A 280145-nucleotide genomic window follows, 5' to 3' on the forward strand; every position below is an offset into this window, starting at 1 on the left:
AGCATCATTGTGGGCTGGGACACTGTGCTGTCCCCAGCCCGCGACAGCTGGGTCCCAACTGACAAGACAAAGCCCAGCGTCTTGGGGTGGCTGAGCCAGCTGTCCTGCCCTGGCTCCATCACCCTCCCTAATGTCAGACAGGAGGATTTATATGTATTTTGGGTTCATTTTTATAGCTGGCACCTGTGAGGCCAAAGCCAGGAAGGTATAAGCGAAGGGGCCTTGCTGTGAGGGGCTGTGTTGGTGGCAGGGGCATGGAGAGCTGCCCTGGGGTACGGCGAGATGGGCGTGGCAGCCTCTCTGCACCTGGGGACAGCGCTCGGGTCTGGGACTGGGCAGAGCGCTGGGCCTGGCTGGCGGCTGCTTTTGGAGCTGGGGCAGGAGCTGCAGCTCTCACAGCCCGGGGGGGTTGGGAGGGGCCCTGAATTGGGTGCATTCAGCGTGGCACAGCTGGTGTGGGCTGCGGGGCGGGGGGGCTGCAGTTGCTCCTGACACTTTTGCCTCTGAATGTGATGATAAACTCCCTTTCCCGATTAGCGCTGATCCCTCTGCCTCCAAAACAGTTGGCCCTAATGAACATACGGCCCAACAGCTGTAAGCGGTTATACATATGCATGGATATATATATTTATCCCCCCCCAGCCCATCCATATATACTGGAGATCACAGCTGTTGCTATTCTTCCTTGCAATGCAGATCAGACGCTCTCTCTCTTTGGAGTCTTACTTGACCTATTTTGCAGGCGCAAGATTTTTTGTGATGATGATTTCCCCAGTTGGTGCTTTTGATTCTGCCTGAAACATCTTGATTGAAGGCAAACAATGGCAGCTCCGGCAGCCGGCAGCGCCCCGCACCCACGCGCCGCCCCGGCCCCGCCAGCCGCCACGCGCCGGGGGGGCCGCACGGCCCCATCCCATCCCATCCCATCCTCTGGTGCCACTGCCCTGTGCCCTGGGACACGGCTCTGCCACCGGCCCGCCATCCAGGCCACCCAGCCTCGACCGTGAGGCTTGTCTGGTGTCCCCATCCTCTGCCCGCCTGCCCCTTCTCAGCCCTGAGCCTCTTCCCGCCAGCTGGAAACTGCTCCACCACCCCAAAATCTTGCAAATCATGGTGGTGATGTCCCCTGGGGTCCCAGCCATAAGACCAGAGGGGGAGATGGTGCCAGAGCTGGCAGGAATATCAAAACCCCAGTGGCTGCTGTGCAGCATCCCATGGGTGATGGACACCTTTGAAGTGCAGTCTCCAGTGACCCCCAGCCTCTGCTCACTGCTTAACACAAACTTTCGGGGCTGCGAGGGAGCCTCCCGTGTCCCTACAGCCCTCCCTGTCCACACAGGGTGCCCCAAAGAAGGGCCTCAAAGCCACCACATCCTGGCAAGGAAAAGCGGCCATCCGGGCGCACACAAAGCCATTTCTTGTTTGGCATTTTTGTTTGAAGTGTGTCCTTCATCTGGGTTTCTACAGCAACTGGGAAGTTCCTATCCTGGCCCAGCTGGAGGGAGTGAAGCAGCCAGGGGAACAGAGCAGGAGGGCAGGAGGCAAGGATTGAGGGCAGGAAGGGAAGAAGCAAAAAATCAAGTTTCTGAGAAGTGGGGCTGTATTTTCCACCTCCATCTTGGAGGAAAATACAGCAGCTGGGACAGGATTCCAACTCAATCCCTGCCCCTCTGTCTCCAGAGGCAGTGCAGCCAGCTGGGGCCAAATCAGGGGGTGTAAAACAAGCAGCTTTTAGGATCCCTTCAGGTAAAGAGTAGTCTGCTGTGTCCCACATTGGCTGGCTCTGGCATGGCTGCATTCTCTTAGCCCCTGTGCCAGCCTGGGTTAAAATGAAACACACTTTTCTAAGAAGAAAGCAACAAAACCCAATGAAACTCCAGTGGTTCATCTTAGGCAGTGAGTGTTTTCATTTATTCATTATGAGATAATACCCAAATCTGGCTAATTAATATTCCTGCATATTTTTCAGGGAGTGATGAGGTATCTTAAACATCTCGTGGAGATAGGCTTTCATATTTATAAGGTTGATGTGCAAACTTAAATTGACACTGTCTAAATATACCCTCATGTTTAAGCATGGGGCTTTCTCTCCCAAGGCAGTGAGGGCTTTCCTGGGGTGCACACCCTGGCTGGAAGTGGGACCTGGGGCTCAGTGGGTGGGAGAGCTGCCCAAAAAGGCTCCTGCGAGGCAGGGTGTGATGTTGTGTGATCCATCTTTCCACAAAGATTGGGATTTGTGTTTGCTTTGGTAGCAGGAACAGAGCACAACAGGCACTGACCCAGTGGGGTCAGCAGTGCTTTGGGGTGAAGGATCAGTGTGAGCACCCACACCGCCAGACGTGCTGACGGGCACCAGGCAGGGCCTGCAGCTTCCTGCAGAACCCTTCTCCAAGGTTAAAAATAGGAATGGGTTGAAAACTGAAAGCTTGGTTTGCATTCGCCCTCATTATGTTGATTGCTTATTTACATGTATGCAAATGGAGGAAGAGGCAGTGGCTCCTCCACCTGGGGACCCCTTGGCACAGGAGACCCTAAAGCCCACCAGGTAAATCCCTGCTGAGGGCTGGGCCACGGGGCTGTGGCCCCTTCCCAGGAACACCCTGAAAGCGAAGCATCAGCCCCTCTTGCCGTGCCGATCCGAGGGCTGAGCCTCGTGCCGAGTCCAGTGGCCAGTGGCACAGTGGTTACAGCAGACATTGCCCCCCCCACCCTGCTCCACCAGATGTGCGTGTCCAGCTCCAGCTGTTCCCCATCAGCCTCCCCCGTGCAGCACCGCCAGCTCCGGGATCCTTTTTCCACCAGGCCCCATGTCCTTCATCAGACACCAATTTGGTCTCGCCCAGCTGCTCATTTTTCTTTCCGCCGTGTGACATGTTTTCACCTGGCTCCTAATCCGTCTCTTTCCATTCACAACTCGAGCTGTTTATGGATGTGCCTCTGCTCCCCCTGCTCTCCCCACCCCCTGGACAGAGCCATCCATCAATAAAACCCCGCTGTGCCCCCGAGCCTCAGCGCTTCCCCTCCCAGGACACCAATATCCCAACAGCCACGGGCACACATTCCTCCTGCTGCTCCATGGGGTGATCCCATGGGGCCGTTGCTTTCCTCCTTGTCCCCAGCAGCACAGGGGGGCTTGATGGCACTGATGGTCCTGGAAGCTGAGGCACCCAGGGCACCAGGAGACTCTTCCTGGATGGGGGGCAAGAGAGGGGCTGTGGCCCCTCTGCTCGGCATGGGCACCCACTCTTTTGGGGCTGATCCCTCCAGTGAAGGTGTGGGGTGAGAGTGGCCCACGGTGGGGACGGTCCTAACTCTTGGGGGTCACCCTGCAGGGGGAGGCTGTGCTTGTGTCCCCCCCATAGTAGGTGACAGGTGCTTTAATGCCTGGGGTGGCAGCTGCTGCTGTCACAGGAGGAGGCTGCTGTGCCAAGGAGGAAGAGTTTGATGATGATGAGGAGGACAGCTGGGCAGTCAAACCCAGAGGCACCAAGCATAGGGGCCATGGCTGGGGAGTGCCCTGGAGTGGGGGGTGGCCCAGGCTGTGCAGCAGGGACCCTCCTCCACAGGGAGGGACATCACTCATCTCGCCTGCATCCTCATCACCCCAGGGCTCCTCTTTACCCCCCAGCAGCCGGCTCTGTGAATGTGGAGGGGAGACATCATGGGATCCGTGTGGGGGTTGAGAGCATCCTGCTCCCTTCTGCCACCCTGGAGTGCTTTGCTTTTGACTGAGAAGCAAACCCCCAAATATCCCAATGGACAGGGGGTTTCCTGAAGAGCCTGAGCAGGAGGGTTGAGAAGAACCCAGCATGACAGCAGGGCTGAGCTGCCAGGCTCTGCAGCCTGTGCGTACAAGAACACACAGGGGCAGGAGGTACTGGCCCCCGAACCCAACACTGCCTGGGAACTTGTCCAGGGTTGTGCTGCCACCTCTGTTGGAATGGAATGGGAGGAGTTAGTGAGAGGGTCCCCCTCCCTTGAACCCACTGTTCCCCTCTTTCAGCTCACTGAGACTTTCTCCCCTTCCCAGTTCCCACTAAAGTAGCACAAGGGGAATTCAAACTGGAACTAAACCAGGGATGTTTTGCAACCAAGGAAAAAATAAAGCAAGCTGAACCTGAAGAGAGCAGTGGAAAACCCCTCCTGCCTCTAGGACACTGCTCTGTTTTATGAAGTCAGCCTCATTTTCCCCAGATGAAGATCATCCCTGCACAGCCCCAGCCAGGCCAGCCCAGGCCCCACTGCACATCCTGGACAAAGGTTCCTCCTCGCCCTTCCCAGCCTTAGCTGGGCACAGAGGGTCCCCAAACCAGCCCGGGGTGCTGCCAGCACCCACAAAGCCCCAGGAGGCAGCGGGGCTTTAGGTGGGGATGAAGGCTGAAGGGCTGGGTGCCCGGACAGCAGCACGGCTGGAATGGTGGATTCTGGCAGGGTCAGGAAAGCCGCTGCTGTCCCCAGCCCAGTCCCCATCCCACAATGGGGATTGTTCTGGAGCCCATGGGCAGGATGCGGCCTGGCCGGCTCCGTGCCTGACTCACATCCTCGCTGCCTGGGAGGGAGCTGGTGGAGAGCCACATCTCCAGCACACCTTCCCACGGGGCTGGGACACGGCCTGGGCACTGGAGGGGACCCTGTCTGCACCTGGGACCCGCTGCTGCCCCATGGCCGAGCTGCTCCCTCCCAAGAGCCCCTCTGGGATCCCCCGCCATGGCCCGGGCCCTGCGGGACTGGGCAGCGTTTCCTGCCCAAAGCAGTTGGAGCCTCCCGCCGGAGCTGGCGTTCCCGGGGGAAGAGCTGCAGCAGAGCGAGGCATTTGCACTAAGTGATCACATTTATTTGAATATTTTGCGTGTGTGTGTGTGTGTGTGTGTGTGTGTGTGTCTAAAATTGGTTACAGAATAAATACCTGTGCCTTATAGCAGGAAGTCCACTTTTTTTTATACAAAGTGCTCGTTACAGGAAGTTGCATCAGCGATATGCAGGAGGGGAGTGCGTTTTGGTCACGCTTCCCCTCCTGAAAACTAGAACAGATTTTTTTTTTATTTATTTATTTGTGGCTTTTTGTAAAGTTTCTTTTCCCTTTTTTTTTGTGCATTAAATTTCCTGCCATTGTGTATTTACAAATCTCTGAAAGAAGGAAAAAAAATGCCAATATGCATGAGAAGTGGCCTTGTAACACAAAAAAAAAAAAATCAGCCTTTAAAAAAAAAAAGTAACAAACCCAAAATCTACAAGTATCATTTCATACTGAATCAATGATAGATTTTTTCTTTTTTTTTCTTTTTAAAAAGGGAAAGAAAGGGGTGGGGAAAGGGGAAAAACTGAACCAAACCAGAAAAAATGAACTTGGAGAAACGGAAAGAGAGAAGGTGCCATTGTCCCTTCTGAAGTTTTCCAAAGGCAGAGAGGAGCGAGGAAGAGCACAACGCACAGACCCAGATGTCCGACTGAAATCCCCATCAATTTCTTCTCGGTAATTTCTCCCTCGTGTTTACCCAGCGAGGGGCAGGAAGGACTTCCAAAATTAAATTAAAAAAAGGCATTAAAATGAAAAAAATTATTTCATTTTTAAAGGATTAAAAAAAAAAAAAAAGGAGATATGATAGAACAACAACCCTCCCCAAAATCCTGGAGGGGCGTGAGGCAGGGAAAAAAATGGGCTTGATTTAAAAGGGGAGGGGAAAAAAAAAAAAAGCCAAACCAAACCAGACTTTTCTCTCTGAACACGTCATCGAGCAGGACTCTCCAGAGAGTGTGACGGTTAACTGGTGACGTAGTGTTTGGCCGAGGGCTGCCCGTAGACCCTATAGAAATCCTGCCGCCCGTGCTGCTGGGATGCATCAATCCATTCCCTCACGGCAAGTCCCGGGAGCGACTGGGGCACGGCGGGGGCGGGCGGCAGCGGGTGCGAGTACTCCTGCGACGACACTGTCCAGGGGAAGTGCCCCGAGCGCGGGTAGGGCTGGTGCCCGCTGTGGTTGGACACCGAGGAACAGTAACAGTTATCCACGGAGCAGACGAGGATTTTGCGCCCGCCGTACTGGGAGAGCACGGACTGCTGAGATGACGTGGTGTTGGGGTAGTGAGATGGGTTGAAGACGGAGCCCGAGTGCACCGGCTGCGGGCCGCTAGGAAGTCCAACTATGTGCTGCGTGGAGCTACAAGGCACCATGGCTTGTGCGGACTGCCCCTCGCCGGCCGAAGCGCCCTGGCTCATGTACTGGCTCGCCACAGTCCCGGACGATGGCTCGAGGAAGCTGCCCTCGGGAAAGGCGGTGGAGTGCTTGCGCTTCTCCGCGCCGGAGTTGCTGACGGTGCAGGGGTACATGGGGATGCTCTGCAGGAAGGGGACGGGGGTGCTCAGAGGACCTGTGGAAGGGAACAGGAGAGGGGGATTGGATTAAGCACAGCGAGGCGCAGCTCCAGGGCGCTCCGGCCCCAAGACCCACGTTCCAGCCGCACGTGTGCAGTGGCAAACCATGCACGCAGCCCTGTGCAGGTGGACTTGCAGATTCAGTTTTGGGCCCTTGGCAGCGGGCTCGGAGCAGCCCCGGGCACTGCTCTGCAAACAGCTCATGAACACAGTCCCTAACAGGAGCAGAGTGGGACAGCCTGGGGGATAAACACCAATCCCCCAAGGAGAGGACTGGGAAGGCTCCACAGGACGTGGTTTGCTCCCAGGCATTGGCTGGGGGCTGTGGGACCATGCCAATCCCTGGCTGTCCCTGCCCACATGCTGACCCCCATCTTTCCACTGACTTTTCCTGGCAATGGCCAAACCCCCCAAAAGCTCTGTATTTCAGGGTTTTGTGTAACCCCAGAACACAGCTATTTCACAAGACAAGGAAAATGCCCTGGGGAGAGTCAGGAACTGGCTTGGTGACTCCTTGCTGGCTGCAGAGGGGCTCCAAGGGCTCCCTGCCCCAAAGAGCTCTCCCCACCGTTTTGTACTGGGATCTGCAGGGCAGCCAGCTACGGATACAGGAGGTAGTGAGGTTCCGTGCCCCTGCACCTCTCAGGTTTCACCCACCTTCCAGCAACTTCCTCAGCTGCTTCTCCTTCTTGGCAATCTCGTTCAGGAAGAGCTTGGAGTTGAGGTGGCCGATTTTGGGTGGGGGCAGGCTGCCACCTGTACAGTTCTGAGTTCTGTTTGGGATGGCAGGCAGAGAGGTGTGAGTTACAGGGTGAACTCAGGAGAGGGACAGCTCCTCCCCTCATGCACTCCTGGAGCCAAACCCCCTCCCCAGGGTAGAGGACAGAAGTGAGCTGGCTGTCTCTGGCAGGCAGGACCTTCCCTGTCCAGTTTTGCTTGAATGTCCCCTGCCAGGGCACACCTCCTGCAGTCCATGTCCCCACTGCATGGCCATCCCAGCTCATCTCTGCTCTGCTAGTGCTGCCTTTAACTCCCTGCCCTGCCTCTGCCCAGTGGAGCTGGATGGAGCTCTGCATCCCAACCCGGCTGGTCCCATCCTCTGCTCTTCCACAAGCACCACACTGAGATTCCCCTAGTCCACGGGGAGGACTCGATTCAATGGCTGCACGAGGGGATTTTTTCATCCTCACAGAGAGAGAGAGGGAAGCTGAGCATGGCACATGCCTCTTCCAAACCCTGTAGCATCCCTGGCCCTGGTCTTCCTCTGGATATTGTGCTGCTGCCACCCCTGTGGACATGAACACACCCTTTTCCCCAAACACGTCTGTCCCGCTGCGCTTACCTGTCCATTAAGATTTTCACAGACTTGGTGTTCTAGAAGTGGAAGGAGAAGCTCTGGTCAGTAAGGCCAATCCCTGCCATGGTGGCCATGCCCCCTTTCAGTGTCAGCTTCCATGGCCCCCCAGGAGGGGACAGTCTGACCATGGGCACTGAGCCCCCTTTCCCCTGCATGGGCTGCTCCAGCCCCATCTCCAGCTGTGGCACCTCCTCATTTGAGGCCAGCACTGAGCCTGCCTCACTTCTCCTTGACTTCTTCCACCGCTGAGCACTTGGGAGACATCAGCCAGCCCTGCCAATGTTGCCATCCTGCTCCCCACCACCCCCCACACATACCCAATTCTTCCCACACAACCAAGCCTCTCCACAGCCCCCGTCCCACCCTGGCATGGGCAGCTTGTCTTACCTTCATGAAGTTGATGTCCTCAGTTTTGTCAAACATGACCTGGACAGAGCTGAGGAGCTTCTTGGCCTCCTGCATGCGCTCATTGAGGTGCAGAACCTGGGCCGCGTTCTCGTTGCAGAACTTGGCCTGGGCCTTGTCCAGGATCTCCATGGTCTTCCGCAAGTCCTCATCCAAGATCTGGTGCATCTTCTCGTACTGCAGGCGCACCTCATCCTTCAGCTGGTTCACCTTCTCCTGGGGAGAAGAACAGGGTCAGTGCTCTGTGCTCTTTGACCTCTTCCTGGTTGTTCCAGGACACCTGGGTCCTTTCTCAGTACAGAATGCAGCCTGAAAGCTGCACCCCAGCTCTGCTCTCCAGCAACACCCAGACAGCTCAAACCCTGCTGTTAACACCCACATGGAAGGACTTCTATGTGCCAGAGACCCAACAGGGGCACTCTGAAGGTTTGATTGGTTCAGCAGATTCCTGGACTTACTTCCTGGGGTCTGTGTGGGGATCAGCTCCAGAGACCCAATCCCAAGGAACAACCTGCTACACCACCAATGGAAGTCTGCTCCCCTGAAAAATCCCATCCATCCCTATCTGCATGCCCTTTCCACCTTCATCCTCATCCTCAGCCCTATCCCAGGCTGGATACACTTCAAGTTCCAGAGCCTTTCCCTTCATGCTCTGGGAGGCCAAGAGGCTTTAAGGACCACAGGCACTCCCTTCCTGAGAAAGGCTGTGCTGAGCTGAGGCAGGATGTGCCATTTGATATTTAAGAGCAACCTTGTTCCTTGTCTCCCAACTTAACCCAGGGCCCATGAGGCTGCAGAGCAGCTCCAAACACTTATTTTATTCTCCCAAAATGATGACTGATGACACTGAAGTGGAGGCTGGAAGTCTGTCCAGCTACTCCTCCCGTGCATGCCTGCCTTCCTCCCTGCCCATCTGACCCCTGTGTCCCACGAGCTTGTCCCCATTGTGCCACAGGGGGACAGTCCCTGGGACTGGCCGTGGCAGGGTGAGGCACTGGTTACCTCGACCAGCCGCTTGTCTGATTCCAGCTTGTAGAGCTGCTCCTCGATGTCCTGCTCCCGCTCCTCCAGGCGGTCCTGCTGCTTCATCAGCATCTTCTGCAGAGAGGAGAGAAAGCAGCATTGTCAGAGCCCAGCGGCTGCATGTGCCAGTGAACATCAGTGCTGCCCACACTGGCTCTGCCCACATGGTTCAGGAGGGATGGTGCTTTTTCTCAGCAGGATGCCACTGCCAGGCTGAAAGCCCCCATGTAGCTTGTGGAGCTGGAAATTTGGTTATTTCAATGGCAGGAATGGCAGATGGGCTGCCTGTGCCGGGCTGTGTTATCAGCTGCGCTGTGTCCCCTGGATGGGGCAGCACCTCAGGTAGTTTCTGCAGCCTGGTCAGTGGGGTTGGGTCAGGGCCAAGCCCTGGGGACTGTGGGGGCACGCAGAGAGGCTCATCCCCCACTAAGGCAGTACCATTTGAGGCCCATCACCCATCGCCAGCAGGCTCCTGTGAGACATCACCACCTCCCTCGCGCTCCGTACGCCACGCCAAATCCTTTCTCCCTTCCCCGCCTCCTTGACAAGCCCCAGAGCCAGCGTCAGCGTAATCTGGAGGGACAGAGTGAGGAGGAAAGGAGCCTCCCCCTGCCACACTGCCAGCCCCCAGCCCCACTCCTTGGGGCTGGGCCTGGGCCATCCACCAAATAACTGGGACAAAACCTTATTCCCAGCTATCAGCCTCGCTCCTGCATGATTCCCAGCCTGGAGAAACCCACTGCCCATGAGAGAGGGGCTCCATCCCTGTGAGCAGGAGCAGGGCTTCCCAAAATACCCCTCAAAATCAACTCCAAATATTCGCCCTTCGTGTTTACTGGGCGGAAAAGCCAGGACACCAGCGGGGCGAGGAGAAGGGCTTCACCCGGCACGGAGATGCGGCGTTCGAGACTCAACGACGGGGGCGAGATGGAAAGAAACCGGCAGCAAGAATGAATTTCGAGGGGATTATTGCTATTATAAACCGCCACTCGGGAATTTATAATCAAGTAATTAATTCCTGGACGAGGCGGGAGGGGGAGGGTGGCAGAGGCGCTGCCGGGATTAATTGCATTGCAGGGAAAGGCTGTCACCTCCGACTCAATTCAGGAGCAGGAATGCAAAGCCTCCTCCCTCCTGTTGTTTTCCTTAAGGTCTCAGGCACCTCCAGCCTTACTGTAACTGGGCTCCTACCACTAATAATAACGAGGAGCTAAAAAAACCCAGCTTCCCACTCACAACACACTGCACATGCATGCCCAGGATGCACATGTGTGCACCCACCCAGGCCCATGCAGACAGACACACAGACAGCACATCCACTGAAACAGGGCTGAGGGGCAGTCACAGCAACGCAGACCCCCAGCCCACAGGGGGACATTTGCTGCGCATGCCTACAGAAACACAGGGGCCTGCAGCATCCGCGGGCATCACTGGAAGCATCCACACCGAGAAAGATTTGAGGCATATATTAAGAATCTCATTTTTTCATTGTAAAATGATTGTTATTTGTGCTGCTGCAGCAGCAGGAGGCTGCAGTCCACTCCCAGGTTTAACACGGTGGGAAGTGAGCTCTGGAGAGTGAGTGCAACACCACTTGCTTGAACCCTGGAGAACCAAGGGTGCAGGCAGGAACTGTGTCCTAGGTCCTCTGCCAACAGCCAGGCCTGAGTGTGGAGCTGCAGGGGGTTTCTCTAGGGTCTCAGGCAGGGTTTTGGGTCAAGCACCAGGCAGAACTGTGGAGCAGGTGGACAACTGTTGTATTGCACTAAACAGAAAACAGCCCCGTGTAGGTGGGTTGAGAAGTGGCAGGCAACAAGCCTGCTCCTGGGCTCCAAGGAAAGAGATTCCTTCCAACATCCCTGCTTGCAGGAGGCCAGTTGAATGTGGGAGTTGGGCAGGTCGTGCAGTGCAGGCTGTGCTGCTCACGCCCCATGCTGGGCAGCCAAAGGACACAGCGAGCTTTGCACCGAGCCCTTCCCTACACCTCCCTCCCTGCCACAGACTCGCCATCTCCACCACAGACAGCCAGAGCCAGCCCACACCAGCCCACCAGGAGGACAGCCAAGTCTAGCCAGGCCCCCAGGAGCAGCCCCATCCTCAGCCTGACTTCCCTGTCTGCCAGCTGGGACAGGGGTGGGTAAAAAACATAGGACAGGATCCCTCGCTGGGCACAGAGGCCAAATCCCCATCCCACTCTGTCACACCTATCAGGTATCTGACATATCCAAGGCAGACACTGCCCTTCTCCCTGATGCTGCTGGGATGCTGTAGCAGGGGAAAGCAGGGTTTCCCATCACTGGCAGATGCCAGGCAGGCAGAGGCCACCCTGGCAGCCCCACTGGTCTGAGGGACCCCCGAGGGAGGCACCGAACAGCCCGGACACGCACGTACCATCGCCCTGCAGCTGCCGTGGCAGAGCTGCCAACCTTTGTGTTTTGTAACAAACCTCAGACTGCTCCACTCCAGGAATCATGCAATTATGGGAAATCACAAATATACATATAAACATATGTAAAAATAACTTTATATATATATATATATATATAAAAGTTAATTTATGATCACCTCACAGCTGGAAAAAGTGACCAAAATCCAGCCTAAAGCCATAGAAATCAGACAAAATAGAGGATATGCAGCACTCTCTTTAAACCTCATACTTGATCCACTCTTTTTTTAGGGTGATTTAAAAACTGTACGTGCCTGGATTGCAGCGGAATGGGAGGGCTTTTCACCCACGGCAACAAAACCTTAACAAGACACAAGGGTATGAACTACCCCTTCTGGCACGGAGGGGCAAAATCTCATTGTCTATGCAGCACAGGCTGAATTCCTTAGGTATTTTGAAAAGGAAAATATATCCCTTCCCCTTCCATCCCCTCCCAAATCTGGCATTTCTGAAGTCATGAACTCCTCCTCCTCCAGGATCAGAATTTCTCGGGGTAATTTCTCATATTTCATGCATGACCTTGATGCTGGGAGAGCCGAGGCTCCCTCTGTCCAGGCACCCTTCCCAGGCTGTGCGCAACTCTGATCCCAGTTTGTCTTTTCCGAGACACGTCGCCAGTTTGCGAAACGCATACTAAAAATGCTTTTTATTCCAGCACCAGCTGAGAGTGAATTCATCTCATTAATTAATAAATTAATCGGTGGCTGGGGTAAGTGGCTGGTCCACCATGACCCTGTAGGCCCCAGTGAGACTGGGCTAGTGCATGGACACCAGCTTATTCTGCAAGAGATGAACATAATCTCCCCCCCCCTCATGGAGAAAAATGAAGTGTGGGTACAAAAGGGAGCTCCCTTTTGCTCCCATACAGGGAGCTTGCAAACACACCACGGGCATCAACTCTGCAAGGGAGCTGGACTACCAAAGGTGGAAGGACAAAGGAGGGGACACTACCATTCACTTCTCTTCAGGAGAGAGGGTGCACTCCTCCCCTGCAGGCAGAGGAGAGTGATTCCTGAGCACTAATTGTGGCAAGTCAGATGGGTTTGGGGTACCAAGGTCATGCACTGGGACTGAAACACAGCTTGGAAGGACATCTCTGCAGGAAGCAAAGCAAACACTGCAAGGTCTCATTGCAGGGAGGATGCACACAGCTGGTCCCCATGGGACTGTGCTGGGGGAAGGCTTCCTGACCATGGCTATCCACAGCACTTGCAGGGAGGAAATCACCACCAGGGAAACCACACCCTGCCTGCCTCGCCGTGCCTCCACCTTACTGCACCCCCTGCTCAGAGGGAGCGCAGTAAGGTGCAGACTATGCACTGACCCCAGCATGGGACACATCCACCCTGCCAGGCAGGGCATAGGGATATGTCTGCTGGGGGACAGGGCCATCCCAACAAAGAACTTCTGCAACATTAAATGCCTGCAGCCACAAGACAGGAAGATAGTAATAAAGAGTTTAGCAGCTCTGGCACCTATGCTGCTTATCCGAGAGACACTGCATGGCTGCACCACCACAAGCCTCAGATGTGTTACACACATGGGTCCAGCTCAACCAGCTGGGGAAACCTCCACTGTAAATGGGGGCACTGGGGTGTAGGAAGGAGCTCACACCCACCCAAGAAGTCCCAGGCAGGGAGCAGTCTGTGGGCACAGTATTTCCCCTGATTTGTCTTAGGCTGGTCTCAACACTGTCCTCTCCCAAAGGGCAGAGCTAAGCCTGTGCTCACTGCTGAGCCCACAGTGGATTATGGCCCTGCCCTGCCTGAGGCTCAGCACTCCCCTCATCTCCTCTTTGCAACCCCCAGATGCCCATTGCCCTGGGGCCAGCAGCAGGGCAGCAAAATCCCACGACATGTCCCAAGGTTTTGTGTTCCCTGAGGCTGGTCAGGGCCCTTGTGTGCCTCCCAGGGAGAGCTGGCAGGGGACAGCCTCTGGCACCCCTTCCCTGGGGGCTGGAGTGCTCACCAGCCCCTGCCCAATTCCCAGCAGGATCAGGAAGGAGCCTGGCAGCTTCACCAGAGGCAGAGCGGTGCCCCATGACCTGCTGAGCTGCTGTGGCTTTAAACAAGAGCTGGAGCAGTGAAAAGCCTTACTGTGTTCACAGGGCAAATGGAGCCCATGCAGCTTCTCTTGATGTCTAATAGGCACTGTGCACCCTTCAGGGCCGTTCACCTTGCAAGAGCAACCAAGTACCCACAGCCTGACCTGTGGGATGCTTGCAGGATGCTAATTCCCAATAAACTCTGCTGAACCTGTCTGTGGGTTTGGAGGGTACTACAGCAGGGCAGGTGGACAAACCACAGGACTGCACAGCTCTAATTCCCATAGGAAACTGGGGGAGCAGAGAGCCAGCCTGCCCCACAGAGCACCTTTAACCACAGCTGGACAGCTGGCCTAGGACAGGCACACTCACTTCTCTGCCTCTCTCCTTCCTCCTCCTCCTCTGCGCCCAGGCCTTCCCCTCGCCGCCAAATCCCAGCCACTGAGTGAATAAGGACATTGTTTGCAGTCACCGGAAAGCGAGAACGGAGGGAGCAGCTTGGAGCATGAGGGGCAGGAAGGGTGAGGAGGAGGAGGAGGAGGAAGGTGGAACCGGAGCGAGGAAGCTGCAAAGGGCAGATGCCTGCAGCGGGAATGGCTCCAGACACCTGCAGCTCAGCCCAGGGACCGGGATCAAGAGCCCCCATTGAGACACATGTCCCAGCACGTTGCTGGAGACGGGCCTGAAGTCACAGTGACTGAATTTTAATGCACCAAAAGCCCTGGGCCAAGGAGGCGAGTGCAACCTTTCGCCTCCCCAGGCCTCCCACACACAGGCTTCCCTCTCGCCAGCCCCGCTCCACTGTCAGCTGGACCATTTTCTGAGAAAAACCCACGTGATGAGCTATTTTCATCTCTCCTGAAAGTGTCACCCCACCTGCTAACACATCAGAACCCTGACACCGTGTACATCTGGGGCACAGCACCCCACTGCCCCCAAAAACAGGATCTCACATCATGAGATAATGCATCATGCACTGCCACAACCCAAAGCCCTGGAGCATCCCTCCCACCCTGCTGGTGGTCTCCTGCTGACCAGATCTAGGCAAAACCAGCTCTTTCAAACTCCCCACAGCCCTCACAACACTCGCAGGAGGCAGATCCACTTAAAGAGGCAGGAAGGAAATGCTTTCTGGTTGGGGTTTCATCTTGCACACATTTACAGTAAGCACCAGGCAGAAGGGAAGGTCTCCAGCCAGAGCATGAGGTCTTGCCTCCCCTGGCCAGCCCGGAGCAAACAGTGCTCCAGGCTTTGGCTTTTCTCACAGTGCTCTCTGTGCAGAGATCAGGCTGGTTTATCCTCAACAGGGGAAGGAAGAGGGGAGGGGAACAGCCTGAGATATTAATAACTGCCCTTCCTAGGAAGGGCTGGAAGTAGCAGCCATGCAGTGAAAAGGCACCAAAGAAACCCCCTTTCCAGCACTGAGGGACACCTGAGCACCAGGAGAGCTGGTGCTTTGTAGGTAAGGGCTGAAGGCCAAATAGTCAGCTCCAGTTTGGGGGAAGAGGATGTACAGATGCCTCTTGCAAGAGCAGCTCTCTACCCTGTTGTCATGCTGGAGTGGACAAGGATGCCTCCTGCTTGTCCACATCACCCTGTGAGATGCTGCCTGGCCTCTGAGCCTTCCCTGGAGAAGAAGCCATTTGGTTTAGACCCATGTTCCATCTCCACTGGCTACTCCACAGGCACAGCCCCATGTCCCACCTCCTGTGCCCACCCCAGCACAGGGCATCCCTGCAGCACAACTGGCACACAGCAGCTGGGTGCTCCCGTGGACCCATGACTCATGACTGCTGAGCAGAAACAGGTCAGGCCTGGCTCCTGGGGCATCCCAGGACAGTGGGCATGGCAGACCATATTTCTCTCCATGTCCCTGTACCAGAGCAGATCCTGAGCCACCAAAGGGCTGTGCCAGTGCCTGCAGCCTGGGACAGCTCTTTCCCTTGTTTACATCTAGCAGAAAGGAAGAACTTGTTAATAAAGAGAAAATACAAGGCATTGTGTTGCATGGGGCCAGCAGCCAGATTTCTGGAGGTCAGGAAATGGGGACCTATTGTCTGTCAGAAAGCAACCCTTCAGGAGGATCTTGAGAATGCTAATTCACCTTCCTGGGCCTCTGTGCATCCCCCTGCTCACTGCAGCCATGGGAGTTACTTCATGCTGTGCCTCTCACACAAATGGGGGAATGAGGCTGGGGCACTACCTAAAGGGTTTGGACCCCAGCTTCAAGCCATGGCCCAGCTGCCACTGCTGTCAGTGTCCTTGGAGTAGGAATGAAGATTTGCTTCGAGAGAAAAAGGAGGATAAGGGAGATTAAGGGGCAGAGAGATGAGGCCAGTGGCTGGAGACACATCACCTCTCTACCAGCAGCCCTGCAAGTCCTGGAGGAAGGAGCCTTCCTCATAACTGGGTATGAGGTGATTCCAGTATGGGTGTTGTACCCTTCAAAACAGAGGCTCCCTCCATGCAAAGCACAATAGAGGCAGTGAAAGCAGGGTAAACTGCCTGTGCCAGACCTGGGGCTCCAGACTCACTCATAAGATGTGCAGAAGAGGAAAAAAGGGGCTGGAAATGCACCAGGAAGACAAATATCAGGACAAGAAGCCAGTTTTCATGCAGAGCATGCAGCCAGGTGAGCCATGACTGATGCTGCTGGCTCCACAGGACAAAGATGAGCCCTGGTGATAGAATCATAGAATCATAAACTCATTAAGATTGGAAAACACCTCCAAAATCTTTGAGTTCAACCTTTGATTGAACACCACTTTGTCAACTAAACCATTAGCACTAATGGTCAGGTTCAGTAATTTCTTGAACACTTTCAGGGATGGTGACTCCACAACCTCCCTGGGCAGCCCATTCTAATGCTTAACCTCCCTTTCAGTGAAGAAATTCTTCCTGATGCCCAACATGAACCCTCCCTAGCATGGCTTGAGGCTTGTCCTCGTCCTGTCACTTGTTGTCTGGGAGAAGAGGCCCACCCCTACCTTGCTACACCCTCCTCTCAGGCAGTTGTAGAGAGTGTTAAGGTCTCCCCTGAGCCTCCTTTCCTCCAGGTAGCCCCAAAACCACCCCCAGCTCCCTCAGCCACTCCTCACAGCACTTGTGCTCCAGACCCTTCACCAGCTCTGTTGCCCTTCTCTGGACTCACTCCAGCACCTCAGTAGTTTTCTTGCAGTAAGGGGTCCAAAACTGACCGTGGGATTTGAGGTGCTGTGCTGAGCACAGGAGAGCGATCACAGTCCTGGTCCTGCTGGCCACACTACTGCTACACAAGCCAGGATGCCACTGGCCTTCTTGGCCACCTGGGCAACTGCTGGCTCATGGTCCTCAGCTCTGTTTCTGCTGGGCAGCATCCAGTCACTCTGCCCCCCAGCCTGCAGCAATGTGTGGGGTTGTTGTGATCCAAGTGCAGCATCCAGCACTTCACTTTGTTGAACCTCATACAACTGGCCTTGGCCCATCGATTCAGCCTGTCCAGATCTCTCTCTAGAGCCCTCCTAGTATTAAACAAGACTGGTCTCAAAACTGAGCCCTGGGGAGCCTCACTAGTGACCTGGCCAGTAGAGCCACTTCCTGCCCTGTACCTGCCAGGAGAGACAGCATCCCATCAGGGAAAATGCTCCCACACTGTGTCCCAATGCCACAGGGACAGCAGATGCCTTTGGGTGGTGCAGGAGCAAGATGGAAAGGCCACCTCTGAGGGCTGGGGCTGCAGGCACAACCAGGCCCTCAGGGCACTGAGGAGCTCAAGAAATTTCATTTCTCTCTGCTGGGCAGGGAGGGAGAAGAGATCCCCATCCAGGCCTGGGTGTGAACACAGCCCACCCCAGGCAGCTTCCAGTGGGAGGACAGCACAGGACACCTTGGCCTGGGAGTGAGGAGAGCCAGGGAGAGTCACAGGGCTCAGCTCAGTGTTTATGAAGGACAGGGTCTGCGTCTTCTTTGCCACCAGGGATGCAGGGCAGGAGCTCTTTTCACCACCTCTTTCAGTTTCAGAGGGAAAATGTACATGTTTAGCGCTGCTTATAAATGAGTGCCAAAACTCACCCTGCTGCTGAGCCATCTCCAGCACAGGGCTCTGGCTGCAGGCCCTGGCACAATCTGCCCTGCCCAGCACCAAATGCCCTTTGGGTAACCAACTCAGGAGCACCAGCACTGGAGACTGCAGGGAAAGTGCAGGGTTTGTGACATCCAGAAAGTTTCAGACACCCAGATCCAAGTGCCTTGAGCAACTGTTTCCAGCCACTTGGGATCTCAGACTGACACCAACACCTGGAGCACAACTGCTCCCCATGACCAGCATTGCCTTGTGCTTTATCCCTGCCATGCCAGAAAATAAAATCTGGGGCCTGCAACTGTATTGAGTGGGATTCACCAGATTTCACAGTTTTTCAGAGCCTAAAAGATCGTGTAATAAGTCCTGCCCTTTCTGTCTTCAGCACACTCTGTGCTTGTGGTTTCTCAAATGCTTCAATCAATTTATATGGACATTAGGGGGGCCCTACAATCCTTTTCTCCCTCATGTCTGTTTTCATACATCTGCCCCCTCCCAACCACAGATACAGATAAAAAATTAATCCAGAAAAAAAAGAGCAGTCTGTCTTTGGTGGGATCATCTCCCCCAGCTGGCTCTCAGAAGCGCTCTGCCAGCTCCAATGGTGGCAGTCTGGGCAGCAAAGGGAGATAACTCAGTGCTAAAATTCAGCTGAATCAGAAAGTCCTCACACCAGTCCTATTGCTCTGACATATCATTTCTCAGTTGCTCCTCCAATAACCCCCACAAAAAATTCAACAGGCTTTGGCAGCACCCCCAATCCTGCCTCAATCTGTTGCTGTCCCAGTCTTGTCTAGCTCTGTTGAATTCCAAGATCTTCCCAATGTTGACAAAATCTCAGGGTCTCAGCCAGTTGTTCCCAAACTGTGGCTGGGGGAATGGCTTGCCTTTCAAAGGAGCCATCCTGCAAAGACCCATCCTATTGCTTGGCAGCAAACCTACCCCATCTGCAAGCCCTGCAAAATTGAGAAACCCTCACTCCCCCTTCCAAATAAACATCTTGGATTCAAGATCCAGCTGGCCTGTGTGACCTCAGAGCCTTCTCCCTGCAGGGGTGAAACAAAGCCAGCCTCTTCCACCCTTGCTCCCACTGCAGGCTGAGCAGCCTCTCCCCTGCCCAAAGACCTGAACTCTGCACCCACCAGGCTGAGTCCTGCCATGGGAAGCCCTGAGCTCTAAACAACAGCCTCTTTGGCTCCCCATCCTCCCTGATTTCTAGTTTCTGCTCTGGAGGGAGCCTGGCATGAGGATCTGGAAGCATAAACAGGTTTTATGGGGAGCTCAGATACCTCTGAGGGGCAGAGCAGCAGCAGTACCCACGTGTAGCCACGTCCTGGCCATGAGACCACTGGCAATGACCTGCAGCCACGTGCCCCATCAGAGTCTCATTTGGTGAGCCAAAGACAAGGGGTCCAGCTGCACAAGGCACCTCTCCAGACTCAGGCAGCACTAGAAAGAAAACCCTCCTTTGATTTAAAGGCCATGATTTTATTTTTTTTCCTCCCAACTGATCTAGTTAAACTTCCAACCGCTCAAGGCTATTTTAATTTGTACTGGTAAGTTAAATCAACACAAACAAGGACAGAACAGGTTTATATGCACGTCTATTACTGGCCTGCACCAACTGAAGTGCAGCTACATTTCTCCAGGCAGCTTTTTTTTTCTCTAATAAAGATAAGGGGGACGTTTTTGTGCACCTCCAACTGACAAATGGAGCCTGAAAGTGAATTGGGAGTCAAAGCCTTGAGAAAAGTCAAGGTGACTTATGCACCAATAGGCTGGATTCAAAGAGCTTTGCAAAAATGCAGATCAACTAACAAGATTTATAAAACTCGTTAGGGGCTTAGAGGTCGCTTAATTCTCAAAGGTGCCAAGGAAAGTGCCTGACTTGCAGAAGGATGGATGGGGCTTACAGAAGTGGCTATCTCAACCTTTCAGTTGCTTCAAGAAAAGCAGACTCAATTTCTCTTGGAAATGAGGTTTTGACATGCCAAAATGTTTACTGCAAGCCTTGGCTCCTCCATCATTTGCTTTAAAGAAAAAGAAACCAAGTCTTGTTGCTGCAGACAACTGTTAGAAACATCTACTGAAAGCCACAGCAGAATCTGCTGCTTCAGCTCACCAGCGCCAGACACCACCCAGAGGAGTATGAGACCAGATTCAGCACACAAGCTGGAAAAAACAGAAGCGGGGAAAAGACTTCGCACTTGCACAGCTCCCCTGTGCCTGGCATTTTGCAGGCTGGAAGCAGCCTGTCAGCACCTGTGGGCAGCCAAGGAAAGGTACAGCGAGTCCATCCACCCCAATGACCATGACCACAGTCTGCTGAACACCAAGGACCCTCCATTGACTCTCTGCCGGGTTTTTTCTCTTACCAATTTATTTTTTTTTTGGTGAGGTGGTTGTTGAGAATCTGAAAGCCCGGATTATAATCTTTATGAATCCCATAGTTAGATCGCGCTGAACAGCAGCCCAGCAATACCAGATGTTCAAACAAAGCTGCCAACCGACAGCTGTCTGCAGCTTGCAGCGTGTTTTTACTTTAAAATGCAAAATGATACCAATCTATATTAAAAGAGAGACGTTCAGAGCCTTGCGATAGCAGCTGAAGCCGCGGATATTGCTCTTTCACGCAGGGTGTGGCAGCAGAAGGAAATATCTCAAAAACTACTGCTTAAGCCACCCTCCCAGCCCCCCCAAATCCTGGCCCCTTTCCTAATGGGAAAGAGACTCACGTTACTGCCTGAGTGCCGTGAATGTACCAGTGCATGTCCAAACAAGCCAGCAAAAAGAAAAATGCAGCATGAACAAACAGTGTCTAACGAAGGATGCCAGAACGAATCTGGGCGCTGCCCACACCTGGCCCTCAGCAGCATGGGGAGGACAAAGTGACACATGGGGGGATGGAAGGAACCAGTCCTGGGGTGGAGGGTGCAGCCCATCCTGCACCAGTGATCAAAGTGGGACAAGAAATGTCCCTTCTGGCAGCACAGCATTGCCAGTGGAAGGGTGGGATGGAGGGGCATCTTCTACTGCCCCAGCCCCGTTTGCCCAGCGTCTCACCTCAGGTTGTCCCACATCCCTCTAAAATACACAGGGATACTCTGGTCCCACTGGAGAGACTCTGCCTGAGTCTCCTTGATGTGAAGCAGGCTTTCAACTTGCATTGCTTTGTACCTTTACTTCTTGTGCTGGCTGGGACCAGCACAAACCCTACACCCTGCAACCTTTTCTGCACACCAGCAGCTGGAGAAGGCAAGAACTGCAGCTCAGCCTTGCCCTTCATTATTTCTCCCTCTGGAAATGCAAGCCACCCACAACAACCACATTTTGGGGATGGCAAGTCCCGAATACAGTAGACATGGCACAGTACTCCTGGCTTGCAGGAATTGTGCAAAAAGCACTCTGACTTACTCAAACGTGACGTCCCAAATTCCCCACCAGCCGCGATCACAGGAAATCTTTGGGACCTGTCCCAGGGCTGCCTCATTGTGCTCCGAGCAGCAACAGCATGAATGAATCATGCTCCTCAACGTGACACCCAGCTCCCAGCAACGTATTCAGGACCAAAATATTTACGTTGCAAATGAGTAAGGATAGGACCAGATCCCCTCCCCAGCCTGGTGACATAAAAAGGCCAACCTGGTTTTGCAGTGAGCAAGTGGGTGGCAGAAGGATAGGAAAACAGGAGGCAGAGACCAGTCCCATGTCTTGCAGCCTGGATGTGCCCAGCAATGCTGAATCAGAGCCCTTCCCAGTTACAGCAAAACCCCAAAGTGGCAAGCACCGAGACTACAAGTCCTGTGGTCCCACGCTCCCTCCGGGTGACAAGCGAAGGAGCATGCTGGGACATGTAGTTTCCAGACAGCCAGCAGCAAAATGCCATCCCCCAGTAAACACATCTCAAATTAAAGTGATGCAAGGCCCCCAAACTCCTGGCAAGGGGCCAGCAGTGGCTTCCTGTTGGCAGGCACTTGGCCAATTCCCATGTGTTGCAGTAGCCCCCTTTCAAGAAGAAGCCAAGAGCCCACACCCCACAAATCCCCTCGTCGCTGACCTGCAACCTGCCCTTTCTGAAGAGACGTATCTGCATGGATTGCAGGATGCTCCCAGAGCTCTGGTGCAGCCCTGGCCCACAGGAGCTGTCAGCCCTGCTCCTGCCTTGCTGTTGAGCCCTTCCACGTTTGCTCCATGGCACTGCAATGCCAATCCCAGAGCAGGACCCTGCATCCAGTGCTGGTCACACATCAGCTACATAAAGCCCACCAATGCATCCCTCGAGGGGTCACATAAAGATGCCATTGAAGCAATTAGAGTCTTAGGCAGCAAAAAGCAACACACTGGTGTGGTGTTTTCAGGCAGAACAGCACAAGCAGGCAAAGCTCCACCGAATCACCATATCAGTAAGGCTGGGGACAGTCACCTCCCCCCCTACAGGATCCCAGATGGGCACACAGCTACCCTGGGAGTGCTGTCACCCTGTGCTCCAGCAAGAGCAGACCACACATCACATCCTGGGGAACGTGGCACCCCTCTCCTTGCCCGCTCACCCTCCCCACTGCGGAGGAAATTGTGCGCCCGGCTGATGTCAGGAGGCATCACTTCACACAAAGGCCAGGCTTCCTGGCAGGGAAGGGGTGGGGGAGTGGGGAGGAAGGGGAAGAGGAGCCTGGGGCAAAGGCAAACAGCATCTACAGCTCCTTGTGTGCGCAAAAGGGGCAGCAGCAGGGGACAACATGGCCCCTTCTACTTCAATTGCCCTTGCACTCGGGAAACAGAAGCAACATCATATTTCCTAGTGCCCTTCACAGGAGCCACAGCACGGCCCTGCCTGCACCCTGTGCAGCCCTTTAAGAATACACTGAAAAGAAGGGACTCAAGTTTATTTTAATTTGCTCCTGCAAATAAATCACTCCCATTTTCTACATGCCCGGCTGTGGCTGTTGCCAACCAGGGGACACAGCTCCCTGCTTAGCACCCAACCAGGAGAAAAAACAATTCTATGACAAGATCTAACATCCGCACCCTCAAAATCAGCACAAGTGTGAACCCCACCTGTCTCCTGCTTATGGGTGGCTAAATACTCATGGTACCCATTAATTGATAAATACAGAGAAAAATAACATATTAAGGACCAAAGGCAAGAGTAATCAGCAGCCCTCATTTCCCAAACTCCTCTCCCCATTATGCTCCCGAAAGCCAAGCATCTTTCAAAACATGGCCTATCATGGTACCCACATCATCAATATGACCTCCTGCTTCAGCATCTCCTTCTCTACCTCCTGCAGTCCCAGCTCACTCCCAGGCACTGAAAGAGGCTGGTGGCCAGCACCAGACTACGTTGCTTTTGTCTCCAACTCAGCCACTCTCTCAAGGACAGGAGCACTCTGGACCAGCTGCACAGGGACCAGTGAAGAAGGCTCGGCTGTAGGGGACCTGCAGGATATGGTCGATGTTGATTGAAAAGGGAAATCACTGATATTGCAGAGGGCAGCCAGGGAAGGTGGATTTTGGATGTGGGCACCGCCAGGGAATAACAAAGGAGCAAACCCTGCTGCTCTCCTTCATCGTGCTGACTTGTGCTCCTAGGAGAAGGCCTGTCATTGGTTTTTAATCTCACCCGATTACGGACCAGCCTTTGACATTATTGATCTCAGGCCCCTGAAGTATCATTTATCTTCTGGGTTTGACTCGGCCATCAGAGCTCGACAGCTCAGACCCCAGTCAGCTCCATCCTCCCAGGGAGCCAAGGGAACTGCTCTGCACAACTCCAGTCCTGCTGATTCACGTGTGCCATATTTGACACTCAGTTTCCATCCTCACATAAGGTGTCTTTCACTCTCTGCCTACCTGGCATGTCATCTTCTGACTCAAAAATCCAGCTCCTCAGGTCTCTGGCAGACCAGCACTGCCTCCTCAAGCTTGGCAGCCCAAGGTGCCTCTAGTGTGCCCTGCTTCCCCCTTTCAGTTTCATTATCCTCTTTCAAGGAGGATGTGGTGGAGACACAAATGTTATGGGATGTGTTGAGAACTGCACAGGGACTGGGGGAGCAGCGCCAGCAGTCAGGGTACAACCAGAGAAGCCATTTCTAGCTGTGACCCACTGCCATTTTCTAGAGCAGAAAGGATCAACAACGGTAGCTCCTCATTCCCTGGTGAGATTGTACCCACAGAAAAACCAGGTGGATATTGTGACTTTGTGGTGGCTTCCCCTTACCTGCCAGCCAGCACAGCTGCCACAGGGCCAGCTCATGACTTTTGCTTGACCTTCAAAACATCAATGTCTGCTCCGTCCACCAGACCCAGAAGAGATGGGCTGACGGGCTCCCTGTCCCCTGGATACCTCCATCCCCCACCAAACTGACAGACGCTCCCAGCCTCCACTGTTTGGGAAGCACAAGATTTTCCTCAAATGCCTTTGTCAACAGTTATTGGATGCAGCATGTACATGAAGGCTGTCTTTTCAGATGCCTCCTGTCTCTCTCTCCTGCAAAGCCAGGCCTTGGTTTTGGGAAGGAGGACTATTTCCTGAGAAGGCTCCAGTGGGCAGTTTTAATGCAGAGAGAGGAAGGTTTAGTTTTTGTTCTTCACCTTGTTATCATTTATCATATTGCTGAAAAGCACTTTGGTAAATGGAGATTAATACCATGTGCATTCCTAGATTGTAGCAGGAACCAGCCCTGGGGAGGACCAGGGGAGGAGTACCTGGATGGGGGCAGCTAGCAGGGTCCATGCAAGGTACCATCATCAGCAAAGAAAGCTCCAGTCCCCAGGATTGCTTCCCCACACTGCCATGGACTTCCCGACTCCTAGCAGGTCTCCCCACCTCTGCTTACCTCTAAACTAGGGTAATACCCTGACTTCCCCATCCAGACTTTAGATTGTTGCAGAGAATAAAATGATCTTTATCTCCCCTGTTCTAAGTAGAAAGCTACAAATTCCTTAGCTGGAGGACAGGCCTTGGCTTTACCTGCTGGGCTTACATGCTCAGGAATTGTGTTTGGAAACGGGTGGTCTTCACACCAGGCACTATTTCCAGTTCCCTGCCCAGATGCCCTGTTGTGCAGGATGCCAGCAGGCAGGGGCAGGGAAATAGCCCCCAGATGTGCTCTCATTCCCTTGATGGGGGCAGGCTCTGTCCCCACCCCCTGCAATCAAACTACCTCTGACCAAAACAGAGCTCGAAGGCCTCAGCCACCCAGTAACAACAGTGCAGCTGTGGCAGGAGAGCTGCAGTAATTCCCTCCTGGATCTGGCCACCCCCATCACTAAGGGCTAGCACAATACCAGAGGGAAGGGGGAGCGCAGCACCCGCCCCCGCACTGTCCCCAAAGGGTCTGCGAGGGGGACAGAGACCTCGCAGCACATTTATTCCGCTCCATCCATTTGAGAGGCACGCTTCAAGGGGCTTTTTCCCGTCAGAGGCGAGTGCACCAGGACAGGAAAAGAACAAAGGGAGGCACCGGCACCCCCAGCCCTTTGTCTGAGCGCAGAGGAGTTCACCTGCAGGGAAAACCTGCTCCCACCGCAGAGGCGGCAGCTCCACATGGATTCAGAGGGGGAGAGGGATGCGGCCCCCCCCTTGCAGAAAGGGGATAATGAGCAGAAGGACGCAATCACATTACCCTCTCTCTCCCCTTGCACAAGCCCATTACAGTGCACGCCAACCCCCCCGAGTTACCAACAACCCAACAACCGCAACCAGCAATAAAAACCATTGCCACAGAAATATCAACCCACCCCCCAGCGTGATCGATCTGTGTCTGCGTGTGGCCCAGCACCAAACCCTGGAGCTCGGCTCCACCGACCAGGATTGACTGGGAGGGAAGGGGGTGGGAGACTAGTTTCCAGGGGATGGGGTTTTAAAGCCACACAATAACTGGCTCAAATGAGGGTTTAGATTAAGCTGTCGTATGGCAAGGGAAAACACTGCCTCCATTAGGACATGCGGGATTTTCTTTCCCTTTCTCCAAAGCTACAGCTCTAGGATGAAGCTTCCAGGTTGCCCAGGCAGGGAGAGGAGAACTGGGTGATGCTGAGCAAATGGGGGATCCTGAACAGGGAGAGATGGGTAGAGGGAAGAAAAGGCAGATCAGCCCAGATCATATAGTCAGCTGCTCTGACAATGTTTACTCATATTTCAGAGAGACACAGCCATCCGGAACATCACTCCCTGCCAACTGCCTCATCTGGAGCCATCCACAGCTCGGCTCTTCCCAGCCCACTCCAGAGACAGCCCCCCCATCAAAGCATCCACACAGCAAGAAACTGAAAAAGGAAAGGTAGGGGGAAGAGAAGAAACAGAGAAATTAAATTAATTCGTGTTTTGGGGTTTTTTTAACAGTTCTGGTACATCATCTCAGCAAACAGATGACTTGGAGTGCAACAGCACCGCTGCAGAGTGCAGGGCACTGCGCTGAGCTGGGAACTTCTGCTCATGTTACCATCACAAGAGAATCACAAGACAGAAGAGGGACAACCATGATGTCCTGGTGAGAACAGGCTGAAGCTGTCCTTATCAGAAAGGATCCAGGACTGAGAACCTCTTCCCTGAGTTCATCTGGGGGACATATGTAAAAACTTTTGCGTGCATCCAGAGTCTCATGCCTGTGAATAACCACCCCTCCCTCCATATTAGGGACCAGACATCTCCTCCTCCCATTCCCAAGTGTGCTGGATTTGGCTCTCCCAGGAAAAGGAGGGGTAGCTGCCTCTGTCCTTCCGTGGAGGAAAGGGAAGGGCAGGACATCCCTGGTCCTGCAAATTTCACATCTCCCCACCAGTCCCCCAGCATCTTCCTCACCCTCTCTTCCAGCAAACAGAGGTTCATTGCAGAAAACTGGCTATCACTGCAAGCAAGCTCAGCAGCTCCGAGTCCTCTGTGCCACCCCCCTTACTTCAACCCAACCAGCATCTCCTCAGCCTACAGGCTGCTGATAAATGCAAGAAGTTGACAAAGTCACCAGAACCTAGCCCAGATCCATAGCATATTATTTTTTTTTAAAGCAAAAAAGCCAGGCCAGACCAGATTCTGCCCTAAAGCTTTTGTGGCAAAGCAAAATCCTGCTCCAAGTGTTTATTTATAAATCCGTACATACATGTACATTTGAATTCTGACAGAATTAATTCTGGCATCCAGCTAATTCAAAGCATTCCTCCCCCATCACACTACTGTTGCAGGCCAGCCCTGCACAGAAGCTGATTATAAAATGCTGCACTAGCCAGGCATTTCTGCAAAGGCTTGTGCTATTGAGCATTCAGTCTTTCCTTGCTTGGCTATTTCATTGTTTCGGTGTCGATCCCTCCTCTCTTGCCCTGTGTTTCCTGGTTACTTTTGTCCCTGCTCTGGAAGCACTGCTGCTCTCAGCCCCATTTCAGTGTCAGATTGAAAAAAACCCCAAAACAATTACATTAAATTAAAGAGAAGAAAAGAAGAAATTATGCCCATGTACCAAGATTTCCAGTAAACAGACAGGTAATGAGCACAAAATAGGCCAATATGCTGCAAGCAAGCTGCAGACAGATATGGGGACAGAAAGCCTGCTGCCCGCCTCCCAAGTACAGCTAAGAAATCCCTGTGTGGTCACACGCTGTCCTCTGGAGCAGAGAGGAGAGAGGTCAGGGCAGCCAGCACTGTAAGAGCCTCTTTATTCTTGGGCAGTTGCACGAATCTGATCACTTGTGCCCTTTGTGAGACATGGAAATCTGCCTTCTCCTCCCACCCCCTCTTCTGCTCCTCCCGCTCAGATGGGGACAGAGGCAACTCCTTGGCTCCAGAGGCAAAGACCAAAGCAGCAGAGAGGCTGTGGATGCCCCTCTGGCAGGACCAGGCCCGGATCAGCACACAGGAGACCTTGAGAACAGCGCTTTGCTGGAGCAAGGGGAGGGGAGAAGAAGGGAAGGACAGCCCTGGGGCTTGCACATTCCTTGAAGGGCTCACCCAGACTCCCTCGTGTGAGGCACGAGGCCGAGGGGTGGAGACAAGTCCAGGGTGTCCCAATGCAGTTCATGCCTCTCCTACTTCTCCCTCTCCATCGTGCTCATGGGCTTGAGGAGAATGGCACGCTGATCACCTCCATGCCAGCAGACACATGATGCTCACATAAGTATCACACGATAGATTTACATTAAACAAGTGTCTGGGCTAAGTTCATTATACCCTCACCATCAGACAAAGCTGGGCTTAGACCTCCTAGTTCAGAGACCAGACCACAACACCTCTGTCTCAGGGGCTCATTCAAAGTCACTGCTGAGGGAGGGCTTCAGGGTGGAAAGCTCTAGGTAGGCCAGGGCAGTCTGGTGAGCAGGGCTGTAAGCCTGGGCTACATATTGTTGCTACTCCTTGCAAAGCAGCTCGAGGTCCTCAGGTGAACCTTTCCTTATCTCTCCTCTTTCCACCTCACTCTCCAAGCTCCCATCCACACTGCATTGTCCCCTATGGGAAGAGAGCATTCTCCACAGCAGCCCCTGTCCTACCCCTTTACCAAGGCTGTCCCCTCCACACAAGTCTCCTCCCTGCCACCCAAGCCACCAGGCTGCCTCCCAGCATCCTCCATCTCTGCTGTCATTCTCGGATTGACTCTACACAAAAGACTTGCAGCTGCAGGTCTGGAGCAACAAACCGCTGGCAACCTGACGGGCTAAGGGCACAGAAAATGTTCAAGCTTAGCAGGAAAGCAGCGGGGAAAAGCCCTTAATCCAAACCCTGCGGAGGCAGGAGACTGCTCCAGTTCAGCCAGAGATCTGGGACTGCCAGATACCCACTGCTGCTTGGCCAGCAAACCCAGAGGGGTTTGCAACAGAATGGCTCAGCGCCCCCAGACCACTCTAGGGCAGCTCAGGCTGCTACAGCTTGAACTGAAATCTACTGCCCCTGACAACACGGAGCAGCAAAGCCTGACAGATCCATGTGGTGAGTGGCACGGAGCTCGGGAGCCAGGCTAGGTGGGTGCTGGGATTTCTGCCACCGCCCAAGGCCCAAGAAGTCAGTGCTCATCATGGCAGCGTGACCAACTGACAGCATCCCAGGGCACAATGATCAGCCACATTTAGGAGCATGTTCCTGGCAGGAATCAGGGCATAAGCAAAGCCAGGGAAGGAAAGAACTGGGTTAGGCTGACCTAACCCTTGGGCTAGACTGGCAGTTCAGCTCTGGGGTGCTGGTGGAGGTTCAGATGGCAGGCACAGGGAGAAGGTGCCCATCTCCTGCTTCATAGGACCTGCTGCAAAAGTTGTCTGGGGACTGGGAATGCTCAAAGAGTGCCACAGCAAATGCCTGCCAGGCACCAGCCACACCACCTACAGCCACGAGAGCTAAATTAGCACTCAAGCACTCAGGCACTTGTACTCACAATGCCTGCAGTGAGCTGCGTGCCGTGCTCCTCATAAACAAGTCATCTGGAAAATAAGTAAGCCTGTAAAAATCCAGTCCATCACAAGTTACCAAACCTGTTTCAGAGTAAAACAACCTAGAGCAGCTCATGCCAGAAGCCTAGCAGTGAAGCTGATATCGAGCTTCCCCACCAGTAGGACTCCCTTGGACCCAGCAAAACATCCTGGCACTGATAGCAGCATGGGGATGCCATGTAGGACTTTGTGGTGGCCAAAGCTGGCAAAGTATCAGAGTTTTTGGTACAGACTTGAGATCCATCTCTTCCTGTGCTCCTACCAAGCACTCAGCTTTCCTCCTTCTCATAATTTAGAAAGCACGAGTTGGCCTTATGTGGAGTGCTGCCAAAGAAGAAAGCCCAAACCCACTGAACTGCAGATGGAGCCAGCAGCCTGGTCCCTGTCCCCCTGGATTTGCTGAACATGCACAGCTCCATGGACAGTGCTGGATGCTGCTCCTACACACCTCCAGGAGGATCCCCAATGTTTTCCTCCAGGTCTCAGCACCACAATGCATTTTCTCCCACTTAATGTTCAAAGCCACCAGATATCTTCAGAATATGAAGGGATTTCTAGGAAGCTAGGACAGGGAGAAACTGATCTCCTTCCCCCAAAACAAAACAGAAGCAGAGCCTCTCTACCCAAGACATTTCCACTGGTGGCACCTCTAGCTGAGGACAGGCAGCTGGGAAACCTCTGAGCAAGCTCAGATGTACCTGGCCTCAACCAACCATGTCCCCCACAAAGACAGGGCAACCATAGTAATACCCCACAAGTGAGTCTCTTTCTCTGACTGCTGACTTCTTACCCATACTCCAATCCCAGCAACGTATTTTCCCCCTTTTTGGATGGAGAAAAAATAAAAAGCAACACATCAACCTCGCACTGAAGCAACTTTCTTTTCCAGCCTTAGAAGCAGGCTCCCCCATGCAGGCAGGAGGCACATGGCTAGGGCAGCAAAGGCAAAGATGGAAGAAAAACTGTTTCATTTTGAGACCTTGAAACAAACAAAATGAGAAGAAGCAAAAAAAAAAGGAAAAAAAAAGAAAAAAAGAAAAGAGGGTGCCTTGTTGGCTTTTCTTTCCCCCCCTCTCCTCTTTAAGCACTACAAAAACAGGAAACAAAGGAGAAAACATCTCACGGGGGGAAGGGGAGGTAAGCGCTTTATACGCCCACGAAAGAAAGATTAACCACATATTTTATTTACTGTTTGTATTACAGTTGCACCGTGGAGTTCAACTAATTCCGAGCCAGGGCTCTGCGGGTTTGTGCAGCACCTAATGCTGAGCGGGGTCCTTCCCCCAAACCCACCAGGCGCATGTTCTGCTTCAGGCAAACCCTGCACGGACACCCCCTTTCCTCTGGCAGACACCCACCTCCAGCCTCCTTCACCCAGCCAAAGCACTCCTGCCCCACCTGCCAGCTCAGCTGACAAAGTGCTGGTGCTTTTGAGCCCCCTTTCCCCTTCAAACCAGTCTGTAACCAGGGGTAAGGTGCCCTTTGAGGCAGGTTGGCAACACAGCCAGAGGAACAAATGCTTAAAAAGCAGAGTTTATGGGGAGCATGTTTGCAGGCTCCAGTCCCTCCTCCGGACCACGGGGGACATCCCCTCCACAGCAAGTTGGCGTTGTAACCCCCACACTTGCGAGTCCCTCGCACCCAAGGTCAGGGCTCCGATCCTCCAACTTTGACTCATTTCTCAATTAACGGCTCTCTGAGCACAAGCCACACATGGAACAAACCTCTCACAATGGGGCCTCCCCCGGACCTCCCAAGCCCAGCGTTACTCATCTGCCCCCCAGTCCCAGTCCATCTTTTCTCGGGATGCTCCGAGTGCGGCTCACCGCCGCTGCAGGGTGAGCAAGCAGCCAGGAATCCCGGGCCCGGCTCCCGCAGGCGGGAAGCCGTCACCAGCTGAGCTCATGCACCCTAATTCGGGAGCCAACGAGGCGAGGCCACCTTCCTTGCTGGCTGGCAACCGGCAGCTTTCAGCTGGAGACCCAGCCACAGCCATGGAGCAAGGGCTGGCAACCTGCTGGGTGCTTTTCCCAGGGGCTTATCCCTACTCCAGGCACTTCATGGAAGAAGTGATTCAACTATAGGGAGGATCCTTTGGGCACACTGTCCCCCAGCTTGGTGCTGTCCTTCAGTGACCCAGACTCCGTGCACCCAACTGAGCCACGCGCCCAGCGGGAAGAGACAAGCTTATCATCACAGAGAAAGGAAATTAAGATAACGTGGCGATGGAGGTACCGAGGGATTTGGCCAAGGTCACAAAACAATTCCATGGCTCTACGATACAACCGTCTAACACTTTTGGTGTCTGGCCACATATCCTAAAATTTCAAGCCGGGGCCAAAATCCAGCCTAGGCAGTGGCAGATTTCTGCCAGGTCATTAGCAGCGTGCATCCGCAAGAAGCGGCGAACATCCAGCCATAACAACGGCAGCAACAACAAAAAAAACATGCAAGAGCGGGAATAAATGAGATCAAAGTGTCCTGGAAAAGGACCTGGAAAAATAGTTTCGGTCCCTGGCTAAGGCTCCTGGGAGATGCACATGAGAACCCCATCCCAGCCCTGCACAGCCCTCCCGAGGTGGCTCCCCACCCTGGCAGAGGGAAACCAAAATGACTCCCTATAAATAGAAGCAGAAAAGCGCTTCTCCAAAAGACTGACTGGGTCTTTCCCCTTCCAGCGTGTGTGGTGGAGCTGCTGGCACCTCCGTGGAGGTCCCTGGTTTTCCCCCAGAAAACCTGGAGAGGAAAATAACCTTCCTGTGAGCTCAGGCTGGCTCCTCTCTACACAGAGCTGCACCCCCCCGCCCCACTCCCAGGCCTGGCCATCCAATTGGAAAGTAATTATACTGCAATTTTTATTTATGACTTCTTCGGGTTTTTTTATTGCTAAATGGTGACTCATTTTGGCAACATTAAAATACACAGGAAATCATCCCCATTTTACAGTAATCACCATTCAATTCATTGTTAAATATTTATTCGGCAGACAAGCGCCAAGCCTCTTTCGAAAGGTCGGAGGGGGAGTGGAGGGGCAACCCTGAAAAGGGGGAAGGTGGTAGAAGGGTCAGGGCAGGGCTGGCCGCAGGGCTGGTAAATGCCCGCCAGAACTGGAGGGTGGGGAGCCAGGGGTGAAAGCTCCTGCCAGATGGCCTGGCCAAGAGCAAAATACAGACCCGCTTTCCCTCGAATCCAGCACAACAGACCAAGCTGCTCTAGGGAGAGAGGCAGCCCTGTGCCCCCTAATAAAAAATCACATTATTTGGCCAAATCCCAAGACTGTATCCCCACCAGTGAGACGTCATGGGTCTCTGACACGTCACGGGTCTCTGACACGAAGCTCTTCCATTGCCGGGGGGAAGAGGATGGCGGCCACCGGCCCCAGTGGGAGGCAGTGGGAAGAGCAGGCAGTTTGACATTCACAGGCCTTACAATGGACAGGGTCTGCTCCTGCAGCCGCTTTGTCCTCCCAGGAAGCCCAATTTTGGGGTGACTCGACCTCAGCTGCAGGCAGCTCTTCTGCCTTCCCCCAAACAGCTGCATAGCCCAGCACAAACCTGGCAGATGGCCCCTCCAAATGCCCCTGGCCCAAGACTGCAACCCTGCCCTGCAGAGTGCACACCCAATGGGCTGTAGGACCCACAGCTCAACAGCTACAAAGGCCCCACAGCACAGACACCTTCCCCGGGGAGCCCCCCTGGCACCCCACGGGCTCCGTCACTGCTTGGCTGGGAGGCCACCCAACATGTCTGCCACAGGGGGACCCCGGGCGGAAGGAGGAGCAGTGCCAGGATGGATTTTATGTAGGTCCTACACAAACACAGGGGAACAGACATGGCAGGGAAGAGGGTGGCTGGGCGGTCCCCAGGCTGGGCAAACCCGAGCGTCCAGGATGGTTGGACTCACCCGGATCTCATTGCGGCGGATCTCCACGTCGCAGACCGAGTGTCCCTGGTGGGCCCCGCTGTAGTAGCAGCAGAACTGGCAGACGGCCACCTGCTCGGCCTCGCAGTGGTACAGGCGGTAGGCGTTGTGCTGGGGGCAGCTCCAGGCCCTCACGTCCTCCGCCTCCACCAGGAGATGCCCCCGGGCCGTGGAGGGCTGCTGCAGGTGGGTCTGGACGTGGGACTGGCAGCACGGAGCCTCGCACCTCAAACAGATCTTCTGGGCCGGCAGCGGCGGGCCCCGGCGGCAGAAGACGCAGTGCAGGACCGAGGGGGGCTTCTCCAGGTTGAGGGAGTTGAACTTCTCCACGATGTTGGTGAGCTTCAGGTTCTTCTCCAGGTTGGGCTTCTGGTTGTAGGCCTGGTTGCACTCCGGGCACCGCACCAAGCCCGACTCCTTGGCCCACGCCTCCCCGATGCAGCCCCGGCAGAAGTTGTGCTTGCAGGGCAGCTGGACCGGCTCCACAAAGACATGCAGGCAAATGGGGCAGATGAGCTCCTCTTCGAAGCAGTTCTTCCAATTCTCGGCCATCTCTGCCGGCAGCTCTGTCGACGCTTCCCCCCAGCCGCTTCGGTCGCTCAGTGCGGTCTAGGGGCGGACGCCGGGGTCTGTCCTCCCTGAAAGGGGAAGGCTGAGGGTGAACGGACAGGCTCCCCCCTCCCCGCACCACACGCCATAAATAATAAACCGCAGCAGATTTTAAAATCGGGGATAAAATAAGCTACAGAGCAGCACTCTAGGAATATCCGGCAAGAAAACGCAACGTCCCCATCGCTTCGTTAAAAAACCAACACAAATGGTCAAAAAAACCCCAACACGATCCTGTCGGACTTACAGCCCGAAGTCCTAACCACCCCTAAAAGCCATTTGCTCCTTTTTACCCCAGAAGGTGAACTGAAACTTACCAAAGGTTGAAAAAAATCCATACAAAATCCAGCAGCAGAGTCCAAGTTCCATATAAAGCTCCTAAATTTAGCGCTCCGGATCAGATTTTTCTTTTCTTAGGTTTGCAACTGACATTCAATATTTTAAAGGGACTTTTGTCCCCCACCAAACCTGGGCAACAGCTGAGGGCAGCGACTCGCTCGGGCTTTTTTTTTCCCTTCCCTGTATTTCTCCTCCCTCTCCCCCTGATGGGAGTTGGGAATCAGAGTCTTTTAAAGGAAACAGATCAAAGGGTTAAGATCCAAAACGGGAAAAGGAGGAAGATTAAAAAAATAATAATAATAGCGACGATGACGATGGCGGAAAAACGAATTCTCTCTGCGGCCCCCGAGATTTGCTTCTAAATCGGAGGAGCAGCAGGGGAAAAAAGGAAGAGGGGAAAAAAGACAAGACAGGAAAAAAAAAAAAAAAAAAAAAGGAAAAAAAGAGAAAAAAAAAGCTCTCTCGCCTGCTTCGAGATTGCGAGGTCTTGAATGGGAGAGCTCGGTCATTCAGAGCAAACGCCAGCCCAGCACAGCCCGCCCAGCTCCTCCAACGCTCCCGGAGAGGGATGGGAGAGGGGACGGGCTTTGCCACGGGGGGTTCTGAGCCCCGCGGACCCCAAATCAACCTGCTCTCACTTCCCACCAGGGCTGGGGAGAAAAAGGCGCCCGGAGGGTCCGTCCTAGCCCGCTCTCATGGCCGGCCCGGGGGTCGCAAGCCCCCGACGGTAACAATGCTTCGGGGCGCACGGACGGCGCCCGAGCCGGCGGCGGAGCGCTGCCTTCCCCGGCGCGGCCCCGCCGGGAAGGGGCGAGGCGGCGGCGGGCAGCCGGGAGGAGCCGGCCGGAGCGAGCGGTTCCGGGAGAGCCGAGTCAGCTCTCAGCCATCTTGAGCTGCCCGGCTAAGAACGGAGACCGGGAGCGCGTTAAAAATAAAATTAAAAAATAAATAAATTTAAAAAAAAAAAAAAAAAGAAGAAGAAAAAAGGGTCTTTAAAAAAAGAAATTATAAATAAAGTCACCAGAACAACCCCGCTCCCGGGAGCCACCTCCTCCGCCTGCCCAGCGAGGCTCTGCGGAGGGGCTGCGGGGCCAGGCGAGCCCGAGCCGAGCCGTCCCGTCCCGGCGGGGCCGCTCAGCACAGCCCCCCGCGCCCGCCCCCGCCGCCTCCTCCAGCCATCTTGGGGTCGCCCTGGGCGCCGGAGCCCCACGCCCCGGCTTCCTCCCGCCGCCCCCGGGGAGGCGGCCGCGGCCGGGGAGGGGGGGGAGGAACGCGGAGCGAGGCGGGTGGGGGCGCGGAGCCCCGCAGCGGGAAGGGGAAGGGGGGGCGGCGCCTCGGGCTCAGCCCCGGCGCGGGGGGCCGGGGCGGCGGCGGGGGGCGGGCGGGGCGGCCATGGGGGCGGCGGCCGCGCGGATCGATCAACCGGGGAAAGGGGTGCGGACGGACGGGCGCGCGCCCCGCCCCGCTCGGAAGCCGGCCGGGGTGGGGGGCGGAGCGGAGGCGCCGGTGCCGGTGGGTCTCGCCGGGCGCTGCCGCCGCCGCCGCCTCGGAGCTGCCGCTGTGCTGCGGCGGGAGCAGCCCCGCCCCGGCCGCGGGACCGCCCCGCGCGTCACCGGGCACCGCCCCCGCCCCGCCCCGCGGCCCCGCCGCCGTAAAGGGGACACGGCCCGCGGTGGGGCCCGGCGCCGACCGCCGCCAATCTCCGCCGGTCTCCGCCGCTGCCTTCGAGGAGGCCGCGCTCGGCATGTCCCGTCTGGCCACTGCATCGGCCGTAGGGCCCCCCTGCCCGGCCACCGGCGTCCCTGCGCGGTCCCCGCTGCTCAGGGTGCCAGTCCGTAAAAAGGCAGATTGCCCTGGAACCATTGCACATCTGGGTCACAGCTGGTGCTGGGCACCGTCCTCATCGCCGTGTACAACTTCCTCGCGGCGGGAACAGGAGGGGCAGGCACTGGTATCTTCTCTCTGGCAACCAGGGACGGGACCCGAGGAAATGGCCTGAAGTTGTGTTAGGGGAGGTTGAGGTTGGGGTTGGATATTAGAAAAAGGTTCTGGTTGGGCACTGGAACAGGCTCCCCAAAGAAGTGGCCATACCACCAAGCCTGCCTGAGTTCAAGAAGCGTTTGGAAAACACACTCAGGCACACTGAGGATGTTTAATTCTTGAAGATGTCTTGTGTGGGCCAAGAGTTGGATTCGATGATCCTTGTGTGTCCCATACAACTCAATATTCTGGGATAAGTGCCCTCAAGAGCCTCCTATGTCCTCTTGGCTGGCTTCTAGATGGGCTGTTACTTTGCATTTAGATGCATTTCCTCCCTGTGCAGAGCCACAGCCGTTTGTCCCCTGGGGTCTTTCCCAAACCAGAACCCCCAGCACCTTCTGCCAGAGCTTGGGGCACAGAGGTGTCTGTGTTAACAGCTCTCCCACCAAATGTTTCCGCAGCTGTTTTGCGGGATGCTGTATATCTAACCCCTGCCATATGTGCCAAGCTGCTGGGAATAAAGCATGTTGCTGGTGGAAATCCATTTCGCACTGGTAAGAGCGTCAATGGCTCAAAAACAAAGTATTTACATCAAAAAATGCTCGGGGTCCACAGTCAGGTTTGTGGTGGAGTGACAAGAGGGCAAAGGCTCAGTCAGCAGCTTTGGGATCCAGCCCAGACCTGACCCTTGGGTGACGCTCTCTGATGGCAATTTGCCTCTGGGAGTGATTTAGCAGGAATTCCCCATCTGCAGCCTCAAACGTCTGAAGACACCACTCAGCAGTGTCTGCTATAGCACCCTATATCCCAGTGCCTTGGACCACCCAGGGCAGCCTGCTGGAGGGATGAACATTCCACACCACTCCCAGTGTGGGGATTATCCAGGTCTTTCCACACTGTGTTTTACAGGAACCCCCTGTGCGTAGACAGGCCCTGCCTAGAGACACTGATAAGGAGACAGTGATGGCTTCTGCTGGGGCTCACCCCGTGTCACTCCTCGGCCGCCCCCCTCCATCCCTGCCCTCCTGCGGCTCAAGTGAAAAGGGAGCAGTTTGCCTTGCAATTCCTGTGCCAGGCCTCGGAGCCCATGGGCTGTACCTCTCCTGCAGGGTTTTACAGCCAGCCGGCAGCCAGGGCTGGTGGGAGCTGGGCAGGGCAGCATGAGATGTGTCAGAACCGCAGGCGACTGGCAGAGGCCGTGCGGAGGCAAACCTCTCCTCAAAAAGTCAGCGCAAAACTATTCATGACTCTCACTTCTCTATAAACACACACTGTACCAGACAGCCTCCAGTGACAGCCACCATCCCCACCCCAGCCAGCACAGGGGCTTCTCAGGCCCCCTGTACTCCCACTGTGGCTGTGCTGGGAAAGCTGGTTGGTATTTACCAGTACTTAAAAGAGGAAGGTGGATGGGATGGGGCTTAGCCAAGCTGAAAGATCCACCCTACTCCTGGCTGGGAATCTCTCTGCCCTGGGACTGGCACTGGCACTCTGTCATCATACCCACATCTGGATGATGCCATCTCCCTGCCCATGCCAGAGAAACTCCCTTGGCAAGGGAAGCCCCAAAGCCAGGCTGGGCATTGCAGCCCTTCCGCAACCAGCGGCAGCTGCCTGGAGGAAGGCAGTAGACAGGGCCACCTCTGCCTACACAGCTCCCAAACCTCTTCCTGACAATGCTGGCTGGCTGATGAACACCAGCAGGGGCAAGCAGCAGAAAGCCTGCCCATGCTTCAGTCTCCCCTCCACCAGGATCTTGGTGTGGGTCCCAGACCACGCCAAGGGGCCACAGAGGTGGTTTGTAGCTGAGTGCTGGTGTTCATCCCTCATGCTCCCCCAAGCCTCAGTTTTCCCAGCCACTGCCAGGCCATCATTCCCCTTTCCTGAAGGGAGACCATCATCTCCCTTCAGCAGCCCTTAGTCCTGCTCTGGAAAGACCACTTCCTGCCCTGTCTCCCCAGTAACGTGTCAGCATCTCTGCTGAGCCCTCAGTGAGCACTGGCTGGGCTGCAGGTACCCCCTGCAGAGCCACAATGCTCAGGCACTTGTCACTGGTGTCTGGCATTGAGGTGGCCTGGGATGTCCCTGGGAGCAGGGATGATGTCCCTGGGAGCAGGGATGAACTGGCTGCTCTGTAGAGCCAAGGTACCAAACTCATTTTGGTGTTTGGGGCTTGGGACCCTGCTGAGCTGATGGTAGAAGGAGGGTGTTTGCAGAGATTTACAGAGAGGTTGGCTGTTAATGTGACACCATCCCTGTCTGCCACCACCCTCTCTTGGGAACACTCCTGAAGGCTCTGGCACCCAGCCCTGCACCTTCCCCAGAAGCCCTGAGCCCTCTGGAAGTGATACAAAGTGCTGTGTTTCTTGGGTCATTTATAACTCAATTAACCCATCAGAGAAAAAACACCACTCCCCTTCTGTCCCCTTCTATGTCAGGCTGTTGAGGTGGCTCCGTGTGATGGAGAAATCTCCCTCCACCTCATCCAAGTGATTAACACACTGAAGTTTTTCACTGAAGTTTAAGTTTTAAGCTGCGTTTAAGGATGTAAGGAACTTGCAGGGTGGCAACAGTCTGGTTTCCAACACTAAATATGTCTGCTGTCGCCATCCTCTGTTCCTGTTTGGGGTGGAGGAGGAGGGAAACAGCCCCATGGAAGAGGAACAATGCAGAGGTCCCCATGTCACCTGCTGGCCCAGCCCAGGACACACCACCAACATGCACCACTTGTGCCCAGCCATGCCATGGAGTCACACCTGTCCCTCACACACTGTCACCTGCCTGCTGTGGCATCCTCCCAGCCCAAAGCCTTTTGGGAGAAGATGCACGTGTGTGTATGCAGTGTGTCTGCAGGGGAAACCTTCTGTCTCTGACATTAATAAAAAGGGACCAGAAGCAGGGTGTGCAGCCTGGTCCCCACAGCACACAAAGCAGGTTCCAAGTCCCACAGGCACTGGGATCCAGTGACACCCACATGTGACACTGGAAGCTGGGAGCAGGTCTGGAATGGTGTGCTGGGTGCGGGGATGGTGATGCCCTTGTTGGCCCCATGGGAGAGCCTTACCCTTGTGCAATGGGTGTGCAACTGGGGCTCCTCTTGGGGCAAAAATTCTGGGCTTTCTCCCTTCCTCCCTGAGCCTAAAGCATGGGCCAAAGTGGGTATTGAGGGCTGGCCAAGGGGAACTGCCTGTCAGGGTGTTGGAGGGGAGCTCTGCTTTGGTTCAAGCAAATCTGGGGTGTAACAGCCCAGCCCAGGCCAAATCCAGGGGTGCACAGCTGTGGAGCAGGGATGATGCTCCAGGGCTCACCCCCTTGGCTGAGCTCGGGGTGCTGCTGGTGCTGGTGAGTGCGGAGTGGGCCGGCAGCTGCGGGGCTGGAGCAGGGGGAGCCGGATGAGGGCCGGTGTAGTTCCCTGCTTGGTGGGGTTTCTTTCTATGCAAATGCCTGGGAGCAGCTGCCCTGCCGGCGTGACTCATTTCCTGCTCTTGTGTCACATTCTGGTCAGGCCAGTTTGGCAAAGGCTTTCTTCTCTCCCTCCCTGGCTTCTCCTCCTTCTCTCCCCAACGCCGAGGGCTGGGATGTGCATTTGCTCAGTCCCTGGCAGGATGAGGCAGGATTTTCAGGAAACTGCGTCAAAGCCACAAAACCTCCATATATATTAAAAAAACCCCCAAAACAACCAAACAAAAAAATCCAGCATAATTTTCCCTTATTCTTTTTTTCTGAGCACGATGGAGACTGGCGGCCAGACAGGCTCCTCCACTCTTCCCCCTCCTGGGGCGGCTCCTTCCCCTGAGACCCAGGGGACAGGACCTGGCAGAAAGCTGTAATAGTTTGCTGGGTGGACAAGGGGAAAAAATGCAGCTTGGTCTCATTTTACCTTCTGCTGCCAGTTGCAGAAGTGCTGCCAGAGCTGGGCAGCCTTTAACAGGGCATAGCTGGGGAGAGCATCCGGGGCAGCCACCATCCCTGGGATTTGCCCACATTTCTTTTTCCTCAGCAGAGCTCTGGGGCAGTTTCACCACTGCACTCTGACAAACGTACTGGAGGGGGTTAAAAGTAACTCATCTTAAAAGGGGTCTGGAAAGGATGGTAGCAATCGATGACAGACCCCAGTGTGGTGAGTCTCCCACCACAGGTTGGGAAAAGGGAAGGCCATTCTGGCAGTGAATCCCTCTGGCTGCTCCCACAGTCTGTCCAGGCTGGTACTCCCCAAAGCCCAGGCTGTGCCACAGGTAGAAAGCCATTTTTTGAGGCATTTCGCACCTGATCTGTGTTGTAGTGGTGAGGTCAGGATTTACAGCCTCCCAAATGGCCGTGTAAATCCTCCTGCCCCGGGGCTCTTGCTTTGCTGTGTCACCATCCCCTGGGTGCAGGGACACACACTCAGCCCCTCTCTGTCCCCAAGGCCAGGGCAGAAAGCAGCAGCCCTTTGCCTTGAGTCCGTGGCTACCAGTGACCCAGTCCTGCACCGGCCCTTTCCCTGGTGCATCCATCTCTGGCCCAGCATCCCACACCACACTGAGGCATTTCCCTGAGGGAAAGATGGAGCTCCTCAGTGCTGCCAGCCCAGCAACAAGCCTGGGACATGAGGATGCCAGCCCCAAGTCTGATCATGGGAGACAGGGTGGGAGCAGGATACAATCCCACCACCTCCATTCCCATCTGCAGTTCCATTCAGCCACTCTCCCACCAGAAGGCCCCTGTGGTCCCTGCCCAGAACAAGGTGTAAGCTTTGCAATCTTCACATCAGTTTCTCAGCCCTCCTGTTCATTTTCTGCATGTTCCCTGCAATTCAAGTCAGCTCCAGCCAAATGACCCAGTGCCACACACCTGATAGAAAGCCCCCTGCCAGAGAGCTCTTGGGCTCTCCCATGAAGGGCAGAGCATCCAAGGCTGCCATGCCCTGTGCAACCCCAAACCTGAAGCCCCAAAGCCAAGTGGTGCCACAGGGCTCCAGTTTGATGCAGCTGGGGGAAACTGAGGCAGGTGAGGGCAGGGGATTTCTCCAGAGCTGCGGCCCATGCACTCACTGCTACTGGGGTTTAAACTTCCTCTCAGAAAGCTTAAAGGTCTGTTTGCCCACAGTGAAGGGAAAAGCAGGAGAGCACTGGTATAAATTAGGTCAGGAAGCATGGCTAATAAACTGTCACTCCTGGTTGTGTAATGGGAGCAATTATTGGTTTAGTTTTTGTTAAGACACCAGGAAGGAAAACACGACCTGTCTGGGGGCAGGAGTGTGATGGCAAACAAAAAAGGAGGGTCCTGTTGACAGAAGGATGAAGCTGCTTTTGTGTTGGAGGCATTTCTGTCTCATCCTGGTGTGTTGGCAGCCTGGGGGTTGAACAGACTCCTGCATGGGGAATGCAGGGAGGGGGTTCCCAGCTCTCTCTGTGCTCTCTCCTTCTCCCGTTCTCCCGGGCACCCCAGGGCTCCAGAGTCTCTAGGCAGGTGGTTTTAACCCCTCTGAAGTCTCCCTGTCCATGATCCACTCTGCTCAGCTCAGCGCTTGGTGCTCGCTGTCCCCCCACAGATCCTCCTTTGGGGTGCAGTGGGGGCCTGTGGGCAGCAGGGCCCATGTGGGCTCTGCAGGAAGGCCTGGGAGAAGTGCCTGAGCTCTTCCTGCATCTGGTGGCCCTCCTCTCCCTGCAGAGCTGCCAGGCTTCCCTTGCTGCCCACCACCTTGTGCTGCCCCCTGCTCTGCTGGCAGCAAACACCTCTCTGTCTGTCCCTCCCTGCTGCCAGTCTCTGAGGGGAGACACTGCTGCTGGAGGTCACCCAGAGCCTGGCCAGAACAAACTGAGAACCCTCCACAAACAAAACCCCAGGCCCTGACAAACCTGTGGTGGGGACACCCACATCTCCTCCACGCGTGTCAGGAGAGTGGGAGGCTCCTGGAGTGAATCCAGCTAAAGCACAGCACTAAGGAAGGGCTGTGGCACCTGGCAGCCAGGGTTAGCCTTTAACCACCCAAAACATGTCAGAAAGGGAGAGGAAATTCTTGAGGCATCTATTAACATAAAAGGAGTCATACTTTACGTTCGGTCCCACTTATGGCTTATAAATGATTACTGCACCTTTTAATAAATGGTTAATCAAGTGTTAGAGTCCAAACAAGTTGATGGGTTGCTTATTACCACAGTTTATAACCTTTTATGAATGCCTTCTGTCGATGTGCTTATAAACATCCATACCACGTACTTCTCATGTCTTGACACGTTGGTCACATCTGTTTGAAGTTTATTAACCCTTGAGTTGCTTGCTAAGTGCAGGCTGGGGGTGTCCTGCTGTTGCTCTGTATCAATCTGTGCAGCTCAGAGGGCACACCTGCTCCAGCTGAGGGGTGGTCTGGGCATCCCCCTTCATCCAAAAGAGGCTCCAAGCAGGATGCAGCTGCATCAGAAATAAGTTGGCAGTGGGGTGTTGCTCTCGGGGGTGCATTTTTTTTTTGGCCACCAGGACAAACAGCCAAGGGAAGTCAGTGGGAGATTCTTCCTCTCTTGAAGTCACTGAGCCGAGACAGGACGTCGTCCAGGGCCGCCCGCTTGAATCAAAACCACAAGTTATTGGGCTCAGTGCAAGGGGAATGGGGGAAATTCTCTGCTCTCAAACACAGGAGGTAAAACACGATGATTTAATGGGCTCTTTTGGACTAGAAACGCACGGAAACATCCTTGGCCATCGCTGTTCCTGTGCAGCCGAAGCCCCCCTCCCACCCTGTTGCAAATAATGAAATGAAACTTTCAACAAGCTGAATAATCAGAAAACAATTTTCCAATAAAATCATTCGCTGAAATCTCCTTTTAAGGCAAGGACTGGGATTCCCAGTGCCGAGCGTGTTCCCAACGCCTCGCAGCATTGTTCAGCTGGCTGTGCTGGGGCTGGGCAGGCTGCCACAGTGCCCTGTGCCCCAGGGATGCTCCCTGTCACACAGCCCAGCCACCCCTCCACTCCTGAGCCCCTTTGCCTTCATGTTTCCCCTTTTGCTGCAAGCTTCTGATAATATTCCTGTTCAAAAAGCAAGTGGGGCATATGAGATGCCATGGCCCCACGCTTGCTCCAGCATTTTTAATAGCCACAGAAGGGATTTGTGCATTAAGCAGACAGGGATGATCCCAGCCTGGGCAGCAAGCTGGGTCTCCCAGGTCATCTTGGCCTTGGACACTCCTGGAGATTTTTTAATATCTAACCATGCTTTTTCCTTTGCTCCCTGCTATCCAGCCCTTCCAAAGTAGGTACCCCATCTCCTGCAGCAGGAGAATCTCCAGCACGGGACAGCCCTGCTCGCTGCCCTCCAGCAGGTTATAGTTTGTGGCCAGAGTGTAGAAAGTCTGAGGAAATGAGAATGCTGGGAAAGGGCATTAAAAATACTCCTCCCCTAGGAAAAACAAAACCAAACCTGAGGTATGCTTTCTTGGAAAGCCACTGTGGCAATGGCTGCTGCCTGACATGAAGCTGCAGGCAGTGCTTCCCTGTGGCAGGTGAGCAGTGGGGCGTGGAGGGGACAGAGGGGACAAAGCCTGCACTGAGGCCGCTGTGGCGGAGCTGCTGTGGCCTGTCCAAACACTGCTTCAGTTCTTGTGAGCGATGAGGTGACAGGGCAAGGTAATGTCATTTTTTTCCCCAGTGCAAACCCTGCCTGACAGAAGGAACAGTTGCTCTGGAAGCTGTTTGGAGAAGTTGGAGCTTTTAGGCAGGCCGTGGGTGCCTAGACAGGGAGCTGGGGCATGCGGGAGGTGTCCATACAGTCTCCTCCCACTCCTGCCAGGTGCTGGTTTCCTACGCCAGACCTGAGGCTGTGACAAGCAACAGGACAAGGATGCCTGCTGGTTCCCTGGTGTCCCCAAAACTTGGCTGGGGGTGCTTGTCCTGTGCCAGAGGGAGGCAGCAGGATCTGGCTAAGCCTGGCTGCTCTGGGACCCTCTCCAGCCATGGCTTGGCCATCGGGCCCCCAGGAATACGGGGCATTAACATGCTGGGTCCTGTGCACTGGGTTATGTCAGGAGCTTCTCCTCTGCACCAAGGTGCTGCTGTGGCCAGTTGTGCCACAAACATCAGCTGGGAGAGACAGCAAGGAGGAGAGAAATGAGGGGAAAAGAGGGAAAAAATACCCAAACAACAAAACCCAAAGGGACATGGTGTGCTGATCTCCTGTGAGCCCACATTTCTGGGTGTTGTATGACACATCCTTGTGCTGCAGGGGCCTGAAGCATGCAGAACACTTCCCTCCCATGTCTGCACCTTCCTGCCATGGGCTAGGGGACATGCCATGGGACGGGGATGTGCCATGGGAAGGGACATGCTGTGGGGGTGATGCTTTGTGAGGGGCTTGGGGGTCAGAACTGTTCCTGGGTGCCTGAGTCCAGTCACGTTGGCTTGTCCTGGGTGGGCAGGGAGCACCACAGGAGTAGGAGCCCCTGCTGTGGGGATGCTCCTCTGTTCCACCTCCCACCCCGCTCCATCTCCCTGTTCAGCTTCACAGGTGCACCCTCTTCCCCACTGAGGTTCTCAGCCACTGCCATTCACTTCTCAGATGGGAAATGAGCCCCAGCCCTCTCTCTACACTCCAGAAAAAAAAACCAAAACACCAAGAGAGGAGTGAAATAAACAAACAAATCCTTCCCTCTCCTGGCTTGGCATCTGCTCACAGCCCTTCCATTATTAATTAGAGAAGCTGCCGGCATTATTAGCAACAAACCGCTCCTAATGAAGTTCAGAGCCGCAGATCCAGGAGGGGCTCCCAGACACTGCTTTTCAGAAACCTTAATTAAATTCACTGCCCGAAGGTGCTTTTGGCTGGGGTGCAGGCAGAGCAGCGAGGCTGCCTGGGCTGGGCATGGCCGTGCCTGTGGTGGGCCCTGGGGGAAGGTGCCAGCAGGAGAGGGGCACCCCGCTGTGCCACAGCTCCAGGGTCCCCCCCGGATTTGGGGCTGAACAGAGGAATCAGCTGGGATGCAGCGCTGCAAAGGGGGTACTGCCTGGCCACCACAGGAAAGGCACAAGTGGATGGTTTAATTCATTAATTAAATTTACCAAGTGGCTGACAGTGAGGGTTGCCAGCACTACGTGGGGTCCCTTGCTGGGATGTGTTAAAGGGGTGGCCTTGTGCTTGTGTATGCTTCAAAAACTGGGAAGGCAAGAGGTGTGAGGGGGTCTTGGGCCAAAGAACCAGTTGTGAGTGGCCTCTCTCCCCCCAAGCCCCTGTCTGGGTAAATAACCTCACTGGGGAACTCCACTGACCATCAAGATTTCCCCAAGTGAGATGGTGAAACCTTACCAAGCTGAGGTTCTCTTTGTCACGTCCAGCAGGGTTGTTCTGCACTGGCAGAGCTTGGAGATCTCACTGCTTTGCACTGGGGATGGAGCAGTTTGTGTCTGGATGCAGCTGTGGGAGAGGTCTCAGGAAAAGGATGGCTTTCGCTCCAAACTTCAAAGGAAAAGAAATCCTTGCAGAAACCCTTTCTGCTGATTGCTCCCCTTTTGATGCAGGGTGGGCTGAGATAACACCTGCAAAGAGCAAGTGCAAAACCTGCCTAAAGCTGGATTTTGGCTCTCCATGCATCCTTTCCTTTCCCTATCATCCTTCCTCTGAGCACTGCAATCTCCCTCCCCCCCTGCCCAGATATTCCACCCTTTTTCTCTGGCCTTAAAGGCATTTATTACTGAGGAGTGTAAAAAGATTACTGCAAAATCGTTCTGTGTTACTGGGAAATCATTGCAACATTAGCTCAGTAATATTTTTTCATAAGTGTTTGCTGTGTCTCTTCTCCAACATATTCAGTCTCTGCACACACATCCACACCCCCACAAATCCCACTGAAGCCAGGAGGCACTTGGCAGAGGACAGGAACACGGACCTGACCTGACACTCACCCCAGCTCCCTCCTTCCTGTGCTGGTGGACGAGTTTGCCATCTCTCAGCCAACTGGCTGCATCCTTGGAGCCATGTGCAAGCACTCCCTATTCCAGCTTGTCCAAAGAGCACGGAAAACCCTGCCTGTCAGGGCACTCAGGCTGCCTTGACTCAAGGGGTTTTGCCAGCAGATGCTCATGGAAGATGCTGAATCTGGCAGGTCCTGGGACCAGTCATTTTGCTGAATTTTTAGGGGAAGAAAAGATCCCTTTCCCTCCCACACTTGTAGTCCAGAGCTCTGGGCAGGAGACCCCGCTTCCCTGGGAGCAGGGAAGAAGGTATCAACGAGGAGAAGGAGCTGCCAAAGGAGTTGCAGAGCTGAGCAGGAGACAGTCAGTCCCACCGTGTTGCCCGCAGAGAAGGACACTGACAATTCTGCAAATACCTTTAATGCACTTAGAATACACGGGAGGAAAAAAAATGTTTAGTGATTCACAAAAATATTACAAAAAGTCACGTGCAGGCGAAACACACCCAGCACTGCAATAACAATGTAAGAATTTACATTAGAAACTAATATAAAATATTTAAAAACCTCTGCTAGTTTAGCTTTCTGTTTGTTTTTTGTCTTTTATAAAAAAAGGGAGGAGGGGAGAGGGAAGAAAGGCCATCTACAAGGTACTGGTACACCGGCCACAGAAACACAGGCTCCTTCCAGCCCCACTGGGAGTGTCCTGGGGCTCCTCCATCCACATGACCCCTGCGTCTGCAGACCACACACACACACCCACACACACCCCCAAACACACACACATGTACATGCCTGAAGGACAGAAAAGCTCACCCCAGGGCTGCAAGGGCAACCCCAGAGGTCAGGGTTTGCTGTGGTCCCAGTCACCCATGTGTCCCCTGCCCTGGGAACCTTGCCTTTGCTCCCATTCAGCACACAAAACAAGTAGTGTCCCCAGCAAGAGGCAAAACCTCCATCCCTTTAAAAAAAGGAAAAAGTTAGGGTGTCCAGCCTGGTCTGGACAAGAGAAGGGTTTTGAAAGAGTAAACTTGGGTTTGGAGCATGACTGGGGCCAAACTCACAGCACCAGGACTACAAGGCTGGATGGGTGCAAGGAGCATCCCAGTGCAGGGGCCAGGGCACCACTACAAGCCCCTGGCAGGATGCTGCCTGCTTCCACGGGGCTGCAGATTCCCACTTTGGGGAAAGCCAAAAGCCCAGAGCTCCCCAGCCCGTGATCAGTCCCTACCAGCACAACATGGCCACTCATACCCACCTCCCCTTCCTCAGCCCCTGTGTGTTTTGCATCATGCTTGCTTCTGTAGAGAGGACCAGGAGCCTCATCACCAGCACCAGGGAGCCCTCCTGCTCCCACCCTGCTCGGGGCATTGTCACCAAGCTGTGTTTGTGCAGGACCCACCGCACACGGTGACAGCTCGGGCCCTCCCTCCCTGGCCCTCGTGCTCTGGAGTTTCCGGAGCCGCACTCTCGCTGCAGTTGGGCCCCAGGGAAAGGAACAAAGGAGCCATTTCATCTCCAGCCTCGTCGGGAGCTGAGGGAGAGGGCAAGAGAAAAGAACAGTGTTTGCAAAACATGACAATGGGCAGGAAATTTTCTTCTGCCTTTTTGAGGTTGGGTTTGTTTCTCTCTCTCTTCCTCTTTTTAAAGAGGGCAGGCACAGCATCAGGACAGTTTAAAAACAACCAGGCCCTGGCCAGCCACATCTGCCATGTGCAGCCCTTCCTGGGCTGATGATCCTCTCCTGCTATCAGGGCTCCACAAGCAGGTGAACGATGCTGTGGTCTTCCAGCAAGGGAAAGCGGCGGGGCAGCCCCTTCACAGCAGACTAGAAATGACGTTTGTGAACTGATGTGCCGCTTATGATGATTTTATGGTCTGTCAGCGACTTTAGGGGAAACAGAATCATGGTAGAAATGAAGAGGTGGTGAAGCACAATACACGACAGGTTCACTGCCTGAGAGACAAGTCGATACGGGACCACGTTTACAGCACATTTGCAACCTCAGGCCTATTCTCCATTTGAAATTTTGGACTCATGTCAAACACAAGGCTTGGGTTTTTTTGAAAGAAGAGAGAACAAGCAGACACTGCACAACAGAAAAAAATGTCATAAAAATAGTGGGTTTGAAACAGAGCTTGTTAGGTTGAGAGACTTTAACCCAGCTTTAAAATCTTAAGAGGTGAACGCCATAGGCAAATGTGGATTTTGAGATTGCTCTGGATAGAGTCTTGCTGCTGTGCAGGCTGGCATTTATTAATAGGGACAGATGCACAGAAAGGAATTCTTGGTTGCTTGACAATTCATCTGCCCCTGCAGCTTCACTCACAGAAAAATTAAGGCACAATGTGTTCTCTCACAGGAGGGCAGCCACCCAGTCCCTGGGACATGGAAGGGCTCTCCTGGTGCTGGAACCCTTCCTCACCTGGCCCAGATGGAGTAGGGGCTGAATACAGCCCCAAGACTTGATACAGTGAAGCCAGAAGGCACAAGGCCATGCTCTGGGCTAGGGGAAAACTGGACTCATGGTCTAAGGGCTTGCTCTGGCCTGAAGCTTTGCTCCCCACCTGATGTGATGCTGCCCTGCCCTGGCCAGGTACAAGCTGGCAAAGCAGGACATGGACTCTGGATGCCAACCTAGGAGGAGGGAAGAGCCAAGCATTGCTTTCAAGTGTTTTGGGTTTTTAAAAAAATATTTCTACTGGTCCCAGATGAAAAACAACACAACCCTCACTTCTCCCAAGACCATTTGATGACCTGATGGCGTAATTTCAAAAGCCATCCAAGAGCAACTGAATATTTAAAGAGAAGAGCTTCAGAATATAATTTCAAATCACTGTTGGCAATTCCATGTAGAGTAAAACCAATATACACCATCCTCAAAGAATTAGACACAGCAGGCACCATCCATCTAAGCCACTGAAAATATGGTTACAGCAGCTACAAGACTGACTGCTCTGCTCAGATCACACCCTACATACTTTAATACTGAAATTATACATTCCTTGTCCTGTTTTTAATCAGAAATTGAGAGAGAGAGAGTAGTCCTGGCTTTTAAGACTTCTCCTGTTTCAGAATTGCTGTCACATGCTGGATTTTCAAGGCTCTTCATCTTTCCAAATATCTGAATTGACCTGCATTGCCAGATTTTCTCAAGAGAGAGAAATCCTGCTTCTAAACTGCTTTCATTTCCATCCAGGTTACTGTCTTTAGCCAACACAAGCCCCAAAGGTTTTGGGTCCATACAAACCTGCTTCAGAGGCCTTCTACACAATCAAGAAAAAATTGCCACCAGTGGTTCTACCATCTCATCAGGTTTGGGCTAGAAAAACACCGTGGTATTTATTAGCACTGATGACTTCCCTCTTTCAAACTACTTGCTCACTAAAATACAAAGGTTTCTTTTCCATTTCATTCACACACAGACATGCCCTCTTGCCCCAAGATGAAAATATCCAAACTTCACATCTCATTTACTTGCCAGTGAGTAAGCCTTTGGCAGGGTTGCAAACTTGATGTGAATCGCGAGGGGATGTCCTGTGGCTGCCCAGCTCTTCAGGATCCTGAGTAACTGCAACTTTCTTACTCTTAGGTGAGTTGCTGAGAGGCAGCAACATGACCAGGGAGCTTAAGGGCTGACTTTCACCAGGTTCTCATAGCTGCTCTAACAATAAGACACAGAATTCTATTTTAGCAATTATTTGTCTAATATTTCCCCCCTTACCTAAATAGGAAGATTTCACTTCCTTCCCTTCAAGCCTTCCCCCCTCAATTGTTATCTGGCTACCAGCAAAGATCTGTGAGAAAGTGTCTCAGAAATAGACATTTCTGGCATGCCACCTGTTCATAACTCAAATACACAGAACTATATATAAATACATGACATGGAACAAAAATACACACACACACAAGGATACTGGGTGGATTATCACATGCATTCAGCGTGCTCCCTCCGAAGTCAATGGAAACCCAGCCTAGAGCATCTGATGAGAGTAAATACAGTGAGGAAAACACTTGCATGAGAAAGGCAGAACTGGAGCACGAGCCAGCTTGGAGGAGGTGCTTTCCCTGCATACAGCACCAGATCCCTGCCGTGAAGGCTCCAAGAGTTCATAGCGCAGGAGGTCCCAAGCTTTCCAGATGTGTGTCAGGGCCCAGAGAGGGTCTGATGGACTTCTCTCTGCCCCGTGCTGATCTCTGCAGGAATAGCAACAATTGACCTTCCAAATGTCCCTTCTCCACCAAGATGTGGATTTTAAACTCCTTTTAATGAGAGCTAGCATCTGGAAACAAGGAAGAGCAGCCAGCATCGTGGCAACAGGCCAGCTCTGCTGCAGCACCCCCAGCAAGCTCGTGCAAGAGCATCCATGGGCTACTGTTGGATGGCTTTGGGACAAAATTGTAATTGCTGCCCTTGCCTTTTCCCCACTGCCACAATTATCTGTTTGCCCATTATCTTGTGGTGGGACACTTGGGCACAGTGTTCTTGAAGCTGGACTGGTAGGTTTTCATGGCACTTTCCCACCCATGCTGTCCCTTGCACATACATCTACAGTGCAGAAGGGATGCTCAGTGCTAACCAGGACAATGAAAACTGGCCAAGAGATCCCATGGATGAATGCAGCCTGCCACAGCACAGAAATCACTCTGGCTGGCACATGCAGATATCTGAAAGTTTGCTCTTTCACAGCAGGATTTTAAGATGATCCTCTGAGTTCAGACAAAATGACAAACTCATTTACATGTAAATTGCTTTCATTGCTTTGCAGAAAGGAAGGTTCTGCAGAGCAGTGTTGGACCCTGCATTTGGCCTGCCTTAAATTATAATATAAAAACAATTATAATAATACAAATACTACTTTGTACACAAAGCACGCCCTCCCCTGCAAACCCTGGCATGCTTCGGTAGGTCCTACAGCCCTCTAGTCAATAGTCACCCTCTCTGCACAGAGAGACATTGAGTGACTTGCCTGAGGCCACAGAGGAATTCTGTAGCAAGTCCAAGGAAAGCTTTGTGGCTCCTAGCTCTGCTTCTTGACCAACATTAACCAGCCTCAAATATATGCAGAAAACATCAAAGCTGACTGTGCTGGGAAGAAATTAAATCAGAAAACAAACAGAAAACCGACCCCAGGGCACTGTGAGGCCTCCTGGACTTTGCTGTTTGATCAGGGGAGTTAAGTGTTAAAAGCTTTTGTTGTACTTGCATTAGGATCACACAGCAAGTGCGCATAAACCACCAGTTATCTTGCAGGCAGAAAGGGGTGTAAGGAAAGCTGCACCTCCCCCGACAAGGAGTGAAGAGTTGTCACCAAAAGACAATGGGCAGAGGAAGGCTGGGGAATATGCATCAGAAACACCCTGCAGCAGCAGCAGCAGCAGGGGGTAAAGCTGCGGTGTTTGCTGCAGGTATCCACAGGGCCAGCAGCTGATGCAGAGACACAACCTGGCACTGCAGAGACCAGCTCCTCTGCACGCTCCTTTTGCTCCAAGGAGGAAGCCACAGAGATCTAGAGAGTGTCTTTTCAAACTGGTTTTGATGCTTTACAATTCAAACCCATCTGAAAGGAGGAAGGTCAGCAACAAGAGCCACCACAGCGAGGCTAGAGGGGAAAATGGAGCTGCACTAGGACACAACCCTCCTGGAACAGGGAGAATAGTTGGCTTCATTGAGGCTGAGACTCCTTTCTGCTGTGCCAGGGCAGCAGAGATCTCCAGTTCACATGCTTTCAAGCAGCCCCCCGGTCCTGCAGAGCTGCTGAAGTTGTCCCTGTGAACAAATGTCCTTTCTAGCTTCTCAAATTCTGTACAATAGCAAGGAAAAAATACTTGACAGTATCTCTTTAAAGATAAACACACTGTAAACAGGAGATCTCCCCCGCCCCGGTAGCTTTCTTCCTCCTGCTTGTGCAAAACCAGAGGTTGCGACCTTCCCTGGGGTTCAGGCACAAGGACAGGATGCACGAGAATAAAGTTGCCTCTGTTTGCAGTGATACCATAGCTAATAGCACCAAGACCAACACTTAAAACATGCCTAATTTGAGGGCAGGGAGGATCTGGATTTGTTTTTCTTGACTGAACTAGAAAGTTCATCTTTAAATCTGTTCAGCTTCAAGCATGTGAGCTTTTGGCCTCCTTTAAACAGGGGAAATACCATTCCGTTTCTAAAAAGAAAAAAAAAATAGCACATGGAAGAACAGTTCTGCAGTCAGTAAAAGTTTGGCTAACAAAAGGACTCCAGAGTCACGTAAAGAACATTTAATCCACGGATTATAGGCTCGCACCTGGCAGAAATGTATGTGTAAATACAGGCGTGCAGAGCGTCTACACCCTGGGCTAAGGCAGAGGGGAGTTCTGCAGCTAGGAGAGAGAAAGGATCCTTACTACTAATTTTCATAGTTAAATATTTCTCACTCGCACTCACACATACGCAGGCTGCTCCCAGAGAGTTCAGCCTTGGGAAGGATAAAGGAAAGGGCTCAGTTCGGTCTGGGCTGGTGCTGAGTAGCTCCTCTTCTGTTTGCAGTGGTTGTGCAGCAAACTCTTTTTATTTGCAGGCAGAGTTTTTACTGCATTAATTATCCTGTGAGTCACTGGGTAATGGACAGTAACTTGGCTCTCCCAGTTGTTAGAATAGTGTAATTCAGCTCTAATGCAGTGGGTTGTCGAACACGGCATCTGGCAAGATGGAAACTTTCAGTTTCTTTTCAGGCCAGCTGTACTCCTTTGGAAGTTTAAACTGTAAGACAGTAAAGAGAACCAATTAATGCATATCACTACAATCTGCACAGAAAAAACAAAATTGTTGCAAAGGCAGGCAGTCCCATGTTATTATTATTTTTTAAAACAAGAGGCCACTAAGAAAACATTTCCCCATCGGTATGTTTTGGACAGCAGTGGACATTAGATAATGTGGCCTGTCTCAGCTGCCAAAGTAAAGTTGTGAGCTTTCAGCCCAAGTGCTGCTTATTTCATCAGATGAATTTTGGAGTGTTTCTGCCCCCATCACTATTTCCACTTCCCAACCTCTCAGAAGATTTGCAGCAGAAGTGTCTTTCCTCCTATCTAACCACCTCCCTCTTCTTTCACCCAGCCCAGCCCCCAGAGCCCACATTTGCTTTAAAGGGAGTCTGAGGGCAGCTTTCAAACCCCTGCTGTTCAGAGTGGAATGTAGGTGAGCCATCAGAGCTCTCTGGTGACAGGCAAACTGTGCTGCCCTGGCTGGGGAGAGCCAATGTGCCTGCACAGCATTCCTGCTGCAGTCCTTCCCACCTCTGGCACAAAGGCCTCACAGAGCCCTACAATGCCTTGTGCTCACACAGGCACTCAGCTGCTCAGGCTGTTTTGCAAACACTGGTTGAAGCACACAGAAGGGAGATTTTTTGCCCTAGTCTGGTTTACACAGCACTGTCTGTGGCCAATGTTTCCCAAACAAGGCAAGTCCACCGGTCCCATCCTGATGCTTCTGCTCGGGCTAGGAAGTCACCCCAACATCAACACAAACACAACCAATTCAGGGACAGAGCTGCAAGGAGCCTTACCACCAACCCTTCTCACAACGACGTGACCCGTGCCCAAGCATTCACACAGGTCTCTCAAACACAGTTGTGGAGTGGGGGTGAAGGTGTGGGGTGGAATCTCTTAGGCCACAAATCTGCCTCGTCCACAGCTGAATGGCAACCAGCTCTGCATAGGCATTTTATGCAATCTCAGTGGCCAACCTAAGGACCCAAAACACAGCTATCCCATGGTGGGGGGATAGCTCTGGAAGCCTGTTTGCAGGCTCATTTTGTTTTCAAAACTGTACTGCATTCAGTGTGTTGCACTGCCTTGCCCTGTGATACTCCCTGACACCCTGATGGGACTCCCAGGCAGGAATCTCGTGGGGACCCAACACCACCAGTGACAATCTGCCCTGGAAGTGGCTAATTCAGGATGGTTATGGATACAGTGGTCCTCTCCTAGGAGATCCTCAGACTCAGGTCAGCAGCACATAGGCTTCCCAGGGCTGCTTGAATAAGAGAGCTGGTACAAGGGGATAGCGACTGGAAATCATCAGTCTTTATCCAATTACTTGTCTTTCTTCCTATAAGCACCCTGTTTCTGATGGGCACCAACACAGGCTCAGTTTGAGGCTCCTGCTAAAGGAGATCCCCTCCAGCTGCCTGCTCCACAGCAAGGGTGTCTCTAAAATGAATTTGCTCCTGATCTTGCTCCATTTGCAGCTGCCCATGAGGGTAACCTGCAGTTAGTACCCATGGACCTTAATATGCTGATGGTTCGTGGTCTGATCCATGACCTGGGGGCACAGCAGGAGGATTCTTCAGGATAGAGGCCACCACAAACTCCTGTTTGTTATCCTCTAGGAAACAAACAGCTCAAGTCCTATTCAAGTTTTTTTATAAACTCAAGCCCTGTGTATAGCTTGCACCATGTAATCTACTGGCTCTGCACAGCCCAGAGAATTCTGAGTTGCTGTCTAGGACATGTGAAAAACATGTAAAGATACTCAGACAGATGATTACACTTAATTTCACTTAACACAGGTGGTTCTTTATGTGGCAAAGGAAAGACTCCTCACAGTGCTTCATTCTACCACATGAACATCATCAGCAACAGTCAGGCCTGCTGAGGAATGCTTTCAGTTGGCCCGACCCAAATCCTGCAAGTTACAAATCCTTGGAGGAATCTGGATGCTGAAAGATCACATTTCATCTCAAGTATTTTCCTTTTTATAAACAGCAGTGGTTCCAAAGCAATCCTCTTGGAGAAGTCATCCTTTGCATTTGTTTGTTTTTCACTTTTTAATTCAGCAAAGTCACAGTGAGTGGGAACCAAACACCCTGTTGCTGTGCCAGGAGCTGCCATGCTCTTTGCTTCAATGGACAGTGAAGGAACACGAGCCGTCCAAAGCCTTCACTAAAGGGCCTTCAAACCAAAGTGCTCCTGGGCTTCCATGTCACTAGCAAAAATGAGCTTTGGATTAGGTTTAACTGGATAAAAGCTGGCTTGAAAGTCACTGCACAGCCAGCAGCATGCTCCCCTCACTCACACAGTGAGGAACACCCTGGCATTAAGTCAACTCTGGATTAAACAATTAGAGCCCTGAGATTTTCCTGGGGGGAGGGGAGCAGAGCAAGGGATGGGAGGGCTGTTCTACAAGCCAAGGAAAGTTTCTTTAGAGTCTGCAGGGAGCTGTAAAAAATGGGATTAAAAATATTACATGTCATTTCTGCCACTGATCTTTGAAGTCAAGCAGAATATTTATATGGCATGCATGGGAGACGGGGTGTTAAATGTTCCCCAGGAAGAGATCACATGGCGGTGGGAAGTTTAGTACCAGCTTTATAAAGCCCCCCTGGCTGTTGCTGTAATGCTTCCAGACTGGTGATGGTCCTTCACACACCGTGCAGGGCCAGCAGGTGAAGGCCAAGTAGCAGATGTGAAACAGCCCTGCCTGCTTACCAAACCCACTAAAGGAGGCCCATACAACAGATTGTTCAAAAGTATATGTGCTACCACCACTTTCAGCCTTTCTGAAAGCAGGGAAGGTAAGGTGATGTGCTAGGAGCTGCTGGTGAGGACTACATCTATGCATGGCATGGAGGAAACCCTGCCACCTGGCCCAGGGGCTGCACTGCTTTCATTTGGGGTGCTCAGATACTCTGCTGGAAGAGATGCTGATGGAAATCAAAACACAGAGTCTCTCTTAATACCTATCCCTGTCTTGTATTTCTTGCAATCCCTTCTCTCAGTGCCTCAGTAGTTCACAGCAGAAGTTAATAGTGAAGGCTTAGCATGGCCTCAAGTCTATGGATGGGGCAGGGCTGCAGCCTGCAGGCTGAGGGGAGGATCAAAGACAAGCTGCAGGATGGGCTGAGCTCTCTGGGACAGTACATGGAAGATACAGGAATGATGCAGCCTTACTTCCTCTGGAGAATTCAGATCTTCTAAATCTTCCAGCATTCTCTCTACGAACTCTTCAGTCAATAGGATCTGCAAAGGAAATACAGTATATTATGCTTTACACTCTTAGTTTTAGCTAATTGCAGGAACAGCATGAATTCTGCACGGAGCAGACTGTACCAACTCACTCCTTCCCATATGTCCTTCTTTACCGCAATACAAAGGTTTGAGGGCAAGGAGCTCCTAACTTTGTCTTCCACCCCAACCACTGAAAAAAATGTTGAAATTACACAGCAATCTTTTTTGACCCTCAATTATCTCCCTTGGTCTAAAATTAGAGGCTTGGCTTTAGACAGAAAGAGTGGGGAAGGAGGAAAAAGGGTCAAGATAACAACTGTTGGAGAGACAGTGGGAGACAGCCACTTTCATCTGATCCATTGAAGTCAAGCTCACAGTTTAATCAGGAAATAGCAGCATAGGAAGAGACAGAGATCCATACAGAGCTGGTGCTCTGAGCATGGGGAAGGGCCTGACCCCAGTACAGCACATTGTTCACATGAACCAGATGCTGGGTGTGGGAAGTGTTCCCAGAGGTGCCCACACAAGGCACCCCCATATTGTGATGGCAAATGCCCATCCTGCGTGCCTGTGCTGGGAAAGCTTTTGGCTCACCTCAGAGCAGGCTGGCAAGCATGAAGCAGTCCAAGAAAACAGCTGCTGTCAAGTCAAAAGTCCTGGATGAGAACCACGACCCCAGCTCCATGGAGTCCCCCAAATCACAGAAACCAGAAACATCATGGGGGAAATCAGCCCTGGAAATTCAAGCAGAGGAACTCCCACCCTCTTTAAAAAAATATGTGATAGGCAAAAGCAAACACATCCTGCCCTCTCCACAAGAGCCGCAAAGGCCAGAGCTCCAGGCAGGACAGCTGGCTTGGCACAGGAGCAGAGACGGCCGTGCAGGACCAGGCAAACATCCCCACGCAGTGAGGGGGCCTTGGAGCAGCATTCCTGGGAGTTAGGTTGCAGCAGCATCCAGTGGATTATTATTTCCATTTTAGCCTACAGGTTTGTTTCTTTCCCTCTGCTCCTCCTTTCCTTCCTCTGGTCCACCCTTTCCTCCTCTCTGGCATTATTTTCCATCCAGAAGAGCCCACCATTCCCATGCCCCCTTTCTCACCCTTCCTCTCCCTGTTCTTCCCAGCCATGAGCCCTGTGCTCCAGAGAAGGGACTGTTCTAGCACCAAACAGTGGTCGAGCCAAGTAGCCAGTTGCACTGCTCTCCACCTCACATGTGGCAGAGGGGCAGCCAGGCTGTCCCACTGCCCTGCAGGAAGGCCACCTCCTGTGCCCACTGGCTGCTTAGGGACAGTGGAGAGTGAGTGATGACAGGATGCCATGGGCAAGTGGAAGCCTCTGGGCTCCATTTTGGCAACACATAAGCAGGACTATTGGACAGAAAGAGAAATTGAATACTCTCGTCTCCTTTCTTCTTTTTTTGGGCAAGACAAGAGATCCAAAAACCACTAAATCTAAATCCAAGGTGTCTGCAGTCCTCTCCCCTCAACATTGTCACACTGCTGCCACTACACACAGATTTCCTGGGGGATGATGGAACCACAACCTCCCCTTTCCACTACATTCCCCTCTTCACTTAGCTTCAACCCGCAGCAGGCTCCAGGCCAGGGTTTATGACCAAGCTGCTCAGCATGAATGCAGGCACCTTTACCAGGCTTTTCTGATCATACCTTGAGCCTGAAAAGCTCTGCTTCAGCTTGGAGCCAGCAGCTTGCTGCTTTGGACAGGACTCTGCAACCTGGCACCAATCTGCAGACTGGCAAGCTGAGGAACATTGCAGTGAAACACGCAGTGCCACCGCAAACTGCTGCAGTCTCCTTGCAGGGGCCTGCAACTCTTCTGCCATTGAACTGGAGACACTCATTTGCTGGCTGTTTGCAGGAGGAGGAGGGAGAAGTCTGTCCCTGTTGGAGGCAGGAGGGCAACCTGATCACTCAGCTCAGGAGGAAGGGCTGGGTGGGGAGCTGGGGCTGTGCTCCGAGAGGATCGCTTTCTGCGGAGGTGCAGTCTGCAGTGGGGTGAGGGAACGAAAACAATTTGGCAGACATCAAAATCTACAGAACAGCCGGAAAAAGGAGGAGGAATTGGTATTCACAGCAATCAGGCCAGGAGGAAATGAATATTCAGCCATCCACGGATGAGCAAAAATGCCAGAGGTTGGGATGGGTGAGAGAGCAGGAATGAGGAGCTGCAGCTTTGGCAGGGAGACTGGAAGTCAAGCACAGCAGGAAGACCCCTGGGCACTCCCAAGGTGCCACAGGCAGGAGAGAAATGGGAGCCACGTGTGCAAGGCAGCCAGCTGCTCTGAGGCTGTAGGAAGATAAGACAGGCTATGCAGGGGTAAACAGCAAAGGGTGGAGAGAATGAAAGAGGGGACAGGTCAGGTCCTGGCTAAGGACAAACCTACATGAAGCAGTGTGCCTAGCATCGAAACTGGGGTACAATGCCTGAAGATGGCTGAGCCTGTCTACAGCTCACTGCCCTCTCTCATGAATTTTGGTAATCCAGCTGAAATAGAAGCACAAATTCCACTGAGGCACTGAGCTGAACTGGCTCCCTGAAAGGTCTGACAAGTGGAGCGAGACAGGAGACCACAGCTCAGCTCAGCTGCATTTGGGGGCTCAAAGCAATGGCAGCCTGCTCTGTGCAGCACGTGAGGAAAGATCAGCGCCTTCTGCAAGCCCTGCAGGGACAGTTAACTTTGGAGGTCAGCAGGTGTCACAGGTTGCAGTGACAAACTGCTGCAGTGACATTCACACACAGAGTGTGTGTCTCAGAGCCTGTCCTTAACAGTCCAAGTCAGAAAAAAACCCACCCCAAATGCTACTACCCCACACTGCTGGGGAGACCTGCCTTCCTTCCTGGAGAAGAAGGGACACTCCAAAGTGCAGGTGTAACCAAATGTACAAACAGCCACGTCCCACAACACAGGAAACTGGCACTCTTGAGGTTCTCCTGAGCATGTAGGGGGAAGGCATGTGCCAGCAGGACACCAACTGCTTAAGAGGGCTTGGAAGCAAGAAATATTGTCATGCTGGATTCACATCTAGACAAGATTTCTCCTGTTAGAAGTAGCCCAATCAAAACAGCCCAAGAGCACTAATGCCTGTGCTCATATATAGATCAGGCTGCCATCCCCACCTGCAATTAGCTAAACCACCTTTGTGCTGGTGAGTGAGTCTTATGGACAAGGCTGAGAATAAATCCAATCCTATCTCAGCACCCCTCACTCACAATATTTCACATTTCCAGTTCTTGTAGCATGCCTGCTCCTGCACAGTATGATACCCCATTACATTAACACACACACACGTTGTATGTGCATGATATTAAAGGTGACATTCCCAGCAAATAAACATGACAGACTGCCATTGCTCTAGGCACCTAATTTAATTTCCTCTGGGATTTAAACCTTAGAAGCTCAAATTAAACAAATAGGCCTCACTCACTTTATACTTCAGAACTGAATCTGAGTTTTCCTCTGATGCTGTTGACTGATCTTATCAACAGGACACTACACAGAGATCACAATGATGAAGCAGCTTATTCCCTTCCCAAAGGAAAACAGAGCCCCACTGTTGTGCTGCAGCCATGGGAAAAGCCGACACAATCTGGAGGGCAAACGAAGCCATCCCATGTGCACTGAACGAGCCTCTTCTCCCATGAAATCTCTCAGCTGGTGCTGAGGAAGCAAAGGAGTAGTCCTGATCAGGTGTCCTGGGTGCTGCAGCAGCCTAGTCTCACAGCACCGTGTTTTCACAGCCCTGTGCAAACACCCAGCCTGCCAAAGCTGGTCACAGGGTGCAGCTCCGCCTGAGCAATGGCTGTTTGCAGTATGAATAGTGAATGGCTCTGCCAGCCAGCTGCGGGTACCTGAAACAACTCCTTGGGTGCTGCACAGTCCTGCTCGCACCAGGATCTCCCAGACCTGACCTAGAGAGGCCTGGACATGTGCTAAACCACTGCCAGCAGATCTGGATTCCATTTGCTCTGTGTTTTGTGGCACTGAGTCATGCCACAGATGCTCGGAAGATGACAACAGCCAGAAGATAAGTCCCTGTTTTCTATCACAGGTACCTACCACACAACTGAAGTACAAAGTTTGGGTTCTCAGCACTTCACTAACAGCTGCAAGTGTCCAGACATGTTCAGAAAACCAGGCTAGGCTGTCTCATTCAGGTGGATGTGCTCAGGGAACACATGCTGTCTCCCTCTCGTGGCAAGTCTCACCTGAGCTTGCTGAAATCTACTTCTTATTCACAGGGCTCACCTATGGGTCACCTCAAGGAGTTTGTGTTGAAGCTTTCTGTGCTGAAGCTTTCATACTCACATCTGGCAGAGAAATCTGTATCATGACTTGTTACAGGTACTCAGCTGCAGGCATATGAAAATGGATGAAATCTAAAAGTGCACACAAGATCATGGAGCTCCAGATGAGTTTGGCTGACTTTGAAAGCACCTGGTGCTTAGTAAAACATTAAAGATTTTATAGTCAGCTTACAAGTACCACCCCACAGTTAACTCCCCATCTCTCACTACAGGGTTCAACGCTGCCATAAGGGATTGACATTCTCAGCTCAGGAAAGGCTCCTGGGGACAGAGGTCACACCAACGCTGAATGCCTGGCACAGCTGGCAAGACTCTGATCAAGGAAGACTCTCAGAGGCTGAGATAGGAATCAAGCTGCACCTCTGTCCAACTTAAGGAAAGATGCTTTGCCCAGGGCAAGACACAAGCAAATAAATGGCCCAGCTACATTGAAGCAGAGGCTTTCACTGATAATACTCAATTTTCTTGCCTACCTAGGAAAAAACCAAACAATCACACACTTTGCCCTAGTGCTCTGTTTGCATTAAACACTGCAAGTTGCTTTTCTAGCAGGTTTGTCAAAGAAAGGAAACCATGTTTTATTAGTTCTGGACTTAGTACAGAGATGGCCTGTATGTCCAGCTGGAGAAGGTGAGGACACATTGCAATAAACCCTTATGTAAACCACACCAACCCTTGTAAGAAACTGTTCATCCATTGGTGCTACGCCTAGAACAGGTGGAACAGTTGTATCCTAAGCCAAATCATCTGTTACATCTGCAAATATCCAGCAACTTTTATGAGTCCTTTGCCCTGAAAATGTTTCAGCTTAATTCTTGTTGTCAGCATAACAAAAAGTTAAGTTAAACTGTGTCAGCCTTTCCCAGTAAAACTTCCACCAATAAAATCCCCTAATGGGGGGATTGTGTTGTGCCACAGGCAGCCCCTAGCCCACCTCTCTGCTCTCTCCTTGACCTGGCTTCTTTGCACTGCTTTGCTCAAGCTGCAAGTGGTTCAGAGCAGAGGTCTTGTTCAGGCCAGCCCTGACACTGTCTGAAAAGGCCACCTTGCTGCCTGAATCCATCACAGCTCTCACTACAGCCTCAAAGCTACCAGTATTGCAACAAACACCTCTGATGGGAAATTCCACTGCTGCTCCTGCAGGAGATTCACAACCCCCCTTGTAAAAGAGAAACATCCACTCACAGATGCCTCAGGGACCCTATTGCTTCACACCATGATGTTACAATCCCAGAAGAGAAAATATAGGATGACACTGAAAGATTTTGACCTTGTGGGATCTTTTAATGACATTCTTGGTCACAAGGTTGATCCCGAGGACCTGAGCTCCTTAAAGCCCAGACTGATGAGACTTATCAGGCAGACAAGGTTTCTTTGATTCAATACATACAATTTGGCTCAGCTGGGGAAAGGGCTGTCAGGGAAGCCAAGACAACAGGCAAATCCAATTCTTTCAGAGAGAAAAAGCAAAGGAAGAACAGACATTTCAAGGAATGCACTAAGTGGGTGGAAGACAACCTACACAAAGTAGCCAAAATCAAAGTCTCCTTTGAATGGCAAGGGAGGGGTATTACGTGGCAGGATAGACAGCCAGTCAGATTAAGAAGGATGAAAGAACCTGACTCATCCAAAACTAGCCTGGACAAAGTACTAGAGAATTTGCTGCAGGAGAGTTGACATTGGGAAGATTATCATGTTCTAACGGTGCATTTCTACCCCAGATGAAATGTCTCATTCAGCTGTGAGGGAGAAGAACACAAAGGGATAATGCAATAAGATTTTGGGGAGTGTTTGGAGTACTTGATAAACTTACTGAAAAACTGCTAGCTTACATTTCCAAGACCTGCTCAAGAATTTGGGGGAAGCCATTCAAAACATTCTGAAAAATAATTTCATGAGTAGACACATAAAACTGCTTTGGTGAAGAGCAGGCCGTAGTTGTACACAACTCAAACCAGCTTGTGGGTGTTCCTAAACTCCCCATGCTAGGAATAACACATGTATTCAAGTGTGGGGACACCAAAAATCAAGGCTATGTCTTCATGAGAGGACATGACCCATAGCTACCACTTACAAGTGAGCATCTTCAGCATCAGAGTAGCTCTTTCAAATGTTGCTTTGAACCTCTGTTGCTGCCATTATGCCAATGTGCATAAATGATTTAACATGTGGTTGAGCAGAGAAAAGAACCAGATGTGCTCATTTCCAGGGGAATGTCCTGACTCTACCGGAACAAAGTCATTCTCTTGTGCACTCTGTCTCTGTGACTAATTCAGTGTTTTATATGATGTGGAAGAACTCCAATTGGAAGAGCTGAGGAAGAACCAAAATACCCTATAGCTGTGGTGCCCATAAAGCAAAGAAGTAGAAAAAGGGGTTCAAATTTAAAAAAGAAATAAAGTATGAGTTTCTCATATCCTATGCAAGCATTATATCCCTTAAATATTGATTAGAGAAGGCAAACTCCTAACACCTCCAGCCCTATTCTGCAAAACCAGATTTTTTTTTCCTGTTTTTATTGAAGAAAACTTTCTTATTTCTTATTTCTGGTTTCATTCAACATAAAAGGATTTTATTTCAGCTTTTGGTCTCTTTAAGGCTTTTGTTTCAGCAAGAAAAACTGAAAATATTTAAAGATTGGGCTCAGTCTGATCTTCTTTCCCAGATTTTTCACTTAGGTTGCCAAACCAAAAGAATGGATCATCCCCCATGACCCTGCTCACAGTAATCCCCTCTCTGCTGTGACTGCCAGCATAGATAGCACATGTTGATAGCTCCTGCATGCTGGATGCTTCCCACGGCTTCCATGTACCTATCCTGCCTACAGGCACATTTAACATTTTCTATGAAAGGTTTGACCTTGCTGTCCTAAGCCTCAACTTATTTTTCCATGCTGGATTTTTGATTTTTTTTTCTAAAGGTTTTTAGGGAAAAAGGAATCAAGAGAGGTATTTTGGAAAAAGTGTATTTTGACAGTACTAGCAAATTCATATGATAATTTTGTTGGCACAAGAACACCCCTTATGAAGAGGGTGATGAAGATTAGCAAATGAGTGTTCTGGAGGACAAGGGAAAGTCTTTCTCCTGATCATGAAAATGCTTTGCTAAGTCAGAAGTCTCTGAAAGTACTGTTTGCCCATAGCTTTCATGAGAAATGAGGAGTCCTCCTTCATTGAGCACATCCCAGCCCATGGCAGCTCTGTCCCAAAATAGGGCAGAGGTAGCTAAGGAGTGATTTTTCCTCTAATTATTCCTCTGAGAGGCGAGGGATTGCTATGTCACCAGGCACATCAGGACTAATGGCAGGGAAAGTCTCCAGCACTCTCAGTGTTTCTGCTGGAAATCAGACCATGTGGAGGAGGAGGAGAAGGAATTTTCCATCTTGAATGAAGGGGAGGAGAGGAAAGCAGAGACGGGCCAGGAAGAGGGGAAGACAAAGACACAGAAAAACAGGATGAAGGGCAGATCAGATGCCAAAGCTGGGGACAACAAAGGGCAAGGAGCCTGGAGAACCCCATTTCCACAGCCCTAACATCCACATGCTGTCAGATGGACATTGGGGACCTACTGGCAAGGGAAGTGAGCAAAGAGGGCCCCCCCAGCAGTGCCTGCTGCCAGAGGATAACACCCAACCACTGCTGTGAGCTCTTCAGCTCACACAGAGACACTCACATTGGGCTGAGAATCAGGGGGTGCCAAGTGCCAATGATCCATAGCCTCCACCTGCCTAACAGGATTAGTCCCAAACCCAAGTAAATTACCTGGAAAAAATACCCTCTGCACTCAGAGATGAGTGACATTGGGCATACAAAACTTTGGAAACTGCTGCACAGAAATGATGCCATGCTAATTTGGCGCCAGCACGTGTCTGCCCCATGAAACAAATCTGTAATCACAGGATCACCTGCAGTTTTTCTCCAGCAAGACCTCTGCCCTGCTCAGTCCTCAGGATGGTTCTGCTCACTGAATGCAGCATTAGTCATCATTTCTTTTCATTATCATTCAACTTGCTTCCCCATTCTCTCCTACTCTCTTCCCCTTTATTTAGTATGCTCCATCCAACTACTGCCAGCATGGATAACACTGGAAGTACCTAATCTTACTGTCCACCACTCAGCCTCTGACGTGCTTGGCCTCACATTTCTGCAAGGCAGGGAAGTGCTGTCTTCAGTACAGCAGATGGGGGATGGAGGCTCAAGGAAGTAGAGACTTAAAAGTCACAGAGAAAATCTGCAAGAGCAGGAAACTGAACATGGGTCTTTGAGCACAGCTCCCAGGCTGAATCCCTGCCCCAAAGAAATCCTATCTCTCTCCTGACCTGCAAGAATAAATTTTAATCTCTTCCTGAAACTGTTTCTGCTGTTCATCTGTGGAGAATGCCTGGCAAGCACTGAATTCATTGCATTCTTCACAGGATGACTGGAAGAATGTTCTTCTGGACAGACATAGGAAAATAAGTGAAGAAAAAGTTGAATCTGAATGTCTACTTCTTGTGAGTGCCCATCTCAAGACTTGCAGATTCTTGTTTTCCAGTCCACTTAGTCCTGTGTAGCACAGAGGTATGCACAAGGGAATTCTTCCTGACCTCCTCTTGTTGCTGGGAGCACAGATCAGACTTCAGGTTTGAGCTGGGCATCCAGAAAATGAGGAACACAAAGTCACTTGCCAGGTGAGAATATTTTAGTTTAAGACTCTGGAATAAGAATAGTAGAGGCAGGAACAGGACCCAGTTCTCCAGGGCAATGTTGAACAGGCTTCACTATCAGACTACTGTGATTTTTTGCAGTTACCTGCCTCATTCATTACACACTTTCCAATTTTAACAAAGTGGGAATCCTTTAGGAAAGAGTCTACTTTACTCCATGCTCCTGATCCATCCCCCAAACATACTGCATCTCTGTGCAGTGAATGAGGCAAGCACACTCTGTTAAAAACGTGTATGATTCTTCAATTAGATAATGCATTGAAATGCACATGTGTAACAGGGGCAAGGCTAAAGTGCAGAGATATTTCTTACATTCTGTGTGCTAGATTTTACAGTTAACGAGGTCTCTTTAACTATAGGTTTGTTTTTACTGCACTGTATTGGCTTGTATGTCAGAGTCTGCAGTAGTATCTGATGTGTAACATGCACGTTGCACATGATCAAAGGCTTGAATGTCATCTTCCTGCCTAGAACAATGACTGCCTAAAGCAGCAGGAGCAGAAATTATCTAAAGGTAGAGTTAAACAAACCTCCTTCTCCCCTCTGGGGAGAGTAAGCAGTCCAGGTGAGCAAGGCAGGAGGGGAGAACAGCCTGCTTTGTGCTAGACGGGCAGAGAGCTCCACATAAAAGCAGAGGAGCTTTGCAGAAGCATGTCCTGACTCCCATCACTGGAGACTTAATGATGGTAATTCCCAAAGGATGATGCATGCTGACAGGCTTTGACACAAACTACCCCAGGATAATATTAATATGTATTAAAGGCTCAGGCAACTTTATTGGGACGGGCTTGATCAGTAACACATTTCAACAGAGCGTCTCTATCATCTGTCGGAACAAAAGTAAGGGAGGGAGAGAGAACACACGCACAACCTCACCTTGCTTTGGGAATGTTTTAGAGACAAACAAGGTCAATCTGTGATGAATTGCACACTTGGCACAGCTCAGATGTTGGACCAAGGACGCTCCACCACAAATCTGAATGTCACTGTGAGGCAGTTTATGTTGGAGTCTGTCTGCATGATCAGCATCCTTAACCCTCCAGCATGGGCCAGACACTCCTGCACAGCCTTTCCCTGTGCATCTGGAACATCTACCCCTTGGAAAGCAGAGGAGAGGTGCTTAGGAGGCAATGTGGGGGCTCTGCAGTCACAGCACTGGAGGAAGGGGGAGTGGAAGAAAGAACCGCGGAAGCCTTTGATCATCTGTAATGTTAATTCAAGTGTTACACATCAGAGACTCTGCCACAGTAACTAGCATAAAAACAGGAGTCTAGTGTTAACAAGGAGGACTTCTTGAATATGTTTGTACATTTCTGAGTTAAAGCAATTTCCCTACTCAACAATACATGACATAGTGGAAGGAGTTCAGAAATAAACCAGCCTAACATGCTTAGACCTTTAATAGAATTTAGCTTCTTAGAACTAATTAAATGTTACTTAAATGAAAAAAAATTCCAAGTACTTGGGAAAGGTGCCAATTTGACAGCTCTGGAGAATGAAATAATCTAATCATCCCCAGAGCATGGGCAGGAGCAGGACAGGCTTCCCCTGCTAACATGCCTCAAACGTGACCTGGAAAGACTGTTGATAGAAATGGGGCGTACAATCTCTCTGGTCTAATGACTCCTTACTTTTTCTGCTGAGACTGCTAAAATGGTTCCCTCTGAGTACCAGCTGTGGTGGTGATATGGACACCTGTCTGGTTGGAATGGTGCTGGGACCTGCCAAACTCCTGTCATTTGCTAACCCTCCACCAGAGCCCAGTGACTCTCAGCTCATTGCTCAGCCTGGGCAGCGGGGGCTGATAGACAGCAGCTCCCCAGCCTGTCCCACCTTGGACATGCTCCACTCCATCCCACAAGATGTAAACAGGAGGTACTGTGTTTAGTCTGCAGGTTTGGGCTCTCACTGCACCAAAGCTTAGACTCAAGAAAAGCAAGTCTCTGGCTGCTGCAGAGTTGAGGCTGGGATTTTTAAGGCTCTTATTTCTACCCTAAGATAGGGGAAAAGTCCATAGGAGGAAAAGCTTGCCATGTCTTCTCCACAGTTCCTCCATTTACTTGTCTTTGCAACATGCCCCTGCATTGCAGTAATGTGCTTTCAGCCACCAATTCTCCTTGGAGCTCCTTGCTGTGCCTGGGGTCCCAAGCAAGGGAGGAGGAAAATCCTCTCTGGGCCTTGCTGTGAAAGCTTAGCAGGGCTTGCCAACTCAGCCAGCCCAGGCTGCAATGGACTAAACCAAACACAGCTCGCCTCCTTGGAAATTTTATGCACCACAACTTCTTTTACTTCTGAAGCAAAGCCACATAAACCTCCCCCTCCCCTGCTCCCAACACCACAAGGAATGGCTGAGCACGGATCAAGTCTTCCCTTGCATACTAAGCCAAGAGTCTCAGACACTCCCACATCTCACAACCGGGTGCTACTCCTCTTGTCCCAGGCTGCTTTCAGCCTCCCTTCCTCCCCCTTCAGCCTGTCCTCCTTTGTACTCAACACAGGACAGGGCAGGGGCCAGCAGCAGAGCTGCTTATGTTAGACAAGAAGATCCAATGCACTGGCCTTGTGTAGGAGACAAGTGAGGGAACTTGCTTCTCCTCCCTACCATCTTAGCCAGCAATTCTTCACCTTTTCATCTCACCTACTCCAAAAATCTTACACGTTTTTCAGCACCAAAATAAGAGGCATGAAAACAGGCAGGTTGATAAGGGTTAACATGTCTGTATGGTGACATAATTATTGCCATTCTTCACTGTTTAGAGGTTACCTGACTACTCTACACATCAATATATTTCAAGATGTGATGCAAATGCAAACAAACAGCCATGTTTGGAGTTAACACAGTCACAAGATCCTGTGTATCATATGTTGGCAAGCACAGGAACCAACAGCAAATGACCCACCCTTAAACCTGACTCTTTGCTGTTAATCATTATAGGAGCATTGCACTTTCCAGTCAGAACAATCAAAGCAGGCTCTTTGAAAATCCCTGCACGAGATGGGTCTGGCCGAGATCAGCTCCTTTACAAGTCATACAGATTCCAAGGTATGATGTCCTCCAGACCTACGAATGCAGACTACAGAATGCCTTGAAAACAAATCATTGGAAGGCTAACTGCAACACTGCAATGCTGAAACAACCCCCTGTCTTCAAAACAGAAGGAGAGGCAGGAATGCCACAGTTGCAGTAAAGGCAGAGACATACTGCACACATAGTCCCTCAGAAATGGGCTTTTCTGCATTAACACATTCCCTCAAGATTTTTTTTTCCCACAATATGCTTATAACCATAAAGAAATTCAAGGGTAGAACAGCTCTACACTGTCAGATCATTAGTGCATCACTGCTCTAGGGCTGACCCTCAATTTCAAGCAGATGGGGATTTTCCAGGGAAAATCTGTGACACCAAGAACATGTGGGTGCAAAAATGTGTGGGTGCTTCAAGCAACCACAAGCTTTTATCAAAGAATCAATAGAAAAGAGCTGAAACTGAAAGGCATTGCTCTCTGTGCTGCTCTTCTGTTAGGGATGATCAAACTGAGATCTTGGCTCTGCAGGATCACAGTCCCACAGCTTTCCAGCTCTTCTGCCCTGGCTCCATTCTTGTTTAGGTCATTCCACTCTGCCTCCCCAAATTCCCTTCTGGAAAAAATCAAGAATAAATACAGCCTGTAAAGTGTTCACTGACTTCAGGAAATGGATACTACTGTATTCACAGATGATGTCTGAATTTTCCAGTCACTTATCTTTTTGAGTTCCACCAATATAAATAGCAGCATTTCACCATTATTTTTTGAGGTCATAATTACTGAAAATATTGTGCAAGAGCTATGAGAGATGTTGCAGTAGAAAATACAGGTTTGTTACTCTTTTAAACAACATAAGCTCTTAGCAAGATAGTTTTTAGGTCACAGTAAAGGAGGAAAGGGGAAAGTCAGGAGACAGGTTTTCTCACTTGTAACCAAGGTCCATGGGCTGCATAGGGGTGCTCCTCTGTAGCAAAGGCTCCTTCTACTCCCGTTGATACAAATGTGATTGCTGTATCTCCTGTAATACTTTTATATGTAAAGTGCCGTCCATGTAAGAGCCTTCCCCTGGGGAATTAAACACACGTGCATGAGTTGGGAGGGCATGCACAGCATTCAACACAACAATGGAGATACTTCACTATTGTTTCTGCCATCAGCATGGGAAACTATTTTGAAGGCAGCAAATATATATTTTTCAGGAATATAAGAATGATTTACTCCAAAAAGCAGGTGATGAGCCTCCTTCTGAGGCAGGGAGCTACCCCTCATCTTCCCCCTTAATCTCAGGACCTTGTTACAGACCTAGAATCAATTAAAGCCACTTCATGCCTATCCCCATGATGAGCTGCTGATGTATGTAAACGCAGGGGACTGACAGTTTTCCAGCAAGATGGAAACTACAGAAGAGAATTCAGACTCCACATTGTGTAGGAATGTGAAGACACATTTCTAAGAAGGCTCATTTCTGTGACAACACCTAGTAATCAATTGTACTGGTGTTTGACAAATGTCACCTGTATTACTTAAGCAAATGCCTAGAAAACACACACAGTGTGTTTTGACCATTTATATGACCATCTACAGTATTACTTCCCTTGCATTTACTTCCCTTGCATGCAAATGAATGCATTTTCATTCAATGCAAGGGAAAATCATGGCTCTGTATGTCAGCTCAGAGCATCTGTGACACCCATGCATGGCTTCTAACATGCAAGAGGGAGAGCTTCAGGTAATATATTTAGTGCCTACCAGAGCCACAGTTGCTTGGTGAGTTACTGCTGGTCAGATGAGCTAACTGATCAGGACAGACTGTTCACACATTTGTGATGTAAAATAAAATATGTTTGCATTAACTTTCCCACTGGTTTCTCAACAGGCCCAGGCAAGTGTGCACCTGCTGCTGATAACTCTGATACTACCAACATGTAACTCATTAAGCTAAAGTAACTCAATCACCTACAATCATTTGCCTTGACACGACAGTTCATTTTTATCTTAAGATACTAGAACATTTGCACAGGGATTTTAAAAATAATGCTGGCTGAAATTATGGAAAACTAGAAGCCAGTGATATGCACAGACTGAACCTTCAAAAGAAAATGTGTAGAGTATGCACACAATGTGTTGCTCCTTCAGTCATGTGACATAATTTGTTCTAAAATCCACACTTGTATGCAGAAACTGATTGCAAACAGGTTTTGCACAACCACTTATCTGAGTCCATAAGTCAGAATGAATAACTTAAGGATTTCTTTGACAGAATATGTTAAGACATCCCTTCTTTATCACAGGGTTGCTAGCATTAGACTAATAAAAAATCCCCTATACTAACCCCGTCCTGCTTCGGCAGTCAAAAGACACTGGAGGATGTAAAAAGAATGAGAAACAATCTTAACATGATGAGCACAGAATCATGCAAAGAATCATCTGTTTTTAATGTGTTTTGGCAAAATATCTAAGCTCTGGCCTTTACAGACCCATTGCATGCATGTCTGTATGGTGAAACAATGCCACAAGGCAAAGGCAGCGTGTCAGCACAGGCTGTGGAGGAGGATGGCTTTGCTCACTCACCTTAGGCAGAGCGGGATGAGCGCTCCGGACTCCTGGTTGAATTTCAGGTGCACGCTCTCCAGCTGCCTCGTGCGGATCAGCTCGTGAGGAATGATGGCTGCTGAGCTCTCGCTTTCCAAACTGTCCTTACGGCTTCTGAGAGAACAGATAAACGCACAGATTCAGGATTCCAGTACTGTGTGCTATTTTGATTGCGAATATGGAAGGATTTGGGGAAAAAACTGTCATGAAGACAAAGACACATCTGAGTTTTCACCATTCCTGCAGAGACAGAGCCTCACTCAGACTACCAGTCCCAGCATGCAGCTCCTCAGCTTGGTTTGAACCTAGGATCTGAACTGATGCATATACATGGTGCATCTCTTCCCAGTATAAAAAAAAAAAAAATTCTGGAAAGAACTGCAGCAAAACTAAAGTCTCCAAAACTCCAAACACTACAAAATGGTTTGGAAGAATTACCAGGTGTGTCCTTCCTCCTGCTTTTGCTTTTCTTCAGGATTTTTCAGGCAGTGGCCTGCAGGAAAGACTTGTCCAGTCCTTTGTGCCTTTTTTTTGCACAGTTCAACCAAAAGGCTTTGAGAATCTCCTGGTTCATCCAGCACCAAATGCAACAGCCAGAAGAAAAACTCTCCATGTGACAAGCAGGAGATTCATAGATTCTTCTACCTTGTAAGTCAGGCTGCTTTAGGACAATAGTAACTTTGCTTTCTTATTCCTTCATTTCTGCAAGACCAGCATATTCTGAAGCTACAACATGGTTATGTTGTTACATGATTAGGAACTTTGCCAGACCAAATCCTCTAGATAATAAAACAATCTATCTCAAAATACTTGACCATAAACACTTTATATGCTCAAAGAGCACCAGCATGATCCCTTACTTGACAGTCTGGAACAAAGAATAAAGGACAGGATGGGTTATGACTTTAATGGATGACATGGACTGATGAGAAGTGTCTGATAAGTGATTTATATTCTTGTCACCTGGCATTCCACAAGAATTTAACAGAGGTAAGACTTTGTTAAGATAGTTTCTACAGTACAGAATCGCCAGAGGAGAGGGACAGGGAAAGCAGGAGGGCACTCAGATTCCACATTGCAATGTACCTCCATTGTGCCACAAGAGCCAAAAGCCAAACAAGGGTATCAAGCTGTGGCTCCATTTGGGAACATTGTTAAAACAAGCCTGGATCCTTCCTCCATCCAAGCTGAACTGTCTTTAGTGTACATCTGGAAATGATTGTGAAGAATCCGCTTCACCCTCATGAGCTGACCTAGATGACACCTTTACTTGATTTTACCTTTGAGAGCTGTCCCAAAATTACTCCCACCAGCCACACACATAGCAGTGCAGTTCAGTGTGAATTTCAGTGCAGATCAGCCTGTTGCTTCTGCCAGGTCACCCAGTCCCACGCGAGCCCTTCACCCATGCTGCTGAGTGCCCACTCTGAAACAGCTAAACTCTGATATCTCATGGTACAACCTGAAATACACTGCATGGCCAGGTCAGAGACATGCAGAAAAAAGATAACAGAGCAGCTCAGCTCTCTGCAAGATAAAAACTGTAAAACATGCCCTATTTTCTTCTTCAGCAACACACAAAAGTAGTAATGAATCCAGCAGGGACATGGTACATCAGGATACAGCTTATGCACAGGGTGGGCTGATGGACTGACAGTCAGCAGAGTGTCAGTTTAGTGGGTTAACCCTGAAGCAAAGACACAGCATGCTTTGTAGTCTATGTGTGGCACTTAAAGTTGTGTTTAATCTACTTCAGCAAACATTTTATAGCTCTTTCTAGGTGGGGTCTTCAAAGAGTGGAGCAGGCCAGCATTTTTCAGGCTGATTACCTGAGAAGTGCAGTTACAGTTGATTAATGATCAGTTGACCTTAAGCTAAGCTTTGTCTCAACTTCCTTATCAGATCTTATATACACAGTGAGCTGTGGGAAAGTCAGCCTGTGGTCTACAGCTTCCAATCATTCATTTATCAGCCCCTACCAAAAGGGTCAGCCATTAGCAACGCATGATTTTCAGACAAACCATAAACTTGCGCTCCTAAATGCAGTTCCAGAGTTTAGGCACTGTGGAGTGGATCAGGAGTTTTACAGCAATGTTACTGCTACAGACGAGAGACTGTGCCCTGCTCACCTGGACTAAGCGTGCCAGGCATGGGGACATCCCAGAACAGCCTCACAGGCAATCCACGGTGTGAGATTTGTGCTTCAGCAGGACAGAGAGCTGCAGGACAGCTCCCCACAACCCTGGGCTCCAAATCCCACTGAGCTGAAGGTGGGTTTTTAGGTTTCCACCATGCTAGCCAGTACAGCTGCGAGCACAATGGGGCTGCAGTCCGGAGGGGGAACAGCCTCCGGTTGTTAATGCAATAATAGGAATGACGACAATAATTCTGCAGGCAAGGGGCAAAGCTTTCTGAGTCTTATTAAAACCAGCAAATGCTGTTTGTCATTACATGCTCAAGAGAAGATGTTGACTAATGTATAACTATCAAATGGAACTGTCATGACTTTACGGCTGTCAATAATTATGACTTCACATTAATAAGTAACCAGCCCTTCTGTCAAAAAGGTGAAGCAAAATGGTAGTTAATTCTGTGAATGACATGAAAGGATTAATCCTTTCCAAAATACTCATACTCTGTGTCTCTTGTTTCCCTTCAGAGGAGCTCACACAATTTCAGGTATTTAAAATTAAGGGTGAAACTCCAATAGCAGAAACCAAATAACCTTTTGTCTAAGGCAGACCTTTCTAAACAAGAATTGCATATAGTGGAATGCACATAACACATTAGGAGGTCACAGTGCCATCATTTTCAGACTTGGAAAAATGTTGCATGACATGGGGACTAAGAAAGACCCAGTAAAATTCTCTCTTTGGGATTGGAAATCCTTGTGCTGACCCTTCCAAAGGGTGATCACCCAGATGAAGGGTCAGCAGGACCTCTAGGTTGTTATTAATAAAAAGCTCATATCCTAACACACATTGACATCCACAGCTTGTCGTTTTCAGACTCAGAAAAAAATGTAGAAAAAGTTCGCTTTCTAACACTAACATCCCTGGTTTTACGACTGTCAGTTACCCGTAAGTCTTTGCTTCCTCCACCCCATCACCAAATAAATCAGCAGCAAGAGTCAGTGGAGTTTTACTTGTTATGACTAAGATCTAGCTGACTATCACAAAAAATGTTGCAAACTTTGTCTATGCCAGATTTAATACTTTGTCCAACCCCCACAAAAAAATTCATGTTTCTCAGTGTCCAGAAAAAACAACTCTGCAAAAGCCAGGGCTGCTGCATTAGGAAAGGCAGCAGATTTAAATGGAAGCAGCATGCCGGAAATGCCCCAGTTTAAAGACTGCGCATCTAGTGTTTTGTGAAACTGGAGGGGAGTTGGAGGAGATTAAAGCGCATTTCCCTCTGATTGGGAGCTTGTGGGAGGTGTAAACGTGGGCAGTTGTCAGATTAATTCTTTAGATGATTACATTCTTTTTGTTTCTTTAAAGCTGTTTGTAGTTGGGTTTGATGTCTCCTGTTCTGGGCAAGTGTATTGCTGCAGTTACCAAGGTGACTTTAGCTGACTTTCAACTATTTTTTCCAGCCTCAGTTTCTACCAGTAGTCTGCTTCTGGGTGGAGGAGAGAGGGAGGAAATTATGTTTGTTGTTTTTTTGTTAAGTCTCATGAATGCTGATTAACATGAACTTAACCAAAGCCATAGTTGATTGTTTTTCTCTTTTTTCTAAGAAAGAGAGCATGATCAAGCCATTGTAAAGGTGTCCAGTGTGGCCTGCAGCTTCCCCAGATCTGTCAACAAGGGCAAAGGGCCTGAGGAGACTCTATGTCCCAGTGTGCTGTGCTCCTTCTTGATGTGAGAAGGCCACACGCTGGAACCTGTAGCCTCCCGGGGGCCCTCTCTTTGTATTAAAGATGAGGGTAGCTGCAACCTACTTAATTTGATGCCAATTAGCAGCAGCCCCTGGGGATCCTGGAAAATCGCCAATGCAATCACTAGGTTGCACAAAGTTTGGATGTCCCCTCCTTATAAGTCATGTTTATAGCAACTCCTCAAGCAACCACTGGTAGTTATTTTATGGGATTCAAGAATAACCAGGTTGATTGGATTAAGAAAGGTTTATTTATTCTTGCGTTTGCGCTTTGCTTTATGATCAGAGCGCTTGATCTCATGGATCTGTCAAGGAAGGAAGTCTCAGTTCCCCTCCAAGCTCTGTTGCTGATATGGAGCATAATTTTGCTGCATTTCCAAGCTACCTTGCCAGGTATCAAAACCACAAAGGACATGCTGTTGGAAGCTGGCCATGGCAGGGGCCCTTTCCAGGAGTGAGTGCCCACTGCCTCACTGAAGTTAGTTTCTGTCCTTGCTCCTTGCTCCCCCCATATAAAATTCAGTACTGTGAGTTAGCAAATGCAAACCACCAGTGTAGGCTTGCACAGCTGAGAGAGAAAGGTCGGGCCACTTTTCCTTTCTTCCCCTCCCGCCCCCTCCTTCCACTCCCCCTTCTTCCCTTTCCAACCGTGGCTGTTTCAAACCTCCTCACTCCCTCATGAAGATATGGTCAAAGATCACTTAAGTGCCAACAATCTTTCAGTCTCTTTCCCACAGTCTCCCCTGAAGGGCAAACCAGCAGCTGTGGGAAAGAGCCCTAAGCACCTTGGCACACAGAGTTCCAGCACCCGTCAGGCACGCACAGAGGCGAGTGCAGAACTGGGGAGGACATGGTTACACAGTTCTTGCCGTGGTCACACTGAGACAAGCCCACTCCGAGTGCTCAGACTTGGGTGCTCCTCAGCCTGGTTAAACAGGATGGTGACGATGTTCTGTGTGCATTTCCTGGCAGGGAAGGGCTGCTAGGACAATGCCAGTAGCAACAATCTTCTTGCCACTCACATATCCCTTTGGAAAGCTGCATAATAACCACTGTCAGAGCTTGCAGGGGCCAGACTGTTCCAAGACCTGCAGCTGAAGTGGAATTGAGAGATTTAAGCTGTGCCACTGGCACCCTGCAGACTCATGAGAGAAGTCAAACAACTCTTTTATGCTTCAGGTTCCTTGCCTGTAAAACCGAGACATTTTTCCATGTAGGGACGTTGCAAGGATTAAGTCAATGTTTGCAAAGTACTTTCGGATTCTTAGATGGGGAAAACTATGCAGGAGTGCAAATTAATAGCATGGTGACTGCTTTGCACTTCTACTGACACTGATTTTCCAGACACTTACTTTCCTAGTTTGCAATCCTGTCACCCAGCACTCAGCCTCATGCTGAGAGACACTCCCTAACGTATATTGCCTCCCTCCATTCAGCATTCCTGACTCAACCAGGATACCACTGAATGGTGACTCGATGAGAGAGCATGCCTAAATAAGCAGGACTGGATTGGAAACTTACTGCTTAGTGGTTGCAGAATCAGAAAGCCTAGCCAGAACCAGACAGTTTCAGAGAATGCTGAAATGCTCCTCTTTATGTAAAGTTTGCCTCCAAGAACTGAAGACAGGAAACCAGCTACAAAGACAACAGCTTCCCTCTGCCCAAGCAAAGCAGAGTGAAAACCCAGTGCAACAGGGAGAAGCAAAGTGCAGACTCGCCTCCAAGCAAATCCTACATTTTGGTATTACTGGCAGAGCTTCCTCAGAAACGCTGCTCAGATGGAGCTTGTTAATGTGCACTAACCCAGTGCTGCTCCATTTGTGTGCCCTATTTACCAAGAACTCCAGGAGCAGTGGACTCCAGCCCTGGAAGCAGTGCCACTATTACTCATGTGCTCCAAACCAGGCACACCATGTGATAGTCTGGGGTTATCCCAGGAGGAATTCTGGACACAACTCCTCCCTCTTCCCATGAGGGGAGGGCAACCACCTGAGATGCTCAGAGTGCAGAGCTCCAGCAGGTCACTGCCAGGACAGTCCTGCCAGCCCCACCTGCCGGAGGGTTGTTCCCTACTCTGCCAGGAACCTGCCTTCATTTCCTTGCACAGCTGGAAACGGTTCAGGGCTGGATGGAATTAGCACATGGCTACAGGGCTACCATATGTTCAGGTTTCCCTAGACTCAAACTCTCTTTCTGCCTAGAAATTGAATGCAGATGGGACTTGAGGTTTCTGTGGGTCCCTGGACAAATGGGACATCATACATAAGGGACCAGCACAATTACCTGGGAAATCCCAGACAGAAATTTGAGAGTCAGGCATGTGAACCACACCACTTGATCCTTCTTGAGAAGGGGAAGAGTTATAAACAGCAGAGACATGATGGAAAAGTCTTATCAAATTAATACAGACTTTGGAGACCCTTTTCTATCACTCAAACCTAATGTTCAGACACTGGGGTGTGCGTGGGCACACCTGAATTCTGGCACAATGAAATGCAACAATCACAGATAATTTTAGCTTCAACACATGCAGTAATGCGGTGTGCTAGCACTAGGTTTCTACTCCATGCCTTGACTCACAGTGGAACAGTCTGAGTCAGCCAAGAGGCAGAAAAACATCAATTTCAGCAATGCTGCATGATCAAGGGGGCCCTTGAGGGGTGGAAAAGGTCAAGAATTCCCCTATCCCAATGCTGGCTCTCACTGCAACTGTGGCAAATTAACTCTGCTGTCCTAATCTGTAACATGGAGATTCTACTCACCTACTGCACAGGAGAGCACAGAGCTAATTACCAGAGACAACCAAAGACTCGGCCCCAGAAATTATTACATCAAGAAATTAAATAGTGATCGAAGCAAGACTCCACAAGTGTCACTGAACTTTGACATCTGGAGCTTCCAGCCCACTGAGGGCTTGACAGCAGCAGTGTTTAGTCTGACATTTAAACATCCCCTACGGGTAACAGCTCTCTGTATCCAACAAGAGACAATCTGCACGACTCAGAGGACTGGGAGCTTTGCTTTTCTGTGTGTCTCAGCAGCACCTACTCAGCTGATGGGTCCTAAGAAACAAATAATGTGCCACTGAAACGCACACTGGTATTCATGCACGTCTTATTTCTCCAAGTGGTAATTGAGAGTATTCAGTTACCTATGTTCAAAATGATTAGTCATGTTTCCAAAGATTAATTCACATGTTCCTTTGTTAATACGTACAAACTGATTTAATGGCTGCTTATGAACTGAGCCAACAGTCATTTTGAGAAACAGATGTCCAATGCAGTTTTAAGCTTTAAGTGTGCTTTTATTCATATCCTTAGGAGAAAAAGGGCTACACAGTCTACAGTAATAACACTAATGAATCAAAGTACTACAGCTGCCCAGCAGGGTTTTGACAGAAACCAGCTTTTTCTCAAAGGAACTTTTTTTTAGGACTCTGGGACAGTGAACAACTGGTAATATGCATGCTTAACATGTCAGTATATGCTTTGCTGGAGCCAAAATACTGAATCAAGTCCTATCTGCAACCAAATAATATGAGGTTTTTGCATAAGCACTGGAAACTGTAACTATACAAAGACTGGGAAATCTATATGGAATCTGGATCCTCTACATTTTATACAGATAAATATTCAAAAGCTTGAGTATTTCTGATACTATTTGTGATGCTGAATGCAGAATAGGTTGTCTGGTTTAAACCTTGATAGATTATTGTGTGTGGGTGGTAGGGTTAGGATAAAAGAAAGGGAAGAAAGCTACTAGGAAAGCAGTTGGTGGTTGCAAATCCATGATAAATAAACAGCACATTCCTCTTCTACACAAAGCCCTTAGAGTCTGTGTCAGACTTTAACATCCTACTGTCAGCTGGGTGCAAATTTGACAGCCTGGGGTTCTGCAGCACTCCCTACAGAAAGCAGATTTGAAACAATTTGCCATGCCCCAAGAGAGTGTTTCGGTCAAGTTCCTAAAGAACTTCTAATGCACTAGTTATTCACAGCATCCTTGCAAAGAACCACAGGTTTGATTTTTTATGATTTGGTGTGTACAGTGCAGGATATGATTACACACCAGCCTGGTTCCCGTCAGGCAGCACCTCGTAATCATTAACATATTTATCCTTGTGGTGCCTCAAGAAGATGACATTGTTATTAGTCCCATTTTATTGATTCAGAACTGAAGCTCAATAGCTAAATTACTTGCCTTTGATTACACAAGATTTACAGCACAGGACAGACCTGAGTCCCAGCCCTACCAGGCCCAAGCAATGCAAGCAAGGATTGCACCAGAAGGACTAGATCCATGTGCAGAAATGACAGAAATGTCCTTCATGTCAGGTGCTCAGGAGTTCTATGGAAGAGTTATAACTGCACTGGGTTTGTGCCTTTTGTGTCTCAGCCTTTACCCCTGCAGGTACCTGCAGGGACTATGGATGTAGATATATTACTGCATGCAAAAGCTGAGCTCCTAAGTTGCATTCCTGTGCAGCAGCTGGAGATGAGAGTCTCCATATCATGCTCTTGTACTTACTGCACATTGAGCAATTTTGCTCAAATGCATGAGACATGCTGAGACAGTGTGTTAAGGAAGGCGGAAACATAACAAGATCTTCCTCTTCTGCTTCATCTATACCACACTGTTCTGGAAAATGCGTTGACTGATCAGATTTAGCCACAGTAAGAGTAATCATCAGGTCTGATTTAAGTACTAGTTAGTCAGAGGTTGTAAGTAAACACTGCTTTCCAGCACAAACCACCCCTTTTGGTATGGTCAATGCACTGAACAAGTCCCATTGTATCTGCCACATGGAGAGGAGAAACAACTGCACAAGGAGAAGAAGACCTTTCCCAAACCCCTCTCAAAGCAGCATCTAGTAAGATGGAGGAAGAAAGTATCAGGACACACTGCTGTTTTAAGCTGAGATTTCCCCTATCTCTCCAACAGTATCACCACAGTAACACAGCTGATAGCTGTCTTTCCTAAACTGAAGTACTTATGGGGAAACAGGTGATCCATCAGTTTCCCCAGTGGTAACCACAGACCTCAGAGAAATGTACTGACCTCCTAGGAGGCAAACATTGGGAACCAGCCCTTCCTGCCACTCAGGCTTCAGGCAGGGTGAGTGTGCAGCTGCTGCAGGTAAGAGAGATTTGCAACAGAGAGCACTGTTACAGATGTGAGGCTCTGAATTTGACCTGCCTTCTTCTGTCTCAGAACAGTTAAAAACCCAGGTAAATATTTGTGTGCTTCATCTTAGACCTCTGCTAACCTTTCACCACTCTGTCTCAAATGTATCTCTGTTTATCTCACCCTGAATAACGTAAAGCTCTCTTATCTAAGCATCAACTGCCTCCCAGCATTAAGGCTTACCCACCAGCTGCCTCCTTGACCTGACGTGCACCCAAAATGTTTGTGGTCACCCTCAACCACTGAGGACTCAGAGCTTACACTGGGCAAGCAGATCCATGCAGGAGCCCAGCATCTGTGAGAAATGCTGCCCAGTACTTTTGAGCTCTCCAAGGCTGGGTGTGATTTGTGCAATTCACATGGTACAATTTTATATTTATTTCAGTGGGACCAACCAACGGTCCAATGTGACCAACCTGCAGGCAGAGAAATACTACTCAAAACCTGAGTCAGATCAGAATTTGACTCCATATAATTACTATATGGCAAAAGTAAGATTATTCCTAAAGCAATAATAAAGTCACTTGAGATTTTTTTTAATATAAGTACCTATATCTCATATTACATATTAGCAAAAAGAATCAGCATTTGACACATAATACTTCCCCCAAAGGATTAGGCAACTCATAAACATTCATTTATCCGGAAAATTGGAAGTCACTCACAAAATGGAACAAGTAAGTACAGTAACAAGAAATATTTTTCTCATGAAATGTTTGAATCAAGAATGAAACACGAATTGAAACAGACCAGGGTGCTGTCCCTGCCTGGCACTACAGGGAAGTGCTGATTTCCTGCTGATCTTTACTCTTGAAAGCAGAAGGCAGAGATGTTCATCAGAGACTAAGAAACCAAAGGAAATACCAAGAAGAAAGAGTGCAGCAAAGATGTGTGTCTTTCTGTATCATTTAGATGAGAACATTAAAATTGATTGGAAGGCACTGAACTAGCACCTGAAGTCTAAGAGGGGAAGGGGAGAAGCCCAGAAAGACAGACATACAGGTAATAGATTCACTTAAGTCAGAAGTTACAAGAGAGATCTATGGGCCACCCTAGTCCCACTTAAATAATCTGTTAGACTACTGCTATTAGAGACCCAGGTGTTATTGGCATGTAATTACTGACAGAGCCCACCTGTTTAAGCAAGGCAAGATCAAAGTCACTTAAAAAGAAAAAGAAATCAACATTTTAACTGAAAGGTTTGTAATTATGAGCTTGAAAACAAAATACTCAGGAAAAAACATCAGCAGTCACCTATGCCACCTACCTCTACTGATACCATAGCACTTTTCAGCACAGTACTTTTTATAGGGATCACTCCAGTCTGAATTCAAACACTGAAGACCATGAACAGCAGGTTCTACAGAACAGTCAGAGCCACTGTGCATTAGCACAGTTTGTCCAAAACCCTTCTAAAAAGCTGCCCTCCTGAGTACTAGCCCATTTATCCAGCCTGAACAACTCTTCTCCACCCATCTTTGCACTTTGCAAGTGTTCACTGCCAGCTTTCCTCTCCCCTTGCCAAGTCCTTTCCCACCCAACCTTAACTTTGTTTTCCATGCTGAGCTCTTTAGCCTCCCTCAGCCACCATGTGAATGTGCAGGGTGAAACTCACGGTGCTCGGTCGAGGTTCAACCCATTCTGTCTTTGTGCATTGATTGGAGGTAGGACAGGTTTGCTGTTAATCTCAAGCCCTCTCCGCAAAGTCTCCCTGATTTGCTCTGTATCTGCAAAGAGAATTTTTTAACATGATTTAGAATCCCCAGAAACAACACGGGCACAAGAAGATACCAGGTGTGTTTCATCTAAACTCTTCCCCTTCAGAAAGAAGTGTAGAAATGTTATGGGGTAACACTTAACTGCACTTTCCTGAACTTCCTTATTTCACTTTATAATGCCAGCTTGAATTCCCTTGTTTGGGCTTCATTGTTATGTCAGGCAAGGAGAGCTGGAATCTTCGGTACTGAGTCCTCCCGATGAAGAAATTCTGAGTAGTTTTGTAAATTTTCATAAATGAGGTGTTTGTTGGTTCTCTAACTCTCATAGAACCTCCTGACACTTCCAAACCTTTGTACTGGAAATAATTTTTCCCATTAGGCATAAGAGGAACTTATTCCTTTCCCAGATGAATGTATGAAGGTTTCCAAGTTTTTTGCAATTGGCTTTGGAAATCTGTTGATTAATTTACAACAAGATTCATAAAGGGAGGGATTTTTATGCAGGGCAACCTTTAGCCTCAAGCTCACATCTGAAAATAAGCTGCAAATTATGCAGTTCAGATGCAGTCTTTTTACTTCTGCCTTTTTCTGAAATGTCTACTGGCCAAATACTTTCAATAGGAAGCTTTCCTGCCTTTCTTAGAAGTTTCCTCATTTATTTTTGAGACATGTGAGAATTAGGTAGAGAAAAAACCCCCAAATTATTTAAAAATCTTTTGAAGAATATACAAATTTCATCGTGTATACCTCTCTTGAGCTTTTCATTTCAAGGCTGAGGCAAAACAGCCTTTTGAGATCTAGTGCAGTTCAAAATACTTGCACAGAAGCCAGAAGACAGGCTGTATGCATTTAACTAATTTTTACCATGGATTTAAGAACAGATGCCATTGCTGTGGAAACCATTGTTAATTCCAGGAAATCTCAAGCCCTCAAATTTTATGTTGCTTCACCCATTTGAAAGGTAATATGCATAATTTCAAGCCTATGTAATGGCTATGACATCTCTACCCTGAGAAAGCATCTCGCTGCAAAGGGAGACTCCACGGTTTTTTAATTCTTCTTTTTAGAGTTCTGCATTTGCACAAATTCCTTGAGCTCAGCTGCAGCAATGTGCAGAGTCAGTCCAACTTGCTTCCCAAGAAGGGATAATGTTAATAAGGAAACACAGCCTGGGAAAATGCAATTGCTTCACCTTGCAGGTGTTTACAGTCCTGGTTTCAGCAGGTGCTCAGTTTAAGTTTGCAGATTCAGATTACAATTTGCCTAAAAACTGAAAGAAATGTTTAGACAAGATAATGCCAAGAACTCTTTTCCTCTCTCCTGCCTTCTTCAAAGAGGCCAAAATCCATTTTGCTGCCCTGAGACACATCAAGCCTCCCAATGGCAGTGGAGTTTGTTATGAACTCGAGGATGCAGCATGGCTCAGTGCAGTGCCCAGACCCAGCAGAACAGAAGCTGAAAGGCCACGACAGTGACCTGGCCCAGGACCTCTCACCTTTCCCAGAGAGCCGCCGAGGCTGGGTCCCAATGCAAATGCTCCTGCTGTCTTCATCATCCTCCGGTGGCCGGCTCAGGTCATCCCAGGCACATTTGGCACTCACTCCACTCAGGTTTGAGCCATCTGTCTCAATCCCTTTGTCGACTCTCTCCTGCTTGAAAAGATTCAAAACACCAAGACTTTTTTTGAGCGTGGCTTGAGCCTGAGTTGGAGCCCCACCATGGCACAGTCCAACCTTCACCGGCTCCTGCAGATCCCCTTTTGTGGGCAATTTCCACTCTCTGGACCCTGTGCTTTGCTGTGGCAGCAAACAGCAACTGCACATTGAGACAAATCCGGAAGCCATTCTGAACTAAACAAACCTTTTCCATAGCAAGTTGGTCTGAAATCCCACCCTGTCCCCACTGCTTCACTATGTGCCCCTGACAGGCACAAAGCAGGGAGAGAGTAAGGTGGAAACCAATGGCCTGGGGTGTGCAGGATTGCTTCTTTCATTGTTAGCACTGATTTACACCAACTTGAAATATTTAAGACATGAAGCACAGCTTGGCAGTCGATCTCCTATATGTCAATGATAAAAAACCCTGAATAACTAAAGTTCTCTTTCCAACCTTACCAAAGTGTCTCACAATGAAAACAGCTCATGGAGAGACTCATTCACATGGGTTCATCATTTGCAAACTCCCCAGAGAATTCTTGCTTTCCAATGTGCTGGGGTGTCCCCATAAAGGACAAACATGCAAGTTTGGATGTGCAAGGAGACGCAGGTCTGTTCCCAATGTCAAAGCTTTTGCATAGCTTTCTCTATTGGCAAATAAACAAATTTCCTCCCTTGCAAGCTGGACTTTCCAAGCACGTAACCAGTGTTTGGGTCTCAGAAGGTGTCACACACCAATCATAAGCAGCTGGATGCTCTCAGGCACCAGGCATTTTCTTAAGGACATGTGCATCTGTTGCCAGCAAGACTGCCCTAAGCTACAGCCAAAACTTCAGGAAGTTCCACCTTCTTGGACATGGGCATCAGTCTGAATTTCCACCTGTGACCCACAAGGGGGTAATGTTGAGCCGAACAAACTCGGGGCTGTGCTACACCGAGGAAGGGCTGGCACCTCTTCCCTGGCACCGAACCAGCCAGGCTCGCTTCCCCCTTTTCTGAAGGGGTGTTGCCTCTGGTGCTGCTCAGTGGCACCAGCAAGATCTGTATCTCTCTGCACACATCTGTGTCACCTCGAAACGCAGGCAGTCCCAAGAAACTTCAAAGACTTGGGGAGAGAGCACAGTGGTGTCACATACAGTGGGAGAGGATCTCTCCAGCCCATGAAAGTACCCTCTGGCTTGACATTGCCACTGAAGATGAGATTGTGCGAACATTTTGCTCTTTGCAAAATCCGTCCCCAAGAAACAGTTTCCAGACTAAAACCTAAACCCATACACATCCCTCCCCTTGCCCAGCTGTGCATGCTGCCCCCTGGGAAGAGCATTGCCTGTTCTTGTGACCATTCAAGAGAAGATTTGAGCAGCTCAAAGATAAACACAAGCATTCAGGGTGTGGTTGCACAGCGGTTTAAGTTGATGTAATTTGCAATGACTGCAGTCCCACCCTCCTCCATGTGCTCCTATCCCTTCCCTTGAGCCAACTCTTTTTTTTTTTTTTTTTTTTCATCTGGATCACCTCCCAAAACCCGCTCTTTGGCCCAAAATTGAGGTAGGAGCCTGTGGCTGACTGCAGGATCAGAGCAGTCTTGACTTAGACTTAAGCATTCAAGAGACTGCCTTTCTTCTGTTTTTCTCCCCTTGTTAGGATCTTCCTCCAGCGTCAGGGGAAGCTGGCTTCTTGAAAACGTAATAGGAAAATCTGAGAAATAATAAATCTGCTGATTTTCTTTTGTTTTATCCTAAACATAAAATTAGTTGTGTCACCCAGAAATAGAAGTTGTGGGGAAAGAAATAAAAATACATCCGTTCCTACATATGCAGACAATGCTCTAAGTGAGATTTAGCACGTGGCTCCTTTGGGAACCCTCCATGGTGCTCTGTGAGGACCCAAATGAGCTGGCTTGGGGAGGTGTAGTTTGTCAGCAAAGTTATTTTTTATCCCAGTCATTGGGGAAGCATGGGAGAGCCACCAAACCTGCTCTTGAGCACGGAGAAGAAGAGGCCAGAGGGCTGTGAGGCTTTGGTGGGATCTGCTCCCCCATCCCTGCAGCCAGGGCCCCACTCCCAGGCAGACCCTGCGGACACAGTGCAGAGCCTCGGGGAGGGGGAAGGACTCTCATCTGCAGCTCAGCTGCCTTGCAGAGCACTTCCTCAGGGGAAGAAGTGCTGCTCTGTTGGCATCCCTTGGAGATCAAGGGGAGCTGATGGAAACGAGCTGGCTTAAGGCAGCCTAATTTGCATGCCTGTTTCATAATGTTTGCAAGTATTGATGTTAAAAGGGGAAAAGTAAAAAAAAAACCCAGTCATTGTAGACTCATAGCTCTGGTAATGCACAGTTCTACCCCACCTTTAGCCAGCAAAGATTTGCCTGGACTGAGGAGCTGTTCTTCCTTCCTTGAAAGGGCAGCATGAACAGGAGGCTGGAGGAGCCCAGGGCAAAGGAGGTTCAGCTCTTTCCTTCCTCAAAGAAAGGATATTTCTGTCCCATTTTCCTCTCAGCATGTGGGAGGGATGCTCTGAGGCTCTAAGTCATTGATCCCTTTTTAAACGAGCCAGAGCACTGCAGTGTGACCTGCAGAGCGGCAACCACAACTCAGGAAATTCAAATCAGCTTTATTCTCTTCTGAGATATCTGCTAAACAGAAGCAAAGCACTGAGAATCGGCACAGAGCTGGGGACCGACAGGAATTGTTTGACAGGGCTGCCAGGGAAATCTGAATGGCCTACAGGGAAGCCTGGCTGAACAGAAAACAGCCAGCGTTGCCACAGTGTTAATTGCCGACATCCTGGGATGACATCTTAGTTGGGATCCATTCTCAGCAACTCCGAACAGAAAGTACAGCTGCTGCTGCCAGGGCTGAGTTTAGGCCTCAACCAATTCCCACAAGACACAATGCAGCCTCCAAACAAGCTCTGCCTGCTTCCCAGGCAGACATGCTTGCTGGCTCCCAAGAAAGTTGTCCAGTTTCTCTGCCTGTTCCCTCCCTCCCCTCCACCTCTCTTCCACTGCTGCCTTTCTGGTCTCACACACCCTCCACCAACACCAAGAAGATGATACTTCATCCTTTCCCCACTAATTAGAGCAGAAGGCACATGACAGGGCTGAAGGCAGCCTGGCACAGCCTTGCTCCCTGCACTCAGCAGAGGCTCTTTGTGGGACTCAGGGGCAGATTTTGCTCTATGAATCCCTGGGGTCTGCAGCAGCAGAGCAGGAGGGAGGTGTGCACACACACACCTGCCCATCTGCACTTCTGCAAGGACAAGAGAGAACAGAAACAGGAATGTGCTCCATGTGAGGAAGTCCGGAAGGACCACAGACATAGCAGCTTTCAGCAGCAGGACACATTGGTGAGGCAGAGGTACTCTTTTATTTGCCTTAACTTGTCTTGGCTGACTCAGATTCCAGTAAGCTGAGCTATTTTTCATTTACAGTAAATTGAAGAAAACCTTGTTATCATTAGGAATCACCAGTGAGCAGACAACAGAAACATCTCCAGGAGGGGAGAGGGCAAGGTTCTGGAAAGTCTGAAAACTTTATAGGACTTTCAGTTGTATTAGCTCCCCCATTGTCGAACATTTGTGGAACATTTTTTTGTGTTTCTCAGACTGGGGTTATTCTAGATGAACAAATCCTTAAAACCAGTAAAAGTAGAATTTGGTTTTGTTCTTAAGCTTTCAAAGTAAAAGATGCTGTGATGCAACTGAGAATAATCAGATACAGACGTGCAGACCATAAGCAACTGCTTGTACAAAACATGCACATTTGCACGTGCCCTACCAGGCTGAGCCATAAGTTCTCTGTTAAAGGCAAATACTCAGTGATTCACTGAAACATGGCCAGCACCACACTGCATTTGCTGGGGACACATGCACTCCAGTACCATGTATTCCAGCTCTGCTGAAGGGATTGCAGACCTGTCTCCCAAATGCATGGATCAGGAGAAGCCCACAGTACAGTAACCTCTTCATAGAGGTCCTATTCTTATCTTTAAATTTCAGAAATTAAATTGAACTCTGAAGAAGAAGGGTTAATATCTCTTCCTGCATGGATTATTAATAACTGCATGTGGTACTTTTGGGTTCCCATAATTTCTCAGTCCACACTAACTACTTGGCCTCAAGTGATATCCTACAGGAATGAGCTACACTATCACATTTGCTGTGAAAAAATAGTATTTAGTTGGTTTTGAGATTTCTGCATGTTATATCTCCTTACACTTGCACATAAAAGGAAGGAGGAATTTCCTGGTGTACCATTCCTAAATATTGTATTATTCTGTCCTTCATCTTCTTTCTTCCTCCTTTCTAAAATATCCAATCCAATATCTCCAATTTGTCTCAAATTGGAGATTCCATTTTCCTGGTCTCTCTTCTCTATCTTTTTTCCTAGAGTTGCCATTCATGTAGGACTGGACAATCCCTCTTGAACCACCTCTAAGAGGGCAAAGAATTTCTAAGACTTTTCCAGGATTATTACAAACATTGAGAAGATGCAAGCACCTTTACAGAAAATATTAGAACTGTTGTATAACAGTTGGCTCCTACGAGAGACATGACATTTTATAAACTAAAGACATACTTGCAGATGTGGGTCAATCTCGAATATGGTCTCTCCTCTTCGCATGTCTGTTATCAGCCAGGGGCCTCCAGCTCTACAAAGAAAGACAGGTAATGAACCAAACAAGCCCTTTAATTAGAACTTTCCAGCAGAGTCCTCAGAGTGGACCTGTACTGCACGGAAGCACAGGATAAGGGTTTAAAATAAGCCTAGAAACCCATCTATGTGGTGTATACATCCCACAGCATGCATTTGCCCTTCACATTTTCCAAATAAATAAATAATAAAAGCCCTCCACGACCTAGCAGTTAATCAGCTCATGTCTGGCAGCACCCAGACGTGCACAGCAGTCAGGACTGACACAGGCTGTTGTCCCCTGTGCAGGCCCCCTTGCTCACACAAGGCTGAGAGGGGTTTTAATCTTACAGGAAACGAACTGGGACTGAGAAATCCAGTGTAGCCTGAGTCAAAGAAAGATGGGCAAGGCATGGAGTCAAGATTTATTCCTCTATTACATATCTAAGAATAGAGCAGGGCCCCAGTGGGACTGCACTTTTTGCCAAGATTGGCAGTCACGTTCAGTACCACAAAGCTTATTGCTCTGATAAATACTATCACAACAGACATTTTGCTCAGTTGGTACTTCATGGCCAAATACTCAGAAGGCTCAGGGAAATCTTTGTAATCATTAGCAATAAAAGTTGGAAGGCTTAAGGTGTTTCCCAACAAAGGTGATAGAAAACAGATTACTGTGAAGATTAAATACTCAGAGACTTCACTTTGGGTCATAGTGCAGCCAGACTGCAGAAGTGAGCCTTAGATAGTGCTTTTCATTTGAAATAAAAACTGAAGTCTTTTGGAACTGCCCTAAAAAAATTCGTTTTTTTCATGAGATACTTTGTTATTGCAGTCAAAAGCCCCCTCCTCTGGCCTAGTTTGTGTTAGTCTCCTAAAACATTTAAGAGTGGGAGCAAAAAAGTTAATATTTTACAGGTTTTCGGATGCATGGATAGCCACTTGTTTTTTCACATCACTTTGGAAGATGTGAATTATTAACTGCAGGGGTGTGACCTGCCACAGTTCCTCACTGGGGTGCAAGAGACTTTTACCCCAATTCCACATCAATGGCTTAGTAGCTTGCAGCTTTGTCTTCAAACAATGAACATTTGGGTCTCATTTTTTACCTTGGAAAGGTGCTTATACCACAGCACAAAAGCAAAAAACCAACATGAGAATAGACTGAGGAGAGAGGTGCTGTATCTGTATTGACTTAGAGGAGCTAAGGGAGCTGCAGGCCGTGTTTATTGTCTCAGGACCCAGAAACAAAGCTTACAGCTGAACAAATTCACTCTACTCTAGGGCATTTGCATTAATTATCCGCACTTGTGCCTAAAAGGGAAAAGTTCAAGTTGAAAAAGTCCAGCTCCTCCAAATAATCAATCAATTCAAGGCTATTGTGATACTGGAGAGTGTACTATTGTGCCCAGAAACAAATATTCAGAACTATTTTGCTTTAAAAAGTAAGGCTTTTTGAGTTACAATCACATGGCAATAACTTCCACTGAATTTAAAAATGTTTAAGCAAAATACCTGCAAGCCAAAAAGATTTAGCTGCACCCTGGCAGCAAACAAAGCATCAACATATCATTTACCATTTAAAATCCATCTCTTCCTCAACCCAATATAATCTTTGTTATTTCTCAATTGTAATGGCAAAACAATTAACTTCACTTTCATGAATGCTCCTCCTGCTGCAAACTAGCCCACCAAGAGTGGGCCAAGTTTGAGAGTGACTTTCTCACTTTTAGACAGTACTTCCAGACAGTTTTGTAAGCCAGACCCTCTCCTTCCTTTCTTTGAACTAAACAGCAAGGTCACCAGTAACAGTTATCCCAGGAAGAACCAATGAGAAAACCCTGCAGGCATAAGAGGAAGGAAATTAAGCTTTCAAGACCTCATTCTCTTTCACCCTGAACATGTGGACTTCCACATGCATTAATTTGCCATCTAAGTGTCTGTGCGTGAGAACAGATTTGCAGTGAATTCCCATCTCTTGCTACAGCACAGATTAAATAAGTTCCATCAGCAAGTTAAAGATTGTTAATAAAAATATACAACTGAACTGTTCTCTATAGAAATGCTCCCCTGTATGGGCTGTGTGACCACTTACACTGGGACAGTCCGAAGCAGTTCCAGAATCCCTTGACCATTCCACTGCTGAGCTGCATGCAGTTCCTCAGTGCAAACCCCAACAATCTGTAATAAACAACAACAGACATACTAAACAAGGTGGGAACTATGAAAGAACTGTGGAGAAAATGTGCCACGTGGTACTGGATCAAACAATGCACATACAGAGAAGCACCATTTCTTTAATCTAACCAGATATGCTGGGACAAATGGAGCCTGAGACAACAGTGGGATCCCACAAGACCTTGTTCTCTCTCTACACTTACCATGTGAAGCACCCTGGTCATGTAACATTTAATCTTGTAAAGAGTGTGTGAATTTAACAATGAAGAGGGTCTGGTGACAAATCAGGGTTTATACACTAGTCTGCTTGACTTTTCAATCAAGTCCACACAGACAGGACAGAGCAAGACAGGTTAGGGGCTGAGCACATACAAACACTGCTCTGTCATCCGACTGCTAGGGGCAAATGCAATACTGCACAAGCAATCTCAGCCAGGCAAGGGAATTGCTGCCACATGGGATTGCTTTGGTGCTCATAAAATCCTTGACCAACTCAGTTTGCTGACTGGTTACATCTTACCCAGCACCATAAAGTAAAGCTGCTTACACACCACATAATCCACTTGTCACTGCAGGCAACTGCACACTTCTGCCTTCCTGTGTAATGCAGGATGTGTTTGCTTTTCAGGATAGGAGCTGCCACACTGAGCAATACCAGATGTCTCTCTAACAGCAGCTGAGATCAGCTGCTTCAAATGAAGGGGTGAAACACCCTTCAGCTGATAGCAGAAGGCAGTTTCTTCCTGCTGTATCAACCACTGGTTTGTGCCTTTGAGCACAATGTTTCACCCTGAGATGAAAAATATTTTTGCCACAGCCTTCTATTTTCTTCCTCAATGTTCTTAAGTCTTTTCCAACAACACTGAATTTTTTGTCAAAATCTGTTCAACTGATGTTTTATCAGGAAAGAGGAAAACTGGAAACTAAGCTCCGAAGAGCAGCAAGCGGAGTGAAGGATGTGCCTTCTGCTGTAGGCACATAACTGCACTGATAGAGATCTGTGTGGAAAACCCTCATGTCAGCACACACCAGCTCTGCACACCCCACCTCTCCTGCCCCTTGCACAGTTCACCTTGTCAGGACCCAGCCCTTGGAGGTGCACTTCATCCCCACCCATCTCCCAGGCTTCCTCCATCACCAGCCTGAATCACCCCTGCCTCAGGACACCCCTCCCTGGGCCTTCACTCACTAATTACATACAAACAGCAAGACTCTAAACAGGAAATTATTTTGTGTTCGTTCTTTGCTTTTTGTAATCATTTATCCTCATGGGTCAAAATAAATTCATAACAACAAGCATCAAACAAAGGGGAAAACCAAGTCAACTGTATGTGTTGTGGAAGATTAGAGGCCAAGGGCCTCAGGATGCAGCAAGCTGACTGTTCTTTGATTCAAGACAGCTGGGCACTAAAGAAGAGATGAGGACTAACACAGTACTAACTGGAGAGTCAGCCAGGGATTATCCTGCTTAGCTTGGCTCTCTGTCTCTCCTTCCTGGTCCCACAACTCACCTTGCACTAATTAATCTCACACCCACCTTGTTGTTGTTGATAAAACACAGACATTTGGGCACCTCAGAAGAGCCTTGCAGAGCACTTGTCTTGTGCAGGTTTTGTGGTAACAGAACTTCCTTTTACATGTTGCAACTACAGCCAAAGACAAGTGGGAGCAACTAGAAGCTTAAATTGTAAAATACAGACACTTGCATTTTCCCACAGGATGGAAGCTTTTCCACAGAGCATGAAGAAATCAGCAGTTGGCATAAACTATGCCACTCTTCCACTAAGGCTATTAACCCAATATGCAATTTAAAAATATCCAAAGCAGCTCCTATCTAAGAAGCATCGCTGAGAAGGACTTTGGGAAAGCAAGCAAACCTGTTTGGCCACAGAAGCTCTCCATGCTGAACAGCAGAGTTAAATCACAAGGGAATTTTTTAGTGTTTCTTTTGCAAAGCAAACCTGAACCTTTCTTAAACAGTAGATCAATACAGGAAAACTCAGCCTCTAAAGAATCTTTGTGTCAGTACTGCAAGCTACATTTCTGCCATTTAAGTACTGCTAAAACAGCTCCAAGACCTGCTCCAAACTCTTCTCTTCCTGGCATTCAAACCAGTGGATCCCTTATTAATATTACTATAGAATTAATTTTCATTTATCTTTACATTAGCTTTTAAAACTGTTTCTCTCAACATTTTTTTTCAATGCTCATATTTGAAACTGAAGACAGGATAATAAATATCTGAGTTATACAGCTCAAAGCAATGTTAGCTGCACTGCACACCCAGGAGGTGGCAGTGGGAGCCACGGTGGCTGGGCCATACCTGCAGGAAAGTGACCACCCCAAAAGGAGTCTGCACGGGCTGCATCTGGGGGTCTTCTGTCAGCAGCATGTGCTGGATTCGAGACTCACTGTTGTCCAAAGGGCTGTGCCACGAGACGTGGTCACCGCTGCAAAAGGTGTTTTCTGCAAGGAAAGAAACAAGAAATATTTAGTATGTGAAGTCTGCTAGAACATTCCTTCTGTTGGCAGCTGCTCCTGACTGCTGCCAGGCAGGGACCTCCGGCCTGGGCTGGGACAGTCGTTGGTGACTGTTCACAGTGACTGCCCCTGGCCAGCTCTGCTGAGCCTCTGAACCACCTGAAACAGAAATGGAGTCTCTTTGAGTGATCTGAGTTCAACACTGATTTCAAAATTGCCCACTCTTGAGTCCTGTGGACAAAACCACCATCCTATTTTGATATTAAGCCCAACAGGAAATACTAGCAAATAAAATTAGCCTGTCTCTCATTTACTACTAGTCTCCTTTTTTGAGAAGGCACAGAAAGTCAGCAGGCCATAGTGGATGCCTATTGCCATAGCAATTCACGCTCTTAATCTGCCACAGAGAAAATATTCTCAAATGTGAATTAAACACAAATACTACCCTGCTATATTTAATAAAAATTCTGGTGCCCATCTTGTGATAGTGTAAGTCAAAATCTCTCTCTCCGTTGTCTGGGCGGCTCTGGTGCAGAATTAGAATTAATATGTTTCTTCTTTCCCAAACAATAAGAAAACCAATAGGCTATAAATTTAATTCTATGTCAGAACAGACTGCATCAAAACAAGGCAGGCATTCCTTTCTTTTCCTCCCCTCCTAGTTAGAAAGACAAAACCCCAGATAATCCCATGTTCCACAGCTAGTGCATGCCAGAAGGCACACCAGAACCCATCTGTCTGATGCAGCCCCACCGCAGGAAAGGCTAATGCTTGCTTTCTGAGCGAACTAGAAGTAAAACAACCAGCCATGACCACATTCACAGCAATTAAAGCACAATCCATCTCTATGCAGCTCCTGGAGCATGTGTGGTAATGCTGCCCAGCTGACTGCTTTTATCTTGGGTCTTGTGCTTGTCCAAGCAGAACTTTATTGTACATACAAACAAACAACCTGGAATCCACATTCTGCCCTCTGAGATAGGTGTAGTGCTCCAGGGATGAAGTGAGTACTGCCTGCCTGCTTCCAAAGTGAGTGGCAGGCCCAGTGCCCCTCTCCTTGACCAAGCTCATCCATGAAGGCAGTCTGGGTTGCTGTCCTTGCCGTGGTCTCTCCCAAGGCCACACTTAGAACTCAGCAGGAAAGAAGGCCTTGCCCACTGGAAGAGGACTAGAAATTCCAGTGCAAACAGTGGTTATCTGAGTTGCTGTCTGTCGAGACTGGAGCATCTCCCATGCTACAGGAGCAGGATACAATTCAGAGAGGTGCCCTCCCCATGGTCCTGGATCTTCACCTAACCTTCCCACATCCCCTTCCAAACACATTGCAACAGGACACCCCTTAAACAGGGCTAATAGAAGAACATGGCAGTGTCTGCAATAGCAAGAGAAAAACTTTTTGAATTGCCAGGAATTGCAACTCATTCCCTGTCACATTAAACAGCACCACCAAGGAACTGGGTGCTTGTACACCCCATTGCAATAATTGTGCATCAGGACCAAATTTATTATTAATAATTCCTTTAATGGTAATTTTTAGTAAAAACAATCCTTTCAGATTTTTTTTTCTCCAATAGACATTTTTCATTGCCATGACAAGCACGGGTTTGTGCAAGGGCAGCAAAGGCAGGATGCTTCAAGGGAGCCCTCAGCAGCAGGCAGGTAAACTCATGAGAGCTCCCTCAGAACTGTTCTGGTTAAAAATATTTCAGTCCTCTCCCTGATGAGGAGCTGCTGGCCTGCTCCTGGCTGTAATTTTGGGCAACTCAGCGTGCCTCCACTGGGTGTCCCCATTGCTGTGGGTTTGAACATCTTTATATATGTTTTTTCAGATGAATTTCCTGGACAGCTCATTTGATTACAAATTAAAATAAACTCTAACTACCATAAGGAACTTAGCCTGAAAAATGAGGCATGTAACAGAAGTGCTGTGATAAGTAAGGGAATGTTTTCCTTAGTTAAAATTAGGAAAGAAAGAAAACATAGTGAACGCAAGCTGCTTCAAAGGGTTTATCGTTATGTACACTAAATTACACGCTTCCAGCTCTGGGACTGAAAGGACTGGTTCAAATATTACTTTACTTTTAGAGTTGAGGAAATATAAGCAGACAAATGAAAAATTATATATTTTTTTAGTATCAAAATCTGGTTAAAGAAACAGCACTTAGAATGTTGCAAGGGATATCTTGTGATATTTTCCAAGTTAGACAAAATGTGGCTGATCAATTTTTTTAAAATGATAAAAGCCTCTCAGTCACAGTTTTCAGGAATGAAACAAAGCCACAAAGAGCTTATTCTTGGGCCCTGTCTTTATACCACAACATTTTGCCCATCAAATGCTCACACAATTCTATGCTGATCGATCGCTGTGTTTCACTGTTGGTGCTACTTCTCCTGGGAAAGCCCAGCCCGGTTAGAGCAGGTTTTCAAATGCAAATGTCTCTGCTGGAAACCCACCTGTTTATGGCCATGTGAACACTGAACACTTAGAAAATCTCCCTTTCCCTTGCATACACACGAACACCACAAAATTCACACTGACTACTCAATTAAATCACACCAAAAAAATTCTGCAAATAACATGAAGCCAAATAAAAACCTGTGGGAGTTCAAGAAATTTGGTATTACACCCCGAAACCCAGCTTTCCACTTGCTGCATTGTCACCCATGGGGGATGTAAGATCAGCTCTTGCACAGAGCTGATTGCAGCACTGAGAACAGCCTGGATTACATAACTTGTAACCACAAAAACTAAGAAATTACAGAAATAAAGGGCTAGATAATAATTTCTATTGCCTCATGCTGGAAACAGGGAGAGTATCCGGTATCCTCCCTTCCTACCTTTCACATTCATGTTTTCAAAAGAGTCAGGGATGAGAACATCACAACGGGATAAGCCTCGTCTCCTTAGGTGACCACAGCAAAACCAACAGTCATCAGAAAAAGTTCCGACCAGGTAATTGTCAAATCCATATAACAGCTGGCAAAGCACAGAAATTATCTAGCCATCAATAGGAGAAATTAAAAGCAAAGGAACTAAAGGAAAATATGTTAAAAAGTTAAATCCGAATTATTTTAGCCTATGGATAAATCAGCAAATCCTCAGGTGTAAACTAAGGCTCTGATTTACTGCACACAAGCTGACTGCTGCTGAATACTTCTCCCTCATGGTAAATCTGAGGTGGCTTCATGTTCCCTCCATGCCAGGATCAGCTAAGGTGCCCAATGTGCCCCAGGATAAATTCATATCCTTCAGCAGTTACCATGGGAGCAGGGGATGTGTTGTAAATACACAGGCTTGCTCACAGAACCCTCTGGGACTCTTGCACCCTTCCTGCTTGGAAGGGGCACTAACTAACAAGCCTTAAATCTAGCACAGCAAGGTGACTCATCCTCACAATTTTGAAACTGGTTCTTTTCCTGCAAGTTTATGTTTTAACAAAAAACACTGACTTTTCTTTCTTCCTGGTGAGGATTGCTGATTCCATGAAATCCAACTGCTTTATGGGGAGGTATTGATTTCATAAGAAGTCAACAAAGAAATTATTAAAATATTTCAATTCAAACTTACTATTTTAGTTCATAATTTATAATAGCAAGTCTGAAGTCTCTCTATAGCTCTACAAAAATGAAAAGTCTCTAAATCTGCCATAGACCAGCTCTTGTACAATTCTATTATGCAAAAGCAGCAGTTATACCAGACCACTCTGTTAAGCCACCCATATTTTGAAGCCTTTAAAATGCCATTATCAATTTTCTTTTACAGCTCACATAAAGCAGGTGAGGTTCCTTCATGCAGCAACAGTCATAATTCAGCAGCACAATCTCTCCTAACTTTACTATCCCACTGCTCTGTAATGAGGACTGGGGAAATAACTCAGAGGGAATCATTCCACTGTAGACTAGTAAATTTTCTTTGTCTAACTTTGCTCATGTATTTTCTTGGAGTGAATTCCTCCTCCCTCCTTTAATTTGACTAAATATAGCTCATGCCTAAAGAAATAAAACCAAGTCATATTCTTGGCCTCGGGATGTTTCATAAACATTATAATGCATGCAATCTATGCTCAAGTGGTGTTACCTAGCTCTAGAGAGAAACACAGATTGCTTCCCACTGTATTTTCAATTCCTTTTTTAAACCTGTCAGCTTTCCATATATGGGATCCTGCTACAAGTCCTTACTCCCTTAATCACCGCAGGGAGTAAATGGAAAAGGACAGCAAACTTAGAGAAGTACCAGGAGCTGAGAGAGAACTCCATCCTAAAGGCAGCTCCAGGCTGAAAGTCAGTCAGGGAACATCTCCAGGGAGCTGGCTACCCTGCACCCAGAGCAGATGGCAAACAGTCTTTGAGCATCTGGGAGTGCAGTATCTTCTCTTGCATGTGCATTGGCCACTCAGGGAGGAAAACAAAGAGCTGATGCTGTTCCACCAGCAAGAAGAGAGCAAGGCAACTTTAAGCCTTTCTCCAGTCCATGCAGACTCCTGTCCCCAGCCTGTCTGGCTCCAAGACAGTTCAAATTGCACCACCCTGGTTAATCCAGAGGCCAGAAACTTGTCCCTTCTGACATGGTCCCGCCACATAATTCTTGAGATAAATTTTAAAATTAGAAGAACAGATTTGCAGCCTGATCATTCCTCTGTATCTCTTCTAAGACACCTCCTTCTTCCAAATGCCAGCTAAAATCAGCAACAGAGGGGGCTGAGTAAGTAACCAGATAAATCCACCTGGACAGTGTGTTACAAGTTAGAAGCTGACACAGCACAGAGTGGGAGAAGCCCTAAGTACACTAACTACATTTGCTTGGTGTTGGCAAAACAGCTATTCATATCCTTCAAGAGCATGTTTCTGTTTCTTCTGTTTCTGGGGAAAGCCAGGCCATCAGTACATGGTCACTGTATTTGGGGACATGTGCAAGATGATGTTGAAAGAAGCAGTCCTGCTTGTCCCCTGCAAAAGCAGGGCTACCTGGATCATGCCCTCGGAGCAGTGATGTTGCTTAGCTATGCTTACACAATGCTTGGCAATTCTCTGCTACCTTGGTCAAAAAATAAAAGGAAAATCCAACAAAAAAACCACCCCAGTAAATTTGCATCAGTGTGTGGCATGGGGGATGTTGGCACACAAACAAGATGACCACATCCCTCACAGAGCCAGACCTACACTATCCACAGGGCTCAGCAGTGTGAAAACTGGCTGCAAACCTGACTCAGAGATCTCAGCTAAACTGCAGGCAGCGAGTCACAGATGTCAGCCCGCATAACTCAGAGAAATTGTGTATTTGAGGGCAAAGAAGGATTTTAACTCCCTGACTTATGGGTGCAGGAATGTTAAAAAGGCCCCCAGTGAATTCCTGACCAGCATGACAGTGATGCAGCCAGACATTTAAATTGAATGCAGCTTATCCAGTACTTACAGAAACAACATAATTTATTGCATTGCCATAACCCCATGTATGGTCTGTATAATTTATTATATAAATGCATTTTCTCCAACACATTTTTAATATTCAGTCTGGCTTTGTTAAAAAAAAAGTAATCTGGCAATCTGTCACAAGTAAGATTTGAAGCTGTTTTTCAGTACCATTTTGCAGACCAAACAGCTAGAATTAATTGAGAGAAACTAAGGGCAAACACAGAGTCCAATGCTGAAATGTAATAGCTATATTTTTCACTAGACCTAGTTAATATATTTCTAACTAGGTCAATAATAAATATAAGCATGCATGCAAAGATTTTAGCTATAATAAATCAATACAAAAGCTAAAGATGAAATTTGTGCCTAAGTATCTCAAAGTAATACTGTTGCTGCAACTCATTATATGGATGAAAAATTTTTAAAAACAGAGTATTAAAAAAAAGGACTTTATTTAGACTCATTTGCCAGCCACATTAAACTGGACAATTAATGCTAAATTCAGTCTCAAGATTAGTTTCCTAAGCTACAAAGAACTGCACACATGGATTGGTAAAGGGAAAAATTAATTGGGATATAATCTGTGGGGCCCACTGCCACTTAGTTTATAATTTTGTTTTCAACTCAGGATGAACATGTTTTAAGAATATACAAGGAATTAGCAGAATCCAAGCTGTGACATATTTGCACTATGTTTAAAAAATGCTTTTCCTCCCTGTTTTTCTTTTTCAGTTCAATTTTGCTGCCCCTCATCTCCTGCCTTGGAAACAGGAGCTGCCCCAGCCCTGGCACTCCAAAGAGGTGCAAATTCACTCAGTGCTGCTGCCTCCTGCAGACATGCAGCATAAGAGAAGATCCCTTAGGAAGAACTAAATCCCAGGAAAACAATTAAACAATAGCTCCACTGCAGGGATTCAAATTGGGCTTTTAGAAACAAGGGGCCTAGATAAAAGGTCCTTAAAAAAATAGCAGGGAAAAAACCAGATTACCAGTACTGTAAGGACTGCTTGACCTCTGAGGTTTGAAGACAGTTTCAGAAAGCAGAGAAGCGTGATGCAGTTTATTTTCTAAAAATTGCTCTGCAGGTTGAAAATACAAAAATAATTACTGCACAGCTCCAGGGTGTTAAGTCTGGAAAATAAACAGCCCACACAAAAGAGCCCAATCAATTTATGCAAACACAGACAAACTTATTTGATAATTTAATTCTTTGAACTGAAAGCCCAATGAAGAGCCTCCCACAACTTCCCAGGGTACATTACCAGCAGGGCAAGGTGATTCTTCACTTATCTGTGTTGTGCTTAGAGGCACCACTACTATTGGCAGTGGGATGGTGGAAAATGTGTCTCACTGTACTGCAGCTTCCACTGATGGAGTTACAAATACTGCTTTTCTTATCACAAAGTAGACTCCAGGCACCCAGATGCCTTCTGCCACACTGCAGAGTGCAGCAATATAGAAAAAAAAAAAAATTTAAATGCTATTGTACAATAACCAATTTGGTTCTGAGCCTCTTCTACCCCCTGTTTTCCAAGACATTTCTTTCCATCCCTTACAGATCTGCATATCTGGCTCACTCCTTCTTCCTGCCCCATGCTACGTGTGTACACAATTTCCATGACTGCAAACTCTGGGAATTTCTCAGCAGGCTCCCAGCAAGTGACTCCAGTGCCCAGGGCACACTCCCACCCTCTGCAAGTGGTGGGCCCCCTGTCCTCTCCCTGACTCTGTACAGCCTGCTCCTCCAGCCACCTCCTCCCACACTTTCTCTCCTCCCCACAACTGCATTCAGCTCCTCCACTCTGTTCCCCTCAGGCTTCTGCAGCTCTTGCAAACAGCAGGAGCTGGCACATTCATCGTGTTTGGTGCCCCCTCTGTATAAGCCCCGTCCAGGGCAGGTTGCATCTCTCACCTTGCTTTTGCAACAACACAGTTCTCACCCATCTGCAGATTTATCTGCATGGCTCCCTCCTCCAGAAAGGGGAAGCTGGAAGAAGGCATGGCAGCATGAAAGGATTTAGCTGGCATTGTTGAGTATGGCAGAAAAAGAAAATGAACACAGATGTGAGTTGCTCCTCCTCAGTCCCACAGAAGTTTGCTGCTCCAAGCTCTTGCTCCTCCACATCCCATCACCCAGACCCACTGCCCTTGGGTACTGCAGGGCTGGGGTGTTTTCACCTCCCCCAGTCTTCCTTTCACTTTCTCCATCCTCCTGTTCCAGCAACCATAAGGGAGCAGGAGTGATGTGCTTGCTCCAGGTCAGGCAAGAGACCCTTCCACCCCTGCCCAGTAGCACTGCTACCAGTTTTCTGCACCCTTCACCTGAAGGAGATGCATTTTGCAGCACCCCTTTAAAGGATGGTAGTTACATCAACAGTTTCAAAAAGTGAATAGCCTCAGGATGGGGTGGAGCCCCAGGAGCCAGAAAGGATGTTATACAGCAGGATCTCCTGTCAGATAAGGACTCAGTTCAAAACACGTATTTAATGACAGTTTATTTACACATAATGCGGCCCCACATGACCAGTCTGAAGAGACACTTACCTGTCATTTACAAACTTTATCCTGAGTTCTGGCACAGGAAAGCCAGAATGTTTTACAGTTACCTGAATGTTTCCCATCAAGGTGCAACTAGAACAAAGACTGGTGCCCACAGCATTTGGCAACATTTAAATGTCCTCAGGGAACAGAAGGGAACAGAACTGCAGCAGGGAAAAACCTTTTTCCTTGTTGGACCTCCTGCATACCTGCACATGTGCAGGCCACTGAGAAGGGAGGATATTTAAATGGACCCATGAGCACCATAAGCTTGTACAGTCACTTGTGGTCTTCCCCTAGATATGCATCTATAAGACACTTCTGTTGAAGAGCTTTCAAGGAGCTTGAAGGAAGGCAAAAGCAGGATCTGCCTTTGAAGAACCCAAAGAACGCACAAGCAGCTTCTCTGAATAGCCTTCACAGCACAGACATCTGACAGACAGACTCTTAGACTGCACCAGGATATCTGTTTTAGCAAAATTATTTAAGAAACTGCAAGAAAGGGGAGATGGTCTGTGAGAAAACATTCACAAAGTTATCACATTATAACCCTTTCAGAGAAAGGTTCTAATTACTCAGGCATTAGTTCTGGGACTTGTAATGGACAAGAGGGCAGAGGTCTTCAAGAGAGCACTGTGTCATGTTTATCAGTGGTTGATTATTTTCCCTTAAATTTTCAGGAATTTAAAGCTTGCACAGGCCAAACTTTTGTTTTACTTTAGGAAAGCAGGAGGCCAAAGGGCAGGAAACAGAAAAACTCTGCATTCACACATACTTGCATAAAATAGTTACCACTGAGCTCTACCAACCCATTACTGCACTGCAAGAAAAACACACTTATTCCTTTCCAAGGGTTGTATTTATGGTTCAAATGCAAAATGGACAGCCTGTTTATGGAGCACCATTTGAAATACCATCCCAAATGTTCTGAGAACACTCCTTTAAGCCCCTAATTTTAAATCAAAAAGCACAAGAGTCCACTTCCCTCAGGTTCTGGGCTGCCCACAACCTCTGAATATTCTCTCCCAGTTTCTCTTTCCCACCAAGAACAAAACACTTCCCCTGCTGTGCCCATTTGCTGCCTCCTGGCTGAGCGGGCTGCTGCAAAGGATCTTTGGCTCTGAGGCTGTCAGAAGATGATCTGTAATGAGCTCTGCACACTGCCACTCTCACAGGCAGAGTGGGTTAGTCAGAAAGCACAGTTTGAGCACCACTTGCTGCACAGATCTTCAATAGAATGTGTAAGAAGGTGGATATGTAACAGTGAACCCAACTTCCAGCTCTGCAGTTCATCTGCAGTTACTCTACTCTGCAGTTTCATCTAACATGGGCTTGGCAGCTGCCAAGGGAAAACACAGTCCTTTTCAGAAGGCTACTCAGTACGCGTAACCTTCAAACTCTCCTCTGTGCATCCCAAACAATTGCACACAGGCAGTGAGAGAGGATGCTCTTGTAACTGCAGAACAATCCCTCTGTGTTGCTGCTTTCAGCTCCTCCATAGGAGGAGGCAATACTGTTCTCTGCAGAAGCTTTTAACTGCTAAAGCAGTTGCTTCCGTTTCCCAGGAAAGGCTGGGTGGGACAAAGACCTTGTATATGAGAGGCCAAAGGACCTCACACCAGCAGGAGGGGGAGTTTTCTGCCTTCCCTGTGCTGTGTCCTTTGTCCTGCATTCCTCCTTCAGAACAGGGGACAGAGCTTTTATCCAAGGCAGGGCTCACCATGCGCAGCTTCTCCCCTGCTTCCTTTATTCCAGCGTTAGGAGATATTCTTCCTCACAGAGCTTGCTGGTCTCAACATGTGGGCTCCTCCTCACTCCCCTACAGTGGGGAGGCTCTGGGTAGGATGGAAAAAAAGGCTTCCTGCAGAGAGCTTGGCTCCCCTCCACTTTGGGCAGAAAACAGCCAGATCAGCCCTGATCTTGAACTGCAGGCACTGTGGATAAACACCTGCTCGGGGCCAGCATCCAGGCGTCCCTGGGCGTAGGGCCTGCTGGCTGTCCCTCTGCCACTTGGGCTGCTGCAGCAGCCCTGCACAGAGATGTGTCACACAGCTTCCTGCAGGTCTCTGTGCCAGCTTCTTCCCTCCCTCCCTCTCCCAATAGCAGCCCACCTGCCATATGAAAGCTAAAATAACTTGTGCATTTCGAAGTATAACCATGTATCAAAGTTACAAGCCTTGGTGCTCTGTCCATCCCCGACCCTTTGAGAGCAGCACCAGGGCATGTGGACTGATGTAAAACACAGAGAGAAGACAAATTCCCACCCGCTTTCCTTTTCCTTTTTTTTAAATAAAGTAACTGAATGAACTGTACTGAACAGCTGAAAAACAACAAGCCAAGTTCAGTTCCCAGGCAGGAACAGGACATGAGCTGACAGAATTAAAAGGGACAGCATCAGTTGAAATCTCGCCAACTCAAACTGGGCCTAAACCTACTTTATCTAAATCGCAGTAGCAGCTACTAACAAGCCTTCTCTTTCAGGCAGCACTGAGATCCCTCACTTACTGCCTGGAAATACTATGTAATCAGTAAAGCAGTCTAGGGGAAGACAGCTTTCCTTCTATTTCAACAAAGTCTTTTATAAGCAACAAAGGCTTTCTGTGCCTTTGCTCCTGGCAAAGTCTCTCCGTGCCTTAGTGTGAACCTATCCTTTGGGGCTGGAAAAGGTCAGAGACCTGTTCCCAGCCAAGAATGAAAAGCTGGAGAGACAACAGTGGCTTCCACAGCAAGACACAGGAAATAACCATGAATCCAGACAAACTGCAGGAGAGGAAAAAAGCCCAAACTGTGGGAGATTAGAGAGGTAGGGAAGAAAATACTTTAATCTATATTATATAACTAGCTTAATGACAATATAAGACATAGACTTTTCATCCTCCAAGTAAAATGAGAGTGCAGGTGTCCTTGGAAACTCCTGGGGTTCCAGTCATGCTTTCCTACTCCTGCACTTCTGACTGGGAGAAGCCTCATGCCCAGCCCTGCTTCAGAGCACCCGTGCTAATGAAGCAAAAGGCAATGTCACTCAGCAGTGGTGCTGGTCCCTTCCTCTCATGTTCCTGGGAAATCATCCTGCACTTCTCAAACCTGGCCAAAGGGCTGCAGGGGCTTTTCTATACTGCAGCTGAATTAAATGTATGGAGAAGAGATTCTCTAGTGTCGCCTAAGGTCCTAGCAAGTCACAAAGGCCAGAAAGATGCTACTCGCTAAAACCATAACAAATAAGCAAAAACAATGGCCAGCTTATCCCATCAGTGGCTGATGAAGTGACAGTGCTCCAAGGCAAAAGGCAGGGCTGAGTCTGGCACTGGGGTGCCTCCACCATTGTAAAGGGGCAACACCTGCTGGAAACAGGAAGAGAAGTGAATTCAATGTAATCCCACAAAATCTAAGGCCATGCAACTGCATTTGTGCTGCCAGGAAGAACAGGCACACCACACATGTGGTGGCATTCACAGCTGTGTCCCTGCTCTATGCCCCCTCCCAGTTTACCACCCACACCTGACAGCACTCTGATGAAGAGAGGAAGGACAGGCCACCAGCTGGTGCTAGTTCACAGCCAGGGAAACCTCAGCCATGGCCAAGGCCACTGCAAAGCTGCTTTCCAAGGACTGGCAAGCTTGTGCCTCTGCGGCCACCCACAAAAGAGAGCTGGGTAAAATCACAAGTGAGGATAAAAGCATTGGGCTCTGGAGGTCCCAAAAATTACAGTCATACAAACTGACTTAATATTAAGCTTTGCAAGCCTGCAGAGAGGACCTGCATTACTTTAACTAAGGGAACTCAGATCTACAACAGGGAGTAAAAAGGCCAGGTCTATCTGCAGCCAGCACTTCGCTGCAATGCATTTCACAACAATTTACAAGAGTTACATCTGGCGATTCTGTTGCCAACAACATCAGCAATGCCATGCAGCTCCAGAGGAAGCCAGCTACAGGTTAGGGACCAAAGCACGAGCTTGACAGCTGCCTGTTGTGCCCAGCTCATCAGCCAACCACTCTGCACACCAGCAACCGGTTTGTTTTGTCAGCCAGCACATCATTTGGTACCACTCACAGCACGTACGTCCCAGCTGGAAGCCAGGGGATCTGACAAGGCTGGCTTAGATGGGGGAGGGATGAGAAGTACTGGGGAGGTGAGCTCAAAGGCAGCACTATGGGGAGAAGGGGATTTATTGCACCAGTGCAGGACACTGCACAAAAATGCAAAGGCCCAGGCTCGATCTGAGCTGCTGCTCACAGAACAGCTTGTTTTATGGGAAACATCTAAGAGGAATTAGGCTAAAACCCAACCAATTTCTCATGGACCTCTGAATAACTATCAGATGATGAGAGTTTTTGGCCATGACAAACTTGGGTTAAATTGGAACCAGTGACTTCATGTTTCCATACCCCTTTGCAGAATAAAGGCATGCAGCCCCTGCACACTTGGTTGAGTGTCCTGTTCACCTACAGCAATTTACTGTGCTACAATTTCAGCATTCACACTGCAGAACAGGTTCTGTTGAATTGAAATTGATGCTGATTTATACTTCTTTGTAGAGCTAAAAAACACAGTAATCTCCATACAATTTTAATCTAAAATCCTGGAATACTAGAGAGGAGACAGGCCAGCTCTACACTGGAAACGGGTCAATATTATAAACAGATGATAGAAAAAAAAATATATTTTCCAGAGCCATAGCAACCAGAAGAGAATAATAAATCGGCCTGGGGTTGGGAAGAAAAAGATAAGGGTACAGTCAGGGAAAAATGTGTATGAATTACTGGCACATTTTATTTGGCTTTAGTCATCCTCCTGGGAAGAAACAAACAGCTTTACAAACAAGCCAGAGAAGCTTCATTTGTATTCAAGGAAGCAAGGAGTTTGTTTTAGGTTTTGAGTTTGGTCGCTTGTTTTGGTTTTTTCCTTTTTACACACAGAAACTGGCCTGTGTCAAGAATGTTTGAAAACATGTTGGCAAGCAAAGAGTCACTGAGGCTACTACTCTGAAGCTTTCTGGACCCCAGGAGATGTCAAGCCAAGGCCTGGGGGGTATGGCAGGACAGCAGGTGCCAAGGTACCTGCTGGCTCATGGCTGCAGGTCTGTGACCCCCATCAGATCCCCTAATCCCACTGAGCCCCACTTTCAATGTAAGAGTCATAGCTCATTCACACACTTGTTGGGACAATGTAAAAAGTCTCAGTAGTATCAAGGTAATGAACATTCACTGCTTCCTACGTAACTTACTTTCTTCTGATTTATTGTTGATAAATCCATGCTGGAACATCCATTATTCTGTGGATGCCTTCTGGATGGTTTGTTTCTCTTAGCAGTTTATTAAGACCTGAAATCTGATTGACCACTTAGAAACTTTTTTTTTTGTTTTGTTTTGGTGGGGTTTTTTTTGTTGTTTTTTTTTGTTGTTGTTGTTTTTGTTGGGTTTTTGTTTTTATTTGTTTTTTGTTTTGTTTTTGTTTTTTGTTATGCTTTTTTTGGGGTTTTGTTTGTTTTTTGGTTTTTGTTTGTTTGGTTTTTTTTGAGGTTTTTTTTTTGGGGGGAGTTTGTTTTGGTTTTGATACAGGTTTTTTAATGGGATGTGAAGAACAGTATTTGCCAGTTTTCCAGTCTCCTGTGGTGCTACCTGTGTCCCCTAAACTAGCAGGGGCTCAGCCTGCTCATGCTGATATGTTCTGGGGTAAATGTCATCAAGCTCAGCCAATCTGCAAGCTTCTAACTCACGGACATGCTCTTCATGCTTAGGGCTCATTCCCCACCACAGCTTGTGCATTGTGGAGAATATAACCATGACATATGCCACATCATTATTTTCAGGCTTTCTGCATGATGAGTTTTCATGACCATTTCTCCAAACCCGTACCTGACAGCTGCAGCTGTTTTCTTTCAGACTAAAAACACGGAAGCAGCAAGAGTTCAATACACACATGTACTTGTTCCCATGCTACATCAATATATTGCCCTCATCACACATATCAGACAGACCCTTGAAAACAACATAAATTTATCCTAGAGAGAAAAAAAAATGCAAACTTTAATTTCAGGAAAACACAAACCATAGTGTAGTGATTAAGGGTCTTGGTACTGTAGTACATAAAGAGTTAACAGTTGTTGTAAGCTCTGGATAAGCTTTCTGTAGGAAGAGCGTTTCTTCCTTTTCATTTGAATTGAAGTATAAATTTGTTCTACCATGAGATATTTGCAGTACACCCATGAACCATGACAAGCTAAGGTCACGGAATTGTGCAAAGTTTCATTTTCAAGGTTTGAAGGTTTGGGGATTTTTTAAAACTAACAGAGTTGGAATTTGTGGTCATGGTCAAACAGTGAAAAAATTAAGAACAGATAAAGCCACAAATAAAACTCTTTGAGACTTGAAAGCTTGGTGTTGTTGAAGGAGGGTAAGTACTGCCCTTTAATCAAAAGCACCAAGCGCTTGTTACAGTGAACAGAGAAGCCAAGGCTGAAAGAGGTCTGAAATTCAATGCAGAAGATTGCTTTTCTAAAGCACTGCCACAGTGCAGGAGAGTGAGAAACAAAGGAATGCAACACTCATTTGCCTAGAAACATTTGTTAGAAAAATCCATCACTTGCAATGAAACATGCTTTGCAATTGCAATACACAGGAATAATATTTAGGACAGCAGTAGCTGCTAGGTGAATATTCAACTCAGTTGTCACCACCTGAAAATGCTCAGGCTCAGCAGGAGTATGACTACACCTTACTCTCCCCCAGCTTCAGCTGGACTCAGCAGCACACCTCTATGATAACTAAAAAGTTGGCTTTTATCAAGAGATAAGAATTTAGCTCCTAGTACAGCTTTCAGCATAACAATTTTCTGACATGCAAAAGTGCTTGGAGCCCATCCAAAAAGTTTCTGCTGATTTTATTCTTTTTCTTGCTTCTTGTTCAGAGTGGATTTTTAAGTTTTACTTCAGTTGTTTCAGCTCTTCAAATGTTTTTAAGGCTACTTTGGAATATTAAAGATACACCATAGTTTTATTTTTTTTAAACAACCAAAGAGGACGACATTAAAGTACATACACCAGAGTTAAACACTTACCAGAGTTTCATTTGACAAATGCTCTAAGCACTACAGTCAGAAAGAACTTGATCAAAAAGAAACCTTTCATCATGTAAAACAATGCTGTCATGCCACAGCCTGCTTCATGCCCAATGGGCTTCAGAAGAACCAACCCTTCAAATACTTCACAGTTTTAAAGTTTCAACATCTGAATAGAGAAGTCCTGTAAAAAATGAGAAAAAACAATGGCAGAAGCTCACTTGGCTCTGCAGAGTGAGAATGTCAAACTGGGGGAATCTCTACCAGGCAGAAAAGAAAGTAACTGCTGAGGACTGGCTGCCTGATTACCCAGGAGTGACATAAGGGAGAACGGCTCTGGACATTGCCATTCTGAGACAAGACAGCTCAAGGGAGTAGAACAAAATAAAGCAGGACACGTCAGATGTAGAAGTACTGGAGACTCTGCAGAGCAATGGAGTGAGAGATCTTTGACTAAATTAGAAAATTAGCTGTGGTTAACTGGCATTGCCCTGAAAGATCAAGAAGAAACATGATAAAATAGGCCCCATTACAAGTCTTACTTTTAAATGCATAATCTTGTCAGGATTAATGTGATGTCTATTATTAACCAGATGATTTTAGCCTGAGAAAATTCTTTCTCAAAGAGGTATGTGATAATCAAATTTGTACTAAAATAAAACTAGAATTTTTTCACTTGTTGCACAGCATACAGATTTGTTTTATACAAGGCAAGGAATGGTTGGTAACAGTCAGTGACAACACACAGCTGCTTGCTGAAGAGTATAAAGCAGCATGGAAAAAAAGGCCCAAAATCCAACACTTCTGTGATATTTTAAGGAGCCTTTGCAGGTCACTTGTCCAGCCTCCCTATTTGAAGTGGAGCCATCCCCAACGCTAGATCAGGACCAACTTAGCTTTGTTAAGCCATTCCTGAACCTTTCCAGGAATAGACTTCCAGCACCTCTCTTATAAACCATTCCCTGTCCTTTGCCACTCTCCTTGTGAGCAAGTTTTCCTTGAAGCTATTCCAGGGCCTCCCATATTGCAATTCAGAGCTGTAGCCCTTTGATGTACTACCTAGGGCTTGACCCCACCATCTTGTAACTACCCTCCCTACAGCTGTAGGCTCCAATTAGAACACCCTGCACATTCTCTTCTCAGGCTAAACTGGCCCTGCTCCCTCCAGCTTTCCTCATGGCTCACATGCCCTAGAACCCTGACCACCTTGAACACTCTCCAGATTTTCAGTATCTCTTAAAGGCCAAAACCAGGACACAATATTTTAAGCAAGCCCTTCTCAGTGCCATGCCAAAGAGGTAATAACTTCCCTCTATCTGCTGCTCATGCTTTTCCTAAGGTAACCCAGCATGTGGTTTGCCCATTGTATGATAAGCATGGTATTGGCTCATATCCAATTACATAGTCAAAGAAAGAAGTCAATTTATGATTCATACACTGTTGTTTTTCTTAAGGCAAATTGAAAATAAACACCCAGAGGCTAGAATCCAGCAGCATGGATGAGTTTCAGTGCACCTTTAAAGAGTCATGGTGGATATAAAGTAAAAAGCAGCATGGATAAGCAGAAGATAACACTGGAGGGTGGTTCATGCCAGATTGATAAGCATGGGCACAACCACTCTTTTCATTCTAAGAACAGTTCTTTGGCTTTGAGGCTCAAAAAGATGGGACTGCATTTTGGCAGAAACCAAACAAGGGAAGTCTCTGCCCTGATTGCCAACTTAGTCACCAAGAAGTTTGCCCTTAAGTACCCTTCCAAATCCCATTTCACTCAGCAGACCTCCTCTCATCAATGAAAACACAGTGACCAACAAGCAACTGCTGTGAGAACTGGCCTGAACTAGGAAATTTAAAATGTTTCAAATGGGATGCAGGATATTTAGTATATGTTAACACATAACACATACGTTACTTTGTATCTAAGAGGGAGACTTTAGATTCAGATGTTTTCTTCAGATCCTGCAATCATTGCATAGAAAACGTGAGTACGAATTCATCCCTGATGGTCAGTAGCAAAAAGCTGCTATGCAATACAATTTAGGCAGGATGGGAATTTCAAACAAAGTAAAATATCATGACAGTCTCATAGATTTAGACGCTTAACAGTTGTAAAAATCAAGACAGAAAAGTGAGACAAATTTTGGACGGTAACTGGGGAAGACAGCTACATAGCAAATGTTACAAAAAGACAAGCAATAATCTGGGCTGGCACTGAACTATGTCTACCAATATTTAGAAAAATACCCAAAAGATTGGCAATTGCTCAGATTTGTCATAGAAGTTAGCAGAGCAATCCTGTTCTTACCCAGACCTTTTTCTTTTGAGACTCTGCCAGCTGACTGAAAATCATCAGCAGAATCAGAAGTTACTGAGCAATTTATTAACTAGTTCAGCAGGTACAAAATGCTACAAATTCAATAATCAATGATTTACAAGGTACTTTACCTGTAAAGGACCTCAAATTAACTTAAAATGTTCTTTAAATATTGTCACTCAGATCTTGTGATGCTGGAAAGTGCCTTTCAAGAACATTAGCCATCATCCATTGCACATGTTTTCATGTGCTGGCACTAAAAGTAACATTCAATCTGCTGATGTAAATGAAACTGAAAGAATAGTGCAAGAGGATGGTTTGTAGGTACCCTGGTTCCCAGTTTTCTGGCAATTCTCCACCAGCAGTAATGATTGACAACTGTTAATTCCTTGGCCCTCCCAGGCCTTAGCATTCCTTACAACTTTTACATTTTCACATCTCAACAACACCATGTCCATATGCATTGCTACTGCTTGGCTGCAGGACCACGGGAAGGGATTTGCCTGTGATGGAGCTCCAATGTTTTTGGAAGCTCTGCTGAGAAGTGAGACCTTATCAGATGGCTGTTCCTCAGCCATTCAGGATAATCAAATGTGTTTTTCTTGCTGTGAGAAGATACTGGACGTGGCACTCAGTGCCACGGTTTAGTTAATGAGGAGTGTTAGGTCATAGGTTGGACTTGATCTCAAAGGTCTTTTCCAACCTAGTTCATTCTGTGATTCTGCAATTCTGTGAACCCAGCTATGCAGGAAAGAGTCACTGGGCAGACCTCCTATAGTTACTGACTGTTATGTAACTTCAGCTTTTCAATACTCAGATTTGCAGTAACCTGAACAACAATTGATTTTGTCCCTGCAGGCCGGGCTGCAGGAAGGAACACACTCTTTTGGGTTCCCACACAAAGACAATTCCCAAAACCTGACTGGGTGCTGGTGAGACAAGTGTCACACCCTGTAACAGATGTGGCCCTCCAGAAGCAGAGCACGAAGAAGCAAGGCCTGTATGGACCCCGTGGTACCTGACTGGAAGACGTATCTGGCCAAGCCTTGCATCAGCTCTGCAGGCCAGGTGGGCGGCGCCGACTCCCCCGTCTCCCTCTTCAGCCGGAACGTCAGCTCAAACCCAAAACCACTCGGTCCATCTGTTCCTGTAAACCTGGAGGGAATGAAAAATAAAAACTCATGACACACTTCTTGTAACCAGAGCAGGATTGAAGATTGGGACCATGGAAAAAGGAGAAGCATTCTCCTCACAGAACCAGCCATCCAGGGAGTGGAATCTGGATCCTGTGTTCTGTAACCACATGTGCAGATCTACCTGACTGATACAGGACAGTGGCAGCCTCACAAATGCAAAGTTGTATCTGGGACAACCAGCATACCTAAAGTATTTTATTAGTTTCACAGATCAGTTAGTAAAGGAAAAAATAAATATTTCTTAAAGGGAGAAATAAAAATGCTTCAAAGTGGATAATTTTCAAGAACTGATTCCAGGAAAAAAAAGCATAAACCAGAAACTGAAACACATTATGAATGGGTCAGTTCTAAGAAAGATCAAAGTTAACAAAAAGCCTTCGAGCTGATGTTTCACAGCTATAGTTTTTGGAAAGTAAGATGGCTCCCTATTGAAATTCCTCCTTTCAAGGCATGTTCTGAAACAACACAGCTTTACTTCTAATATGAAATGAGCTAGAGTTCAGTGGGCTTTTTTTTAACCTCTTGGATCTCTGCTTCCCAAAAATAACTGTTTAAAGAAGACCACACATGCTTTACATTGATCCATACGAAAATTACTGAATAACAGAAGTGTTTAGGTGAGTATCCATCAAGTCTAAAGCAACACTTGTACTTAGGAGAACATTGCTGGTCACAACATACCAGTAGTCACAAAGCAGTAAAGCTGACAGGCAACATTACTTAAATGGATTTGTTCATATGGCAGTGTGACTCAAACAGAGAACTACTAAATAAGAAAAAAAAAAGGTAAGGAAACAAGCATTAAGCTACTTCCATTATAAGATTTTTTTTAAATCCCCAAAGATTCAAGACATACCTTCCAAAGAACACTCAGAAAATGCAGCAGCATACAATGCTTATATTTTAAAATTAACAGTTAAAACTTAGAAGAATTTTACTTGCATCTAAGAGATTTTCATTTAAAGATTTGACTTAAAATGTTTTTGAATAATTAATGGTCACAAGTTGGTGAAAATACAGGGAAAATTTAAAAACATGTAATTCACCTGCACTTTGCAGCTGTTCTGAGGTAACAGTCAATAAAGTGAAAGTCTTTGAGCTATTTAATTTTAGCTTGGTAATCTGGTTTTGAGGAAATTGTGACATATGTGGCTTTGAATACTCATGATTACTTTGGAAATACTTTATGCTTAATTTAGACAGGTCTTTCACAGACAGAAATATTAATATTCAGAATGTAATTAGCATAGTAATTTTATTAGTATTTTTTCCAAAGGTTTTGCTTTTGTTATCCAATAGCCAAGTTATGCAGCTTGGCTTTTCTTACAGATATCCTTTTTACCACAAGTGCTCACACTGGCCCCAGCTTCAAAATCTGTGATAAGGATGCATCAGTCTGCTAGTGGAGAGGAAAGTAGTATGGGAAATTATTTTTCCAGTTAGAAACCCAAGATCTCCAGATACATGTGCCAATGGAAGACAGAACAAATGGTATCTCACAAGGACAGAGATACTCCTCATGTGGAAACACTCTGTCCTCATGGCAGTCTTCTCCTTTCAGAGTAGGTCTAAACTGCTTAAGCATTATCTTAGGAGGATGACAAGAAGCTGGACAAAAACCCCACCACACCTTGCAGGCTTGCAGATTTTCAAACTTGTGCTTCTTCCTGTAAGTTCCAAATCCCTCCCCCCCCCCCCCAATTTTCCAGAAAATTTCTAGAAAATCAATCACTGTCATCCAGCCAGACAATGAACAAGCTAAAAACCCTAAGAATATTTCCAGAACAGAAAGACCAGACCTCATTTCCACAAAAAAAAAAAAAAAAGGGTGAAAGGGTAACAATACGCAGATGGAAGAAATGTTGGTAAAGCCCATGGAAGCCATGAACTCTTCCACAGATCTCCCCACATTCTCTGCTATCTGTACCTGCACCAACCTGCTCCCTTTCCAGTGGAAAGCATTCCCAGCAGGTCAGCCTGACACAACTCCTGTGCCAGCTGCAGAGGCAACATGCTTTGACTACAGCCTTTGATCTACAGAAACTCGATTCTGGCACTATTTGGGGCTAGTTTCTCTGAGAGCTAGGGAAGTGAGGAACGAGATTATAGCTTTGGTGTAGGTTTTTCTGGTCATGGTTAGGTTGGCTGGGTGCTTTTGTTGTTTTGTTTTTGTTTTTTCGGTTTGTTTTTGGGTTTTACTGGGGGTTTTTGGTGGGGGGAAGGGTGGTAGTGGCTTAAATCTGACGGTAACCAATTCAAACTACAGACAATTTAGAGCAAGGACTTTGGAGCTTAGTTCAGCATCTCAACACTGAAGTGCTTTACAGGTAATTTATTCAGTCAAATTCTTGCAGCACAGCAGTCCAAAAGCATCTCAGCTTTACAGTAAGATGATGGTCTGACATGGAACATGTGCAGGGAGAAAGGCTCAGAATTTTTTTATTTTGTATCCCTGCATGGCCCCACTACATAGACTGAAAGCTGCAGTACAGCATTAAATTTCTGTACTAACAGATCTGAATATTTCACGAAGTTTGTTTTATATCTTGGTTCTGGTGAACCCTGGAGTTTTGAGTGAAAGTTTCTTCTAAACACTTCTAAAACACAAAGGGGAAGAGGAGGAGGGGGAACCCCTATTTTGCCCCAAAACTAAAGATGCTAAGTATAAAGAGTCTACATGGACTATATTGTGCCCACCACCACTTTGCTCCCTCCAACCTAAGGGTACATCACCTTTTTAGCCAACCCAACTGCAAAGCAACTGGGTAAGTTTTCAGAAAAATAAACACTGATGGAAAAATTCTTGGCTTGCTGCATGCTCACTGGCACACATCAGATAGTTTAATATTATGACTACAGCAGTAATAGAGGCTCTGGTATCTGCCAAGTCAAATCCAACCCCATATTTAATATTAAAACCTTATTTTGTCAAAAGAACAAAAATAAACCTTTCAAAAGCCAAGGTCATACATTACATGCCATTCTTAGGTTAAAACTCCCGTTATCTGCTCAGCAAATCAGCTCAGAACAAACCACACTGCAGCACTGCGCATACGCTGGAGGAGCCTGCCTCGCTCCTTTAATGAGGTAAGAGTTTCACTGATCATGATATTTAGTTCCGGCAAAAGAATCCAAAGAAATAGAGGCCCCTTTATTTACAGAGCTGTGCAACCAGCCCCCCCCCGAGCCCCCCACCACCCCACACTCTGCCAGGCCCTCTTCTGAAACCACACACAGAGAACTGAAAAGCTGCTCCCCTCTGCAGCAGAGTACCCAGGACGTTTTTCACATCAAATAACCCAGCTTAAGAGGATCAAAAGCCAAAGTAGCCCTTTGCTTTAAAAGCAGCTCTGAAAACCAGAGGCTTTTCAGTTTAAATCAAAGCTATATGCCAAAGCATTTTCATTCTCACTTTTGCAAGGAAGAAGGGAAGGTTTGCTTCACTGCAGTGCAAATGGCAGTATTTCTGCAATTCTGCTTTTGAAAGCTACACAGCTCTGTACAAGGAGCAGAGTGTACTAGGTGTTTATTTTTTTGAGAGTTTAAGAGTATGTGCATATAAATATATTAGGTGAACCAATCCCTGGAAACGGGAGTTTACATAGGGAAATCACTATGATTATTTCAGGCTGAGAACAACAAGAAAGCCCTTTCAGGCTGTTTGGGGATAGTTAGGACTGCACTTTCAGAATTCACAGCTGCACTCCTAACAGCTTCAGAGAGATAAACTGACTCTTTTCTGGGAAGCAAGGTCACAGCACTCTGGAATGACTTGTCTCAGACTCAGTTTTCAGCTGCTTCAACACTACTTTTGGGAAACCACTTAAGATGTCTTTTACTTAAACTTCTTAATTGCATCTTTCCACATCTTCTACACAGACAGTTACCTGTTCTGCTGCTGGTGAGCTACTCTGATACCATTTTGAAGGCTGCAGAAATACAGTATCATTACATTTCTAAATCTAACATCAGAAAGAGCTGCTGGTATTTGTATCAGGACCAATTTTAACTGTACCCATGATTCCCATCCCACCCACCAAAAAATCCTCAGCAGAATAATTGCCAATCCATAGCTTTCAGTACTCTAGATCAGCTTCTTGGGATCTTTTCAAAGTGTGAGGAGATGGTCAAACCAAGGTGACAGACAGGATCCACCACTCTGCCTGATGAGAACAAAGCCTGACACCAACAAGAAAAAGCACTTGGGAGTCCAATCCTAAACAGTGTTTTAAGGCTGCAGAGCTAATACCTGTCACAAAAAGCATCAAGGTACCCAGTGACAAACCTCACAGGTCCTCCCTGAGAATTACTTAAATCACCTGAGATGGGCATCACTTCCCTTTTACTGCCCCCTAAAAAGCAACACAAAGGGTGGTCTCCTGCCCACAACCAAAGGAGAAGACTTCAGCAGCCACTGAGATAAACACTTCAGCATCTCTGTCTCCTGGGAAGGGTGTCAGGCAAGAGCTGATGTGTCCTAAACAAGATTATGCACAGTCAGTCTTCTGAATTCAAGCTCCAGGTGCTTTGTGCAATTTCTACCCACCATAAGCAAATGACCCTCAGATTTCAGAGCTTAAAGAAAAAAGAAAAAAAAGGGAAGAAAGAAAAAAGGACCCTACCTAGTGCTTCCAGCATCTTGCCTAACAGGAAGCAGTTGTTTTTAGTGCAGCTGTCAAACAGTATAAAACTCTCATCTGAGAACCCCAATAGCATGCTGGGAGGTTCCTGTAAAGCAATTCCATAAGAAAATAGGCACAGCAACCCCTTTACATAAAAGGCTTAAAAAGTATCCAGAAGAGTAATTTCAGCCAAAACCTACCTGCTTACTCACGTATTCTCCTGGACTGTTTCCTGATATTTAAAAAAGTATTCATTCACATACAAATGTTTGAGAGAAGCAAGGGGTGGTTATCTGGATGTCAGATGGTTATCTCTTCCGAGTACTTAGCAGGAAATTCCATGAGCTCCTGCTACTCCAAACTTGCACACACAATCTTACTGGACTCCTTTGTAGCTTGATTTAAGAAAAAACTTCATGCATAAGCAGGACAAATATAAACATAAAATGAACACATGCTCAAAGATTTCTGTTCATGTAAAATTGGTTGGAAAGTGAGTGACACAGGGCTCAGAGATATCAGTCTGTAGCAGCTGCTGCTTAGAGCTTGCTCTTGCAGTACATCATATCAAATGTGTAAGCCATCAACCAAATGGAAAACTCTTCTAGAAAGTTAAATTGTTTTTAGAGATTTATTCCAACATTTAAATCCAAACAGATGCAGAGCACTCACTCTGCAGTTATTTGGAGGAGTTTCTCGGCTTTCTGAAATACTCATGTAGGATCCACTTAGAAAGCTTACACTGAGATAGAGCTGAGTAAAAATTTGTGAATTGATTTGTGCTGGCCAGTATGAAAACAGAATTGTGTTTCACTGAGCTACCATTCAATGAGGGAAGAGCTATTATAGGGCAGAGGGGGAAGAGGAGACAAGGTACAGTTTCACTCACATATACACAACACTGATTTCACAGATTTTAGTATTCAGCTTCTTTTTTAAAGAAAACTCAGCCAGTTACAATCTTGTCCCTGAAACCTGGAGACTCACAGTTTAGATTTCATTTCTACACAACAGATAAATTGTTTTTTCCTCTAAACCTACAGAGTCAAGTCAACCTTATTCGTAACTCTGCAGGCACAACTGTTTTATATAGTGTCACTAGATAGTGACCAAACTCTGGAATCAGACCTAGGGATGTGATCCAGGGAACTCAGCCCTCTGAGAAAGCAACTGGAAACTTTTGGAGGTCCCTTCCAATCCAAGTGATCTACAAATCATCGTGGCCAAGAACACAGGTATGAACTTCTGCTACTTATACTCTGTACGCAGAACTGCACTTGCAGAATCCATAGCTAATAATTCACAAACACTTCAGTTAAACTCATTTTGACAGAAGTGGTTCCTAAACTCAGCTCCTGCCCAACCACCTAGGAAACTGCTCCTAAACTATGCTATCTCCAACCTTGTATGTTAAAGTAAGCCACCATTAGTTTTCTGGTCACCTAAATGTGCTGGGCTGCAAGTTAAGGCAATCTGGGGGTTGTTTCTTTGAGGCTCTGCTGTCCATGCCATGAAAGTGGTACCATCTGGAAGGAGGACAAGATCATGCTTAGCTGCTGGAGGTTAATTCCTTTGAGCTTTAGAGGCTTGGAAGCATTATTGTCTCATTCTGGAGAGTGCCAACATACAGTCACACCTGTAGGGATAGTGCTTGCAGATCAAGGGCAAAAGGCTGCACAAAGGCTCTATCAGTGCCAAAGAGATGGATCTGCCTCATTATTAACAGGAAACTTCAGAATACTCTGAAAGTGCTCATATAGCATGCAGGTAACCTAAGTTTGAACCTCCTGTCTGCTACAAACTTCTCATCCTCCTCAACAAGTTACCTTAGGGATTTGATTCTCAGATGTAAATAATGATAGTTCCCTGCTTCAAAAAGTAATGTGACACACTCATCATATAGGAAATGCTTATTATGCTCCATCTATCAAGGTCACAAAAGCTGGGAAATTAACTCCATATTCTGCACAGCATGGACAAATACAAAACACGGGAAATGACTAAAACAACCAAATATAAAACAGGAGGTTGCATGGGATATGTCACTCCCTACTCCAGCAAAAGATGTTCATATGAGGGCAGTTTAGATTTTATTTTCTCTATTTTATGGTGCCTGGATGTAGCTATACCAGTAAGTGATGATTTATTCTCGCATTGCAGTTATAGCTAAACTGACAAGACCAAACCAGTTCCTCTTCATGATTTCCAAAGCAACTTATTAAAAATCAATAAATCTTTGTGCAATCAAGTAACTAGACTACTGACATGTGTTTCAGCTCAAGGGCTCACACATTTCCCCACAGAGCTATTCTGGCTTTCCACTTCATGGCCAGCAGAATCAGTCCCAGCCCAGGTGAGATGTTGAGAGCAGATTCTGAACCATCACAACCAGCACGACAAGTGAGGCTGTGCTTCTTGACAAAGAAAGTGCAAACAGTTTCACTGCAAAAGCCTGGGAAGTTGCAGCAGACTTGCATCATCTTAATGCCCACTGAAAGGATCTGGAAAGAAAAACTAGGAGTACAATAAGGATTTACTATTGCATTCACAGAACAAGAGTGAAGGCACTAATGAAAAAGAAAACTTATCAAGATCTGTAACATTTTACTTAAGCTGCCTATTTATGCTGCACTTCAGAACTACTCATACTTTGTTTCTACAAGGCCCAGAAGAACAGAGCTCTCATTTGGCCCGAGCTGGAGGTGATTCTGCCAACAAAACACACAGTCACTGCACGATACAATGCATTAGACAAGACAAACTTCCATCTGCACATGGATCCCACTTCCTATTGGATCTGAATCCTCAGCTCTGACAGACAGAGAATGGCAATACATCTCCACAACTTCACCTAAAGGCTCAGCTGCAACCTCACCAGGCAAGAGAACATGAGCAGAGGGCCAGTTGGAGCCAGCGTGGCTGGGAAGGGCAGCATTGTTGTGTTTGGTGAGCAGCCGGGAACAGGGCACCAGCTCTCCTTGCAGTGTCTGCTGGCTCCCTCCTAGCTGCTACTGTGGAAAGTTCTGCAGCTGCCGGAGGAACCTATTCGCATAACAAAAGTGCCTTTCAAAAGCAGTAGGGAGGGTGGAAAGAATATGAAAAAGCCCTCAAAGCCACTGACAGCTACAGTTAGTATTTTTCAGCATTGCCTAAAGGTCTCAGGCGAGGATCAGGACTCCAATACCTTATGTAGAATATAAACACTGGTGTCTCCCATTACTTTCCTGCTGGCTAAAGAACATACCTTAAGAAATATCATGCAAGAAGGAAACTTTAGCATATCCTTGAGCACACTTTTAGAACTCTCATACAATTAAGTTCTCAGCTGTGCAATAAATTAACTCGGGGCATAAAAGGTATTCAGGAGCTTTTAGGAGCCTGAGATCCAAAAGCCTGCAAACAGGCTGTAGGCTGTTTGGCTGGTTGGCAAAATGCTCAGTGAGAACCAGCAAGGTGTGCCTGCAGCCCAGGAAGTCAACTGTATCCAGGGCTGCACCACCAGAGGTGTGGCCAGCAGATTGAGGGAAGTGGTTCTGCTCTTCTACTCTGCTCTTGTGAGATCCCACCTGGACTGCTGCATCCAGCTCTGGGACTCCCATCCTAAAAATAACATGGATCTGTTGCAGCAAGTCCTGAGGATGGCCATGAAGATGCTCAGAGGACTGGGGACAGGCCGAGAAAGTTGGGCCTGTTCAGCCTGAAAAAGACAAGGCTCCAGGGAGATCTCAGAGCACCTTCCAGTACCAAAAGGGCTGGAGAGCTGGAGAAAGACTTTTGACAATGGCACAAAGTGACAGGACACGGGGGAATGCCTTTAAACTGACAGAGAGTAGGTTTAGATTAGATACTAGGAAGAAATTCTTTACTGTGAGGGTGGTGAGGCACTGGCACAGGACTGTCCAGCAGAGCTGTGGGTGCCCATTCCTGGAAGTGTTCCAGGGCAGGCTGGATGGGGCTTTGAGGAAGCTGGGCTAGCAGGGATTGGAGCTAGAAGATCTTTACGGTCCCTTCCAACCTAAACCCACCTATGTCTCTCCAATCCTGATGGGCCTCAAATTCAATCCCTGATCTTTCACTTCATCAGCTATAGAAACCCAGACAATTCTGCCTTCCTTGGTGAGCTGTTACATAGCCTCTTTTCATTGCAAAGGCTGCACTTAAAATATACTGATGAGCACCATGAGAGATCTTAATCAATTAAGCAGGCAGCGAAAGGTCCTTGGAGCTTGAGCTGTAATTCCAGGGAACAGAAAGCACTGGACTGCTGGTGAAAGACTCCCAAAAGGGAAACATGAGACATCTGCAATGAAAAGTCTACTACAGATTTTTTTTTTAATCTGCCTTTAAGTGTTAAGCTTCTCCTGCAAGACTATCTTTCCTCTGAAGCACTTGAAACTTCTAGGGCTTGTGAATGTTACATAAACTCTATTTGTTGTAAGATAATGTCCAAAAGGAAAAAATAAATCTTTGCCTCTTAAAAATCAAACAAAGGAGGAAAGAAAGTGTCATTACCTCACCATCATTTCAGTGGCTCCAGGCTTACCCCTAAGAATTTTAATAGTGGCAAAATAGTTTTGCTTCTTGGTCAAACCACTTCACTTATGGAAACTGCAAAACAGCTCAGCTTGTCTTTCAATCAGAAGCAAAGCTGGGAGAGACATGTTAACTTACAGCATATTTCAGTATTGCCTACATTTGAGTGCAGCAAGCAGGAACACTCTCTTCATGTTCCTGACCACTTTTGGAGGAATAACCTGCCCAGTAAAAAACACAGAGATCAGCATACAGCTCATCACAACCATTCTGTTAGAGAAAATCCCCCATTTATCTCTGAACACTAAATACTTTGCTTTTCTGCCTAATGTTACTCTTCTGGGTAAAAAAGGAATTCAAGGCCCAGAGAGATATTATTTTTGCATAATAAGGTTATACATATGGATTCAACTTAGCTAGGAAATGTCAACTTAAGGCTTGTCTTCATGAGGAAATTTACTGTAACTAGTCTACCAGTATAATTATATTGCTGTAGTTCTACTGGTAAAATTCCCCTGTTGAGCCTTATTCAGAACAACAGCTGCCTTTATGGTTTATTTTTGTCGACTATGCCAAAAAAGGCCCCTGCTCCAGAAAGGCCACAACAATTTACAGGGAGGAGGGGAAGGAGTGGTGCCAGTGTAACTGGAACAGTTGAAAGAATAACAGTATAGAAATGGCAGTATTTCTTTATACAATGAATTATTTGATCCAAAAAAAAAAAAAAAAAAAAAGTGAAATACTGTAAAAAAAGTATACTGTACGTCAGACCTCATGGCAGGTGAGGTATGTGCCAGTTTCGTGCTCCATTTCATAGCTTTGGTAAAGGCCCCCAAGCCAGACACTGCTCTGCATCAGCCCCTCCCAGTGCATCCTTTTGTTCTCGCCTCCTCCCCAAATGCTGCAGTGCATTTTCCCAGGAGTACACTTTCCCCCCATTCCTTTATAGAAGCAATGCCTTGCCACCCAGCAACTGCCCAGGGCCCCTTGGACTGACCCTCCAAAACAAATGGGCATTTAAGACCAGTCCCTCTGGTTTACAGTTTGCATCTCAGGGACCAGGGATAGCTGGAAAGCAAAGAGTACTTTTTGCAAAAAGGATTTTAAAACAATAGCCCTTCGCTTCGGCAGTACAAGAATGCTGAGCTAGACAAAACAATGAGCCATCTGTGCACTCTTCCCTCCTTCCCTTGTCTGCATCCTCTGAGCTTAAATCAGAGCCCCCCAAGAATGGCCGAGTCCCCCTTCACCTCCGCCCACTCTGTTTACATCCTGAAAAAAACAGTTTTCTGGCCTATTTTTTTCCTTTTGTTCTTAAGAGCCCTTGCAAAATCTTCCTTTAAACCTCAGCCCTTTGTCAGGTGGTATCCCATCTACCCAGCTTTGTCAAGTGATGAAAAAATGCCTCCCACCAGTGATCCGTTCCTTGTTTACCATCCCTGGAGGCAGAGTGGCACTCAGGAGCCCTACTCACCCCTTTGTCCAAGGAAGGCAATACCATCTGAATGGGAGACCACCAAGATTTGCAGCCCTCTTTTGTTAGCCTGGTGTCACTGCCTATTGGGCCTTGATTCAAAATTGAGATGACAGTAGAGAGGCAGCTGAGTTAGGTCATCACCACGGAGCATAGAAGAGAGAAACACCAATAGCTCAAATTTCACATAAAATTGGTAACTTTATTATCAGTGGTAATTTGTTGTTACCAATTATAGTCAAAGACTCATCAAGAAACATGCACTATTCTAGTCAAGAAGGCATGTTCCTAACACTAAAAATGCATTGAGGAAAAAACAAAGGGGATTAGGTATAAATAACAGCCTTCGGATCTATTTCTTCAAACTTTAATTTTGTTAGTATCTCTATTCCAGGCAGCAAATGGATTAAAAAATGTCAATGAATGTCAATGATCTCACAGCTGGAATGGCTGCACCACTCAAAAATACTTTACCCTTCATGTTGCACTGAAAAAAAAGCTGACTGTTTTTTAATTCTTGATTTTAAAAACATCATAAACAGATCTTTATCACATAAAGCAACCTTTCATTAGAAGACCCAGTTTTGATCCCCAGTCGCTTCTCTTTCTAGCAGGCTGAACTTGCTGGGAGAGCAGAGCCTGCAAACTCTCCCACATCTCCACTCATTGGAGATCAGAGTAAGGAAGCCATATCTCAGATCAACTCTCCTCCAATGTGCCAAGATCATAAATGTGGAAGTTCTGTTGGCAAAAAAAACGCCACAAAATCATCCACTTTGAGCACTATGCCCCTTCCCTGCAAGGCAGCAAGAGGCTCATCCTAACAGGATGCAGCACTGGAGCACAGATCCACAATCAAACAGGAAGTGGTGCTTGCCTTCAATGCTCAGCACTAAACCTTCTTCCAATCTTTTTCCCATTTTTTTTTTTTTAATTGAAAACAGTCTTTCTTGTAAATTCAACTACTGTGCTGTAAACGTTAAATGAATTTCCTTCAATGCTTCAAAAAACCATTCCAAATCTAGCACAGTTCAAGAGTGGTCTCGTCCCACAGCCCCTGCACGTAAACACAGATAGACCGCAGCACAAAGCAGGCTGCTCTCTGTAGGTGGCCCACATCTTCCATTTCATTAAGGGTACTAACTACCTCCAGCAAGCGACATTTGGAAGCCAAGTGCACTCTGCCTTGGAGGAGGAAAATCAGATTTCCCTGCAGTGACCATAGCTTCAGGGGAGGTCTGCCTCTAGCAGTGAAACACAAGCCTTAGAGGGTTCTGGTGCATGGCAGCCACTGGAGGGACACCCTCAGTGGGACATAAATAGGCATGATGGTTTAACTCGGTTTTTTGTAATGTTTTTGTCTGGGAAATAGAGAATTGAACCCTACGTGATCACACTTGTGCATATGTTTCATTAAAATGTCTAAACTCATTGGTCAAAATCAATCCAGTCTTTCAGAGCAAGAGTTGTCCCAAAAATGTCACATTTCTGCAAAGTATGCAAAAACAAATAGCCAGACAGAAGAGAAGGATCTACAGGTATTCCCAGTAAGCAAGTTTAAGTAGAACCACACCTGTATTTCCAGAGAATCCACACAGGTGAGCCTTGTTAAAAGTACCCTAATTTTAAGAAAAGCTCATTCTAACTCATATCTTTATAGGTATGAAAAAACCTAATCACAAAAAAAATCAATTAAAAGACAGATTTTATTGTGCTGTGCATCTAAACTACTCTTTCCTCCTCTGACAGATTCTCAAATAAACTACCATTGAAAGAAAACACTTTTTTTTTTTGTTACAGAACTCCCTAATTCTATGGCCTCTCCCTTTGCACTCTGCCTTGAACCTTCCTCTCTCCCCTCTGCCTCAGACAGAAGGCCAAATGAAAAAATAAGCATTACATTTGGGGTCAGCCTTTGATAGGCAAACAAGACCTGGGAAGAAAAAAGAAGTCCAGAGTATGTTGCCCACCTTGGACCCTCTCTCCTCCAAATCCTACCTCTTGTACTGCTTTCCTAAACTGATGCTCACTGATATCCTCTTCCATGTAATTCTCTTCAGCTGGGGCAGATGCTTCACCTCCAGCAACCTCTCACGGTAGACATGCTGAACTTTACAAATCTTATCTGAAATACGGATCTGCCACCTCTCTCTAATTTACCATTTTCCAAAAGGCCCTCTGTTTTATCATGAAAACAAAGAGGGGCAGAGTCACTCACTACCATTTTAAAAGCATTCAGTTACCTTGGAGCTTGGTGTAATATTTCAGCAGTGCTTTAGGCATGTGGTATATAAAGCACTTAGGGACCCATTAAATAGCAAAATTTAAGGCTAAAGGCTGGCAAGCTGAGGGCAGTGAGCTTTTAAATTTATGAAAGGCTACAGAACTAAGAGGCCACTAAAGTGATAGCTGTCAGCACCACTCCATCCTACATTCATGCAGGTTCAAAGGAGAAGCCAGCATGCACTCAAAAGAAAGAGAGGACTCATTCCAACTTCCAGGCTATTTTCTAAATACTCTTTTCAAACTCCTTTTATACTCAGAAAAAGCCTTCCAGAAAACATCCACCCCTCTGCAAGCCTTGTATTGGTTACCTGATCCACTTCTGCGCTCCTTTTTCTTCCTCCTAACTCTAACAAGCATCCTTGCCCTTTTACAAGTTAAGGTCATTCAGAGGATCTATACAAGCAAGCAGAACACAAGCTGGACTGAAGATCTTGAAAGGCTCCTGCTTACCCTCACCTTTAATAGAGAGGCACCACCCACAGAGACAACACGTTATCCCGGCATGCACCGCTCCCTCCTGATCCAAATGGAAAGCAGCACAAATCAAAAGGACCACAGCAAGTTGGAACCTGTTGTCTCAGCGGGTGGTACCCTGCATCTGTAATAGAGATGAAGGCAGCTGTAATCTCTCTGGTTTTATGCAAATGGGATGCTGCACTTCAGCTCCTGGCTAGGGGCCAGGAAAAAAAACAAAACCAAAAAACCCCAAACCCCACCGCCCTTGTCAGGATGAAGCTGATGTAGTAAACATCAAAACACAGTTGGCATGTCACTTTGTGGGATGTGGGAAGACCACAAATAAAAATCTTATCTCAATCTATCCATAATTTAAGCCTTACTTTCTATTTCAGCTCTGAATTACAACCCTGCAATTTTAATACAAATAAGACTATTCAAGGTGTTGAGGAATTCTATTGCATCATGTTTTTCACTTTCCATGCACTTTAAAGTGTTCAGAAAAGGAATGAGCACTCAAACTACAGAACAGTTAAGTGAAGATTCAAACCTTGGCCTTAGAGCAAACTGAAGTCAGAAGCCAGTCTGGGAAAAACACATTTTCCTTCTTAGTCCCTGGACAGCCCTGCAAACCTGTGCCAGCACAATCTGGGGCTGGCAAACACTGTGGCGCCATTGTCATCTGGTCCAACCTTCCTGCTCATGCAGGGTAATCCCAGAGCACATGGCACAGGATTGTGTCCAGATGGCTCTTTAGTATCTCCACAGCCTCTCTGGACAATCTGTTCCAGTGCATGGTCACCCACACAGTAATTAGGTTCTTCCTCATGTGCAGGTGGAATTTCCTATGCATCAGGTTCTGCCCATTGCCTCCTGGGTCAGAGACTCCTGAGGGAGTCAGCTGAAGCTGGCATTGCCACTGATAGAGTCTGAGTCCAGCTACACCTGCTGATGCTGCCTTCCTTGTGCACCTGTTCTCCACCAAGGAAGAAGTCACCATAATGATTGTAAACTGCAGGAATGATCTGTCCCTTGACCTCACTGATGGCCTGGCATCAGAGCACAAACTGCCAGCTGAGGCACTGGCTTTGTGCAGACACACAGGGACATGTTGCTTGCTGCTGGCATTGCTGTGGGCAGCTGCTGCCAGCAAGGGGTGGAGAAGAGTGCAGGACTCAGCATCTCCTCTCCCACAACTGCACTGGCCACACGCCTCCTGCCAGCAGCTGCACACACTCACCACTGCAGTGCAGAATCTCTTCAGAATGCAAGAACAGTCAGAAAAAAAAGGCCCTACTTTAACCCTGCTGAATAGCTTAAAGAAGTCACACATTTGTTTTGATTAGAAAGAAGATAGAAAAAGCTAAAAATGGAGTATAACTTGCAAAAACATAATGGAAGGATTTCTGCTGCCACTCAAGTTGTGCAACATGCTCAACTGGAGAGACTTATTTCCATGCAAGCAGCTTGGCATGAAATCCCACTGAAAGGCCTGTGGTTCCCTAATGCTGTCATGACATCATGATTTAGGATTTTTAGAGCTATCAGCTCAGCACAGCTGGTGTCATGGTTGCCATTATACCATGAAACACTGAGGGGTTTTAAATGAAAAAGGTTTTCTTGTTTTAAATTCTTAAGATTTCTTCCATCTTATTCTACAGATTCTTAAAACCAGACTGGTTCTGTAAGCAGAGTACAGCTGATACGTAAGCAGAGCAGGAAACAGTGCTGCTCTAACTGAAAATAAATCTGTCAACAAGGAGGCACAGGGAGACCTCTACTTCAGACTTTTCAGGTTCTTATTAAAAAATATAAATTAAAGTCAACATTTTCACATTTTTTGCTACATCTGTTTGCTATTCCCTTATAAATAAAAATACGGGGCCTCCAATTCTGTGTTAGTCCACTCAAAAAAAATCAAAAAGTCCTTTTCATTTAATACTGCATTATAATTGTTCTAAACTTACTGTATTACCATGAGAGGTCCACAAAAAGTAAGCTACATGTTACCCAAACTGGGCAACTAACAAGACCTTTGGCAGTGTTCTGTCTTTTCCTTTCTAAAATATGAAGGACAGCAATGCTATGGAAGCACATCCCTGTTGTAGGAATCCTGCTGACTGTCACAAGCAGATCCAGCTCTGCACTCTTTGTAGACAGCTTGGAAACAACAACAAAAAAAAATACAAACTCTTTCCTGTCTCCAGAGGCCAGGGCAGTTGAACAGAGTGCCACCCTGGTTTTAAAGGAAATACACCAAAGATTTAAACAGCTGCCCTGCAACCCCGTGCTCCTGCCAACCATTCTACAGCACACTTTACCTGGGACAGCAGAATCCCAAAGCCCTTCAAGCAAAAGAGAGACATATTTTCTTAAACAAAGCTTTATTAAATTCTCTGTCAGAGAACAAGAACCTCCTGAGTGCATAGGAAAATCCACCACATTCCTACAGTGTGCACCCAGGGCTGGGCTGGTGACGTGCAATTCCCACAGCCATCAAATTTCCAGAGCAGTTTTAACAAACAAGAATTGCTCTTGGGAATGAGAACTGCTGATGAGGGCTCAGCTCCTTTGAAAATCTTCTCTCAGCCAGTCTACAGAGCTCACATACCAGCTGGTAACTTCAGGTTCAGTGTTTAGGAGATGAGTAGGTCTTGACAGCTCTACCACATGCACAATTGGGACACAAGGTAGAACCAACCTACTGGACAATACTATCAATATTAAATACTATTAAGCTTTGTAGCTCCAAGAATGAGGCCAAATTAAAGGTGACAGACTGCAGACAGCTGAACATCTCAGGGCAAGTGACACAAGGCCAGTGCTGTGGAGCTGGGGATGCTATTCCAGCCAGAAGGGAACACACACCTGATCTATGAACAAAAGTACCATGTAAATATCTACATGTTGACACTAAGATCTCTTGGGAGGGAAGGAAGCCTTAAACTTCATTTCTTTCACTTGCCCTACTTTTCCTCTACCCCAGCAGCTATCAACTGGGGTTTGTTGTTAATGGTTGCTTAAATGTCCCAGGCAGATCTCTTTGACATTAGGGTCCTGTATAAACTCCAGACTTGTTTTCTGAAAAATAGTTCTGTAATCACAAACACAAGGAGGAAAAAAACAGGAGAAACTACCTTGAGGAATGGGTAAAGTTAAAGAAACTGCCCAACTGCTGCTGTTGCAAGAGAAACACTGATGGAAAAAAACCCTGGTGGCTGAATCTTAACCAAGACAAACAAAAGGAGGAAAGCTTGTGTGAACAAACTGGAGCCTTTGCTGCACCATTCATCAAGGACATTTATCCTGCAACTATAACACAGTGCAAAGATAATTTCAGTAAACAGTGACACCAGAAACATTGTGCCATTTCTGGCTGGTTAAAAGACCATGCTCACAGCCCCAAAATCATGATGGCCTGGCTACTGCTACTCAGTTCAACTGGAGTTAAGGAGTAAGGTCAGCTAATGAAAGAATAGGGTTAGCTCATGCTGCCTGCTTGGTCTAATGCAAAGTCCCTGCTAGAAACCATTCATACCAGCAACCTAAGATAATAATTTAATTACTGGAGAAAAGACAGTCAAACAATTAGACTTGTAGGCTTCTGTTACACAAATTGGCACTTTATACAGCAGCCACCGGAGTGGCAGTCTGCTGACAGTAACACTGCTGTGCCAGCAACAGCAAAAATGCCCTTACAGCAGTTTTCCAGAGGAAGGCATTTAACATGCACAGGGAGAGGTCAGGATTTAAGTGTACAACCATAACAGATTACAGAGTGTGAAAAACACAACAAGACAGACAGTTAAAAGAAAATTCCCCAACAAGTTAAAAGAAATTTAAACAAAAACCCACTCAACACTGAAAGGAAATATACTGCATTCAAGGCCTGCAGAGGGGAACATAGAATGTCTTCTACATGCAAGCACAGGCATATGTCATTGTTTTTGAGACCAGGGCTGGGGTGTTCTCAACAGAAAACCAGCTGTTCAAATAATATGAGCAGCAGGACAGGGGTTTACCTACACACCCCCAAAATGCAACACAAAACTCAACACACAGCTACAGAACCTAAATGACACTTACTCATGTACTCTGTTGTCTCCATACAAGTCACTTAACCCAAAGCTGACGTAGTGCCAGTGCTCAGGAACATTCAGTGCTGGGTTTCCCAGGTTTCTGTACATGCTAACATAGTCCAGAGGGTCAGGTCCTCCCAACCTGCATGAAAAACAGAAATATTCTTACGTAAGTTAGTCCACTCAAGACAAAGGGTAAGTCTCCACAGGTGCTAGAAGAGGTTGTACAAAGACCTGGTTTAACACAAAAATTAGAACTTTCAAATTACCTCTAAAAAAAAAAAAATCATGAGGAAGGTTAGGTTAAGTCCAGAAAGCTTTGAGCACAGGAAGACAAAGTACACGTGTGCAACATGCTAAAAATGTTTTTAATGTTAAAGCATAAAAACCTCTGGAAAATCATATTAAAGCTTCCACAAAACACAAAGAAAATTGAAAAACTGTACTAGTAAAAGAGCAATGGCTGTATCTGCATTGCAAACTCTTAATTCAGTCCAGAGGCACATACCTCAAAAAAAGTGATGCTATTCCCAGCAGACTTTGAAATTACTAAGTTTTGAGGAGAGCAATCCATACTTCTGAACACAGACAAAATAGTTCAAACAGTGGAGGAGAAAAACATTAATTCAGTAAAACTAGCAGCAAAACTTCTAAAAATACACCATTTGCATTAACCAAGAATGTAAAAAGCACCACTGTACCCTCTGCATCAGCATTAGAACGGCTTCCTTAAAAGAACATAACTCAAAAGTTAATGCAGCACAGGCAGGTTATGCTACAGAGCAACCAGCAAAGCCTGCAGCCACCCTTCCTGCTACAAGGCACAGGGAATTGAGGCTGTGTGCCAGCAGAGAGCAGAGCACATCCTCCTGCCACTCACGTCACCTCTGTCTGAGCAAAGACAGGACAACTCCCTGCTGAAGGAAGGAATATGCTGGACTGTGTTGCTGTTTGCCCTGTCAATCACAAAACACCTACCACGAGCAGTTTTGGCACAGCTGAGCAGCTGTTTAACCACTTCGTGCCCACAACACACAGTGTCTTCAAGTAGAACTCCCAGCTGCTCCAAACAAGAAAATCCAAACTCACACGACCCCATTCACTGGAACAAATGATTCTACACATCAATTCCTCTCATGTCTATTGTCTGAGACAGACCCTGACACAATCATCTGCAGGTTGCAGGGCATGGCTGTCCTTCCTTCACTTGTCCTGAGGGTTTGTGTATCATGATACACAGTCCCCATGGCTGGACAGATGGATCCAGCCCTAGTGACAGCGAGACACTGTTTTATATTCTCTGCCCTCCTCCTGTTGCGCAACTTTATCAAGTCTGTACAAAACAGCTTATCAGGTTGGTGTACTAAAAGGCCTCTCCACAGGTGTGCTGTGCTGCCTTGCTCCTACTGCTGCTGGCAAAAAACCAGAGCAGTTGTCTAACATGACTGACTTTACATAGGACAGCTTCTCCCTCCTAAGTCATATATTGCCATCATGGTGACTGACATCAGTTGCAGCTTCTCCAGCAGGTCAGTTGAGGATGCAGCCCAGGATACTGGGGCAGGACAGAGGGGATGAGCAGCTCACCTCCAGCAGTGGCACAGGTGTCCACTGTCAAAGGCTACATCAGAACAATGCAGCCTGCTCATATGACAAGTGACATCCTCACAGCATAAAAGGCAAAGTGGTGAGCAAATATGGGGAGAGTGCATCAGGCCCCAGGATGGAGCTGAGTCTGATCTTCAGTAGACACCTGCAAAAACCTGTTTTCAAAGTCTAGCAATAGTTTGAAACACTCAGGAAAAAACAAGTCCCCTCTGACACCCTTTTCTCACCTGTTCCCTCTCACTGGCATCAGGTCACACTGGAGGCTGAGGTCTCTACCAGAAACACCCATCCAGGTGGCTCTGTTCAGAGCAAGGCATCTATGTCCTGGCCAGTGCTCAGCCCTCCAGGGATCCATGATGGAAGCAGTCAGATGGAAGCAATTCCACCCAGGATGGTCACTTACCCTGGAGGAGTGGCAGTGACCAGCAGCAGCCACACACAATTATTACTGGACTGGGAGGATCTGGAGTGAGGGAGGTTCATGCACTGATCAGTGTGAGAGGTTGGTCATGGTCAGAGCAGCTGTGTGGGCTTTGCAATGAAGGGAACACTGCTAAGCAACCAGCATCTCCTACACAAAGAAAATCTGCTTCCAAACTGGGTTTAATAACACTCCAGAAGTCAAACAATCAATGCTGGAACACTGCTGACACAGGCACTCTGACACTGACAACACACAAGAGAAACCTCTATACTGCCCTTTTCAGGACAGGCACTATTCCATGAGCACATGCTCTTCCCTAGGGCTACTCAAACACAATTGTCAGGTCTGATGCAGATGGCAAGTCCTGCCTAGGACAGCCCCAGGCAAGCCAGACACCTCTCCCTCACTCCTGCCAGCAATCCTGTGTTTGTCTCCAAAGGCCAAACTTCTCAGGAGACCTGCAGCACCAGACTACCAAGAGGTGGCCACGGCAAAGTGGCACCAGGTGGCCTGGAGGAGCTGAGCTCAGCCCTGCCCAGAGTTCACTACCAAGTGGTTCACATGCTGCTCAATGATCCAGCCACACCATCTTTACTCACTGAGAAATCTCACTTGGAAGAGATGTAGACTAAAACCGTGCAGCAGTGACTAATTAAATTCTGAACAACACATATCCAAGCCATACACCTATCCCAAAACCACCGCAACTGCACAAACATCCAGCATGAGCTTTAAGCCAGCTACCTGCAGCACTCAGTTACACAGCCATGGCAATAATGCTCACCAAGGGTTAGTCAGCACAGATATTTATCCAGTTTCGGCGGCAGGTTTCACTGCTCCCTGTCGGCACTGCTGAGGTACATCCTCCTCCCGCCCACGGCCGCCGCGGCAGGGTTCGACCTTGTATCACAATCTACATATCAGTACATGCACTCACACAAAGAGCTGGAAGCGTTGGAGGATTTTATTAGGAAGAGCCCAACTTCAAAGCCAGAGGTACAGTACAAATTTGTTACATTCTCTATTCATGGAGCTCATTCAGGAGCAGGAAGGGCAGCCTCAGGGGAAACCCTGTATTTGCATCTGCACCAAGAGTCTTCTTTTGACTGATGTTAAGAGCGCCCTGAAGTTTGTGTGGAAGGAGAAACGCAGAGGAAAGAGACCCAAAATGGAAAGACATCGGAAAACTCCTAATTCATTCACCCTGAAAAGTCCTTAGTGTATTGTCTGTAGCCACTTCCCAGCAGCTGACAATAGGATTGCTTTTCACAGCTACCTTTTGACAACCCTTTAGAAGTAGTCTGTGATTCCCAAAAGGCCGCAGACCACAGCTCACTGCACAGGTTTTTGAGAGTATGGCCTAAATTTAAGACAGGTGACAAAAACCCAGTAGTCGAGCCCAAATTATGCTTTTTTCAAAACCTATCACAAAAAAGGAACAAATTTGATTTTTTCACCAGCAATTCCACACAAGATATTTCAATTTGAGATACTTGACCATATTTTATAATTAAAGGGAATACTGGATATCAACAGACAAACTCCATCGTGGTGCATGGCCTTCACAAAAACAGACAGAAACTCTTCCAAGTTCTGACTGGATCCCAAGCAATGCAAATAGCATTTTAAAAGACTAGTTCCATTAAATAATCCACATGGCTAAACCCCTTTGTGCAACAGGCATGGAGTGCTGCAGATTCTCCAGCATTACACAGTTAGGATCTGCTCTGATCTGCAAGCCAAACACTACAACTTCAGCTCCCCGAACAAAAAAACCAAATTGCTGTTAACCATAGAGAAACTGATACATATAATTAAAAGCTGATTAGTGTTACAATATTTCTCCTAAGGCAGAGAACTTCATTTAGCCACTTCCTCTTCTAATTTAACCAGCGAATAGCTGGCAGCCCAGACAGAGTAGGAGAGAGAGTGTTGTGGCAGGAGTCGTTCTACCAGACATAACAAAACCAAGCTCCAAGGTTCACCCAACAACAGGAAAGAAAGACTTTGTGGCGCCCGTGGAGGCTTTACCTCACACAAGCATTTCCTGCCCAGGACAGCAGTAGGAAGCTCACCTTTACAACAGAAGCTCTCAGCTCTCGCTGCTGGCTGAGCTAACAGCTGGAGGAACCACTAAGTGGAAAATGCCAGGATAAACAGGCCTTCACATTACTTCTTACTTGCAACCTGCCATCACTGCCAGCAGTAATCATTTTAGTGTTTGAGCTCCAACTGCAGCAAAACCCTCATCAATCCCTTAAGCAACAAGATTTCTTCCCAAACAAGGGTCTTTGCCATTCTTCACTATAGACCTAAATTTCCCTCAACCTCCACAAATCCTACACCACTATAGCCAGTATGCTTTAAGCTGTTGATAGAAAAGAAGTGCTAACGTGACTGGAAACACTTCATGAGTATCTAACATTACACATAAGTGTGAAAACAGACTGATCAAACCACCACCAAAGTACTGATGTGCACAGATGACTAAGAAATTATTTATATTTTGAAGTCTCAGATTTGCAAAATCTTATGTCAGCCCACTGCTCCATTTAAATACAATACTCCCCTAGGCAATAAAGGCTAACAGATAAACTTCTTGCTAGAATCACTTAAAAAACTACACTTCTGTGGACAACAACAGCAATAGCTTTGTCTGTCAGAGCAGCACACAGGGAGGATGTTATTCTGCTGTTGCTCAGGACTCTAATTAGATAAAAACATACAGGTTGAAATGAGCTGTAAATAAAGAAGTTCAGCATTTAGTTTTTTCAAGTGCTGGGGTAGGGACTGGCCAATGTCACATAAAGCAAACTTTCAGAGGTGATTGATCATGTTCCTTAGCCCCAGAAGAGGGGGCTGAGCAGCTAAGCGACAGCAAAAAGCAAAAGGAACTCCTCTTCACACAGGATTAGATGCTAGACACTTATCTTGATAGCTAAACATCCAAGAACTTCCTTCATGCCACTCTCCCACATAAACAACTGCTGTTCCTGGTGTCAGACACTGTGTCAGCAGAGACACTGCACAGCAGATCCACAGTCTGTGATAAGGCATGGCTGTGTAAGGCCAAGCGAAGCTGGCACTGCCCCGTGGGCTGTATGGGTACACAGGGCAGTGTCCAGCCTGCAGGCTGCAACAGCGGCTTCACTCTGGTCAGTGCTGCCACACTGGAACCCCAGGGTCCCTGCCAGAGACAGAGCTCCTGCCTCCTGTCCAGGGGAAACTCCAGACCCTCACCTTCTGCGGGAACACCTCCACTGAGTAACACGCACTCCCTTTTCCCAAGATCTGTCCCAGCGTGGGCCTTCATCAGCAACCCCTCACTCGGGGACCCTCCAAACCACCCCAGAAACCCCAATGCACTCTCCTGATTTCAGTGCACACCTCTCTAGACCCTTCTCCTATTGCCAGCACATTCTCCCCAGGAGCCCCCTCCAAACACACGCCCCAGGCAACCGACTGCACCCCCAATCCCTCCATCCCCGACCCGCTGCATGTCCCCAAAACTCTTGCACCTCACCCCTAACACAGGACGCAACCCCCTGTCCCTCTCCCCTTGCTGCAACCCTCCCCAGCCCCTCCAGCTTACCCCGTGCAACGTCCCCAGCCCCCGGGCTTCTCCCAAACCTCTCCCGCTCCCACCACTCCTCCCAAACCCGCTCCTATCCCACACAAGGCGCCGGCCCCACGGCTCCCCCCGGCTCCACGCAAGACCCCGGCCCCATCCAGGCCGCCTCACCAGTATTTGAGGATGGCGGTGACCTGGAGCGGGTTGGGCTGGTCGGGATAGAGGCGGCGGCATTCGCCGTAGATACCGTGCAGCCCCGGCGGGAACAGCGACGGGAAGGACGCAGACCCGGACCCCGAGCCGGACCCCGGCCCGCCCGCGGGGGGCCCCCCGCCCGGCCGCACGCCCTCCATGTCCCGGAGGCGGCTGGTCCCGCCCGTCCCAGCTGGTGCCGAAGCCGCTCCGCTCCCGCCAGACGCTCCCGGCCCGGCCCGGCCCAAGCGGCTGCGTGGGGCCGCGGAGGAGGGGCGGGGCCTACTGCCGGGCCGCCTGAGTGACAGACCAGCTCCGCCAATGGCGACGCTGCGCGGGGCTCCGCGCGGAGGGGGTGGTGCCCCGCTGCGAGGGTGGCGTGAATGACAGGACCGGCTGACCAATGGAAGCTCGCGGCCCGGAGGGCGGCCGCGCCTCTGCCCCCGCCCCTCGCTGCCTTGCGGGCGCGCCCCCTAGCGGCGGCGCGGAGTCCTGCGGTGGGCGGGGCGATGGCCGCGCGAGGCGGTGGCGGGAACGCGGAGCCGGTCCGGGGGGAGCGGGAGATCCCGCCCCGGGGCAGGCCTGGACATAGGGCGGTTGTTACTGCTGCCTTCACACCTCCTCCAGTGCTCAAGGCATCTCTCCTCTCCCCGTGCGATCTCTGTGTCTGTAGGGCCCTTGCGGGCAGCTGGAAGCTGGCAATGGGTGAAGTTTGGGGCTCACACTGACGATCTGGCTCATTCGTGAGCCGCAACTACAACTGGGGCCATGCAAAGCCAGGTATGTACATGTGGATGGTGTGTGCATGATAGTCCCACACCTTTGCTAGAGCAGGGTCCTGCTTGTTAATCAGCAAATAGGAAAAGATGAGCTATAGAGTGCTCAGAGGAGAGGGTGGGCGCTCATGCTCGCATTTCTCATTTAAATAGGTGAGAATTTCTTCTAAAAACATTCATGACACCATTTGGGAGAACACACATGGTCAAGAAGCTGACACCAAGTGACAATCCCCTGATAGAGGAGGTGAGCAGTTGGTGTCCTCACTTCCCACAGTGAAAAATGTTTCACTTGTCCTGTTACTGTGATACTTCTTTTTGTGACATCTGCCCGAGTAGTCAGCTACAGTCAGCTGAGAAGGTGAATGTAACAGAGTATGTATGAAAGGCTGTGTTGGCTCCACACACCCATAGAGAGTGTCTCCTGGCATTCACTGAAGTGATACAACACTACCCTTAATTTAAACCCCTCAATCCTGTTGTACAAAAGCTCCCTCTTGTAGACTAGGAGAATGGGGAAGGTTGCTAAAGATAAACATCTGGGATGAAATTTATCTACTGGGGCTAAAGCTACGAACTACAAGAGAAAAGTCCATGTGTGCAGGAGAAATGTGGGACAAGATAGATGAATCAAGCATTCAGGTGTTCCCACTGGCATAGAAGTCCATTTTAATGAATTTCAAGACCCAGAGTTTCAGACATGGATTATTCCGAGTGCTTTTAGAATACTTGGTCAATAGAAAATGACAATGTGTTCATTGTTCAATACTGACATGTTCATGATGTGCATTCTTTATACTGACACCTCTTGTGTGGCTCTCGTGCCTCAAAAATTGAGAGAAACTGGTATTTCCTGGAGGGAACAGATGTGTTGTGACCAGTAGTTCGTAAAGATGATCACATGAAATTATGGGACAGTAAAACACTTTCCTTAGTCATAGATCCCGGCTACAGAAGTTGATGGTATCACCTTTTTCTCCTTTCCTATTAGAAAAAATTAGGCGAGGGGAAATCTATTAAGCATAAGCCAGCCAGTTGCGATGCAACATTCTTGGTGGAAGTACCCAGCTGTCTCCTGAACCGCAACACCCACCGGTTTCTGGGCCGTGGATGTGTCCGCAGAATTCCATTTTTCCGCACTCCGCCTCCCAGCACGCCCCGCTCCTCCGCCGGCCTACAATTCCCAGCATGGCTCGCTCCCGGCTCCGGCCTACAGCTCCCAGCATGCCCCGCTCCCGGCACCTCCCCGCTGACTCTGCGCAGCGCCGGACTATAGCTCCCGGCAGGCGCCGCGGCGGCAGGAATACATCACCCAGGCGGCGCCGCGTCGCCGCTCCGCGCATGCGCCGCCGAGGGCTGGGCTGTTGCTCCCTCACGGGCGGCTGCGGCGGGTCCTCGCCATGGAGTCCTACGATGTGATAGCGAACCAACCCGTCGTGATAGACAACGTGAGTGCGGGCGGCCGCGCGTCCCGGGAGCGGGGAGGGCCCGCAATCCCTTTGTCATCGGGGCGGCCGCGCCCCGCCCGCCGCCGCCCCCCCACATCGGCCGGCTCGGCCGCCGCCTCCGGTCCTCTCACGGCGCCATACGGCGTTCGCGGGGGGCGGGGCCACTTCGCGTCGACGAGTCGCGATTGGCTGGGGCGACTGGCAGTCACCTGCAGCGGGGCCTCTGCCCCGCGCTGGGGGGCGCAGCCCCCGCTGCCGCCAAGCTGCCTCTGGTTGGGAGGGGCGGCGCGCCCCCATTGGCTGAGACAGCTGTCAGTCAGCGGGGCAGCCCCCTGCTACCTGCCGGAGCGGGGCGGGACCGTCGCCAGAGCACCTGCGCTCATTGGCAGCTGCCGCTGTCAGTCAGGCGGGGCTTCCCCGGTCCCGCCCCACCCCTCTTTGTGCCGGGGGGACAATGGGGGTGCCGGGCCAGGCCATGGCCATACTCCCAGCGTGCTGCGGGGCCGGCCTTGGCCAGGGTTCCAGCGTGCTCCTGGCAGGCCGTGGATGCACCCCCCGGCGAGCTCTGGGGGTGCTGGCGCTTCCCTGGGCCCATGCAGGACATGGAGCTCTCCAGGCAGGCACCCCTCACAGGCAAAGCGAGACAGAAGCCTTGACCTCTTGTACTGCCCCTCCTCCAGCGCATCCAGCGCAGTGCTCACAGCAAGGCAGTGCCGTTCCCAAGGCATGGATTCCCGTGCCTCGGAATGCCACTGCTGACGGATCTGTGCCCAGGGTTGCATCAGCGTAGTGTGGTGGTGCAGATGGCTGCTCCAATGTGCTGATGTTGCTGATTAGCACAAAGCAGACCGTCAGTCTGTGTGTGTAATTGCTCTGCGGGAGATGAATGACAGTGATTCCGTGCCTCTTTGAGGTACTTCTGGATACAGTTCTGATTTGCCCCATCCGTGCTGCCCTCCCAGGAGGAGGGACCATCCAGGAAGGAATGGGAGGGCATGTCTTGGACAGAGCCTCCTTCAGTGTACTGAGTCACAAACCCGTGCTCCTCCCTTCTGACCTCTATCGCCAGTGATTGAGATTCTGTTGTTTTGAAGGGTCAGTACTGTGCTCCATTCTTCTTCCACACGCTTAATTTCTCCTGAATTTTTTTGCCATATGAATTGGGTTTCTTGGCCTGGCACTTCTCAGCATATTGCTTTAACTCTCCATAAAGTGAATAATTGTAGGTCTCAGATAAAGGTGGTTATTCTTCTGACTTTTTCTTTATTATGGATCCCAAGTTCCTCTCTACAGCTTGAGCTCTCTGATACAGTTTTGGCTTTGTTTATTTCCCTGGAATCTTACAGCAGAGGAATTTGAGTTAGACATTAAAGGAAAGCATCTAATAGAAAATGAGAGTAAGCAGTAAAATTGACTATGTTGAGAAAAACATGTATCTTCTTTATTGAAGATGTTAAAAAATGCATTAGGTTGATTGTTTTTAGGAATGCCCGTATCAGCATTGATCCTGCTGCGTTGTTGAGTGATTAGCTAAACAATAAATTTATTTCTAGGTGTTCTGGCACTGTGAGGATCACTTTGTTGAGCTACTAATGTAGTAGCAGCCTATATTTAATTTCAGCTTGTCCTTTTGTTATTTAGTGCAATGATTGCTGCCTCTGCCTCAGACCTGAAGGACGGCTCATGTGCCAGCGGCTGATTCTGAGTCTTTTTTTCATTTTATCAGCTGGTCTTATAAAGCTGATTCTTGTTCTTGCCTCCCCAATAAACGAGCTTCCCCCCTTCCCCTCCCTGGACAAGCAGCAGAATGGAGCAGTTGTTGCAGCATCTGCCTGGAACGCTGGCAGGCTGTGGGCCAAGGAGGCTCGTGGTGACACTGCAGTTTTCACTCTTTGGAGTTCAGGCAGGATGGGAAGTGGAGCTGCACAGAGCAGGTACCACTCTTCCCACTGCTGTTCCATGACTGCTTTTCTGCAGAGAGCTGCAGCACCTTTTGAAGGCTGAATGTTATCCTGTCTCACATGCCTGTGTGTGGGAAGGGAGAAGTGAGATACTGAGCTGGGGAGAGCCAGACCCCTCCAGTCCCAGCCCTGCTCTAGAATCTCAGTGTGTTCCAAAAGGACATGAAGTTCTGTACCTAAAAAATTAGCAGAGAGGTTTTTTTTCCCTCTTACAGCACATTGCTGTTAGCTGTATGTTTTCAGCAGGGAGAGCTTTGTAATGTACAGTGGGAGGTTGGAGCTGTACCTCAGCACAACTTTATACTCTCCATTGTCTAATTTTTAAGAGTTGTATTCCCATCTGCAGTCCAACAAGCTCTCTCTGAATGGTCTGGGAGCCCTGCTGAACATAATGCACATGTCAGTAGTCCAGCTGTGGCCTAAGTCAGTGCAAATTTCTTGACCTTCATGGAACATGGAATTATCTCTTGTTTGCATACAGCTGAGCTGTCAGCAAGGACTGTTGTGTCTTTGGTTTGTTCTTGATCTTATAAATTCTGTATCAAATAAAACAGTTTCACAACAATATGAAATGTGCACTCTCCATAGAAAGTGCTACATTTGCTACTTGGAAGATTGATTGGTGATTTTCATTTAAATTTGAGTTCTAAATGCACCAAGGTGAATGAATCCATAACCAATTGGCCACAGAGCTAGTAGATGAGGCATGTTCAGGGATGAGGTATGTTCAGTTCCTTCAAGACACTCACAAGAATTTTTAATGAATTTATCTTTCTTGACTTTTACATTTTTCTTCTAGTTTTTCTTCTTTTATTCTTTTGCTCTCATTAAAAAAAAAAAAAAAGATAAACCACTGCCAGATAAAATGGAATGAATACCCCGCCAGGATAGTTACTGGTGGAAGTATATAAATTTTTCAATTTTTTTTTAAAGTTTTAATAAATCAGAGTTTGTAACAGAAGATGCATGTGTTTTTGCTTATTTGAAACAAAGATGAAAAAACAGGTCTTTAAACCTTCTGAATCAGAGTTCTTTCAAAATGTAAACATTTTCCTCTCATTGCATAGGAATCTCAAACTGGTCTATAATAAACAGATTTACTCAGTGTGCACATATCTTCAAAGAAGTAAAATGTTTTCAAGAAAAATTGAATAGGTCAGAAAGTGCAGGCAGGTCTTTGTAGTGCAGAGATATCAACCAGCTGTTCTTGGTCTGTTCCCAGGCCCTTGGAAGCACAGTTGTGTTGAAGCCCCATCCCACCGGCACGTTCAAAGCAGTCCTTTGTCTTTGACTCCAAGCTGGAGTTCTGAACTCCCAACACATTTGGTTAACTTTGAACTTCAGTATGTAAATCTTAAAATACAGAACTTGCTGGGAATCTCACCAGGACACGCTGGGCAATTTTTTGGCCTGACATAAGGAAGTTTTAATCTCTAAGTTAAAATAGGAGCATCATTGTTCTCCTGAAACCAGTTCCCCGCAGCAGAATGTGCTAGCAACAAGACTGTTCATAATCCTGAACAAAATATTCACTAAGTGTAATATTCTAATGTGATTACATTATGTTACTGCATTTCATTCAGTTATTTTTCTGCAAGACTTGCCACAGGATGGTATTCTTTCCCAGGTAGAGAGTTGTTTATAAGCTATGATAAGCAAAATCAAAATAGTTTTTTTGGTTTGTTCCTTGTTTCACTTTGAAGGGAATACCAGAAGAGAGTCTGTGTCAAGGGAAGTCTTTTTAACACTTCACCTGCCATTTTGTCACACTGACATCAGTTAGTGCAGACCTTGGGATGCACCTGGAGCTGATTCCCTGTGTGGAAAGGAAGTAGTTAGTCCTGCCCTGTTGGCAGCTTGGGCGTGCTCTGGAGCCAGCCTGGCTGCAGGTGTTTATCAGGAGACAAGGATTCAAGCAATCTGCCTTTCATATGCTTTATAAATAGCTGTGTCTGGTTTGCAGAGTATTCCTGACACTCCTCTCCTACAGATGAGTCCTGGCAAATCTGACTCTGGTGCTTTAGAGGCAGGGGTGTCCTGGCTCTGGTGGCAGAGTGCACACTCTGTGCAGAGCCTGACATCCCTGCTGAAGCTGCTGCTGGAAGTAGCTTGGCAGCAAACGCTGGACTGTGAACGGGAGAGGCTGGGGCCACCCCACATTCCTTTCTGCTGAGCCTGCTCTGGCTGGTAACCTCTGGCACTGGGAAGGCAGCATTGGAAACCACTGCAGCCAGGGCTTGCTTGTCAGAGCCCTGAGCAACTCATCTGGCCCCAGCCTCAAAGCAAAAGTGGTGGTGCTGACCCATGCAGAGGTGGTGAGAAGTGGAGAGCTATGGAGGAGCTGTGTTGCTGCTCATTTTAAAATGCAGTGGGGTAGCCAAAATATCTTTTTGGCCTCCAAACCAGGGCATTCCTACTGCAGAGCCCTTGAGAGTGAACAGGCACTTGACAGGTCACAGCTTTCAGTGCAAGCTCACACACACTTGGCTCCCACCATGGGGCTAAGCAGAACTGTTCCTCGGTCTGCAGGAGAGCTCGTGCCCATGGTAGGCTGGGATTACCAGTGAAACGGCTTATCTGAGGAGATCCTATGAAAATCCGCTCCTTAGCAAAACTTGGGTGTTCCTGCAAGCTGCTCATTGTTTCAAGATGTCATTCCCTTGTGCAGGGAGAGGAAATGGAGGAGGGGAAGGAGTCTGCACAGATCCAAGTTGATGATGGTGTTCCAGGATGCTTCCGCACAGGGAGTGAGAGCGGTGGGGCCAGATGCCGGCACTGACTCCCTGCCAGGGCCTGGCTGTGCCTGGTTTTACCCACCCTGTGTCTGCTGCTTTGAATGTTGCAGGAGGCTCTTGGATCTGTGCCTTCCTGACTGCCATCTCTCATCTCTTCTTTGACTCCTCTGAACAAGCTCTGTCCTATCAGCTGTGCTTCCTGCCCCCAGCCTTTCCCCTTGCAGTGTAACTGGAATGTTTGTCCTTTCCCAGTCACAGTCTGGTTTGGTTTCCAGTGTCTTTTCTGACCACACTTGTGCTTCCTTAGCATTAGCTAGTTCATCCACCATCTGATCATCTTTTCCCTATTTTTTCTCCAGTCTGTTTCTCACAGTTCTTTGCTACTTCCTTCTCTGACTTTATCTGCCTTCCCTCCATCTTTTCCAAATCTCCTTCTGAGAGGCCTGTAGCCTTCATTCTTCCAGTGCCTCCTGAAGCTGGCAGAGCTCAGTTGTTCTTGCTGGGCTTTCTGGAGTGTTCTCCTCCCCCCAAAGGTTATCTAATATTGATAGACCCCTGTGGAGTGTGGGTTTAGCTTCCCTCATGTAACCCTGGCTAGAAAAATACTCGTCCATACAGGGTGTTTGGGTGTGTGCAGGGCAGTACCAGGGTGCATGGAATGGTTGTGCCCTGTGAGATATGTCACTGTCAGAGAGGGTGCCAGTCACTCCCTCCAACAGCCCAGCTGGCACTTCCCATCCCCAAGCAGCCTGGAGAGCCAGTCCCTTGGGAGCTTTATTCCTAGTAGAAAGGAGAGGATGTGGCAGTCCTGGTGTACTTTGCTGCTCCTCTAAAACTTGTGAAGATGATGGAATGAGTGATAAGCTCATGTATTTGTCTCTTGCTTCCACAGGGCTCGGGTGTGATTAAAGCAGGTTTTGCGGGCGATCAAATACCAAAATACTGCTTTCCTAACTAGTAAGTACTCTGCTGGTTTTGGCAGCTTCTTAGTACTGTGTACCAATTCTTTGATATATAGAGGGGGAGAATTGCCCAGTTTTATGAATGGAAAAATGAGTTATTCTTTTCTGCCTGCTGCAGAGAAGCATCAGGGAGATGAGAGCTCCACTGTTAAATATTTTGAGAATTTTGGGGACACACACACAGATCATAAAAGACCTCACTTTGTCAGGCTCAACACACAACCAAAGCTGTAGGATCCTTTAATCTGCACATATGAGGAAAAGGACCTGGAAAAAGTAAAATTTGGCATAAGAAGTGTGAAGACCTTTGTATTTTCTCAGTGTGTGGTATGATGTCTTGATTTCTGCCAGACTTTTTTGTGAGTTTTCTAAGAGTTTTGCCAGGATGAAGACTGCTGGAACAGGAACTATGAATAGTCACTGGCCTTTATTTTCAGTGTGGTGGGTTTTTAGTGAGTAGTTTTGTGTTCTGAGCAATATGTTCTGTATGGGATGGTGGGTCATGGGACACAAATGTCTAATCTGAGAAGTCTGCTTGAGGTCTGGCAGCACATGTGGATCCAACACCTCAGACAATTGCTCAGTCTAGCCATGTTCATCCCAGGCACTGTTGAAACAGGTGAGTCCTGAATAATCAGTGAAAATACGGCCAGATTCAGCTGGTTTATGTCCAGCCAGTTCAGAACTGTCTACAGTCTGTCCCCTTCACCTCTGATTTCTGAGATTAGCTCAGAGCAAACCTGGGTCTGTTTGCACCTGGTAGCACCCCCAAACTCACCCACTGAGAAAGTTCTGGTCAGGACAGAGAGAAACACAAAGTATGCAATCCTTGGGTGCATCTGAGCCCTTTGTAGAAGCATTTACTGTGTTGTCTCTGTTCTAGTGTGGGCAGACCAAAGCACGTTCGTGTCATGGCTGGTGCTTTAGAAGGGGACATTTTCATTGGTCCAAAGGCAGAGGTAAGAGCACCTGTACACTGCACTTGTCCATATATCTCAGTGTGCTGCTGAAAGGGGGGGATGTGGCAGCTGGGCTGTGGTTCTTTGGTATTGTGTAGGTCCAAAGAGGAGAACAGATTGTCACTTGCATGTGTGTCCAAGGTGGAATGTGAAGCTTAATGTCAGCCAATCTGCTGACACAGGCCTTTGATATCTCTCTTTTTCTTTTTAGGCTGCTTTTAGCTCTATATGGTTACACACTTTTGACTGGGAACTTTAGAAATGGACCCTACTCAATTGCTGTGTATCTCCCTGTTGTGGGCAGGAAGCTTCTCTCCGCAGTCCTGCTTCTGTCAGCATGTAGTCAATTGTGTGGTCACATTTCTTGTGAGCCCTTCGAACTGCATTCCCCAGTAACATCCTATTATGTTTTTTTTATGTCATGGCTGATCTGGTAGTACAAAGATACCATATGATAGGTGTCTGTGTGTGTTGACTTTAAAAGTGTTTTGATGGAATATGCTCTGCAAATGTCAGATGTAGACATTCCTACTTGGTATGAAAAGGCCTTGTCTAGGCTTGGCTTCTCTGGGAGAGACGTTTGTGATGAATGTTCAGGTTTTGCCCTGTATGCTATAGATAAGTTATCTTTTAGTGGAATCAAAACTGTAGGTGAGTCTGACAGTAAGTCACAGTGCTCAGAAGTGGGATTGTTGGAAGCTCTGATGCTCTCTTGTTCTTCCTGTTTGCTCAGGAGCACAGAGGTCTTCTTGCGATCCGATACCCGATGGAGCATGGCATAGTGAAGGACTGGAATGACATGGAGCGCATCTGGCAGTACGTGTATTCTAAAGACCAGCTCCAGACTTTCTCAGAAGAGGTGAGAGACCACGTTATGGAAAGGCACAGGCGTCATTCAGTGTGTGTAACACCAGGAGCCTTGGAACTTGGAAAGATTTGGGACTTTTCCTTTGGCCTTCTTTCTGAATGTGTGTCTGTTGCTAAATTAGGTTCTTTCACCTCAGGAGATACTGCACAAGAATTGTCCAAGCAGAATTCTTCTCCAGACATGATGGTCTGGCCTAACTGAAAATCTGCCTTTCACATTTGCTGTTTACACTCTCTCTAATGATTCTACTCTTGGCCAAGTGTTTCTGACTTTTCCTGTTCTGCCTGCACATCAGGCATATCCACTCAGCAGTGACATAAGTTGAAGTGAGGAAGGACGAAACCACAGTCCTGTGGTCTGGAAGGATCAGACCAAAAAATTATTAAATCTCTGAGAGCAATCTAAGTTGTGGAGTAGGAATATTTCTGTCTGCCTGTGCTGAAAGACCATATGCCTTCACCCTTTCTTAGGGTGTGTATTTTGGCTTATCTGGCTGATTTTTCTCATTGAGAGTCATCCTACTTCTTCTTCATGGGTCAGAGTTACTCACAGAGTACATTTCCTAACACTTCTTCATAACTAAACCAGAACCCTGCTGGTCTTCCAGCCTAATAGAGATTATTCAATCTAATACAGCTCAGCTGAAATTACTCCTTTGTACCTGCCCTCTTGCACCAGTGGTTCCTAAAATGAATAAATAAGCAGAAACATTTAGGAACACACCACTACTGCCTCCTGGTTACTGCAGCACAGCTCCTTCTTCTCTTTCCCAGCATCCTGTGCTGCTGACAGAAGCACCCCTAAACCCACGCAAGAACAGAGAGCGTGCTGCTGAGGTGTTTTTTGAGACCTTCAATGTGCCAGCACTGTTCATCTCCATGCAAGCTGTGCTTAGCCTGTAAGTGTCTTTCATCTTTGATTTGTGTTTGTGGAATGTTGCCATGAAATCCATTCTACAAAAAAATCATGGAAGACCTCACTGATGTCTTCCCCCATTTTTCATGCAAGAACTGAAACTCAATTTATGTAATAAAGAGTTTACAGGAAATTTGCTGAACTGCCAACAGAACTTGCATTTTGAGGGGTTTTTAGGCCCTGTTTTATATGAAATCTTTGCTTCCTGAGTTGAGCGTGGATGTGCTGCTTGTCTGGGCTCACTTTGAGTTCCTTGTTCTGACTTGAGCCTTTGTCCCTTGGTAGCTACGCGACCGGCAGGACCACGGGAGTGGTGCTGGACTCTGGGGATGGCGTCACCCACGCGGTTCCCATCTATGAAGGCTTTGCCATGCCTCACTCCATCATGCGCATCGACATCGCTGGCCGGGACGTCTCCCGCTTCCTGCGCCTCTATCTCCGGAAGGAAGGCTATGACTTCCACACAACCTCTGAGTTTGAGATTGTCAAGACCATCAAGGAGGTGATGCCCTGCCTTGTTTCTGTGTTTGTCCAAGAGGGGATTTCTTCTCAAGGGAAGTTGTGGCTTGTGAAATCTGGTGAGAAGTGTCAGTCTACCTAGCTCTGCACCTAAATCCATTGGTAGAGGGAGTCCAGGGCCACTAAGATGATTAAAGGACTCTTACATGTGGAAAGGCAGGGAGAGCTTGGACTGTTGAGCCACCGAAAATGTTTGGGGAGAGTCTCGTTGATGTATATAAATGTCTGAAGGGAGGGTGCAGAGAAAACAGAGCCAGACTCATTTCAGTGATGTCCAGTGACAGGACAAGATACACGAACTGAAGCACAGGAGGTTCTGTCTGAACATTAACTTTCTTTAGCCTGGGGGTGACCAAGTGCAGGCACAGTTTGTCTACAGGGTTGTGGAGTCTCTATCCTTGGTAATATCACCTGGATGTGGTCCTGGACAGCTTGCTTTAGGGGACCCTGCATAGACAAGATCATTTGCAAGAGGTCATTTGCAACCTCAGCTGTCCCGTATTCTGAGAGAGTTATAGTCAAAATCACATTAATCCCTGTTGAGAGGGTGTTAACACCAGGTGGAGGTGAAGATGGGCTGGTGGTTCAGAATTAGTTTTGCTAATTCTGTGCTGCAGTTTTTCAGGGTCTGATGATGGCTTTCAGTAGTATTTGTTTCCCTTCATGGAGTAAAATCCATGGCAGCTAGGGATCACAAGTGGGATATTGCAATGTAGTTTGTCTGTTGTGAACCTTAAAGTCCTTTTCTCTAGCACATAATACTGTTGAAATCAGTCTCCCCGAAGGGATACATGGATTTTGATTATTAGTGAGGAAAACATTTTATCAGAGGCATTTGGGTTTACCCATCTCATCTCTCTCTCCTTGACCCTGTTTCCTCTCCAGCGTGCCTGCTACCTGTCAATAAACCCCCAGAAGGATGAGACTCTGGAGACTGAGAAGGCTCAGTACTACCTGCCAGATGGAAGCACTATTGAGGTTTGTAAAGACCACTTTTAGAGAATTCCTCATGTGAGGCACAGGGTTTCCAGAAAAGCTCCTCAGTGATGGGAAATTTCATGCAGTGTTAGGTGAGAGGGGATAATTTTAAAAGACCATAACTCATCCTAGGCTGTTGACTGGGCACTAGAATTTTTAAGGAAAGAAAACTTTACTAGAAACCTCACAACTTCTGCTAGAAGTCCTGGGTAAGGATGCAGTGTAACAATGGGGACTCTGAGCTGTTTGAGAGCAGGCTCTGATCTAACAAACTTTATGCAGATCAGGTATGGACTGTGAGTAGGTGTCAGCTCACTAAATCCCTCTGTGGTTTTATATACAGTGCCTTTTGTCCTGCCTAGAATTGTCTCCTGTGCATTAACAGTTGACTTGAAGAGTTAAGAATACTCCTTAGAAGACTCAGCCCAGTATAGAATGGTTGAAAGAGAGGAAATACAGGTTTTACCTCCACTACCAGGGCTGGATTTGCTCCCTTTATGCCAGACCTGCCGTATGGGGCTGAACAAGTTTCTTCATCTCTTTCATCTGCAAATTGGAAATGGTGCCCTTTGTAGGGGTTGTAGTCCAGACTGGCATTCACTTGGGATCTAGTGATGCAAAATGAATGTTCAGGAAGTTTCATTACTCTGAAGGTTCACCTAAGAAAGGCAGGCCCATCTGTAGGTAGTGAAGAAAGCCACACTGTTCTCTTCCCTGTGTCCTAACTTCTGCTCTTGCAGATTGGCCCTGCCCGTTTCCGAGCCCCAGAGCTCCTGTTCCGGCCGGACCTGATAGGGGAGGAATGTGAAGGACTTCACGAAGTGCTCGTTTTTGCCATTCAGAAGTCAGACATGGATCTGAGGCGAACGCTGTTCTCCAACATTGTGCTGTCTGGAGGCTCCACACTTTTCAAAGGTTCCTGCTTCCCCTCTTTCAGTGTGCTGTGACATACCTGATCTCGCTTCTTTCTCATGTGAAACTGGGAAGATAACCCAGATCACCCAGTTTGTCCTCTGGGGTGAGGGCTGTGTAAATTCTGCTCTATCAGGGCATTTACTTTCTAATTTTCTGAGTCCTAGTCATACCCTGCTGGGTATGCAGGACCCCTGCCCTCGTACATCACTTTCTGGGCTTTGAAGTCTTTTCCTGTTTTCCTCCAATCAATACTTGTAGAAGGACTGAATAGCTGTGTTTATTCCTGCTGCTGGAGCTCATGATATCTGAGACTAGATACCAAAAAGGACTCTTCCATCTTCTAAGGTTTCTTTAGGTCTCTGATGTGTGAGAGTTCAATGGTCCTAGTCCTACATGATTGTCAGCTCTGTGTGTGCAGAAAGGTTTCAACCCATCTCCTCAGGGCTCAGTTGGTACTTGCTGACCTAAAGATACCCTCTGCCAGAACCCATCAGTCTGTTATCCACTGGTTGACATCTCCAAATAGATCCAGTCTTCCCATTCAACCCCCTGTACAAATGGGCTGGACACAGGATAAATGCCTAGGGAAGGAGGAGGTCCTAGCTAAAAACCTTGTTTGCTTGACTCAGGTTGCTGCTGAGGAGTAGAGCCCATTGTGCCAGTGTTTGAGCTCTCAGTGAGGCAAAGTCCTGTTATGTCATTGTCTGTGTTCTGTGCCTCCCCAGGCTGGGCTCTCTGTAAGATGTGGAATGAGGTATTCATATAGGACTGCATAGGCCATGTCCACATTGTTAGTGGATGGAACTTGGGATTTTGCTGAGGTGCTCACACTGCACGTTTTCTGTCTTGTGTAGGCTTTGGTGACAGGCTGTTGAGCGAAGTGAAGAAACTGGCTCCGAAGGATGTCAAAATAAGGGTAAGAGCCGTCTCTTTTGTGTTTGTCACTTACCAAGTGTGTTGGTCTGTGACCTTGAAAGAACCTCTCTCAGACTGCAGCTGCCGTTTACTTCAAATCAGAAATGCCTTTCCTGAGACACTCACATGCAAACAGCATTTGCTCTTGTGATGAAAATCAGTTTGGTTTCATCACTGAGAAGGTGGCTCCTCTGACATGACCCCTGTCCAGGATTCTGGACCAGAGTGGTTGTTTTGGAGGCACTGCCAGGTGTCTTTCTGTTGGGAGAGATCACATCTGTGTCAGGTGCTAGCTGGAGTGAAGTGTGGGCAGTGTGCTAGGATGAGCAGACTGAAGCTTGGGGAGGTACAGACTGATTCTCTCTTTCTTCCAGATATCGGCTCCTCAGGAGAGATTGTATTCCACGTGGATTGGGTATGTATGTGCTGCACAGCAACACATTTTGCTGTGGGATTGGGCTGAGGAGGCACAGCCCAGTAGCTCTCATGTTGTTATCCCAGCTGGTGCTGTGTGTCAGGATGGTTGTGTTACTCAGCTGGGCAATGCTTGGTGTGTTCTTGAAGCAGCAGTGGGAGGGGGCAGGTGGTGCCAGGCTCTGTAGTACTGGCACATTTGAGGATTCTGGGAGAGAGAGTGACTGTCCAGAGAATGTATCTGTCATGTGTAACTGAGCACCTTACTGTCATGGGGAAGTGTCACAAAAGAAACAGCCCATCTCTGCAGAGATACTATGAAAGTGCCCCCAGCATTTTCCTTTAACCTGTAACATGCCTGTCTCTCTGTAGTGGCTCTATCCTGGCCTCTCTGGACACCTTTAAGAAAATGTGGGTTTCGAAAAAGGAATATGAAGAAGATGGAGCTCGTGCCATCCACCGAAAAACCTTCTAGCCCTGGGACCTGTCCTCAGTCTCCTCTGAAGACTCACTTAAACTCGCTTTTCTGAGTCCGAGTGTCTGAGAGCTGCCTGTGTGTGTGTGTGTGCGCCAGCATGCCCCGATGTCACTGAGCAAAGACGACAGCAGCAGGAGGGTTGTATTAGTACTACTAACTTCTTTTTTGTTTTGTTTTATTTTTTTTAATGGAAAGGAGAAAATACCAATCTACATTTCTCCAAAATGGCCCATTCCTTTTTCATTTCAGTCCCTTATTTTGTGTATCACAGTCACATCTGTCATTGTAAAACAAGCAAAAACAAAGGGAACAGCTTATAGAAACTGCCTGGCAAGCCAGAAGGGAGCCAACCACTGCAGACTGCTCGTGCAGGCTTTAGTCAGCCTGACTGCAATGCCTGGATTGTCTGGAAACACATAGCTGAGGCCCCATAGCTACTTCCTTCTTCAGCGGTGTCTTCACCATCAGTAAGTTTTTGAAGTTGTTTTTAATATATTTTTTATTAAGAGAAAGCACATTCTCAGCAGTTAAGTCCATTTGCCCCCACTGTTTTGGTGTGTGAATGTGTGTATGAGTGTGTAACTTCTTAGCCTGATGTGGGGTCTGCACCACAGCTGGAGAAGTTGGCGATAGGACTTAGTTTGTATTGCATGGAGTAGAACAAAGCAAATCTAATCAGCTATCATTGTACTAGACGGTTATTCTCTCGTACCTTGTTTTAAATACCTTTTCTCCTCTGGAAGCAAGTACCCCGGAATGGGCGTGAAGGCACTTGTGTGTTCCCCCTCAACCTGCCAAGATTTACAGTGCTGACTTCTCGTGTTCTTTGTAAGAGTCGAGGCTGTTTCCCTCCTTCCTGCCATGTCAGGGCAAAGGGAGCATGTATTCACAGCCAGGCATAACTCTTGTGTACTTTATCCATTCTGGGGCAAAATAATAATTGGGAAGGTGCATTGTAATGTAAGAATTGTTTTATTTATTGAAATGTCTGAGGATCTCTCAAATACTGACCACAGCACCCGGGAATTACGCTTTGGGTCTTCTTTGAGCACCTGCTGCCCGCTGCTCGATGTTCGCACTGCGCACAGCGCCCACGCTTAGCGGAAAGGCCAGCCCTGCACCACCCCTGTCCCTGCTCCGTGGGGACTCGCTGGTCACTGGGAACGCACCAGGGGAGGGGACAGCAAAGCGCTGGGAGGCCGTGTGGGTGGCACGTGTGTGAGCAGGAAGTTGTCCTGCTGGCTGTGTTCTGCTGCACTGCAGTGCCTTTCTGCTCACCTGCTGGCTGCTTTGCTTGTACTGCTCTAACAGCCCTGGGCAGCCTGCAGACCTGCTTGTGTTGGGGCATGCCACTGTTCCGGTTTTACTTGTGCATTATTCGGTGCTCTCTTTTTTTCCCATTAGTTTTCTGCAGAACATGGCAGTAGCAATGGAGCTGGACTTGGTGGCAGTTCCTCCCTGTTTCTCTCTTTTCTGTTCTTTGCCACACATCACCTTTGGGTCACTCTCAGGTGCAGAGATGGGGTAAGAGCTGGAGGATTGCCAGAGGTGAGGGAAAAGCCAGTGCACTGCCCCAGCTGAGACAAACGTTAAGCAGCAGCCAGTTGCCACTGCAGGAACCACGTTCTTGGGGCTCACCCCTGGGTTTGGAGAGGCTGTAGGCAGGTGCATAGGGTGGTCTCTCCCAGCTGAGGCTAGGCTGCTTGTTCCCCTCACCCCATTGGAGCAGACTGTTTTTTAAGCAAGAACCTGTCAGAAAAGAGCCATCAATGCTCAGCCTTCTGCTGGGAAACTGGTTGTGTTCTTGCTGATTTGCTGCAGCACACAGAGGGGAATTACAGCAAATTCCTCTCCGTTCCATTACTGTGTGCCCCAGGCAGTGCTCTCCATCCCCCCAGCCCCTCCGCTGGCCTTGCAGCAGCAGTGCTCCATTTTGTAACCTGCAGTGACTGGGCAGGACGGTGCTGTCTCCAATCTAGCATTTGTTTGGTCTGCCTGACTGTTCCCTCGCACACTGTCCAAACCATGTTGCCTGGTGGTGCCCAGCATACTTAAATAAAGTCATTCATATACAACACTCAAGCCTCCTGGCCTCCTCTCCCCACATTTGCAATTTCAAGGAGGTAACTTGTGTTCTCTTGCCTGTGCAGAATTGTTGCTGGCCAGACTGCAAGGAGACACCATCTTTGGTCCAGGATTGCATTCCTGGTCTGGCTTTTGTGGGAGGAGATTCCTGGGCTGCAGCCGTGGTGTCTGCATCTACTCTCCTTTCATGTGTTATCCCTGAATCTTCTGTCACTGCAGACAGGTGAAAGGGTGGAAGAGGGCACCCTGGGCTGAGAAAGGGTGATGCCACTGCTGTTGTGAGAAGAGCTGGTGCCAGCCCAGGTGTTTGCAGAGATAGCAGTGAGTAGTTCTCACAGGGAAGGTGGCACAGCACCCAGTGCTATGACTGTCCCATTTTGTCCCCAGCACCCACTGGTGTAGGAACAGGACAGGCCTAAATCTGGGCTCTTCCAAAGCAGCAGGAGTAAGTGATGCCTCCCTTCAAAGGCAGGTGCTCCCCTCTGCCCCCTGCAGAAACAGCCAAGCCTCAGTGCAGTTTTGTGGAGAAGGAGCTGTCCCCTTGTCTCCACCCAGCCACAGCTATATCCCCACAGCACCACATCCACCCAGCCAGCATAGAGCCACTGGCTAGAAAAAAATCATCAAGCAATTCAGAAAAAGATCATCTTTAATTTTTGAAATGGAGAATCATTCTCAAACTTGGTCAGAAGTTGCACAAATTACTTATGATTGAACCAGTAAGAACTACAGCAGCCTCATGGCAGGAATGTCTTGGTCCAAGACAGAAGGCAGCCATGTCCTGAGGCAAGATGGCAGGCTGGTGGGCTGAGACCCCAGAGGGAACCTGGGACTAAACAAAGAACATCCCTCAACGTGCAACAGCTTCAAACACTGCCTGCCAAGCCCACCTTCCTGCAGCAGGCAGGCACAGGCTTTGGCACATCCCTTCTCCCTGCCCCCAAACACATTACAGGGATTGAGGAGTCACTCCCTTGCCTCAGGGACCCCTTTGGTGATTACCTGTCAGTCTGCTCTTAGCCAAAACCAGGGAGACCAAAGCACCTGCTCTCCTAGGGTCCCTGGCTCAGCAGCTCTCAGCTCTCTCTGACCTGCTCTCAGCAGGTGAGATGATCTAACTTGGGCACTGTTTCTAGCACAGAGGAGCTGAGGTGTCTGCCCCTCCCCACAGGGGTAAAATCCCGACCCTGTGACTGCCCAGTACTGTGTCAGACAGGCTCCAAAGAGGAATCAAAGGCACAAAAGCAAGACCTGGTGTCTCCTTCAGGCTGTGCTCTCCTGCCAGAGGGCAGGGCACCAGGCTGCCTCACCAGGTCACCTGGGATTGCCCCGGGCAGGGAGGCACTTCCAGTGGCTGGATTAGGGGCTGGCTCCCTGACCTCACCCATAATTAGAGGGGGCTCATGGTACAGCTGTGTGACAGCACTGAGTAGTAGGGGCTGTGGAGGGCAAATGAGGAATAAACACATGCATGGGATGCCCAGTGAAATGATACAGCTCAAGGCTCTGAACTCAGTTTGAGCCCAGCACCTTTTCCAGGCCAGCAACAACTTCCTCTACAAGGCCACAGAGAAGGGAACCTCAGCATAAAACAGCACACCCAGCAGATCCTGGCTGTGCAGCATATTGTCTTGTGAACAACAAATGCTTAAGAATGGATTTGGTCCAAGAACCACAGAACTGCTAGTGGGAGGGTTCTACCAGTTACTGGGAAAGGCCTTCAAGGTCCTGTCATCCCTGCTCCTGTTTGACAATCATTCCCTTCGTCACTTGGTCCCTCAGGAGCCTCCCACTCCACAAGAGTGAAAGGCTCTAGTGAAGGACTCCCTGTACAGTCTCCTCCTGCTCAGCTGCAGAGGCTGTGGCTCCCTAGAGCCATGCCCAATGCAGAGCAATGCCCAATGCAGTAAAGTACATTGGGGATGTGTCTGTTTTCTAGCACCTGCAACCCAGCACCTCTTTGCTGGAATGAGCAGCTCTCTGCTCCCTGGGACAGGCTGGGACAAAATGTTCTTGCACCTGAGATCAAGCGATCTATCTCAGGTCCCTCACATGCTGGACCTCTCTGCCTTCCCCAGTGATGACCACCTGGAGTGAATAAACATTGGCATCACAGCATTTCACAGCTGAACCATGAACATCAGGCTTTCTCAGCCCACCATCCCTGCCCTCCAGCACCAGCCTGGAACCAGCAGCATCCTGGGGGCCCAGGCACCCTTAGATTGTTTTGACCTCTGGTGCTTGGCCTTGTGTCAGGCTCTGCCGCTGAGCCTTCACCACCTGCAGGCGCTTCCCACGCAGGCTGAACTGTGACCAGCTGAGGAGCTGCAGCAGGGCGCACGCGATGGGCACAAAGACCAGGAGGTAAAAGCAGCCCTGGCGAAGAGTCGGCTCTAAGGCCGCGGCAGACTCCAGCTTCGGCTGGGCGCTCACCACGTTGTTCAGGGGGTTGCGCTGGAAGATGTCGTAGCCTGGTGTCAGAGAAGAGTTTGTGAGAATGGGGCTGTGGGGATGGATCTTTATCCATTCTCTTTGAGTGACCAGCCGTGGAGATGCAGAGACCACGCACAGGTTAGCAACTGAAGAGCCCTCTGCACCCACCCAGGGCACAGCACAAGGTGCCAGACACTGAACTCTGCCCTGTTCTGCTCCACTGCTCTCCCCGGGAGCATCCTTACCTGTGTACTCACAGAGCAGCCAGGTGCCAATCAGAGGGGCGAAGGTCTGGCCCGGTTTGGTGACCAGAGCCACCATCCCAAAGAGCAGGGCTGAGGCTGCCTGCTTCCTACGGTTCAGGACTAGATCCTCGTCCACCAAATCAGTGACCACCAGGTTGAGTAACTTACAGGTCCCTTCTGTGAACACGCGGTTGCTGCAGAACAACAGGCAAAGCACTGAACAGGGCTATCAAATGACAGGAAAAATGTGACAAATCATAAAAAATGGCAAGGGCTGAAAAAGTTTCCCCATACTTGAAATAAGAATTTCAGGTGCCCTTGTTACAGAAGAGGAACACCACTATCAGTAAGACTTTGTACCCTGCAGTGACACCTCAGATCAGTCTTGACCTCCCACACAGACAAGCCTGGGGACAGGACACATTGGGCCTGTGGCTCACAGGCAGCTGCAGCACACACTGAGGGCTACAGAGGAGAGAAGCTCTCAGCAGCTGGCAAATGCAGGTGCAAGCTGCCACCAGTCCTGCTGGTCTGTGACCTCCTGAACATCACTGCCTCCCTCACTCTGCAGCAGGACACCCTGTGACCTCTGCAGTGAGCTGTCCCATGTACTGTCAGAGCTGGAAACCACATGGCCTATGTATGATCCTGCCCCTTGTTCCCTGACTTCCACTCCTCTTCTTAGAACAGGGACAATGCATTTTGCTTCCCAGGAAGCAGAGGGCAGGGGAAGTGCTTGCCTACCTGGCAATGAAGATGCAGAGCAGATACACCTGATCAGGTCCCGCCAGGAACATGACAACACTCAGAGCCAGCTTCAGGAAGAAGAGTCCTCGCACCACAGCGTAAACCCCATAGCGGCGGCAGAGCGACAGGAAGTAGAGGTTGTTGAGATGGGGGGCAATGTAGGAAACACCTGAGCAGAGACAAATGCAGAAACAGCTTGATGGAGTTCCACCTTCCACCATGCCCTCAGACATGATACCAAGAGAGACAGAATGGTTGGCTATTGCCAGCAGGACAATACAGAGCAGCTCCTCTGCATATACAGAACATACATATACAGAAAGCTGCGGCAGATTTATTTCACGGCTCTGTGGCACAGCACACACTTTCCTACAGAGGGAGACCTTCTTCCATCAACCTCATGGACAGAAAGGAAAAAAGACTTGTGCAGTGTCATGCAGAGGCTGCAACTCAGCCCTGGAGCAGAAATGAGAGAGGCAGGACTGCCTGACCAGACCTGGCCTGCACAGAACCCTCCCAGGGTAACTCTAGGACCAATGCCCACATATCTGTGGCAGCTTGGAAATGGTCTGTATGCTGCAGAAGGGATGAAATTTAGGGCTGTGTTCTCTGCTGCATCCTGGGAACACTGCATTCTGCAGCCTCTAGTGCTCAGAGCAATACCTCTCTGGAGCCTGGTGTCCAGCACACCAGGCTTGTCCTTACTGAAAAGGCCCTGAGTTACTTCTGTGCCCAGGAAGGATAATTCAGAGGTTCCAGGGAAACATGTGAGGTGCGTGCATGTGTGAATCGTACAGCCCAGAGTCCTGCATGTGAGAGCACACCTCTCCCCAGATGGAGCTTGGGAAGGGCAAACCCAGACTTGGGCCAGGTCTTGTGTAACTTAGCCACTCCCTCCAGTCCCACCTGAAACTCACCAAGCAGGAAGGATCCAGTAGAGACAGAGATCTGGTCTGACAGCAGGTGCTCCAGGAACAGAGGGAAGAAGTTGCTGTTAAAATGGCAGTGAAAAACCTGTGAAGGCAGCATGCAGACGAGCTGGTCAGCAGGAACAGCAGTGAGAAAGAACAGAAAAAGCTAACAGCCCTCTGGGCTCTGTTATCCTAGGAGCCCCATGCCAAAGGATCATGCGGGATAGGCCTGGAGTATTTCAGCAGAGCAAGACCTTGGCTGTGACATTTCCAACACTGCTGGCTGAGATTGCAGAGCTGCAATGCCATCAGCTATGCCCACTTTGTGCCCAAGTCAGCCCCACTGCCCAGATGTACAGCACGGTGCTGCTAGGGCAGACAGGGCCAGCAGGTGACAGCAGGGACCAGAGGCTGGGAGAGACAGTGGCATGGCAGGAGGGAGGAGGCAGCCGGCAGGAGGACATCGGTAAGGCAGTGAGGCTTGAACACAAAGATGCAGACCAGCATCTGCCTGAGGGAAACTGAGGGATCCTCAGGGAGCAATAACTGCAGCACACAAAGCTTGGCAGGCTGCCTGCATTTGGTAGTCATCACTGAAGAGGGTGAAGAACAGAAATGGTCAAAGCCAGCTGAGAGATGGATCCAGCTGGACAGTGAGAACTGTGATGTGAGCCTCAGGAAAACGGAAAGGGAAAGGAGACTGTGCTGACAGCTACGCCAGCAAACAGCACTCCTAAACTCATCCCCTCTGTGAGCCAGGCCCTGTGCTTCTGCACCCCATATGGGCTGCACAGAGCTCATCAGCCCTCATAACCCAGCCTACGCTGCAGAGAGAGGAAGGGGCACCCTACAGCTTGCTCAGGAAGTATCCTAAATCACAGGCAGGGAGACTGGCTACCAGCTGCTGAATCGGCCAGCATGTGCAGGAGGCTGCAAGAGCAAGTGGGTGCTGGCAACATCTCTGCCTTTCCTCAGGAACTTACATACTGCTGAATCATCCATCTCAAAGAGCCAGAGCCAGCACTCATCCTCTGAATGGCAGTGTGTCACTTCTGTGCCTACCTGGACGAGATTCACGCAGACAAACCAGAGGAAGTTGCGATGCCGGGAGAGCTGCTGGAGATACTCTGCCAGGGTGATCCTCTTCTCCTGGGGGACGGAGAGTTTCTCAATGTACAGCCTCAAGGAAAAGGAGGGATAAAAAGCAACCATAAATCCCTCACACCAAGACAGAGTCACCAGCTCTCCCTGTGTAGATGCAGAGCTGTCTCTCCTCAGCCCCCATCCTGACCTTTCATATTCCTGGACCAATCAAAACAGTGGAGTCTATAACTTGATTGCCATTCTACTATACATTCCTCTTCCAGGTCCCTGCAGTTAGCTCACCTGGCAGATCTCATCAGGATCTGCTGCTACTACAGCATAATGATGGCAGCTCATAACAAGAGATGACAAGTGAGGCAGCCCAAGGACTGAGCTGAACAGGGAAAATCAGCTTGGTGTGGCCTACCAACAGCCTAGCCACTGTCAGGCAGCTGAAGTGAGTGACAGAGAGAGACATTCACTTGTCCAATTCCATAGGACATGGGCAGCAATGTGGTCTCATGCTCAAGCACGAATGCTTTCATAAGCTGCTTCTGACATTTTACCACTCACAGGCCTCACTGGGTGCTCTACACATGAACTCATTTTGTGTTCCAAACACTGGATGGCCATACAGCCAGTTAGGCCTCTGCCTCCAGTTTGGACTAGGGCTGACACAAGACAGTTTTGTTCTATTTTCAGAGGAGCCAGTGTGACAGCTGATCCTGAAAACTGTATCAATAGACAAGAATGAGAGATAATTAACAAGTTTTGCCTCATTCTGGATCTTTTCACACATTTAGTTTGCTGCAGATCTATGTCAGGCCTTTTTCCCTGCTGAGAATTTGTGACCCTTACTCTTTCAGGGCTGATTCCTGGTCCCATTTTGCTTTCCCATCAGCCTGAAACCGCTGGCGGAGCAGCTGCGTGGACAGGGTGAAACCAACAATGGAGCAGAGGGCCAGCAGGACGCAAAATATGCGGAAGGAAAAGAAGTCCTCCTTGTTCCACACTGCATAGGACATGAAGACAGACAGGGAGCCTATGGCACTGAAGAGGGAGCAGTAGAAGTTGAGGCTAGTCCTGTCTTTTGCTGAAACAGCCAGGTCTGCAAGCAAGGCGTTGTGATGGAGGTCAACCATGGTGAGAAAACTGTCGTACATGCAAAGGCAAAGGAGGAACTGCAAACCAGGATGAGCCCAGGAAACCCAGAAAGAAAGGAAAGAAATGGCAAAGAGCGGGCCATTGTGGCTTAGTGCTCTGAGCCTCTTCAGAACTACTTCAGGGGACGAAATCTCTGCTCCTGCCCTGCAAGAGAAGAAAAAAAAAAAAATTTACGTACCTGGACAAAACCCAGCATGATCACATATTCTTCCTCTCCAAGGAAGTCATGTAAGTGGCACAGACACAAATACAGCTTTTGTTCAAGTAACAACCACCTACATCAGATACCTTTCAGCTAATAGTGAAGACACTGAAAATATGGGTTTAAGAAGGCCAAAAAGGGATTTTTTTTTCCAGAGCATTTGTCTCCCTGTCTGCACTTTGTGCAATGTAAATGATTTTCATGACTTTTTACTAGTTGCAGGAAGTCACACCACTATTTTCATTACAATGTTGACATAAATACATGAGAAATGCTAATGGCCAACAATACAGAGCTGTCTTGCCTTCTATCCTATAGAGTTTGGGAACAACTGGTCTAAGGCATTCCATGTGGAAATAACTGTACTTTTCCCCCTTGCGCCTCCCAAACCATGTACAGACACTCTCTAACACCCCATTAACAGGCCTGCTCATATAGCAGGGGCTTGAGATTTTAGATGCCCATATTTTAGGTTCTGTACTGCTCACGACTGTTAAGGGTTAGGGCCACATCCACCCAATAAGTGTGTGTGACTTTCTCTAAAAAGGCAAGTACTGAAACAACATTTATGAGCACTGAACTTCAAAGATGCCATGAAAAGGAGCTATTTAAGAGTTCCATGCCCAGTAAGCCGTTCCCATGCCATCATTTTAAAGCTGCTAATTTGACATCCTCTTCCCCAGAGACTAAACAACTTCCCAGACTCTTCTGAAAGCAGAACTTCACTTACTGCTGTGTGCTAAGGAATACTCGGTCACTCAGCCAGCCAAACAGAGGGTCATTGAGGCTGTTCCAGATCAGAAACACTGTCTAGGAAAGAAAACAGGACAGTGAAACAACCCACAGGACAGTGAAGCAAACCACAGGTTTGTTTCTGTTCTGTCACCGAAGCATGCAGTACTGAGCTGGCATGGTGAGCTACCAGCAGGAACTGTCCCAGCACACCTTCCCTGTCCCATCACCACTGTATGATGCCCCTGTCTGGGGCAACTGGCAGTAAGGCCAGTGGTTTTCACTGCCTGTGAAACACCCCAACATCCCCAGAGGAAAGGCACTCTTAAGAACAAAGTTTCTGCATTTTCTGTCCCAGCTTGTTCTATTTTTACGTAAGTGGGAAAAACTGAAAAGCCCAAGTTAGTACTTGGAAGGCTCCCTTGCTCCCTCTCCAAAAGGGAACACTGCTGTTACAACTAACAGTTTTCACATTTCTAGCAAGGAGCAGTCTTGGTTTCAGAGTTTCCTACTAAAAGAGTGCAGAAGCCAATGAAAAAAAACTAACCTCTCCTATCCAAAAGGACAGTTTATCAATCTTGTAAACAGAGACGAAGGTGTCCACGTAGTACAGGAGGAACACGTTGTGCAAAATGGAAACAAAGAGCGACAGGGAGCCATAGATCACTGCAGTGGGCAAATGGAAAAGACAAGCCAGCAGTCGCAGCCCCATGTTGGTGCAGTCAGTGTTCAGCTCCTTCGATCACCTCCATTTCAGGTGAGATGTCTTCTCCCAACCCCTACTACATCTTTGATGGGGCCAATCCATTGTTGCTCCTGCAGGAGAGAAAAAAATAAATAAAATGAAATGAAAACAGATTCATTTTCTTAAATAAAGGTGAATCAAGTTAATTGGTAAATCTTTGTATGCAGCAATCAGAATTTGTATTGTTTTGAGAAGCTGCTACAAAGTGGATTGGAGGGGATTTAAGAGACTAGAAGCTGTCTGCTGCACTAAAGCTGTTTCATTAAGCTGAAGCCAGGCTGTGGGCTCCTGGGGGCATGGCTTCCTCCTCCTGAGCAGCCTGCCCTGTCCTTTACCCTGTAATGTTCTTTGTTATCCAGCAAGCAGACAATTAATCCAGCTCTTTAAAGGCAAGGTCAGAGGAAGAATCAAGCCAGATAGCTGCAAACAACAAAGCAGCCTTCAGAAAACACACCTAGTCACTGGTATTTTTAGGTACTCACGTAAATTTTTATCCAAATAAAAATGACAGGAGCTGTGATGTAACCTCACATGTGCACAATGCTTTCCCCAGGCAGTCACAGCTTATTGCACCTGGGCTGGCTCAGACAGGAGTTATTTATGGTGAGCAGTGCTGCTGCTTCGTGGCATGAAGAGACACAACCAAAACACAACTGCAGCAGGCATGCTGCCATCATGCAATAAAAGTAACCAGAAGTGCCTTAGCAGGTTTCCAGCTTGTCTTGGAGTGACCTAAGTCTTAGGACCATAGTCTGAAGTAAAGATGCTTTGGCTGGACAGCAATATACACAGAAATAAAACACGTGGACACAGCAGCCTTAGGCCAGAACAAGTCGCTGTATGTTCACAAGGGGCTGAGTGTGAGAGGAGGACTCCTCACACCTGCACTGACTGGAGCTTGTGGCCAGAAATGTTCTCTTGTGCTTTTCAGGCTGAGCCCTCTCTCACATGCCAGTTGCTACAGACCCAAGGCAAAACACAAGGCACTTATGTGAGACATAAGGGTTTCTTGAATCAGTACAATCAGCTTCTCCAGCCCATGCCATCATGCCCTGTTCACAGCACACACATGAAGGGTGACAAAAAGGTTGTTATCTTGGCACGGTCAAAAGCAAAATAAAGGGCTGTGTGCCATTCCTGTTTCAGCCCTCCAGGGTCCACCCACCTCAGATACATCATGGGGGCTTTGCAATGTGGGATAAGACTGAACACATAAGAAATAGGAACCTACGCACCACACCATCCTCTTGGGCTTGCAACACCAGCTGCAGCAAGTCCCAGCAGGAAATCAAGCAGAAGAATAAACGTCTGGGTATGAAACCTGATGAAAGGCCAGTCCCATTCAGCATTTCCCTGAAGCCACGAGCCTGACCACTTCTAGGCAAGATTAGAAAGGCAAAAATAACCATCTGCTCCTCCTAGGCCAAGGAATTCCTCATAACTAGTTCAGAAGAAGCAGGAACAGCACTTGTTCCAATCAATTACATCACTAGATTGAAACTGCACCTCGGTTCCACTCCCAGCCAAAGCACTAGACCTCAACTGGATCCAACTGCAAAGCCCTTGTGGAGCTCAGACACCATTCTGCCAAAACCCATGGCCAGAAAAAAAGGAAGACACTGCTTGGAAGAGAATTCAGCCAGACAATGAACCTTTATAGACGTAATTAAAGACAGACAAGCCTCAAGGGGAAATTTCATTTTGTATGGTCAAGAATTGGAAAGGAGTCACAATGCGAAAAGACAAAGGTGAAGAAGAAGGGAGAGTTCAGGCAAGAGGCAAGTCCTCTGTCTCTAACCAAAAGTCTTCTGTGGAGGACTGACAGAAGAGCAGAAGACATCAGAGTGCTGGGCCCCTTCATGGAATTGTCAGGACACAAAAACTGGGAACACTCACTGTAACTAACAGGAAGTCAGCTTAAAATATTTCTTTACCTGGCAGGTAGTAAACACCTGACATTCACTACCAACGGATATTAGAGAGCTGGGCAGCAGCTTCAAAGGGTTAGACAAATTCACAGAAAACAGCTGTACACAAACAGCTACTAAAGGGAACAAGGCAGGGAATCTCCTCTAACCGCCCCAAGCCAGCTGTTCAGGCTGGGGGTGGACAAGTGGAAAGGCCATAAATGGTGCCCACACACATGTGCTCTGCCACCATGGGGCAGGATATGGGGACAGACAGACTAACAGTGTGACCTACTAGGGGGATTCTTATCCTGGCCTTGCCTTTGCTATCCAACAGCTGAGTGAAAGCAGAGCCTGCTCAAGACTTGGTCTCAGTGCTGCACTTCATGCTGTCCCCATCCAAAAAGTGCTTCACTGAGCACATGCTGCACAAACCACAGCTGTTGAAATTTCCAGAGACACCTCATTTTGTCATATAAATGCTACAGCACTGTTCAAAGAGGGTGAAGTTCCACTTCCTTTCTGCTCCCTCATCACTCCCTCACAGATGTGCAACCCCTCCAGCCAGCTGATATTTGCCAGTGATGTCACTTTTGCTAGGATAGTCATTAGGTCATTTGATAGATATTTTTCCCTCCTCATCTGCAAATGTGCAGTTAAAAGGAAACAAATCACAGTTGTCTGTAAAAAGCAGATTTCACTTCTACACCCAAAGCACTGTGTTACTGCCACACTGGTATTTTCATAACCTTTTCCTTGGGATGGAGAATTATTCATGGAGTATGTCAGAACTTTTCAACAGGAGGCTTTAAGAAGGAATGGCAAAGGGAGCTGCAGGAGGGAATAGCCATCATTCATTCACACTGAACCTCTAACACAGTCATAAAGGAACAAGCTCATAAATTAAAAAGCAATGAGTCTTTATTTGAGAAACTTCCTCCTCCACATTTGACATCTGGCTCCTGCCAGTGACGTCCACAGATCTTATCTTCCTGAGGAGGATGTTGGAATACTGGCTACCAGGAAAGCACAGCTTTTGTTTGAGAGTGCTGGCACACAGCTGTGTCTGGAACACACCACAGCTTGGGGCTCACACATGTGCTCTAAGTTCCCAGCCAGCTCACAGCTGGATGCACGAGTCCCTGTGTCCCGTGGTGATTCGGCAATGCCTTGGCCTTACTACAAGGCTGAGCTCCAGCCTTCCACAGCTGAAGCCACTTGTACTGAGCCAGCAGCAGAGCCATACATGTGAATCTTGGCTCAAGCCAGCCTTTTAAGCAGGGCCAGATGATTTTTATGGGCTCAAGTTGCCACTCAGCAACTTGAAACAGCCATCTGCAGACCTGCCTGCAGTATCAGGATGGCTCTTGTGTTCATTCTCCCCTGTGTAATGCAGGCTGGAATCCCAAATAATACTTCAAGATATGTCTGTGCTTGCTCGAGCTGCCACTACACTGCCTCTGCTGCATATTCTGGGTTTTGAGGGCTTACTAAGCCAGCTCTGTATGTCTGCAGCTTCCACACAATAAATCCACCCAGAAGCTGGAAAAACCACCTGAGAGAAAACCCTATTTCTAGACATTTGTCACAGCCAGACAGGACTGGGGTGCTGGGGGTCCGGCCCCACTCACAGGAAAGCTGGGCTGGAGCTGCACCCATGGAAGAGCTGATGCCCTGTGACTGGTGCTGGGCACATCAACTCCTCCCAGAGCCTGCAAGTGACAGTCACAGATGTCTCTGTCTGGTCAGGGTTATCTGTCAGTGATGAGCCCATTTTGGGAGCACAGACCAGGTTCTGCACACTCCTTCCCTCACACATATGGTACTCCAGGACACCTCCACAATACATCTCAGAGGGTCCTCATCCCACAAAGCTACCTGGATTCTGGCAGAACTCTGTCAGTAAAACAAGAAATCCCCCCACAGAGCTATGTGAATGAATACAACCAAAAGAGCCTCCACTTAAACAAAAAAATACCTCTCAAAATCCTACTTCTGTCCCAGGAAAGCTCCTTCCTAGATACAATTCACAAAATTTAGGCTCCTCTGACAAAACGTTGATATTGTGCACCCTTTTGATGCACCCTTAGAGATGAATGTAACTTCAAGACTCTCAGTTTCTCCACTCCATACTTCTCCTGAACACCCTCAGATAATCCCTTAGTAACAAGGACTCTTGAGGGAACATTAAGCACAGTCCTGTGTGAAACGTGAACAAACATCCCAAAGCAGGCTCCCACGTATCTGACGTGTGAAGAAATGAAAACTTTGAAACCCCCTGGATCAGGCATGGAAACATGACTGAAACAGGTTATGAGGGTGCTTCCCAGTACTGTTTACCAATTCAACAATTGATGACTGTGCATCATGAGGTTAAGTCATACCCTCCTTATTACAAGCAATCACGTGCTTCCATCACCCCTGCTGAGTTCATACACGCAAACACAACTGCCACACACAATTAATACCTTGAACCAGCTGGTAGCTTCCATGGAGCTGTGCTCCAGCTGAGCAATCTTGTTCAATCAGATCTCATTACCTAATAAGAACACAAGGTTTGTCAATATAGAGATAACTGGGCAGATCGCATAGCCTTGGAACTTGGCAAGGCTTTTACCTTAACAACATGCAACATCCCATATCTAAAGAATTCATTGTCTTACAGTGTAAAGGAAGTGTGTTAGATGTATTAAAAAAACTTGTTCCTGATCATTTGCTGCCAATATAAGCTCCAATCCTGTAACAGACCTCATAGCACAAAGATGGGAACCAATGCCCAGTAACTCTGGCCTCAAATTACAAAACTAGAAATAAATTTGAAATCATCATTGAAAACAAAACCCAAGATTTGCTTCAAATGAGCTATAAGAGGGGATTACTGCAGACATTCTGCCTGTTCTTTGTTAAGACTTAAGAGGAAACTCCAGGCGAATTTCCAACTTTTACCACTCCCCCAAGTGCAGCCACCAGTAGTTTCGGCTACACATCTTCCCGGGAGGAGGGACTGCCTTCACCTGTGCAGCTTCCCAAGGCCACTGTCCCTCCGCAGGGCCCCAGCGGCAGCCACAAGGCACACGCCACTGAGTGGGTCCCCAACTGCAGCCGCTGGCCTCCTGGGCAGGACAGGAGCACAGGGAGCCAGGCTGGACACGGGGACGCCGTGACTCTGGACATGCCCAAGCAGCGCTGCCATCCCTGTGCCCCATCCGCAGGACCCTCCAAGCTGAGGGGAGGCCTGGCAACCTTGGGTGGCCAGACAGAGGCGCTGCCATCCTTCCCTGGTGGGCGCTCCCGCAGGCTCCACGGCAGGGGGTTGAAGCCTGCCAGGTGAAGGGAAGGCGCAGCAGGGACACCAGAGACCCGCGGAACACTCCAGGAGAAGAGGGCGATGTCAGAGCCGCCTCTCCTTGCCGGGAGGCAGAGCCGGCTCCAGCACTGAGCCCTCTGCCCACGGGCACTGAGACCAGGGAGCGATGGCACCCCCCGGCCCGAAGTGGGATCATCCACGATAACAGAGGGAAGTATCCTCCAGGGCTCTACCACTGCAAGGAAAGGGGATGCCCCCTACCCCTGCAGAGGCGGCCCCCGGGGGGTAGTGTCTCTGCCACCCTACCCGAAGCACCTTACTGAGCGGACGAGGGCTCCGCCACCCTACCACACTACGGGTAGAGAGACAAACCGGGACAAGCGATGAGGCGGGAGAGACGCCCGCGCACCGCCTCGGCGCCTCCTACCTGCGTCCGGTACCGGCGCTCCCCCGCCGCTCTGCCGTCGCGCGGCACGGCCGCGCATGCGCGCCCCCAACCCCGCCCCGCGGCCATTTTGCGTCCTGGCAAGTGAAGCCGCCGGCACCTCCCGGCAGCCATCGCGTGTGAGGGCACCCTGCTCCCTTATTTGCATATCCCCGCCCCCAGCCGCACGAGCCTCTCTGGTGTGGCGTCACCTCTATGGTCAGTCCGCCCGTCGCCATGGAAACGCGGCCTGGCCGGGGCGCCAGCGCTTGGGGTCAGGGAATCGTAGAATCATCGTGGAATCGTCGAATCATGGTGGAATCGTCGATATTGTATGAAATCTTCAAGTTTACCCAGTCCACTCGCCAGCCCAGCGCCACCACTATTACCTGTAAGCCACTAAACCGTATCACCCAATGCCATTTCCAGAGGCCACTTGAAAACCTCCAGGGATGGCAACTCCACCACCTGTGCAATCAATTCCAATGCCTGATCACTCAAACGAAAAATATCTAATATTGAATCTGAATCTCCACTGTCTCACCGTGAGGTAGTTTCCTCTGTCCCTCTCACTGTAGACACAGTAAAAGGGACCAGCCTCTGCCCCATCACAACCTCCTGTCAAGGTTTGAAAAGAGCAGTGAGGTCCCCCGCCCCGAGCCTCCTCTTCTCCAAAGAACATGTGCCAAGCTGCAGAACGATTAATGGGAACAAAGCTATATACATGGCTGCTTCGGAAGGTGGGGCAGTAATCCAGCAAATATCCTGTCTCTGGTCTTCATAATCAGAGACTTGCATTTCTCTCCCACAATTAATTTCCATTCATCCTGTGTATTTCAGAAAATAGGGACTATTATTGTCCATTATCATTTAAGATCTCCCTGTGGCCCTTTCTCTCCAAGAAGCAACTCCTATGTTCAGCATATGTATCACCTATGGTCTCTCACTGCAACAGTTGCTTCCATTAAGCTGTTCTCAAATTTCACCAGGGGAAATTTCACCACCAGAAATTGAGGCAAAAGCCAATTGTTGTGCACAGAAAGATATTATTGCACCCTATTACTTGCCAATGGTTTTGCACATTAGACTTACTAGTAACTTCTTAAGCAGGTCATTTTTATAAATTCCTAGAAGCCAGACAACTAATTGTAATCAACATGGTTTGTAATTAAAGAGTGATTTGTAGGTATTTAGCTTCAGCTATTGAGATCACCTGCAGCAGAACAAGGCATAAGGCACTAATCAAATAATCATTTAGTTTGGAAAAGACCTTTAAGATCACAGAATCAGTAAGCATCCCAAAGTAGCTGCACTACTGCTGCTGTTGTGCTGGGTGATGAGCTGACCTTGCAGAAGGAGTCACCCATTTAAAACTCCTGTGGAGATTTCTCTCTGTGAAGGTCCATCACAGTGCAGGTGCTTACAATAACATAGTGCTGATGGGAGCCACTGATATGCCTTCTTACTTAATTAAAACCTGGATGAGCTGTGAGTAAAAATACTAGCTTAGCCGTAGCTGAGTGTGAGTAAAAAGCTTGGGGGAGAGTTACACTAGGAGAAAAGTGGAAGGTTTATTTTTGTAGTGTTTAATGGGGGCTTCTTTTCTGTGTTAGTTAGTCTGTTGCTTTAAAGGTTACAGTTCTTTAAGTTTTGCTGACTTGAGAAAGAACCTGAAGTTTTGGTGAGTGCTTTTGAAGTTTTTCTATGCTGGCTTTATGTGCTGATTTTAGCTGCTTCTTTACCTGTGTCCTGTATCCTTGTTCCCTGTCTGAGCATGTAATGTAATTGCTGAAGGAATGAGCCTCCTGTTACCATCTTAAGGTATAAGGGCATGTTCAGGCAGGTTTTGCTGCCTTGGTTACCACAGGAAAAGCTTCCGTTAGGTCTAATGCAGTATCTCAGGGCATCTCTTTACTCTCTGTGTGTCCCTAGGGTACTTGAGTGAAAAAGAGCTTGTGGGAAGTAACCTGCCTTCTTAGGATCAGGTTGTGTATTCTACTGTTCCTTGGTTAAGTGAAGGCATTCTCCTGGTTGTCTTTTCTCCACATGTGAGTACACATATGCTCAGCAAATTTCTCTCTGTGTTCTGCACTTAGACTGGGCTGTTTTGCAATATTTCTGCACTTCTATGCTACCTTTAATGTTTGTGGTAGCAGAGCAGTAGGTGACTGAGGTGTTTTGTATTTTGCCTGGCTTCTTAAAAACACAAATCCCTTTGCAGGTGGTGTCCTTTTCACATTTGCTGTTTGATCATGTGGGTGCTAATCCATGCACAGTAGCATAACTTGGTTGTAGTATTGACTCCTGCCAGTGCTCTACTCTGTAATATTCTTAACACCACCTGCTTGTGAAAGATACTAATATAAATCATTGTTGTTGTGTGATTAGAGGCTTTAAACACTTTAATTTGAAAAAAATTACACAGAAAAGCCTTTGAGTGATTGTATTCCTGGAAACATGGGATTTTATTTTGTTTCCTATTTTAAAAAATCAATAATGTTATTTGTGAGCTATGTTCTGTGTTGTCTAAAGACTATAACAGAAGGTAGTTGGTTGGTTTTTTTCAAAGTTATAACAAAGTTGTAAATCAGCAGATGCTGCAGCTGTCTGCCTTGGGGATGCAATAAGAGGAGTATTCCCATGGGTAGTTCTGGCTCAGATGTTTGGACTTACACTAGAAATGCAGTGTGTGTTGCTGTTGTAACAGAAAACTCCCTTATATGCCAGAGGGGTATGTTGTATGTAATACAACCCCAAAGAATGAATAAGCTTCCCTGTCCTACTGTTTAGGGTGTTGACATTCTGGAAATACATGGTGTCAGTCCATAAGACTATGTGCCTTCTGTACTTCTGCATATCCATCCTCAGTGCAGGATACGTGGGAATAGGATTTATTTAGAGAAGAAAGAGTTAAAATGCAAATAGTTTTCTGTGACACTGGTATTTCTCAACAGAGGAAGCCCACTGTGGGCACAACCAGGCTGTGTCATCCATTAACTCCTTTGCAGGCTAACAGGAGACTCTCCCAAGAGCACTTCAAGGACAAAGACTTGTAATTGAGCAGCTGTGAGAGTAGGATGCTGTGGAAGTACAAAACATGTTGCTCTGTTATGCAAACTGTCTTTGTGTAAGATAAGAAAGTGCTGGTAGGTAACTGGAGCTGGGCATGGGAATTAAGGCTGGAATTGAATGATTTGTCTTGGAGTGTGTAAAGTAAACAATATATATCCAGGAGGAACCAAATAATTATGGAGTGTGTGAAGCAGCTCTTGCAGGGTAAAACCTTTCAAGGCCACCTGCACCATGTCAGTAATACCACGTAAGGCTGAGATTACCAAGGTAACCATATCAGAATTGTCAGGCTTAATTATGGATGTGGCAAAACTGAGGAAGAAACAATCTGGGTGGATTGGCTGTTTGGGAGGAGACTGAGGTAAAGGAAGTGTGAATGCAGCATAAAAAGTAGATTTTGAAATTAGAGAATAATGTATAAAATGAGACAAAGGTGAGATCAGCTGACTGAAGGATTGCAGGTGTCTGGATGATAGCAAAGCCTGAGGACCCAAGCTCACAGGAATGATGAAATGATGCTCCTTGAACAACCTGCTGGACTCTACATCGGGTCTATGCTGGAAAGAATTGTTGTGGGAGGGCAGAGCAAAGTGGGGTAGATGTGCATCGTAGTGCTAAATGGTGTGGGAGGGAAGGGTGACTCAGTAGCATCATGTGTGGTTCGTAAGACTTGATTAGTAGCTTCATAGCTGTGTGCAAAGTGATATAAATAGCCATGAGATGCTTCTGGTGCATTAATGAGGTTATTGATATTTTAGTTGACTTATTGGCGTGCTTGATACAATTAGTCCCCTGAGTCTGTTCCCTCGACACTGTACTATGAAGGGGAATAGTTGGGCAGAAGGCACAGCTGGGGGCTCAACCAGAACTTCCTAATTCGGAAGCTTGAGCTACCTGGTACTGAGATCTTTTCTTTGAAGAACATCTGTGGATGGAGATTATGGGTATCAGATGAACTCTTGAGTGAGAGGAGGAGCAGGTCTGTGCAGGCTGTGTTTTAACATGGAGGGGATCCTTAGGATTGAATGGTACGAAATACACATTAAAATATGCTCAACTAAAAAAAAGAGTAGTGTCAAGATACATAGCTGCATCTGGGAAAGGGTTTAAATGAGAAATAACATGGTGGCTGGGATACTGAGACATGGGACACAGATTTGAACCTCAGGTGAGGAAGACATCTGATGTAAAGGGTGTCTGCAGTGGTTACGGGGAAGATGGGAATGGTGGTGGTGAAAACTTTAATAACACAGAAGTTAGGCTAAGCCAAATGGAGAACGTGTCAGAAAAAGAGAAACTGTGGAGTATATCCAAAATGTATCCTCTGGTGCAGCAGATGCATACCCAGGGAGAGGTGGATAGGTGACAGTGTCAGGATCACCTTGGCAGCAGCAGGGATGTTTTCTAGAGCCTTGCCTGCTGATGCAGTCACCCTGTGGTAACACTCATCGTGTTTTCTTGGTGGCACAGCTGTTCCCGAGCTGCTGTGTTACCCAGCAGCTGCAGTCAGAGTAGGAGTGGCTGCTCCAAACCTCTGTCAGCAGTGAGCTGCATTTGACTGTAATTTGAGCAGTTATGCAGGAAGGTGGTTTTTGGATAACGGCTGTCAAGTAAAGACTTGCTCTGCAATGACTTGGCCATTTCCTGGTGTTTTGATTTCATACAGAGTCTGGGCTTTGCACAGACCTCAGAAACAAATGCCAGACCCACACCAGACTTCAGTGCTTTCTGGGAATGTTGCTTTGAATAGCTGAAATGGATCTATTCCCTCTTCAAAGGGCCTCTGTAAAGGTTGACTGACTGTAGTATGCGTTAGCTGCTATTTCCAGAGTTACCAATGCCAGCTGGAGCTCTTTTCTTCATGGTGCACTAGTAACAGCAGGGTGAGACTGGTGTCTTCTGGCTTCAGAAGTTAAATTCTCCCCCTTGGCTGAGCTGAAGGGATTGTGTATGGAGCTCTTATATCAGCTCTGCTTGTGGTATTCTTCCAGTTGGCTTGGGCAGTGAAGTAGTTCCTGATAGAAAGGAGGTGAGAGGAAACAGGGTCAGAGCCCCAGCATGCTGGGGGAGTTCCTCAGACTGGGTTAGTGGTGTGTGGAGGCTTGTTCTCTACAGCACTGATTTGTATTGCTGTTAATGACTGCTGGTACCTTGAACTGGGTGTGATGCAGTCACCCCTTGTGTGAGTATTTAACACTTCTTGGAGTACTTTGTTCGGCAGTATGGGTTGATTTTCTCTTGCAGAGTGTAGCAAAATGTGGTGCTGTGTTTGAGGGGGCTGAGTGGGTTCGTATTCAAAATTCAAGTTTTTCCATTATTTAGCAGCGCTAGTATGGGGATCTGGTCCTCTAGATAAAAACTGAAGGCCTAAAAAGGCCCAGCTTTTAATGAGCTTTTGCATTTTCCTTGAATTCTTGTGTTGCTGCCAGGCATGTCTGACTAAGAGAAAGCATCCCGCTCAGGAAGGCAGCTGGGTGCCTCCATCCTAAGGATCAGTACTGGTGGTGGAGGACCAAAGTTATTGTGTTGTGGCTTTTTGTACTGCTTTCCCATCTCCCCAAGAAGCACTTGGGAGTCTTCTCCTGGATGAGTTTTATTGAAAAGACTTCAAACCAAGCATGACCTTAAGCTGGCAATAAAGGGATAGAAGTGATAAGGAAAAATATGAAACTGCTTTGTCATGATCTTCTCCCACGCACTATTTCCAGCTACCAGGATGCTGGATAAGTGTGTGGGACTGACACCAGAGTGATGGAAGACAAACCTTGGCTGAATAAAAACATTCAGTTTTAACATCTCACTGTAAGCAGTCCTTGAAGCTGTTTTATTTTCTTTTTTTAAAGTCTTTACCAAAGCTTTGTAAGGTGGCAACAATTCTGCAGACTCTGCTCAAAATGGGGAGACTTACTGGAAATAACTCATTACTTCTTTATCCTCTTGGCTGGGGAAAATTGGTGCTTTTGCAGTATTCATCCCTGTACCCTTGGGAGTTGTTACAGAGCAATGGCAGGAGATCTGTGGTTTTTTGTGGGGTGGGGGAGGAGGTAGAGGTCAGGAAAAAAAACTAGAAAGAATAGTCTGAAAGCTTGAGTGCTGGAACAGAGGAAAGGGTAACTTAATGGTATCTTCATTTGTGAGCTGATCACAGAGCTATGGAATGAGGTGAGATTAGTCTGGGTTGAGTGTTACAGTAAGTTAGATGGTCATGTCCTCTCCCATAAGCCCAATGTCTCCACAGTTGTGTTGGCTTGCAGCATATTCCCTGAGGCAGTATCTAAACCCAAACTGCCAGCCTGACCTGGGGACCCTGCTTCTGCTGGACAGAGGGCTTGGTGAAACCAGTCTCTCCAGACATGTGAGATACTTGTATGAAGTTTCACATGTTAGGTATTGTGGCACACCTGTGTGTTGGTACTGCCTAGGATACAGCCAGGCTCACTTCAGTCTCTCTCCTACTGAATGTGAAGTCTGGCATGAATTTAATATTTACTTTTCTCTGTTTTCTGTAGCTCACAGTGGTATCTTGTGTTCCACAAATACCTAAAAAGAAAGCTCACCAAGTTCAAAGCTAGCCAAGGTGATAGTAAATCTCTACTGCCCTGTGATGTTCAGAAAAACCATGGTACTCTGTATTTTTAGCAGGTAATTTCTGCTGCTTTAGATACTAGGAAAGCCCTACCAGACTTGGACATTTCTGTTTTAACTAGTGGTGGTTTCATCACCTGTAGTAACTGAGAGGGCTGAAACAAAAGCTTCTCTTATCAAATGTCCTCTCTAGTTTTGTATTGCAAACATTGCTTGGTTGCTCCATAGCAACTCTATGTGGGGCAGCTGGTGTGAAGCACACTTTTCTTGGCAGGCCTTTTTTTGGGAGCTGTGGTGTCGGTCCCCTTGACCTCCACCAAGATGTTTGAGGAGGGAAAGGCCCTGCCAGATGACTGGGGCAGTGGGTAAGGGAATTGCTGGAGTCAGCTCTGGCAAGTCTGGGAATCGTCTGCTGTATCATGTTCCCACCAAGAAGAGATGACAATCTTATGTTAATTTTCTGTGACTATCTTTGGAGTTCTCTCTTCTTTTTGTTGTGCCTGGTGTCTCATTCAGCAACAGCCAAGTGGGATCTGAACCCTTTTCCAGCAAGGTCAAAACTGCTGGAAAGGCTTAAAAGGAGAGGCTGCCTTGTCTCTTGCTGTGTTGGCCCCTTGTTGCTCCCTGCTGCCAACCACTGCTCCAGGTGCCCTGGCATGGGGAGGCCTGGCTCCCAGGCACAGCCTGCTGTCTGTCCATCCAGGCTTTCTGTCTGTGCCACCAACACCTGGCATGTATTGATGGATGTCAGTGGCTCTCAGGAGCAGGCAAGCATTTAGCAGAGTTCAGCTCAGGCTTTAATGTCTGTTTTGCCTGTTCCTGCTCAGGACATTCAAGTACTCAGTTGTGGTGATTTTATTTTTTTTTCCCCAAGGGATAACAGAGCTTGAAGGTGGAGCAAAGGAGGGAGGTAGTCTGAAGAGACAGATCAGCTAGGATCCTCTCTCCCTTTCTGGTCCTGTAGTTGGTCCTGAAGAGTTGGAGGCTGTCACATATTTACTTCCAAGACCAGGCCAGCCTCTGGCTGCTGGCACTGGAGAAACAATAGAAGTAAGAGCAGGTGGATCATAGCATGGTTTGAGTTGGAAAGGACTTAAAGATTACCCAGTTCTAACTTCTCTGCCATGGGCAGGGGCACCTTCCACTAGACCAGAGCTCTCAGTGCCCCATCAAGTCTCACCTGGAATGCTTCCAGGGATGGGGCATCCACAGCTTCTTTAGGCAGCCTGCTCTGGTGCCTCACCACTCTCACAGTAAAGAATTTTAATTTCTAATATTCAATTTGAATTCACTCTCCACCAGTTTAAAACTATTCACTTTTGTCCTATCACTGCTTGCCCTTGTGAAAATTCCCTTGCCAGCCTTCTTGGAGACCCCCTTTAGGTACTTTAGGTGCTATAAGGTCTCCTTGAGAAGAGGAAGGTGAGAAGAAACTGGGGATTGGACTCCTTCCTCAAGTGGTACCACTCGATGTTTGGAGTTGGTTTTCTTAAGTATCTGGCTTTTGATGCCTTCCAGCCATCAAATGGCCTGACAAATGATCACCTTCTGGGCAAACCCTGTTTTCCCTGGAGCAGTGTCTGCTTTTACTTCCTAGTAACTGAGAGATTGGGTTGGGCAAGCTGGTACTGGTGTTCTCAAAGCCCCTCTCTCCTGTACACGTGGATTTGTCATGCTGTAGCTCAGCCTGAAGGTCGGTATGAGCAACAGGCAATTGTGTAATAGGGGGGGGTAAACTGCATTATCAGCCCCTGTGGGCACCAGGATGCTGCTCTGCAGAGGCAGGGCAGGAGCATTGTGCCTCCTGCATACCAAAACCTTGTTGCAACACACCCGAGCATTCAGAGCAGTGCAAGCCAGGAGCTGGGGCTCGGTGCCTCTGCAGGAAAGGCCGTGGCTGGGCAGTCTGAGCTCTGTGCTTGGGAGCAGGCAGGGACAGGGCAGCAGCTGTGCAGGGGGGCCTGGCAGAGGCCGCCCAGTCAAGAGTTGCCCTGACAGGTTTGCAAACTTCCTCGGGGCTGGAAGTCTTGTGTAGGCTGTCAACACACTCCCCCCGGGTGATCCAGGGAAATGTGTTTGCTTCTGTGGTAGGGCATGTGATAATGCTGCCCTGAAGCACTTCTAGCCCTGCTTAATCCTCATCTTGTTTCCCCTTCTTATCTGTTCAGTTTGCTTCCTCTTGTGGGTCATCCTGCCTGGCTAAGACACCAGCTTGTTCCCTTTATCTTTCTTCAGTGTAAAATCAAAGCAATTAGTAGCTGTGCTCAGGCTGCCTTGTGATTAAACCCCCAGTGATTTAGATGGCCTGTCAGTCCTTCTCCTTGCTGCTGCCAGGAAGACCTGGGAGCAATGATGCTGACAGCCAAAATGCAGGGCGCTAGAGAAGCTTTTGAGCAAGAGCTGGTCATCAGCTAGATGTGAACAGCTTCTCCAGAGTGGTCCTTAACTGGCTTGGAGCAGCACACTGACCCAGCAGAAGGGGTGTAAGCTGGGCTTGCTTTGTTTCGTATGATGGATGCAATAACTGCATACTCTCTGTGCAGACCACTTGCTCTGAAATACAAGCACTTTACAAAGTGTGGATCTCAATAGGAATGCGTGGATGAGCTATTTAAAGAGATGCTGAGACTGGCTTTCAAGATGAGACCATTTATTCCATGTGCTTACTTTATGCTGCCATTGACATACAACACCCCTTTGGATTTTTGTGGTCATTCTGAGCAAGTTAGGCAAGTAGGTTGTGAACTTTGTTTCATTTCCTCCTATCTGAGGGGGTGATGGTTGTGATGGGCTTTGTCTCCAAGGCTGCAAGTCTTGTTTAAGGGTGCTGCCTGGTCTTGACTGAATATTCCAGTGCTGTTCCCTTTGTGGAGTGTGGGTGTCTACCCCTGAACCCATGGCAAAAAAAGGCTTGAGCTAGTTAATGTACATTATGAACCTCTAGGAAAAGGAAGAATTTGTGCTAGCTAAAAAGAAAAACCCCCATTTTGCAGTACCCAGCATTGCTTGTGTCAGGCAACTCTTAGGGGACAGCTGAACTTTCTTTCTTGGTTAACACTTGTGGGAGAGGCAACTCTAGTTAAGGCAAGAGGAGCCCACAGGATCTGAACTCTGTGGAAAAAAAAATCCAGTTTGCTGCCTATAGTCTTATGCATGATCTTTTCCTGTCTCTGATAGCAAACTCTTCTTAACAAAAAAAAAAAACCCTGTGCTATATACAGCTTCCTTTCTGGCCCTAGGGGAGAGGATAATGAGTCATGGGAGGACATTGCTTCATGCCCTGGAGGGTGCTTGGATACCTGGCAAGGGCAGGCTAGGAGCAAATTCAGCTGTAGGTCAGAGTTGCTCAAGGTAAATGTGCACTTAAATGTGAATGGTCATTAGTGAGACCAGAAAGAGAAACCTGTACATGAGAACTTGTCAGAGGAAGTGTAGATGTGCCTGGATTTTGCTCTAGAAATAAACAAAAGGTACAGCTCTTGTTTGCTTATCAGAGTAAAAGCAGGGCTTTGGGAGGATGGGGAGAGAGTCAAGGGCAGCTGAAGATCTTTTTATTTGTTTAAGATTTCCTTTTCTGGGCAGGACAGCAGTTGACATGACTGCAGTAGGGTTGGGCTGTGTTGCCTCTGCTTTCTTTGCCTGCTTGCTTTGTTTCTTTCCCTTGTGCCTGCCTTTCCCACTTTAATGCCTGCTCAAGGGCCTCAGCTCCTTGCAGGGTCTTGCTGCCTCCCAGTGCTGCAAACACAAGTCATGAGGATGAGGTTGACTCTTCTGCGCTTGGTGGTCTTTATGTCAGCTTGTTCTCATCTTTGCAACTCAGATGTGTGGGTTAAATGATGTCTTGCAGAGAAACTAACAAGCAGTTGCTGGCAATGTGGCTCACTTATTCTTGGTAGGTTATTGCTCTTGAAAGCTGTGGGGAGCTCCTTGTATTAATTATTAATTAGTTGGCATGCTTACAGTGTGAAGTGTATCTCCTTATTCACTCCAAAATGTATATAACCGGTATAAATTGATTGTCTTCCCCTTCTGTCCTCACAGCTTTTGAGACTTAGCAACTGCTCCAGAGAAGTGCCCCCTGTGTAAAACCCCAGGTTCCTGTACAATGTACCAGTCCAGCTTTGTGCCACAGGAATATTACCCAGCCATGATCCCACCTTCTGCTTATACCTACCCACTACTGCGGCCTGGGAGAGCAGAAGACACATCCAGACCTGTGATGTTCCCTCCCATCCACATGCACAACTTCTACAGTCGACCCATCACTTTTGTGGTGGACAGGAACAGCTACCCTGACTATGCAGGAGGTCAGGTGGAGTATCATCATCTCTATAGTGCCTCCAGTCCCTATATCCATCCATACCACACCTGGCACTTCCCTCCCATGGTCCCTATCCCTCTCTACAGCCCCTATGCAAACTACCATCCCTATGCTGCCTGCCAGAGGTCAGATCAGTATCGAGATACGTGGCCAGAAGGCTTCACAATGAGAGGGGAGCTTCAATGGGGGAAGCTTGGAAAGGTGTTTGGGCCAAGGAAAGACCTCCCAGAATTTGTGAAGGATGAATTCCGGCGGGTTTATGGCACCTACCCCCGGACCAATGTTTCCATATCCTATCGGAAAGGAGAGTTCTTCGTTAAGGGAGACCCCAAGACAGAGGATCAGGAATATGCAGTAGAGAAGAAGGTCATCCAGCAGGCTGTGACCCCCAGTGCCAGTGAGGCAGATGACAGCAGCGAGGACCGGAACCGTAAGAAGAAAAAGAAACTGAGACATTGAGGGAGTCAGACACCCAATGGACTGATGCTCCAGTACCCTCGTGGGGCCAGTTGGCAGCTGGTTTTGGTGTGGGTGGCATGTAACACAAGCAATGGATGCCACCATTCTTGCTGATTTCTTTTAATTGCTCCCCATCAACCACAATCTTATGGCAGATTTACCCTTATTGATGCATAATACCCACCCTGTGAAGAACCCACATGACACTGGACTGTTGGGTCAGCTCACTGGTCCTGGTTTTAAAATGAGCATTTGATTTCCACTGGTTTGGTTGACTGATCACAGCCTGGTGGGGGATCTCCAAACTGCAGCCCTTGATCAGAGAAGATGGGCCTCTTCCTACCTTGTCCAGGGGAAGGGCCTGTAAGCTCTCTCCCTGGAGTGATAAAAGCTGAATTTCCTTCAGGCTGAGGGCAGTGCAGGTCCCAGAGGACACAGAGGTTCTTGAACACTCTGAAGAACAATTGTCTGCATGTCTTGTCACTGCTGTTTATGACCATATCATTGTGCTTTATCACCATGTGAGGCCTGTTTGTAGCACTTCCCTACACTCTGGTGTCCCCATCCTCTTACACTTGATAGTGTGGTGCTCATTTCCCCAGGCCACATGTCCTTATTGAAACTGCTGTTGAGGCCCTGCTCTGGGTCTGACTTGGCTCTGGTTGGAGGTGCTGCCTCTCCAATGAGGTTACTGGAGTTGTGTGAATCACAGCACTTCCATGGCTTGGTGGTTGTACTGGAAGAGCTGTGCTGGAAGTCTGGAGGGCTCTGAGAGGCTGGGTCTGACTTACTTGCAAATTTCTAGAAACTTCTACCTTTTAAATGACTATGAACAATAAAAAAAACCAAATGCAAATGCTTCTATTTCTGATTTTTAAATACCTAACATCAGTCTCTTTTGTGAACAACTTACAATCAGATCTGACACCTTTTTGTGAAGTTAGGGATGGCTTCTGCTGCGGTTCATGTCCAGCCATGGTGCCTTGTCTCACTTGGCAGCATCCTGCCTTGCCCTAGCTTATTTTCTGCCACCTTCGGTAGGGACCAGCAGGAACTTTATAAACATACAGGAGAAATAAGGGACCCTCTCTGTCACCCTGTAGTCTCCTAGGCTCTCCCTGGCCTCACACATGGGAGGGAATGGCATGTTCTCAATCTGCATAGCAAAGGAGAGAGTGAGGGTGAATTAACTTGGAGGCCTTTGGTTGTTCTGAATTGCAATAAAGTGAAAGCAAGTGGATTTTCTTTAATTTTTTTTTCTTAGTTAGTGCAACAGATTTTGTTTAACCAATTGCCAAAATGTCTCAGCAACTGTCTGCATTTCCCCTTCCCCATTTAGCTTCTTGGAAATGCGTTAACTCTGCTGCCAGACAAAGCTGCAAGAGGCCTGAACCAGAAAAATTGCTGTAGAAACCTTGGACCAAACTGGTGCTCTTTGGCTGTGTTGCAAACAGTGGCAGTGGGACTTGCTGAATGTGCTAGAAAAGGCCTCCATTACTGACAGCTGGCTAATAAGTTATGCTTCTGGTTACCTAGTATAGGAAAAAGGCAGCAGTTCCTTATGGGTTGGTTGGTTGGTTGTTGAGGTTTTTTCAATCTCCTCCTTGGCTGAGCAGGCTGTCCTACTAGTTAGGGATGTGCATTTAAATGCCTGCATTGGTGGTGCACTGCCTGTTCTTCCAGCAGAGTAGCAGCACCTTTGGGCAGTGAACCCAAAGTTCATGCATTGGATCCTTGCACGGTGGTTCAGCACCTCAGTGGGGTGTGAGAAGGAGCTTCTTCCCCATCCCCTGCAGCTGCTGTGGGATGCAACTGAGCTGTCAGAACTGGATGCTGCCTGCTATGGGCAGGGGCTGCTTTAGGTGAGATCCTGGAAGAGGTGCAAACTAGCTCTTCTAGGCAAGGTGAGAAAGAACATGGGGTTTGCCATACAGTGATTTTGAAATGCTACATAAATTACAAGGACTTGCACAATAAATTATCCTAAATGCCATTCTTCCTGCTGTTAGGTTCCTGGTGGCAGCATGATACCATGTCAAAGTGGAAATGTCCCCAAAACTCAAGGGGCACAGCCAGGCCCTCACAGAGGTATGTGATGGATGGGTGAACACAGAGCCTGTTGCCTACACAAATACTTTCTCTAAATATGTGTTGCTGCTGGGGTCATCTCCAAGGCCCATGGGGAGACAGAGGGCATAACCCTTAACTTTATTCATCCTGTCCTGTTTATCTTCTGCAAAGTTTTGTTTGGTTTTGCTGCCTGGACTCTGAACAGTAGATTGCTGGGCACACCCAGGCTGTTGTTCTGAAAATGTGTATTTTTAGCAGAGGCTCACAATTGCTTGCAGTACATCAGGAGGTAGTAATGTATTTATTTTCTAAAATGCCATTTCACTTCCAGAAGGAAGAAAACATTCTATAGTTGGGTGGTCTTTTTCCTTTGGGGGAAGATGTGCCACAAACCTCTAGTAGCTCTCTGATAGCAAGTATTTCTGTGGTGGCCATAACTCCCCTCCACCCCTAACCTGGTCTCTGTGCAGGAGCAAAAATTTACATATTCCTTGTAGGAAGAGCTCACAGTTGCCTTTTCTTCCTGAAGGTTTGAGGCTCAGTTGCTGCCCAGCTGCAGAACTGAATCCATAGGGCATTTTGGAGGCTTTAACGCCTATGGAATTCAGTTCTCAGAGCCAAGCAGCCAGTGCGAATCAGCTTCCCCGGCTCCAGCCAGCTGTGTCTCCATCTGCAAGGGGGAAAAAATAGCAAAGAGCTCATCATATCTTTGACACAGGGCAGGCACTGAGCTGACACAGATTTTTGCAACTGAAGCTGCCACAAGGAGAAGACTCTGGCACCTCTCACCCCAGAAGCGGCACAGACAGACGGAGCTTTCTTTGGAAACTTTGCTCAAGTTGGCTGGCTCTTATTTTTTCCCACTGCTTCAATGTATGCTGTTTGGAGTCACTGCAAAGTTTCAGGTTAGCCTTGAGCTCTGCAAACCTGCTGGAGCTGTAAGAGAAACACCATTTCTGCCATCTAGGACTGGTATTGGCAGGTGTGTTGAGAAGCCCCTATGTATTTGCTCTATGTGCAGGTGTCACACATCCCTTGGTCTAAACTGCTCTTCTGAAATGTTCTTTCCTCAGTGTGTGTGTCTGAAAAGGGGCAAGCTGTGCCAGGGAAATGCCTAGTCCTATAGGAGCAGCCCAGCACTTCCAGGCACTGACCTCTGCTCCCTTCATACTGAAACCAGTGCCCACAGGAAACCCTTGAACTGGGAGGTGCTGGCTGAGGGCAATGGTTTGTGCAGCAGGTGCTACCATGGGTGGACCATGAGGTGCAGGGGCTTTCTGCTCATTTGGAAGTGGGAAGGGACACAGGGTAATTCTGTAGAGAGTGAAAGGCCTTTCCCAGATAACTCAGAGTGGATTCAGGGAGGGACTGGTCTCCATCTGGGTTAACCTGGGACTTGCTGGTGCATCCCATAACTATATACATACACTTTGCTGCCCACTGCCCCCACCCTCTGGTTGGGGCTGCAAAGCTCACATGCATGGAGGGGCAGACTTGAGGGACACACGGGGATCCCCCTGAGCACCCACAGAGCTGCTGATGCTGCCAGCAGCTTTGGGCAGCCTCACCCCTCAGTAAATGTTCACTTTCAAACCTGGGGACTGAGCTAATGGCTGAAAAGCTTTTCCTTGGCTCAGCAATATTTGGCACAGTTGTGATGACAGTGGCTCAGGCAGGAGTAAGCACCAGGAGAGGATTCCAGTCCTTTGCCTGTATGTCAGCAGAAGAGACGGGAAATGACACACAGCACTTTGGAGCACGGGCAAAGATTTCAATGGGGGAAGCACTGAGCAACTGTTGCACGAGCAGTGAACTCCAGGATTGCTCAACTGCTGGCCCCGGGCTCTATTTTAATCCCTCCTCTGGGAATTACAGTCAGTTGGGGCAGCATGAACTCACCATCCTGATGCACGTAGCAAGGCAGCCAAACCCTGTTGCAAAAGCTGAGGAACTCCAGGCTGCAAGTGCCAGCACTGGTGTATCCCAGGGACCGCGTGCAGCAGTACCAGAGAGCTTGCCCAGAGGGGCAGCAGTGGAGGGAGATGGGGTAAAGCAGAGCTTACACCAGGGTCCCCAACCTGCAGCAGGTGCTCAGGGTTAGAGAGTTTTCCATAGCTCTGTGCTCCTCAAACTCTGATGTCCTTCCTCCTCCTCCCCTTGCTCTGCAGGCAGCCACCTGTGCAATCCAGTGGGCAGGAAGGCAGCCTGCCAGAGACATTGCAGCCACGTGGAAGCGCCTGCCAGCCTGAAATGGTTGGTGGGGTTGGGATGCTTTGGGGCTGCTTGTTGTCCATCTCATGCCCATGGGGACATTACCCTGCAGTCCCTGGCTATTTGAGTGTGCATGGAAAACCTTTGTATTTCTTTTTTTAAGATTTAAAACTCTCCTCTGAGGCATTTATTTCACATCATTGATGGATGTCTGCTGTTCAAAATGCCATCCATCTGCCTTCACCCCTCTGCTGCTCTAAGCAACCATTGCTTTCAGAAACTGAAAGGTGCAGGCCAAGGAAAAGCCTTCCCCCTCATCTTCCTCCATGGGATGATTTGCAAAGAAAGGGGAAGGGTTTCAAGCAGACAGGCAGGTAAGCAGGATGGGGGTCAACACCAATAAACCTTCCCTGATAGTCCTCCTTCCCTTGCACCATGGCGCAGGGAGGTGATGTGGGTGCTGGGGCTGAGATGGACAGCCCAGGAGCCTCCTGGCATGAACTCCCCCATTCCCTGTGTCCCACCCTCCCCAACGCGGGGCAGGGACAGCTCCAGCACGATACTTTTGGTATTCTACCTGTGGCTGCTGGGACTGGGGTACCCCATTGCCAAACTGCACCAGAAACAGTTTGATCCAAGTGCAATGGAAAACCCATGGGGGATGAGCTGGGAAGGAAATTATTCAAATGCAAACTCAGACAAACTCTAATTCTGATTTCATTCCTGGCTGCTCCTGTAAGCAACATGCCCATGGCACAGCATCCACAGCACACCTCATGTTCTGCTTTGCTCCTTGCTTTTCCTGACCCAGCTTTGTCCTGTATTCATTCACCCAGGCAGGGCCAGGGCTGGATTTGGCCCTGTATATTTGGGATTATCCCAAGACCCTAGGGAGTCTGCACTGAAGTGGGGCACCAGGTAATACCTTGAAGGGCAGGGATGAATGGAGATATGGGAGCCACCTCAGTGATTGGCATTTTGGTGGTGTGAAGGTGCCCTGTCCTGACCTGACCCTGTGTTTTCTGGAGGCTGTGTCAGGGTCAGGCTGCAGCATTGCACTGTGGGGTGACCATTGCCCCAGCTCAACCCTGGGGAATTGCATCAGACCAGCTGCCATATTTGCAGGTGGGAGTTTCATAGCCCCGCTACAACCTGTCTCCCCTCACCTTGGAGCTGGAGCCCTTGGCCAAATGCTGAGAGCTCCTCAAGGCTCCTGACCTCAACCCAAAATGATGGTGAGTCAAGAGACACTGCAGACAATCAGGTGCCCAGGAGGATACTGCTCCTGGGGGGCTTTCTCTGTGGAGCACAGCAGAAATGGCCACATGAGCAGATTTCCCCATGGCAAGCCCCGCTGGAGGCGATGGGAGGACACAGGGAAGCAGAAGCTCACTCATGGCCAGCCCTGCTGCTGGAGAGCTGCGCTGCAGCAGCTCAGCCTGAGCTGCCAGAGGCACCGCGCTCTTTGTGCCTTTCGCTCTCCGCTCCCTCCCTGCTGTGGCTCCACGGACAGGCTGGAGCGCTGCCCTGTCCCTCGCTCCCGGGGGAGACAAAGCACAAGCCACTGCTCCAGAGGGAACGTGACTGCCAGGCAGCTCCAGCGCTCAGAGGTTAATGATTTATTGCTTTATGTCTTAAAAAAAAAAAAAAAAAAAAAAAAAAAAAAAAAAAAAAAAAAAAAAAGGCAGCAGCGCCCGCCTTTTGGCATTTCCAGCTAATTATCCCGGGAGTTACTGATTAGCTAGGACGTGCCTAGGCCCAAGCAGCGGAGTCCTGTGGGTGCTGCACAGCCACCAGCACCACGCTGACATGGTGGCTGCAGCATTATCCCAGGGACTTTCACTTTGGCTTCCCGGGAACATGCCCCCCGCCGTTTAAAGTATGGGAAGCATGAGTCCGGTTTTGCAGGTTACCAAAAAAGCCGCGGACGGAAATGAAGATGCTCGCGCACGCACACGGTGTCCGGCACCTCCCGTCCCGCTGCCCGCGGCCGCGGGCGGGTGCGCTGCCATCAGCCCAGAGACGTCACCGCGTCCCCGCCGCTCGGCACGGGCTGAGCCGCCCTCTGCAGCGCCCGGGCTGGGCTCCGTGCGGACAGCAGCGGCCAAGAAATGCCCTCATTGCAGCCTCAGCGGTCCCCCCGCTCCGGCGCGGACCCTTCCCTGACCCCGGCACTCACCCGACAGCTCCGGCTCCCGTCGAGGCGAGTCTGCGGGTGGCGGGGCCGCAGGCACTGTTAAATATTGCAGCCGACTTACTCACTCACTTCTCTTCCTGGACGGCAGCGCAGAGTTTCCACCCACTTCTTTCACCTTTGGTTTCCAGGCTTTCTGAGAAAAGGGGAAGCCGTGGGAGGGAGCAACCGGCATCCCCGTGCCAGGGCCACGGCCCCCAGCAGCCTCTCGTTCCCGGGAAGGGGCGGATGCCAGAGGGGGCCGCTTTCCCGGGAAATTGCGGCGTGCCTGGGAGCGCCTTGTGCCCGTGGCCCAGCGCTCCACGACCCTAGTGGGTTGGGCAGATTTTCCTCCCCAGCCGAGTGGAGGGGGCACCAAACTCAAGGGTGGCTGCCTGACCAGCTCAGCCTCCTCCTTTGGGAGTGAAAATACCCCCGGGATTCAGATGTACCTTGGCCTCACCCCACCAAAGCCCATTCAGTCCCTCTTTTAATGCAGTGCCTCTGCAAGTGGGGACAGTGTCAGAGTTGGGGTGACATACACATCACTGACACCTGTGATGAGCTGTGTCCATCCTCAGACCACAGAGCCCTGCCAGGAGCAGGTGCTGCCAAGGGCCTGGGAATGTGCCAGCCAGCATTCTCTTCTGCAGCCAGTGTTTCATCCATCAGCATGCCCATTGGTACCACACGGAGCTGGCTGCCCTCCCTGGGGACACTGATAGATTATGTTCCCTGGGACATAAAGCCCCCACTAGCTACTGCCAGCTCTGGTGGGTTAGCACATGTATTTGGTGAGACTTCTTTTTCTTAAAAAGTAGTCTCTTTCCTAAAGTCCCATTCTCACTGAGCATTCTGTCAGTGCCACCAAAAGCACAACCATTGTTTTTGCTCAGAAGTGACGTCAGGTCCCCCAGAGTTTCCCTCTGCCAGCAGTCTGGAAATGAAAATCTGGGGCCCCAGCACTGGCTGTGGCACTGAGCTGATGGTGGGGTGAGCACCACTGCTCCTTCTGTGCCACAGTGAACAAATCCAGAAATAAACTGGCAAATCAATTGATGTGGGATGGCGAGATGTCTCAGGTGCCTGGCTGCCTGCACGGCCCCACCCAGGCTCAACAGCTGCCTCGCAGGTTCAGATAAAATTTACAGAGTGGTTTTGTCTTTTGGGAGCTGCCATGGTGTTTCTGGAGTGGGGAGCTCCTGGAGGGCTCTGTCATGGAGTTGACCAAGCTGGAGCCACAGTTTTATCAATGCAAGTCCCCAAAGCAGGCAACATCAGCAATTCAGGGCCTCGCAGCGTATTCTCAGGTGGTCGGGTGTGATTTGGCAGCACACCACAACTTTGCATGACTGCCACTCTCTGCCCCTTAGCTCCGTCAAGGGGCTGGACAGGAACTTTGGCATGTGGATCTGTGACCTGAAATATCTCTAATTTCTCAAGGCGGGGCTGCCCTCCTGCTCACCTGCTGCAGTCCCACCCAAACATGACACAGCTTACAGCACCCAGCACTCCCTCCCCACAGCTATCATTTTTGGCAGCTCTCAGTGACACTCTGGAGGTCTGGAGATCTCCCTGCTCCTTCCTTGCTGCCTGCTCAGTTCTTCCAAGGCAGCAGTGCAGCATCATGGCTGTGACACTGATGTCCCCATTGGGGATGGGGCCTGACCAAATCCCTCCCTAGTGCTGGCTGCATTGCTGGTCTTTGCTGACCTCAGACCTTGGACATCCCTCTGGCCACTGCTCCTGATACCTTCTGCAGGACAAATCTTGCCCCTAGAAGGATTATCCCCCTTCTCAGCACCTGGCTTGACCACTTCTCCTTGGCACATGGGTCCCCCACATGCTCCATATGTGTCTGCCTGCTGGGAAGAGTCTGGTGAGCTCCTGAGTTGGAAAACCACTGGGCAACAGAGGAAGAAGCAAAGAAGCAAGCAAGAGAGAGACACAAGTAGGGCAAACAGGGAAGTCACTGCAGGCCTGGCGCCACGGGGATGGGCGCCAAGGCAGCTCAGACCCTGCACGGGTGGGAGGAAGGGAGTGCACAGCTTCGCTGGTGAAAAACTTTGCCAGCTCCCACGATGCAGATTGTGGAGGGAAGAGGAGGAAGAGTGTGCCTGGAGTTGGAGTGACTGTCTGAATCCCAGTTTTTGTAGGTTTGGTTGGCAGAGTTGAGCAAGCAGAAGTAATCTCTGGGGTCACACTGCAGCATGCGGGACCCATCCCTTCCCCATGACATTGGCACAGCTGGGACCTGATGCTGTTCCTAGTCCCCATTTCTCCAGATTCCCCCAGTCTCCTTCAGCCAAAGGCAGCAGGTGTGAGTGAGGAGCAGCCTGGCCCAGCCCCCTGTGGAAGGACAATGCCCTGGCAGTTACTGGGGGGAAGTGGGAGCTTCCTGCAGCTCACTGTGCTGGGAGCATGGCTAGACACAAGGGGTTTGCCCTTGTTGGGGGAGTCCTGTGGGAGAGGAGGCTGGGGAACTGCCCCTGCAAGGCTGGGACTTCACCCTGGGGGGAGAAAATCCACCTTCTACTCATGGGGAAGTGGCAGAGAGCAGCTGGCCTTTCCTACCCATCCAAAGAAATTAGGTTGAAATCCCCCACCTTTGATCTTCTGTGACTGCAGAGAAAGCCATGCAGTAGGACCAGGGTGTGGTTTAGGCTCAGAAATAAGCCAGCAATTAAAACACCTCAGTGTTACTGCTGAAAGCACAAAGTAGCCCTAGGGGAGGGTTGATGTGTGCTTTCTGAGTGCCTGAGCCCCACAGCCCTGTGGGGTTTAGGATGAAAGCTGATGCAACTGCTCCTTGCCCCGGGGCAGGACACTGGGAAGAGGATCAGCGAAATGTCTGCAGCCTCTGGGAGTGTCTCAGTGGCAGCCACTGCCTCTGGGGCTGGAGGGGGACAAGGGCTCTCATGGCTACCTGAGGAGGTCTCCTCCTGGGAGATCCAATCTCCTGCCGGGAGGCTGCTCTAGGCTGCAGCCCCAGGCTGTGCACAGCAAGACAGCTGTGGCTGGAGGTGCTGGAGGCAGCAGCCACTGTTTGGCCCTTTAGTAGAGAAGCCCACAGTAGTGCCAAGATCCAGGGTCATGCCCAGCCAGCAATTGCTGCCCCTCCACAGGCAGTTTCTCTCAGGTGTAGACTCACAGATGTCTAACGCAGAGCTAATTCCACACTTCAGCCTTAGCTGAGGCTCAGTCCATCTCCAGACTTACAAACATCAGGCTTTGTGAGGTTTAGTGGCTCTTGTGTGTGTTTCCTTTTCCCTCTCCCTAAGCCAGCAAACTGCCTGCAAGGCCCTGTTCCTCCTCTGAGAAACATCATCCATGAGGGAAACTGCATCTTTCAGCCTTGCCCCTGGGAAGAAGGATGTGGTGTTAAGGGACAGCTTGGGCTCAGCAGGTGCTTTTTCTCCTGACAGCAAGGTGACAGAGATGCCCTTGCTGAAAGAGCTGAGCACCCTTGGTTTGTCCACAGAGCCTGATCCTCAAAAGCAGGTGTGAGAGGCCACACCAGTGGCCTCAGAGCTGGGGTGGCAGGACAGGCAGCTTGGCTGGTGCTCAGCCTGTTCTCAGCCCCTTTGTTTGTGTTTCCAGCCCTGACTGCACACGGAGAGCCTGGAGAGGCTGAGGTGCCTCCATCACAGCAAGGGTCCTGAGGGATGGGCTGCTCCTGCAGGGCTTGCAGATGCACTCAGACCTCACAGCCTGGGGGATGCTGGTGTGGACTCCGGCCTCCAGGCCCTGCACTGAGCATTTGCATGGCTGCAGAGGAGCTCAGGCATGGTTATAATCATCAATGATGGCCTGTAAGAAACCTCCCCCTGCAAAGGCCTGGCCAGCAGTGGGTATTTTCCTGCCAAGGGGACTTGCTCTGCCTCTCTCCCCAGCAGGGCTTTTTGTACACAGCCAGGGTTTTGCTCAGGCTGTGTTGCTCTGAGCTTGGGCTCCCCCTCCACCTGGCCTATCTGTTTTTAGCCTATGCCATATTTTTGCATCCTTTGAGACCTCCTGCTGTCTGACCACCTGGATAGAAATCTGGTGAGATTTCATGAATGGAAATGAACAGGTGAAAGGCACAGAAGTTCAGATGGTGTGACCACCAGAGATGGCATTTATCTCTCTGAAGCAAGTCCTTCCTCCCCCAAAAAGATGCTGAAAGCAGCACATACCCCATGCAGCTCCCTACTAAGTGTGATCTGCCAGCGCAAACCAGTCCCCTCAGTGCTGGCAGGCCCAGCAGAAGCATGGCCAGGGGGAAAGGAGTTTCTTGGGATGTTTTTCCCTCAAGGTTCCTGTTTCCCCTCCAACCCTCATCCATGGATGCTGGCAGCCTTCCCCTTTTCCATGTAGCTTTGCAGACGGAGCAAAATGAGGAGCTGGGGCTGAAGAAGTCTGGGAGATGGAGGAAGGCTGAGGAGATGAGGGCATGGGGAGGCAGAGGCGCCCCCTTGACCCGTTGCTGGCACAGCAGCCCTGCCTTCCAGCAGCCCTGAAGCAATTTGGGAATCAAATCTGTTGGCAAGGAAGGGAGGAAAACCACAGCGCTGAGTCACTCCTTGGAAGGTATTTGCATCTGGACAAATTCCAGCCAAACCCCCTTCCCACTACCTCTGTGTGGGGTGTCAGGGGTGGCTTACAGGAACGGCCACATCCCTTTCCCCAGGACAGAGCCTCCCTGGCCGGTCACACTCAGCCAGAAGCCGAGCAGCATCCACTGCCAACCTTGGCAGCTTTCCATCAGAAGGCAGGAAAGCTTCCTCGGGGGGAAAGCTCTGCTGGTGAGCAGAAGCAAGAGTGAAGGCAAGTGAGGCCGCAAGGAAGCTGAGCCTCTTCCCAGAAATGACAACGTGGGGTGTTGCCTTTCAGCATCTCCTGAAAGAGTCAGACTGGGGCTGCTCCCCCATCCGAGCTGTCCATTAGCAAATGGGCAGCTTTGGGATGAGAGTCTGCTCCAGGGATTTAGACTAGGAGAGGAGCAGCATGCAAGAAGGATGGAGGATTGGGAGCATCCCAAATGCTGACCCAGCACCTACAGAACCTCGAGTTTTTGGCAGGGGTGAAAGAGGGACTGGGGGAAAGGTTGCAGGGCTGGAGTTACCTACTGGTGATGGGAACTGCAGGGGCAGAGGATTCACCCAGAAGGTCACAGGGTGGAAAAATCTTTGCCAGGAATGAAAGTGCCACAAAACAGTGCCTAAGAACTTGGTGTTTACTTCCCTTCAGGATCATCTTGGGGAGCTTCTCCCTATGCTTTGCACCCAGGTTGATATTTTCTCAAGGTTTAAATTTCCCTGATGTGCAAAGTCATGTTCCTGCTTGAAAAGACTTTTGCCAGAGTCAGGTGCTGTGTGTGACTAGAGCAGCGTGGGTCCTGGGATGGGTCCCAGCTCAGGGAGGTCCCTCAGGGTGAGATCTCAGTGTCTGTGTCTGGATCTGAGATGCATTGCACAGTGCTGCAGCTCTGGGCACCATCTCGGTGAAGTCCAGCCTCCCTTTCCTCCCTCTAGTGGCTGAAATCCCGGCATTTCCCCGGGCTCTCGGACACCCGGCAGCGCCCGGCGCTGGGGCACGGGGAGTGCGGGCACTGCCCCTGTGCTGGGACAATGCGCAGGTGGCCCCAGCCCCTACCGGCCCTCCTGACAGGGATGCTCCTGCCTGCCCCAGGTCTCATCTGAGAGTAGATGGAGTTTTGCAGGGTGTTTTTGGATTAGGGACGGCGTTACACATAAAGGGAAGCTTTCAAGCATCATGCTGATTCCGACACTGCTCCGTGCCCACAAATGCGTGATGAGGAATACCAAGGGAAATGTCAGCTCTTCCCTAAGTAATTCCTTTCAGCTGGCCTTGCAATTAGTCCCTTGGAAAATAAATAAATAAATAAAGATTTTGAGCTTTGCCAGCACTTCTCTTTGCAAACGTTGGTCTCGCCCTGTAAGTAGGGCACAGTGGGAGGCGAGAGCAGTTAACTCTTGGCATCGAGCTTTGCTCAGACAGCTCCAGGCGGCTGAGACGAGGCTGCCCGGGGGGCTGCGCTCCTGCTCGGGGCGGGGGAAAGGAGCCTGCAGAGGCGAGGGGTGCCCGGCAGAGAGGGGTGCCCATGTCCGGCAGCGAGGGGTGCCCGGCAGCGAGGGGTGCCCATGCCCGGCAGTGAGGGGTGCCCGGCAGCGAGGGGTGCCCATGCCCGGCAGTGAGGGGTGCCCGGCATCGAGGGGTGCCCGGCAGCGAGGGGTGCCCGGCAGTGAGGGGTGCCCGGCAGCGAGGGGTGCCCGGCAGCGAGGGGTGCCCGTGCCCGGCATCTCCCCTGCAGCCAGTGACCCGGCTCAGGGCCCACCGGAGCTCCCTGTCCCCTCACGCCCCACAGCGTTTTGCAGATGTGCGTGAACTCCAGGTTTGCTCCTGCCCTTGCGGACAGGGAGGATGTGGAGAAGGAGGAGCGGAGCTGCTGCTCCCTGAGCCCGGAATCGGCGCTGCGCTACTCCCGGAAATCCAGCCGGGATCCACCCACTGTTTACAGAGGAGAGTGCCGTGAATCATCTGTGCAGGGAAGGAAAACACAACAAACTTGGGCCTTTTGAAGCTTTCCGGGCAAGTGGAAGCTGCTGGGAGAGCACCTGACCGGGAGTAGGCCGGGTGTCCTGGGAACAGCTCTCGGGCTGGCTCTGGCAGGATCCATATCCTGGGACAGGCACCTGTTTCTAGCCCAGCCCGTTAAACACAGGGGCTAAACCCGTCCCCGCTGGCAGCAGCTCTGCTCTGCTCCCCACAGGCCGGCCAAAGGGGGCTCCAGAGTGAGTTTTCTGGGGAGATGTCCTGGCTGGTGGGGAACAGGTGGCACTTGACAACAAATGCTTTTCTCTAGATGTGAAAGTAGGAAAGCATTGATCTGGAAATGGGTTTGCTATAGCAAGGATGGGGTGACTACATCTGCCTGAACAAAGGGGTAGAGCCCTTGGAGATGGCCTGGGGGGCTCCACCTGGCTTGCAGAAGGACACAGGCCTGCTGAGGTCCTCTGATATCTCTGCCAACCCCCTGGGCTGTCTCAGGTGTCCTCTGCCACTGGGCAGATGCCCAGGTAGCTAAACCAAGCCCTCAGCATCACACACACAAGATTGTTACTTCTGTGTGAAATCAATGAGGTGAGGAAAGGTCTTTGTGTCTGCCAAGAGCTGTGGCAGGCAGAGCAAGCACTGTCCCACAAATGTGGCCTTTTAGCCAAGCTGCCCAGGGCTGTGGCCACAGGTCTGCAGCAGAAAAAGAAGGTGGATTCAATTACCTGGAGAGCATTTGGGATGGGGTCATGGCATCATTAGGATGGTAAGAGCAGACTGAGGGGGCTGCCAGGAAATAAAGGTCACAGTAGACAAACCCAGCATCTTGGTGTGGTTCTGGGGAATAGCTGGGTGTTTCCCAGAGGTGCACTCTGGGGTCTTCAGAGAGTTGCCAGACACAGAAGGTAGAGGTAAGCAGGGATACAAGGGGAGAATACCCCTAAAAGCCAGCCTAAGGAGGGGTGGAGACAGCTGCTGTGCGGGTGGAGAAGGGCTGGCCTGGCACAGGGGCCACAGCCCTAATGCCCCTTGGCTGACAGCCCAGCTTTGGGGCCCTTTGGGTGAGTGAGGATCTTGTGCCAGAGGAGACAGGCCAGCTGGATCGTGTGCAAGGTGTTCAAGTGCAGTAGCTGTGACACTGTAGCAGACACCCCAAGGAACTGTGGGTTTGCATCCCAAGTGAGAGCTGATGCCCCAGTCCAAAGGGAAATGTTCTGCACGCATGGCTAAGTTAGGGGGATCAGGAAAAAATGTGGCCTGATGGGAATGTTACCCTCCAGTGCAGATGCAGATGTGCCAGCCCTGCAGGCTGAGTGAAGGTTTGTGGCTGGAAGGAGCTGGAACCGCAGAAAGTACAGGAGAAGAGAGCTTATGGGCTGACCCTGTACTTGAAGGCAGCTGAAAGCTAAAATGTTGGGATCTTTTATTTCTCTTTTAATGTGCCCTGGGTCTCAGGGTGCAAATCCTGTGACCTGCTGCCTGTCAGGAGCAGATTCAGGAGTGGCAGGTCCCCACGCAGAGGTGGGAGCTGTGCAGCTCCGCAGGGCCACCATGGCAGTACCGTGGCTGGCAGCGGGCACTAGAGGGCTGCACACTCCCGTCCTTGCTGCCAGAGGTGTCTCTCACTGCACAGCCTGGTCTGGAAATGCTGATTAACTTCTGATAGACTCAGTGACCCGGGAGAGATGAAAATAACTTTGAAGAATGGCAGTTTGCCACTACATGGCCAAGGCAGTGATTTTTCTTCATTTCAGTTGTGCTTTCCCCAAGCTCTGCTGCTGCCAGGGCAAACTTGCAAGGTGAAAAGAAGTAAGTAGTGCATGGGCTTGATCTTGATGCTGGGGGGTACGTGATGAGCTTGTCCAGTTCCCTTAGCCCCTGAAAGTTTCTCCAGCACAGCCCTTATTCCCAGGAAAGCTTTGCAGAAGCAGTGGGGTCCTCGGGTTGTTTACTGTAGGTAAAGAGTGGCTGAGGATGGTGATGCACTGGGTTCCCTCCTAGCATGGATTTCTAGGGAATGTGAGCACTGGAAATGTGTAAAATGAAGGTACTCTTACTCTGAGTCATCTAAAGTAATTTCGGAGCAGTGTTTTTGTGACCACTTACTTCCACTGCTTTATTTTTCTTACCTGTTTCTGGCTGTTTTGTTGGCCTGCAGGAAATCCCTGCTGCTTTGGGGCCAGCTGTGACCCCTTCCACCTCTCATGGTGGAAGACAGAGATGGTTACCATCCTTCTCCTTGGGGGGAAGGTTTGGCCAGGTATCCACAGGTGTACCAGACACCAAACTCCAGAGTTAGCAGGGGCATCAGCATCAGCCTGGAAAAGAGAGGAGGTGATGGCAAGAGGGTCTGGTCTCTGGGGTCTGTGGTGCTCATTCCTTCAGTGCCTGTGTCACCTGCCCTGTGTGGCACCACTGACCTCCCACTGCAGGACACACTGGTGTAAAGGTCCTGGACAAAAATCCATCATGCCCATGTTGTGGGAACCAGACAGGATGGATCCTGAGACTGACTGAATGTCTCAACAGTTAGCATGGGAAGAGAAAGTTTGTGCTTGTGTGCCAAATGTGGAAAGATAAAGGTGAAACATTAACAGTGTTTCCTGCTATGTCCCATGGCATAAGGGGATTCAGAAAGAATTCCTGTGGAGGGATGGATTTGTGAGGTATGTGGAAAAGGAATCAAAATTAAAATTTGCCTGGCCCACCCATTAGCAGGAATATTGAGTGGATCACTGCCTCCCACCCCAAATAAAGATCTGCACAAAGGGTGTGTTGGCAATATGGGACTAAGGAGGAAAATTTGGATGAGCAGTATGAGGGGAGAAAAAACTTAAACAAGTTGATTGGGGAGTATATTCCATCAAAAACCATGAAACAGATAAATGGCAAAAAAAGGGTATTATATAAGAGCCCAGTGAGAAAGAAGAAGAGGCACCTGGAATGGGAAATGTTGCTGCCATTGAATTGCATGCAGAAGGGGAATGGAAATCCCACTATGGAAGTGTATGGAAGAGCTGTTGCAGAGTGGTTACCCCCTGTAAAGCTGCCTGTGCCTCACAGGACCTCTGAGAGAGCGAGCACAAGCAGTTGCTACCAAGTTGCATAGCACTGTAACATCTTGCTTCTCTTTAATATTTTTATTGTAACACCTTATACTTAAAACTTGAAATATATTATCAAGTGTGGGTTAGCTAGAGATGTCCTGCCCAGTGTTGTGCTACATTGCCCTGGGTACATTTGCCATCACAAGCCAGTTTCCATTAGGGGCTGGTGGCATGTAGGGATGCTAAGGGGCTCTTAAGCAAGGTGTGACACCTGTAACATGAATTTGAGGCATAAACCACTGGTTTTGACTAAAGTGAATGTGCCACCTATACTTAATCTGGAAAAGGAACATGTATAATTTATGTGTTTTGTAAATAGCACAAGGATAAATATTCAGGTCCCTCATGAGAGGCAAGGGCTATCCTGAAGTATACAGCAGGACAGCATGAACTGATGCACTCTGCAGGTGTCTGTACACTGACAGAGTGGATAAAGCAAAACCCCTGTCCTCAAAGGTGAAAATAGTGTGGAAGGAAGGCATTTGTCAGAGATGGTCTCCACATGAGCTCATCAGGCTGAGTCCTGCCTCATCCTACCTTGGAATAACCACCAAGGTGGGAGGGAAAGGAAAATATGACTGGTTTTGTCCTCAGAAGTCTCATATAAATGGAGTGTGAGGAAAGAACTGCAGGAATATGTGGGGATGAGGGAATGTCTGCAGGTATTGCTCAGGGCACTGATAAAGTGCAGAGATAAGGAAGGAAAAAGCCAGAACTTTCTTGGGAGAGGAGGTAAAAATCAACCTGCTGCAGTTGCTCCTCCTGGGAGAGTCCAGGAGAATGCAGCAGGGTCAGGTGGGAGGTATTTAGGACTGGTATTTTTTTACTGCTTGGTAGATGAATTGTGATGTGGCTTTATAGAAGTACTTGACCTCTGTTTTCCTGTGACATGGTGACCATACTTATTCACAATATTGGTGTTGGTGGGCAGGAGGTGAGCAGAGATTCTGCTAATACAAATCCCTTCCCAATGGCAAACTTTCTGGTAAATGAGCTAGCAGACATAAAGGTAATGGGAGTGATATGAGATACAATTGTCCTTTAGTACAGAAGCCATTTGATTTTTCTAGGTCAAAACTCAGATTTGTTGCCTAAATTTGTATGAAATAATTGAAGTGGATGAAGTTCTAACAATTTTTGTGATGAGAGTATTTTACTAAGACATGAAAAATACTGTGGTCCCAAAGAGACTGATAACAGTCAAGTATAATGGAAACTTAAATAGAGCTGGAAAGATTGCTATGGGGGGCTGTAGAGGAATGTGATGTTAGGCGCACTGGAATTCAGAAAACAAACCACAGGTTTGTCACAAGGCTGCTCAGACCTTTCCCAAGTTGCCTGTGTGTGCTGTGCTGCCTGTTGGTTACCTTGTCCCAGGACCTGAGTGTTCAGAGAACAGCTGGAGGGGTGTGAGAGTTACTAGTCAGGATTTGCTTTGTAAAAGCACCTTACTGGTTCTAGTGGGAAACAAGAGGCAAAGACAGTATTTTTCTGCTGAATTAAACATTCTTAGTGTGGTTATCTAAGTGGGCCCCAAAAAGTGACAGGTACTTGTGGGTTCCTTGTTTAATCTGACTGTCAAAATATAGAAGAAACTACACAAAACTTGTGTTGTCCTAAAAGGGTAACGGGATAGTAAAGAGCGATAATGTTTGTAGGACACCCAAGATCTGTTTTGTGAGTGGAGCAGAAGGGAAAAGGACATGAATTTGTCTCCTGCCATGGAATGAGAAATCCAGAAGGGCTGGGAATTGCATGTGGCAAAGCTGGCATGTGGCTGTGAACAAGCAGCAGGGTGGGTGCAGTGGTCAGCAGGGGAACACCCTCTGTGGGACCAAACACCAGCTGCCTGCAGGAACCCTGTGGGTGCAGGACCTGTGTGCATGTGGATGCAAAAGAAATCCTTTATTTCCTGTTCTGGAGTTCAGCTCTGCAGAACAGGCAGAGACCATTAGACCCCATTGAGTGACCTCCCATCTTTCACAAGCCTTGCAATTTCTTCCTGTTTCTCTTGACATCAGCCCACTGATTTATGCTGAACTAAAGTACATATTTTTTCAAAAAAAGACAGATCTGAAGACATTGGGAAATGAGAAAACCAACATATCCCCTGATAATTTGTTCTACTAGTTAACCACTGTCACTCTTTTCCTGTTTCTTATTTTTCATTTCAGTCTGTCTGGTTTCTGATGCTAAACATTAGTTTGTGTTATAGATATCAGGAATAAATCAAAATGCCCTCTAGAACAGTACCTGCTTCTTTTAGGAATGTGGGATATGGTAATTAAATCTCTTCAATTTGTCTTGGCTTTACAGAAGGCTGGGGTTTAGTGCTGTTGCTGCTGGGAAAAAGCAAATCCCATCCTTCTCTCTTAGCTGGTTTGTGCCTTCCACCTCACACTCTGTAATGCAACAGGGCAGGGAACTGGTTCTGTTGAAATATATAAACTTTGTGTTGCCTTGGGGTTATTTGGAGTTTTCAGTCTCTCACCACAGGGCTGTAAAGACGTCTGGTGGTGTGGGGCTTAGCCCATCATGGTGAAGAGGAGGCTGGAAGAGTTCCAGGTGGGATGTTTCTGCAGCAGAGCCCACTTTCAGGGGCCAAACCGCCGCCGAAGACTTTTGTTCAGGACACTTTTCCAGTCCCCAAGGTAAAAGCAAAAGGCCACTGTGTCTGACCAGTGCCAAGCACAGCCAGCCTTGTGTGCAGGGCTGCTTAAGAAACAAAACCCGAACAGTTACAGATGATAATGAAGCAATCCAGCTTTTTTGAGTGTATGAAAGTGAAAAATGCTTTCCTTGCTTCCTTCCCTTTGAAAAGCCACAGCTGCTCACTCTGAGGGCAGAAATATAGGAAGAGCAAGCATGTACTGCAAATGTACACCCTGATCCTCTTGGAGGGGTTGGCTGCCAGGGAGAGGGAACATGGACAGACCATTAGAGATAAATGTTTCTAGCAGGATCAACCCAGCTAAGGCAAAGGTGAATTAACTTACAGAAACTCAGTTAATTGAAAGCCCACATGAGCCGGAGCTATTGGTGGGAAAATGCAGGGAGATTTTGTTTCTACACACGCATGCTCATTTCAGTCAACACAATCTGGATTAGAAAAAAAATCTATTTAATAAACCAGGAGAAATTACTTTACTGGAAATGGGGAAGGTGTGCTTACAGTAGCAGGAAGGAGAGCTGGGGAAGTGGCAACCTTTAGCAGAGGCAGAGAGCAATGAGCTGTCTTGCACAGCTGTGACTGATAAGGAACATGGATGAATCTAATGATTGGATTGATTATATTCTTCTTGTTAAAAGTTAAATTCTTCCCTAAGAAGGAATTAAAGGAAATTCCTTTGGCACAGTTGAGGGAAGTGTAGGAATACCTGCCAAGTTATAATCTTTATATTTTGTGGCCCATTTAATGAAGCTGTAAATGATTCCTGCCTTGTGTGACTCAACTCTACCGTGTCACAGTTTTAACAGAAGAAATGCTTTTTAAGTGAGTTTATGCTGCATCATGTTTTGCGTATTTTAAAAAAGCCTCAATTTCCTCTAGGCTATTACATGAAAACAGATTTTAAAGAGTTTCGGGTTTTTTATAAACAAAATGAATAAATGTTAATAATTACAAGTTAATTATAAACTGTGCCTGTTGCACAATATAAAATTAAAGGCATAGCTGAGCTCCAAATCATTTCTTTATCAGAGATGATATTCAGATAATCAGACTCAGCCAACCTTTTGCAAATACTGACCTTGTACCTACAAATGGAGTTTCTAAGGATTAAAATGCCAGTGCATGTTTTGGAAGGTCACTCTTATTTCCCAACACTTATTTTAAAACTGTGCCAGTTTGTCTTAGCTCAGGGTTTGACCTCTGGATCATCACAGGGTGTTTATGTAGATGCCAGAGTCAACAGTTCATCATTGAGTGAAAAGGAAGACACTGATAAAAAGGCCTAAGGGTGTCCCAGGGTTGTTCTGCAGAGTGACTCTGGAAGGTTTGGTTGGAAGCAGGAGGCTGTGGTGGAGAGAGCCTGTTTTAGCAATGCTCAGAATGATGAAAACATGAAGTAAAGCATGGGGGGAATGATCTCCTTTTTAGCCAAGCTGCAGATACTGATTGTATGTGCATCTAGTGATAAGATTCAATAGTAGGAAAATAATTGGCATAAAGAGTGTGGCCTCAATTTTCTCTCTGACAGGGGTCACTTAAGATTTAAATGTGCTTATGTTCTACTATTTGATTTATCAATTTAACTTAGTTGTCACTATGCCCTGCTAATCCAACATTTGCAAAAAGCAGGTTTATTTCTTCAAATGCTGTGCTGCATTTTGCTGCCTGATTACCCTGGGACTTGGTCACTACACTGTATTTACACATAATCACCATGAAGTGCAACTCCAACTGACATGAGTACACCTGAAACCACTTTGAAGCTACAAGCTCAGAAACCCCTAACAGTGTGGCCCTGTGGAGCAGATTTTGGCAAGGTATATTTGCCTATTTGTGCATGTGCCATGTACATTGAGGTACCTGTCTGTCTTGACTTGTAGCCTGCAAAATTGACATGAGAGTGTTTTGCAGCAGTTTGTGCACCTCAAGTGCACCATTTCCTGGCCATCTCTCCCTCCCCTGTGCTCACTCCTACTTAAGGTGAGTTCCTGAGGGCATGTTGCCAGAAGAGCAGGATTTATTGCCTAATTTTTTCCAGGAGCCTGTCCAGTGTTCAAGGGCATTCAAATGTTTCGTCCAGAGTCCCCACAGCAGCCTGAAACTATGTGGAGTATGTTTGTTAAACTGTTGTGAATTTGGGAGGGATGGTGAGCCCTGGAAAACAGTCAGGGTTAAAAGTTATCTTGAGGAATGGTCTCAGGAATGCACTGATGAACTCACAGAGAATTGCAGTGAGTTAACACAATGCACTGCAGATTGTCAGGTGGAAAGCGACTGTTCAGCAACAGCTCTGCCAGAAATGATCTGCAGGTCACATCAGATCTGAACTGTATGTGAGGGGGAGCCCCCTCTTCCTCCTGTGTGAGCAGAAGTTTGTCCTGTGGGTATGGGGACAGATATTTCTGTTGTAGTGGGGCTCCTGTGGTGAAAGGGTTTGCACTTTGTTCTTCAGGAAAACTGTGAATTTCTCGAGGGAATTTAGAGGAGAGCAATTAGTGGTGTGCTGCAGCAATACTTGATGTTTTTAAGTGGAAAAGGTTCTGGCCAACACCCTGTGCTGTCCAGTTTTGTGCATTTCTAGCAGTGATTTGGCTTTAGACATCCAAGGAGGATGCTAGGACTCATCCTTGCCATCTGATATGGGCCAGGATGCGGGAGCTGGCTGGAGTGCTAGACTGGCAGGGTGTTCTAAAGCATGCAAGGCTCTAGGAAGATGAAATGTGTGCTACACTTGCTGACCTATGCCTGTAAAAAAATTAATGTAACAAGATTCAGTATGTTTCTTAATGAAAAGGGAAGTTTAGTTTAAAGAGAACTTATTTTCCTCACTCCCTGTCACATGTTTTACTCAAATTTTCACACCCTCATGCTTGTGGATTCCAAGACACGTGTCAAAAGCCATGAGGACTGCTTGCATAACACTAAGGATGTAATGCTGACTTTCAAATCCTTGTTACATATTTTGGGTTCCTCTTGATGATGCTAGATCTAGTTTTTGAGCTAGTTTGAACCAATTTTTAGCCTGTAATTTACTTAAGAAATCCAAGTTATTGCAGTGAATTTGTCTCCCTAAAAATCTTGCTTCTTCCCCCATAGGTCTTAGACAAGGTGGCCACAACTTTTCCTATTAACATCTAACTCCCTTCTGCTTTTACAAAGCCTGTTCCCCTCTCACCAAGCTGTGATGATGCCTTTTCCTCACTGAAGTAACAGCTGTGAAGCTCCCTGGCTTCTAGGTGAATTGGCTGGTCCTGCAGATGTATCTGGTTACTAAATAAAAAGTCCTTTAAAGAAGATTTGCTAGTGTGTGCCACTTTTGATATATAGCCTTCCATTTGTTCACTCAGACATGGAACTTAGATTAAAAGTAGTAGAAAGTCAGTGTAAGGGGGTTTACTGAGTGATTGCATGTCTAGCTTTTGAAATATAACAGTGTTTCCTGATTTTGGCCAGATATCACATGTCCTGTCTGCTTACCTCTGATGGAGGCTGTGACTCCTATTCCCCTGTCCCAGCAGGCATTTCTCTGTTAATTATTCTGAAAGCTGAGCAGTCCCAAGCTTCATCAGAACTCTGATTGTGAAAGAATTATGATATTTAAGGCTGGTTCAGGAATCCCCTCAATCTTTGCAAAAGAAATATATTTGAAAGAGCTTGGTCACAGCATAACATGGAAGTGGAAGAAGATAAGAGAGGTCTGGCAACTTGGTTAGCTAACTGAACCTACCAACTAAAATTTTGTTGCCTGTTAAGCAGAGAGCAACATGTTCATGTTGTGGAGGAAAGGCCAGATAAACAGTTATAAGCTGCTGAAGGAAAGCCCTTTTCATAGCCTGCTAGCAGTGGATTGTCCCTCATCTTTTCTTTTTGTGTTTCACCTTTGTGCCAAGAACGATTAATCTTTACAGAAACAATTAGTGATTAACAGTAAGTTTACCCAGAGACAGCCTCCATGGAAAGGGAGCATCAAGGACAGGAATTATCTTTGGTGAATGTGTTAACATCATGGATGTCTGCTTAAGAAGCCACAGGTGAAGGCCATTTCCATTTTTAATTTGCTTAAGCTATAAACCAGACTTTTCCTTGTAGTCATAACAAAGGGATTTTGTGTGTGTGGTTACATGGCTATTGCCAATGAAACTTTAAGTATTGAGAGACCTGGAACCCACAACTTTGAAAAAGTTGAATAAATAAAAGGTAGGGAATAGAATAGATGGAATTTACTGATCAAGGATGATTTGAAAATGGTTGTGGGAATAGGTATGTGTGTCAGGAGAATCATTAGTGTTAAAGTGAGCAAACTATGTAGTAAACTATGTAGTAACTATGATTAGTAAATGTATATTAATGTAGTAGAATTATTACGTACAGACAGATATTTTCTACACACTGTGTCCCCTTGACATATCAGTGCAGTGCTGCCAGCTTTTTGTCCAGTCAAAAAAAGGAACTGGTGTGCTAGTTGAGTTCCACATTACAATTCCCTGGGTGAAGCAGGCTCTGAAAAACACATATACTTCACAACCTTGAGATACAAACCCTCTCCCCTGATTAAACTGTTATTGCAATTGAAAGTGGTAGCATAAATATTCTCTCCAGATGTTTACCTAAAGCCGAGTTTAGTCTGCTCCATGAGCTGCATGTCAAGGTATCAGTGTCTGCGTGGTAAAGGAGGCGTAAATTGGTTCCTGCAACGCACAGCAGGGAGTGTCTGATCTGATAACATCTGGGAATTAGTGAGAAAGGGAATCTTTTCTCCAGAAAGATGGAAGGAAAGGAAACCAGGGATGCCAAGAAATAAATGTCTGTATCTGAACTCTGCTGTAATTTGTGGCTGTGCTGAAACCACACAGCAGATTGGAGATGAAGGGAACAAAGAGCAGCTGAGGCAACCCCAGGCAGGAGGCTGTGTGGAGGTGCCTGGAAAAGCACATCACCCTGATGAGTTTACACAGGCTTGGCTCAGACCTGTTCATGGGAGCTGCTGCCATGCTCCTGGCTCTGTGCTCAGGTGTATGATTCAGTCAGAGGAAACCAGCCTATGTCTAAAGAAAACATTATTATTCTGGTTTCAAAATAAGTGTTTTTCTACTTAAAAACAGCCTGCATAGTGCTCAGCAGTCCCCTTTACATGTGCAGCACAAAGAATAATGGCTGCCTATATCAGAGCACTTCCACATGACACTGGGCTTTATCCCTTCCATCAGTCCCACAACCTTTTTCAGTATCTGTGTTCTCCCAGGAAAAACAATGAAAATCTTTAAACATTTCCTTTCTCTTTCTGAGCATTGACCCTGAAGCCAGTGGCACGTCAGTGTGTATATGAGAAAACCACTGTGATCAGCTTTTCCTTCCCTACTGGCTGAGTGATGGCATGTGTGTGACTCTTGATAGAATAACTGAATTTACTGTCTGGATAATGATGTGCTATTAGTAAGCAGACTACAACAATTTAATAAAAGGTATGCTAATAAATAGTGGTTGATCTGTTTCCACACTGACTGGGTCCTGTATTGGGGAAAAAGCAATTTACAACACTTAATCTCAAGGGGGTAACTTATGACAATACCAGTCTTTGCTCTTACCTGCCACTCCCTGTGGTTCCTTAGCAAAATCTTCCTTTTCCAGCCTCTCTGATTGTGTTTGCTTTTATTCTTGTACTTACAGTTATAGGAGAGTTGCACAGTTCCTCTGCCACTTCAGAAATTCTTCCTTACTTCCCATGATAAACAGCTTCACCTTGCCATCACCAATGCTGGAATTGGATGTTCTGTTGAAGCTGCTCTGTATCCAACTCCTTGGTTGTTTTTTAGAAACTCTTTAAGGTGACTTAACTGTAGAAATGCCTCTATGTCTATTGCCATTTTTCATGGTTAAAGTATTAAACTTGTATGACAAAGCAAATGTTTATAGGACTTCAATTTCATCTGCTCCTTCAACGTGTTATAAAAATATTTCTGGATAACAGTGGGCATGAAACTTTAACACTTTATTAATGGTACTTCATATACACACTACTGTCTTTTCAAACAAATCTATATGACAGCAAGTCAAACTGTTCTTCAGTTGTTGCTCAAGGAAGTTACACTCAGCATAAACATAGATTTATTGTGATTTATTGTAGTGTTGTGCATAGTGGGTCTAGAAGTGTGTTGTCAAACAGTGGGATCCCCTCCAGAAAACAAAATAGTCATAGGTGGTCTGGGCACAGAGCTTGCAGCTGAGGGCAGGATTGGTGCAGGAGGGGCTCAAGGAAGGAAGAAGCAAGGTGCATGTTGTGATGGCAGCCAGTGTTTTATGCTTTTGGGGCTGGGTTTAAGAGATCAGAAATTACATGGCTCAAAGCTTTTGAAAAACAGAAACTGAAGGACGGGCATGATGAAAGGGGGTGGGGTGCATAGCACAGGGCAGACTCAGATATCTGAGTGTTTAAAAAACATTTTCTTATTTGGTCCTGTGCTTCCCCTTCTGTGTTACTGTTACTTCTGCTTTGCAGCCTTTCCTTAGGCCAGCCAAAGGTAGTGTGCGAGAAGAGACGTGGGGTGGCTCACTCCTTAACATTTCAGTCAGCTGTCTCCTGTGTTTCTGAATCCAAGGAAAACACCAGGAAAACAGCGGCTTTGGTCATCTCCACTCTTAGGCAAAGTGCTAAACAAAACCTCCAACAAAAAACCCAATACATACGTATAGGGAATATCTCCTATCTGTGCAGTGCCTGCTTTGAACTCCTAAAGCAACTTTTTGATACTGCTGGTTTTTACAGACTAAATATGCAAATTTACACAGAATATTACAGATAGCAGTACTGGCATTCTCTAAGCGGGCAGGTCTGCTTCTTCAGTTGCCTGGTCCAAGATTTTGTCCAAAGTGTTTGCCAGGTGGTGGTGCAGGACACAGGATTCCACTCGGGATGCCTTTCCCAGGTGAAGTCCAGGCACAGAGGGAATCTTGCCCAGCAGGCTGAGGACGGGCAGGCGCAGGGTTTAGTGAAGATTTTGAAGAAGTTGCTCCCATTCCAACTTTTTAGCTTCCCTACCTCGTCTCGCGGCTCCGGAGGTGGATGCGCAGCCTGGATCTCCTTGCAGACGCAGTGCAAGCCGCACGGGCTGCGGCTCGGTGGCGGTCCGGGGCGCTTTGCTCGCAGGACGCTTCTGCTCGTGACCGAAACCCGCGGGATGTCCCCCCCCCCCCGGAATGTCCCCGCCCGGAATGTCGCGTCCCCGCCCGGGACACCGGGAGCGCCCCGGGAGCGGCGGGGGCGGGGCCTCGCGGGGGGGCGGGGCTCGTCTCCAGCTCACCAATCAGAGAGCGGCAGCGCGGGCCGGGGACCGGCACGAGATCAAGGCGCCAAACAACCCTTCCTCCCTCGGCGGCTGCCGCCCTGCGCTCCGCAGCAGCCAATCACAGCCACGATCTGACTACACGTCCCGCCCTCGGCGGGAAAGAAACCAATGGGAGACGCAGCTGCTGCAGCCGCTCAGCCAATCAACGCCCGAGCCCATTGAAAAAGGAAGAGCGGAGCCCGTTAGCTCCCGTCCGTGACCTGCGGCCGCGCTGGGCGTTCCGGCCGTGTGGGGCGTTCGAGCCGCGCTCCTGGCGATGCTACCGGCGGCGGCCGCTCCCCTCCTCCGCTCGGGCCCCGCCGTGCCGCCCGTGCCATGACCCGACCGCTCGGCGAGGGGCTGCCGTCTCCGGGCCCGCCCTTCGCCATGTCCCGCCGCCATGTTATGCCGGCAGCCGCGGGCAGAGAGGCGGCCCAGGACTGCAGGTACGGGCGGGGCGCGGGAGAGGAGCGGTCGCGGTCGTCGCCGGGCACCGAGCCCGCCTAGCGAGGCCCCCCGGCTGCCGGTGTGCCCTGCGCTTCCCAGGGCGGGTGGCGGGGGTTGGCTCGGCGGGGGTTACCGGGAGCTCGCCGGGAGCCTGCCCCGGTGTTGCAGCCGCCGAGGGGCCCGGCCGGGGAACCGGCTCGTAGTGCCGCTGTTCGTTGGCCGGGGGGTTCTGGCAGCGTCCAGGAGTGAGAAGGGAGTGTCCAGCAGAGTTCAGGGCTGGCATTTCCCGCACATCCTTCAGGATGCCGGGGCCGCCCCCCGTGTGCCCTCCCAGCCCTGCCCGGGCGTTACCCAGCCCACCTGCGCAGCCCGGCGGCTCCAGCGGTTCGGTCTAACCGAGAACTTGGGCTGTCGGTTCAGCTCCCGAACCTGCTCCTAACGGTGCTGCGGGACCCTGCCCCGGGAAAACACGGGCTGTCAGTGACAGCCTTAAATAGTGTGTTTATAGACTTGACAAACTTGTCTGCTAACTAACAATTCAAATTCTGCCAAAGATTTGAGGTTTTTCAGAGGCTGCTGTGCTGTTTCCTGCAGAAAGAGACAAGTCATAATTTTCTTATCCTGTTAGTAGCACCTTACTTTGTTCAGATCCTCTGTTTTGATGGCGCTGTCATTTAAACGAAGGGGACAGGGTAAACGTGTGTAGCCTGCTCTGCGGCCACGGGAGCCGGACGAATGCCGGCGAGCCGCTCCCGATGTGTGGCCAGAGGGGCCGCAAGATCCGCCACTCCCGGGTTCGGAAACCCTCGGGCAGTGGGGCCGCCTGCGGCGAGCGTGGCTACGAAGTCCCGAGATAAAGGAAGGAGAGAGTGGACACTCGTGTGGATGCTAAGGCGCTCTATTTCCCAGGCAGCACCAGGGACGGGTGTCAGAGGGGGAAGGCCTGGGGAGGCACTGATAAAGGGAGTGGGTGTGAGAGGAGGAGACACGAGGTGAGCAATAAACGAAGCTCAGGGGAGGAACGCGGGATGCAGCCGAACCAATGAGGATCACACAGGGGAGGGAAGAGGCTCTGGAGGCAAATCGCACATCAGTAAGGGATGATTGACACGGAAAATTCTCGTGAAAAATAAAGGGGGGTGGTAATAAATGATACAGGGGAAGTGGGCAGCGCCAGGAGGGAGGAGATAAACTTATAAGGGCATAAAGGGAAGGATCAAGGGGTCAGTCACCTTGACGGACAAGCCATTGGCGGGAAAACAGGGGGCAAACAACTTAGAGAGACACCATTGTGAGGGGAGTACATGGGGGAACTGAGGGCCAAACCATAGTTTTAACTTATAAAAGGGATAACCAACTTTACAACCAAACTCATATAAACATTTTAAAACTCACGACACCACAAACGTTCACTGTTTCAGTCTTGCTTTTTGCCTAAGAAAGTGAATTGAAACTGCAATTTCGGTTTTGTTGCAGTTGTCTGAAAGACTGAATTTTTCTATGTGAGTTTCTGTTTTGGCTGGTTTTGTTGTGTTTTTCTTTGCTTTTGTTTTTTTGTGTTTGTTTGTTTTTGCTGTTTTTACAGAGCTTTTCAAGATTCTCTATGTTATCAAAGATGTAGTAGCTTTTTGTAGTTTGTTCCTATGTTATGAGAATGTGCTGAGAGCTATTGCTAGTGTTTCCAGTACAGCTTTTTAAAAGGATTGTTTTTATCCAGCCAGAGATAACCACGAATATGGCTGTAAACAGTAACAGCTTTTACAAAATGCTTAGGGAATTGTTTTTTAAGACAAGTGAAAGTATTTCCTCCTTCCCTCTTCCATTAGTTTTGAAAGGCCTGGAAGGTCTGTTAGGTTCATCTCCTGGTTGTGCAGCTTTTTTCTGTTGTTGGGTCAGATAATGTATTTATGTGTTTTGCATTTTCTTTTGGATTTTTAGTGGTCTCCTTGGTGTCTTAGTTGAATTGAGATTTCACAAAATATGGTGTGATAATTTTTATTTGGGATAAAAGATCTTGCTGAATTTATATATATTGCTGAAGTGTTAACCAGAGCTACATAGTGGTTCCGGAAGATACATTAAACAACTGTGATTTTCATGTTAGCAAAAGAGTGAAACACAGTAGCCTTCTACTAAAGGGTGGAGATTCTACTGTGAAAGGTTTGTGAACAGTTATGGCTCCATTCACATAGAAAATCACATTTCTCTCTGTACTTTCACATGTATGTGAAAGGCAAGTTGGATGGCCCAGTTCTTTTTCATGTTCTTCCTTGTACTGTATTGAATTTTTTCTTTTTTTCTTTCCCCCACCCTTTGCTTTTGCCTGGAGTTTCTAGTACACTTCCTTGTCTGAGACACAGTACAAAACTTTGGCTGGACAGTTCTTTGCACTCCAAAAAGCAGAGTTACAAACCCAAAGGAGAAAATATTGGCGGATTAGCACTTCCAAACAAGCTGCCTAAGACAAATCATTCGCCATGTCTTCATTCAAATTAAACTTGAGGGAGAAGGGAAGTGCCTTCATTCCCTGTTGTTTTGCATAATTATGGGATAAACAGAAATTCTGTTACAAAGCTCTTGGATTTATAATAAAAGATAGCAAAAAGAACAATATGGGAAGGACATAAGCAGTCATTTGGAATCAGTGGCTGTGGAAACAAGGACAGAGATGGCAGAAGGCCTTGGGTTTTGGTTTTGTTATAAGCTGCCCTTGGAGGCCAGAGTAACTGAGGTTCTTGTTAATCGGTCCCTTGGGGCAGATTAGAGGGAAAGAACACTGAATACCTGGTGTTTATATATATATATATATATATATATATATATATATATATATATATATATATATATATATATATATATATATATATGTATATATATGCCCACATAGGGTTTATTTTAGGATAATTTGGTTGCAATGGAAATGATGTGTGTAGCCATTTTGGTTGTTATCTCTAGTAATATGACAATATAAAAATATAAAGATACCACTTAAGGAAATATATAAGGAAAAGAAAGAAAAAGCAAGGATAGGAGTAGATTGCAGAAATATCACCACCATGGACCCAGTGATGAGATTTGATTGTTGCAATTCCAATGTCTGCTGGGCAAAGTGGAACTTGCAGTCTTGATCAGGGATGTGGGAGGGCCCCAAAACGTAGAGTTCAGTGGGTTAATGGGTGTCAGGTGGGAATGCCCAGGTACCTCCCTTGGAGAGGGTGAATTTAACACTGTCTGTTGCAAGGCCCCAGAAATGAGTCTGGGGGCACTTTGGGGGTCTTTGATGGTTTATGACCCCATCTTAGACCAATGTTTCTCACATTGTGTTTTCTCACATTATGCCTTATCAGAAGGGATAAATACCTTCGGCCTAAGTGTGAATATGCCAATACTTCCCCCTGGGTGGGGAGTGCTGTTTTACATTTGAGCCAGTTGTGTAAGGGAGGACATTGGTGGGATAAAAAGCATTTTCCCACCCCCACAAGGTCTGTGCCTTATCACCCTTGTCCCTTGTCTGGCTCAAGCCCCGGCTTGTTTTGTCATGGTCGTGCTCCGGATGTGGGTGTGCACCCTCTTCTGTCTTGGGCACATCAGAGGTTTCAACACCACACACAAAAACCCTCTCCTTGCCCCCTTCCATTGGGGGTGCAAACCTGGGCCTCAGCAGTATGGCTGGTTTGAGTCAGTGACATTTCACATTTCTGTCCCTCACCGTTTTCTGCAAGGTTTAGGTGCAGAGAGGAGTGTGGGTGGTAACTGAAGATGAGATGTGGCCTGCCAGCAGTGCTTCATGTGCAGCTGGGGCTTCAATGGGGAAGAAAGAAGTGTACAGTAGCTCAGTGAGGAAAAGAGGAAGGGTTTGGAAGGATGGGCAGTGTGGAAAGCTCTGGGCACCCGATGATTTTGCAGCTTGAGAGCAGCCCAAGCAAGCACCGGGCGTGTCCTGAGGAATGCGAGGTGGAGAGGGCTTTGCTGTGAGCAGGTGAGGCCACTGTGGAGTGCAGGGATGTCTAGGGCAGGAAAATAAGTCAGCAGTAACAGTGAATAAACCTGCATTTAAGTCTTTGGTTCTTCTGCTGAACTGAAATACAGGAATCCTGTGTGCTGAAATTTTTTTCTTATTTGAAAGTAACTGATATAAGCAGCAAGAGTTGTTAGGCTGCAAGTTGAACTCTACTTGAACTACAAGGCTCTGCTGAGTAAGTCAAAGATGGATTATAGAAAAACCTGAGGCTAACAACCTGAACATTAGCAGTTGTTGGACTAGACAATGTTAATGGCTTAAATATTACTTTAAAATTAATAGCTGGAGTGGACAGCCCATAAATAGTGGTGCATGAGCAGTAACAACCATATTTACAACATGGACCACAGAACCAACTGAAATTCCCCCTGAAACAGCCTAGGAGGGTGTGAGTATGACCACAGAGCAGCACTGCGTAGCAAAACAGTGAACCAATGAAGACTGACAAGACCCCAGACTGTAAAATCACTATTGGTCTGGACTGGTGGGTACTTTGGATTGCCCAGGGATTTCTGTTTGTGGTCCTTCTTTTGAGGCACCACCAGGTGACTGATTTGTGCCATTAAATCTGTCTAATGGAGTTGAGAGCCCGGTGTCCAAAATTTAACACTGTTGCTGTAGCATGTGGGAAGAACACACATTTTGTCCTATGTCAAACTGAGCTGAGATAAGCTGGAGGCAGTTGGTCTTTGACAAGTAGTTTCTCTGCTCTCTTTGGTAAGCCAAACGCAGTTCTGTGCACCCACAGATTCTGATTACAGGTTACTTTTGACTCAGTTACAGTATCTTCAAATATCAGTGCTTGCCAGTGTCCTGATTTAAGAAGTATCACTGCATTATGAACAGCTTTTTGTATTTCTGTAGGTGCTAATAGTGCAAAAGCTGTGTCAGAAAATGAAAAATTGATTGTCACAATCTTAAAGAAAGATTCAAAATGAGATCCAAATTAATTTCATTTTTTGAAGTTTGTCATCTTCATATTCTGCACACAGTCCTGATAAAAATAACCACAGTGGGTTCTTCTGGCCTAAACTTTGAATATGGATACTGAATCTTTGGGGACACAGTCATGTATGGATACTTGTATATGTTAGCTTAGTTTCTGGAGTAAGTAGATTTTGCCTTTATCACTGTTACTCAGGCAACAACAATGTAACTTTGCCTTGGAAGGCACAGAAAGACAATGAAACTTGGAACCAACCTCTGCTGTTCTTGCAACAACGTGAACAGCTGTGCTCTCATCAATACTTTGTTGGAACTTCCAGGCACTTCCAAGGCAGGCACTCAGTATAGCCTTAAAGTCTTTGCAAGCTGCATGGAGGAAGGTGAAGATACCAAATTCACGGATTCTGATGTGTTTGGTTGCTCAAAGTGCACCTTGTTCGGCCAACCTGCCTGTTTTTAGAAGTGATGTTCTTCAGTGGAGAATGCCCTGGTGTTCTCATGCCCCACTTGTTCTTGCCAGAGATAAAACCTCCGATTCCAAGCTAGTAATTACCTTGTGGGTGGCTGTGGGCTGCTCTCTGTTGGAAGCTGGGTGAGATAGATGCCAGCTTGGGCTAGCAGCTCAGAGTGATGGTGGACATGTTAAATGCCATCATGTCATCACATAATGTGCTGCTGAGGTCTCACCTAGGATCTGGCTGCAGGTGAGGTCAGTCCCATGCAGGACAGCTTTAGTTTAAGGTGGAAAGGTGGTTAAGATTTACCAGGATTATAAAGAAAACAGTTGGAGTGAGGAAGCTGACAGGTTTAACTTCATAGCCAAGCAGAGCGAAGGCTGGAAGGTGAAGACAATGATGATGCTTTTTCTGATTTATCAGAAGTAAGAGCTGCTGGCACTAAAGAAAATCTGTAGAAGTAATTTATAGTATTTTAATTATGTAACATTCACTGAATGGGCATTTATTTGTTGTTCTTTCAAAAAGATGAAATTATGTTTTCTCTTCAGAAACCAGTTGATTACGGAGTTCTTCAAGCCAGTTTTAAGTCCAGGTAAATATGGTTTTTTCTTAGTGGAAGATATTTATATGAATTTTAATTATGCAAGCATGCAGAATGATAATCCAATTTCATTCTGTAGTGGAGCAGCAACATAATGAGTATAGCTTACCAAATGTGTCAAAATGAGCACATTTAAATTTTTTCTAATAATGTAACTGAAAATATCAATTTCCTGTTTTAATTAATTTCTTTAAATAGTGATGTAATTATAATTTCAAGTTCTGTCTCATGCTTAAGGCAGATTGTTTATAACAACTGAAGCTGCATCATAGGTCATGTGATTTTTTGCATGGCAGTAGCAAAACTGGATGATTAAGTTAAATAATTTTGGATTATATGTGAGAGAGAGAGAGAAAATATCAAGTAATACAGTATAATAGGGTTTGTTGTTTTGTTTTTGGTTAGGTTTTTTTTTTTTTCCCAATATAGTTTTTGTGAGTAATTGGTCTTTTTTTCTCTTACACCATGTCCATAAAGACAAAACTGTGCTGTCCTCACCAGACAAAGGAAATGTAAAAGATGAAGGAATGGGACTGTCTGTATTATGCACTGAAGGTTTTGAAAGGAGTTCATCTTCTCCAAAGAAGGTCAGAAGAAAAAGATGCCAGACCAAACACCAAATGAGTCCTGTGGTAGGTGTCTTTTGGAAAAGAATGGAGGAAAAGGACAGTGCAAACATGGCAGAGTGTGCAGGGCCCTGGGTTTGTTGTAGGCAAAAGTTGTGATTCAGAAGCTCCTTGTTGCTGCAGGGTCTCAGGGACATTCCTTGACCAAAAAGGAAAAGACTGCCTAGCCAGAACAGGGAAGAAATGAGAAGTGCCTGGGTGAAAGGAGAGCACCATTGTCTTATGGAAATAGTTGGGAAGAGAAGAGTGACTCCATGGATCTCACAGACTGACAAATGGGTTTCACCTGCAGAAGCTGATATTTGCAAAGCCTGGGCTGGAAGAATGGCACTGTGAGCACCACATCTCTGTGCTCAAGCCAGACTTCTCCACTGCCCTGCTCTCCCACTGATCCTGCATTTAGGTTGTCACTGGAAGCTCTCTGCAGAGAAAGGGAATGGGAGAAACAGAAATTGAAACAATCTAAGCCATATCCTGTAAAACCATTATAAGGAACAAATGTTTTGTATCAGATGTTTTTAAAGGAGTTATTAAAGGTGGAAATCACTGATTCATTGTGCATATGAATTTTTAAATTTTTAGATTTTTAAAATTTTACACAGCAAGATCAGATTCTTGGTGCTGCCTTTTTCAAATGTAACACCAGTTTATGTTCTTTTCCTATTCCTTTTTAAGTTTTAGGTCATGCTTGGGTAAGCTGGTTCTTAATCATTTTACTATGAATGGAAAAGCAGAGGAAATATTCTGGGCTAGATGCAAGCATGGAAATGCAATAGAAATTGTAACTTGAAATTGTATTTTGTAGAAAAAGATGCCTTTATCTTACATGCCTCATCTTGTGTGTTCTTTCAATGTAGCTTAGGGAGCAGACTGGCAAATTTCTGCTATTTAGAAGTTGCAGTTAAGAGCAGTTCAGATTTATACATTTAAGCCACAGTATTTAGATAGAGATGGGAGTGGTCCTATTACAAATGTATTTTTTAATTACAGGTCACTTTACAGGTCCTTAATCTGAAGGAAAAAATATATAATTTGGGTTCTGGAGAGATCTTTGCATCTGTGTTTTAAATTTGTCTTGAAAATAGGTCTATTAACATATTTCTGGGGGTATGTGGAACTAAGGCTTTGCTAGGTTCAACATTGTTTTTTTAAAAATATACAATTAAATTTTTTTTTCTCCCTCTATCTTTAGGGAAATGGATGTCCTGTAAGAAAAATAATGCCTTTTGGTTCAAGGGAGATTGCCTCAGGTATGAGCATTGCTGTTAATATAGAATTAATTAATTGAATTCATCACTTCATGTCTATTTTTAATGGCTTTTTTCTTTGAAATTGTTTTCTATTTTCTTTTACTAAAACAATAATCAGTACTGAATAGTCAATATTATTTCTAATATATGGCAAGTTTGAAGAGTTTTAAAAGTAATTTAGGATTTTAGTGTAAAACACATTAATTAGAATTTGTGATATTTCATTGTCTTAAAACCTTGATTCCAGATTTTTTTATGGTTTCTCTTATGTTTTGGATAATCCACATTTTCTGTGGTGGTTAATAAATTGTGTCTTTTAGCTTAACCCAGAAAGAATATTCTTGTTGAACCAAACACTAAAGTTGAGCTGGTGTTTTGTTTTTGCTTTTTGACCTTTTTAACCACGTAATTTTGTTCTATGTGTGGTAAAATGGAATCTAAAAAGCTTGAGGTAGGTCAGTAGGAAGATGAACTTTAAGAAGGGGGTCTATGGCTGTGGAAACTCATCAGAGTCTTTGCTGCTGTAGTCCTAGTTGACTTAAAAACAGAAATCAGTTTTTAAAATGGAAAGCTGTTGCATATTTTTTTTAAAGACAATTATTGTTACAGTTTTGATTTTTTTAAACATGATAATGGTATTTTATCCTTTTTCTCCAACACATCATAGATGACCCATCTCAAACAAGGCTGACTCAGATCTTAGAACATGAGGCATCTTCTCCACAGGCATTTAGACCATCATCTGAGACGGCCTCTGGGGCACCAAAGAGCCCAGCTGTTTCTTCACACTTCCTTAAGGCATCCTTTGGGCTCTCCAAACCAAGAGACTCTCCTGTGAAGAGAAAACACTCTGCCATGAGTGTGGATGTAGATGGTTCAGATCAATGTGAAGTGAACGACCCTGCTTTTAGTAGAGCACCAAAATGCAAGAACTGGAGGGGTGGTTTTGTAAAAAATATCTTTTTAAAGTCTTCTCATGATGATGTTCTGCAGCTCAAGGAGCCTGCTGCCCTGTCTGGACATGATTTGACTCTTTCAGAGGAATTCCTCAACTCAAGCAATGAAAAGGAGAAAAGTAATTACTCCACTGTAGGTTTGTCATCTTCATATTCTGCACACAGTCCTGCTAAAAATAACCACATTTCTGTTGTGGATACCAAAGAGAATCAATTGCAGCTGGCTAACTCATGCTTTTTTGTGGAAAAGTCACTTCCCTTTTTTCAGGAAAAAAGTACTGTGTTGCCTTCTCCCCACCACTTCACACAAACAAAAAGCATGAAATCCCCTCTCCAGGTTGCTGGCTTACCTCAGGTATTGGATGTTAGGAAAGAGCAAGATAAAAGACCAGAAAGACATGAACGGAATAAAGGACACAGTATTCAACCCAGCAACAGTTTTTCAAATACAGTCCAGGAGATTTCTGAAAATACTCCTGATTGCTGTAGAATGGAAATCTGTGCTGAACTTGGTCTGTCCCCAGAGACTGGCAAAAGTGTTCCCCCTTCATTGCCTTTGGAAGAGTCTTTTATGGACAGCAGCCACGGGTCTTCACAAGCCTCAGGAGAAGTGGAAGTTAAAAGGAACTTTACACACAAGTCCAAGCTGAGCAGAAAATGGCAAAGCAGCTCTGAGAGTGAAGATGATGTTTTGGAATGCATTCTAGATGATGATGAAGAAGAAGAAGAAGAAGCATTAATGCCACTGCACAAAATGCTTAATTTAAGTCTCAAGCCACAGGCAAAAACCCTGGAGGACTCCTTTGACAGTGTTTCTCAGGACACTCTAACTCCATTACTGAAGCTTCATGTAAGTTGGCTAAAAACCAGAAAAACACATTCTTTCAAGTATCCTTTTACAGATGTTATGTGTAAGAAAAGTAATAGAGATTTTGGCACAGTGCAGGGCCCAGTGGGTGCTAAGTTATTACCCCATATTTCAAATTTTAGGAGAATGAAATTTTATATAGTAAGGATATACCACCAAAACACAGACAGGTGCCCAGGTGAATGGAGACATCTCGTACTCAAAATTGCTCCAACCTCACCTGTTCATCTGGCACATACAGACAGCAGCTTGTTTAGGTGTGCTACAGAACTAATTTATACTATTTAGCTCAGTTTAATAAACAAATAACAAGCTACTTGAGCAGCTAAAATGTCCAGTAGTCTTCTAGTACCTATTCAGTCAGGATGTGTGTGACTAATTGGTAATAGTTTACATTACCATTAATTAGTATATATATTACCATTAATATATATATTACCATTAATTGGCAATAGTTTACCTTACCAACTTTACATTAATTTTAGTCAAAAATGTACCAACCCTCAGCCGCCTCTTGTTGATTCTCATTATGCCATTAAAGCTATAGCAGAGTATAATGAGATAGCAGATAATCAGCTCTATGTTGTGTTTTTATATGATTTTCTCCCTTATTCATAATGCATGATAATTCAGAATTATTTGCCTGCAAAGCTGCTTACTTGGCTTAAGGTCCTGTGCTGCTGTGCAGTTACAGTGTAGTTGGAGCAGGGATGTTACTGTGCTTGTCCTGGGAATGCCTGAAAGATGATTTGTGCAGCCAGATTGATGTAGCTCTGTCCCTTCTGCTTGTTTTTGGGAGTTCTGTTTTTGCTCTTTCCCCCCCCAAAGTTAGGAGGCTACATTTAGAAAATGTGTGCAGTCTAATGTTTTTGTTTTCCTAGTCAGGTATGATTTTGATGAGCTGAAGTTAACTGGATGAAATTGATACAGACATTTAGAGATCTGTGTGCTAGACTCCAGTCATATATCCTTGCCACAGTCTGTGAATGTCAGAGATCTGAGTGTAAGTGTAGTGTTTTCTTTGAGGTTGTATTTCATGGAAATTGAAAGTATTTTAGTATTTCAAAAAGCTGAATGAATTCTGATCACAGGGGATAGATGATGTCTTTAAATCCCTGTGTACAGGATATTATGGTGATGAATTAATTCTCTTGTTTTTGCTTTTCTGTTCACTGCCCTGCACCACTGGCTGGGGAGGTGACCAAGCTGTGTTGTGGTGCTTAGCTGCTGGCTGGGGTCAGCCCATCACGAGTTTCTAGAGTGGAAAACAAACAGCAGAATACCTGTATAAATTATCTCTTCTGCCTTCCCCTCTCCTCATGCTTTTCAATCTCTGATAGGGTTTATTTGTTGACTGAGTTACTGTCTCCATGGGCAGATGTTGAGCAGCCATAATTATTTAATCTGTTCTTATGATTCTGTAATCAAGACTGTTATAGATCAGACTTGTGTGGTTTCATATGTATTTCACAATCTCAGCCAACATGACTACCTGATTAATGGTTAAGCCTGATAAACACATGCAGCAAATGCTTGTGGGACATATGTGTGACCACAACATTTGGCTGGCCTGTTCCTGATAAAATTAATGGCCAAGTAAGATAGAACAATTAAGAACAGTCCTAACATTTCCATGGCCATGATTTTTGCATATATCTACATTCTCCTCTTGTAAGAAAAGATGTATGTGTACATTGGAATAAAGGTTTGATTCCCTGTTTTTTCAACACTTTACTTGGCAAATATTGACCAAATATAAAGTAAGCTAAGAATTCTTGCAGATTTCCCACACAAAGACATGCTGCTTGTTACATTTAAGAGATGACTGAATACCAGGGTGGCATCAAAAGAGCTGTGCTTGTCCAAAGAATGGAATCATGGCCATGAAAGTTTTCAAATCTGTTGTCTGCTACAAGCTGAATGAAAGACTGGCTACTGAAAAACAAGCCACTAGCAACATTTGTTAAAACTTTTTGTGTGTTGTTCTGTTTATTAGTGCCTTACTTTGGTTTTATATTGGGATTTTGATTGGAAGTTTTCTTTTGTTTGATTTATTTAGAGATCATTTAGCAAACACTGGAATTTTGCCCTCTAGGGACTCTGAAAGTAAAATAACTCAGTAATTTTTAGAGATTCTTGTCTCATGAACAAGAATGGGGGTTCCCAGCATCTCAGTGGATGATAATAATGGTAGAGTTGTGAGGTAAAAGGCTTCTGATGATAATGCTCATGTAAAATTGTCAAGGGACTGAGAAACCTAAACTGATAATCATCCTGTTTTGCAGGATCTCCTTTAGGTTTATATCTGCATGTAAAATATCACTAAAATTAGAAGAGGTTTCTGTTTTGATTATTGTCTAATAATGAATTGATGGCTTATGGTATTTTTTAAATGTCTTGCTATTTTATTTACAGCTTTCTAAGGCTCCTGTTATAAGCAAGGTGTCCTATGTGAACAGCTTAGATCATCTCTTTGAGGAGGATGAGGAAGATGGAAGGTTTGTTTCTTAAAGCTGGATTGAAAAATGTGGGATGGTGTTGTAGAAACTTGGATTTGCCTTGTCTCCCCAGAACTGATGGAGTTTGATTAGCAGCAGGCTAAGCTTTACCACCAACATACAACTGAATGACAGGACCTACAAGTGATGCTTAAATGGTAAAAGCTGAATGACAGGCTCTCTCCAAGCAACAAGGAATGATTTGTGCTACATCTGTTTATCTCTGAAGAGCCAGGCTAAATTTACTGATGCCTTCGTTTTAGGTCACTGAGCCAGCTAGCAGCTGCTGGTCAGGCATGAAATAGAAATATTTATGTAGACTGACTGTAGTAGTTTTTTCAAAGGCATTTGCAGTTCAGTATTGGTTGCCAGATTTTGCAGGCTTATGGGTGTCTTGAGTAGTTACACAGGTCAGTGAACAGAACTAATGAGTATTCTTACAAGAGATCTTTTGGGTAGGAAGTGAAATGTGGTTTATGTGTTAATGGCAAGTGGTGGTTATGAGTATGTGTTTAACTGCTTATGTGATTAACTGTTTTGATTAAAGAATTTGACCCTGGTAACTATGGGCTTCCTGCCAATGGAGTAGCAGATACTCCTGTAACTAACAGTGTTTACCAAATAAAATACTTGTTTGGTGCTTAGAAAAAAGTGAACATTCAGCCACAAGATCAAAAGTTTTGTGTAATTACAAAAACTTTATCAGAGGTTCATTGAGTATTTGTCTGACAGGCCAGTGATTGATTGATTGGTTGTGCTGTTGGGAATTCATTAGGTTTTGGGAAAAAATACTTTGTCTTGGAATAGCAAGATGCTTGAGTTTTACACAGATGCAATGCTTCACATGGTGTTGCTGTGTGTAAATGGCTCCTGACTCCAGGGCTCACATTCAGAGCCTGGGTTTTGTTGATTGTGCTGTAAATATTAAATGGTGATGTATGCTCTGCTGCTGCTGTTATTTCAGGTTAGAGGAAATAGTGAAACGGTTACAGGAAGACATAGAAAGAGAGGAAAATGCTTCAGATGGAGAAAAAGAGGACAATGCCAATGGAGATGATCTCTCAGAAGAACACAGGTCCTTGCAGCTCCAAAACCAATGAAATATTGATCTTTCCTTTTCTAGCCATTTTTTCCCTTACCTCTCTCTATTTCCAACAATTGTTAATATGTTTAATGAGAACCATTTAAAAATCTTTTGGGGTTGGGTGGATTTCCTTGGGTGCAACTGTATTTTAACAATTCAGCTTTCACATAAGACTAATGTGTTCATAATCTACAAATAACTTTCTCAAGCAGGAAATAGCTTCTCAGTGTTTGAATTGATAAAAGCAATTTTGAATTTTACAGGGCCTTTATGAAGAGATTTTCAGTAGCAACTTATGTCATACCTGACAAACACCCTGGAGAAGATTTATTTGATTTAGCAGCTGCTGGGAAAATCTTCACTCAACATAACCTTGACTTGAGGAATTTTCACTTTGTCCCTCAAAATCGTATAGAATATCTGCTTGTGAAGTAAGAATATGCTCTTCACTTTGCTGTGTTTACTTATACAATTTTCTTGTTATTTTAGCAGTTTTAAGGTACTGTTTAATCTTTTCATGCAAATGAGCTCTGTCTTACTAAATAGGCAAGACTGGTTCCCTTTCCCTGGAATTTTCCTTTCTGGGTTAGCTTTACAGAAGAGTAAATTGTAATTTGAAGCTTCCTTCTTTCCTCCTCTGGAATTCTTGAAAAACCTCTTAAATGAGACATGAGGAAAACCAGCTGTTCTGGCCTCTTCCATATTTCTACCACACTGGGCTGTCGTTGATAACCTTACCACTTTGTGGGAGACAAAAGCAGAAGTGAAATGTTTTAATGACCACAAGCTTAACCATGTGCAGACTGAAAGACCTTTGTGGTTACCTGTTTGTGACCTTCTAGTGTTACATTATGTCTGCTGAAAGACTTTTGGTGCTTCCATGCTGGATGGGCCTGGCACTTGGGGCTCCCTCTGATGAGGATTGCAGAGGGTCAGGATCTCTGACATCTGTTAGATTCAGTCACTGAGCCACTGGTGTGTCTCTGTGTACATAAACAACTGCTCTGCAACCCACAGGCATTGCTGCTCTATATTTATGGGGCTGTCACACTACAGATAGCTGGACAAATACTTGCCTAATGCCACAAGTGAAAACCCTGAAAATTCCTGGATATTTCATTTGGTATTTTATTCCAAACATGCACTGGGGGAACTGAGAGAGTTCAGTTACTCTTCAAGGATTTTTATGTACATGAGTATGTGTGGTGGTGGGTGTGAAGAGGTGGAGAGTGACTTCTCATCTCTTGAGGAAGTGGTGGTTGTGATACACTCCTTTGGCTTCAGGCCTTTCTATTAATGTTTTGAAGATCACAAGGGTATGAGCTTCAAAAGCATCTTGTAAATCAGTGACTAAAGGAATGAGGATTAAACTGATCATCCCTTGCAGAAGGCAATTATGATTTAATTGCTTATGCATTCAACCCAGTTGGCAGGGCTGGCACAGACTGGCTGCCCAGTTGGCACAGGGAGGTCTTACCAGTCAGGCAGGTAGAGGGTATATGTGGGAGCTAGGACACAGATCTCTCAACACAGTTACCTGATTTAGTAGACAGAGAGAATAGAGGAGACTAAAGAAGGGTGTGGGGGAAACAGGATGTCTTTAATTCAGCTGCTTATGACATCCCTAACTTTATAATGAAGACTCATAGAGTATCCTGAGTTGGAAGGGACCCACAAGGATGATCAAGTCCAACTCTTAAGGGAGTGCTCCATTTGGGATTTGAACCCATGAAATTGGTGTTACCAGCCCCCTGCTCTGACCAGCTGAGCTCATCCTGGTGACTAAAGCTCCAATAATTCAGTAGTAGCAATGGCACACTTTCTGTTATCCCAACAGCTACTGTTTGCACCCCACAAATTTACACAGTGAGATTATGCTGTGGGATTTTAATTGCATTAGTTTGCCCTCCAGACCCTTTAGTTAAAAGGGAATTTAAAAAATTTTGAAAACAATATTTTTTTCTCTCTTATTCTGTTGGTAGAGGTCATTGGATAGTTTAATAGGTTTTTAGTCATTTAATGGTCTCATTGAGCATAGCAGGCTGGCTGTGTAGTCAGGCATAGTGGTTCATAGTACAATAGTGTAAATCAATGTTTGTTTGAAACTATTATTCCCTAATAATGCTTTCTCTCTATAAAGCCATACTATACAGTTTCCAGACTGTATAGTATGGCTTTATAGAGAGCAAGATAGTTGTTCTAAAGGACATGTGTAAAGTTGATTGCTATTAAAAATCAAGGCTTGATTACTATGACATTTCATATAAGTAATAGCATAACCCCTGTTTTGCATATTCAGATCTTTCTTTGCTGTTGGTGATGATCTGAGGGATGAGGAAGTTCTTATGTTTTTGTGAAAGTGATGATGCAACCACTAATCAATTTTTATCCTCTTCCTTGCTCCTGTTTTTCTCTTACAGTTCTAGTATATCACAGCAGCTTTTTTTAGTTGTTAATGGCATTCTAAGTTCTGCTTACCATGATACACCTTGTCCCATACCAGTTCTGAAGTGGCTGTTCCAGGTAAGTCTGTGCCATTCATGCAGTTATCATAACTGTGCATGTGTAATATTTTCCTGGAAGCCAGTTGAAGAACTTTGTGAATCTGTTCCATTAACAACTTTTAAATTGGATATTATTTTCTCTCCTGGGTTCTGATTTGTTCTCCCATCTGAAGTACTTTGATTGTCACTAGGGGTGAAACAATTGAGAGCCTTTTCTCCATACTCTGAGTGAATGCATAACTACATGTCCATGTTCATATATGCTACTGCATTGACAAAGAACACAGTAAATGAGGAAAGGTGCTTTGGGCCACTTCACGAGCAAATGCTAATCTTATTTCCTTTTACTCTTAGAAAAACAATACATGCTGCAGTATGCAAAAGTACAGAAGTACCATTTTCTACATATATAATCTTCTAACTCATCAGTGATACCAGCATTGTCAGAAAATTTTCATTTGGAAAAGGTACCTTATGGCTCAGGAAGAAGCCTGGAGTCATTTTCAAAGGAAATGTGGTGACTCTCTCCTTTCAAGATAGCTGTGTCAGTCTCTGAATCACCAGGAATTTACACAGTGCTGTTACTCACAAAAATGCCTCCCTCCAGTCTCCGTTCTGTTATTAATTGCCACATTCTAACTGCACCTGAAACAAAAAAGAAATCTGGACCACCTGGGAAATTGCAGCTTCAGTCTGTTGACTGACTTTCTACATTTGCCAAAAGCAAACATTCTGCTTTTCCGTGTCCTTCCCTCCAGCCAGTTAAAAAATTGCTTTCCTCCTTTCTGTGAGCTCTGGTGTTCCACTAATAAGGAAGAAGTGTGAGCCAATTGAGATCACTTGCAGAGCAGGAAACTGTCCAGCACCTGGGGGAGAAAAAGAAGTTTTTGTTGGGCCAGTGAAGTGCTCCAGGAAATCTGAACTGTGCTTCATGGTCATGCTTTTGTAGTTAAGAGTTATGTGAAAAACTGAGAATTCATTGTTTGGGTTTAGTATTGCATATGTCCAACTTGTCTGTGACTGGAAAGGGGTGTGGTTAACTCTGTTGCCTTCACTCCTGCTCAGGGAGCTCAGTTTGATCACAGATACAAATGGGCTCCAAAGGGGAATGTGATACTTTCTATTCTCTTAACCCTCAGAACTTGTTTAAAAACCAACATGGGGTTACAGCATTCTGATACTGTAAATAATTAATTTTTGATTCTTCCTTTAGAGGCTTTGGGGTTAGGTTTTTTGTTTGTTTGTTTTTTAATCTGTTACTCATTTTACTCTGCTGGGAAGTTTGGTGTTGTTTTTGTTCTGGTTTGATGTGGGGTTTTTTTTCTAATTAAAAGAAAACTGATGCCATCATGCAGCTTGGTTTTTGATGCATAGCTTCTCTCTTCACAGATGATGTCTATTCATCCTGACCATTGTGTTTCCACCAAGATCTTGGACAGATTGATGGAGTTATCACTAAAAAACTGTAAGCATTTGAAGGATGGAAAACTGACCTGAGTGAATGCACTTCTCTCATCAGCTTAGAAAAGTGTTAGTGAGGAAGTAAAAGGCACTAATTCTGTTGGGTGATTTTGGCTTGAATTTAGGCTCTAGTTTTACTAATGTAATGCAGAAATGGTGGGGGCTGACCTTCACTGAGTGTGTGCAACCTGTATCACAGTGTATGGTCCTGGCACATACCTCCAAAGTAGTGCATCCAGTACAGAGCCTTTAAACTCACTCCTGGTGTTTCACAAATAGAATTAACCTGAAGAGAAGCTCATCTGCTCAAAAGTTTACCCTCCTTTCCATCTTTTACTTTGGATGATGCAGACATTTGTAGCTTAAGGATTACAAGATGTTTTTCACATTGTCATTCCCAGTATGTAGCACTTCATGATTTCTTTTCCAGATAAATGACAAAAATGAAGTGAATCATACACCTGCACAGAAACACTTTGAAGGATCTGCTTCAGCCCACAGTTCTTCTGATGTCTTCTGTGTTTTGTCTTCTTCCTTTGTCTGTACTCAAATATTTCTCCACTACAAGTTCCTTTGTATGTTCCCCATGTCTTCATTCAGATCCATCAAAAGTGATATTCATTTAAGACTACCAGTTGACATTGTTAAAGTAATGTGGTTCTCTTGAAGTATTTGCTCAGGCCTGTCCAAATTGTATCCTGTGTTTTAGTTCCTGTTTGAAATCAGAGCTGGTATCAGAGGCAATGTAGCCTCCTTTATTTTATGCCTTGCTGGCATTAGGCTTGATTCTGAATGAACAATTCAAGATAATGAATGAGCATTCAAATAATTAAGGCTGGGAGTTCCTTGTTTACCACTTCTGTTCCAGAAACCTTGCCTGTTTTCAAGTCTTACTTAGCTTCTCTTCTAGTCCCACTGTGATAACACCCTCACCTTTGCCTACACAGGCAGTAATTTGTGTTCTTAGACAAAAATATTGCTTTGTTGCTTGTTATGCTGTTTGTGATGAAAGAGAACTATGACAGAAAATGGGTGGAACTTGAAAGCAATTGACCTGTTATGTAGGCAAGATGTGTCCCTAGTGTAAGATACTGTATTAGACTTTTTTTCCTCCCTCCTTGTTCTGAAAATAAGCTTACTGTTTAATGTACTGACTGCTCTGAGATGAGAGCTGGTAGAATTGATGCAAACTGCTAAGCTTATTTGTTTCCCTTAAAAGGAACTAATTCTAAGAACTAAATTTAAACTAATCCATTCCATGTCTTTTATTTGTAGCTTCCATCAGTGATGAGCAGCTTAAACTATGGATTCCTTCAATAGCTGATATATCAACTGTTTTTGTCAATATGGGTGTTGGGTTCAGATCTCTCTTTCCATTGCAACATCTTCAACCCCCCTTCAATGAGCATGATATTTTGTAAGTGTTTTCCTTTTGATTTTTTTTCCTAGATACTGTGAAAACAAGTTTTTTTGCTCAGAATCTAGAATCAGAAGTTTATTCTTTATTTCCTTTCCCATATTCTATAAGTTTTTGGCTCAGATCTTAGTGAGAATAAATAACTCTGGAATTCAAGCAATGCCTTCTAGGTAAGGATTCAGCAAACCAGAGCATTGTCCTTGTCCTGCATCTTCCTAGTGAGGGTTTGCAGGAATACTGGCTAAATAGCTGGGCAAAGTAATTGGCTACAAGTGGAGTAAGATGTGTGTGTTGGGTGCTCTGGAACTGGAGAGTATTTGGATTTGAAGGCATTTTGATACATGCAGGATTATTTTTCCTTCAGTTTGATGTCAATAAACCTTTGTGGGCTTTTGAATTTGTTCATTTTTTGCTCAGATTGTCTTTCTTCTATTAGAAGTCAGGTGCAAGAATCAGCGAGTCAACAACAGCCAAGAGGAGATGAAGCCACTGCCAGTCCAGTGTTCCCCAATCTACTTGAAAACAATTTAATTAATGTGATTAAGGTGAGAAAATTCCAAGGTTTTTGTGGGTTGGGTTTCTTTTTTGTGTGTGTGTGTGTTTATTTTTGGGAGGGAGGGATAGGGTTTGCCATCTAGTCCTGAGAATGTGTTTGAGTAGATGCTGTCCTGAGACTTCAGCTTCACATTCAGCAGAATTTATTGCAGGCATTTTGCAAACTTCAGTTTCTTGTCTTCCATTGGCTTCACTCCCAACTGCAGAGTTTTTCTGCTTCCCTTATACAGCTGTGGTTCTTTACAGAATATCTTGGCTCCCTCACATAGAAGAAACTATCCACTGATTTCGGTTTTCAGTATTACTGAAGTATTTAGAAAATATTTTGGCCTTTCCTTCAATTAAAGGAGGATTATCTATGTAGCAAAGAAAGATTTTTCCTGCTCCAGTGGTATCTGGGCAATATTGCCATTGCTCAAAAAAATGAGTCTCCAGCAGGTATTAAAATAAAAGGGTGGTGTTACTGGGAGAGAGGGACATGTTAGTAGACAAGTGTTGCCAAAACAGTACATCATTTGAGGTACATTTTACTGTGAGTGTGGAAAACCTAAGTTCTCATCATGCTTCAAAATAAACTAAAATAATTCCATGTTTTAATGCTTTGTATTTCTTTTAAAGTTTCTAGTTTTCTGTACATCAGTAATTCACGATGGATATACTGACCAAGAGATATGGCTGCTGCTTATATTGCTATTTAAAATAAGCTTGGAGAAACAGTTAAAACCTTTTCTGACAGATTTTCAGTGCCTTTTTTTCAAGCTTCTGATGAATATAAAAGACTGGGATACAAAGGTAACGTCATAGATTTATTGTACTAGATTTGTGAAACTGCAATTTCTGTTTGAAGTTTTCTTTTTTTCTTTTTTGACGTATCAGAAAAGTACTGGCTGAAGATGTAATACAGGATTTTCAATAATAGTACAAATAATAATATGAAAAATTCAAAGCCTTGTGTTTGTGTGACATTTAGGAAGTGGGTGGGTGGGTACACTGAGAGGGTTTTTGTTGCATGACATTGAGTTGCCTGTCCTCTTCTACAAGTTTGTTTATCTTAAGATTGTGTGCTAAAATAGCTGTATGTTTAAAATGGCATTCTGAAAGAATTAAGAAATTATTGCAATATGCTGGTAAGCTGTCATTAAAAACATTCTGATCTCAACTACCCTGCTTTAAGTTGTATTTAGCAGACTCACCTGCTGGTGCAGCACAGACATTTTTATGTACGTCATCTCTTGTTAGATCAGTTCCTTTTATCAATTATGCCGCCTGTGTTTCTGGGGAGTAGGCGTGTGCTCCTTTGCAACTAAAGCAAGCAGCCCTTCTTCAGTTTCAGGATGTTTTGTTGTTCTTTTGAAGATGCCTGAGCTGTGCCTGTCAGTGAGTGAGCTCTCCAGCAATCCCCACAACCTCCTGTGGCTCGTTCAGCTGGTGCCCAGCTGCATCGCGCGCGGACGGTAATGACGCTGTCGTGTCAGAAATGCATGGATCATTCACACTTCAAAACCAAAAGGGATTTGTTTTCTCATGTGTTACAGATGTATGTGCAACCCTTGGTGTGCATGTACACCTTCCTGATTACCTCTGCTGTGAAAAAGGGTTGTTAAATCCTTTATGTAGTTTCTGGGCTGTGGGTTCTTGGTGCACTGTAGCAAAGGAAGGCTTAGCTTCAGGTTCTGACATTCATCACTCTAATTCTTGTCTGAGTGACCAAGATTTAAATTTTCGTTGGGTGATTCATGTCTGCTTCTAAGTATTCTGAGTTGTATATCTTTGAAATTAGTAAACTATAATGTGAGTGAGTGAGCAGAATTAGTTAGGTCATTACCTTCAGGCTTGGAGACAAGTATCTAGCATTGTTTACTTGTGCAGAAGCTGAGCTGCAATGAGATTAAGGATACTTCTGTTTTACTAGCTAGCTTACTGGTTTATATTGCACCTATATTCAGAAAATCCGGCTTAATATTTGCAAGCAAGTTTATGTCTAAGGAAGACAGGCATAGCCTCACATACTTTGTAGAAATGGTGGGTTTAAAAAATTTTAATGGAAATAATTTTTGTTTTTCAGGGAAGTAAAAAGGCACCTTAGCCTAGTGGTAATTGCAAAATTTCTTCATAAGAAGCATGTAGAAATACCTCATGACAGTGACAAGCAGGTACTGCTTACATGTATTGTCTTTGTAGAATTTGAAAGTTCAGAAAACATTAATATTGTATGCTTGTGTTTTATATTTTAGTATTGTAAGCCGGTTTTCAAGAACTTTGCCAAATGACCAATTAATAATTTTCTGTTTAGATTAGTGTTAAAAGTGCATTTGCACATGTGTGGAATCTGCATGCTCTGCAGCTTGTGCTTGTTTATATGCCTAGACATTAGTTTTAGTCATTAGGAAGTCTACACTTCTTTGAGTCTTCCTTTTGTAATCATGTGGAGACACTGTTTTCATAGGTTTGATCTTCTATTGAGAAAGTGTACAAACACTGAAGTCTGTGAATAGTCAAAAGTTACTCAAAGCATGAAAACTTCTTTTTTGATTAAAAATCCCTTTTCTGTTCCTGTTCCAATGGATAAGTAATATTGTAGGGGCACTCAGTTTCCAATTTTCTGTTGTTAGTCAGTCCCATTTGTTAATGCTTGTATCTGTAGATGTTTCTTCTGCGTCAGTTTCTGGTGCGCATGAAACCTTCTTATCTACTGAGGAAGATGAGAGAGATGAGAAAAGGGCAGAAGGAGCTTAAAGATGATGAAGTTCATGCAGAACTAGAACATGAGGTATATAGCCAAGTGATTTTTTGCTTTTGTTTTTTATGCATCTTTTTTAATATTTTATATATAATATTATATATTATAATACTATTTGGGGAATATTTCTTTTGCTTTTTAACAGTTCTCTATGTGGAACTGTAAATACACTGTTTAGTTACTGTTCATCTTTAAAATATTACTAATTTTGGTTGTAGTCATGGGGGAAGGAAAGGAGTATGTGGTGGAGGAACCTGTATTGGGTTGTTTTGCAAACAGGGAAATGGTCAAATTTTCTGAAGTCACAGGGAAGTCTTGAGTCTCTACTTCTGTAATCAGAGGACATTCTTCCCTCCCTTCTGATGTAATCAGTGAAAACTGTTCAGTGCTGAGCCAAAACTTTAACTTCAGGTTTCAGAAAATATTTGCAAATATTTTATTAATATCTTCTCTCAAACAAGTGTTAAAAAGATTTAGTATTTCCATCCATCCAAAAATTGAATATTGCTTTGGTTATTTAAGTGGTTGTCATGGAATCTCTCGGCAAGTGTTTTGATCTGGGGGTAGATGAAGGGAAAATAAAGCCAACTGCTGAATTTAATTTTCAGTTAGCAAAACCAGATTTTTATGGATTGCTTAGGTTATTTAAACCAGTATAATAATCCTGGTTTAAAATGTTTCTAATATGTGAATATACTGTTTCAAATTAGTTATTTAGGCAGATATGTTGATGTACTTGTCCATTGGCCTGGCTGTTGGAGGATTCATTCCAGAAAGCAGAGATGGTTCCATGTCTAGATGTGAAGAGTTAAAGTAATGGTGCTTTCACTGCTAAAGGTCTTTTGATTTCTCTCCAGGTATACTACCTGATCTATGTCCTCCTGCATCTAGTCAGTGAAGCCAGTTTCCTTGATGTTGTAAATTCTAGTCAAAGGGTAAGTAACTTTAGTGGCTAGACCTTTAGATTTTAAAATGTTGTTTATCATGCACATTTAGTGTGTTTTGGCAAGAGCTATCACGTGATGGAAGATCAGCAGTGCATAAGAGCACTGGGGGAAGCTTTTGTTCTGGGCAAGGTAAATGCAGAAGAACTTCTGTGTGTTTACTGCAGAGAAAACTCTTCTGTGTTTCTGTGAACGCAGCTACCTCCAGACATAAGGCTGTGAAAGAGCAGGCATTTGTTGTGTTAATCTTTCTCAGAAGGTATCTGGAGGTAAAGTTAACACAGAAATTCTAAGTCAAATGGTTCTGTCAACTTTGGAAGTCGGTTTGAAATTTTTCAGTCTAGGAGAAAATCACTTCAAAGATATCCAGTAAAACGTTTTCAAGCACATTTCAGTTTCCTGTGCTGGAGTGCAGCAAGTGAAAGCAGGACTGTAGCTCTGCTCTGTAGTGGTAGTTCCTTTTTGCCATGTGATGTGAACATCTAAGTAATTCTGTCTGCTTAGCCTTTCAGTATTTCTATTCAGATTTCTGTGATCATTTGCTGGGAGTTGCTTGCTGCAAGGTGTCTGTGTAAACCTTCTGCCCTATAGAATCACTCTTGGCTTTTAAGAAATCTGTCACAGGAACTGTTTGAGAGACATAAACCAGTAATGTTTGGCTACATTTGGATGCTTAGGTGTCTCAGTATTACTTAGATTTGTGGAGAACTTGATGTTTTCAATTATTTTTTTAATGTCTCAATTTCTTAAGGAAGAAAAACTTTATAATTCACTGACCTATTAGCCATCAAGTGGCAAGAGAGGTATGGCTGAATATTGTGCAGGCTGAACTTGTGCAAAATCCATCTTAACTATTTCATTTCTGCCCCTCTTCCAGTTAGAGAGGATAAATTGTGGTGGCCTTGAGACACCAGCAAATGTTTATAAATAGAATTTCAGCATGTCTCACCTGTTCTGCAGAGTGGAGCCTCTTGGCAGCTGTTCAGTGAGAGATTGAAAACAGGAATTTTATGAAGAAATTAACAGAATGTGAAAGACCTTGGGAGTCATTATCAAGAGATCCTGAAGTGCAAAACTGCTTTATTAAAGTAATCAGAAATTTAGAGAAAATAAAAGATCAGCGCATAAAACCTTGGATATATTTTACCTGCTCAGCCAATTCCTACAAAAGAAATTACCTGAGTCATCATTACTGAAAAGGTTATTTTCAGCTATTGTAGCTTCAGAATTTTTTTGCTGATAAAAGATGTGAATGGCACTGCACTGTTTTTGCTATTTTGGGGGCAGAAAGGATTTTCAAATTAGTTAGCAGGAACTTTAGAATTTGTGTTGTATAGCTCTGCTATACTTTGAAGCTGCTTTTAAAAACTCTTGGACCTGCTTTACCAGGAGGATACAACAGATAGAGGATCTTGCCATGTGACCTTGTTTTCTTTCTTTTCCCTTTCTTAACTATGTATTTCTGAGAAAAATTCAAACTGAAGCATGTAATTTTTAAATTGATATAATATTTAAATAAAGCCTGTAGTTTTGACATGGAGGATTAATAACTGTACACTTTTGTCTTTATTTAGCAACACTTAGTGAAGCTTTGTCGTGCCTTGGTTAAGCACGTGAAAGGTGACATAAGGGAAGATGCAAGAATGTTTTATCGGTCTAAGGTAAGATGCAGAACTTGATTTTGTGTTTTGTTTTGGTTTTGGGGTGGTTTTTTGTGTTTGTGGTGCATGTTGTTCCCTCATCTCAGCCCTAGATATTCTAGGAGTCCCTCATGGGCCTGGGGGTTTTTCCTCTTTTTTTCTATCTGCATCATGTCTTTGTGTGGAAATAAATAAATAATGGAATGCCCATTTTAATTCACTGAAAATCCTCCTAATGCTAACAATGGGACTCTTAGCAGCTCTGAAATGTGACTGGTCATCCCTTTAGCCAGGCATCTCCACGTTTAGGCCCACAGAGTTGCTCTGTTTCTCTTTGTGGCAGTCACTGGTAGCTGACTCCAGTTGTAAGAGCAGAGCCTACCTGCAGGGCAGGTACAGAGGACTGAGAAACTTGCCTGTCTTGCATTTTATTTTTCAAATAAATGAATTGATTAAAAGTGCTTTGGATTTAAGCCAGCTGTATGTGATGTAGCATCAAGCTCGGACAGCTGCCTTTTGTTTGCTTTGTCTGTGAACCTTACATCTGATAGTCCTAATTTTGTGACCTTCAGGCTTTGCATACTACAAACCAAGTCAGCTCAGTGAAAAAGTCACTGGCCCCAGCTTTGAAAAGCCTTGTCTTCTTCAGCTTTAAATCAGACATTTGCAGTTGTGTGTTTCCTTACCTCTCAAAAACATTCTTCTTTTCTTACTCAGATTAGTGGAGCATGGATCCTTCTAACAAGTTAATTGCTCCTGCCTTGGAGTGTTATGTCACTGGTTGCTTTCACTTCTGTTTCTATTTGTCTTTGCACTGAGAGGGGAAAATCTTACTCTGGTTTCTCCATTGCTTTGTTTGTGTAATACTGCAGTAACTTCTAGAGGATGCCACTGTGCTGGGTTTTAACACAGCAGATGAAGCAAATCTCAGTGTGAATGGCTTGGATTAAACACCTGCTTGTGCTTGGTTATGAAAAAGCACAGTTTATGTGCAAGGAATTTGTTTCAGAAGCAGCCAGTGCTGCATTGTTGGCTTTTGTGGCCGCAGTTGCACCTGCTCTAGGTACAATCACACTTGTGACAAACCTCATTTCCCAGGGATGAGGTGGTGTTTGGAGGGCAGAGGTTTGCATGGTGATTCCAAACACTCAACCTGGGGAGTCATGTGCCTCTAATGTTTGTGGAGTGCATGACTTTCAATTCAGAGTAATGAGCTTCAGGGACCTGAAGTTGAGATCATGATACTTCCTGGCAATAAAATTGTTCCTTTCCAGTAAACCTGGTATGTTGGGTTATCTGTTTATTTTTGAGTTTGGAGCAGTGAGGGGGAGCACAGGGTATGGTTTTGTCATTTTTAACAAAAATGGCTAAATGAATCAATGTGAATTTGCAGGTAAGCTGCTTGGCTGCCAGGATATTTGAGAAATGGCAAGACGTGATACAAAGCACTCGGCTTACTCAGGTACTGTAATGAAACTTCTCTTCCCTCATTGCAGGGTGCATTTAACTCCGTTTTTAGCGCTTGAAAATGGCAAATCCTTTAAAGAGATTTTATTTTTCTATATAAATGGCATGGCTGTGGAATACACTTAGGTGTGTTAGAATGGATTTGAATTAAAATTCTTACATGGCTGGCTTCAATAAAAGCAGGATCTCCTCTCCATTGTTAAAAGCTCTGTTTTTGTAAAGGTGTGTGTAATACACTGAAATCCCAGTCCTGAGTCGAGTCACTGGGCCTGTCTCGGATTACAACTATTAGCAGATGCTTCCAAAAGGAAATTAGGGCAGGAATGCAGTGAGGCACATCCTGCTGTGGTCTGGCACCGTGTGGCTTTGAGACTTCTTGAGTCCAGGCCCATGAGAGCCCATGTTAAGGGCTCTCAACAACTGTTCCCCCTTCAAATGTGTCAAATTTCATGGCATGATGAGGCAAAGCCTCTCATGTTTGTAAAAGTATGCAGTAGTAAATAATGCCTTCAAAGGTCTCAGAAATATTTGCCTTTGTGGCATCTAGCTGGCCTTGGTAGAATAGGTGGATAATTCCTGCTGATACACAAAGTTCAGAGCTCCTTCCTCCAGCCTTGGCTTGTAAGGGTTCAGTTGTAATGTGTTGTTCAGACCACCTGTGTGAGTCCTGTCTTGGAACATAAAGCAATCTCTCTTGGAAAAGCTTAGCTGTACTGCAGAGTATCATTTTCATAAAATTTAAATTATACATTATGCCTAGTATTGATTCCAGTTAAAAACTGTCATTAACCATTAGTAAGGACTATTGATTCCTCCCAACAATGTGCAAAAAAAGAAGTTCTGTGTAGTGTGTGTGATATTTTATGTTCTGAGCACTCCAGAGCAAGAAGTGACACATGTAACACATGGCTACAGAATCTGCTTAGAAATTAATGAAAGTTGGTAACAAGGTGGCTCTTTCAGTATTGTTTCTTTGGAGGTATTTGCGGTTGATTCATGTATGGGAAACTGGCAAGTGTTTCAGAATAAAATTCCAGCACATTGTGGTGCTCCCAAGCTAAGCACTTGCCTACTCTACTAATTTCTTCTGACACTGAATTTCTGACTTGTATGCTAATTTGGTTTTTTTCTCTAGGGAAAACTGCATGACTTCTGGGTGCCAGATTAATGAAATCTTGCCTAGTTAAGGGAAACTAGCAGAAACTGAAATCAAGGAGGATGTAGAATGAATGGAGCTTCACCTTGTTTGGAACAGAAGAAATCAGTCACCTGAGTAAGAACTTGAGCTTGATTCAGACAAGCTCTAGACACATGAGAATCTGATTTGACCAACATTGTTTTTTACTACAAGTACTCTACTTCTGAAAAATTGAAGTGGATCAACTGAAAAACCTCAGCTGTTCCTACAGCCCTATCAGAACTGGCTAGAAATACTTTACTATATTGAAAGCTGAGGGAAGTTTTCTTGTTTCCCTTGTTAATCACAGGACCTATTTGATAACAGTAAGTATTTATTTTCTTGCCAGCACATACCTGCAAGCATTGTTTAGGTTGGCTGAGAAAGAACTGCCCTGTGACATGAAATCTGAGTTCAGGAGGAGTGTTGGACCTCCCCTGTTGTGAGCAGGTGAGGAAGTGTGGGCTGAATTCATTCAGATGTGGGCTGAATCATGGTAATCTGCAAAGCAGAATTGGTATCAACATCCAGTGTCTCTTAAAAATACAAAATACAGCAGTTGCACCTTCTTTAAACGGAGAATAAAATATCATCTCAGTGGAGATTAGAGAACAGCATTTGGCTCACCTTTGTAGGACTGTGAAAGCCATATGATGACTGAATTCCTTGGTGTGAAGTCCTGCTGCACAGACAATATGTGCTCAAAGCTCCAGGAGCTGTTTATGAAATAAGCAGAGGAAGATGTGATCTCCTTTTGTGCTCTCTGTACAAATGCAATCACTTAAATCTTACACTGTGGTTTGTCTGTGGAATGGATGTAATAGGAAGAAAAAGTTCAGTTATTGGGTAAAAACACCAATGGGGATTCCCATAATAAGAGATTTTTAATAACGTCAACATGTGTATTTTAGAATACTGTTTTAATTCTTGTAGATTGCTCTGTCTTGTATGGAATTCTGTATGATAAGAATGTAAAATAAGGCTTAAAAAACCTGCCAACTACAAGACCTTCAAATTTAATTATGTGTATTACATATAAAAGAATTGGTATAGAATGGACACATCTTAGAGGAAATCTATTAGATTTGCAAATTCCTACTAAATGTTATTTTTTTTCAAGTGTCACACTGCTATGTCAATGTCATCTTTTGCTCTTGGATAGCTCATCTGCCTTCCCTCTTGTAACAGTTGCTTACTTTGAATATATTGTATGTCATTTTATTAATGTTTTTATTTTTTTCACTAATATTGTATAAAGGTAAAAAAATGTGGAATGTTTACTGTATTTAATGTGTATATATTTTCTTACGGTGTAAAGTTGACATTGCTGGCCTGTATATTTTGAAGACAAAAAGGGGAGGAGTTTAGATGAACAGCTTTTGTACTGCAGTTCAAAGCATGTTGAAACTGCTGAGAGTTTTTCCACACAAAATAGCCACTTTGATATTTACTTTCATTTAACAGAACAATGAAAAAATAAAACCAGACACTCCTTTTTAGTTAAATGTCCCCAGAGAAAATGGGCTCTGTTTCACAAAAAAACAAATGGCCACAGGTCCTATTTTATTCTTATGGCACATATTACAATTCTTGGTTTCACAGCTGATTAGCTCATTATAGATGGAGACAGTCTTGAAATCATTCTCAGCTCAGCCACTCCTGTGTTTTCATGCTTAATGCCTGTTCCAGCACTTTCCCTCTTCCCCCACTCCTGCTTGGTCTGGATTTCTCTTCCATCTGTTCTGTAGCTGAGCAGTAATTCCTCAAGAGCTGAGGTCTAGGTGTGGGTTAAATTGGTGCTCATCAGAATCCTTACAGAGATGATTCCCAAGCATCACTACAGGGTCTTTACAAGAGGGTCCTGGCAGTGAAATAGCAAACCTGCTGCCCTTGTGTTTTGCCAACTCATTTGCTGTTCCTCAGCCAGGACGTACATGCATTGGAAAAGGCTGTTTCCTTTTCCTGCAAAAGGTTGTTGCACACTAAAGGTCTTAACTGCTTTGGATGTCTTCAGAGAAGCATTTTGCACTTGAGGTCTATCTTTTGATACTGGCTTGGCTATATTAAGAGCCAAAGTATCGCATTTCATGTGGAAGTAGGTGCACTTTATTGCAGTAACAACAGGAAAAAAAAATTAAAGTCTGGTTGTAAAATATGTTTGTAGCTCCTTGCCTTTTTTTTTTCCTTTAATTTTCTGACAAGCCTCTCTATGGCTTAAAATAACCCAAACAATTCTGGTTTTAAAGTTGAAGAAACCTAGCAGTGAAACTATTTGTGCATCTCATATTCCATAACTGTTCCTGTTATGGAACTTGGTAATGGATGGGGATTTCAGAAGTGATTAATGATATGCAGGTAGATCTGGCTGAAGGTCAGTAGGACATTTCATTGATGCAGCAGCTGCAGGAACTCTCTGAAGTCCCCAAGATAATGATTTAGTTGAGGATGTCTTTGGGAAAAGCACGTGACTGGAATATTTGAAGTGTGTTGTTGTTATTGGTGGAGGATCTGGTTAGATTGCTGCAAAGGCATTTTAGAGGTAGGATTTCAGTGTGGAAAAAGACTTAATACTGAGGGTTCATTCACATATGGGAAACTGGCAAGTGTTTCAGAATAAAATTGCTGTGCTGGTTTTCTGAGCACAGAAAGCCAGGTCTGTCTCCATGAGAGATGTCTGTGCTCAGCACTGCCCAGGACCAGTCCTGGGGCCAACATTTGGGTGCAGGGGCTGCAACAGACTCTGCTGCTGTGGAGATTCAGGCAAGTACTTCCAGGTAGCTGGGTTCCTCTGCCCATCCTGTCACTAGCAGGAATACTGGAGCTCCAGTACTAATACTGGTGTTCTGTTTGTTTTCGTTCCCAGGGGAGCTGTATGTGTAGCACAGTATCCCTGGCTTGGGGTTTGTGTTTTGTTGGTTTGTCTTCTGTTGGTTTGTGGTGGTTGTGACTTTTTGTTTTACTGAGAAAGGCAAATCAGAAAGGTTTCTGCTGAAGATGACCCTCCTAATTTTTCTGGGGTCCTATTCCTTGGGTTTGTGAGCTTCTGGAAAGCTGCCTCTTGCCTAAAGTTCCCCAGTGGGAAAACTGCCCTCTGTCTCTGCCCGAGGGGCAGCTGTTTGCACTGGCATATTAGTGCTGCTTTCTGCATCCAGAAAGAGAGAAAAGGCTCTTGGGACTGGCTGTCTTTGAGCAGGGAAGAGGCTTGATGAGCTTGTAGGAGCCTAAGCAGCTGCTGAGGAGCTCCAAAGGAGCTGCCCAGAGGGGTCAGACAATCATTAGTGGATTTAGCTTATTCCTTGTGGTTTAACTTATCAAAATTCCTTTAATTGCCCTTTTCCCCATATTCCCCCCAGGCTGTGAAATACCTTCATGTTTTGCCTTGTGGATATTTTGCCAGCTTTACTGGCAGGGCCCCTTCTTATCACGTGTTGAAAAGGGCTTTCAGTGCTGGGGAATGGCGTGGGCTGCTGGTGGGAAGGATCCTAGGAAAAGTGAATTCCTTGAAGGGCTTCTCTTTGCAGAGAGGCTTTTAGTTTTGCCTCCTGATGCTTTTTTCAGCCAGCGCTTCCTCGCCTTTACAGTCAGGAATTTGAAAGGGAGTATTTTATCTGGTAGCAAAAGCAAGGCTGGGTGAGGAGTGAAGAAAAACATTTGCATCTTCCATCTTGATATTTTGATCTGTTTGGAGAAAGTCAGTCCTATGCTTTAAGGCTGCTTTTAAGTGGCGTTTGGATATGTAGTACTTTTTTGAATGCCTCCCTTGTCTCTGCGTGGTGAGATGCTGCTAATGTTTCACCTCCTTCAGCTTCCCTGCCACCTCCCCGTTCCCTGTAGGGAGGTCACAGGGGAGGGGATGGAAACTCCACTGGAATTGTTCCCTTCATTGTCATCAAAGCGCCTTTGCCATCAGCCTGGGGGGAAACCCAAAACTTTTCAAGGCAGGTTTGGCCCGCATGGTGTGTGGGGGTGGATAAAGGGGCCATTTTCACACACCCTTGTCCCAGTGCTTCCCTTTGGGTTTGCATTTGCGGCTGAAGCTGCCTGAAGCCGGGCGAATGATGCTCCTTCCCTCTCGCAGAGAGGAGCACAAAGGGTAAATGGATTTGTGCAGCTTTTGTGCTGCGGGGGCTCCTTCACCGGAGCAGTGAGCGCTCTGGGCTGGGGTGGGCACACAGGCTCCGGGGCTTTGCCTCTGGGTTTCAGGCTCTCTCCTCCCGAGGCTTGCTGGAACTCCTGGCTCTCGGGGCAGATGCAGGAGCAGAGGGTCCCCTTCCTCTCCGGACTGACCGCCAGGCTGCAGCTGAAACAAAAACAATAGCTTCAAGCTGCCAGGGGCAGTGGTGGGGAGAGTGGGGCAAGGCATCCAGTTTCATGCTTTATTCACACTGCAGGCTTTTATAAAGGCAGTGTAAATCGTGCAGAGCAGCCGTGGGCTCCGCAGACAGCATCGCCCAGGCTCTCAGACACATTGATCTGCATGCTGGAAACTGAGCGTGTCCCTTTGCCCTGAGCAGGCTGTGGGGAGAGGCCTGCCAGGTGAGGATGCTGAGCTGCTGCACTGCATGTCAGCTCTCCTTCACCTTTGTGAAGCACTGCCTGCCTCCCCTGTGTACTAACCCATTTTTCCCCCTCAGTATTTTGTGCTCCAGCATTGTTATGGCAAGGCTTGGACAATGCAACGTGTTTTTCCCTCCAGTTGATTCTCTGATTAGCCCATTTTTCCTCTTGCCCTCATTCTGTTTTTCCCGCAGTATGCGAACGCCGTTTGCTGAGAAACTGTGTCAGCCTTCCTCTAATTAAGAGTCTGGCAGGAGGCAGCGCAACAGTAATTTTGGAGATGACGCTTCCAGTTTGGAGCTGACAGGGAGCTGAGGTGCTGCAGCGGGCGCTGCTGCTGGGGATGCAGGAATGTTCTCCGGCTGAGCAGGACAGGGGACCCACAAGGAGCCTGCTGCAGGAGCAGTGAGTACCCCGGGGGGTTTGGTGTTTGATCTGTGTCCTCTTGAAAAGCAGCTGCAGGAATGGTTAAATCTGTGGTTATGTCACAGGTTTAGCCCTTTGTGAGGGTGTCTCTGTGTGTGTGTAAAGGACAGGAATAAATTGCAGTGGCCCTAAGTCGGCTGCATCTCTCTGAAATAGTTGTAATGTTGAAAAGTAAGATGGAGAGCTCAACAATCGGCCTGAAAAAGGGCAAATAAGGAGAAGCCATTCAATGGCGCTCTGTCATACGGCTTCAGACTCCATAGTTCTTTTATTAACAGGAAAGCTCAAAGCAAACAAAAGGAGACAGGAGCTGGGGATCTGCTTGCCTCAGGATGTGGATGCTAAAAGCTTAGAGGTTCAAAGAGCATTTTATGGCAGAAAAATGCAGCAGGGATCTGTGAAATGAAAGCCGTTCTCCCTGGCTGAGAAAGCTCCGGCTGCTGATCCCTGGAGGGTGGAGCATGTGCTGGGGAGATATCCCAGATGTCTGCCCCATTCCTTCACCTCCTGCAAGGTACTAGGATTTGGTCCAGTGTGCTGTTAATGCCTGTATGCTTTACGTGAACAGCCGAGGGATTTCATGTCATCTCTCAGTTTCCAGGCAGTCCATCGTGTCCACCATTCTGTCTCTCCATCCACTCCTGAGACAGAAGTTGCTGTTGAAAGTGGTGCCAGCCCTTGCTCTGAAGGAGCCTAGTGAGGTGTATGGGGTCAAATGTTTCATTTGGCTGAAGAAAACTCAGTGACATTTTTTGATCTTTCTAATGACCCTGTGAGCCAGACTAGGAAAACGAGTTGTGTGGTTCAGGAACTCCAGCAGAACACAGCCAGCCACATGCCAGAGTTGACCTCCTTCCTCTCCCCTCCCACCCCATCCAAAGATGTAGGGAGAAGTACAAATAAGAGCAGATGAGGAGATTTTTTTTTAAAAAAATCTTTTCCTATGTGGTACCACTAGAGCACAATTCAGCATTTTCCTCTCTACTCGCTGTGTCAGATTTGCCTCTTGGGGGCAACCTCACCCCACTCCAGCTGAGACCAAAGGGAGCTCAAGTGCTTGGGGGCGATGACTCACTGCGCATCTCTCTCTGCCTTTGCGTTATCTGATCATTTTTAGTAATCGAGGTCATAATTTGCTGAAAGGATTTTAGGATTTAAGCCGTCGAGGCTGTGACTGTTGGTGGCTTTTCAGAAACGATGTGATTGGCTCTTGAAGGTCCCTTTCCAGGCTTGGAGTCCTTCAAAGTTTTTTCCTGCCTTGGTGTCCTTCAGAGAGAGGAGGGTAGCATGGAAGGATGTGTGTTTTGTGGTTCTGGTTTAATGGGTAGAGCATAAATCTCTGCGAGGAAGATTTACAGTGTTCTCCTGGCTCTTCTGCCTGGGTTGGCTTGGACTGTCACTAAGCCTATCAGATAGCGCTGAGGACACTCTGACTTGTCAGGGGGAGAGCAAAATTACTGCTCCAGCTCCATTTCAGCCCTGAGTCCCTGAGCAGGCATCTCGTACAAACCTCGTCCACAAAAAACCATTTGCATTTATTTAAAGGGCGTTGAGGTATATGATGGAATAAAGAAAGTATTATTCATGCTTCGTGCTGTGGTTCCTAATGGTACTTTACACGCTGATATGACCTACAAAGCTTGTTGTTTTGTGCCTGCAGTGCTCTGATGTTCTTCCTACCCTGAGGGTCAGAAATGACAAGAATAAATGATTGTGATGAGCGTCTTGCAAATCCCTGCTCCCTCTCCTTGGAAGTGTCCTTGCCAGGGCACAGCTCAGTGACCTTGCTGGCACAGGCAGCAGAGGGACAGCATCCTTGTCTGGCCCATGGGACTGAACAGAGTGATCTTCCTGTGAGATGTGAGGGCAAATCCATTTATCCATAGTCGTGTTCCACCTTCCCCCCAAAGCACAGGGATGCAGCTTGGGCTGGGCACAGTGCTTGGCCCAAGCTGAACACACACAGGGCCCATCCTCTGGAAAATACCAGGGAGAAGGCTGGAGCAAGTGAGGTTCACCATGGACCCCAAAGCATAGGGACTACTCCAAAGGGGAGTGCAGGGCCCTGCAGCCTGTGTCTGCCCAGTGAGGGACTGAGTCAGCCTTGCTGGGGCAGCAGCTCCTGGCTCCAGCCAGCCTGGGCACTTGGACAGCAGCAACCACGCCGCTCATTAACCCAGCCCTCCAGCACTTGCTCTGCTGGCCTTGACACTGTCCTTCTTAATAGCTCCCCTTTTTTCTTTTTTTTTTTTTTTTCTTTTAATAAAGGTAAATTAGCTATATGGATATGCAGGAACATGAATCAAAGGAATTCAGCTGACTCCCGAATGAACTGTTCATACAGAGATGTGCTAAAGCACCAGGACGTGATGGATGCAGCCTGCTCAGAAAACACCTAAGGACAAAAACTGCTTGTGAGGCATCTCACTGCAGCCTCCAAAAATCTGATTATGTAGGGGGAGGAAAAAAAAATCAGGTTTTGGAATACATTAACTTAGCTGAACAGCACAGAGAGAAGGTACCAGCAAGAAGCAAATCAATTCCTGAAGGCTGCTGGGAAATCCCACTGAATTGAAGCTTCAGAGTAAGGCTGACTGCACTTAGAGGAGTTATGTTTCACCTGAAATATTTAACACTGGGCATTGAAGTGCTCTGTGTGTCCAAAGAGCCCACCAAAAATATGCTTACGAGAAGATTTTAGAGGAACCCTGGGCTCATGCCATGCTGTTGATGGGTGAACCCAGATATTCGCATTGTTCAGTTTTGTTGGGTTTTTGTTGGTTTTTTTTTTGTTGTTTTTTTGTTCTGTTTTTTTTAAGAAAAGCATGGGAAGGATAAGTCCCTCGCCTCCATCACAGGGTAGCAGAAATTACCATGTAATGAATGCTGGTCTGCTTTTGGTACATGTGCTGACAGATCTGTTGTTAGGAGGAGATGTTTCCATAGCAAAACCATCATCATAAATGGCACTGTGATGCAGCAGAGATGCTGTGGTGGCCCCGGGGACCATCTTCCCGGACCTTTCTGAGCATCCTTGCAGGGAATATGGGAGAGTGATGGCAGGGGGGATCAGAGCAGCTCATGGTGATGCTCCTCACAGCGCTGCCATAGCACCAGGGCTCTGCTGGCAAGGCTGTCAGCTCAGCGTTTTTCAGTCCTTTCCCACTTCAACAGAAAAACTTCAACAAAAGGCAAGCTTGAAATAGCTCATTTTATCTCCACAAACAACTTGCTTTGAGCATCATTGTCACTCAGCCTAAATTACTTTTAGATGTTTTTAATGACTGGGTAACATTTTTCAGCTGTTAATTCTGCAGCACCCTGCTGAGGGACAGTCCATCTGTAAAGACCAAGGACTCCAATATTGTGGTTGCTCTTCCTGACATTCATTTAGCTTTATTTTTTGATACGTGATTCCCTGTGGCAGAGATGTTTTCAGCTAAATTTACAGCTACAAGCTCTTTTCTTTGCATGAAGGGGATCTGTTTCCAAAAGGGCTGGAAGGCTGGCTATGCATGTACCAGTGGAAGGTCAGGGATGTAGAGGAGAAACTGGGAGATTGAAGGTGACAGTCTCCAAATCCTGTCTGCACTGAGGGCGACATTACCCTTTGGGCTGCAGGGATTTTAGCCCATCATTTGTTACCTCTACCTTGCACTTTACTTGTAATGCACAGCACGGAGAGCTGTGACATGCAAAATGATCCCACTGGGGCCGTGGTTTGTGACATCAGCCATGCAGGTCTCTCCAGTCCCTCTTTCCAAGGCAGGCACAGCTTTTGCATTCATTTCCAAAAGCAACTTCTAAGCCACTCGCCTTCACCATCTCTGGGTTTTGCAGTGCTTCTGGGAGACTGTATTTTTAAATCCTAGCTCATAAATTTTGGAAGCTCCTTTCCTTCCCCACCCCCTCGCCCCTATCAAAGTGTCAGAGCTGAAGAAAAACTGCGAGAGTGATGGATGTGCCCGGCTCTGCTTGCCAGTGCTCTGCTGTGTGGGGGGGTTATTTACTGCACTGCTGGGGTTGTTTCTTCTTTGGTGGCAGAGACAGCAGTGTAGGGGTTTGGTGCCTGGGAAGGAGGGGTGGGATGCCCATGGACCATCCAAGCACTTGGCTGGAGGAGGCAGGGCTGGGACAGAGGTTGCTTGGGCACAGTGACACAGAGAGCAAAAAGGTGAAGTCATGGGGACATGGATCCTGTCTGGTGCCTTGGCCCAAGGGGTGGATGCTGGGGGCCACAACACCTTCCTGGCTCCAGCTCTGGGGGATGCAGCTTGGCTCACCCAAAAGGCAGCTTTTAATAGCCACCAGTCTTATCCCATCCCTCGGGCAGCCCCATGGATTTGTGCTGCTCTAGGCAGTGTGTGGCAGAGACCTGACCTGCCATGCAGGGGAAACACAGGGTCTGGGGCCCACTGCAGAAACAGAGAGAGACACCCCTGTGCTCCCTGGCCAGGCTGGAGCCTGCCTGCTTTTACTGGGAGCAGCTGGGATCATGGGCAGAGGGGTTGTCAATGTCCAGCAAATCACTTCCCCTGGTGCTATGCCTCTGTCTCTTCCCTGTGTGCAGCCACCTTTGTCCTGCTCCTGCCCCAGAGCTGGGACAAGACCCCACAATGAGCTTCAAAACTCCATTTTCTAATGGAACTCCCAGTGCCTGCTGGCATTTCCCCCTCATGCTGCAGGAGCATCCCAAAGCAGCTCTGCCTTGGTTGAAAGGCAGGTCAGGACCCTGCCCTCCCGCAGTCTCACCAGCCCTTCCCCGAGGGCACGCTGCCGACAGATCCGGAGCCAGAGAGATGCTTTCCGCTGGCTTAGAGAGGTTTGCAGACAAGCAAACCAACCCGAGCCTGCCAGCTCGCTGTGGAGCGCCTGTCCTCCCTGAACTCCCGTGCGCCTCTCGCAGCCGGGCTTGTGGGAACGGATCGGAGCTGCTGTGACTCAGCCGCTTCTCCCTTGAGAAAATTTGCCCTGGCACGGTGCTTGGCTCTGCGGCTGGGGCTGCCGGCACCTGGCAGCCTTCATCAACAAATGGCCTTGGGCAGAACATCCCAATTTCCACTGCCAAGCATTTATGGGAGGAGAAACGCTGCATGTGATCTTGCAGGAAGTGGAGGCAGCAACTCTGCTCTGTACTGAGCTGGGGGAAAATGTCCCATCCCTCCCTGAAGCTGAGCCTTGGGCTGGAGGGGCTGCAGCACAGGCTGGCTCTTCTGGTCTGCCCCTGCCTTTTTCCATCTCCTTATAACTTTCTCAGACAAATTCTTCTGCAATTGTAATTTTCCCCGCTGGCTCTCAGCCTGAAGAAACAGTGGTTTGGAAAGTTTGCTCAATGACTTGAAGGGAAGAGGCTCCCAAGCCTTTCATGCTCTGTGCCCATTGGAATATTTTTTTTCCCGGGGCTAATCTGTGGAGCATGACACTTGGCTTGATGAGTCCGTGATGCTCTCAAGAATCAAAGCCAAGCCTGGTGAGTGTGTACTCAGCTGCTGGGAAGCCCCAAGTGCTGCTGTCAGAGTCCAGGCAACACCATGTGGTCTTTTCTGTTCCTCTGCTCCACACAGATCTGCCGGCCTGGAATCTGGGCAGGCTGCTCCTGTGGGGGGGACAAAGGAGACTGATGAGGTTTCCCCACTCCCCTGTGGCGTGGGGCTGTTGTGCTCCCCATGGGGCTTTTTTTCCATGGAGGCAGGTAAAGCAGCAGTGCAGATCTCACAGCGTAGCTGAAGGATGGAGGGGCCTGGAGAAAGGCTGTTTTGCTTGTTACTTTCTCATGTCAGAAGGGGAAAGTACCCGTTTTTCCGCTGGTGGTTTTGCCTTTATAACAAGCCTCTCGCTGTGGTGTGGGCTGGCACGGCCCTAGCCTGAGTTTCACAACTCCTTTGTGGGTTTCATAAACCCCAGCGGCTGGAGCACCGTGATTTTGTAACTCCCAGCTGACTTTTAAACCAGTCTGGAGAGGAGCTTGAAATGGTTGGATGCCTGCTGCCTCTCGGACTACAGAGGCTGGCAAACCAAATCCCAGATCTGGAGCTTTATCTCAGTTTTCTTACCTGGGGCAAGGGAAAGACAGGCTGCAGGTACTGCTGAGCAGTAGGAAGCAGTTTCCTACCAAATGCTGGGGATCCTGGTCAACCCATGGGTTTGATGTGCACCAATGCCTTGCTAGTGCTGCAATCCCAAAAGAGAACCCTTTGTGACTTGCTGCTGCCATGGTGTGCACCCTGCCAATGTATTTCTAAGTTAATCCTGGCTGCTATTTGATCCTGCTTGCTAAATTGTCTTTACACCTCTCTGATCCATAATGAAATCCTCTGTCTGACCAAACCTGGTTTCCAGTCGTGGGAGAGGGGACACAGATCAGTGGGGAGTGTGGGGTCTTCTGACAGCCACCCTGGACACCCCTGTGTGTGGGACATCCATAAGATCTTGGTTGTGCAGGATAAGCCTGAGAGGGGGCAAGAGGGCTGGGGGCTGGCACTTTGAGACTGCAGGCAGGGTGAGGGTCCCTTGGGGCCCAGGGTGAGTGTTGGTGCAGAGCTACAGCCAAGCCAGACAATGGCTCGTCCCCAGCAGCCTTGAGGCACTCGAGGCACAGCAGCGTCATGCATTAAGCACCCTGAATCACATCACTGTGTGCTCTGAGGGGTCTGCACGGCCCTGCAGGAAGGCTGAAGGCTGTGCTGCCTGGGGAAGTGTCTCTGGCAGGGAGCAGCTGGCAGTGCTGCTGCCCTGGGAGCTGAGCTGCAACCTGAGTGCGGGCAGGTCGCATCTCCCCGCTCGGGGCGAGCGCAGCCTGCGTGCTGGGAGAGCTGATCCGCGCTAATCCCATCAATATTTCACGGTGTCCTGGCCCTGTTATAATTCCTCGCATCATTTGGGATGCCGGCTGGGATGGGGCTGTGGTGCCAAGTGAAACATGAGAGCTGCCATGGCTTTGCCCTGGCTCCCTGGGCATCTGGGGGGTGAGAGGGGCTGTCTGTAAGCTTTTCTGCTGGCTGCCACAGGTAGAGTGGTGTGGCAGAAACAGGTGAACTCAGAAATGCTGGCTCTTGGCATCTGCCTGCTTCTGCCGTGTGCTGGAGTGGTGGGGCTGTGCTGTGCTGGGCAGCTGGCCCATGCACGGGTGGGGTTGTGACACGGCAGAGCCTGCTCTACTCGGTCCTCTCTCTGTGGGGCACAGTGTTTAAGTGACAACAATAAGAAATTAAACAGTAACCAGTCTCTGGGCTGGTGATGAGGGCACAAAACATTTCCTTTTCCTAAAGGCTATTTGGAGTAACAGGGAGAGAGCACTACAGACAAAATCTGGCATGGTTTTGGGGAGGGGGGTTTCCCGAGGCACCATGTCGTGACTCAAAGGGTCCCCTGCTTTGGGCTGGGATAGGAGTTGTAGGGCTGTAAATCCTATCGGGAGCAGATGATGGAGCTAGGGTTGTTTAACCTGGAGAAAAGGATGTTCTGGAGAGACCGTGTCACTCTCTACAATTGCCTGAAAGGAGGTTGTAGCAAGGTGAGGGTCAGCATTTTCTCCCATAGGACAAGAGGAAATGGCCTCAAGCTGCACCAGCGGAGGTTCAAGTTGGACATCATGAAGAATTTATTCCCTCTAAGTGTTGTTAAGTATTGGAATGGACTGCACAGGGAAGTGGTGGGGTCAACATCCCAGAAGATGTTCAAGAATTGACTGGACATGGCACTTAGTGCTGTGGTTTTGTTGATCAGGTCTTTTTTGGTCAAAGGTTGGACTCAATGACCTTGGAGATCGCTTCCAACCTTAATGATTCTTTGCTTCTAGAGCTGCCCTGATAGGAAATTCCCCTTCCAGCACCTTCCTGGCTCCGGGCTAGGGTTGAAGCAGAGCCAGACCTTCCTGCTTAGCAGAACCAATGCATGGATATGAGGGATACAAGCACAGGAGACGGTTGGGTCTGTTTGGGCTCCTGCTGCCTGGAAAAGTGCCTCTCTGACTCTTGGGAAAACCATGCAAAGAAGGGGAAGGTCCTGGCCTTCAACTTCTTGGAGCCCTAAATTCCTTCAGTTAATCTCATGGGGGCAGCAGAGCAGGCAAAGCTCTGAAAATAGATCTGTTTCCAGCTGCCAATGACTCGTGTTAATTAATTAAAGCCTCGCAAGCTCGGGCCTGTAAAAGCCCAGTGCTGGTCGCGCCAGGCTCGGCTCGCTCTGCACTCACGCACTAATTATCCTGCTGCAAGGCCAGCAGCTAACGAAGCTCCAATTTGTGCTGGCTTCGGCTTCCAGCCGTGTGGGAGGCAGGGAGTGCTGCTGCAGGATGGGATGGGTACAGTGCCCCGGGTAAGGGGGAGCTTTGGGCAGCGCTGTCCCAGCCCTGGCACCCCTTCCCCAGCGCTCATGGACCAGCTCTCCCCATAAGTGGCCCCACAGACTCCAGCTGTGCCTCTGCTGAGGTAGGGAATGGGGTTTGGAGAGGATGTGGAGGACCAGCTGCCTTGCAGCACCTGAGCACCCCATACCTAGGTGAGACAGGCTGGCCAAGAACGTCCCTGCCGGGCTCTTGTCCCTGCCTGGCTCCCGGTGCGTGGGCCTCCCACTTCCGCAGGGTGGGCAGAGGGGCGAGACGCGGAGGAGACGCTGGGGTTTTGCCCAAGGACAGGAGGAAATGGTAATTAGCCTCTGGAGCACAGAGAAGGCGAGGGTGGGGAGGCAGGAAGTGCTCCAGGAGGTGGGTAGCGTCTGCTCTGAGAGTGGGGACAAGGAATGGGCCTTGGGATGTCATGCTGGGAGAGCGGGTGGTGGCTGCTTGGGGAGTGTGTGCAAGGGTGACAGAACCACCTGTCATTAAGAGCACTAGGATGGTGCCTCCTCAGCTGAGACCCATTGGTGGGTGAGGGCTGGGGGATTCAAACCTCTGTTAGCCTCCCTCCCACCTACAGTGTTTGCAGGAGGCAGGATCCTGGCATTCAGAGGCCCTGGGAATGGCCTGTTAGTCAGGCTCCCCACAGGATCACCCTGGCCCTGCCATCTTTACTGACCCTTGAGGTCCAGAAGGTGGTGGAATCTCAGCTAGGGCTGACCCTCACCCCCAAACAATGCTCAGCAGCTGTAGCACAACCTGCTCAGCCCTATGCCCTGCTATGGGTCTGGCTCCAGGTCTGCAGGGTGTGGGGTTGGGGTGGTCTTTGTCCCCTTCCTGGAGACCTCACCCCTGGGACGGGCTGGTGTGGAGCGGAGGGGATGAACTGGCATCCAGAGGCGATGGTGCTGGGACTGGGCACCACATGGCTTTGTGACCACAGGCTGGCATCACCCAGCCACCCTGCCAGCTCAAGAGAGCTGCAATTCAGCGTACACAGGTACAGCATTTCCCCACCTCCTGCTCCAGCTGATTTCCAACTGCCCTAGATCCAACCTGCTGATTACACACAATGTTGGCTCAGGGTTTGGTTTTGGGAGGCCTGCTGCTGCTGCTGTGAGGGTTGAGGAGGGAGGGTTGGCCAGGTGCTGGAAGCTTACGAAAGGAAAGCAAACACAGGCCTGGACTTGGCAGCTCCTCCACATGGGGAGGAGCTGCAGAAGCCACCCAGGATAAAAAGGCTCCACACAGGGCCCCAGAGAAACCATTACCTGCCTGTGTTTCCAAACAACCTTCCGCCATGCGTGAATGGCGAGGCGTGCTGAGAGCGGGGAGAAGATGGGGTGCAGCGCCTGACCCAGGCGTGCAGTGCAGGGTGCTGGGGTGACTTTGAGGGGCAAGACACCTTAGTGAGCACCATGGCACTGGTGGGGGGCTGTGCTGTGCTGACATAGGCGCCTCTGGCTGGGGTTTTGGCATGATGGTACAGGTAGCATGTGCTTGCTGTGCTGGCAGAGTAGGATGGCACTTATCCGTGTTCAGTCATGCTTTTTCACAGTACTAAGTCCACAATATCAGTCCTTTGCCTCTCTGACTTTGCAAAGGGAATTCACACGGGCTTTTGGGGGCTGCATCATGCAAACCACCTGTGCTGAGTGAGCCCCCGGCCCACCCTACGTGTTGGGGGCTGCATCCCGTCCCTGCCTGCCGCGACTCTGCCGAGGGACGTGCTGCCACCTGCTTCCATGCAACGCAGGCAGGGCCGGCCCTGCTCCCCTCCCCTCCTCCTCCTCTTCCTCCTCCTCTTCACGGCCCCACGCTGAGGGCCGAGCCCCCACGCTCGGCGCTGCCGGCAGGGGGCGCTGCGGAGCCCGGCGAGGCTCGGTCCGCACGGCGGGGCCGCCACAGCCGAGCCGGGCTGCGCCGCGAGCCGAGCCGAGCCGAGCCCGGCCGAACCGTGCCCCTGCCCGCCGTACCGCCCGCACCGGCTGCGCCACCGCGCCAGGCAAGCACGGAGGGGCCGCGAGCGGCGGCGTTCGGGGCGGGCGCGGGTCCGCGGGCCAGGGGAGTGCCGGGTTTGGGCGCCGCGTCCGCGGGCAGGATTCGGGAGCTGGGTCGGTCGTGCGCGGGGTGCGGGTACTGCGCGCACACGGCTGGGGCCGGGTGATCAGCCCACGGGCAGGATCTGGAGCGCTGAGTGCGGGTGTTGAATCGCTTGGTAAGTCCTGGCGTGCTGGCTCAGGGTCGGGTATGGCTCTGCAGGTAGGGCTTGTAGTGCTGGATCCCAGCTGCTGAGTCCGCAGGCAGGATTAAGGGTGCTGGGTCCGGCTGCTGAGTCCACAGGCAGGGTTGGGTTGTTGGATCTGGAGTGCCGGGTCTTGGTTGGGGTCCACAAGCGAGGTTTGGAATGCTGGCTCTGTCTGCTCGGGTACTGGATCCGGGTGCTGAGTCCACAGGCAGGTTCTGGGGTGCTGGGTGTGGGTGCTGCTCACAGGAAGGGTCCGGAGAAAGAGGAGCAGGGCTCTGACCTGCTGTGGTTGAAATCCGGGGAATAATGCGTTTGGGGAAACAAGAGGGCAGAACCTCGGAAGCGACAGGGAAAGGGATTTAGGGTAGGTCTGATGCAGGTGAGGATTTGGGGGTGAAGAACCGGAGGGGAGGTGGGATATGCTGGATGTGGTGGCAGTGCAGGAGCTTTGTCTGGGGACAGGTTTGGGGTGTGGAGTGAGGTGGGTCTGGGGGACCTGGGTAGGAATGACGAGGGAACATGCTGGGGGTGTGAGGGAACACGATTCTAGGAGTTACGGACAGACAGGGCACCAGCTCCGGGCAGGGAGGGCTGGATCCTGCCCCGTCCTTCCCCAGCAGGCTGGGGAGATGAGAACTGCTGTGGGTGTTTGGGAAGGGTGAGCATTACCTGGGGTCAGCTGGTGTTTCAGACGGCTGGGATGAGGTACTAAACCGATGAAGGTGGTGCAGTGCAATCCCTGCCCCCTCTCCTTCCCTTTGGAAATCAGGGGGTGGTCATGGAATGTGGCTTGTCTGAGCCTTGACTCGTCGAGATTCATCTCCTGGGGCTGCATTGCTGTGGGGGCTGCAGATGGCCCCCAGGCAGAGCAGACCAGCCTGTGCTGGGGCTTCTCTGCTTCTTCGTGCCAATCAAAAGGTAGAAAGTAACTGCAGCACAGGAATTTGGGGCTCTCTTTGCTCTCTCTATTAGTGCCCAGGTGAGCCAGTGGCTTGTGCGTGGCCTTTAAACCAAGAGCGTGAAGTGGGAGGGGGAACAGTGGAAAGCCTCTTCGGGTGCAAAAAACCCAGTCTCCTCAGACAAAGAGGCTTCCCAAAATGGATGAGGAGTGCAGTTCTACTCAGATGCAGGGAAATTATTAATAACAACAGCGGCATTTTTGGTGCTGGCTGGGCTGCCACTGCGGCCTCCGGCTGCTTCGCTTCCCTGTGCGGCAGGCGCTGGTTGGGCCCCCCCGAACCCCGAAGCTGGGCAGGGTGACCCTGGCAGCCGCAGATGCTGCATGTGTGCCCTGCAGGACAGGTCTGTGCTTCATCTCGGTTTGGCCAGGCTTGCTGTGCCCAGAGGGATGAGGGGCAGGGAGCTGCCCCCCAGCAGGAGAGATCCCTATCAGGACTTTGTTTTTGTGTTGCAACCTGAGGGGGAAAAAAAAAAGGCAACAAATCCAAACCACCCTTTCAGCTGCTGCAGATGAGGCTTTGTTCTCCCCCCCTGCCTTTTCCAACATCTATTTGAACATTTCACCACTTTACCCACCAGGAATGCAGTGGGTTTGCTGGAGCTGGGAGGTTTATTCAGCAAATCTGGCAGGTCATGTGCCGGGATAAAGGTGCAGGTGTGCTTAGCAAGGCTGCTGAGGGGCTTCTGCCGGGCCGTGCAGGGGAGATGTGGTGCCAGCCTCGCCTGGCCGCGTGTGGGGAATTTCCTTGCACTTGCCCGCCGGCTCTGCTTGACATCTTGATGAGACTTGTTGGGAAGCACCTCATGTGATGGGTGATTTCGTGAGAGGGGGCCCGTCCTGGGGACCTGCTTCCTGTCAGAGAGGAGAGGTGATGCCCCCAGACTTTTTTTTGTAACTCCCCTGACAGTGGTGCTGGGTGGGTGCCTGTTCCTGTTCAAAGGTGAGAGCTCCTGCCTGGCTGCTGCTTCAGGAGGAAACGCTGCCGTCTCCATTCCTCCATTCCTGGCAGGCTCTGCCACCAGCTCCTCGTGATTTACAAGCATGAGGGCTCTGCCACAGCAAGGTCATCACCAAAGCCACCCCCTCCTTCTTCCTGGGGCCTGAGCTCTGCTGCTCAGAGACCAAGGGGGCCCAGGGTTTCAGGCTCCAGGTAACCTGTGTGGGAGTCGGGATGCAACTTCGTGGTTCAGGGTGTGCTCTGGGTTCTGCTTTTCTTGTTGCTTAAAAGCTCCCTCCAGGTACAATCCCACCTCCGTTACCTGACAGAGGGAGACTGTTTGCCTGTTGCAAAGCCCAGCCCATGTAAATCATGTGGGGATCTGATTTTGGGGCAACAAAGCTGGTGGTATGCAAACAACTGTGGGAAAGGCCAGATGTTACTGCTTTGTGCTGTGCAGTTTTGAATGCAAAGTGAAATATCAAAATTGGTGTTGACCCCGAATAGAAGCTTTGTTGGAGGGAAAGCAAAGGAAACAAGAAGATGTTGAAACTGGAAGCCCAAAAACTGCTCCCGTCATCTGGTTTTGCTGGACTTTGGAAAAGAAAACAGTTTATCTTTGGAATAAATAAAAGGGAGAGGAACAGGCTTGCAGCAGAAAGCCCCATGTTCACTGCAGACAAGCTGGGTTGTGCTCCACCTCTTGCCCCCGCTTCCAAGGGGACCCCAGGTCGTGTGGGATTTCTGAGCCTCTGTTTCCCCTTGGGAAAGCCCCGCACCGTCCCGACGGCGGGAACCCCAGGCATTGCCAAGAAACATCTTTGAAACTCAAACCTGGCTTTGGAAAATAACTGGAAGACAAACCGGCTCTAAACAAACACCCAAGTTAATTCCGCGTCTTGCATTGTATGAGCCCAGTGAAATGAAACAGTGCAGCCACAGGGACGGGCAAATGGATTCAGATGCTTTAAAAAGCCCTGAAATCTGCTGGCTTTGAGATGTCCTTTTACATTTAGGGTTGGGATTTTTTTCTTGTTTTCTTTCTAATTGTTCCTGGGAATTTAATTCTACAATTATTTTGCTGCTTCTGCTGAGGAGACAATGTGCTTCAGCCACAAAGCCTTTGAAGGCTGAATTGCAGATCACATCCAGTGCTGAGCCACTTGGATGCAGACGCCCCCTTGCTGGGAGAATTTGCTGTGATGTGGAGGGCTGTCTGTCTGTTCGTTTGTCCAGGCTGCGGAGGGGCTGCCGGCCAGCGGTGCAGCTTGTCATGCTGCAAATGAAAAAAGGATGGAGCCTGTTGGGGTTTGGAGGTGATGTTGCCTAATGATGAGGGATGTGGGAGCCCCAGGGCTGTGCATCCCCTATCTCAGGGCTCGGTGGCTCTCTGCCTCCCCCGTGTCCTGGGCTGGAGGCGTGAGAGTGGAGTCAGAGCGAGCCACAAAGTCTCGGCACCATCCGGTTTCACTTCCCGGCTGTTGCACGACTCCCTGCTGCTCTCTCAGGTGCTCCCAGGCTATGGGGTCAGCCCAGGGCTGCTGCTGTGGCCTTTCCAAAGGGGAGAGATGTGCTGTGAGAGGGAAGAGCCATAGGGACTGTGTCCTCACTGCTGTCCTGCAAGAGCTAATGGCCTCCAGCGTGTGAGGATTGTTCCTGTGGGGGGAGTTTTGCTGCTCTGTCCAGGGCTGGCTTTGGCTTCCCTTGGTGCTCTCAGTCCAACCACTGAGCTGCAAGGGTTTGCCCTTCAGCCTCCCCTCCTTGCACCCTTCTGGACCATCTCCTGGCAAGGCCTCTGGACCCAGGCAAGGAACTGTTTCAGCTAACAGACAGTGTTGGTGGGTTTTTCATTTGGGTGGGCAGTGGAGGAGTGATCTCTTCTGCTGTCATGGGCACTGTGCTCTTGCTGTCTGCTTGTGTCGTGTCATGAGCAGCTGGAGCAGAGCTGTCCCTGTGCCTGGCAGCCATGGCACAGGGCAGAGCAGCTTTCCTAATTTTCTCAGACTTTTTTGGGTGGGTTTGGGTGGGAATGGCTGGAGAGCTCTCATGGGGACTTGGCACTGAGCTGTGTTGCTGCCTGGCAGCCCCTTTGAATCTCCTGCTTCACATCAGACCCGACCTGATGGAGGAGAGGAACGAGTTCTTGTGATATTAGTGAAAACAGGGAGCTTGGGAGAAGCTAACACACCCTGATCCCTGCAGCCCTGCAGGGATGACACCATGTATCCCTGCCCCTTGTCGGGTGGGCAACATTCCCCACAGGAATGCAGCAGGGGGATGTCGATAAAGGCGTGGGGCTGGCGGGGGCGAGGGGGGGCAAATGTGTTGGAAACTGGGCTGTTGTAAGTTTTATTGCTGACTGCTCAGCTTGTCTTTCCAGGGATGTTTGGCTCCCTCCAGCACTGGGGCCCCTTAAACTGTCCCACATCCCCAACTGTCCCGACTCTCTCTCCCATCCATCACTTTGCTACTTCGCATGTCTCCTCCCTGCCGTGACATTTCTGGGATCAGAGCTGGGTGCTCTCCTCTGCTGGTGGCTGGTGGGGACTGCTGTGGGAATTCGGAGCCTGTTCCCATGGCCTGCAGGAGCCTCCCACCCGCCTCCCTGGCTCCACGATGGCTGTGCTCTGCGTGGGGGCTTTGCTTCGGGAGCAGGGCAGGATACTCTGTGAGAGGAGCTGATGTTGCAGCTCTTCCTCCCCTTCTCTGTGCCCAAATCCCAAATTTGGGTAAAGGAGAAGTACATCTGCTTCCTCAATGGCGGAAGCTCTAGTGTGTGTCTGCTGAAGCACCTCAGGGTCACGCATGGTTTTGTTTAAGGAAAGCAAAAATAAACCCAGGGAGGGGCTCCCAGGAGGTCACTGTGCTCCTTCTCTCCCTGACCCAGCACGGGTCCCCTCTTCCTGGAGGGCATTTGGCAAGTTTGCATTTTTTTCTTGTGTTGTTGACAAAAATCCTGTCTGGTTGAGAAATATCTGTGCAGCAGCGCCAGCCCAGTCCCACGGGTCAAATCCTGCCCCTGCAGATCTGTGCCAGGAACAGCGGCTTGTTTTGGGCTGGCCTTTGGGGGTGCTGCCACGGGGGACCCATGTCCTTGCAGGGCAATCTGGGCACGAGGCCAGGAGCAAACTCCTCGAACAAATGGATGGACACTATGGGCTTGGGGTGGATCTGGTGTTTTATCATTTGCTGGTTGGGCTCTGCAGCAGAAGCGAAGTGCTGGAAGTTCGTCAAGGGCTGAATTAAAGTTGCCTGGCAACCTCCATCCCGGCTCCTCTTCCCACATCTCGCAGGATTTCCCACCCAAGGCCTGCCGCCTCCAGGGAAGGGGGGCCCGAAATGCTCCGCGCTCACACCAGGCTGGGGCCAGCCCTGTCTCCCTTGCCATAACCCACTGGCTGTTCCCACGCCCGGAGCTCTCCCCACCTCACCATCCCCAGGGGCAGGTGCCTGTCCCCCAGCCCGCCCCAGGAACGGGCCAGGCTGTTTCAGCTGAACCTGAGAGCAACCTGAGCGGGTCTCCTGGGGCGTGGGACAGTTCAGTGACAGTGGGAATGCGAGTGGCTGCAGGGGGATGTGCCAGGCTTGGCATCAGTGCGTAGAGTGGAATTGGCTGCATGGGGTTTGGAGTGCCCAGGCTCCAAAATAGCAAAGTGCAATTGGTGTCTTCTGGTGCAGTGCTAGATGGGGATTTTGTTAAGGCTGTTTTGCAGCTCCATAACCCAGAGAAGGCCCACTGGAAATCCCTGTCTCTCACTGGGAAACCGGCAGTGCTTGCTTGTAGTCTGTGATGCCAAGGGGAGCAGCCCATGAGGGAGGAGGAATGTCCGGCAGCCACGCTGGGAGCCTGCTTGGGCTTTACTAGATCTTGGTGGAACAACTATAAGCTGTCTAGGGAGGAGTGGGATGCGAAAGTGTCTTATCCCACTCCACAAATCTGTCCTGCCATCCAGAATGGATGCTGAGGGTAAGCTGGAGAAGTGCTGCTCCCATGCACCACTTCCATTCTTTCTCCTGAGTTCCTCTGAAATTAAAAAGCTGGCATAATTTTTTTTTTTGAGGAAATGTCTATGGGGGCCTGTGAGACCCTGTCTGTGGTCTCTCCATGTTTGGCAGCCCCACAGACAGCACAGCTTTCCTGCAGTGCAGCTTGCAAACAGCTTGTGCTCCCAGGTTTTGCTGCCTTGTGACTTTGAGGACCATGGGGCTCTGGGAAGGGGCTCCTATGCCCACAGAATGTCCTGCTGCAGTTAAGGTGTGTGGCAGCTTTGGCTTGTTTCTTTGGCGAGTTTCTTTGGCCAGATCCAGGTTGGTGAGAGTGTGAAATTCACTCATCAAAAGCTTTTTGCTCCTCCGGAGACGCTGGTCATGGGGATTTTAAGGAGGTGCCGACTGGGCCAGCCCGTTTGGGTGTGCTGTGCCTGGCTGCCGGTGGGAGGCTGAGGCCAGCACAGTCATGCTCACACAGCTGCCGTGGTGACCCAGTAAACCCAGTCAGACCTGACCGGGGCTCGCTCGCTCCCCTGTGTGCTCACCCACGCCTGCACGCCTCTGCTGCCCCGCTGCTTTCCTGCAATCCCCAGGGACCAACACACATCGGTGAGAGGCGGTACCTGGCTCCGGCTCCGTGCTGGGCGCTGTGGCTGAAGCCCGTAGGAGAACTGATAGCCAGTGGTAGGAGGGTGGGCTTTTGCCTCTGTGGATGTTGCACGTTGTGAGCAGAGCAGCTGGTTCCTGGCTTCGCCCCTCTCGGGGTGTCCGTCAGTCCTGTGCCTGGGTCCTGCATCCGCCGTCCTGCTTCTTCAGCCTCGCCAGCCAGCGACGGGAGCCTCAGTGGGAGCTGAGGCTGCACCATCAGGTCCTATGTCGGCCCCCGGTGCTGGGAAGTAGGTGAGGTGCCAAGGGACTTGGGAGCTCATTCCATGGGAATAGGGTGGGCTTTTCTGGGACGTTTTTCTCTTAAACTCCTAGCTTTCTTGGAGCTGCTGCTGCTTTCTAGCCTCTCCATCTCCCCTTTTTGTTTCCCTTCCCTAGAGAAAACTGTTCGTTTCCATTCCCAGCTTTTTTCTATTTCTCATTGAAGTGCTGGACTTGTGTAATCCATCTGCCCCCAGTCCTAGTGGTGAGTCCCACAGATCAAGACCTCCTCTACTTCCTGCCTGAGCCCTCAGTTTCACCCTGAGCTTAGAACTTGCATCCTGACAAGGGGGAAGTGATGGGTTTGGGGGTGTTTGGTGTGGCTGCACACCAGGGTATTGACCTGAGGGGAGCAAAGGATTGTTTCAGTTCCTTCTTGCTTTTTCTCCCCCACTCTAGGTATGAAAAATAAGAACTAGAAAATTAAAAAAAAAAAAATAGGGAATCTTGGAACAGCCCTTCTCTTTGAGTAAATATTAACTGGCTCTTACAACGTAACTGATTAAATGTTCTTTAGGACAAAGTTACATCTGATCTCAGTCAAAGGAACCTTTGGAAATGGGTGTAGCTGCTTCACGGGAAAAAGCAGAAGAGCCCAGCCCTGACAGCATGGGAAGCTGCTCCCCCCTGCCCAGCCAGGAACCCTGCACAACCTCCCAGTTTAAAATATTTTTGTTTTCCCCCTGTACTGGCGCTGTGTGTGTGATGGTTAATGTTAGCTGGGGCTGGCTCGCAGCACCACGCTGGGCCTGTGATAAACACCATCCCTGCCACCCTGGCCGGCCGCACTCCCAGCTCCGCTCCCTGGCACATCAGGAGCCAAGCAGCAGGCAAAGTTCAGGGTTTGTTTGTGCAGGGGAGATAAGCTGAGGACGCCCAGCAGCATGCAGGGCTGTTACTCATTTATGAGAGATCATTGTTTGCCTTGTCGTAAGGAGGTTTTTCCTCTACTCTGCTTCCCCATCCCAGGTGCAGCAGCTCTTGTGGCTTGTGCATGATTCCAGACTTGTGTCCCCATGTGGACACTTGGGGAAGGGGTCCCTGTAACTTCCAGAGTGGTCCTGCTCCCACTGGTGGGATGGAGAGGTGTCAGCATGGGGCTGGCCGGGGTGCTTTGGTGCTCCAGGTGTGACCCCACCACTGGCTTTGCCCAAAGCTTGGTGGGTTTGGCTCGTGCTAGACATGGTGCCACCAAAGCACATTGTTTCTTCTTGATGTCTGTCTGCACTCACCTGCCTTGCATTGCTGTGCTGTCATTCATGGGCAGACCCTCTGTCTGTACAGGGCTTGTGCTGGAAACAGGAGTAACCTGGAGTGAGCCTGCTATGGGATCTGCTCCCCAGGGAGCTCAGCCCTGCATGCAGCACCCTGCCTAAACCCAGGGTTGGATGCTCTTGGGTGCTCTGTTCTGGTCTGGGGGGACAGTGGGGCAGCAGGGAGAAATATTTCCCATCTGCCTCATTCCCTCTTGGGTTTGGCTGTTTGGTCTCTGCCCTGAGATGCGTGGGATGTTTCTGAGGCAGCCCGTGCTCCAAAGAATGAGTCTGGACTCTTCACTTTCCAGTCTTCAGGTTGTTTATTATTTCTTATCTACAAAATTTTTCTCTCTGCCCAGCTGAGATCTGCTCAGCAAGGCAGCCATAGGCACTCTGACCACCCCTGAGGCAGTGTTGTCTTTTATACTACAAACTACGCATATCATATTTACTTTTAATTCCCAATACCTATCACCTATGTTAGACAGTGCACTTCTACTCTAAACCAATCCTCAAGTACCAAATCACAGCAGAAAATGGAGAACAAGAAGAAGAAAGAAGAAGGACTGGACACACCCTGATTCCTCCATCTTGTCTCCATCACCCCTATACCAAAAATTCTAAAATCTCTATTTTCACCCTGTGAACACATCATTCTTGCACCATTCAAACTTGTGTGGCTCTCATGTCCTCATACACAGGTGACACTTCGTTAGAAGTATCAAAATCAAGCCGCCAGGTGTTCCGGGCAACATGCCAGGGTCTCCGAGCCCCCCGAGAGGGTTCTCAGCAGCTCTGAACATCCGGAGGGATGTGCTGAGTTCCCACATTTCCCAGAATGCTCTCGGGCAGCCGCCAGTGCAGGTGTGAGGTTTGTGTCTGAAAGCCCTTGAAGGAACCAGAACTTTGATGCAAGCTCCAGAACTAGGGCTGAATCCACATCTGGCCCCTCACTTCTCCTTCTCAGCCCCAAAGCCCTCTTCACCTTGGTTTTACCTCCCTTCTTCTTGGGACTCAGCAAAGTATTTGCTTCAGGGAAATTGTCTGCAGTGAGCGTGTTTGAGCAGCTTCTCTACAGGGTCAGGTATTTGGGTTTTTCATATATATATATCTATATGTGGGTGTATATATATATATTTATAAACCTCTAAGCAAATACTTAGGTGCTGGTTGCTTACTGGGAGCTCTCCAGCTCAGAGATACCCAGTCATCTTTTTCCTCCTTAGTGCCTGCAAGATGAGCTAGTGGCTTTGCTCAGTGCAGCTGGGAGAGGTGGGGGGATATTTGTGGGGTTCGAATGCATGAAAGTGAGAGCTGAAGTAGATATGGAGCTTCAAGGCAGCTTGGGATGAAAGAGAACCTGAAATCTTGTGGAAAAACACAGTAGGGAAAAATTGTTTCATCTTGAAAAGATTTGCCGAAGATTCCAAGCAGTATGGATTTTCCTTCACCTTACATCCCTGTGTGCCTGAAGCATCCTTTCCAATGCCTCGGTCCTCTGGAGTCTCATCACTTCAGGGGGGCCAAAGCTGGGACCAAGGACCATGTCCTTGAACAGCAGGACATGGTCAGCTGGGCTTTTGGGAAGGAGAGGAGACCTTGGGCTCCCCAGGACCCTCACTGTTGCCATTCCTGCTGCAGCCACTCTGGGGGTGCAGTGGGACTTGGGGTACCCCTGTGTGCCAAAAGACCCACAGAGGGGCTCTCTTTCTCTGCTTTTGAGGGAAAAATGTTTCTGCTTTTTGGTGTGATATGCAATGGGGGACCAGCTGCCTCTGCTGAAACATATCCTTCAGTCAGGGGGATCTGCAGGAGCAAAAGGCTGGGGGTGAATGAGGGATGAACCCAGAGAAGACCTGGGGGAAAATGTACCTCCAGGCAGCTGACCCAAGTGCTCAGGAAGCAGCTCCCTGCTGTGACAGAATGGTTGCTGACCCAGGGGGATGCTGCAGAAGGTCACTGTGCTCAAACTCCCCTCCGTGCTCCATGATGGCTGCAGGCTCTGTGCCTTGTGCTATGCCTTGCTTTCCCCTTGAGCAAATGAGGGTTTGTTTTTCCCTGAAGCCATCCCTGGTCTGAGGCCGTGCTGGGTCAAGCATCCATGCGTGTGTGCAGCTGGCTCCTTCCCAAGCCTGCCTGCTCGTGAGGCGCTGGGACAGCAGGAGTGTCTGAGCCAGCGCTCTGTGTTTCAGGAGGGTTTGGTGGCCAGCCCTGTCCCAGAGAGCTGGAGAGGCCGTGCTGAGGAGTGGCTGTGCCGGCCCGGCGGCTGAGAGAGCGGGAAGATGAGCGCAGGGCCGGCACATCTCCTGACAACTCTCTTCATGGCAGCGGCAGCCATGGGCTACCCGTCACGGCGCTCTCCCTCCGACCTGGATGCCACCCCCAGGACAACAGTCACCTTTGATGGTAAGGGGGTGTGGGTCCTGTTGGTGGCAGTGAGGTTTGGGATTTTGCTGGCACTGGCCTTGGTGCATTGTGACTGCATCTAAGATTTGCCACCCACCTGGAGCAGGGGGCTCAGCATGGGAGGAGGGTGGCTACATGGAGGCCTCTAATCCCCTGGGCTCCACAAATCAGGGCCCACATGGCTGTCTGGTACTGGGTGCCCCAAAGAAATGAGCATGGCAAAATCATCTCCCCTAAAGTCGGAGGGGGACGAGGATGTACAGGGAGTCAGCCCTGACCAACCCCTGGCCGTGCCCAGCAGCCCTTGGAGGGTGTTCTGAGCTGGGCATCACACCTGAGCTGGCATCTCATGGCCCAAATACTCAACAGGAAACTTTTTTCCTTGATTTTCTCTAATTGCCCCAGAGCTCTTGACCTCCAGCCTCTGTGGTGTCAGTGAGCCCAGCAATGTCATTGTCCCTTGGGGGACATCATTGACCTCATTAGTGAGGCTCAACTCAGCAATCGATGGTGGGAGAGTTTCATTAGTAGCTGGGGTGCCCTTTTCTGGGAAAGACGGGGAGTCATTCCTTTTCCAGCTGTCTACAGGATCCCAAGCCTCATAGAATTTTCACTTCCTGCTGGTCCCTCTGGCCAGGGCTGAGTCCTACCTCACACTTCTCAGCACCTCAAATTGGATGGTTTCATTGGCTTGGTGGGCAGGAGCACTCAGCCTCACAGCAGAATCACTCCCCTTGTGTGACAGTTTTGGTTCAGGTTTTTTTATCCTTTCCTGGGCTGGCTGGGCTCAGTTCACAGACAGAGTCACTGCCAGCATGTTTCTGCTTTCTTCAGCAGTTTCCCAAACAACATGGCAGGTTCGTGCCCAGCGCAGACATTGCAGCTCCCACCCCTGAGCTGTGCTTTAATTAGCGGAGAGAAATTTCCTCTGTGAGCCCAAGCCCAATTAGTGCCTTTTACCTTTTACCAAACCTTCTCCCTTCCTTTCCTCCTGCTGTAACTGCTGTCACCCAGCACTGCCTGCCTGATAACCTCAGCAAGTGCCATCCCACCCACTTCCAGCTCCATTCTCTTGTCTTTTCCCAGTGGCTCGCGCTGTGCCTGCCCCGCGGTCCCCCTCAGCCCCCTGTTCCCTTTGCAGAGCTGTCGGGAGTCCGGCGCTTCACGGCGCACACCCTCAACTACAGCACGCTGCTGCTGGAGGACGAGCGGGGCATCCTCTACGTGGGCGCCAGGGGAGCCATCTTCGCCCTCAACTCCAGCGACGTGGCCGACGGCTCCCACCACACGGTGAGCCCGGCCTCTGCCACGCTGCCCAATCCCCGTCCACATCGTGGCCACTCTATCCCTGCTCAACCTCCCCCTCACCATCTCAGGTCCTGCCTGGAGGTGATGTCTCCAAGCCTGTACTCAGGTTCCCTGTGGACACCTGGTCTTTCTCCCCAGACAGGCAGCATGGGGACAGCAGTAGGAGACATACCCAAGCTCACAGCTGCCTGTTTCAGGGACACCTCAGCAGAATGAAGGGCAGAACATTCTTTTCTCCCCCAGGGAAGGATATTCCAAAATCCTCCAGGCTCCTGCAGTGCTCTGGGATGTCTGTCCACTAATTGGGGTGTGGGACCACTCTTGCCCCAGGCTGGTGGGATGTGTGCAGGGTGCCATCTTGTGTTCTGAGCAACCACCCCTCCCAAACAAAGGACTTTATCATCTCTGATGGCTCTGATGAAAGCTGGAGGTTGCAGTGACAGGGGGACCATGCAGTGATGGGGGGTCATGCAGTAGCAGTCTCTCTTCCCCTTGCAGATCCACTGGGAAGCCTCCCCGGAGAAGAGGATGGACTGTCTGCAGAAGGGCAAAAACAACAAGGTAGAGCCGCTGGGTGGGTGCCAGGGAGGGGCTGTCCCCACTTTTCCTGGCTTGTAACACCTGCCCTCCCCCTCTGCAGACCGAGTGCTTCAACCACGTGCGGTTCCTGCAGCGGCTGAACAGCACCCACCTCTATGCCTGCGGGACCTACGCCTTCCACCCGCTCTGCGCCGCCATCGTGAGTACGGCTCACCCGCATCTGCCCCTGTCCCCTGCCACTGTGTCACCCCGGAGAGGTGCAGCCCCTGTCCTCTCCCACCATCTCCACCCAGCCCCACTCCCTTTCTACTGCTGTCCCTGCCTGGCTCACTCCCAGGTGAGTGACTCTCAGGCTGGGGTGAGTAGGTTTGAGGATGTGGCCAGTGTGATGCAGATGCCATGAGTCCCCACCCTGGCACTCTGACCCCAAACAAGAGGGCTGGGGATGGATCAGTGCCATGGGGGACGCATGTGGGCTCAGTAGGATAGGATGCACCAGCCCTGGACCTGGTCTCCACTGCCTGCTGTTGCAGAACACCCTCCCAGAGGAGGGGCTGCAGAGTGGCTGATGGCAGGTGGTATGCATGCCCAGGGAAAGGTGACAGGGGCAGAACTGACTCAGCAGCTCCTCCCCAGGAATTTCCTGTGCTAGTCTGAGAGTCCACACATGGCTGTGACTCACGTGTCCAAGAGCAGCCGTTATTATTGGCAGTGTAGCTCCTTGAGTCAGTGGAGACTCAGTTGCCATTTGCCCACCTCCCTTCCTGAGCTGGGGGGCAAAGGGGCCCCGTGACCTTGCCTGCAGTGTGGCCAGGGAGCCCTGGAGAGCCTGTGCCTGTTCCCATGGCTGTGCTGCTGGTCCGGTTTGGCCCTCGCACACACTGGAAATTGGGTGGAGGAGCTGCCAAGCTGGAAGGGCCCTGTCATTATTTAACGTGCTTTGAACTGCAAACCCCAAAGAAAGTAACTCCTGCTATGACATGGACAGCACCTGGGGGGACTCCAGGCTGGCTGAGCAACATCTGCCAACCAGGCACTGTCTGGGGATACTGGCTGCACTGGCTGGCTCCTGCCTATGCCCGTGCAAAGCCCAGCTGGGGCTCCTCTTCCTCCCAGAGCCCTCTACTCACTCTTGGCTGGGGGCTGCAGCTGGCTGTGTGGTTTCTGACCAGCTGGAGGGTGCCAGGAGGGTTCTTCTTACTTGGACAAGGGCATGGCTATGGCCATCACTTTGTCCCTGCTAGCAGCCTCAGCGGAGAGCCTGAGGCTGGCAGGTGAGGTGGACCTGTCCCCTCCTGTCTAACCTGATTCCCTGTCCCCCTCAAGGATGCCAACAGGTTCATGTTGCCATCTCACTTTGAAGAAGGCAAGGAGAAGTGTCCATATGACCCTGCCCGTGGCTACACTGGGCTCATTGTGGGTAAGCAGCACCTTTCTGGGTCTGGTGGGGACATGCAGGATGCCACTGACCATGGCCCCATCCCAACACCTCTCCAGGGGGTGCCAGTGGTCCTCCCCCAACTCGTCTGCCTGGGGCAGTGGGGTGCTGGTGGCCTGTGGGGCTGTCCTCAGGCTGCAGGGCCATGCTGATGGGCACCTGCCCTGCACAGATGGAGGCTTGTACACAGCAACACGCTACGAGTTTCGGAGCCTCCCCGACATTCGGAGGAACCTGCACCAGCGGCCACTGAAAACAGAGGAGTCCCCACTGCACTGGCTGAATGGTGAGATGTCCCTGTTCCTCCCATCTCGTGGGCTGTGGCACACTGTGCATTGCCCTGGAGAGTGTGGAGCAGGTGTGGGGGATGGCTCTGGAGTCCTATGTGGTTTGCTCTGAGAAGGAACTGAGGCAGGGAGGGATTCCCCATTCTGTGTTGGTCTCCAATCACCACCTCTTGCTCCATGTCCCCAGACGCTGAGTTTGTGACCTCTGTGCTGGTCCGGGAGAGCAGGGACAGCCCTGTGGGTGACGATGACAAAATCTACTACTTCTTCATGGAGAGGGCAGGAGAGGAGACCACATCCTTCTTTGACAAGAGTCAGGTGGCCCGAGTGGCGCGGGTGGCCCGTGTCTGCAAGGTAGGCACGCTCCCAGCCAAGCACTGCTCCTGTTGGTGCAGGGGCAGCACGCCTCCGCCTGTGGGAAGACTGAGGCACAGGCAGAGGGGAATGAGCAACTGTCCAGCCTGTGCAGAAATGCTCTCTGCACCCTCCCAGAGCGATGTGGGGGGGAAGAAGATTCTGCAGCGCAAGTGGACGTCCTTCATGAAGGCACGCCTGGTCTGCTACATCCCCTACTACGAGGTGCTGCGCAGCGTCTGCAGCCTGGACGGGGGCGGCTGGGCCAGCACTGTCTTCTATGCTGCCTTCACACTCTCAGCACAGTGGTGAGTGGGGCAGCAGCCAAAAGGATCGGGGCTAAAAGTCTGCAGCATCAGGGCAGCCAGAGATGTGCGAGGGGATGTGCAGGCAGGTGCTAAGCACCTGGGGGTGCATTGGTTTGTAGCACCCATGTATCTGCCCAGGCTTAGGTGAGGTTCTGCTCCTCAGGAGGACCATGGAGGCCTCGGCCGTGTGCCGCTACGACATCTCGGCGGTGCAGCGTGCATTCGAGGGCCCTTACATGGAGTACCAGGACTGGGCTCGCAAATGGTCCCGCTACGACGGTGCAGTGCCCGAGCCCCGGCCCGGCTCCGTGAGTGCCTAGGGGTGCAGAGCAGGGGTGGCATGGGGCAGCTGCCTTCCTCTCTGACCCCTGTTTCCCCTGGGCAGTGCATCACGGACCACTCCCGCAGGAAGGGCTACAACTCCTCGCAGGACCTGCCCAACAGTGTCCTGGACTTTGTCAAGCTGCACCCACTCATGTTTGAGGAGGTGAAGCCAGCTGACGGGGAGCCGCTCCTGGTGAAGAAGAACGTGGTGTACAGCCAGCTGGCTGTAGACAGGGTGCAGGCCCTGGATGGTCGCTCCTACGATGTGCTCTTCATGGGGACAGGTGAGTGTGAGATGAGTTCGATGGGCCTCTGCTGGGCAAAGGCCACACCTCACTTTCCCTCCTGAATCCCCTGCTCTGCTCTCCAGGGGATGGCTGGATCCACAAGGCTGTGGTGGTGAACTCTGGCATCCACATTGTGGAAGAGGTGCAGGTGTTCAGGGACCTGCAGCCTGTGGAGAGCCTGGTGATCTCCCACATCCAGGTGAGGGGTGGAACAAGTAGGAGGAGACTACACATGGGGTATGCTTGTGCTGTGAAGCTGTCATTCTGCTGTTTGGGGTTTTGGGGGGACATGACTCCTGGATCACACCAGCTCAGGATATGTGCTAGAGCCCAGGGGAATAGCTTGGGGAAATGAACCAGCCTGGCCATCAGCACTGACTGGGAGCTAGGGGCTCTTCTCGTGCACACCCATGAAGGGAGAGCTGTGCTGTGGGGCTGGGGGAGATCTCTGGGCACCATAGGGCACTCCACAGCCCAGCAGCACCATGCCAGATCCATACTGAGCCAGCCCTTTCCCCCTCAGAGGAGCCTGTACGTGGGGGCAGCCAGCGGGATCGTGCAGGTGCCCCTGGCCTCCTGTGCCAAGTACTCCTCCTGCTATGACTGCATCCTCGCCCGGGACCCCTACTGTGCCTGGGATGGCAGGGCATGCCGCACCATCGCCACCACAGACAGGTAGGGATGGGCTGCCCATCTGCAGATGGGTCCCCATGAACCTTCCACTTGCCCAATCCCACGCTGTTTCACGTCACCCCAGAGCCAATCCCAAAGGTCTGGCATCTGACAGTGGGTGTCCTGGTGGCCGTGACCCCCATAAGGGGGAGCTCAGCTGAGGCTGTATGGCTGAGCCCCCCATGCCTTGCAGCACAGGGCTGGTGCAGGACATTCAAAGTGGCAACAAGGGATGCCGGAGCAGCTCTGGACGGGGTGAGTCTCTCCTGCCCTTCGGGACCATGGGGATGCTGGTGTCCAGCATCCCTTAGAATAGCTGGGAGAGGTGCAAGGCAGTGCGTGTCCCCACAGGCTCCCTGCTGTGGAAGAACCGGACGGTGCTGCAGGGGGACGATGTGCTGCTGCCCTGCGACCAGCGCTCCAACCTGGCCCGAGCCGTGTGGATGATGAACGGCAGCGAAGTGCTGGGCACGGGGCAGGACCGGCTGCGCGTGGGGGTGGACGGGCTGCTGGTGACGGACACGCTGCCCCAGCACAGCGGCGAGTACCGCTGCTACGGCGAGGAGCAGGGTCTCCGGACACTGTTGGCTACCTACAGCCTCTCCGTGCTGCCCGAGCTGCCCCGCAGCCCTACGGCTGCCCCATCACCCCATGCCGCCAGCCAGACGACCAACGACATGAAGGTGGCTTACATTTCTGCCATCGTCACCTTGGTGGTGCTCTGCACCGTGCTCAGCATCATCCTCCTGTACATGTCCTGCCTGGAGAAGCGCAAGGGCAAGTATGTGCTAGGGGAGCCGCGGCCAGCCAGCGTGGAGCTGCAGACCGTCTCGGCCAACTGCCTGCGCAAGGGCCACCGGGAGGAGGAGGAGGAAGAGCTCACCTACCCCGACGGCTGCCTGCGGATCATCCCCGGCGAGGCGCCCACGGCAGCCACCTCCCCAGCCAAGGAGCAGCCGGCTGCCACGCCCCCAGTGCCACCCCCGCTGCCAGCCGAGCTCACCAATGGCGTGGGGGCTCTGCCCAACGTCCTGCGCAAGATGAACGGCAACAGCTACATGCTGCTGCAGCAGCAGGAGGAGCCGCTGGCCTCCCCGCTCTACAGCGCGTCCTTCACCGAGGAGCTCAGCAAAATCCTGGAGAAGCGAAAACACACGCAACTGGTGGAAAAGCTGGACGAGAGCTCCGTGTAGGGGCTGGGGAGGGGGGTCCTGCCAGTGGGGCCCTCCTCCCCTCCAGCCCCTTCTCCCACCCTTTGCCAGCAGTATTACAAGTCTCAGGCAAAACTACCTCCTTGATGGCAGAGCTGGGCCGGGCCCAGGCTGAGCCATTCCTTTGGCATTCATTCACTTCTGAGACTTACTGTACAGAAAAAAAGGAACAAGTACCTATTTAAATTTTGAGCTCTATTTATGTATAAAAACTCACTGACAGTGGCCACGAGCTGGAGACAGGAGCTCCAGGAAGGTGGACATTATAGGGAAGGAGAGTTTTTGTCTGTTCACCCAGGCGTGAGAGAGACGCTGTTGTGGATGTGTGGACTTGGCCAGCCTTGGCTGGGTGTCCCTTGGCACACAGGAGCTGGATAGCTGCTGAGAGGTGGGTGAAGAGCATGGAGGGGGGCTGAGGGCTGACAGGGCACAGGATCCCTTGCTGATGGAGGGCTGGTGGGTTTTTCCCAGCTGCCAGTCCTCAGGCAGGAGAGGGGCCCTGGACACATCTCACATTGTGAGGGGTGGTCTCAGTGGCTTCCAGCCCCTACCTGCTCTTCTGCATCTGCCCCCTCAGGGTTTCCTCTCTGGGAGAGGATGGTTTGGCGAGGCACAAGAGACAGGGCAAGGAGCTGATGTCCTGAATACCCTGGAGCAGCTGGTGAAGGGGCATGCGCCCACTGCAGAGGCCAGAAGAGGCCACAGGTGAAATATGGGGCTGGGTGCACTGGGGAGGTGGCACCCCCAGGCCCTCCAACCCTGACAGACGGGGCTCTGCTCCCTTTTCCCAGGGCATTGGATGCAGCAGCAGGCAGCAAGATGCACTAGCAGCAGGACTGGCAGCTACCACCGTGCCCTACAGCACGACAAGGGAGCGGCACATCATCCACATGCCCCTGATGTCTGCAGTGCCCCTGTGGCTCCAAGCACAACATGTTTCTGCCCTCCTGTGCAGGGACGTTGGTGAACTGGAGTTCAGGCACAGCCCTGCCACCCATGACGAAATGTGCGGGCAGGGAAATGTCCTCACATGGTGAGGAAGAAGAATCTTGGACAAGGGCCTGCCTCCCTTTGGAGCCTTCTCTTCATGGCACTTTCCATGGAGCAGCCACAGTTCCTAAATCTTCCCAACTGTTTCTGCAACTGCCACCTCCTGGGGACTGAGAGATGGGGGTGACAAAAGCATCTCATGCTCCAGGGACAGTGTGGTGACACTGGAGAAGCTGGGGAGGGACACACCTGTGGGGGTCCATGTCCTCCCCCATGTTCCTTGCTCATAGCTCCATGATCAGGACATGGCCAAGGGCTCAGCCCTGTAGGGGAAACAGGAGATGGGTGACAACCCCAAGGGTCTCTCACAAGCTGCAGCTCAGGCCTCCTATTCCAGGAGAGTGAGGCTTAGCAGGAAAAGGCAAGAGTTGCACACTCTGTCACCCTGCCCCAGCCCTTGTTTTTGCTGCAAGAAGGGGGAGTGAGCCACCCTCAAGGACCACCCACAACCCTCCAAGGAGGGGCATCACTCTGTGTCTGGCACTCCTCATGCACAGCTCCACATTCCCCCAGCAATAAAAATGGCTCTGTCTGGACGTGGTGTAGCAGTGTTCCTCTAAAGGCAGGAGAAATGGATGCAGAGACGTGGGGGTGGAGGAGGCTTTATTGGGGCTGCAGGCGCGGGCCCTGGACAGTGAGGATGGAGGGTTTGTTGGTGAGGGGGTGCCACTGGCCCTGGACGCTGGGGTTGTCAGTGTGGAAGGGCTTGCGGATGCGGATGATGTCCAGGCCGGACTGGTTGGCCAGCTTGGTGGCCAGCTGCACGATCTCCTCACTTGTCTTGCTGGCAATGAGCTCGTCCCGCACCGTCCCGTTCACTGCAGCAGAGTGAGGGGGTCAGGCTGCGATCCCCCCACTCCACAGCCTCCGGGGTGCAGCTGCTGCTCCCCTATCCCACAGCAGCTGCCCTGGCACCATCTGCGCCGGGCAGAGGTGGTACAGAGCCAGGGCAGGACAGGGAGACCCCCCCGTCCCCTCCCCAAGCCCCCCAGCACTCACAGTACTCGGCCCGCAGCACAGGGGCCGGGCCCGGGCCCGAGTGGGGGCTCACGTAGAGGACGACATCGGGGTGCTGCCGGGCGAAGTCCTGTGCCGCCTCCTCCACGAACTGCCTGGGGGCCAGAGGGGACCCTCAGCCCCAGCCGGGCCACAGAAGGGACGAATCGCCACAGCCGCCAGACATGGGTCACCGTCCGCCCGTGCCGGGCCCACGGGAGGGGTCACAGCGCAGAATTTGGGGTGATGCCCCCGGTGCCGCCTTCTGGCTCCTGCCCCGTCCCGCAGGAGGCTGGGGGTCCCACCCCGCCGCTGCCCCCCGTGTGATCAGCGACAGCAGCACTGTCCCTTCCCCACGCTGACAGGCCCGGGGAAGACCCGTCCTGCCGCTTAAGGGGTCAGCAGGCTCCCCCCGCCCTATCCCCGGCAGTCGGGTGGTGCCGCCGGCGGTACCTGGCGCCGCGGGCGTCGGCCGCGGTGGGGCTGAAGAGGAGCTGCAGGCGCTGGAGCTGCCGCACGTACCGGCCCACGCCGTTGTGCAGCACGGCGGTCAGGAACCGGCTGGGAGACCCGCGGCCCGTCATGGTTCCGCGCTCACCCGGAGCCGGAACCGGCGGCAGGGGCGGGACGGGGCAGCCCCGACCGCGCCGGGAAGTGACGCGCCGGGAGCGGGAGCGGCAATGGCGGTGTCCGTGCGGACCCACGTGGGGGCTGCGGCCTGAGCGGCTCGGCGGGGCCGGGGGCCGCGGGGCAGCCGCCCATGCAGAGCGGCGGCGGCGCGGGCGGGTGCCGGGGCGGTCAGGATGGCGCTGGTGCCCCTGCGGCCCGGGAGAGCCGCCAGCCGCCTCCTGCCGCTGCTGTGCGGGGGGGCCAGGAGCAAGGGAGCCTCGCTGAGCCCCGGCGCGCCGGGCCGCCTCGGCCAGCGGCGCTACAAGAAGGGCGTGCTGCCCTCCCCCGACGGGCCCGCGCCCTCCGTCTCCATCACCGAGATTCGCCAGTACCTGCGGGCGCAGGACATCCCCTTCCACGATGGGTACAGCTGCCTGCACACCCCCAGCCTCTTCACCGGCGACCGCGGGGACCAGCCGCTGTCCGCCAATGCCCCGTTCACGCTTTTCATTGACAAGACCACGGGCAGCTTCCTGTGCACTGCCACCCTGGCCGAGGGCACCTGGCAGGACTTCCAGGCTAACGTGGAAATGCGGCACCATGGCGTTACCCCCATTCCCCCTGCCAGCTCGGAGGAGACGGAGGAGGAAATGCGACAGGCTCGCGAGGATGCCCGCTGCATCTGGGAACGGGCTCTGCCGCTCTGGGAGCTGCTGGATGAGAAGGAGACCAAGGAGACCAAGGCTTTGTTTGGTATCTCCCAGGTGACAGATGCCACCTTGAAACGTTTCGGTGTGCGTTATCTGAGGGCTGCCAGGTCTCTCGTCTTCCCCTGGTTCAGTCCTCAAGATGCGACCCTGAAGGGCCTGAAGCTCCTGAGGGTGGAGAAAAAGGGGGGCACAAAAACTTACGTGGAAGAGACATTACCCCGCTTCGATTCCTATCGCAATCTTTTCGGGCTGCCCCTGATTGGCCGCCGAGACACAGAGCTAGTGTTAACCGGCTGGGAGCTGGATGCCCTGGCCCTGCACCAAGCGGCAGGAGTGGCCAGCCTGGCCCTGCCGCGGGGGGCCAGCTCCCTGCCTCCCACCCTTCTTCCCTACCTGGAGCAGTTCAAGCGCATCACGCTGTGGCTCGGCGAGGACTTGCGCTCCTGGGAAGCTGCCAAGCTCTTTGCTCGCAAGCTGAGCCTCAAGCGCTGCTCTCTGGTGCGCCCTGGCAACCTGCAGCCCCGGCCCTTGGAGGCTCTGAACCAGGGCCTGAACGTCACCAAAATCCTACGTTCTGCCCTGCTTGCCAGCCACAAATCCATCATCTCCTTCCGGCAGCTGCGCGAGGAGGTGTTCGGGGAGCTGGTGAACACTGAACAGGTGTCTGGTGTCAAGTGGACACGCTTCCCTGAGCTCAACAAGCTCCTCAAAGGGCACCGCAGAGGGGAGCTCACCATCTTCACAGGTAACGGGCACGACGACTGGCGGACAGGGCGAGCAGAGGGGTGTTTGCTGGCTTCACCCTCCTGCGGGTGGTGCCTCACGAGTCTTCCAGGTCTCTTTCTGCTCAAGGCTTTTGCTGAGCCTGTCTTGCGGGTGTTTGAGAGGCTGGGGTGCATTCCTCAGTTCTGTGGGACTGTGCATGCCGATGTGGTGAAGGGTCCCTGCCTGGGGCAGTGTAGGAAGTTCTGGGCTGTCCCTTACCCCTGCTCCCCTCCCTGTGCTCACCCTACTGGCTGCCCAGCCCTTCACAGGGACCTGTGGAGATCCATAAGCTGTGGGAGGCCGTGCCCAAGCACCCAAGTGTGTTGTGTGGCATGAGAAGTTTGTTTATGGTCTGAGTGCTTCAGATGGGCTTCTCTTGCCCCAGTCCCTCGTGCTTCCACCTCTAAACAACCCCCCAACACGGTCAGGATGGGTCAGATCATCTCCCCAGCTAATTCTCCTGTTGTTGTCCTCGTACCAGGCCCAACGGGCAGTGGGAAGACCACGTTTATCAGCGAGTATGCACTGGACCTGTGCATGCAGGGCGTGTGCACGCTGTGGGGCAGCTTTGAGATCAACAACGTCCGTCTGGCCAAAATCATGCTGACACAGTTTGCTGGCCGGCGCCTGGAGGACCAGCTAGAGCTGTATGATGAGTGGGCTGATCGCTTCGAGGAGCTCCCGCTCTACTTCATGACCTTCCATGGCCAGCAGAACATCAAGTATGGTCCTGCACCTCCATTCTCAGTGGCATTTACCCCTCACGGCATGTGCTGCAGGGCCCTGGGGAGCTGGGGCTCTTCCCCCGCAGTGAGTCACAGATTTGGGGCTGGCAGGAGTCACATTGGGACTGTTCAAGTCCCAGGGTTGGTGTGTGGGGACTGTGTGGCCAACCACCTTTGTTCCTCCTGTCACGGGGACTCTCACAGATTCTCTCTGGGGTGGGGGTGAAGGAGGAGACTTGATCCCGTGCTGCTCTGAAGCCAGCCTGTGCCCATGGCAGGACATGTCCCCTCACACCCTGCTTACCTGCAGTGCTGTTGTTTGCTGAAGAAGGAGAACAGGCACCTCTAACTCCTTTTATTCATCAGGCGCTGTTCACCTGCATGCATCCCTGTGTGCCCTGAGGATCCCTGTGGGCTGGGGGCATTGTAGGGCAGTAGACAGGGACTGTGTGGGCAGTGCTGGGTCCTTCTGATCCCAGCTACCTTTCCCTGGGGGATGGGGCTGCACCTGCTATACAGTGGGGGAGGTGCAGAGGTGGGATGCACTCACATCCCATCAGGACCTGGTACCTTCCAGCTCTTTCTCTGCATCCCTTTGCCTGTCTCAGCATTCCCATCCCTACCTCCACTAATCCCTGGGGCTGATCCTGATCTCCTCTGCTCAGGACAGTGATTGACACCATGCAGCACGCAGTCTACATGTACGACATCACCCACGTGGTTGTTGACAATCTCCAGTTCATGATGGGACATGAGCACCTCTCTGTGGACAGGTAGTCCTCCTTCAATCTGACCCTTCCTTTCTCTGTCACCCTCACTGCTGGAGCTGTCCCTGTCAGTTGTCACTCCAGAGTCTGGGGTTCTGTACAGGGTGTCACCTTTACTCCTCTCTGGCCACTCTGTTTCATTAAAGGGCAACCAGTGCCCTAAGGAGGAAGAGGTGGGAAGGGGTGAGCAGATCACCAGCCATCCCTGCCATACCACATCCCTCTTCCCGTGTGGGCTTGTTTGCCTCACGTTCCTGGGTGGTTTCTGCTGTGGGGATCAGCACCTCACTGCCTCCTGCCACTGAGCAGTGCCAGCCCCTGACCCCGTTCTTGCTGCTGTGGCAGGCTCGCTGCCCAGGACTTCATCGTTGGTGCCTTCCGCAAGTTTGCCACGGACAACACGTGCCACATCACCCTGATCATCCATCCTCGCAAGGAGGATGATGAGAAGGAGCTGCAGACAGCCTCCATCTTCGGCTCTGCCAAGGTGAGCTGGCCCTTCCTGTCCCTTGGGCACAGTGTGTTCCTAGAAAGGGGCTAGGATGTGTTGGGCAGTTGTCCTCAGCTGCCATCAATGCCCTGGATCATCACTGGGGACTTAAAAGGTGTGGAATGTCTCCCAGAGTCCTGATGCAGGCAGAGAGCAAACCCATTGTCAGCTAAAGCTCTGTTGGGGCTTTAGGTGCATTTAATTAATACTGACTGTGGGTGGAATGTAGTAGGAGATAATTAAAGAGGGAGGCAGGGAGGGTGTGGGGACGGGCTCTGAGTGTTCCAGTCTCTTCCGTGATGCTGACCAGCCCTGCAGTTGTGGGCAGGAGGTTCTCTCTGTGCACAGCCCTCCAGTGATCCCATTTCCCCAGGGTGGGCTGTGGCACAGGATGTGCTTGGTGGGTCATTGGGCATTCCAGGGGAACACAAGGGGTTGGTGCTGGGGAAATGCTGGAGTTGCTGTTGCATAGGGTGCCCTGTAAAAGGGTTTAAAGCAGCTGGGAAAGTGTTTGTGACTCTGGCAGCATTCCTGGCACCCTCCTGGAGATGTTTTCCTCTCCCCAGGCCAGCCAGGAGGCCGACAACGTCCTGATCCTGCAGGACCGTAAGCTGGTGACAGGGCCAGGGAAGCGCTACCTGCAGGTGTCCAAGAATCGCTTCGACGGGGACGTGGGTATCTTCCCTCTGGAGTTCAGCAAGGCCTCGCTCTCCTTCTCATCTTCCAAAAGCAAGGTCAGGCTGAAGAAGATGAAGGAGGAGAAGGAGATTTTAGCCAACAAAATCGTGGAGGGAGGCTCAGGAGCCTCCAAGAAGCCATGAGCCCAGCAGGTCTCTTCCTCAGCTTGTCTGGGGGAACAGATCCTAGTTCTGGCAGCCCAAGGCTGGAATATGCCAGCTTCTCTTCCCTGGGAGCCTCTGCCATGGGGCTCTGTGGCCCTTTCTCCTGCATGAACAAACCTCTTGACCACCAGCACAGTGTCCGAGATGGGGGACCACCATGAGAGGAAGAGTGGTCCCATCCTGGTGAAGAGTGGATGGGGAAGGTGCTTTGACAAACACTGGCTGCTCCATGTTGGTGCTGAGTGCTGGGAGCATGGTGAGAATGGAGGCAGAGTGAACTGGATGATGATGGAGATGATCTGCAGGTCCTAGACTTGGGTGTCTCTGGACCTGGAGCAGGTTGTTAAATTGTGTCTGAAATGAAGCTGAAATCCTGAGCTATCACTGAACTGGGAGGGGATTGTGGGAGGCAACTATGCAGAGGGCCACGTAGTAGAAATCTCCCTGTCACAGATAGGGTCTGTGGGCTCAATCCTGCATGGGATGGAGCCAGCAAGGGAAGGATGGTGAAGGAAAGTGTGGGAGATTGTGGGTGGCTCATGCTCCAGGGTGGGAGCAGGTGTTACATGGAACTTGCTGTGTCTACCTGCTGGGCTGGTGCCTGACCTGGCCCTCTTTGCTCAGGGTCTCCCAAGCCCCTTTCTCTGGGGGGACATCACCAGCAATAAAACCATGTGGGGAACAGTCCTGCCTTGCTCTGCTGGGTTTGGGGGAGCTGCCATCCCCCCTGTCCTCAGGGCTGTGGGCAGCAAATACTGTGACCTGACTAGAAATACTGTGACCTGACTAGTCCTTGCCATGGTAGGGAGTGTCCATGGCTGGATCTTGGTCTAATCCCTTTGATTTTTTCCCTCTTTCTAGTTTTATTAAAGCATAAATCTGAGTGTCTTTTTGTCTCTGTGACTGGAGTACCCTTGGTCTGGGGGGAGTACCCTGGCCAGGGAGGAGGTGCCCCCCTGATGATGTCCCTGCTGCACTGAGCATCCTGCCCCAGCCCTGACACATGGGATTATTACCAACCTCCATGCTGGGAATAGTTATAACCTGAGCCATAATGAGGGCCTAGAGCAGGCAGGTGGTACACACCCAGCCCTGGGTTTCCGGGGTGCACTAGCTCACCTGGAGAGCACCCTTGGGTGCTGTCAGTGCAGGTGTGAGCACCCACAGGCAGGACAGGGGTGGTGGCAGAGGAGGGTCCTGGGGAAGCAGAGGTAAGGCAGGGGGGAGTGGAGCTGGGTCAGGGTTCACATGGCGGTGTGGGTGGGGGCTGTGGGTTTCCCCTCTCAGCCCAAGGGTTCCCTCCCTCTCGCTGGCTTCCATTTGACCCAGTCTGGTTCAGGTGAGGTGCTGTCATGGGGGACTAGAGTGGAAGGAAGGCAGTGGGATAGCCTAGGGCCCCATCTCCTACCTGTCCCTCCATGGGCCCTAGAGGGCGTGAAGAAGCTGAGTCTGTGGGGAGATGCTGGCTGCTCCCAGACCCTGGGGGGCAGGTGGTTTCTTGAGGGTTTATTTTATTCTCCTTTTGCCCCGGTTTGGGTCTCCACGAAAGGCTAGAGGATGGCAATAGCTGTAACAACTCTTGGGGAGGCACGGTGTGATGTCAAGCGGGGCAAAGGCCCTCCGGCCCCTTAACAGAGTGCTGGGCTCACCAAATAATTGCGGAGGGGGCACAGTCTAGAGAGGGAGCATAATCAACCCAGAGACCCGGAGATACTTTGAGGGTACAGAATCCTGAGAGGGGGGGCTTGGCTGAGGGAGAGAGGGGATGAGCTCCGGGAATCCCCCGGGACGGAGGTGACCGGGAACGTCCCGGGCGGGGTCCCCGCGCCCCTCCCGTTACCCCCGTGCCCCGGCCCCTGTCCGGGGGGCGTGACCACATGAGGGGGCGGAACCTCGGGGGCGTGGTCAAAGGGGCGGGGCCTGCTCGGGGCGGGGCCGGGGCGCGGCGCGGAGCGGGAGGCGGCGGCGGGGCCGCGGTGAGTGCGGGGGCCGGGCCGGGGGCGCCCGGGGGTCCCGTGGGGCCGGCGGGGCGCGGGGACGCTCCGAGGAGTTGGCTGGTGGGGTGCTTCGGGGGGAGCTGCCGGCCCTTGGGGTGTTGTGGGGCCGGACCCCCCGGGGCCGATTTGGGGGGGTCCGGGGGCTGGGGGGGCAGCGGCGGCCCTGGAGCTCCGTGCGGTGCTTTGGGGACGTTTCGGGGCACTTCGGGACGGTCCTGCGAATGCAGAGGCCCAGGGGCTCGATGAGGTAGTTGAGGGGGTCGCGGGGCACTTTTGGGGTGCTTGAGGGGCGAACTATGGGGCAGTGCAGGCCTAGGCGCTCCGTGGGGCACTTTGGGGGTGTTTTGGAGCACTTTGGGGTGGTTTAGGAGCACTTTAGGGGCGGGGTGGTGCAGCAAAGGCCCAGGAACGCCGTGAAGCATTTTAGGGGTGTCATGGGGAACTTTGGGGATGGTTTAGGGCAGAGTGGGTGAGCTGTAGTGCAGTGGGGCCCACGGGCACCGTGGGGCATTTCAGGGTGCTGTGGGGTTGGGATGGGTGGGAGCACCGCGGGTCAGGCTCGGCGCTCTGGGGCTCAATGGGGCAGCGGAAGGTGTGTGGGAGGGCGGGGGGGGGGCGTTGGGCGGGCAAGGGGGGCAGCATCACTGAGGGAACCTCAGGATGCTGGGGGCCTGGAGAGGGGCACAGCCGGGCACAGATGGTGTCCGTCCCAAATATGGGGTGTGTGGGGAGGGACGGGGGCTGACCCTCATTCCCTCTGCTTGGGGGTGGCCCTGAGATGCCGTCGAGGCACGGGGGTCCCGGGGGCCCCGAATCCCCACAGCTGCTCAGGGTGGAGGTCTGGCAGAGCAGGGACCGACAGTTCCCTTGCTATTTAGGGGTCGGAACGGTGGGATCCGGCAGCGCTGTGCTCCGGCCGGAGTGGCTGGAGGTGACGCCACCCCAGTTGGTGACTGGTTTTACTGGGTGGCTGGAGGCCGGGCTGGACACTCTCTCCCTCCGCGGGCGGCCCTGGGACCCTCTCGGCAGGCCGGGGGGCTGGGGGGAGGCAGAAGGTAAAGTCTGTTCCCACCGCCTGCATGGCGGGGCCCCAGAAGTGACCGTGTCCCCTGCTGGCTGTGCAGGGACCCACTGTCCTGTCCCCAGGGCTGTCTGTCCCCTTGACCTGCACATCCTGGGGACTTTAGCTGGGGTATGGGGTACTGTGCCTTGGCTGGCTGGGCTGGGGGGGTCCATTAGATGTCCCTTTGGTGTTCCTGGTCCCCGATTCCCTTTCCTCTGGCAGCAGCAGGTTCCCAGTGGCGGGCTCTTGTCCTCACCACACTTCCAGGGTTGACCGCAGCCCACCCTGGGTGCCAGGAGCAGCACACCCGCCGCCGGGCTCCCGTGCCACCCTCAGTGCCACGCTGGCACCACCTGCCTTGGCCCTGCCGGCCGGGGCATTTGGGGGGGAGGGGGCAGCGGGGAGCACGAGGGACCCTGCTGCCGTTCAGCCCCCCGACCCCCTCCTCTTCCTCCTCCCCGCTTCAGGGGCCGGCGGAGCCGTGTTCACGGTGCGGAGGGCCGAGAGGACCGGACGGATGGGCAGCGGCTGGCGAGGTGAGCGGAGCTGTGGGGGGGGTCCCCACCTGCCCCCCCGGGGGTATCACGAGCACGGAGTGAGGTCACGGTGCCTGCGGATGGCACGTGCCGGTGGGGGTGACGGTGGCGGGGGGGTTGGCTCGCCGGCATCTCTGCCCTGCTCGCCCCTCCCCGGGCGCTGGCAGGCGGATTGATTTCAGGTGACAGCTCGGCGGGCGAGACCGTGCGGGCAGCGCCCCCCCCCCCCGCCCGCGCCCTGTGCCAGCCGCAGCCATGTGCGAGATGCGATGAGGCAGCAGGGGATGGATCCGGCCCGTCGGCCGGCTCCCGTCACGCGGGCGTATGGCGTGGGTTGGGGCAGGGGGAGTCACAGCAGAGACCGGCAGAGCCCCCCCAGCTGGAGGGGTGGGAACAGGCCTCCGTGTGTTGGGGCTGGGAAAGAGCCTGGTGCCCCCCTGGCAGCTTCCCCCTTGGTGGCCCTCTCCAGGGAACCCTGTGCCCCAGTGTGGATGGTTGGAGGTGGAAAGCAGGCTCTGTGGGGTCACTGCTGAGAGGTGGGGGCTGTGGGGCAGAGGAAGTGGATGACCCTGCTGTGTGGGGCTGTCCCTGCCCTCTATGATGCCCATGAGGCAGACAGGCGGGCAGGCTGCCTGTGAGCCAGCTCTCTGCAGGCCTCTCAGGATTCGCCTCCAATCCTGGCACACTTCCCGTGGCAGGGTCACGCCAGGGCACGGCACGAGGCAGGACTGCGTCGCCACTGCCCTGCTGTGCCACCAGCACCCCAGAGCCCCTGGCAGCCCCAGGCTGCTCCATTGGAGTGCTGAGGCTGGCATGGGGATTCCTAGTACCACTTCCCCCCAACTAATCCTGATTTTGTTCTGATTCATTTGGCATCTCCTGCCCTTGGGCCAACCTTCACTTAAAAGGTTGGGGATGGTGACTCGGGACCTGGGGATGCCCCCATGCCCACCTGGGTGGGTGGTGGGACACTGTTGTCAGTGCCCATGGCTCTGATGCCCTGTCTCCCTTGCCTGCAGGCTGCCCACGTGCCCCTGCCCGCCGGGGGCCCCCCCGCCATGGCCATTGTGCAGACGCTGCCAGTGCCCCTTGAGGCCGTATCTGAGGGGGCCACACAGCTCCGCGCCACTGTCCGCTCACCCCCTGCCGCCATGGGCAGCGTGGGCAGCCTCCTGCCCGTCCGGCCTCGCCACGACTGCGCAAGTGACGGGGACCCCTCCGCCGCCTCCTTCTGCAAGCAGGAGGGGCTACCCCGAGCCACTCCTGAGGAGCCCCGCGTGTCTGTGCCTGGTGTCACCCACTCCTACGCCAATGGGGGCTTCTGTGGCGACTGGCTTGATGCCTCCTCTCCTGCCAGCCCCTGCAGCGACTCAGATGATCTCCGTGATGACCAAGCACCAAGTGATCACCTTCGGGGGCCGCCCCCCAAGCTTGTACCTGTCTCTGGCAAGCTGGAAGAGGTAGGGGGGCAGCAGCAGGGTGGGTGGGCGTGTGCTGCAGTCTTGACTTTCCACCCTGTGCCACACTGGGACTGTTGGCTCAGATGTGTGAAATGGGGTCATATGGCCACACTTCTGGTATCCCTGGAAAAGTGGCAGTCTCTATGCTCTTAATGTCCCCTCCATCATGTCAAGGGTGTCTGGGGAATTCACCTGAACACGCATGGAAAGGCAATGAAGTGGGTGGTGACTGGCCTCTGCGTCCTTTGGAGTGTGAAGGCATCAGGGCTGGGCACACCCACTGTAACATTCCTAGGCAGCCCTTTTTGGGGCTAATGGGTCCTCCCCATCTCCTCACTTTTCCCTCTTTTCCTGGCAGAGTGTGGAGAAGACCCTGATCCGCCCCATGGCCTTCAAGCCAGTGGTATCCAAGCTTCGGAATGCCCAGCCAGGTACACGCCTAGGGCTCTCAGAGAGCCAGGTGAGCCTCACCCACTTGCTGGCTGCTGAGAAGCCTGGCTCTCTGAGCTGCCGTGCCAGCACACTCTCGGACTCGGGGCGCAACTCCCTCTCCAGCCTGCCCACTTACAGCACGGGCTGCAGCCAGCACCCAGAGGTGGGTGCCCTGCCGACCACCCCCCATGGCCCCCTTGACCCTCCGGGGGGCTGCCGCCCCTCCAACTCGGACAGCGGGCGCTCATCCTCCAGCAAGAGCACGGGCTCGCTGAGCGGCCGGGGCCGGCCCTCCTCAGAGAGTGGCTCCTGCGGGCGCTCCCCCCTGCCTGGCGAGGAGGCCGTGCTGGTGCGGGAGCTGGAGGACAAGCTGCGGGAGAGGGAGGCCGAGCTGCGGCTCCTGTGGGACAGCCTGGATGAGAATGAGGTGGCCATCTGCCAGGTATGTCCCTGGTGTCCTCATGTCCCGTACTTGTCCCTCTCCCTGGACACAGGTGTTGACATTACCCCTGGTTGGGAGTAGGAACCTACTTTAAGGACCCATTACAGATCCTTGCAGAGGGATACATTTTCCTGTGGGTCTGGGTATGTGGATTTTTCCCACCAGCTGGGTGGTCTGATGTAGTCCATGGGGGAGTCTTGTATGACCCATGGGACCAGTTGTAGAGACTGGGGTGCCTTAGCTTGGGATGTCCTTTTTTGAATGAACCTGGGACCTGTGGCTTCTCCCTGCTTGTGATGGAGCTGAAGGAGCCCTATAAGCTCTGGTGGTGCTAACATGGGGGGCCTATGCAGAAGGATAGGGGAGCACAAGGAGGTGTGTACCACCACACTGCACTCTTCCTGGACCCTTCCTCCGTTTGGGGTAGATGTGCTGCCCCTTCCCTGTGATGCCAATCTTGGAGATGGCAGGTGAAGTGGGAGGGTGCTGTGCTGCCCTCCCAGCACCTGTGCATCCCCTGGCCCAGGTGTTTGAGGAGAAGCAGCGTCGGTGTGAGCAGGAGCTGGAGGGGCTGCGGCAGCGCTGTGCGGCCCAGGCGCGGCAGGCGGCCCACGCAGCACATCGGGGGCAGCAGGTCCTGCAGCTCCAGGTGCTGCAGTTGCAGCAGGAGAAGAAGCAGCTGCAGGAGGACTTGACCCAGCTGCTGCAGGAGCATGAACTGCTGGAGCGTCGCTGTGCCTCCTTCCAGCGGGAGCGCACTGAGCTGGCACCCCGGCTGGAGGAGACCAAATGGGAGGTGAGTCACCCAGCAGCACCAGGCACGTCAGGGGGTGCAGGCTGTGGCTGGGGGGTCCCGGCGGGCGCCTGAACCCCATCATCCCCACAGGTGTGCCAGAAGTCGGGGGAGATCTCTCTGCTGAAGCAGCAGCTGAAAGAAGCGCAGGCGGAGCTGGCGCAGCGGGGTGCCGAGCTGCTGGGGCTGCGGGCTCAGCTGCGGGAGGCGCGGGCGCAGCTGCAGGCGGGCGAGCGGCGGGCGCAGGGGCTGCAGGAGGCCGCCCGCCTCAAGGCGCTGGAGCTGGAGGTCTGTGCCAATGAACTGCAGCGCCGCAAGAGCGAGGCCGACCTCTTCCGCGCCAAAGCCGGCCGGCTCGAGCAGGAGGTGGTGGGGCTGCGGGAAGCTGCCCGCGGGCGATGCCCACCAGGCACCGGTGAAGGGTGCCCCCCGCCTGGGGAAGGATGCCCCCCTGCCAGCGAGGAGCCCCGGAGCAGCGCGGGGCTGCGGCGGCAGCTGGAGCGGCTGCGGGCGGAGGTGGCGCTGGAGCGGCGGCGTGGGCAGGAGCAGCGGGATGCCTTCGAGCAGGAGCGCGGCACGTGGCAGGGCGAGAAGGAGCGCGTCATCCGCTACCAGAAGCAGCTGCAGTACAGCTACATCCAGATGTACCGGCGCAACCGGCGGCTCGAGCAGCGGCTCCAGCATCTCCGGCTTCAGGGCGAGGACCCCCTGCCCGAGCCCTGTGACCCACCGGACCCGCCCTTTGAGGAGATAACAGCCACCGAGATCTGAGATGCTGCCTGCCCTTGCCCTATGCCTGGAGGGCTGAAGGGGCTTCCAGCCCCTGTGATTTTGGGAGCTGTGGGAGGGTCCCTGCTCTCCCCCAGCTCTGCAAACTGCCACCACTGTGAAGGGGCAGGGGAGACCACAGGTGCTGCCCCTCCCCAGCATTGAGGTCTTGGGGCGAGGATGTATCGGTGCCCCCAGGGAGGGCTGCCCGTGAGATGTGGGGTCAGGTGGGCGCTGAGTCCTGGCCTTGGGGCCGCCCGGAACTGGTTTCTGCTGATCCTCTTAGCTCCTGGGGATTAGCAGCACTGGCTTCAGCCAGGGTCACCTTGGGCAGAGGGAGGGCTGACTTGTCCCCTCCCTCTCATCCCTGCTGGCACTGTCACCCAGTCACTTGGTGTGTGCCCCGTCTCTGCCCATGCCAGCCTCCCTCATGCCCCTTTGTGTGTTTGTCAGGGAATTCGTTTCTGTGCCATTTTAAATAACTCTATTTTTATAGGACCTACCAAAACATATCACCCTCTTCCAGCTCACACTTCACCAGTCCATGCCCCCTCACCCATGCCAGAGGGCAGCTTGCCCTCAGTGCCTTTCCCATGCTCTTGCCCCCCAGCATCCCTCTGTTTCCCCCCCAGAAAAGCCCATGCCTCTGTGATGCCCAGCCTGCCAGGGGAGAGGGGCATGGTGCTCTATGTGCCAGCTGGGGACACCCTGGGGACACCCCCAGGGATGGGCAGAGGTGAGGGGCCCCGCTGGGCACCCGGGGGGGTCAAACCAAAGGAAAAGTCTGGATGTGCCCAGCTGTGGCTTGGTCACCCCTGGCTCCAGGGGGGGATTTTTGTACTTTATTTCAGTCATGTCTCGTTCCCAGAGCCTGGCTCATCAGTGTACCACCCGGAAACAGCAATTAAAAACAAGCCCCTGGCTGTGTTTTTTTCAGGACTCTGTCTGCATGTCCAGAGCAGGGTCAGGGACCACCTGTCCTTCCCCTGTGTCGCCAGTGCTGCCCTCCCTTGGGTCCTGCAGTGGGAAGCTGCTCCATGCCCTTGGGGCAGGTCTGGCTTTCACCCTCTGGCTGCACTGAGGCCAGCCACAGCTCAGTGCAGGAATGAGCCATCTGGCTCCTCTGGAACACAGCATGGCTCCTCGAAAAGGGGCTGCAGCATCACTCCGGCGGTGGTCCAGGCACCCGCACCACCAGCTCCATGGGCTCCTTGGCTTTGTTGCGGTAGGCCTGGCGGATGATGTCCACAGCCCTCTGGTGCGTGACGTTCTGCAGGCTCTCCCCGTCCACCGACACCAGCTCCTGCCCGGCCTGGGTCCCAGAAGGGAAAGCCACAGGGTGAAGTGCAGCTGCTTTTGGACTGCCAGAGTACTGCCAGCAAGCCAGTGGCACCAGGGGATGCGAGTGTCTGGATATCTGCCCACCCCCTGGCATGTGCTGGGACCCCCATACCTTGAGGATGCCACTGAGGAAGGCAGCTCCACCAGGGAAGATCTTCTCAATCTTCACCACTGGCTGTGCCCGTGACTCAATACCACCAGAGATGCTGATCCCTGCAAGGGAGCCATGAGACCCTCACACCTGGGTAGGCTGGGACCCCCACCCACTCACTCCCAAGCATGGCACCACATTTCCCTGGTGAGCTCCACCTGTCTTGTCCTATTTTGGTAGGTCCTACAGAGATAAGGGACTGGGGCAGGGCCAGCTCTTCCGTCCCATTCTCATTTTAGAGGAATGCTCTGGAGTTTGCCCCTTGCCAAAAGGGTGCCACCCATCCCATTGATGCTGGTGCCAGAAGGGTCCTCACCCCACCCTTGGAGTCCCACCCATGTGCCACCTACACATGTGCCACCCACCCAGCGAGTGCTTCAGCTTGGAGAGGGTGACGGTGAGCAGATGATACTCTTCCTCCTCCTCTTCCTCCCTGCCAGCATCTTCAGGGCCATTGGCTGCCCCAGTCCTTGCCTCACTCCCTGGCCCCCCAAAGAGAGGGGCCAGAGGAGGCCGTGCCCGCTGGGGCTTCCCCAGCACTTCGGCTTGTCTGCTGGGCACCGTCCTGGGGGCTTCCTTGCGCCAGGTGGCCCGGGGGCTGCGAGAGTGCCCGTGGCCCTTGCCAGGGGAGGGCTCAGCCAGCAGCCAGTTCGGGGGCTGAGGGCTGAGGGTGGGCAGGGGCCGGCTGATGGAGGCATAGGCATCCACTGGCACGTCAGGGAGCGGGGTGTAGGTGCGGGGGTGAGGCCGCCGGGGGCTGGGGGAGGCTCTTGGACGGGCTGGGCTCGCCTGCTGCTCCCCTGCTTCCTCCAGCTCTGGGCTCCCTGCTGGCTTCAGCAGGAATCCGCCCCGATAGTCTGCAATGAGAGGGGTTCAGGGATCTCCCCAGGGACCCACAGCCCTGCTCCTTGGGACCCCTGCCATGCAGGCCTCCCATGAGTACCCCAAAGCCCTGGGTCCTTTGCCATCTAGTGCCCCCCTCATCTAGAGACCCCTGGACACCCCAGTTGTTTGCAAGCACTCCATGTTTTCCCCTCCAAGAACACCAGCACCCAAGATCCACAGATTTTGCTGCTCCCAGTCTTCCCAACACCCAGAGATGCCAGATGCCTTTTTCCCTGGGAGCCCCTGCACTTCCCAGCCCCCTTTCTCTTCCCCCAGACTCTCTCCACCCTGTCCCCACCCTGCAGCCCGGTGTCCAGGCAGACCCTGCAGGTGGCACTTACCAGGCACTGGTGTGATGAGGTGTCTCTTGGGGGGGGCGTCATGGTGGGCCGGGCGGAGGGCAGGTGAGCGCACTGCAGTCAGGGAGAACCCCCAGTCACTCCTGAGCTGCACCCACCCTTGACCACTACCTGCCCCCAGTCAAGGTCCCTGGGGGGCTGAAATCTACCTGAGCGGCTCTTGAGGGCATCGAAGGCTTCCAGCTCCAGC

General features: G+C 49.1%; 11 protein-coding genes across 16 annotated transcripts in view; 6 read left to right on the forward strand and 5 right to left on the reverse strand.

Moving 5' to 3' along the window:
* Nucleotides 1–4826: 4826 nt before the first annotated feature.
* On the reverse strand, nucleotides 4827–34378 carry TRIM8 (tripartite motif containing 8). Its single transcript, XM_054276907.1, has 7 exons — nucleotides 33959–34378; nucleotides 33015–33670; nucleotides 9138–9233; nucleotides 8118–8351; nucleotides 7716–7747; nucleotides 7031–7146; nucleotides 4827–6369 (listed from the first exon to the last, which is right to left on the reverse strand). Exons 2-7 carry the CDS (start codon nucleotides 33582–33584, stop codon nucleotides 5762–5764), a joined length of 1656 nt encoding a protein of 551 aa, XP_054132882.1. The 5' UTR covers nucleotides 33585–33670; nucleotides 33959–34378; the 3' UTR covers nucleotides 4827–5761.
* A 14702-nt stretch (nucleotides 34379–49080) lies between these two features.
* Nucleotides 49081–134130, reverse strand: SUFU (SUFU negative regulator of hedgehog signaling). 2 transcript variants are annotated; one of them, XM_054277336.1, is made up of 12 exons: nucleotides 133949–134130; nucleotides 128182–128316; nucleotides 110547–110683; nucleotides 92048–92190; nucleotides 89642–89727; nucleotides 87493–87565; nucleotides 82755–82908; nucleotides 81157–81268; nucleotides 70458–70592; nucleotides 68813–68951; nucleotides 55770–55838; nucleotides 49081–52581 (listed from the first exon to the last, which is right to left on the reverse strand). In XM_054277336.1, exons 1-12 carry the CDS (start codon nucleotides 134128–134130, stop codon nucleotides 52492–52494), a joined length of 1455 nt encoding a protein of 484 aa, XP_054133311.1. In that variant the 3' UTR covers nucleotides 49081–52491. The 2 variants fall into 2 exon arrangements, with proteins under 2 accessions (XP_054133311.1, XP_054133310.1); XM_054277335.1 differs by having other exon boundaries at nucleotides 82755–82911.
* A 1969-nt stretch (nucleotides 134131–136099) lies between these two features.
* ACTR1A (actin related protein 1A) lies at nucleotides 136100–151734 on the forward strand. The gene is made up of 11 exons (XM_054276708.1): nucleotides 136100–136193; nucleotides 141782–141846; nucleotides 142735–142810; nucleotides 143544–143669; nucleotides 144452–144576; nucleotides 144879–145095; nucleotides 145998–146090; nucleotides 146831–147005; nucleotides 147860–147921; nucleotides 148295–148335; nucleotides 148707–151734. Exons 1-11 carry the CDS (start codon nucleotides 136146–136148, stop codon nucleotides 148807–148809), a joined length of 1131 nt encoding a protein of 376 aa, XP_054132683.1. The 5' UTR covers nucleotides 136100–136145; the 3' UTR covers nucleotides 148810–151734.
* A 1057-nt stretch (nucleotides 151735–152791) lies between these two features.
* Nucleotides 152792–164875, reverse strand: MFSD13A (major facilitator superfamily domain containing 13A). The gene is made up of 10 exons (XM_054276707.1): nucleotides 164801–164875; nucleotides 163535–163605; nucleotides 158962–159230; nucleotides 158413–158492; nucleotides 157175–157624; nucleotides 156296–156413; nucleotides 155240–155336; nucleotides 154320–154491; nucleotides 153576–153769; nucleotides 152792–153368 (listed from the first exon to the last, which is right to left on the reverse strand). Exons 3-10 carry the CDS (start codon nucleotides 159124–159126, stop codon nucleotides 153115–153117), a joined length of 1530 nt encoding a protein of 509 aa, XP_054132682.1. The 5' UTR covers nucleotides 159127–159230; nucleotides 163535–163605; nucleotides 164801–164875; the 3' UTR covers nucleotides 152792–153114.
* Nucleotides 164876–166735: 1860 nt separating this feature from the next.
* Nucleotides 166736–177071, forward strand: CUNH10orf95 (chromosome unknown C10orf95 homolog). The gene is made up of 2 exons (XM_054277233.1): nucleotides 166736–166845; nucleotides 175496–177071. Exon 2 carries the CDS (start codon nucleotides 175560–175562, stop codon nucleotides 176232–176234), a length of 675 nt encoding a protein of 224 aa, XP_054133208.1. The 5' UTR covers nucleotides 166736–166845; nucleotides 175496–175559; the 3' UTR covers nucleotides 176235–177071.
* Nucleotides 177072–202542: 25471 nt separating this feature from the next.
* Nucleotides 202543–231062, forward strand: SLF2 (SMC5-SMC6 complex localization factor 2). 2 transcript variants are annotated; one of them, XM_054277247.1, is made up of 20 exons: nucleotides 202543–202789; nucleotides 208763–208806; nucleotides 209293–209447; nucleotides 210634–210691; nucleotides 211359–212497; nucleotides 214931–215013; nucleotides 215978–216088; nucleotides 216361–216528; nucleotides 218518–218620; nucleotides 219991–220066; nucleotides 221338–221479; nucleotides 221916–222024; nucleotides 222653–222826; nucleotides 223391–223488; nucleotides 224100–224187; nucleotides 224679–224804; nucleotides 225632–225709; nucleotides 227293–227379; nucleotides 228752–228820; nucleotides 229961–231062. In XM_054277247.1, exons 1-20 carry the CDS (start codon nucleotides 202680–202682, stop codon nucleotides 229991–229993), a joined length of 3051 nt encoding a protein of 1016 aa, XP_054133222.1. In that variant the 5' UTR covers nucleotides 202543–202679; the 3' UTR covers nucleotides 229994–231062. The 2 variants fall into 2 exon arrangements, with proteins under 2 accessions (XP_054133222.1, XP_054133223.1); XM_054277248.1 differs by having other exon boundaries at nucleotides 209293–209435.
* A 3738-nt stretch (nucleotides 231063–234800) lies between these two features.
* SEMA4G (semaphorin 4G) lies at nucleotides 234801–263464 on the forward strand. 2 transcript variants are annotated; one of them, XM_054276830.1, is made up of 16 exons: nucleotides 234801–234964; nucleotides 255832–256045; nucleotides 257187–257335; nucleotides 257852–257914; nucleotides 257994–258092; nucleotides 259220–259313; nucleotides 259504–259617; nucleotides 259806–259972; nucleotides 260111–260280; nucleotides 260444–260588; nucleotides 260666–260888; nucleotides 260975–261090; nucleotides 261415–261566; nucleotides 261757–261818; nucleotides 261900–263162; nucleotides 263352–263464. In XM_054276830.1, exons 2-15 carry the CDS (start codon nucleotides 255922–255924, stop codon nucleotides 262754–262756), a joined length of 2535 nt encoding a protein of 844 aa, XP_054132805.1. In that variant the 5' UTR covers nucleotides 234801–234964; nucleotides 255832–255921; the 3' UTR covers nucleotides 262757–263162; nucleotides 263352–263464. The 2 variants fall into 2 exon arrangements, with proteins under 2 accessions (XP_054132805.1, XP_054132807.1); XM_054276832.1 differs by having other exon boundaries at nucleotides 261915–263162.
* Nucleotides 263465–264383: 919 nt separating this feature from the next.
* MRPL43 (mitochondrial ribosomal protein L43) lies at nucleotides 264384–265428 on the reverse strand. The gene is made up of 3 exons (XM_054276834.1): nucleotides 265274–265428; nucleotides 264824–264936; nucleotides 264384–264642 (listed from the first exon to the last, which is right to left on the reverse strand). The coding sequence occupies exons 1-3, from the start codon at nucleotides 265402–265404 to the stop codon at nucleotides 264428–264430; spliced, it is 459 nt and encodes a 152-aa protein (XP_054132809.1). The 5' UTR covers nucleotides 265405–265428; the 3' UTR covers nucleotides 264384–264427.
* A 195-nt stretch (nucleotides 265429–265623) lies between these two features.
* TWNK (twinkle mtDNA helicase) lies at nucleotides 265624–270492 on the forward strand. Its single transcript, XM_054276833.1, has 5 exons — nucleotides 265624–266884; nucleotides 267386–267626; nucleotides 268295–268402; nucleotides 268742–268883; nucleotides 269453–270492. The coding sequence occupies exons 1-5, from the start codon at nucleotides 265624–265626 to the stop codon at nucleotides 269705–269707; spliced, it is 2007 nt and encodes a 668-aa protein (XP_054132808.1). The 3' UTR covers nucleotides 269708–270492.
* A 2011-nt stretch (nucleotides 270493–272503) lies between these two features.
* On the forward strand, nucleotides 272504–277225 carry LZTS2 (leucine zipper tumor suppressor 2). The gene is made up of 7 exons (XM_054277291.1): nucleotides 272504–272563; nucleotides 272679–272780; nucleotides 273256–273324; nucleotides 274344–274784; nucleotides 275143–275658; nucleotides 276185–276454; nucleotides 276545–277225. The coding sequence occupies exons 1-7, from the start codon at nucleotides 272504–272506 to the stop codon at nucleotides 277220–277222; spliced, it is 2136 nt and encodes a 711-aa protein (XP_054133266.1). The 3' UTR covers nucleotides 277223–277225.
* A 40-nt stretch (nucleotides 277226–277265) lies between these two features.
* Nucleotides 277266–280145, reverse strand: part of PDZD7 (PDZ domain containing 7) — an 8742-nt gene continuing 5862 nt past the window's right edge. For all 3 annotated transcript variants that reach the window (XM_054276711.1, XM_054276709.1, XM_054276712.1), the window contains 5 exons: nucleotides 280105–280145; nucleotides 279938–280009; nucleotides 279077–279568; nucleotides 278673–278773; nucleotides 277266–278531 (listed from right to left, as the gene is read on the reverse strand). The exon at nucleotides 280105–280145 is cut by the window's right edge and continues 51 nt beyond it. In XM_054276711.1, coding sequence (XP_054132686.1) covers nucleotides 278382–278531; nucleotides 278673–278773; nucleotides 279077–279568; nucleotides 279938–280009; nucleotides 280105–280145 — 856 coding nt within the window. In that variant the 3' untranslated portion in view covers nucleotides 277266–278381. The remainder of the gene's footprint in view (nucleotides 278532–278672; nucleotides 278774–279076; nucleotides 279569–279937; nucleotides 280010–280104) is intronic.

This window comes from Melozone crissalis, unplaced genomic scaffold (genome assembly GCF_028551555.1).
Source record: "Melozone crissalis strain CALT ecotype California unplaced genomic scaffold, PUWL_Pcris_2 ptg000019l_1, whole genome shotgun sequence".
Taxonomy (NCBI): Eukaryota; Metazoa; Chordata; class Aves; order Passeriformes; family Passerellidae; genus Melozone; species Melozone crissalis.

Coding starts and splice junctions, on each gene's coding strand:
- MRPL43 (XM_054276834.1), bottom strand. CDS start 265,404: ATGACGGGCCGCGGGTCTCCCAGCCGGTTCCTGACCGCCGTGCTGCAC. Junction 264,937..265,273: donor GCCGACGCCCGCGGCGCCAG/GTACCGCCGGCG, acceptor TCTGGCCCCCAG/GCAGTTCGTGGAGGAGGCGG. Junction 264,643..264,823: donor TGTGCTGCGGGCCGAGTACT/GTGAGTGCTGGG, acceptor ACTCTGCTGCAG/TGAACGGGACGGTGCGGGAC.
- SUFU (XM_054277335.1), bottom strand. CDS start 134,130: ATGGAGGGCGTGCGGCCGGGCGGGGGGCCCCCCGCGGGCGGGCCGGGG. Junction 92,191..110,546: donor CAGATACGTCTTCCAGTCAG/GTACCACGGGGT, acceptor CTTTCCTTGCAG/AAAACACCTTTTGCAGCGGT. Junction 70,593..81,156: donor TTGAACCTCGACCGAGCACC/GTGAGTTTCACC, acceptor CTGTTCTCTCAG/AAGCCGTAAGGACAGTTTGG.
- MFSD13A (XM_054276707.1), bottom strand. CDS start 159,126: ATGGGGCTGCGACTGCTGGCTTGTCTTTTCCATTTGCCCACTGCAGTG. Junction 156,414..157,174: donor CAGGAATCAGCCCTGAAAGA/GTAAGGGTCACA, acceptor CTTTTCCTTGAG/GCTGTACATTGAGAAACTCT. Junction 153,770..154,319: donor CTCTGCATCTTCATTGCCAG/GTAGGCAAGCAC, acceptor GTTGTTCTGCAG/CAACCGCGTGTTCACAGAAG.
- SLF2 (XM_054277247.1), top strand. CDS start 202,680: ATGACCCGACCGCTCGGCGAGGGGCTGCCGTCTCCGGGCCCGCCCTTC. Junction 212,498..214,930: donor CTCCATTACTGAAGCTTCAT/GTAAGTTGGCTA, acceptor TTTTATTTACAG/CTTTCTAAGGCTCCTGTTAT. Junction 222,827..223,390: donor TAAAAGACTGGGATACAAAG/GTAACGTCATAG, acceptor GTTCTTTTGAAG/ATGCCTGAGCTGTGCCTGTC.
- ACTR1A (XM_054276708.1), top strand. CDS start 136,146: ATGGAGTCCTACGATGTGATAGCGAACCAACCCGTCGTGATAGACAAC. Junction 142,811..143,543: donor TCATTGGTCCAAAGGCAGAG/GTAAGAGCACCT, acceptor CTGTTTGCTCAG/GAGCACAGAGGTCTTCTTGC. Junction 147,922..148,294: donor CGAAGGATGTCAAAATAAGG/GTAAGAGCCGTC, acceptor TCTTTCTTCCAG/ATATCGGCTCCTCAGGAGAG.
- CUNH10orf95 (XM_054277233.1), top strand. CDS start 175,560: ATGTACCAGTCCAGCTTTGTGCCACAGGAATATTACCCAGCCATGATC.
- TWNK (XM_054276833.1), top strand. CDS start 265,624: ATGGCGCTGGTGCCCCTGCGGCCCGGGAGAGCCGCCAGCCGCCTCCTG. Junction 266,885..267,385: donor GGAGCTCACCATCTTCACAG/GTAACGGGCACG, acceptor TCCTCGTACCAG/GCCCAACGGGCAGTGGGAAG. Junction 268,403..268,741: donor GAGCACCTCTCTGTGGACAG/GTAGTCCTCCTT, acceptor CTGCTGTGGCAG/GCTCGCTGCCCAGGACTTCA.
- TRIM8 (XM_054276907.1), bottom strand. CDS start 33,584: ATGGCCGAGAATTGGAAGAACTGCTTCGAAGAGGAGCTCATCTGCCCC. Junction 9,234..33,014: donor TCCGCCGCAATGAGATCCGG/GTGAGTCCAACC, acceptor TCCTCTCTGCAG/AAGATGCTGATGAAGCAGCA. Junction 7,748..8,117: donor AGGACATCAACTTCATGAAG/GTAAGACAAGCT, acceptor TTCCACTTCTAG/AACACCAAGTCTGTGAAAAT.
- SEMA4G (XM_054276830.1), top strand. CDS start 255,922: ATGAGCGCAGGGCCGGCACATCTCCTGACAACTCTCTTCATGGCAGCG. Junction 259,618..259,805: donor CCCACTGCACTGGCTGAATG/GTGAGATGTCCC, acceptor CCATGTCCCCAG/ACGCTGAGTTTGTGACCTCT. Junction 260,589..260,665: donor CCGAGCCCCGGCCCGGCTCC/GTGAGTGCCTAG, acceptor TCCCCTGGGCAG/TGCATCACGGACCACTCCCG.
- LZTS2 (XM_054277291.1), top strand. CDS start 272,504: ATGCCGTCGAGGCACGGGGGTCCCGGGGGCCCCGAATCCCCACAGCTG. Junction 272,781..273,255: donor GGGCTGGGGGGAGGCAGAAG/GTAAAGTCTGTT, acceptor TCCCCGCTTCAG/GGGCCGGCGGAGCCGTGTTC. Junction 275,659..276,184: donor ATGAGGTGGCCATCTGCCAG/GTATGTCCCTGG, acceptor CCCCTGGCCCAG/GTGTTTGAGGAGAAGCAGCG.